This window comes from Hevea brasiliensis, chromosome 9, assembly GCF_030052815.1.
Source record: "Hevea brasiliensis isolate MT/VB/25A 57/8 chromosome 9, ASM3005281v1, whole genome shotgun sequence".
NCBI lineage: Eukaryota > Viridiplantae > Streptophyta > Magnoliopsida > Malpighiales > Euphorbiaceae > Hevea > Hevea brasiliensis.
Window position 1 is genome coordinate 27010896 of NC_079501.1, and position 288358 is coordinate 27299253.

General features: G+C 32.6%; 20 protein-coding genes, 1 long non-coding RNA gene and 2 pseudogenes across 39 annotated transcripts; 11 read left to right on the top strand and 12 right to left on the bottom strand.

The window, feature by feature from the left end:
* Window positions 1–21106: 21106 nt before the first annotated feature.
* Window positions 21107–22948, top strand: LOC110672878 (UDP-glucuronate 4-epimerase 5). Its single transcript, XM_021835797.2, has one exon. It carries the CDS (start codon window positions 21359–21361, stop codon window positions 22664–22666), a length of 1308 nt encoding a protein of 435 aa, XP_021691489.2. The 5' UTR covers window positions 21107–21358; the 3' UTR covers window positions 22667–22948.
* An 8165-nt stretch (window positions 22949–31113) lies between these two features.
* On the top strand, window positions 31114–37033 carry LOC110672917 (uncharacterized). Of its 8 annotated transcripts, none has more exons than XM_058153589.1 (6): window positions 31114–32068; window positions 32156–32281; window positions 33216–33314; window positions 34073–35329; window positions 35449–35909; window positions 36206–37033. In XM_058153589.1, exons 1-4 carry the CDS (start codon window positions 32063–32065, stop codon window positions 34331–34333), a joined length of 492 nt encoding a protein of 163 aa, XP_058009572.1. In that variant the 5' UTR covers window positions 31114–32062; the 3' UTR covers window positions 34334–35329; window positions 35449–35909; window positions 36206–37033. The 8 variants fall into 8 exon arrangements, 5 of the variants coding, with proteins under 5 accessions (XP_058009572.1, XP_058009571.1, XP_058009569.1 ...); XM_058153588.1 differs by having other exon boundaries at window positions 31114–31544; window positions 36088–37033; XM_058153586.1 differs by having other exon boundaries at window positions 31114–31544.
* Window positions 37034–49290: 12257 nt separating this feature from the next.
* On the bottom strand, window positions 49291–50023 carry LOC110672913 (probable calcium-binding protein CML13). Its single transcript, XM_021835848.2, has one exon. It carries the CDS (start codon window positions 49920–49922, stop codon window positions 49479–49481), a length of 444 nt encoding a protein of 147 aa, XP_021691540.1. The 5' UTR covers window positions 49923–50023; the 3' UTR covers window positions 49291–49478.
* Window positions 50024–57236: 7213 nt separating this feature from the next.
* Window positions 57237–60791, top strand: LOC110672890 (probable leucine-rich repeat receptor-like protein kinase At5g63930). Its single transcript, XM_058153591.1, has 5 exons — window positions 57237–57556; window positions 57647–58192; window positions 58384–58644; window positions 58790–59665; window positions 60002–60791. The coding sequence occupies exons 2-5, from the start codon at window positions 57763–57765 to the stop codon at window positions 60481–60483; spliced, it is 2049 nt and encodes a 682-aa protein (XP_058009574.1). The 5' UTR covers window positions 57237–57556; window positions 57647–57762; the 3' UTR covers window positions 60484–60791.
* An 898-nt stretch (window positions 60792–61689) lies between these two features.
* LOC110672889 (putative transferase At4g12130, mitochondrial) lies at window positions 61690–64710 on the bottom strand. The gene is made up of 5 exons (XM_021835811.2): window positions 64213–64710; window positions 62915–63168; window positions 62647–62745; window positions 62332–62490; window positions 61690–62254 (listed from the first exon to the last, which is right to left on the bottom strand). Exons 1-5 carry the CDS (start codon window positions 64635–64637, stop codon window positions 62010–62012), a joined length of 1182 nt encoding a protein of 393 aa, XP_021691503.2. The 5' UTR covers window positions 64638–64710; the 3' UTR covers window positions 61690–62009.
* A 7681-nt stretch (window positions 64711–72391) lies between these two features.
* Window positions 72392–73521, top strand: LOC110672911 (uncharacterized). The gene is made up of 2 exons (XM_021835845.2): window positions 72392–72619; window positions 72721–73521. The coding sequence occupies exons 1-2, from the start codon at window positions 72560–72562 to the stop codon at window positions 73300–73302; spliced, it is 642 nt and encodes a 213-aa protein (XP_021691537.2). The 5' UTR covers window positions 72392–72559; the 3' UTR covers window positions 73303–73521.
* A 140-nt stretch (window positions 73522–73661) lies between these two features.
* Window positions 73662–81893, bottom strand: LOC110672910 (uncharacterized). 4 transcript variants are annotated; one of them, XM_021835843.2, is made up of 8 exons: window positions 81404–81890; window positions 75635–75694; window positions 75330–75412; window positions 74854–74918; window positions 74732–74765; window positions 74397–74467; window positions 74106–74208; window positions 73662–73966 (listed from the first exon to the last, which is right to left on the bottom strand). In XM_021835843.2, exons 1-7 carry the CDS (start codon window positions 81696–81698, stop codon window positions 74118–74120), a joined length of 699 nt encoding a protein of 232 aa, XP_021691535.2. In that variant the 5' UTR covers window positions 81699–81890; the 3' UTR covers window positions 73662–73966; window positions 74106–74117. The 4 variants fall into 4 exon arrangements, with proteins under 4 accessions (XP_021691535.2, XP_021691534.2, XP_021691536.2 ...); XM_021835842.2 differs by having other exon boundaries at window positions 73662–74001; window positions 81404–81889; XM_021835844.2 differs by having other exon boundaries at window positions 73662–74208; window positions 81434–81893.
* Window positions 81894–88910: 7017 nt separating this feature from the next.
* LOC110658056 (uncharacterized) lies at window positions 88911–92379 on the bottom strand. Of its 4 annotated transcripts, none has more exons than XM_058153592.1 (7): window positions 92247–92379; window positions 91016–91437; window positions 90680–90849; window positions 90518–90598; window positions 90325–90400; window positions 90145–90237; window positions 88911–89384 (listed from the first exon to the last, which is right to left on the bottom strand). In XM_058153592.1, the coding sequence occupies exons 2-7, from the start codon at window positions 91416–91418 to the stop codon at window positions 89179–89181; spliced, it is 1029 nt and encodes a 342-aa protein (XP_058009575.1). In that variant the 5' UTR covers window positions 91419–91437; window positions 92247–92379; the 3' UTR covers window positions 88911–89178. The 4 variants fall into 4 exon arrangements, with proteins under 4 accessions (XP_058009575.1, XP_021671216.2, XP_021671215.2 ...); XM_021815524.2 differs by having other exon boundaries at window positions 91010–91437; XM_021815523.2 differs by having other exon boundaries at window positions 91010–91437; window positions 92142–92332.
* Window positions 92380–92509: 130 nt separating this feature from the next.
* LOC110645243 (anamorsin homolog) lies at window positions 92510–101941 on the top strand. 4 transcript variants are annotated; one of them, XM_021798344.2, is made up of 9 exons: window positions 92510–92818; window positions 92978–93073; window positions 93701–93848; window positions 100033–100199; window positions 100268–100372; window positions 100818–100971; window positions 101113–101246; window positions 101447–101521; window positions 101614–101941. In XM_021798344.2, exons 2-9 carry the CDS (start codon window positions 93071–93073, stop codon window positions 101650–101652), a joined length of 825 nt encoding a protein of 274 aa, XP_021654036.1. In that variant the 5' UTR covers window positions 92510–92818; window positions 92978–93070; the 3' UTR covers window positions 101653–101941. The 4 variants fall into 4 exon arrangements, with proteins under 4 accessions (XP_021654036.1, XP_021654043.1, XP_058009577.1 ...); XM_021798351.2 differs by having other exon boundaries at window positions 92516–92655; XM_058153594.1 differs by having other exon boundaries at window positions 92529–92654; window positions 92960–93073.
* Window positions 101942–102694: 753 nt separating this feature from the next.
* Window positions 102695–104236, bottom strand: LOC110644838 (GDSL esterase/lipase At5g03980-like; annotated as a pseudogene).
* A 3514-nt stretch (window positions 104237–107750) lies between these two features.
* LOC110645266 (cullin-1) lies at window positions 107751–119848 on the top strand. The gene is made up of 20 exons (XM_021798360.2): window positions 107751–108013; window positions 108608–108753; window positions 108843–108942; window positions 114583–114768; window positions 114934–114981; window positions 115069–115272; window positions 115351–115428; window positions 116172–116261; window positions 116354–116434; window positions 116531–116590; window positions 117272–117298; window positions 117379–117465; window positions 117566–117715; window positions 117806–117861; window positions 117939–118059; window positions 118152–118313; window positions 118439–118582; window positions 118673–118891; window positions 119020–119187; window positions 119516–119848. Exons 2-20 carry the CDS (start codon window positions 108626–108628, stop codon window positions 119615–119617), a joined length of 2211 nt encoding a protein of 736 aa, XP_021654052.2. The 5' UTR covers window positions 107751–108013; window positions 108608–108625; the 3' UTR covers window positions 119618–119848.
* Window positions 119849–122281: 2433 nt separating this feature from the next.
* LOC110644949 (probable protein S-acyltransferase 14) lies at window positions 122282–151395 on the bottom strand (annotated as a pseudogene).
* LOC131183231 (uncharacterized) lies at window positions 125200–132107 on the bottom strand. The gene is made up of 3 exons (XR_009151360.1): window positions 131906–132107; window positions 126932–127033; window positions 125200–125909 (listed from the first exon to the last, which is right to left on the bottom strand). It is a non-coding gene; the product is annotated as an uncharacterized LOC131183231 (long non-coding RNA).
* LOC131183230 (uncharacterized) lies at window positions 134529–135837 on the top strand. The gene is made up of 2 exons (XM_058153596.1): window positions 134529–134975; window positions 135069–135837. The coding sequence occupies exons 1-2, from the start codon at window positions 134609–134611 to the stop codon at window positions 135788–135790; spliced, it is 1089 nt and encodes a 362-aa protein (XP_058009579.1). The 5' UTR covers window positions 134529–134608; the 3' UTR covers window positions 135791–135837.
* Window positions 151396–152975: 1580 nt separating the features above from the next.
* On the top strand, window positions 152976–154720 carry LOC110658053 (IRK-interacting protein). The gene is made up of 2 exons (XM_021815519.2): window positions 152976–153114; window positions 153215–154720. The coding sequence occupies exons 1-2, from the start codon at window positions 153019–153021 to the stop codon at window positions 154625–154627; spliced, it is 1509 nt and encodes a 502-aa protein (XP_021671211.2). The 5' UTR covers window positions 152976–153018; the 3' UTR covers window positions 154628–154720.
* A 23124-nt stretch (window positions 154721–177844) lies between these two features.
* Window positions 177845–195862, top strand: LOC110658052 (SNARE-interacting protein KEULE). Its single transcript, XM_021815518.2, has 21 exons — window positions 177845–178067; window positions 181902–181960; window positions 183208–183289; window positions 184890–184968; window positions 186011–186061; window positions 186172–186268; window positions 186431–186463; window positions 187532–187657; window positions 187735–187926; window positions 188003–188086; window positions 188184–188282; window positions 188363–188439; window positions 189427–189520; window positions 190099–190224; window positions 190305–190400; window positions 190557–190676; window positions 190759–190836; window positions 194609–194799; window positions 195097–195187; window positions 195332–195421; window positions 195512–195862. The coding sequence occupies exons 1-21, from the start codon at window positions 177995–177997 to the stop codon at window positions 195563–195565; spliced, it is 1992 nt and encodes a 663-aa protein (XP_021671210.2). The 5' UTR covers window positions 177845–177994; the 3' UTR covers window positions 195566–195862.
* A 288-nt stretch (window positions 195863–196150) lies between these two features.
* Window positions 196151–200077, bottom strand: LOC110645290 (deoxyribodipyrimidine photo-lyase). The gene is made up of 10 exons (XM_021798394.2): window positions 199876–200077; window positions 199424–199737; window positions 198767–199110; window positions 198446–198686; window positions 198061–198218; window positions 197931–197967; window positions 197596–197654; window positions 197030–197111; window positions 196876–196947; window positions 196151–196522 (listed from the first exon to the last, which is right to left on the bottom strand). The coding sequence occupies exons 1-10, from the start codon at window positions 199982–199984 to the stop codon at window positions 196349–196351; spliced, it is 1590 nt and encodes a 529-aa protein (XP_021654086.2). The 5' UTR covers window positions 199985–200077; the 3' UTR covers window positions 196151–196348.
* Window positions 200078–207629: 7552 nt separating this feature from the next.
* Window positions 207630–212459, bottom strand: LOC110645303 (uncharacterized). Of its 3 annotated transcripts, none has more exons than XM_058153597.1 (2): window positions 209803–212459; window positions 207630–208360 (listed from the first exon to the last, which is right to left on the bottom strand). In XM_058153597.1, exons 1-2 carry the CDS (start codon window positions 212111–212113, stop codon window positions 208317–208319), a joined length of 2355 nt encoding a protein of 784 aa, XP_058009580.1. In that variant the 5' UTR covers window positions 212114–212459; the 3' UTR covers window positions 207630–208316. The 3 variants fall into 3 exon arrangements, with proteins under 3 accessions (XP_058009580.1, XP_058009581.1, XP_021671204.2); XM_058153598.1 differs by having other exon boundaries at window positions 207630–208357; window positions 209803–212451; XM_021815512.2 differs by lacking the exon at window positions 207630–208360 and having other exon boundaries at window positions 209362–212451.
* Window positions 212460–218606: 6147 nt separating this feature from the next.
* LOC110658049 (methylsterol monooxygenase 1-1) lies at window positions 218607–224158 on the bottom strand. Its single transcript, XM_021815511.2, has 5 exons — window positions 223706–224158; window positions 222745–223067; window positions 220321–220468; window positions 220199–220231; window positions 218607–219063 (listed from the first exon to the last, which is right to left on the bottom strand). Exons 1-5 carry the CDS (start codon window positions 224033–224035, stop codon window positions 218983–218985), a joined length of 915 nt encoding a protein of 304 aa, XP_021671203.2. The 5' UTR covers window positions 224036–224158; the 3' UTR covers window positions 218607–218982.
* A 20470-nt stretch (window positions 224159–244628) lies between these two features.
* Window positions 244629–253177, top strand: LOC110645329 (protein cornichon homolog 4). The gene is made up of 4 exons (XM_021798453.2): window positions 244629–244988; window positions 245579–245760; window positions 252678–252800; window positions 252894–253177. Exons 1-4 carry the CDS (start codon window positions 244917–244919, stop codon window positions 252931–252933), a joined length of 417 nt encoding a protein of 138 aa, XP_021654145.1. The 5' UTR covers window positions 244629–244916; the 3' UTR covers window positions 252934–253177.
* A 3508-nt stretch (window positions 253178–256685) lies between these two features.
* Window positions 256686–260051, top strand: LOC110645339 (ATP-dependent Clp protease proteolytic subunit-related protein 2, chloroplastic). Its single transcript, XM_058153599.1, has 9 exons — window positions 256686–256850; window positions 257002–257045; window positions 257148–257220; window positions 257831–257951; window positions 258341–258478; window positions 258576–258692; window positions 259126–259194; window positions 259294–259389; window positions 259690–260051. The coding sequence occupies exons 1-9, from the start codon at window positions 256807–256809 to the stop codon at window positions 259825–259827; spliced, it is 840 nt and encodes a 279-aa protein (XP_058009582.1). The 5' UTR covers window positions 256686–256806; the 3' UTR covers window positions 259828–260051.
* A 4226-nt stretch (window positions 260052–264277) lies between these two features.
* LOC110645351 (AT-hook motif nuclear-localized protein 1) lies at window positions 264278–271375 on the bottom strand. Its single transcript, XM_021798486.2, has 5 exons — window positions 270526–271375; window positions 267379–267446; window positions 266134–266265; window positions 265093–265254; window positions 264278–264909 (listed from the first exon to the last, which is right to left on the bottom strand). The coding sequence occupies exons 1-5, from the start codon at window positions 270887–270889 to the stop codon at window positions 264679–264681; spliced, it is 957 nt and encodes a 318-aa protein (XP_021654178.2). The 5' UTR covers window positions 270890–271375; the 3' UTR covers window positions 264278–264678.
* An 8657-nt stretch (window positions 271376–280032) lies between these two features.
* LOC110645364 (ACT domain-containing protein ACR8) lies at window positions 280033–283414 on the bottom strand. Its single transcript, XM_021798498.2, has 7 exons — window positions 282867–283414; window positions 282274–282319; window positions 282018–282132; window positions 281807–281874; window positions 281141–281707; window positions 280938–281042; window positions 280033–280843 (listed from the first exon to the last, which is right to left on the bottom strand). Exons 1-7 carry the CDS (start codon window positions 282926–282928, stop codon window positions 280478–280480), a joined length of 1329 nt encoding a protein of 442 aa, XP_021654190.1. The 5' UTR covers window positions 282929–283414; the 3' UTR covers window positions 280033–280477.
* Window positions 283415–288358: the final 4944 nt, after the last annotated feature.

Genomic DNA, 288358 nt, shown 5'->3' on the forward strand with positions numbered 1-288358 from the left:
TTATTATTTATTAAATTTCAAATTTTAAAATTTAACAAAATTTATTAATACTATAAAATAAATTCATTTCTCACTTCTATTGGATATTGAATATAGTATTTATTAAAACCTCACTCACTTGCTAATTTTGGTAATTTAATTATTATTTATATAATTATATTTTTAATTATTTTTTATTTTTTTTTTCCAAAATCTTGATGTTTATGTTTAATAAATGGTTTGTCAAATTTCATTTATTTGCATGTATAAATATATATTGTGCTTTAAAAAATAGATGTTTCTATAAAAAATTTAAAAGTTTAAAATCATTTAATATCTACAAAAACACAAAAATTATTGCTAGCTTTTTGTTCACAATTGAAAAATAATATATTAATCAACTTATTTTATTTATTTATGCTTAAAATAAAATTATAATTAATTAAAAATTTTATCATTAATAAAATTTTATAATATAATTATAAGAATATAAAATACATATAAATTTATATTATTAAAATAATAAATAATTTGTGTAATGTATGAATAAAATGACTAATTGATTACATAAAGTCTATGCAACAAAATTATTAAAAATATCTCTTTATATACACTCACTTAAGTTGCTAAAGCCATTTAATAAATTTTTTAATTTAAAAAATTTAATAAATAAATAAATAATAATTGATCAACTGTATATTAGAGATAACACTTTTCTTTTTAACAATTCTCTTCATAAAGTATTATAAATCTCATTTTCAATAGAAGGAAAAATTTATTCTAAAAAAATTTCATTATTTTACTTAATTTTAAAAGTGAAAAAATATGATCTAAATTACATTTATTGGTATTTAGTAAAGAATTCGATAATGAGATTTTTGTCGCATAAATTTTTTCCAAGTGATTATTATATATATTATTTTTTATAATTATATATGTCTTCCTCTTCATATTATAAGAAAGATTTACTTTTTTTATGAATAAAAAGATATTATTTTTATATGTATTAAAAATTATTCTATAATTTTTATTTTTCTATTTAAAAAAATTTATATCAAAATTTTCATGTTTAATTATTTCTTTCATATAAAAATTTTTCTTATATCGACGTAGATAAATTATTGTGAGCTTGCCAATTTAAACATGACTAGAAAGGAGTTGTAACTTTATAAAATTACGATTTTCTCATATAGTGGACACGCCAATTTTTAAATAGTGGTGCTATTAAATAAATAGTTTAATGTGTCAGTTAGCTTAAACCAGTTAATTTACTTAAAAATTAGAGATTTTTTAATATTTAAAAAGATTAATAATATTTCTTTTTTTTTCAAGATTTTCACTCTCACGCGCAGCCTTCTCCATACAGTCTTCACGTGTCAGTCAAATGCTTAGTCATTTACAGGGTTAGTTTTCTCTCTAGAATGGAGTTTTTAAAATCAACTTTGATGTTGCCGTTGACAAGGATAAAAAGATGAGAGCTGTTGTAACAATTGCGCGGATTTGAATAATTCTATTATTGGGTAGAGTTGCGATCGACATCTAGGAGTTAATTCTAGGCTTGTAGGGAAGTAATCTTACTTAACCAAGCTAGAGATTATATATATATATATATATATTAAAGTGAAACTACGCTAATAAATATATAAAATTACATCACATGTTTAATAAAACACTTTAAAATTTTATTAGTAGTCATTTCATTTGATAAAAAATGCCAACGTTGATTTTATATAAAATATATCACGACTCAACCTATGGATCGGATCGATACTAAGACTTGGGCCAGCATAAAATCCCTGAGGCCCATAGTAAATCTTATTGTTCCCAAACTCATGATCAGACCCACAAATTAGGCCCAACATGCATATAAAATAATTTAAATTAAACTATTATAATTTAAATTCGGACCAACTTAACATAATAATTATCAGAAACTAAAATTAAGGGAGCCCAGCTCAACCTTATTACATCATTTATAAACCATTTAAAAATCATCAAAAATTTTCATTTATTAATACAAAAACTTAAATTCATACAATCCCTGACAAGATTAATGCTACTGCTAATACATGCGGAGTTCTAAATTATAAATTTAGAGAATAATAATACAATTAAATAATTATCGATAACCTGCGAGGAAAGAAACAGGTTATTCTGAAAAATATCTCCTCCTATAGCCTAGAAAAATAGGGTGAACAGAATTGAACGTTCGACTCAGATAGTAAAATACCAATTTTAACTATAATTTTTATAGCTATATAAAGTTAATGCATCATAAGGAGTAGAATGCAACATCATCAAAATTTTCATACAAATCACATCATAACAATAAAAAGGCAATTTGGAGCGTTCACACATCCGATAATTTTCAAATAGTACATATATGGGAGCTGATCCCCTATATAACTCTCTTAATCCAATATCTGCCAGCGAATATTTCTCAAGTCAAACTTTCGCTTAATAAACCAAATGCGGGGGCTAGCGAGTATTTCTCAAGCCGTACCTACCCCGACTTATCCATAAAGGACCGAGTCCCAGCGAGTGTCTTTCAAGCCGCGTCTATCTGTCCTATCCATATACAATACCACACACCACACGCACGCCAACGCACGCACACTGCTCCAAATTACAAGAAACAATAATCATGGCACTTCATCAATTAAGAATGCATTATAAAATATGCCTAGTGTTTAACTATATAGATACATATTTATAAGTGATGCATGGACATGTTTGAACATAATAATATTGAAATTATAATTAAAATTAATATTTTACTCACTGTACACCAGAGACGACTGTAGGGATTGAGTGAAGGAAGATGGTTGACCCTGATCACCTACATAATTTTATTGTGAATTTATTAGTGCTAATTCAAATAAAAATAAATTTAAAGAGGCAATCCTAATTTATGCCAAAAATTAGGCAGAGTTTCCCTTATACTTAGGACTTACTCAACTTGCAAAGTGGTTCAAATCATACTTCTAAAATCACTTATCTCAATCCACATCTCATCAACGACACAGGGCCCCTCCTGGGCCCTCCAATCCAAGCAAAAACTCACAAAATCAAAATTTACATTTTAATCATTGAAATTAACCTTTTTGTACAAACTACTCAAACGAGCTCTAAAAATTCTAAAATTTTGTCCTGCAGTCCTTAACAATATTATAAGGCTATTGCAAAAGGAATCGTAATTTTTTGATCATCCACGAATATTTTGTAAATTTTATTCGAACCCAATAGAAGGCAAAAATTGAGCAATGCAGAGTTCAGGTTTACCTATGGCAAATCTGACACCTGAAGCGTGTCCGGAATATCTGAAAATGTTAGGATTGACTATAATATCAACCATGTTCCCAAACAAGCCACTGGGCAGTCGGATATGACTGAAAATGCGATCCCAGCATCAGTAAGTTATCCTCGATCCGATTACACCTAAATTAAGTCTAAATTTTGTTAATAATTATCATTAAATTATTTTTAAATTTTGGAAATTGAAAAAGTTCAAAAATCTCACCGAGCAATTTGGACCGTCCGATTATCATCTTTTCAAACAGTGTTCGATCGAAGTGGGATTGGTTCTCCCGCCATCTTAAGTCCATTGGTGGTCTCAGATTTTTGATCCGACGGTTGGATCGCCGGGAAAATGGCCGGAAAGCCTACTGTAGTCACTTTCTCTCTCCTCTTTCTCTCTCTTCGTTTCTCACCAGAAATTTCATCATTCCGGGCATGGCTGGTCGGAAAATAGAGCTTGGTTCATGAGGAGTTGATGGCAACTTGCATCGCCGTCATTGGTGGCCGAAATCGACCGGAAAACGGCCTGAATTTCTCTCTCTCTCTCTCTCTCTCTCTCTCTCTCTTTTTCCTTCCCTTTCTTCTCTCACTCTCTCTCTCTCTTCCTCACTGCCCCTGCTGCCGTGGCTGCCGCTGCCTGACGTCGTCCTGCGGTGGGGGAGTCCCACCGGCGCTGGTGCTGGCCGAAAAACAAGAGGGAAAAAGTGAGGGGGAGGGGTGACGCGGGAGAGGAGGAAAAGGGGGGAAGGGGGGGGGGGGAACTGCTACGTTTTTTAATTTTCTGGGTTTTTTTTTACTTTTAATTTTATTGAAATCCCTGAACTTTTCTTATTTATTCACATAGGTCCCTAATCTTTCTTTAATATATTTAAATTGATAATAATAACAATGTCAATAATAATAATAATAATTAATTTAATGACCACTAAATCAATTGTTAATAATATAAAATAATATTTTATTAAACATTTAATATGGATGTTTAAAACTAGTCATATAAATAAATAATAATAAGATAAAAATAATACCCATTTAATAAAAATTACCATTGTAAAATATTAATTTACATTCATGAATAAAATATCAATAAATTATTAGCTCAATAAAAGAAAAATAATAAAAATATATTTATTTGAAAAATTGGGTTGTTACAAAATATAAAATATTTAAAATTTAAATAATATAAAATATTTAAATGCTCATTTTAACTAACTTTTTATTTTCTTTTAATTATTGGTTAAAAAAATATTTAAAATTTAAAAAATAAAAAAATATTTATTAAAAAATATTAAATGATTCATTTATCTAATTATTTAAAAATATATTTTCATAAAAAAATATTCTTTTAATTATAAGAAATAATTGATAAATTTATAATTTTTTAATTTAATATACCTATAATACAATTATTATGCACTGAGTAAAATTGCAAACTGGTAAAACACTGTTAAAACACCCTTAATCTTTCATATATATATATATATATATATATATATATATATATATATATATATATATATTGCTTCCACTGTTAATTAGCTGAAAAATAAAAATTTTATTTAAAAATATAAAATATTTGAAATTTCATTTTAAAAGTAAAATTTGTTTTATTTGATAAGTTCTAATTGAGTTGAAATGTTATTTTAATTTATTTTTTTAATTATAAATTTAATTATTAGTATTTGATAATATTTGACTTAATAATTTTATTTTAATAATTATCGATGTTAGATTAAAAAAAAAAAAACATTTGCAAGGTAATAAAAGTTGAATTGACCATAAAATGTCAATTTTCATTCATGTCCCTTATCATTCAGTAATGGGTCAATAAATATAAAATTATATTATTAAAATAAAATAAAAATAATTCTCATAATGCCTGGGTAATACGACTTACATCTAATGTTCACATTGGAGAAAACTCCTTAGTCGTAATTCAAGCACTTGGTAGCCTTCAGACAGCCCCATTTCTCTCGTTGATTTGATAAATGATGTAATTCAGTTTACTTTCCATACTTTAAAACCTTCATGTCAATAGGATAATTTTTTTTATAAAAAAAAATATTATCTCAATTCCAATATTCATTATAATTATTATGTTCCGTTAAAAAAAATTAAAATGAGAAAAATTATAAAATTAGATATTAAAAAAATGAAAGGCCATCAATTGAAAATGATTGCAATGCTAAGATGTGATAACTAAGGGTCAAAATTAGCCAACTAATGAGATATTAGCATATGCGATTACATTGTTCATCTCTGCGAATGTGGAAGAAACTGATTTGAGAATAATCATTCTGGTTGTCATATAAATCCAACGATGAAATTAAAATTCATTTACCATCAAAATAATTTTTTTTTTTTAAATTTTAGTATTAAGTTCTTATTGTTCTTAAATTAAAAATCCTTCACAATTAACTTAAAAAAAAAAAAAAATCCTTGACAACTAAAAAAAATCTTAAAGGTATTGAATCTGTTACTACTATGAGATATGACATTGTCATCACATCTCATTTCATATAAATTTTAAATAATTACGTCGACTTTCTGATTAATTTGTAGAAAAAATAGGTAAATTTTTAGTTTTTTGATAATTTCTCTGAAAGAACTTACATCAATTTTTAAATAATGGTGCTATTAAATAAATAATGTAATGTGTCAGTTAGTTTAGGCCAAGTTAAATTCACTTAAAAATTAGAGATTTTTTAATATTTAAGAAAGTTAATAATATATATATATATATATATATATATATATATATATATATATATATATATTTGAAGATTTTCACTCTCACTGGGACACACTCAACTTCCTCCATACAATCTGCACTTTTCAGTCAAAATGCTTCCTCATGCACAGAGTTAAGTGTCCTCCCTCGGATGGAGTTTTCAAGATCAACTTTGATGTTATCGTTGACAAGGATAAAAAAATGGGATCTGTTGCAGCAATGGCACGGGATTTGAATAATTCTATTCTTGGATAGAATTGCGGTTGATATCCAGAAATTTTGAACCCGTTAATTTTAGAATCCTTGCTTGTAGGGAAGCAATCTTAGTATCTTGCTTGTTCAAGTTAGAGATTTTATATATATATAATTTCATAAAATCATACTACGTATTTAGTAAAATATTTTAAGTATAAATATTTTAAAATTTTATCATTTATCATTTTACTTGGCAAAAAAGTCTCTTATTTAAAGTGATTTTATTTAAAATACAGAATATTTAGAATTTAAATAGTATAAATATTTAAATTTTCATTTTAACTTTTTTTTTTTAATTATTGATTACAAAAATATTTAAAATTTAAAAAATAAAAAATATTTATTAAAAAATATTAAATGCTTCGTTTATTTAATTATTCAAAAATATCTTCTATAACAAAATAATTAAAAAAAAAATCTTCTTATATTAATTATAAGAAATAATTGATAAATTTATAATTTTTTAATTTAATATACCTATAGTATAATTATAATGCAACGGGTGAAATTGCAAATTGGTAAAACACTCTTAATCTTTCTCATATATATATATATATATATATATATATATATATATATATATATATATATATATATATATTAAAAATAAAGCATACAAACAAATTCACAAAATCATATTACATGTTTTGCTATTTGTCATCTTCTTAGAATAGTTGTCATTAACATTTGTTAACATATATGCTACTTGACAAAAAATGTCATCTATTTAAATTGATTTTTTTAGAATAAAATATTTAGAACTTAAATAGTATAAAATATTTAAATATTCATTTTAATTAACTTCTTATCTTCTTTTAATTATTAGTTAAAAAAATTAAAATTTAAAAAATAAAAAAGTATTTATTAAAAAATATTAAATAGTTGGTTTATATAATCATTCAAAAATATCTTTAGATAAAAAAATATTAAAAAAACCTTCTTTTAATTATAAGAAATAGTTGATAAATTTATAATTTTTTAATTTAATATAACTACAATATAATGGGTAAAATTGTAAATTTGTAAAATGTCATATATATATATATATATATATATATATATATTAAAAATAAAGCATACAAACAAATTCACAAAATCATAGTACATATGTTAGCTAAAATTTTTATGGTATTATTAATAAATGAAATAACTTGATAAAAAAAATTATAGTGCTATAATTTTATAAATTAATTGGCTAAAATAAACAATTAGGGATAATTATTTTATAAAAAAAAAAGGTCTCAATTCCAATACTCATTATAATTATTATGTTATGTTAAAAACAATTAAAATGGAAAAAAAAATTATAAAATTAGATATTGCAAAAAATTATATAGATGACTGATTCCCAATTTTGATAAGTCAATATAAGAGATTATTATTATTCTTTTTTAGACAAAGATAAGAGATTAGTAATACATAACACTAGATATTTAACTTCAAGAAAAAAAAAAAAAGAGATAATTTAAAAAAAAATAATAATACATTAACTAAGAGTTTGACATAAAGTTTTTCCAAGGACCTCGTAAGGACGTGAAATTGTTCTAACCTTGTTGATTTCTTGTATGGTAAGTGGGTCTAGTAGGTGGCAAGAGGTGGTCCTTGGGCTTATAGATTTGGGTCTGTAAAACCATGCCCAACTTGGATTGGAGCATGCTGTAGTTATTTTTATTGCACCTAGCCCAGCTTAAATTGCTCTCCTTTAGCACAGCTTATTATTATTTTATTTAATATTTAAATTTTCTATTACTATTCTCAACTTTTTTTTTTCTTTTTATTTTATACTATAATTATTGACAATTTCATTTATATGGTTTTTCATTAAGCTTTGATATTTAGTATAAAATAATATAAATTTTGAAAAAGCTTTTTATTAATTTTAACTACTTGTGATTCATTTTTGTAATTATATATATGTATAAATTGTGAATTTATAAATTTTTTCTTGAAATTGTAGGTTATTATTTTTATAATTATGTGTATATTTGAACTGTGAGATATTATTTTTGTAATTATATGTATATTTGAATTGACTAATAAAATTTTTGAAAAATTAAAAAAAAATTTAAAAATTTTAAAAATTAACATACTGAGTGAGAATAAAATTATTAATCTCTAATTTTAATTTTGATTTGATTTTAAATAATTTCAGTGTGATTTTGATTATAATTGTGATTCTTTTTTATTTCAATTTTAGTTTTTATTTTATTTCAGATCTTAATTTTTTTTGCTCAAAATTATAATATTTTTTATTCATTTTAAAATAAAAAATACAATCTTAAATTTATAATATAAAAATAACAATAAAAACAATAATCTAATATTAAAATAATAATATTAATATCAAAAATATATTTCTTATAAGAATTTTTATATTATTTTTTATATTTTTTTTAATTATATTATCTTTAATTAAAAAATACATATAATTAAGAATTAAAAAATATATTATATGACTAACATATTATTTAGGCATGTCATTAAGAATTATTAGATGATTTAATATACTCAATACTAAAATTATTTAAAAAATTTAAAAAATAAAAATATTATTAAATTATATGCACTTATAATTAAAAATAAATTAAATTATATATGTATATATTAGTGAAATTATAAAATGTATCTAATAAATATAAAAAATTTATAAAATCGAATTTTCAATTTAGTTTTGACTTAGTATAATTTTTATTTGATTTTTAATAAAAATAAAAATTAAATAAAAATAATAAATATAAATTTAATTTAATATTTTTCAATTCTTACATGAACAATTCTTTTTCGGATACAATTGGATATGATATTTTGATTTGATTCAAAATTCAGAAACAGTGCACAGCACTAATCTCCTTACAGATTTTGGCCGCGCAGAACACAACAACAACAAGGTGCGCGTGAGACTCTGAAGAAATCGTCATATTATAATTATCTGTGCATGAAGACGTTGAGAGGTCATGTATTAAATACATAAGTCAGTCGCTGTCCAAATTGTACTTTTCCTCACCTACTTTCTATTAAGCCCATTTTTTTCAATATTTTCTAGAGCAGCGCTAGCCCACGTCTTCTTTAATTTTTTATTTAATTATAATTTAAATTTAAAATTTCATTACTTTAAAAAATATTTTTACTCTTTATTCTTTTTATTATAATAATAATTATTAAATTCGAATTCAAGTTTATTAAATTAATAAATTAATTTAATTTTATAATTAAATTAAATAAGAAAGTGATTTGATATAATATAATGGATTTGGAGATTAAAATGATAAACTAATGTAATTTAATTAGTTTAATTAATTTAATTATTTAATAATTTTTTTAAATATTGATATGGAGAATTTAATTTAAAATCTCATAAAATTTTTTTGAAATAAAAATCAATTAAATTAATTTAATAATTATATATTTTTTTTTATTTTAATAAATTTTTTTTAACATATGCTTAACATTTTATATATATTAAAAGAGAATTATATATTTATAAAAATTTTTATACATTATATTACTTAATTCTTTTATATAAAATTTAAAAATATTATTAAAATTTATTAAATATAATTTAATAAATATTAAAATTTTATTTTATATGATTAAAATTTAATTAATTATATTTATTTATTTATTTATTTATATTAATAGATATTATATTTAATTAATTTTAATATATATATATATATAATTAATTTTTAATAATTCATTAATTAAATTAATCCACTCATCCGATCCTTCCGTCGGATCAACTTTCGAGCGGCTTTTATTATCATTCTGTTATCGCTTGTCACCCTTAGTTTGGATAACAAGCATTTCAATTAAGTTAGCATCTTGCGTAAGTTAACATTATTAGTGTTAATTAGTTCAATAAATAGGTTTCTGAAAAAAAAAAAAAAAATCAATAGGCATCAGGTAGTTATGTAGTTCATTGGATGACAAATCATCATCCTTACTTTTTTTTTTTTTTTTAATTTGAATATTTCAAAACAATATAATAATGTCCATTTTGAAAATAGACAAGTCTTCGATATCTTTCACGCGGCCAAATGAAAATAGACAAGCCGTCTCATATGGCCAAATTGCGTACGCGGCTTTTAATACTTTTCTTACTGCAAGAATCTACCATACAATTTCTTAGAACAAGTCATACATATGCACATATCAAATTTCAAACTATAGTGCCTCATTTCTTCAAAGAATTGTCTCACATAATATCAGAAAATGACAGAAGATATATCATTCACTTAGTGAAAGGAAAAGTTGGAAGGAAGGTGCTCCTTATACTTGGAATATTGAAGAGCATCTCCAAATGCTAAAATTTGGATTAAATATTAAATGTAAGCAATGGATAGAAGAATAAAGTGGAAGGAAAGGCATATATAGGGAGCTGGGGAAAGGATTGTACCAAAGTCAAGTATTGCATGTTTCTTGGGGGTTAATTTTCATGATGAGATTATGCTACTGAATTTGGTGAATGTCTATGAGATTCATCAATTAAAGAGAAAAAAAAAAAAAAAGAGACAACAACCTAACTTAAATTAGAAAACAAGATACCATATTAGTTTCTCTGAGGAATGTTTGCCTTCTTCGCAAGTTTCTCTTCGTCACTTCTCACCTTCTTCCTACACTACTGCTTCAACTAAAATGCATATCTTATGCTATTTCTATTTGACTCACCTACCTAACCATCTCCAATTCCTTTCTAATCTCTCTTCATTACCAAATTTTTCACATGACCTTTTTCATGAATAATTTTTATAGCCTGTCCATGAACTTTACTTTATGTTTTACTTCTGCCTTTGAGCTTCAATTTGTTACCAAAAAATCTTTAAATTTTAATTTTATTTTACAAAAAATTTCTTTAATCTGCAATAATATATTTCTATATTAAAAAATCCCTCTCAGCTACAATGTGATATCTACAAAAATAGTTTCAGCACTTTTCGGTAAAGAATAATTCCTCCTTCCTTCTAAAAAGAAAATCATTGTGATGGTATTGATATTTTTATGATAGATCCAGATAGTAGTTGAAACAGCTTGTATTTTTTTTTAATGTAAAAGGAAAGAAGGAAAAAGATAATTTCATTATTTTTTTTTTAACCTGAAAATCTACTATAATAAGTTAGAGAGATTTTTATTAAATAAAATTAAAATTTAATAATCTTTTTAATAAAAAATTAAAATTAATGGACGAAAGGAAAACACATAGCAAATTTCAAAGATGTGTTATAAAAATTACCCCTCTTGCACACACATATCTATTACAATAAAATAAAAATGGATATTAAAATCTTTATAATTATTAAACAAATTTCTTGATCATTAAACTCCTATTAACTTCAATAAAAATGCAACATCTTGTTAGAAATTGCAGTATCACCTACCTATCTTTTATTATCAAGCCCTCTCAAAAACATAATTAATTAGCTTTTTATTGAATTATATGTGATATTTCTTAGTAAGCCCTCTCAATCATATCCTATCCAACTAATTGTAATATTCTACAAGTTGTGGTGACAAAATGAATTTATATTATTTTCTATATTATTTGGTTATAACTATATTTAAAAAAAAAAACTCTGTAGTAGTTAATATTTTTCTCTTTCATTTAATTTTAAATTAATTATTTTTTACAATATATATCTTGTCATCTTGATATACTCAATACCCTTTAATAAATAATTAATGGTATATAGCAATAGTAATAAGAACATTTTTAAAGAAGCTAGTTAATTCGTTCATGCATGAAATCACTATATTCAATGACTTCCAAAGTGGTTCATGCACGAACACGCATCTAAAAATGCCCGAATTCAACAGAATTTTTAGAATCTGGCTATGTCTAATTATGTATTGTGATTTTTTTTTTTCTGTTTCAAGAACTCTTGCAAAAAAAATGTAAATCGTCATAAATTTGAATTGCAAACCTCTTCTATCATAAAATAGATATTAAGCATTTAATTATTAATTTTATGAGAGTCCTTTTTTGTGGTTATTTATTAAAATCAAAGTACATTTTACTTTGTCAATAATTATTTTTAAATAATTAAAGAAATTAATTTTCATCTTATATAAATAGAATAATAATGTGAAAACAAAATATTTAAAAACAAAATAAATATAAAAAATAACATTTAATGGCTATATAATTATAAAATGAAAAATTTTGTGCATATAAAATTTAACATGTGAATGATAACTATATGTGAATGTGATATATTTTCTGAGTTATTCATCATTAGTCAAGTATGCAGAGTCTTTCTCTCTAACTTTTAGAGAGAAAAACCCTTTTCGGAAGTTTTCAGTGTTTCTTTTCTTGGGTCTCATTGAGCTTCTTTTCTGCTGGCTTTCCCCTACCTTTCGGGGCAAGGGAAGGCATTTTCCTTTGACTAAGGCTGAGGTACCCTCCCCTTCCTAGCTTAGATTGTATAGTTTTGGATTTGTTGGTATGTTTTCATAGATCCTGGGGCTTGTATTTGTGAGGGTGCTTTTCATGCAGATTTATTACTGTCCTAGAAAGCTGTTGTTGAAGATCTATTTGTCTTGTACCAATAATCAATTCTGGCAGTAGATGTTGAGGCAGTGGGTGTAGAATAGGTTTTGAGGCGTGATAAATAACTATCTTTAAGGTATTAATTGTCCCCACTAGATTGCTGCAAGGTTATGGCAATATACCTCTAGGATACAACAAAACCTAAAATCTGCAGACAGTAACTCCTGAAGATTTCCCTTAAGAACTCTTTATACAAACCGAATTTAGAGAGACTAGAAGAAAAGAAAAAAAAGTAGAAGTAGTATATTTCTGGATTGAAAAACTCATCCATATTTATAAAGAATGAAAAGTTATAGCACCTTTTCTAGATAGACACATCTATCTATCTTCAATAGATACAACTGTTTGTGTAAAAGATATGTCTGTTTATTAACAGACACCTATACAAATAGTTGTGGCTTTTTATATAAAATAGACATGTCTGTTTATTAACAGATACATATATAAACAGTTGTGACTGTTTGTATATAATAGACATGTCTGTTTATTAACAGATACCTATATAAACAGTTGTGACTTTTTATATTGTAATAACCAAAAAAAAAAAAAAAAGGAATTGGGAGGTGACAGTGGTGTGTAGCAGTGGGCTACATCCATTGTCAACTGCTGCTACTGTAGCAATTTAAAAAAAAAAAATGATTATTTTTCTCTCTCTCTCTCTCCCTCTCTCTTTCTCCCCCACCACCACCACTCTCCCCCTCACTTTCTCCCTCTCGTTTTTCGGCCAGCCGGCCAGCACCAGTGCTAGCAAGGCACCGGTGGGACTCCCCCACCTCACGTCACATCAAGCAGCGGCAGTCACGGCAGCAGGTGGCAGGGAGGAAGAGAGAGAGAGAGAGAGAGAGAGAGAGAGAGAAGAAAGGGAAGGAAAAGAAGAGAGAGAGAGAAATTCAGGCCGTTTTCCAATCGATTCTGGTCACCAACGCCGGCGATTCAAGCTGTTATCAACTCCCCATGAACCCAGCTCCATTTTTCTACTAGCCTTGCCTGGAATGATGAAGTTTCCAACGAGAAACGAAGAGAGAGAAAGAGGAGAGAAAAAGTGGCAGCAGTGGCTTTCCGACCATTTTCCCTGCTATCCGACCGTCAAATAAAAAATCCGAGACCACCGATAGACTTAGGACTGTGAAATATTCGAGATAGGATCTGTCCCGCTCCGGTCGGACATCATTTGAAAAAAGCGATAATATGACGGTCCAGATCGCTTGGTGAGATTTTTGAACTTTTTCAATTTTAAAAATTTAAAAATAATTTTATGATAATTATTAATAAAATTTGGAATTAATTTAGGTGCAATCGGATCGAGGATAGCTTACCAGCACCGGGACTGCATTTTCAGCCAGATTCGGCTGCCTGACTGCCCGTCTCAGAACGTGATCAATATTATAGTCAATCCTAGCATTTTCAGATGTTCTGGACGCGTTCTAGGTGTCAGATTTGGCATAGGTAAACCCAAACTCTATATTGCTCAATTTTTGCCTTGTACTGAGTTAGAATAAAATTTATAAAATATTCATGGATGATCAGAAAATTATGATTCTTTTTATAATAGTCTTATAATATTGTTAAAGACCACGGGGTAAGTTTATAGAATTTTTAAAGTTAATTTGGATAGTTTTTGAAAAATATTAATTTTAAAGTCTTATAATTTAGTTGTTTGATGTTGTGATTATTGCCTAGTTTGGAGGGCCTAGCAGGGGCCATATAATGATGATGAGATATGGGTTGAGCTTAGAAGTGTTATTTGAACTATTTTGCAGGTTGAGTATGTCCTAGGTATAGGGAAAATTCTGCTAAATTTTCGACATAAATTAGGATGTGTTTGTCTCTTTAAATTTATTTTTAATTGAATTAGCACTAATAAATTCACAATAAAATTATGTAGGTGATCAGGGTGAACCATCTTCTTTCACCCAACCTCTATAGTCGTCTCTGATGTATTGTGAGTAAAATATTAATTTTAATTATAATTTCAATATTATTATATGTTCAGACATGCTCATGCATCACTTATAAATATGTATCTATGTAGTTAAATATTAGGCACGTTTTATATTGCATTCTTAATTGATGAAGTATCATGGATGTTGTTTATGGTAATTTGGAGCAGTGTGCGTGCGTTGGCAAGCGTGTGGTGTGCGGTATTGGATATGGATAGGACGGGTAGATGCGGCTTGAGAGACACTCGCTGGGACCCAATCCTTTATGGATAAGTCGGGGTAGGCACGACTTGAGATAATTTCGCTGGCCCTCGTATTTGGTTTATCAAGCGAAAGTCCAGCTTGAAAGACACTCGCTGGTAGAGGTTGGATTAAGAAAGCTGTATAGGGGATCAGCTCCCATATATGTACTATTTGAATATTATATGGGTGCGTGAGTACTCCAAATTTACCTTTTTGTTGTTATGATGTGATTTGTATGAAAACTATGAAAGTATTGCGTTCCACTCTTTAGGACGCATTAACTTTAGATAGCTATAAAAATTGTACTTAAAATTGGTATTTTATTCTTTGAGTTGAACGCTCATTCCTGTTTACCCTAGTTTTTTTCCAGGCTACAGAAGGAGACCTTTTTCAGAATAACCTGCTTCTTTTCTCGCAGGTTATCAATAATTACTTAATTTTATTATTATTCTCTAAATTTATAATTTAGAACTCCACATGTACTAGCAGTAGTATTAATCTTGTTAGGGATTGTATGAATTTAAGTTTTGTATTAATAAATAAAATTTTTTTATGATTTTTAAATAATTTATAAATGATGTAACAAGGTTGAGCTGAGCTCCTCTAATTTTAGTTTCTGATAATTATTGGGTAAGTTGGCCATAAATAAAATTATAATAGTTTAATTTAAATTATTTTATATTCATTTTGGGCCTAAATTGTGAGCCTGGTCATAGATTTGGGAACAATAAGGCTTACTACGGGCCTCGGGGGCTTTATACCGGCCTAGGTCCTAGTATTGGTTTGGCCCATGGGATCGAGTCGTGACATGTATAAAATAGACATGTCTGTTTATTAACAGATACCTATATAAATAGTTGTATAAAATAGATATGTTTGTTTATTAATATACATATCTACTTGTTAATAAACACATCTGTTCGTAATTTATTTATGAAAATTATAATAAGATAATTATTTTATTTCATACATATACGTGCCAAGTGCCATAATAGAATAATATATATTTATTTATATATATATAATTCTATACACATTTCACTCTTGTCATTCTTTCACTTTCTTATATTTTAATAATATAGGAATTCTTTCTCTCTATACTATCAACATACAAGCTATTTATAACAATCCCTCACTTAGCTTGTATTGTTAGATTCCATTATTTCATGTATAATGAAAAGTATCTTTCGATTTAAACTTTTTCTTAGTGTAAGTATTTCAAAGTTCTAAAGAAATCATGGTGGCCTTAGCTTAAACCTAGAGTCCTATTAAATAGAACCGAAAATACTACACACACGAATCAATTAGTTCGACTTAAAAAATTCACTAAAATTTTAGCACGAATATGGCCTTGTGCTACCTCCTGTTTTTATGAACATTTACAAAAGTTATTCTCACTTTTGTTGAAGCGGCACCACTTCCTATATTCATATAGGTGAAGTTTCCTTTGTAATAATATTAAACTTCATTAAGAGTATAAATATTCATCCTCATTCCATTAACTTAGTACACTAAGTATTTAATTACAATATTTACTAATAACTTGTTGTTACCCCTTAAACTTTATTTAGTAATAATACTATAAAGTAGGGTTCCCATCAATAGTAAATTTAATGGAATATTTTAAATCCTAATCAGTATATGTACTTATGATTATAACTCTCGAGAGCCCTTTTATTAAAGGATTTGCTAGATTATTATAGGATTTAACATAAACATGGTAATAACACCATTAGAGACTAATTGTCTTACATTTTCATGTCTTAAGCTTATATGTATATGCTTTCAATTGTATATTTTACTATAAGCTTTAGCCATCATGATTTGACTATCACAATATAAAGAAATAGATGGCATAGATTGTGACCTCAACTTAATATCTGGTAACAAGTTTTTCAGCCATTCTGCTTCTTTACCAACATTTGCCAAAGTTATAAATTCGAATTTCACCGTAGAATGAGTTATACAAGTTTGTTTCTTTGATGCCCAAGAAACAGTACCTCCACCTATAGTGGACACTCAACCAAAGGTTGACTTATTATCCTTAGCACTAGTTATCCAACTGGCATTTGTATAACCCTAGGATCTCCTCTATAATTATTTCACTAGTCTACCATGCAATCACATGTTTATAACATGAATTATATAGATAATTCACAGTCTAGATATGTACCTTATTTGCAAAAATAAATTACTCCATAACTTGTTTGAAATGAAAGCATCAAAAAATAAAGAACTAAGCTAAACTTGTACACACACACATAAATGCATACTCATTTGTCCTTTTGTCACTTCTTACAAATGACTTGTAAGGCTCTTATATTTACTATTCAAAATACACACACACACAAATGCATACTCATTTGTCCTTTTATCACTTCTTACAAATGACTTGTAAGGCTCTTATATTTACTACTCAAAATGTATCAACCTTTTGGCCAATAAATTCATCTCTTCATGCATGTAACTATTAAGAAGAATAACATCTTTTCATTTTGTTACATCTTTTGGCCAAGGGACACAACTCTTTGCATGGATACAACTCTTTATATGATTTTAACAAAATTGGAAATTTATCACAGAACAATCCATAGTTTATAATTCCTTTTAAATATCCAAAAGCCATTGAAATTTCTTTCCAGTATTTCATACTAATATTACTAGTATATCTTGACAATTTACATATTGCAAAAGCAATTTAGGAGTAGTGCAATGCATAGTATATATTAAGCTACCAATAGCACTAGCACACTCAATTTAAGCAATTATTCTACCAAAATTTTCAGTCAATTTGCAATAAATATCATATGGAGTATTTGCTTCCCTCAATATAATGAAATTGACAAAGAATAAAACCCCCACTATATTACAGCTAGGTAGTTTAGGCAGATCCTTCAAGGATAATAACTAAATATAAATTTAGACAGCAATTTTAAAATTCTCCCAAGAATAAATTAAAGAACAATAATGTTGATTGTAGGTAAAATTGAAGAGAAGAGACAAAAAAGAAAAGTTAATAGATTTTTGTTCCAAACTGCTATTTATAAAGCATTTGCATCTCTTCGAACATATACAACAGTTCACTTTGTATCTATTAGAATAATTACATCTATTCACTTACACCTTTTAGAATAGATACAACGGTTCACTTTGTATCTCTTAGAACAATTATATCTGTTCATTTATACCTTTTACAACAGATACAACCGTTCACTTTGTATCTCTTAGAATAGATACAATCATTCACTTTGTATTTTTTAGAATAATTACATTTATCTATTTATACCTTTTGGAGCAGATATAACTATTGGTAATAAATAGTTTATCTTGATGCCTTTTAATGAACAGACATAACTCTTTCAATATGATACAATTTTTTTTAATTACTAATATATATATATATATATATATATATATATATTTAACGATATCCCACACTAAGTTAGTGAGGACCAACATGAATTAAGATTTATGCATGCAAAAAGTATCTTTTGACTTATACAGATAAATCTTATCAACTTTTACACATAAATCTTATCAACTTCTTTAATACATTTGCCGTGAGCTTTAACACCAAAATATAACCTTATATTTTTTCTAATTATAAGCTTATCATCAACATAAAGACAAATTATCACATAAAAAACTTTTTAATGTGTAAGTGTTTTTGAATCTGTTCAAGAGAAAAGTCGTATGTGGTATACAGTAATTTCTTCCTATAATCATTCAAACTAGAAGTATGATGTGATATTATTCCTTCTAATTGCAGTGATCTAGGAACTACCACTTTTAAATCCTTAAACTTTGAAACAAAGATATGCAACTCATGGACTTATCCATAACGGGCATATTATCAAGTATTTAGAATTTAAAATATTTCATAATGAGAAATTTATCCATAACTTTTTTTTTCTGTATTGTATTCAAATTTTAACGAATTCCAGATTTCTTTTGGAGACTTGACAGAGGAAAATAAATCTTATAGCCTATCTGATGAGTTGTTGAGAATATGACCTCTACATGGCAATTCATCTTCTTTTTCTGATCTACTTTCACCTTCTCAGTGAACATAATTGTTCTTTAAAACAATCAAGTTTCACAAAATCTTGATTCATCACAGAAATAGCCTTAGACTCCATTGCGATTAATACCTTAAAATTATTGAGGCAGTGGGTGTAGAATAGGTTTTGAGGCATGATGAATGATTATCTTTATAGTATTAATTGCCCCCATTAGATTGCCGCAAGGTTATGGCAATATACCTCCAAGATACAACAAAGCCTGAAATCTGCAGACAGCAACTCCTGAAGATTTCCCTTAAGAACTCTTTATACGAACCGAATTTAGAGAGACTAGAAGAAAAGAATAAGAAGTAGAAGTAGTATATTTCTGGATTAAAAAACTCATTCATATTTATAAAGAATGAAAAGTTATAACACATTTTTTAGATAGACACATCTATCTATCTTCAATAGATACAACTGTTTGTGTAAAATATATATTTTTTCTACACATCTATCTATTTTCAATAGATACAACTGTTTGTGTAAAATATATATTTGTTTATTAACAGACACCTATACAAATAGTTATGACTTTTTGTATAAAATAGACATGTCTGTTTATTAACAGATACCTATACAAATAGTTGTGACTTTTTGTATAAAATAGACATGTCTGTTTATTAACAGATATCTATACAAATAGTTGTATAAAATAGACATGTCTGTTTATTAATAGGCATATCTACTTGTTAATAAACATATCTGTTTATAATTTATTTACAAAAATTATAATAAGATAATTATTTTATTTCACGCATATACGTGCCAAGTGCTATATATATATATATATAAAATTCTATACACATTTCACTTTTGTCATTCCTTCACTTTCTTATATTTTAACAATATAAGAATTATTTCTCTCTATACTATCTAACATATAAGCTATTTATAACAGTAGATCCATGAAAGGCGTGTCGAGGGTTTAGAGCTAGCTTGTGAGAATTATTGATGGTTGTCCCATGATTAGAGGAGATTAAGATATCATGGCCTCTGCTTTCTTTTCTCCTAGGTCGATGGTGGTTTCCATGGTCGATTTCCTGACAGTAAGACTCCTAGTTTCCTTGGTGGATTGCTTTATGTTCTCTTTGGGTCCTTTCTCTAGCTGCTTCTGGAGGTTAGTTTGTGGCCCTCGTTTGGTCAAGGTTGTTTGGTTCACTGTTTCGTACTCTCCGATGGTGGCCCTGTAAGAAGGTGAAGTTGTTGGCACCTCTAAGCTGGATTTTATAGATGCTTGAGTTGGGTTGCACACATAAAAGACTAGGGTTTCTTGAACATGGCAATTAAGCTTCTGTTTGTTGCTTTGTTAGGGCATATGAGCTTGTATTGGTTTAGATTTTTGTAGACCGGGAAGGACCTTTGTACATATATATAAATTTTTTTTTCCTTTTGTACTAGCTTTATACTTTTTCTTATTATTAAAATTGTTATTAAATAAGCATAACATCTGAATAAATTATATTTCTTTAATATATTAAAAGGATATAAAAATTTGATGTTTTAAAATAATGAAATTGATTATATAATTTAATTAACTAAATTATTCTATATATTTAGTCTATATTTTTTTATTATTTTTAATAAATTTAAAATATTATTTTATTTTATATATTAAAATTAAAAATTATATAATTAAAATTATTAATAGCCACATATAAAAGTATATACAATTTCTTATAAATAAAAATATATTAATTGACAGCATCATATTTAAATGAATTAATTTATTTTTTAAATAAAATATATTTTTTCTATTTTATTTTGCTTTTCACTTATAGTATTTTTCAATAATTATTTTGAATATTTAAGTAAATTTATGTTAATAATTATTTTTTTATATATTATTAATTTATTTTATAGATATGCCTCTTTATAATTTATGTAATTATACTACTTCTATTATAATTAATTGATTTTAGTTTCAAATATAAATATATTAATTATTTAAATACTAAAATTTCAAAATTAATAAACCCACGCACAAAATAGAAGTGGTACTAGTAAAATATTTTGAACCAATAGCCCTTACACATCCTTTCAAATCAATCGACCATCAAAATTCGGTCAAAATTCAGATACCTCTCTCTCCATAAATTTGCAAAATTTCCCACTTTCCCTTTTCCACCAGGCCACCACACCTGACCTCACAAAAACAGCCGCTTTGACGCAAACCCAAACTCCAAACAATTCAACCCAAAAATCCCATTCATTCCACCGAGGATCACCGCCACAACCACCCGTCACCGTCGCCACCACAAACGCCAGATTCCCAAGTGGTGGGTTTCCTTAATTTTTTGTAACTAATATGTCGTCACTCCTTGATACTACACCACCTTCCACACCAGGCAAGCTTAAACCGGACAAATCCGCGACTTACCTTCACCCTCATCACCGTTCTCTCCGATTGCACTCCTCTCTCTCCAAACTCACTTTCTATTCGTTTCTTTTCCTTATTCTCTTTCTCTTCTTCTTCCTCCTCTCTCCTCCCTCTCCTTCTCCTCCCCGCCAAGTCGAAACCGATCCACTTGGGGGCCCTCTCTGGGAGAAAAAGGTCGTCAAATCCGCGCGTCCCAAGGTACGCGCTGGCCTAACCGTTTTGGTCACTGGTGCTGCTGGCTTTGTGGGAACCCATGTCTCGGTCGCGCTGAAGCGTCGGGGCGACGGCGTTCTTGGCCTCGACAATTTCAATCACTACTACGATACCAGCCTGAAAAGAGCCCGACAAAAGGTATTAGAACGATCTGGGGTTTTTATAGTGGAAGGGGATATCAATGACATGGTATTATTAAAGAAGCTTTTTGATGTGGTGCTTTTTACCCATGTAATGCAACTAGCTGCTCAAGCTGGGGTGCGTTACGCAATGCAAAATCCCAAGTCTTATGTTCATAGCAACATTGGTGGATTTGTCAATTTGCTTGAGGTTTGTAAATCAGCGAACCCGCAACCTGTGGTTGTGTGGGCGTCTTCGAGTTCTGTCTATGGGCTTAATACGAAAGTACCCTTTTCAGAGAAGGATAGGACTGATCAGCCTGCTAGTTTATACGCAGCAACTAAGAAGGCAGGAGAGGAAATTGCTCACACTTACAATCATATTTATGGTCTCTCCATTACTGGGTTGCGGTTTTTCACGGTTTATGGGCCATGGGGAAGGCCCGACATGGCGTATTTCTTTTTTACTAAGGATATTTTGAAGGGGAAGGAGATTGGTGTCTTTGAGACAGCTGATGGAAGGAGTGTGGCGAGGGATTTCACCTACATTGACGACATTGTGAAGGGGTGTTTGGTGGCATTGGATACTGCAAAGAAGAGTACTGGGAGTGGAGGGAAGAAGAGGGGGCCAGCGCAATTGAGGGTCTTTAATTTGGGGAATACATCGCCAGTACCTGTGAGTCGTCTCGTTGGCATATTGGAGAGACTATTGAAGAAGAAGGCTAAGAAGAAGGTGCTGCCATTGCCTAGAAATGGTGATGTGGAGTTTACACACGCCAATATTAGTTTTGCGCAGAGAGAGCTTGGTTATAAGCCTACAACTGATTTGGAAACTGGGCTTAAGAAGTTTGTGAGATGGTACCTCAGTTATTATTCAGGGTCAAAGAAGAAGAGTTCCTGGTGAATGTTAAACGTTCTTTAAGTTTGCAATATCTATTTTGGCGCAAACTTTGAAATCTTTCTTCATTTTGTGATACAGGAGGAATATTTGTCTTGCAATACGTTTGTTTGCTGATTGATAAGCATATTCTTTGCAGGGCATACCTGAATTGTATCAACAGTGATTATTTATTTTTACTTCTCCACATGTATTGCTTCATTCTTTCAGGATATCCTTTATAGTTAGACAACGTATTTAGTTAAAATTGTCTAGCAATTTCAATAAATTAGTTTGATTGTGCATTAATTTTACATGCCCTTCTTGATTTTGCTCGATTGGGAAGACTTTGGAAAATAATTGTGCTTTTTGTACATCTTTTATTCATATAATGTATATTTTTACCTAGATATTGGGATCAGAATATGGCTAATTTGGCTAGAGATTGAAATGTTCTAAGATTAGTGTTTGTTATGTTAACATTTTTTGGGGTAGTAAACCCATGAATGGCATAGACATGCAGAAACTTCAGAAGATAGCACCGTTAATACATAATAGATGTTGATGATAAATTCTGATGAACCATTTTTATGTTGCTTCTGTTCTTGGGTTTTTTGATTTATCACTGCAAAGCAATTTATATATCAATTGTTAACTGATGACTCAAGCTGGTTGTCAGCTGGGTATCAAGATCAAAATTGCATTTTCTTTCTCTGTTCTATGAACACCAGTTGCAATTATAGTCTCATTTTCCATTTTTCTAGATCTTATCAAACCAATGATCTATCATTTGCAATTATAATAATGACATGAAGCCATGGTTGAAATATTTAGAATGGCTTTATCATTTGCCAATGGAAAATTTTGGTAGTTATTGGCAGCATAATGGTAGACTTCCTTTATTCTAAGGGATATGATCTTCCAGAAATTGGATTTTCATTTCAGGGATAGATAACAATAGCTTTCTTTGAAGTTTTGGTGTTTTTGCTGTTATTTTAAACATGTTGGCAGCTGCACAAGTTTTTGTGTTGAGTAAATATCTGCATTTTTAGTGACATCAGTTTAATATCAAATTTGCATATCCATTGTCAATCTGTCTCACCTATTTTTTTTCCTGGGTTTGTAATGATCGGTGTTCATGCTTGGTGGCAGAACTGAGGACCTTGTTGGAAATAAATTCTTGGTGAAATAATCTTTTTTTTTCTTCCAATTTTATCTGATGACTTTTTGTCATTGAAGTTTGGATATTTTGATTTGTTGAGTAATGGTAATGCAACTTGGACGTTATTTGCCATCTAGGCTCTTGTATAGGTGTTTGGTAAGGCAGATATGTTGGAGGAATTAAGCTAGCAAATACCTTTATGGCTCTTCTCTACCGAGTATGTCTGGCTCTTCTCCACAGAGTATGTCGATTATCCAAGCGTGAGAAAGTCTGAGTTGGAAGCCGCTTCAAATCTCTTGATGGGAACCAGCCTCGTGTGAAAATGTTGTGCTTGGAATTGTTTATTGGTAGGTTAATTTTGGAGGCAATTTACCCAAGAGAGAATGAAGAGCCAGCATGGTGATCCATGGATCCGTTCACCAAATTCAATATCCTTTAATTAGCTCTGGCTGAGACATGTGACTGAAGAACATGAGGAATCAACATTACTCTGCACTTAATTAAACCACAGCTCCTCCAACTTGCATTGAACCGCCTAAAATCTTGAATGCGTTTGAGGAATGATTAGCAGCAAATTCCTTGTTCTGGACCTTGTTGTCCATCAAACAATAGAAAATATGCAAAAAGATTTCCACAACTAAAATTAATTTCAATGAATTGTATACTGACTTCTGAGATCAAGAAAATTAGCCAACAGAATAAGGATTAAATGTCTACAGAAGTATACCCACTTTCGAACCCGGAAGTCTCACAAGAATCGGTAGAACTTAACATTAACTGGCTGATTACTTGCAACAGAAGAGGATGAATCTGATTAGAAATTTAGAATGAAGTCCTTCAGAAAAATATCATGTCAACCAACCACCGTATTTCACAAGTCACACGATATTCCAATGAGAACAAGATAATGAAGCCTAGTTAAGACTATATGCAACCATATTCAGCATCATTAAAGACCACAAAATTAAAATGCATTGTCTGATTGCTTTTACCATCCCTCAAATTTTCAACTGTTGCATGTGATCACTACACGTAGAGGTTCAAGCACAAGGATCACAGAAAATACAGTGACAAATTTTACACAGGAAAAACATGTCGGTCTGGAGCAACTATAGACAGTCATGCAGCCCAAGGAGATAAACAACTTCTGATTATTACATCATATGTTAGATCTTGTTATGTAAATCATGAATTGGACTGAAAATAAAGAACGAAATATGACTTGCATGATCAATAAAACCAGAGATTAAGCACCATCACTTCCCACAGAAACAAGTCAAAAATAAGAAGAAAATTGGAAAAGAAAATTATGGCAATTGCAAAACAATTATTGCATAAGCAGTAGAAATCTTCTACAGAACCTGAGAAAACAACCTTAATAAGTTAAAGATCATGTAAAAAAATCAGTTCCTAAAGAACATGACATGATCAATTTAAATGGTAAAAAAAAAGAGAGAGTAACAAATCAAGAATCTCACAAACATTACATTAAGTAAGATGAGCTTCAGAAACTTGTATGGGGAAAAAAGCTGTGTTGTAAGACATATAATTCATAGCAGTGATTTGTCAGTCAGTAGTTTGAAGATAATGCAATTGCTTCTGATGGCAAAAGAAAAAAATTTTGTATTTGAATGTTAGCATAATTACAGCAATTAGCATAATTATAGGAGATTTGTGTAGCATAATTACAGCAATTAGCATGATTATAGGAGATTTGTGTAGCATAATTATAGCAATTATTATTCTTGTCCAAATTAGTTCATATTTTCATGTATAAATAGATGTAATATCTCTGTAAATGAGAAAAATATACAGAAAAATATATAGACAAATACACAATCCTTTTCTTCATTACTTGTATTCTTTCTTCTAACATGGTATCAGAGCCATAAAGCTTTTATTTCTAGTTTTTGGGGTCTCTCTGCTCTCTCTACAACTTGTTCTGGTTCATTCTTTCATACGTATTATTATACCATTTTTTTTTCTCCTCATCTTGTTGTCAATGGAGAAATCTGATATTTCAAGACCTATTGCAACAGTTCTGACTGGTTCCAACTATAATCTTTGGGTTCAAGGAATGAAAAGTTTTTTGATAGGTCGTAAGCTTTGGCGTATTGTTACCGGAGATATCACTGCGCCGACAAGAGAGAACGATGAAACTGATGCAAAATTTGCTGACCGTCTTGAGGATTGGGATAGTAAAAATCATCAGATCATCACCTGGTTTCGCAATACCTCTGTCTCATCCATCCACATCCAGTTTGCTAATTATGACTCTGCAAAAGAAATCTGGGATTTTTTGGCTAATCGATATCAGACCACTGGACTTGCCCACTATTATCAGTTGTGGACTACTCTTCATAATCTGAAACAAGAAGCAGGTCAATCTGTGAATGATTTTCTTGCCTAGGTCCAACCTATTTGGAATCAAATATCTCAGGCCAAAATCAGTGAAGATCATCTTCATCTCATTCAAGTTCTAATGGCTCTTCGATCAGAATATGAGGCTGTTCGAGCGTCCCTGCTACATCGAAATCCACTCCCATCATTGGAAACTGCTATTCAAGAGATTATTTTTGAAGAGACTCGTCTCAGTTTGGATAAAACTCCTCAATTTGAAGCTGCTCTTGCAACTACTCGATCCTCACATCAGAAATCTGGCAATCAACTCTGTAAGAATTGTAATCAAATTGGTCATGCTTTTGCATATTGTCCTACTATAAAATGCAAATATTGTCATGGTTACGGTCATATTCTTGAACATTGTCCCACACATCCTCCAAGACCAAAAGGAGGGCAGTCTAAATTCAAGAATGTCTCAAAGCCTGGATCTTCCTCTATCACTGTTGTTGCTGCTACTGAGGGCTCTACTGCCATCACCATGAGTGATCTTGAGGCACTATTCAAACAGGTTATCTCTTCTAATTCTCCTGCTGCCATGTCTGCCACTCCGAGTAATTCTTATTGGCTTTTTGACTCTGAATGTTGTAATCATATGACCACTAATCTTAAATTCTTGTCTTCTGCAAAACCTGTATCTTCCTTACCACCAATCCATACTGCAAATGGTACTAAAATGAACATCACACATACTGGTCATGTGTCTACCTCAAATCTTCATCTCACTGACACCTATTATATCCCTAATTTGGCACTCAATCTTATTTCTGTTGGTCAGTTGTGTGAAAAAAGACTAAATGTTATTTTTTCTCACCATGGTGTCCAGGTACAGGATCCACAAACGGGACAGATTCTTGGGGAGGGTCGCAGAGTGGGTCAATTATTTGAGCTTACATCTTTACATCTTCCTCAGAGATTTGTGTCTGCAGCTACAATCCTTAATTCCTCCATTCACCAATGGCATCTTCGTCTTGGTCATGCTTCTACCAGTAAAATTCAACCTTTAATTTCTCGTGGATTATTAGGATCTACTAAGTTTGAGTCATTTAATTGTTTAAATTGTCAGCTTGCAAAACAACCTGCATTATCTTTTTCTCATAATAATACTACTTCAGACACTCCTTTTGGTTTAATTCATTCTGACATTTGGGGTCCTTCTCCTATTTCTTCAATAAATGGTTATCGTTATTTTGTAATATTTATTGATGATTATTCTCGGTTTACTTGGATATATTTTTTGAAACATCGATCTGAGTTATCACAAATTTACATCACATTTGCAAAATGATTAAAACTCAGTTCTCTTGTGACATTAAAATTCTCCGAACAGACAATGCCATAGAATATCGGGATTCTTCTTTACTTCAGTTTCTTAGTCAACAAGGCACCGTTGTTCAACGTTCTTGTCCTCACACCTCTCAACAGAATGGGCGAGCCGAACGCAAGCATCGCAATATTCTTGATTCTGTACGTACTCTTCTTCTTTCTGCCTCATGTCCAGAAAAATTTTGGGGAGAAGCAGCTTTTCATGCTGTTTATATTATTAATCGTCTTCCTACCTTGGTTCTTTATAATTTATCTCCTTTTGAAAAGTTGTTTGGACAATCTCCTGATTATTCCATCCTTAAACATTTTGGATGTGTTTCTTTTGTTCTTTTACAACCTTATGAACATACCAAATTAGAACCCCATGCTCGTCTATGTTGTTTTCTTGGTTATGGCATTGAACACAAAGGGTATCGTTGTTGGGATCCTGTTTCTAATAAGTTACGCATCTCTCGTCATGTTACCTTTTGGGAAAATACTATGTTCTCTTCTCTTTCCAAATTTCATCACTCTGTCAATACTGACTCTCTATTTTTCACTGACTCCTCCAAAGAGCTGTTTCCAAGTCCTGATCCAGGTGATTGTGATGTGCTCAATATTAGCCCAACTACACCTGCCCCTGTTGAATCGGCACCAGTTGTTGATCCGAGACTGCTTTGCATCTCTTACTAGCACTTCTCTTCGTCGTTCTTCCAGTGTAAGAGAAACTCCTCATTATCTTTCTGATTTTCTATGTTACTCTACTATTGCAACCCTTCATGAGCCTCGTTCTTATCGTGAGGCAATCGACCCTCTTTGGCGACAAGCTATGGTAGAGCGTCGGGCTTTAGAAAACTCATACTTGGGATGTAGTTGATCTTCCACCAAACAAGACCCTATTGGTTGCAAATGGATTTACAAAATCAAGACCCGTTCTGATGGAACTATTGAACGCTACAAAGCTCGCTTAGTAGCCAAAGGGTACACTCAAGAGTATGGTATCGACTATGAAGAAACTTTTGCTCCAGTGGCCCGATTAACATCTATTTGCAGTCTCTTAGCTATTGCTGCAGTTCGTAAATGGAAACTTTTCCAGATGGATGTCAAAAATGCTTTTCTTCATGGTGATTTAACAGAAGAAGTTTATATGCATCCTCCACCTGGTTATCATTCTCCTCATAAGGTTTGCAAACTTCGACTAGCCTTATATGGATAAAAACAACCTCCCAGGGCCTGGTTTGCCAAATTTAGTTCCACTCTTGCTCAACTTGGTTTCTCTCTAGTCCACATGATTACGCATTATTCACTCGCGACCGATGGTATTGTTCTTCTGTTGCTTTATGTTGATGATATGATAATAACAGGAGATGATTGATCAGGTATTCTAGAGTTACAACATTATCTCAATCAACATTTTGAAATGAAAGACCTGGGTTCTCTCAGCTATTTTTTGGGTCTTGAAGTTTCTCAAAATTTTGATGGCTATTATCTATCTCAAGCCAAGTATGCATCCGACTTACTTTCTCGAGCAGGCATCACTGATAGCAAAACAGTATCAACCCCATTGGAGCTCAATTGCAAACTTACACCTCTTGATGGCACTCCTCTTGATGATCCTACTTTATATCGATAGCTTGTCGGGAGTCTTGTTTATCTCACAGTTACTCGACCTGATATTTCATATGTTGTTCATTTGGTCAGCCAGTTTATGTCTGCTCCTCGCTCAACTCATTTCTCTGCAGTACTTCGAATCCTTCGTTATATCAAAGGCACTCTTTTTCATGGTTTGCACTTTTTCGCTACCTCCTCTCTAGTATTATCTGGCTACTCTGATGCTGATTGGGCTGGTGATCTGACAGATCGTCGCTCTACAACTGGTTATTGTTTCTTCTTGGATAATTCTCTTATCTCTTGGCGTAGCAAAAAGCAAACTGTTGTTGCACGTTCTAGCACAGAATCTGAATATCGTGCTCTTGCTGATGCTACATCTGAATTACTTTGGTTACGGTGGTTATTAACTGATTTGGGTGTCACTCATTCTTTTGCCACAATGCTTCATTGCGATAATAGAAGTGCCATACAGATTTCTCATAATGATGTATTTCATGAGCGTACCAAACACATCGAAATTGATTGTCATTTTGTACGTCATCATGTTGCTCATGGCACCATATGTTTGATTCCTGTCTCCTCTATCAGCCAAACCGCTGATATATTCACCAAAACGCATCCTCCCGCTCGCTTTCAGGATCTCTTAAGCAAACTCAAGTTGGCACCTGTGCTACCACCTTGAGTTTGAGGGGGGGTGTTAGCATAATTACAGCAATTAGCATGATTATAGGAGATTTGTGTAGCATAATTACAGCAATTAGCATGATTATAGGAGATTTGTGTAGCATAATTATAGCAATTATTATTCTTGTTCAAATTAGTTCATATTTTCATGTATAAATAGATGTAATATCTCTGTAATGAGAAAAATATACAGAAAAATATACAGACAAATACACAATCCTTTTCTTTATTACTTGTATTCTTTCTTCTAACATATAATTCATAGCAGTGATTTGTCAGTCAGTAGTTTGAAGATAATGCAATTGCTTCTGATGGCAAAAGAAAAAAATTTTGTATTTGAAGATGACACATTTCCAAACTCTGAACTGCATGGAACAAAACACAACAAATTTTAGAAAAATAAGCAGAGACTGGGAAGAAGGAAAGGTTGTGTCTGAAAAAGTTTAATTAGCACTACTGGACTGCAACTTCACATTTGAATTCATAAGCAAAACATACAAAATAATGGGTATCAATCACCTTGCCAACGTTAGTGTAAACTTCTGGAAAACGGTAGTTAAAATTCATAGATAGACTATCCCAACTAACTTTTTTTTTTTTTTGGTTTGAGGGGGGGTGGGGGGGGTGGGGGGGATGTGTGGGTTGTCAAACAAGAAAAGAGGACTTCATTGCAGTAAAACAGTGATACACAGGGCACATACTAAGAGAACTCAATCAATGACTCCCAGCACAAATAAATGTTAAGTCTCCGATATTAGCAAAGAATTCACAACACAGGTGCAACCAAAGCTGACTGAGATTCTCTCCAATCCAAATATATTGTGTGAAGAAACAATCTGACAGTCCAGCAAGCGCCTACTTGATCTTCAGCCATCACACTCTTAAAACTCTTCTCCGAAGGTTATATATTATAGCATTAAATCAATTAACGCCTTGCAACTATGTAACTATTCCTGCTGCTAGTAATGAACATGATGATTACATGATTTTATCGGTTCTCTAGTGCTTCATACACTATTAAGGTGCCGTTTTAAAGCTAATATGAAAACTATTTATTGTAGGAAAACTTTACAAGAGGCATGTACGAATTGTTAAGGCATGTGGGTGATGTGTCCTATTAGCAGTTCTCTCTCTCTTTGAGAAACCTTTTAGAGGTGACCGACATTTGAAGTTCAGGCACAGGGTTCAATCAAACAAAACTTTCTACAGAGGACATAATAGTAAAAAACCTAAAAATTTGTGGGGCTTGAAAATATTTTTCTTTTTCCTTCATAAGAAAAAGAAAAAGAAAAATATTTTCGAGATTCAAATCTTATAACCTGTACTGCAGCAAATAACCCTACGCCCTAGAACGCTGACGAGCAGTTGAAAACGTTACCGTCAATTGAATGTTAAGACACAGCCACGTGGTTCAATCGTCCAGTTGATTGTCGTTCCATATAGAATATTCCACGTTAACAGCAACCAATACTAACACGATGAATCCATAATGGTGACCCAAATTGATACCCAAAAACATGACTTAAGAATTAATGTAGATAAATCCATTTTATTAGTTTTTTTCTTAATGAATCAATTCAACGGTGATTCATTTCATTTCTTCTATCAAATCCCATAAACCTTTATTCCCTGATATGAGATTTTATGTTGAAGCCGGAATTATTAGCAATGAAAGGCGGCGTCTTCTCGGCGCCCGGTGATTTTGTTTACTTCAAGTCTCAAGTTCCTTTCCACAAGATCCCTGTAAATGTTTTTCAATCCACTCTCTTCTCTTTTTTTTTTTTTTTCTCATGGCTTTTATTTCTTACTTCGTTTTGTTGCTGGGTTTTAGACTTTTAGTTATAGTTTCCTTTGCCAATTTTCGGCATTGGGTTTTCCTCAATTTCGACATTTATTGATCTGGGCGTGTTCTATTCTAGCTGGATTATGGCTTTTACTTGTTAATTTACTCTGGTTATTGGTTTTGCTTTTATTCTAGTTATAAGGTTCCGGATTAAGTGGATGATACACTCAATTATGTATATGTTTTTCCAATCTGAAAGATTCAATATTTAATGTCAGATGCTTAAACTGTAATTGGTTTATTTTTTTTAGCATGTATTCTTATGAGCTTGAATTTGATTTTGTATTTCACTCAGTTAAGTGTTGCATCTGTTCAGTATTGATATTGAATTTCCATTCATAGCTTCACCATTTCACTACACTACTGCCCTTGTTTGCAACCTTAGACTCTTTGTTCTTCGTCAATTGTTTGGTTGCCAATGAAGGTACATTTTTTTTCTTAATGATTTTTTATGTCCAGCATCTCAACTTGTATTTTGCATTTTCCACTTCCTGTTTTATTTTTCTTATAGATGGGCACTAAGCAATGGCGATACTATGATTTTGGTCCTAAAGTGGTTCCGCCACTAATTTGCTTTCCTGGAGTAGCAGGGACGGCAGATGTTTACTATAAACAGATTATGTCATTGTCAATGAAGGTAATTTGTTGGATGTTGCAGTCATCTATAAAACTGGATGGACAAGTTTGATGTTTCCCTTTTCTTCTCTTAATTTTTTTTCCCCTAGAAAAGTTGTTGAGGATTCAATTCAGATGGTCATATTGCACTACAGATATCCATAGGACTATATCTTTCTTCTGTAGTTTTTGCTCTGACTGCTAGTACCTCACTTGGGACTTGGGACTTATGTCATGTCCTGAAGCATGGTTATTTGATGCTAGACTTAATTTTGGATGAGAATCATATTTAATTTCAGGATCACTGTTTCTAAAAGGAAATATAAGTGAACCATCTAAAATTGTTAAATCTTTTCCATGTGGAAGGATTTATTCTGGCTAACAATTGTAGTACTGTTGTATATGGAAAGTTTATAATTTTGAAGCCACTAACATTTGTTATTTATTTCAACAGCAGTATTAATTATGTTTTCTTTAATAATAAGCCCCAGAATTATTATTCTTTAGCTGTTATATCCACATATTGTGGCTGATGGTGATCATTTGGGCTGCTTTATTTTATTTTATTTTCTAGTTGGAAGCACATGGTTGACCTGTTATCATAACCAACATTTTGAATCTCAACCCGTCAGTGAAACAAAAGCTAGCTAGTTGAACCAGTTTAACTCCGTCAAAAACTGTTCAAATATAATTAATTGTTTAAAAATAAATAAATAGGTTTTCAAGGTAAAAAGTACAGATAAAAAGAAAAATTATGAATCCAAAACTAATTTGGACCAACTGATTATTGGTTTGATGCCCAGTCCAACTGGCCAGTCTGATGTTGTTTTCTAAGTATTGACCATAAATCATAACTGTCAAATGTCAATTGTTTTCAGGTTTTGTGATTTCACTCCTTGTAGTTGCTGCCATCCTGTTAAGGCTGTTTAATGTAACTTTTCTTTACAAATTGTAAGGGTTATCGGGTGATTTCAGTTGATATTCCACGTGTATGGAATCGTCATGAGTGGATTCAAGCATTTGAAAAGTTCTTGGATGTCATTGATGTTCATCATGTAAGAACCTTCATTAGCATGTATCAAAAACTTTTCCCGGTGAATTATTTTAATTTGTCACATTGAATTTTGTACAGTGTTGTAGTGTGCCAAATGCTTGCTTTTCTTGATGTGACTTTTAAAATAATAATAATAAAATTCTTACTTCTGATTAGAAGCTGTCCTTGTATATCATTGAGTTAATTCATGGTACTTCAAGATATTTAAAGAAGCCAAGGTGCTCAGAAGCCAATATTTTTTTTTCTCTTTTAACGTTTTATCCATGGAGTGGCCGCTTAGCCTAGGTGGTTAAGCCTTGTTAGAGCTACCGGGTTCAGAAATTGTTCTGAAGTTGATTCACTGACATATAAGCACCATACATCTAGGATGTTCACATAATTAACTTGCGAGAGAAATTTGCTGTAAAATTCTTTTCGTTTCATTAGTCTAGCTATCTCTATATATATGATTCAAAGTCAAGGAGTTATCAGTTAGAATCCTTGTGTATTTCTCGTGAGGGATTACCTGTGGTGTTTTGCCTATAGTTCTCCACATGATACCTGAGGTAGTTTCTAGCTGGGTCATTGATTTATTGTATTAATATTTTGTCAACCAGACTATGCTGATATGGTACAGAGAATTTAGAAGAATTTGTATTGTGACACAAGAAATTAGATTATATGTTTGTATGTGTCATATTATTTTCATCCTTATTTGGTAGCTTTAGTCACTGAGAACTGGCGGATAGTTTGGGTGGACTTATAAATGTGTATTAACAGATACATATTTATGGCACATCTCTTGGGGGTTTCTTAGCACAAGCTTTTGCACAGCATCGTCCAAGACAAGTGAGATCATTGATACTGTCAAATACATTCTTGGAGACACATAGTTTTGCAGCTGCAATGCCATGGGCTCCTGTGTATATGGTCATTCATGATGCCCATCTTTACTGTTGTATTAACTTTGTCATTGGTGGAATCATTGGCATTTTTCATATCAGAATGCAATATTTCATTGCATCATATAGTGGGAAATAATATGCATGAAAGATTTTGGTGATTTATTAGCTTAAAATGTCTTTATATGTTTATGTGCTGAAGTTAGATTCAAGTGCATATTAGTATTTTGTTTTAAAATAATAAAAGATTTTAAAGTTCTTAAAAAAAATATCGCTTTGGAGAAGATGGATTGAGGGAAAGGGAATCATATAACTGCACTCAATTAGTTTGGCTTAACATTTGGTGTAGCTGAGTTGAGGATGAATGTGTCACGTCAAATGCATGAATATATCTGCCTGGTAATTTATGAAGTCATAGTAATCCAGCTCTTTTTACCGAGTTACATCTATCTAGCAACTGATCACAATATGCTGGCAAAAGGGGCTGGGGAAAAGAGGGGGTGGGTTGATAAGTTTTCTGTGTTTACCAAAGTGCACAGCGCAGCCTAAACTTGTAAAATTGTCTGGTAATTGTTTTTTAATATCATTTGATGTTAACTATTACTTCTTGGTTCTAATATCAGTTATATTTTTGTCATTATTTCCACCTGATATTTTCTGTGTAACCAGGCGTAAATTCATAATCTTTTAAATAAAATTGAATAGCACATTTTTCATGCAGTGTTAGCTGGACCCCTTCATTTTTGCTGAAAAGGTATGTTTTAACATGAATTCGTGATGGTCCTCATGAACCATTTATTGCAGATTCTGTGGACTTTGTTGTTTCTCGGGTAGGGTCTTCAACATGATTCTTTATGCTTTGCTGAAGTGTAATCTCTATTCTGTCTTTAAGCAAGCCTCCTTTGATGCATTTAATATTTTTCTAATCTTTTTCGATTCCATGCTGTAAGATGTGTGCTTCTAAAGTTGTTTAATCTATCATGATCTTTTTCATTTCTGTATTCTCAACAATCACTGCTCAGATTGTTCTGCTGCAGACGTGTAGGTTGTGGAGATCAGAATTACTGATTCTTGTTAAATGTTTATGAAAGCCCAAAGGAATGAAGTTTCATAAGATTTTCAACTTGATCATTAGGTTGGGATAAAAAAACAAAAAAACCAATGTTATTTTTATAGGCCAATCACAATTCACCAATTTGTCATTCTTATTTATAGGCATTTTATCAATTAAGGATATTCCATTCTTATTCATAGGCTTTCTCCTTGCTATTTAAACCACTGGAGAACACAAGATAATCAACATATTCAAATAATAGAAGTGATTGTTGGCATATGGTTTCTTGGAGTCTTCCAGCAGTCTTTGCATTAAATACAACAGACTTGGGACAATGCCTTGCGACAGTGTTGTTTTCCCCGAATTTGCCAAGGTTTTCCTCTTACATGGACTCATTTCTTTGGGCATGCTAAATGTGAAAAAATACAGAAAATATTTTCCGCAAAACAAATGGAGCACTCTTTGTTGCCAATTTAAACATCTGCTACATGAAAATAGCGGGATTTAACTTTGGCCAATCCTTCAATTTTGTGATTTGTGATTAGTAATTCAGGTTGAAATACTTTCAAGAGAAGCCATGGCCTCCAGGTTGACCTTGAATGTTGATGCTGCTTCAGTTGGATCTCTTCTACTTTCAGACTCATATATCACTATTATGGATGTAAGTTATTTCAAGCTTGTTCTATACATGTGCATTGGGATATCTTTCAACCAACCATGCATTATTAGAGTCCAAAGAACAAGGTTTGTGGAGGGCTGTATCAGCTCAGCCCTGATTGGTAAAAATAAGGTGTTTTTCATTTTAAAGAAGCAGATCCATAACTGATTTTTCTTTACAGAACAACAATTCCACTCCTCTCTGAATTTGATTACTGCTTGATGCTGCAAGAGGAAAATGAAAACTTTTGCTGATAACTATATTGATCTTATGGCATGTTTACCGCTTCCTCCTTGAAGACAAACGACTATTGTGCAATTCCTCAACAGGTCAAAGACCAATTGAGTGAAAGATATCCTGAAGCAAGGAAAGCTTACTTGAAGACAGGCGGCAATTTCCCATTTCTTTCTCGCCCAGATGAAGTCAACTAGCATTTCAGGTTGATACAATATCCACGTTTGCTTATATATATATTAGAGAGAGAGAGATCTGCCAGGCAACATATGCATTTTTATTGATTGGGTATCTGCATAATGCCTGCAGCGAGTTGGGGTTGAAGCTCGACCAGACTGGGTCCGCAGCATCCCTAAAGATGGCACCGGTGGGAGTCACAGTGAAGAGGAAAAGAAAGAGGATCCAGATGATCAACCCAAAGATGGAGGAAGCTCTGAAAGTCAATCTGAAGAAAATCAGTTGCCTCCTGTGTCAGAAAGTTCAGAATCACATACTGTAGAAAACCAGCTCCTTAGAAATGCAAATAGAAATGCAAAATGTTGCCTCATTGGTGAGGAAGATATTTCACATCTTTGGGAATCATTGAAGAAACAACACATCATAACCACCGAAAACCTTTTGCTGTCTACCTGTGAGAGTTTTATTCGATTTTTACTCCTTTATGTGCAATCCTTGTACATTACAACCAAACTGTTGTCAGAAACTTGGGCAACTGGGGTAAAATAGATACTTGGATATTACTGTTCACTAGGCTGTGCTAATTTTCCACAAGCAAATTGACTCTCCTGGAGGTTGCTAATGTTTTGGCTGAGAATCAGTTCTGTTTGACTTTGTTGTACATTTGGCATTCAAAATTTTGTCATAATTTAAAATTATCAATTGAATTTTGTGCATTGAAAGTGTATTTTTTTTTTTTCCTCTATTACACAATGGTCACAACTCAGAATCAGATCTTCACATATCCCTACTACATTTTGCATTTTAAAGGGACAGACAGGGGTAAGGCCGAATTGTATGCATTGTTCCTAAACTTGAGGCGCTATAACAGTGATGTTTTTAAAACTTCAACTCTTTAACTTCGTGCACATAAAAATTCCTTCGACGGTTCGATCTGCTATTGAAGGTTTTCTACCTCTTCTCATCACTCTGCTCTCTCTCTCCCGTTTCTCTTGCTCACTTTGTACTTAACTTCTTAAAGATAAAGTTATTTGTTAGCGAATGTGTATTGTAGCCAATATGTTAGTTGCAAGTGTGTTCACTACATATGTATTTATTTTATTATAACTAAAGGTTATTTTATCTTTAATGTTCATATTAATTTTAATAACCATTAACTAATAAAGATAAAGTTTATATGACTTACATGCATTGTAGCGAAAATTATAATATAGTTATAATTATGAGACTCCGACTGCATTATAGTATTATTTCAAAAATATTCCTGATCAATATTATATTGAGATTGGACATTGACATAACTATTGAGGCCAGTATACATTGCATTCTTTACTTTATGAAAGGAAGTAGTAGTTCTCATTAACCTGAGGTGTATGGAATACTTAGAATCAACATGTAGGTACTTATTGTGACAAGTTTATTGAACTGACCCACATGAGAATTCCATATGAAAGTTTATCTGTGTTTATGAAAAAACTCACGTGACAGTTGTATAAATGATATTTAAACTTAAGATACTATATTTTGATACTGCTCTCATATCATTCTATATAAGGATAACAAATGTGCCAACTGTTGAATACATTATGAACTATATAGAGATATTTAATTATCAAGATAGAATTCATCATTCTAGGTAATTAGAGAAAATATTTCCATTATTCTTAGCAAGTGTGAAATGCTAAATTCTTGCGCAAGGTAAAATAAGATTGAGAATCTTATTTAATTAATCAATAACACTGAAATAATATAAATGATTTATATATAGCAAACATATTTCATGCATCAATATATAAATCGGAATATTATGATGAAGGGACATTAGTTACACAATCGATCACAAAAATATTAGTCAAATCACTTTAAAGAGTTTTAATATTTAGGTAATCATTACTTATGGCTAGATATCAATAATGATCTATAAATATAATTAATCAATTATGAATTGATAATAAAATTAAAATATTAATTTTATTTAATTATATTTATTTTTAATATATTAGGAACATAATGGGTCACACATATATGATTGTAAGTGAGGAATTAAAAGGGGTTATCAACATGGACTTGATTAAAACAAAATAAAATAATTCTAAAGGCTTATGGACCAAAACATAAATTTTATTTAGACTGCTTAATGTCCAAATAATTAAGAGTGTACTTAATTTAAAATTTCAAGAATTGTAGAAATTAATAAGGGTGTAAATGAACTAAACAGCTCGTGAGTTATTTGAGGTTCGGCTCAATAAAAGCTCGACTCAGTTCAGCTCGATTTCTAAACGAGCCGAACTCGAGCTTGTATTTTAAGTTCGTTTAATAAACGAGCCGAGCTCGAGCTCAGCAGTATTCAACTCAAGCTTGAGTTCGAGCTCAACTCGTTTATAAGTTCGCTTTGGCTCGTTGAACAAGCTCGCGAGATAGCTCGTTGAATAGGTTCACAAGCTGACTCGTTAAACAGGCTCGCGAGCTGGCTCATTGAACAGGGTCGTAAGTAAGTTCATTTACAAAAATATTTATATTAATTATTATAAATTTGATAATATTATAAATATATTTATTTTGTTTATAATTATTTTTATAATAATATATTATTTAAAAATATAATGTAAACAATATATAAAATATATTTATAATTATATAGTTATTTATGCTTTAGATCTATTTTTTTAAAAAAATAAGTTGATTTTTATATGAGAATAAATTTAGAATATTGGATAATAAATACATAAAAATTATTGTGAACTATTTTATTTATATTAAATTACTAAATAAATTAAAATTATATACTTTTAGCGTTAGTGTGATTTAAAACATGAAGCATATTTCTCTCTCTCTCTCTCTTTCTTCTCTATTAAAATTTTAAACTTTTAAAAGATTAAGTTTCAAAATTAACATTAATATATCTAACAATTATTATTACTTTCTTTCTATATGTAGTCTCACTTCTAATATCTTGATTAGTTTTCTTTTATGTGAACTTTAAACTTTTAAAAGATTAATATTCAATTTTAATACTAAACTATTTATCCATTATTATTATTCTTATCTCTCTAAGAACTTTCTCTTTATGCAACCTTTAAAAATTTCTCTCCTAAATCTTTTTTTACTTAATATTACCCACTTATTCCCTAAAAATTTAATTGTTAATATGTTAAATTTAAATTATAATACTATTGAGTTTAGTTAAGAGCCATGAAATTAGATTATGCGTGTGTGTGTATATATATATATATATATATATATATATATATATATATATTTATATAATTGAGTTTATTATAATTGTCATTAATATATTGATAACATATAATATATTATATTTATATTACATAGTAATTTTTTTAATTAAATCATAATACTATTGAGTTTAGTTAGGTGTCATGAGATTAGATTGTGTGTGTATATATATATATATATATACACACATGTAAGTGAGTTGATTATAATTATAATTAATATATTGATATCATATAATATCTTGAATTTGTATCATATGTTAATTTTTTTAATTAAATCATAATATTATTAACTTTAGTTAAAAACCATGAAATTAGATTAACCATATATATAATGTAAATATAATTTTTTAATTAAATTTAAACCTTAAAAATTTATAAATGTAATAATAAATATGATAAAATTTTAATTATACATTATATCGTACCACTAGTTTTTTTATTGTAACAAATTATTTATATAAAATAAAAGTTAAACTTTACAAATAAAAGTTAATAAATTAAAAAAAAAAAATCTGAGCTGGGAAATAGAAAGGGGCCCGCAAGGGGGGGAGGCGTGTTGAGTGGCTTCCCTTGAGCCACTCACCCCCACACCCTAACTTAAATGCCTTCTTTTGGTTGGCTATCAAGTCAACATGTGGAGTCCAAATGGTTCCTTAGTATTTGTTATTTTAATTTTAAATTTATTTTAATTAAAATTAAATATATTTTAATTATAATCAATTTAATTTTTAATTTACTTTTATTTAAATTAAATTTTATTTAATATAATAATATTAACAAGCTTGAATTTAATTTATAAATGAGCCGAGTTTGAACTTGATTTGTTTATATTATAAATGAGTTCGATACGAGCCGAGCTCAAATTGAGCTCGAGTTTAATATATATGTAACAAGCTGAGTTCGAGCTTAAATATTAAAACGTGAATCGAGCTCAAGCTGAGTTCGAGCTTGAGAAAAAATATAATTAGTCGAGTTTGAACTATTTAAATATCAGCTCGACTCGATTCGTTTACATCTCTAAAAATTAATTATGTGATTTTTAATTTTTATAGAGATTAATTTATAATTAATCAATTTAATATGTTAAATTATGAATTATAAATTTTGGCTCATATAAAAGGAGCGTTGTCTTCGTTATTCCGACAATGGAGCTTTCATTTTCACTTGAGTTAGCACTCAAATTTCCTTTTCTCTATAAAAGTCTTGGAGAATTTTCTCACAACCTAATTTAATGGGTAGCAAATTTTCAAAATTAATTAAGATAATTAGCTCATAGTGAATTTTAAATATCACCATTTCATAAGTTAATTAAAGTTTATTTTTATTTTTTAATTTTTTACTCAATTTATTGTACAATTAATATTTCCTAACATTATTATATTTGAAAATTGGAGTACAATGTCGTTTCAAATAAAATATTAGTAACTAAAATGTAAAGCATTTTAACGGAATTAAGTGTAGTGAAATTAAAAGGTTGGGAAAATTTAACAATTTTTTGAGCAAATATTCAAGTACAAATTTTGTTAAATGTCAAATAACATTGTGTGAATTACCTTAATCAAAATTTTATATCTCCAAAGATGAATTAAGAAATGCTGGCCGCTGTTGAATACCAAAGATGAACAATAGATAGAATGAATGAATGATTGTTTCTTTAATAAATAAAATAAAATAAAATATTATTCTTTGCCTACCCCTAAAGATCCAATCTGACTAGCTACAGATCCTTCGACAGGACAGCCACGCCTTCAAAGAAACTAGAGTGCCTGCTGTAGCTGATTCGCTGCACAAATTGTTACAAGAGAGGAAATCATCACAAATTATATTTTGATGGAAAGAAAGAGTAACAAAGAATATCAGGCGCAAGTCATAGTTACAAACAACAAATTTACACAAGCACTTAGGCTTTTTTAACAAAATACTGCTTTTTGAAAAAATAATTATCAAAAGAGTGTGATATGAGAAATTAATATTTATCAAAAGGGGAGTGAAGTTTATTGAGTTGGATGAGAGAGAGCGAGAGAAACATAGAGCGTCTAATTAATAAAAAATAAAAGAAAATCATTGAAAAGTAAAAAAATAATAGTAAAAAAGCAATAGAGTGAATAATGAATAGGAGTGTAAACGAATCTGTAACACCCCTGATTTTTTATATATTATTATTGGGCTTCGTGTAGGTATCCTCAATTCGCGGAAATTCGACAGTTGTCCTGGATCAGAAATTTCCGGCAGACCATCACTACCGGAAAAGTCTCCGAATTGGATCGAGGTTTTGGCTACCCCACCATTGTCAGGCATCCCGAGCGCGTTCCCGAAGTCGGAATCGGCAAAGGTAAACCCGAACCTTGCTTTTTCGTAATTTTCTAGTGCTTAAATAGGATTAAAAATTCATAAAATATTCGTGGTAGCTTAGAAAATTACGATTCTTTTTGCAATAGCTTAGTAATATTGCTAAGGACCGCGGGGCAAAGTTTTATAATTTTTAGAGCTTGTTTGGGCAATTTTTGCAAAAATGATCAATTATAATGACTAAATTGAAATTTTTTCATATTGTGATGAATGATTGATTTGATGGGCCCAGGATGGGCTGTGTGATGTGATTGAGTTGTGGATATATGGATTGTGGATATAGAAGTGTGTTTTGAGCCCTTTTGCAGGTTGGGTAGGTCCTAGGTATAGGGGAGACTCTGCCGGATTTTCGGCATGACTTAGGACGTATTTGGTCTTTTCTTTATTTGTATTGAGTCATTTGTGTTAAATAAATGTAATGTAATTGTCAGGTGAGCCGGGACAGCCTTCTTCCTCCGCCCAGCCGCCACAGTGATTGTCGTCAAGTCTGTGAGTAAAATATTAATTTTAATTATAATTTCGATATTATTATATGTTCAGCATGCCCATGCATCACTTATATGCATATATTTATGTAGTTAAACTCTAGGCACGATTTATGTTGCATTCATAACTGTTAATGTGCCATGAGTGTTGTTGTGGTAATTTGGAGCAGTGTGCGTGCGTTGGCGTGCGTGTGATGTGGTGTGGACTATGGATAGGACGGGGTAGTCACGGCTTGAGTTCTTCGCTGGGACCCGTTCCTTCGAGGGGTAGTCACGGCTTGAGTTCTTCGCTGGGACCCTCGATTTGGTTTATTAAGCGAAAGTCCGGCTTGAGTTCTTCGCTGGCACCAGGTTGGATCTAAGAGAGCTGTATAGGGGATCAGCTCCCAATATATTATGATTGATGCTACAGGGTGCGTGAGTGCTCCAAATTACCTTTTTGATGCTATGATGTGAATATGATGTTGATGTTGCATTTCACGCTACAGGGTGCATTAGTTACAGATAGTTATAGAGATTATGGTTAAAATTGATATTTTACTCTCTGAGTCGAACGCTCACTCCTGTTCAAAAATTTTTACAGGCCACAGGAGGATATTTTTTTGAGGTTAACCTGCTTTCTCCCTCGCAGGTCGACATTACTCGCTTGTATAAACTTGTTAAATCTTAGAATTTCCGCATGTGTTAGAAATGTTTATTTGATTTGGGTCTGTAAACTAAATTATTATTTTTGGACCTGTAAACTTAAATGTGCTATGCATGTTTGATGGATTGGATGAGGGAGCTGAGCTCCCATTTATTTTATGTTGATGAGTATGTGGAGGGTGAGCTGAGCTCCCCAATTGACTATATATTGTGTTTACAGGTCGGGTGAGTCGAAAACTCCCCGTTGGAAAGTCCATTTTATGGCCGGACTCTGTCCGTTTGTTTTCTTGAATTTGGGCCCAATGGGCCTTAGAATTGGGTAAATGAACAGTTAAGGCTTACTACGGGCCTCGGGGGCTTTAGGCTGGCCCAGGTCCTAGTGCCGGTCCGGCCCATAGGTTGGGTCGTGACAGAATCAAACTGAACACGACTCATTTTAAATTTGTTTATTATATTAACAAGTCAAATTCAAACTTAACTCATGTCAAGTTTGATAAATAATTAAAATAAATTTAAATGCAAGCTCGATAAGATTAAATTCAGTTTGAGTTCATTAAGTTTCATTTCAAATTCGATGACCTCGACTCGAGCTCGAGCTTAAGCTCGATTGTTATTATATATATTTGAACTCACAATTATTTTCATAATACGTTATTACATAAGTCCATAGTCATAATAATAAAAAATAATAAAAAAAATAATTTAAAACACTTTGTAAATTATTTTAAAATAACACAAATTATAACATCATCATAATTCAAATAAAACTAATTATTCTTTATTCTTTTAATTCAAAATTACGTAATTTTAAATTAAAACTATATAGTTTTAAAATTACGTTATAAATTTTATGTAATTATAATTAAATTGCTATTTTATTTTTCTAATGTTATTTTGATAAAATATATTATTTTTTGTATTATTAATTAATTCATACTGTTAATAATTTTTATTAATTTTTTATATAAATATATTATAATTTTTTACTATTTTTATATTTAATTTATTTAAATAAGTATAACAAGATTAAATATATTAGATTATTTAATTTTTTAAATTATATTTGGTGTTTTATATCTTTTACTAATACTCTATTTAAGATATGAGCAAATTAATTTATATAAAATAAGTAGAAAATTAATATTAAGTATAATAATAATTACGAAAGCATATATTTAAGCTATATATATGGAATATGGACTAGTGCTAAACTTAAACTTTAACCTTTTAAAGGTTTACAGTTTAAAGAGAGAGATATTATAAAAATAGATACTAAGAAAAAGATAGTATAGGGAGTAGTAATATATGAATAGATTAGTTAGTTTTAATAGAAAAAAAATATGTGAGAGACTATAAAGAGAGAAAAAGTAATAATAATCATTAAATAAATTACTATTAAATTTGAAGTTTAATATTTTAAAAGTTTAAAATTTTTAAAAACTTAAAATACAGAGCGAAAGAGAAAGAGAGAGATATGAATTCATATTTTAAATCGTACAATGGCTACCAAAACTACGTAATTAAGTTCTCATTTATTTAATATTTTAATACAGATAAAATGGTTCAAAAGAATTTTTACGCATTTAATATATATATATATATATATATATATATATATATATATATATATATATATATATATATATATAATATTTTAAATTTATTTCTCATGCAAAATTAACTTCATTTTTTATAAAAATTATATATAAAATATAAATAATTATATTTTATAAATGCACTTTTTATTTTGTAATTATCATAATTTTATATAATAATATAATATTTGATAATATACTATTTTATTATATTAAAACCATATATTTAATATTCTGATTTTATTTTTATACAAATTAACTTTATTTAAAAAATAAATTACAAATAACTACATTTTCTATATTGATTATATTATAATTTTAAATAATATATTTTTATATATTATTTTTAAAACAATCACAAATAAAATAAATATATTTACAACATTATAAATTATAATTACTAATATAAATATTTTGTAAACGAGTTAGCTTATGAGCTTATGAACGAGCCTTAAAATGAACCTATTTACGAATTAGTTCATGAGCTAATTTACAAGCCTATTTAATGAGCCTGATCGAGAGCCTTTTTAACGAGTCAGATTTTGAGCATATTTAAAGAGTTAGATCGCGAGCCTATTCAACGAGCTAACTCGTGAGCCTGTAAACAAGTCGAACTCGAACCAAATACTGTTAGGCTCGAGATTGACTCAGTTATTAAACGAGTCTAAAATTCGAGCTCGAACTCGGCTCATTTAAAAAATGAGCCAAACCGAATCGAGCTTTTATTGAGCCGAGCCTAGTCGAACCTCGAGTAGCTCACGAGCAACTTTATTTGTTTACATCCTAATAATGGAAGCGTCAAATACCAAAAGTTAAAAAAAAAAAAAAAAAAAAAAAGTTGGACGTGATTATGAGTCGCGTCTGGCTGCAACCCACGCCTGCCCTTCCTGCCATTTTCAGCAATTACAATTATGCATGTTAATTACTTATCTTAGCAATATTTGATTCAATCATTTTGATTAAATTTAATAATTAATTTTTAATTATTTTGATTAAAATTTTTAATAATTAATTTACACATTTAATTATATTTTTAACCTAATTTATAATTAATCTTTTCATTTTCATAAATAATCATTCTCATACAATTATGCTAAGCTTTATTTTTTTTTTCCTAGAAATGAGAGTTAATTTGAATACTGTTGTCAAATAATTAAAATAAAAAGAAATAAATAAAAGAAAGAAAGGTTTTTAATTTTTTATTTTTAATAAAAAATTTGATTTTAATTGAAAATCAAGCTAAATGATTTCAGTTTGACTCAAATTAGATTTTAGTCAACTTAATTATGATCTATTCATTTTCAATTATAATTCAAGATTAAACTAGACTGATTTTAGATTGATACGATTTTGAATTAATCCTTAAATGAATCTAAATTGAGAATAATTTCTTCTTTAATATTTATAATTATGAGTACTCTCGATCATTTTGAACATTACAATTAAATTATTTGTGCAAGTGATTTTGTAGATATATCATAGTATTCAAAATAAATAATTATGCAATATTTCTTAATTATGTAATAAAAATTTTATGATTTTACCCAATAAATAACAGTGATAAACCCTTTTAATAGAAAAACAAGAACCTTCAAAATGTATTCCGTTGTTGTTGTCCTTGAAAGTTGCTAACAATTTAAATTAAAAAATGAATGACTCATATTTTTTAAATTTTATTTTATATAATAAAAAAATTTAAAAGAGTCAAATTGTAAATAATGACCCAAATACTACTTCAACAAAAATGTTTGGGTTGGAAAAGGATTTCATCAACAAAAATCTATTTCTCTTTTTTAGGATATACCCTAAAATATATATTTTAAGATGATTTGGACTGTGGACATTCTTGTATTTCAAAATGTTTCATAATTTAGCAATCGTTTAATTATTATGGTCTATTAATCAAATGTTGAGACACTAGTTTGAACAAAATTGATGACCAAAATATATAAGAGTGAATAAGTTTGTCCACTTTACAAGATAGGAAAGAAATTACACCATACAGAAGAAGAGCACTTTCTTACCCTCTTCATTAAACCAAATATATAACTTAAATTCTTACATGAGTAAAAGCAAAACTAAAAGTTAATAACAGATCCATATTTTTCATTAATGTATATTAGTGAATTCTTGGGTATTTTCTTATCAACTTTCTCTCAACTTGTAGAGTGTTTTTTTTTTTTTTTTTTTTTTTTTTTTATTATCAAAAAATTTTTTAATTTTAAAAGTTATACTAAAATCCCTTACGTAGCAGTGTCACGCTGTTAAAAAATTAAATAAAAAAATCACCATAGCATTTCCTCTACCACCATTTCTTTTCACAAATCATATTTTCTTTCCTTTTATCTTTACTCATTTCCGTCCACTTACAACATCTCCCACAAATCACTTTCAAAATTTTAGCGTAACATTTTTTAAGTTTAAGGATTTTAGTGTAATAATTTCAAAATTTAGGAATTTAGTGATATAAAAATAAAAATGAGAGATAAAAGTGAAATATCACACAAAATTGAAGGATAACGGGTAAAAATTTAACCCTGAAATCTTCTGCGGCTCTGTATCAAGGACTAGAAATGGAACTCCCCGAACCAAAGATGAATACACACGCGCATTTAGGACCCGTATGTATATTTTCAATTCACGTGGATATTAAGTACAAAGAAAAATATCCAGCCCTGTTTCAAACTTCCTCAAACTAAATACAAATGTCTAAAATAGAAAGATTGACAATTATAATCCCCCACCTCCAGATGTTGTGAAAATCAACTTTGACGTGGCTGCCGCTCGCCGAGTTAATAGAGAAGCTACCGCTGCTGTAGCAAGAGTGCATTCTGGGCACCCTATTGCTTGGTGTTGTCCAAGGTATGCGGGGATTTCTTCTCTTCTCCTCTACTCTAGAAAGTTTGGCATGTAGAGACGCCATCTCTTTGGCTAAAAACAGAGGTTTTAAAAAGGATCATTCTAGAAGGAGACTCACTCGTCCTTACAAGAGCCTTGTCTGCTTTATCTAAAGAAGACACTCCTTTGGAAATTCAAGGCTTAGTTTCTAATATTCACTCTATTGCAGTCTTATTAGAGGAAGTTTCCTTCGTTTTTGTCAAAAGAGATAGGAATAAGACAGCTTACTCTATAGCTAGCCATTCTCATCATGACCTCTTTCCACTGTAATTCCCTTATACAATAACATTTTGTATACAATCCGTTGCCCATTTAAGGGTTTTTAATGACATTACTATCTTTGAAAAAATAAAAAGACAATTATAGGACCACATGCCTGGCGCATCCATTTGGATAACATAGTTATTTAATGACAGAACTCAAAATACAAGCTCAAGCAATTTTTCCTTGATTACAGGCAACAAAATGTTGATGTTTACGTCAGCATGCATGCATGCATGTTCCTTCAAGTTTGGATCAAGCGTCATTTTCATGGAGTGCAAAGACTTCAATGAAAACCAATATACCTTGTGGGCAAAATTATCAGTGATTTTCATATAAAACCAATTCATAAAAGGGAGAGAATGAATATACTGTCACCAAATTAACCCCTTGGCATCAGCTAATCTAAATTAATATAGTCATTACACACAATTAAGATCTGCACTTTCTGTCAAACCATTACTCAATTTCACTAAGTATAAACCACTTAATGTATCAAACACCAACTTTAAAACTGACATTGAATGTGAGAAGGGGCAAAGCTAAGCATTGCTTTTTTGTTGAGGGGAACTAAAGATCATGTCAAATCTATCTTGTGTCAAACCATGAAAATAAGAATCAGCATAAAACTAAAGAAATCGGCCCAGTCTCGGCCGATAAAATCCAAAACTGCCCATTACAGAGCATGCAGAATCTCAGTGGAGACCAGCCGTCCAGATAAGAATTACTGTTGAACAACCTTCTGAATTTAAGCATGCCAGGTGCAAAGGTCATTTGATATCTCAAAGTTCAATGAAGCAAAGTAGAAACAATCATCCACTCTCCCATTGGCAAATTGAGTTATTGAAGTATATGATTTAGCATTTACAACCTAACATTAAAATCTAAAAACAATTTATCGCCGGGCTTTGCCCATAATCTATTTTCCTGCAACTATCAACTAGTTATCTCGTTGAATGAGGCAAAAGATCCATGTAGTCCATCCCAAATAATTTGAAATTAGAACTTTATTGTTGTTGTATCAACTAGTTATCTCATTCTTCATAATGTAAAACAAAAAACTAAAACCTCAATCAAGGTCTGATTATTCCATACATAAATGGCCCGAGATTAAAATCAGTGCATAAATAAGGCTTAGAAAACTCAACCAACATAATATTACAAAATATATTAGAAGCTATTGCAAATCTCTACCAGAAGGAAACATCAATGACTGTCGTAAGTCATATTCCATAATCCAAAATGCAGGAAGAACAAAAATCTGGCCAACACGTAATTTCTTGCATTTATCCAAATATGATACCCATTTCATTACAAGGAAATGCCAAAAAAGGAAAAATCTTGAACAAAAAAAAAGCATCAAACAAATTTTTTGGCCCAATCGAGCCAAATACAAAAGCAGCAAATTTAAATTGCCTGAAAGTGAACGGATTCAGTAAAAGCGTCAATACATTAGCTGCACAATATAAACACTTAAACACGTACAGAAAGCCCCAGAATCTTTAATGAAAAACTTAGCATTACTTGAATAATTAGAAGAACACCATCATCATCCATCACAATCAATACCCAAACAAACCCTAGACCCCCAAACCAAAAAGAGAAAGCCAAACCTTACCCAAAGTACTTCTGAAAATTTAAAAAGCAAAAACATAAACAAACACGCGCAAATTCTTAGTCGATCTTACTTCACTTGGCTACCATCCTAGCAATGAAATCTTCGTAGCGGATTCTGCCATCCGGCCCGACATCAACTTCCCGGATCCATTCATCGAATTCGGATGGCTCCAGCTTCTCTCCAATGCTAGTCAAAATGTGGCGCAGATCCGCAACGGAAACGAACCCAGTGGAGTCCTTGTCAAGCACTTTAAAGGCATCGCGGAGCTGACGATCGAAGGGTTCTGGTTTCATGTGCTTGGCCATGAGATCGAGGAATCTGGAAAAATCGAAAGGAGCGTTTAGGTTTTCCTCGGCGATAATGGTCTTGAGTTGGGCCTGGGTGGGATTGCCCCCGAGAGAACGCATTAGGATCCCCAATTCGGAAGGGGCGATCTTGCCGTCACCGTCGGTGTCGAAGAGCGTGAACGCTTCTTTCATTGAGGAGACCTGCTCCTCGCTCAGATCCTTGCCCATTTTCCGGTTCGGATTCGGGTCTTGCCTATTTCTCTCTACAAAATGATCTCCCAATCCTTCCGCTGTCTGGAAATGGTAGCGCACGCTGTGCGTGTGAATTTTGAAGGAAATGACGAAATGGGAGGCAGGTTTTCAGGGTAGGAACGGCGTCGTTCTCTAGGGCCAAAGCGACGCCGTTTGAAGGATTAAATGAATCGAATTATAATGAATGGGGTCATAGGGTGTATAGAAGTAGGAGTGGCCCCGGTTCAAGAATCACCGGTTTAGATTCAATGAAATTATGAATCTGAACTAAACCATCAAGGGATGATTTGAAAGACGGTTCTTAAACCGTCAGTTCCGGTTTGAGCTCCGATTTAAAACGGTTTGAAGGGGGTTCGAAAAAGAACGGTTCAAGACAATTTGGAGGACGGTTTAGAAGTGGTTTAGGGATGGTTTAAGGGTAACTTATATAAAAAAAATTAAAGAAAAATTTTATTGATTCAAAATTTAAGTTATATTTGTAAAATATTTTAATTTTTCTTATAAATCTTTTAATCAAAATAAAATAAGAAAAAATAGAAAGAAAATAATTTATCTTTAAGAAAAATTTAATAAATAAATACTTGAACCTGATTAAAAAACTAGAGATGAAATTATTTTTTTTTAAAGAAATTAGTAAAAAGTGTATGAACTTAATTTTACCTAAATATCCTTTTAGAATTTAGAGGAATAAAAATTTATAGTTCTATTACTTGCCTTTTTTTTTAATTATATAATAATTGATAATTAAAAAGTATAAAAGAGAAAAAAAATTAAAATAGAGGGTATTGGAAATTTTATTGAGAATTTAAAGTAATAACAAAGTAATTGAGATAGTATTAAAAATTTTAGTAAGTATATAAAATAATAAAGTAGGAAAATTGAAAGAGTATTGGAAATTAAAATGAATGTAGAAAATAATTATTTAGAGAATTTGAGAAAAATTAAAAAAATATTAAGAATTGAAGAAAATGCAGAGAATAATTGTGTAGAGAATTAATGATATATATAAATAAATTACGAGTGAGGTAACATATTTATTGAATTTTTTTATATTTAAATCTCTGGTTTAATCCGATTTAAAATCGTTGGTTTAATCAGGTTCGGAACCGCCGGTTCACGATTCTTAAAAAATATGAACCTGAACCAAACCGTAAAAGGACGGTTTCAGTCCTGTTCGAAGCCGGTTCCAGTTTTGACTAATTTTAATCCAAACTAGTTTCGGTTCGATTTCGATTCAAAATCGAACCGTGGCCACCCTATATAGAAGCAAGACGCTGCTGAGGTTACATCATTTCATCAACTTAATTAATTCTCCATGTGTAATATCAAGTGAGCAGATTTTTTACGGTTCTTCTAAAAAATAATTATGGTAACTTTATTTTTTATAATAAATTTCATTTTATTAATAACTATATTTAGATATATGTAATTTAATTTATTAATAAAATATATAAAGTATAAATTTAATAAATGCGGTGATGAATTAAAAAAAATTTTCTGCGATTAATATATACAAAATATAGCAAAGTATTATAAAAAAAATGTTCTTATCTATAAAGTTATCAAAAATTGTATTATTATTAATGCTATTAAATACATCTCTATTTATGTAAATAACTAAATAATTATAAGTAAGAGTCAATTAATTTTTCATTATAAGAGTTTTTTTTTTTTTAAATAACTCAATACTTAAATTTAAAAAAATCAATTAATAATAAAGTAATTAGAAGAAAACACGTGAAGTATTATTAAGTTGCATAAACTTCCAATTATAATATAAATTAACTACATTTTCAGAGTTTTAATTTTCAAAAAATTCTTTAGGAATATGCAGGGTTGGGTGTAATTAGTAGCGCTTCGTTTCTACAAAATTATGCAAGTCCAACATTAACGAATAGAACTTGACACCTTGTGGGTACGAAGGCCTCAACTTTGCCACTAAACTAATATCTCATTTGTTGATAACGTTAGTATTATTTTATTAAAGTGAGAATGTTTGCGTTAATTTTCTTTGTACGTGTTAATTTTTTCCTTGTTATCAATCAGTTATCATCAGGCTAGAGTGACTTAGTGAAAGGGCTATGATATGTATTTAACTCCAATTCAATCTTTTATAATAGTACTAAATATTGTCTTCACTTAATATATGAGTTGATTGATTGTATATAGTTTATAATATTAATATCTTAGAACTCACTTTGAACTTAGTTGTATATCACTTTTTATGGAATTAAGTTAAATCAAAATGTCAATACTAACAATAAATTTTGAATCTAAGAGAGCCATGACTGTAAGAGTATAAACGAATTAAATTATTAATGAGCTACTCAAAACTCAGCTTGTTTTCTAAAAACCTATCAAGTATTATCTTGGAAGAATTAATCATGTCTTCCAGGCAGCATGGACAAAGAAGATTAACGAGGGAAGAACGTGCTATGAGGGAGCACTATAAGTACAGCCACACAACCAAGATGAAGGCAGAAGCAAATTTAAAAAAAAAAAAAAAATCACCTTGTCCCTTGTGCAAAAGGAATAATCATCCACAAGAAAAGATGTTGGTGGAAATCAGAAACACGATGTAAAAGAAAGTGACCAGTTAGGACACAGAGATGCAATGCACAACAAACAAGAGAAATCAAAGTTGCCGTGGTTCAACTTTAGAAGGAGTCATTTTGATGACAACAAGAGTTTGTAGTTCCTAAGTTAAGGAGGAGTATTGAAATTGGATTTTTCTTATCTAGATTCGGACCATTATATATTCAAGATATAAGATATATGATAAGATTCATTTATTAAATATATAAATTTCACATAATTATATTTTAAATTCATAATAAACTCGGTTCAGGAAAGAATTTTTCGTTGAAATTATTGACTTAGTAGCTGCAAAGTCTAAAAACAGATGCTTATGTGGTTGTTGAAATAGCCAAAACACGGCTTGAACATTTCCATTTAAGTTGTTATTCTTATTTCTAATTTTTAGAAATAATATGTCTATACTTAAAAATAGGAATTACGACTGAATGGGCAACAGATTTTATGATATTTTTGTTACGCTTTCTTCTATAAATTGATGCTTCAATTAAGCAAAAGTAGATAATTTTCTTTTTCCTTTTTCTTCTAAGTTGCCTTTGATTTTCATTTAGAAAACTAAATAATAATAATAACAATAAAATCAGTATATACAATTATCAGATAGATCATGTTTGCTATAGTAGAAGGAGAAGCGGTGTCGCCCCTTGACAGAGTGAGCATGTCTAGTCCAGACCCACTACTCGGATATAGAAGCCATATCAGTCCATTGACGTAGCCCATTACTGCTATATTCCGGGCTCACTTTCCTAGCCCAGAACTTTCTCCCATCTACTTTTCATTTTCAGCATCTTCCAATTTAAAAAAACAAAAGTAAAATTACTACTAAAATCCCCGTAATTATAATACGTATATACTGCAAATTCAAATTGATGGTAAGAATACGTGCATGATCCAAAGAGATTAAAAAATAAAAAATCCATGGCTGTAAAGAAAGAAAATCATGTTCTTATAATGGTGCAGAAATCATTACGCTCAGAAAGTAAAATTGAAAACACAATTCAAAAAGCAGATGCAAATCCTCCATCAGAAATTATAGCTACCAACTTTCACTCTCCAACTTCAAAATGTACATGCTTCCACATCCACAGGGACCCCATATCTCAGGCTTTGCATTTGTCTTCAATGCCCTGTCTATATCAGTGAAAATTGCCATGATCTCCATAGCTTTTAAAAATATAAATTGCCAGTTAAATCAAAAGGGATTAGAGAAAAATAATTATAATAATAATAATAATAATAATAGTAAGGGGTCCCCTATTCTTACGTCCTATGTCGTCATAGTGAAATCACAAAATCAAAGTTCCTTTTTTTGAAAGATGAGCAGCCTCCGAGTAGAAGATAAAAGATTAAAAGGTAAAAGTTAAAATCAAAGGGTAAACATTCTTGTTTATTATCATCCTCTCTAGAGAGAAATTGAAAATCAAACAACGACCTCCTACAGTATTTGAATTTGTTACTTGAATCGAAATTGACCTGCTCAAATTAAGAAATCGCAGCTGCATTTGAAAACTGCAAGTCAAATTAATTTAAAAAAATATTATATAAAAAATTAAAATCAAACCAAAATCAAAGAAAATTTTAAAAGATCAATATCTCTAAACCTTAATTAGAACCACCAATTCAAACTCAAAATTGAATTGAAATCTCTAAACCAAAAAGTAAGTTTGATTGTTTTTTTTTTCTTTATCACAATCTAATCGAGAATGGTGGAGAGATTTTTGAAATTAAGCAAGCATCAATTTTCAAGGAAATGACATCATTTTCATGGTCTATTTCTTTTCTTTTTAATCACCCACTAGCCCTAGTTTTTCTATGATCCTTTTTTCTTATTTTTATTTAATTATGTACACATGTAAGGAGTAGTGTTAGATGGGTTGGCATTAAAGCATTGAAAAATATGTGCACATAAACTATGCATAAATTATCAGTGGCTCCCCTTTTTCAAATTGTAAAGTTATTGGCAACCTACTTACCTTTTCTTGTGGGCCATGATTGGGGACCTAATTATCAAGACTTTCAAGTTCGGGTGTGTCTAATAGTTTTACCCCACTAAGTTAATTTTGTGTATTGCTTTTGGATACAAGTTTGGGTCTCTATTGTTTTGTTTTGAGTTTAATCCCAACTCATAATGATGTTATAGGATAATTTCATGGATTTTTTTCAATATAACAAATAGCTCATTAACGAGAATGGACTACATCTCAAAATATAACAATTTCATTGAATCCTTATTTTCATATAAGTTGTTTATATATTCAATTCACAATTAATATAGGATTTATCAATCTATGAAAAGATAATTTCATGTATTATATATATATATATATATAGGATTTATCAGTCTATGAGAAGATAATTTCATGCATCATATATATATATAGTTTGAAGAAATGTATTATATAGGTTTGACTAAAGAGGTATTTGGTACGCTAACTAGACAGGATATCCTTTTCAATTCAAGTGGTATCGGGCGCCATGCAGTGCATGCGATCCGGGTTCGAGTCTGCCTGCTTTGTAAAAAGCGACTTTGCGCTAAAGTGGGCACGAACCCGAGCATGCAAGTGGAGTCGTGGTGGGTTTAGGCTTGTGAACGAGACTAAAGAGGTATTTGATGAGCTGATTGGACAGGATATTTTTTTCAGTTCAAAACCGAGATTGTATTGAACAGAAGTATAAAATTTTATTATGAGCTACGATGAGAATTCCAAAGGGAATCCAAAGTTCTTTAATGGCCGTACTTCAAAAAAAAAAAAAAACTAGTGATTGGGTGCGTGCCACTGCAAAATACAAATCGTGGGTACCATAATCATGGCTCCAAATCCAATGCCACTTCCATATAACAGAGGACTTGGCTGCTCCTTAAAAGGAATATATGACAGATCACCCCATACTTTTTTTTTTCACATGCTTTTTTTTTTTCCCTATAATACAATATTTTAATTTCTTTTATAGATCACAAAGTAAAAGCGTAATATTATAAAAAATTTATTTAATCGCTCAAAATAAAAAAAAATAGTTAATACATAAAAAATTATTTTATTCTGCTAAATAATTTCTAAAAAAAAGATATTAATTGTGTTGTATTTATTTTATGATTTTTATTAATAAATTATTAAATATTTATAAAAAAAAATAATAATTTTTTTTTTTTGTATTTTCCTTAATTGGGATGGGTGACCCATTGTCAAACCCATGTGGGGTAAGAAGTTGAGTATGGCGGGGTTAGGTTTCCCACCCGCTTGACCTTGAGCCCTTTTCAAACATGGGCCCATTATTATTGGTAAACATTACTATTACAGAGTTATGGTAATTTATTTATTATATGACAACAACGCAATGATTGCATTTTACCTTAACCTTGTTTAATTACCTCTCATTTGATTAGATTTCAAATTATATAATTAAATTATTTACATTTAATGTCATTTTCATTTAAATATTAAAAATATGAAAAACCTCTTATTCTGTGGAGAGTAAAAATCATTTTTACGGTATCAAAATGAAGGTGATTATATTCTTACTTTTTTATTAGAGATTATTATTAATTTAAATTTTATTACATGTAACAGAAAATCTACTCTATACATTGAGTAAAATTTAGTATTAATATTTATTTATTTTAATAATTACAATATATGAGAATGATATAAAATAAAAAAATTAATTGAAGAATACAAAATTTAAAATTTGTTAAAAATTTTAGTTAAATAAAAGAGTTAAATTCAAAAATAGTAAAAATCTAAAAATAAAATATAATATTCAGTCTGTAGAATAAATTTTGGAGTACAGTGAATAAAATTTAGATAAATAATAAAAAATATATTAAAAAAATTTTTGAGCATTCTTCTTTAATAATTTATTTGTAAATCTCGAAAAAAAATTATATTTATTGTTCAATATATACAAAGTAATAAAGAATCACAAATGTAAACAAAAATAAAATAAATATTCATAATAATGATACAAATTTGTTTTTATCTAAGAAATTATTAAAAATTATCAAAGTATAGAATTTTAACATTCTTCTTAGAAGGTAGGTAAGTAGACAATGGGTGATTTTTAACAAAGACTTGGTTGATATATATAGTAAAATCAATCAGTTTTGGCTCTCAACTGAGAAACCATCCCACATGCATATAGCGGACATGATATAGTCAGATCAAAGATGAGTTTGGCTCTTGTGTTCTGGTCAAATCAATTAGGGCTTCCTTGAATATCAATGGTGTACATCAGTCCAAAATTCACAGCTATGACAGCAAAATTTGTCGCACTATCTTCGCCCTAAATTCTTATCTATCTTACACATAAAAAGCTATCTTTTTCATTTTTATTTTTTTTATTTAATTACACATTCATATAATGCATCCCAAAACCTTCTTGAAATATAGATAACATTGTTGTCAAGCATGCTAATTTGATAGTTAATTTAATAAGATAATTTTATTTTATTTTAATTTAATTTTTTATATCAATATAATGATTAAATAGTCTCTAATTAATAGTATAATGGAGATAATAAATTATTCAATAAATTTTTTATAAAATTAAGTTAAATAAAAAAATTAATCGATTATCTCAAATTTAAAAAAATTATGATCATCATGTCAAAAGAGCTCTATTTTTTTTCTTAAAAAAAATTTCAGATAACATTAAATCCTAAGCGTGAATGTGTTAGTCCTCTGAGAGTACCTATCAATTATTTCTCCTCTTCTTCTTCTTCAAAAAAAAAAAAGAACTTGGCAATACGTATCTCTCTCTCTCTCTTTTCGTCCCCCATTTACATGTCTTTCCGACACTGCATTGTCTGTAGTATGCTTCTCCTACTTTCCATCATTTAAGTGGATCAGTACGGAGATAATACTGGGAGGAAAAGGAACAGAACTTTGTCTGTGTTATTTGCTTCTTTTGGAGCTTTTAGAAATAACAAGATTTCTGAAGAATACAGATATAGAGATCAGCAACTCAAAACACAAAGTTCAGAAGAGAAAAGTTGAGTCATTGCTCGTTAAAAACAAGTTAAGTCTTTCTTATTTTCTTTTCTTTCTTGTTCTTTTGCCTTGCAATTTCAAAAGGAAGAGAAAAAGAATAAGACTTTCATGCTGCAGTGTTAAAAATTCCATGGAGAGAGAATTTTGATGAAGGCGTAGAAAATGGGTTTTCCATTATCTGATTCTTTTCAGTAAGTGAAAAAAGGAAGAGAGTCTTAGAGGGAAAAACAAACATGGGTTTCTTCTACTTTCATCACCTCGTCACTCTGTTTTTTGCACTGGCAACTCTACAACATGTTCGCGGAAACACGGAGCTAAGAGCTTTAATGGAGCTCAAGTCCACTTTAGACCCAACCAACAAGTTCTTGAACTCCTGGACTAGCGACGGTGACCCGTGCAGCGGCACATTTGAGGGGGTTAATTGCAATGAGCACCGCAAAGTGGCTAACATTTCGCTGCAGGGAAAGGGTCTCTCTGGCAAGGTATCACCAGCAGTGGCCGAGCTTAAATGCTTGTCAGGCCTCTACTTGCATTATAACTCCCTGTCTGGAGAGATACCGAAGGAATTAGCAAATTTGACGGAGTTATCTGATCTTTATCTCAATGTGAATAATCTTTCAGGGAGCATTCCTCCTGAGATCGGTGGCATGGCTAGTCTCCAAGGTCAGTACTTAGTAGTTGATTAGAAAGATATATATATATATATATATATATATATATATATATATATATATATATATATATATAATTCCTGAGTGATTAAAGGTACCATTGGATTGGCTGTCGGCGGTACTCATGCTTTCTGCATTTTGGTTTAACTCTGTTTAATTGGATTTTTTTTCTTTATTTTGCAGTTTTAGATTTATGTTGTAACCAGCTAACAGGGCCTATACCTAAAGAGATGGGGTCCTTGAAGAGGCTAACTGTTCTTGCATTACAATATAACAGACTAACTTATCAAATTCCAGCCAGCTTAGGGAACTTGGGGATGCTGAGAAGGCTTGATCTAGCTTCTAATCAATTGTCTGGTCCAATTCCTCCAAGTGTATCAAATGCTCCACAATTGCAACTGCTAGATATCCGTAACAATTCTCTTTCTGGAATGGTTCCTTCTGGTAGGTTTTATTTTATTTTATCTTATGTTTAATCTTGCTTATCTTTTTGGAGTGGCCTACTGAATACAATTTTGTTTCTCCTGCCATTGTGTGGTGCATATTGTTGGCTTATACTGATTTTAGTTTTTGACAATGGAAAATGAAGCTTTGCAGAGATTAAAAGGAGGGTTTCAATTTGCGAAGAACAAAGATTTATGTGGAGTTGGGTTTCAAACACTAAGAGCTTGCACTCCATTCGATACTATGAACATCAACCAAGTTGAACCCCAAGGACCAATCACAAATAGTACTACTCCGAGGACTATCCCTGCTGCATCTGCAAATTTTCACACACCTTGCAACAAAACCAACTGTTCACATTCGTCAAACTTTCCACGAATTGCGATTGTTGCTGGGGTTATTACAGCCACTGTTATGTTGATAGGTACTGGATTTCTGATCATTTTCTTTATTCGCCGGAAAAAACAGAAGATTGGAAATACATCCGAGTCTTCTGTTGGAAGGCTGAGCACAGACCAGGCTAAGGAGCTCCATAGGGGTGGTGCCTCTCCGCTTGTGATCCTGGAGTACTCTAATGGGTGGGATCCATTTGGTGATTGTCGAAATGGTATCGGAATTTTTGAGGATAGTCTAAATAACTTCAGATTCAACCTGGAGGAGATTGAATCTGCAACCCAGTGCTTCTCTGAGGTGAATTTATTGGGAAAGAGCAGCTTCTCATCTGTTTACAAAGGAATACTTAGAGATGGTTCTCTTGTAGCAGTCAGGAGCATTAACATAACTAGTTGCAAGTCTGAAGAAGATGAATTTGTGAAGGGCTTGAACTTACTGACATCTCTAAGACATGAGAACCTAGTTAGACTGCGAGGTTTTTGTTGTTCCAGGGGTAGGGGTGAATGTTTTCTCATCTATGATTTTGCTCCTAAAGGAAACCTGTCAAAATATCTTGATATAGAAAATGGAAGCAACCATGTCCTCGACTGGTCCACAAGGGCTTCCATTATCAATGGCATTGCAAAAGGTCAGTTTTATTCTGCAAATTGTTTAAAGGTCATTTTCTTGTCTTTACTGCTTTAATCAAGAAAAATATGCTCCATCATCAACAACTTCAACTCGTATGCTGCAGCATCTGGAGCATGAGATGAAAGAAAATTGATGAGTGAACTATAAATCAGACATGTTTCTGTCATTTATGATAACGTGGAACTAAAATCTTCTTATGTTTTTGCATTAACTTCCGTTTCAATTCTGAATGTCTTTAATTCTAAAAGTATGATACATGGTAAACGGGAAAAAAAAAAAACCCCTTCTATACTTCAGTGGCTGTACAATTAAATTGTTGTTTTGTATTAAACAGGCATTGAATATTTGCACAGCAGTGAGGCAAACAGACCTGCCACAATCCACCGTCGCATATCTGTGGAGAAAGTTCTACTTGATCAACAATTCAACCCAATGATTGCAGATTCTGGCCTTCCAAAGCTTCTAGCAGATGATATTGTCCTCTCAGCCCTTAAAATAAGTGCTGCCATGGGATATCTAGCTCCAGAGTATGTAACTACTGGGCATTTTACTGAGAAGAGTGACATATATGCATTTGGAGTGATCGTCCTTCAAATCCTCTCTGGTAAACAGATGCTTTCCAATTCAATGCGCGTGGCAGCTGCATCTTGCATATATGAAGGATTTATTGATACCAATCTTAAAGGAAACTTCTCCGAATCGGAAGCTGCTAAGCTGGCAAAACTTGCACTTGCTTGCACCCAAGAGCTACCTGAGAACAGGCCAACCATGGGGGCAGCGATTCAAGAGCTGAACAGAAGCGATCCTTGTTCTTGATTGCCATATTCCCTTCTTTTGGGACAATGATGACACAAAGAAGGCAAGGAGATTGGAGACCTCAAAAACTGCAGAAATTGCATATGCTAATTTTTCCATTTGTGCCTTCAAAGGGGAGCAAGGCTTAAACGTTTGCTTTTTGTAAAATTGGAGTTGATTGACAAGATACTCTTGCAGATGCTAATTGTTGTGATCTTGTCTTAACTAGTTTTTTCGTAAAGCCTTACGAGAAGTTGGTACAACCCCTTGTAATAACTATGGAAAAGAGAAAACTATCATTTAATTCTATTCGATTCTTCTGTTAGAAATAGTTTATTGCATTAGTCTCATTTCGAGAACATTCTCCAGAAATTCAACTATAGGAAGCAGTACCTTGCAATACTTGGTCAACATAGAAATGTTAGTTAATGAGCTTGAATCAATTTAGCTAGTTTACCTAGTTGTTCTATCGAACTGTTAATGTGGCTGTAGGGAGTCCTGCAAATGCTTCCCGCTCATAAATAAAAACCTCACCCTTCATCGTTTCATCTCCTGTTGGAAAGTTCCGAGGACGACAAGTCCTCTTTGCACTAGGGAAAACCAAGAAAGTTCATATACACAACACACCCTCACAGATTTCTATGGCGTGCAAAACGTTGCATTAGAAGAACAATTGCAGCAACAAACTTAAGGTTCAGACACCAAACCATATAAAACCAAAATTCAGAGAGCAAATCAAACGTAAATGGGCAGAACTGCAGAAGGTTCTGCTCCCACCTGCCAGTGAGAATGTAAGACAAACTACCCAGAACGATCCCCCTATTTAAGAATGCAGACAAAAAATTTGCAGCTGCCAGAATCCATACGCAGAGTTGGTTCTTACGCGATCTGCCAGGTGCCAGCCAAGAAGCTAAAGAAGCTTTTCTGAAGCACGACAGAGACGAGGCACCCACAGTGCAGCTCAACACATACTAGAGACTTGTTCATTATCAAATTCATTAACCCATCTGCAAAGATAACATCATTTGTCGCTCTACAGTTTTTCCTAGCTCAGTGTGATTCGAATTAGTCAATGCGTCCCAGTTTTGTATCACTACATATTTTCTAACTTCCTATTTTACCAAATGATATACGACACAACATGCTAGAAGGGACCTCGTTGTTAGAAACTGTAACAGTTTTAAGATAAGCAAGATTCCAGTTCAATTTCCTTACATAAGATGCCAGTTCTGAGAAAAGTTCTTCTACATAGAACAACTTCCATTCCTGCTTCTACCGAGGACCAAGAATTTCATCACAGATGTTTGAGATCACTGGTACAATTTGCTTTGAGAAAATATATCTAGACATGATTCTTCTTGTATTAATGAGGGTAATAGAAATATTACAAGAAGCATTTAACTATTTTTTCTCTTGAGAAGCACGAAACAAGCTACAAGTTTTTTACCATGTAAGATACCTGCACTGGCAGTAAAGGCAAAGAATGTGCAGGATTGATCAAGTTAAGAAACATGGAAACCTTGGCCCTTGCCTCCAGAGGTAACATTCTAAGCAACCGCACTATACTGTCGATTCTCTGGAAACCATTCAGCTGGCCACCATTTTGGTCTAATAGCCTCAACCTTGACATCCTCCTGTCCTTGTATGGTTAAAGAACCTGAAGTTTTAAATGCTTCCTCCAATCGCAAAAGACCGAGCCCTCGACAGCCAAGTGCAGCTGTCACAGGCCCAACCTTCTTGCCAGATGCAGTGTCAATCACTTCTGAGCCGGGAGCAACTTTTTGCTCCACCTCTGAAATAAAGTTTTTCTTTTTTAAAAAAGCTATGAGTAATAGATATCAAAGAAGCCAAAAATTAACATTAAATTACCTTTTCCACTATGATCTAGAAACATTAAAGGAAGCAAACGCTTTCGAATGACCCCCCTGTGGTATGTGCGAGCAATAAGCTCTTGACCCACATAGCATCCTTTGTCAAAGCTTATTGCATTCAAACTGGTAAGATTGTATTCAAGTGGAATTGCTTCACCTAAATAACATAATAAGTTCAGATTGAAAGGTCAATTGGTACATTGAGGTAAATGAAGGAGCTAACTTGATGCATCCCAAAAACAGAATCACAGAACACTAAGGCCAACAATACTGTCAAGTGTAAATGAAATTTGTGAAAGAAAGAGGAATGAACCTTTGGGAATCTCAGTTGAGCCTTCAGCAACTCCATTCTCTATTCTACCCAGTTGATAATTTTCTTCATCTGTTTGTTTGTCAACTTCAACCATAGGTGCTGCAACCAACCAGCTCTTAGTGAATAAGAACTTAAAAATAAGGAAATAACAACTGAATAAATCTTAAGGATTATAAACAAATTAACCATATGGTTGCTGGCCTCAAAAGCCAGGTGCCAATGTCAGCATGTAAATATCTCACAAGCAATAAAGGCTTAGAAAACTAACGTGTCTTATTAGATGGAAAGATTCCTCGGAAACCAAGACATTCCAATCTAGGATCCTTAAACCATTGCCATCCATGATCACCCCCATGTACAGTTGAACTGGCACAATGATCAACACCAGAGCCCCAGCCAATGCTAGCTGCCTCTGGTTCTTCTTCAACTATTGATTTTTCAGAAAGTTTCCCACCAAAACGCTGCCAGCAAGAGAAGTTTTCTGCCACATTGTCAATCTCAACCTTTGATCTTAAACGGTATCTGCATCGGAACATAGAAGTCAACAATCAAGTTTTACTACTGAACTGCTATATGAAGTTAAGAGTTGAAAAAAAGAAATAGGGAAAGGAGTAAAATATCAACAGTCCAATAAAATGGCTGGGAAAACATTTATCAAACACCATTTTAAGCCCATTTATAGACTGACCAGCAGAAATGCAAAGCTTACTAATTGCCTGTCAACTACTTATTATACATTTCTTAGACACTTGTTTACCTTCGTGAATGGGTATCAATAAAAGTACTTCCCAATATAATCCTATTACACACAAGGAGGAAAGATTACTAATCAACTATCAATCCTTTTTGCACTAAACAAATGCTATTTTTTCTTGATTAATGCAATCAGTCTTTGGCGCCATTCCTGCACTACCCAACATCAGGTCTTTCAGAACGAATTCTGCCAGTATAAGAATGATAAACTCTGAAAATTAGCTAAACTGATGACCTGTTAGTTCATTTTTACAATTTTGGGGCACAGTTTGTTAACATTTTTCTTCCTATAAGACATTCCCCCCTTAACATAAAAACTTTTGTTACTAATATATGGAATGCACCTTGACGCTAGACCAAGACGCCAGACGCCAGTCGCCAGCCAACTATAAATCCAGAAGTTCAGCGCATAAATAAAACAATAAAACAAATGTGACATGACAATGCACAATGAACGCCTAAAGAAATATTAGCCCCCTCAACAACCGAAATACAGCTGCCTGAACCAAGAACGCCCAGCTCCTCAAACCCTGTTTCCTATTTGACAACTAAGAAAGTGAAATTCTTTCTTATCCGTGGCTCATAATCTCACTAGATTAAAAGAGCTTGCAGCTCCAGGTGCTATTAAGCTTTAGCAAACAAACAAATCAAGCTACAATAAGATTATTACAAGTATCTAACTACCAACTCATCTACATCAATACTAGCAGCAGCTGAGAATTACAACAAAAGGCAAAATATCATTCACATACAGCTCCCAAAATCCTATAAAAGTAATTAAGGGGGAAATACACGAAGGGAAGAAGAACCCACCTTTTAAAAGTCTGCAATAGTTCATCAAGAACCGAAGAGTCGACATCCGCCAACAGTTCAACCGACTCACCATTGTCCGACCCGGGTCCAGACCCTCTACTATCAAGCTTCTCTCCAGACCGTGGCGGTCTATACAAAAACAAATCGTACAAAAACCTCCCCTGAGGAGTCAAAAGAGCAGCGTACATAGGCGGCACAGAGACGGTAGGCATATTGGGAGAGGGCAAACACGACGTTCCCTCGTCTGGTTGTTTACCAAATCTCCGCACATCGTTGGTTAGCAGACCTTGAAGGAATTTGATGGTGTCTGGGCCACCGAACCGGATTACGGACCGGGATGTTAAGCGCGAGACAAGGGATCCAGAGGTGGCAGCTCTATTGTTGAGACTCTGGTAGCCGCGGATGATGGGGTTGAAACGGTGCATTTTGCAATGTCGTTTTGGTGGTGATGGCGTCGAATTTGGAGGTTGTAGTTGAAGGAGATATATCTAATTGGCTGGGTGACACGTGTCTATGAAGGTTCTGGGCTTTTGACACGTTGGGTTCCATCTGATTAATTTTGGCCGTCTGCTTATGCATTTGGCCAATGTAGACGTCGCCGTTGTCTGGTCCGGGTCGATTTCGAGTCATTTCAGAATTAAGAAAGTGAATGAACTGAAATCGAATCAATTTTAGGCGATTTTGATCCATTTTAATTCAAGAAAATCCAAGCTTAGACTTAATTTAATTCAGGCGAGATTTTTATAGTGTTTAATATAATGGAATTTTATGAAATTTATTTATAAATTTAAAATTTTAATATTCAATTTAAATAAAAATTTATTTAAAATTTTTAATAATTAATTTTATAAAATTTATTATAATTAAATCAAAATTATCAAAATTAATATAATTTACAAATGAATTTTAAATTTAAAATTATATATATTTTAAGTGATAAAATTATTTTTTTATTATATATTATTTTATTTTATTTTATTTATTTCAAATATAAAATAAATTTTATATTTAATATAAAATATACTTTGCAAAAATTCATTTATAAATAAATTATATCATTAAATTTATTTGTAAATAAAATAAATTTTACCATAAAATTAAATTAAACAAGTTGTTTCTTGTTAAGACAGTTTTGATTTAATTTTTAAATGAATTGATTTATTTTTGATTTAATTTCAAATAGAATTAACTATAATTTTAAAAAGAAATTAAGAAATTTTTTTAAAAGAGTAAATTATTATTTATATATTGTATTTTAATAAAATTAATTATTTAATTTTTATATTTTAAAAAATATATTATTTCGTTTTTTTATTTTGATTATGTTAAACTGTTTAAGTCTCTTCATTAATTTTTTTTATTAAGAATTCTAATTAAATTATTATTTAGTCATTTTATTTTAGTAAAATTAATTAATTAATTTCTATATTTAAAAAAAATAAATTAGATAGTCTATATAATTTTATTTTGTTAACTATTTAGTCTTATAATTATTTTTATACCTAAATTACCATAATCCTCTCTCCTTTATTTATCTCTCACTCTTCATATTTCTTTTTTTTTCTGCACCCACACCATTCTCCCTCTCATTATCTCTTTACTTATGTCACGACCCAACCTATGGGCCGGACCGGCACTAGGACCTGGGCCAGCCTAAAGCCCCCGAGACCCGTAGTAAGCCTAACTGTTCATTTACCCAATTCTAAGGCCCATTGGGCCCAAATTCAAGAAAACAAACGGACAGAGTCCGGCCATAAAATGGACTTTCCAACGGGGAGTTTTCGACTCACCCGACCTGTAAACACAATAAACAATCCATTGGGGAGCTCAGCTCACCCTCCACATACTCATCAACATAATAATAAATGGGAACTCAGCTCCCTCATCCAATCCATCAAAACAGACTTAAAATATTAAGTTTACAGGTTCAACATGAATATAATATTACAGACCAAATTCAAATAATTACTGCTAACACATGTGGAAATTCTAGGAGTAATTAATATTACACAAATATTGATAAACAACCTGCGAAGTAGAAAAGCAGGTTAACCCGGAACAAAATATCCTCCTGTGGCCTATAAAAATTTTTGAACAGGAGTGAGCATTCGACTCAGAGAGTAAAATATCAATTTTAACTATAATCTCTATAACTATCTAAAACTAATGCACCCTGTAGAGTGAAATGCAACATCAGCAATAAATTCACATCATAGCATCAAAAAGGTAATTTGGAGCACTCACGCACCCTGTAGCATCAATCATAACATATGGGAGCTGATCCCCTATACAGCTCTCTTAAATCCAACCTGGTGCCAGCGAAGAACTCAAGCCGGACTTTCGCTTATTAAACCAAATCGAGGGTCCCAGCGAAGAACTCAAGCCGGACTTTCGCTTATTAAACCAAATCGAGGGTCCCAGCGAAGAACTCAAGTCGTGACTTACCCTCGAAGGATCGGGTCCCAGCGAAGAACTCAAGCCGTGACTACCCGTCCTATCCATAGTCCACACCACATCACACGCACGCCAACGCACGCACACTGCTCCAAATTACCACAACAACATCATGGCACTTTAACATTTATTAATGCATCATAAATCGTGCCTAGAGTTTAACTACATAAATATATGCATATAAGTGATGCATGGGCATGCTGAACATATAATAATACCGAAATTACAATTAAAATTAATATTTTACTCACAGACTTGACGACAATCACTGTGGCGGCTGGGCGGAGGAAGAAGGCTGTCCCGGCTCACCTGACAATTAGATTACATTTATTTAATACAATCTGACTCAATACAAACAAAGAAAAGACCAATTACGTCCTAAGTCGTGCCGAAAATCCGGCAGAGTCCCCCCTATACCTAGGACCTACCCAACCTGCAAAAGGGCTAAAAACGCACTTCTATATTCACAATCCATATATCAACAGTTCAATCATATCACACAGCCCCTCCTGGGCCCATCAAATCAGTCATCCATCACAATATGTAAAATTTCAATTTAGTCCTTATTATTGATCATTTTTGCAAAAACTGCCCAAACAAGCTCTAAAAATTATAAAACTTTGCCCCGCGGTCCTTAGCAATATTACTAAGCTATTGCAAAAAGAATCGTATTTTTCTAAGCTACCACGAATATTTTATGGATTTTTAATCCTATTTAAGCACTAGAAAATTACGAAAAAGCAAGGTTCGGGTTTACCTTTACCGATTCCGACTTCGGGAACGCGCTCGAGACGTCAGATAATGGGGGGCTAGCCAAAACCTCGATCCAATTCGGGGACTTTTCCGGTAACGGGTCTGTCTGGCCCGAAATTTGCAGACCCAGTCAACTGTTGAATTTCCGCGAATCGAGGATACCTACACGAAGCCCATAACACGGGGGTTAGTACATAAATTTTTCAGAATTTTCTAAGCTCATTAAATGCTCGGAAAAACACTGCGAAGTTCCGTGGGACCCACCGAAAAACGGTGTCGGAAAATTTTCAAATTTATGTCGTTGCGAAGCACTCGACGAATGGAGGGTGCTGGTGGCCTGGGTTTTCTCGTGGGATTCACGGTTTTCGAGAAATCTAGCCCAAAAGTCGAAATGGGCTAAAATCTTCCCGAGCAAAAATCGGACAATCCGCTAGATGGATTTCGGCGTTCTTGGTGTCTATGGAAAGCTCTCGCCGAGTAGATGATTTTGGACACAAGACCCGGTCCAATTGGTGGTCGGATCGGCCGGTTGGCCCGGGCGCTGGGGTGGAGAGGAGAGAGAAACGAGAGAGAAAAGGGAGAGGGACGACGCGCGCGGGGAAGGGAAGAAGAAAAAGGAAAAGGCCGGTCCGATTCGACCGGTCCGATCCGGTCCGGTTCGATTCAGAATACAAAATTTTGAATTTTTACTCTGCCTCGGGACCGAAAACGAGGTCCAAAAATTCCGAAAAAATTCCAGAAAACTCAGAAAAATACGTAGACTCCAAATATATTTTTAGTTTTGCCACGTGGTCTTTAAATTAATTTTTAAAAATCATCAAAGTTTATATTTTCGGAAAATCGAACCCGATTTTTAAAATCCGAAAAATCTCAAAAAAATTCCTAAAATTTAAATAAAATTAAAATACCAAAATACTCATAAAAATTAAAATTTCGGGGTGTTACAACTTAAATTTTTTTATAAAAATATTCAAGTTATCTATATAAAAAGGTTAAAATTTCTCTAAATTTGTAAGTAATTAAGGAAAACACAAAATTTATATTTATAGAGTTAAATGAAAATACTTGAATAATTTAAAAAGTTTGAATAATTTAAAAAGAAGTAAATTTAGGTTTAGTCTTCATGTAGCAAAATTTTTATTCTTATTCAAAAATATGTTTTTCAAAATACAAGATCAAGTAATTAGTTTTACTAAAATAAAAAGATTAAATAGTAACATTTTGTCAAAATATACAAATCAATTAATTAATTTTTTTAAAATAGAGAGATTAAATAGTAGTTTGACTAGCAACAAATTTAATAAAAGTAAAATACAAGAACTAAATAGCATATTTTTTGAAATATAAAGATCAAACATTTAATTTTCTTAAAATATAAAAATTAAATAATAATTTTTCATTTCTAAAATTATAAAAAAAATTGCAACAATAATTTTACAATAAACTTTTTAATTATATTGTTATTTTTTATCTTATAATAAAAAAAATACACAAGTGAAACAAAAACATATACAATATGTAAAAAAATTCATTATAATATATGAAAATTATACTACATTTTCTTAACTTAATATTAAAAAGGTAAAAAAAAATTATATAAGTAAAATCAATTAAGTTTAAATTATATTAGAATACATAGAAAAAATAATTTTTATCTTATAAAATAAAAAAAATACACAAGAAAAAAAATATACAATATATAAAATATTCATTACAAAATATGAAAAATATATACTACATTTTCTTAACTTAATATTGAACAGAAAAAAATATACTTTTTTTTTTTATAAAAAACTAAAATTAAACTTAAACTTAGTTATGTAATAACTAAGTTGCCTACATTACAACCTTCATAGTTCTTTTACCTTTAAAAAACCTTAATTCTTTCTTTTATTAATTTTATAAGTTCCTTAATTTGTAAAGTCATTATCGGTTTTATCAATTTTATTTTCTCATTAATAATTTTTCACTTTTATCTAATTATTTGTATATACTTGTTCTTTTAGTAATTTGAGATTCTAATCTAATTATTTGCATTAGTAAAACATTCAATTTATATGGAGAAAGTTTAATTTAATTAATTTTTAATTTTTTATTTAAATTAGTCTAAAAATTTTAATTTAAATTCAATTTAACCTAAAATTTAAATTTTATGAACTAAATTTCTAATTTTTTTTTTATTTAAATGAAAAATTAAAAAGTTTAATTTTTTAATTTTATGACTTGTGCGTTTAGTAATCTAAGTTCAAAAACCATGTTTATTTTTTAGTTAAATTGAGTTTAAATTTAAATTTTTAAATTAAATTAAACAAAAAGTTAAAAAATTAAATTCAACCCAAGTACAGGGCTTTAAGCCTATTTGTATTCATGTAACATTCACCCATCGGGTCAGTAAAAGCTTATTTCACATCGACCGTTTAACACCGAAACTGCGAATAATTCTAGAGAATCGCTTGATGATAAAGCTGGAGTCCATCAGAAACATCTTTACAAATTCGTTTCTTGCTTCCAAGTTGAATGGTTTCTGCATAACAATGCTACAAGTTCTATCTTCCTTCTTCTTTTTTTATCTTTTAATGCTTGAATAAAAATGTACAAATTGCAGAAATTTCCCAAGACATGTCAATTTCTGCTTAAGTTATCTGCCTGTATCCTTTTATCACCATGGTGAAAAGGGCCTCTAGAAATAAATACAACAGCTCAATCACAATCACAATGGCAGCTGACAACAGCTGATCACTTGCAATTGAAGAACTTACCTTCTTTATTTACATAAGAGTAAGACCATTTCTTGAAGCATCCATCAAGGCAGTGCCAACTCTTCTTATCTTCTTTCAATTCTGGGTACTGTGTTGTAGAATTCTCTGAATCGAGCCAATTCAGAAGCCCTCTTGCCAATGCAGCAGTTGCCATCTAAAATATTCTCAAAGTCTAAAGAATCATTGGGGAATTTTCTTATCAACCATAAGACCTTCAAGTTCATTTTATACAAGTGGTTTGATTTGAACTCTTCTCGTAAGGTCAAAAACATGTATTAAGCTCTTCAATCTCTTTCATGTTGTTGATTTCAACCCTTCCCATTATTTTCATCCAATTCCGGCGCCAAGAGTTGGAAATCAACAAAACAGACAAAAATGCATGCGACCCTTCAACCAACAAAACATTTCAAACAACTCTTCCTCTTAAAATAACCCTAATATTAAACAGAACTACAACGACATGGCATTCATTTACGATACCTTCTACACTTGGAATTCGGCTTTTCTTTGTTTTTTATTTCCCTTTCCGATGATTATGTAAATACTGACAGAAGCAGCCACTATAGATATATATGGTAGCCGTAGTTGTGGACGCGTTTTCTTTTTCTTTATGTTCTAGAATATATTTGATCATGAATAAGCAACCCCCCACCACTTAAGACATTCATGAACCTGAGGCTAATACATGAAAATCCATTCATGGTTTTGAGTTTTGTATCCTTGTTTTTTAATTGGTTGAATTCCTACGTTTAGGGCAGCCACAAAAATATTAGAAAATTATATTATTCTTAGTTATGTTCAATCTATTTTAATAGATGTTAGTTGTTTTAGTAAATGTCAACTGTTTTAGTAGATGTCGATTGTTTTATTAATTATTAACTATTAGATATTAACGATTAATGGTTAGCTATTTATACAGTAATTTAAAAAATAATTACTAAATTATTTGTTAAATATAAAAATTATTATATTATCTTATTGACTCTAATTAAAACGCTCTCTCAATCTCTAAAAGATAAGAAATATAATCATTTTCTCAATACCTAAATACTATTATAAACACTATAATAATAGAAATAATATTTTAATTATAATTAAAATATTAAATATTATTTTAAAAATTATTTAAGACTTTATTATTGTATCAAGTACAACCCTACTACGATTTTTCCTTCAACACTAAAATGGTAAATTTAAGTCTACTTGGTATATGCGTTCACCCAATTCAGGTTATTGTCGGATGCCATCGAATCCTGGAAGAAAGTAATATAAAAATATCACACAACTTGTTTTACAAATAGCCATGAAAATGACAAGAATTGATATGACTGTAACGGGATTTTATATGTAATGCCAAGAAAGTCAAATGGTCTTTTGATGAGATATGAACTCATTGATGTTGCTTGCCATTCATTTGATAGAGGGTGGGAGTTTGATTTTTGCAAGGTAGGTAGTGAAAGCAACTTTGAAGAATATCGTTGCCACTCATTAATTACCTGACAACTATTTTTTTTATTTGATTTAACTTTAAAAAGATATAAAAAAATGTTATAATTATATTATAGAATAAAATTAATTAGTGAAATATTTTATTTTAATAAATTAATCTATTAATTTATCTAAAATTAAAATAACTGAATTAATAAATATTATAAATTAAAATGAATCGAAATATTAAAAAATAAAATAAAATTAGACAGATTTAATTTGATTTAATTTAATTTAAATTTTCATGAATTTTTTTATTTGGACATATTTTTATTTTATCTTATTAATATCAATGATAAATTAATATTATTCGTGGAGTTTTTTCTATGGATCTAAACTTACAAGGTAATGAAGGGAGTCTAATAATGAGCTGGATAAATTATAAAATTGATTAAAGAAAATAATTTATATGCCTCTCTGATCTTTTTTTTTTTTCCAATAATAGTTATTAGATTATCCACTTGCCAATTGGCAGATGTGATACTGCAAGGTTAATGAAGAAATACAGCAAGGCTAATCCGATGGTTAATGGTTACGTGTAATGGGGTAGATACAAGGTGGATGTTTCATCTTTATCTAGTAAATAACAGGAAAAACAAGTGTAATTTGGTTAATGGGATGGTACCACAGCCGTAATTTTTATGTGAAAACATGGGTGTATTATGGTCCTGTAAGCGGCTGACAAGTAGAAGAATTCCAAAATCAGGTTCCCATTGAGGTCAAAGGTCCAATAAAAACCATTTTCAAGACCATCCCCTTTCGCTCACATTTCACAAATAAAATACCGAACATCAGTTTCTCATTTGTCAACACCATTATAGCTTGGCAACAAAGCAAAACATATCTTGAAGTCTTTAACAGGAGAAGAAAAGGGAAGATTTTTGGAAGAAATCATGAAGCTCGTTTGGTCCCCTGAAACTGCTTTGAAGGCCTATATAGAAACGGTTAAATCGGTAAGCCAAAGCTACCCTCCTGGAATTTTTTAGGTTCTAGAGTTGGTTTCTTGTTTTGCTTCTGTTTTTCTCATGAAATTGTTGTTGGGTTTTGTTTGCAGTGTGAGCTTTTTCATGATTCCAGTGTGGCTGAGCTTGTTTCGGCCATGGCTGCAGGATGGAACTCGAAACTTATCGTAGAAACGTGGTCACAAGGTGGAGTTATTGCCACAAGCATTGGCTTAGCAATTGCTAGTCGTTACACAGTTGGAAGACACGTTTGTATAGTCCCTGATGTGCAATCAAGATCGAAATACGCAGAAGCCATGGGAAAGGCTGGGATGTCGCCAGAAATCCTTGTTGGGGAACCGGAGGAGGTTATGGAGAGTCTAGTAGGCATTGATTTCTTGGTGGTGGATTCGCGGCCGAAGGAGTTTGCTAGGGTCTTGAGGCTAGCAAAGCTCAGCAACCGGGGTGCAGTTCTGCTGTGCAAGAACGCTAGCTTAAGAGCTTCAACTTTCAGATGGAGAGGAGTACTTGAAGGAGGATCACGGCGGCTGGTCAGGTCTGTGTTTCTGCCTGTAGGGAAGGGACTTGATATTGCACATGTGGCTACAAGTGGGGGAAATTCAGGGTTAAACAAGAAAAGATGGATCAAGCACATAGATGCACAATCTGGGGAAGAACATGTCATCCGAAAGTAATTTCTCATAGGAGATGATGAACTTCTTTCTAAATTCTAGCTGCTTTTTTCCAGAGAATTTTAATTTGTAAATATTTTTTCTTCTGCTTCCCCTCATTGCCTCTCCTTTTTGGCTTGGAAAGGTTTCTGTTCATAGATAAGAATCCCAAAACATTTGTATATATTTTCATCTTGTAATTCTCATGTGTGAAGTTTAAAATTCTCGAATACTTGCTCCTGAGTCCTGTACCTTCTCTATTCCTCACTTCTCTAACTCCCAATAACTTATCATTACAGGAATTATCAATTTCAGTTTAATTCACAACTCACAAGGATCTTCGGCAATAATCATATTTGCACAGTGAAATAATGCACAGCAAATAAAGCACAATCAAATTTGTATTCAAACTGATAAAAATAAGACTATGAAAGCCGTGGTTGACCAATTTACAAGTATTATGCAACTGTTTAACAAATGGAACTATCAAGTCTCGACTGATAAAAACTTTAGTATGTACACCACTTCTGTTTATTAGCCTATAATCACAACTGATTTAGTGATGAAAAATGATTTTAACGAGGACTACAAACAAGCACTATCAATTTATGTCCAGTAGTCCACTCCGAAGGGGTCTTCACTCTTCATCGTGCAGTTTGATTCAATCACTACTTGTTGAATGGATTTTCTTGTCAAAGAGTAGCAAATGTTATTCAGTTACTCCTACATGCATTTAAAGAGAAGCAATAACAATTTTGTCGCCAAGAAACAATGGACAAGAACAAACAGTTGGTTAACTTCAAATTGCTGCAAGTCTGATATCTTACAAACGAAAAAATTTAGTCCCAGCTGTCCCTACTTCTTCTAAAAGCCTTCTTGTCTGAAAGAGCCTTCTTACTTTTAAGTCGTTTCTGCTCCCCTATAGCAGCCCTTTAAAAACAAGAAAATTTAAGATAAAAGTTATTGCATATAACTGGACAATCTGCTCAGCTTACAAATCTATTGCATTATAAGAATAAGAAGATGTCAGAAAAATTAAAGTGGTCATAAATAGATGAAGAAGAAGCTAGTGGAAAAGTAAACATAAGTGTGAAACATGGATGGTTAGTAGCTCATACATTTTGGCAATTTTCTTCTTTTGCTCTTCTGAAGGAGGAGGAGGAACATAAGCAGCAGCATCAATGATGGCCTGTTTAGCTCATTTAATTGAAAATAAGGAAAATGAAAAAAGTAACCACCAAAATGAGAACATCAAGAAAAAGAACAATTAACAAAGCATGTCTCATGGCAAGGCATGTGGCTAAGCCATTTGCTGATTGGCACATTCCTTCACAGATGATGAAATTTAAGGCAAGATCATTTTATCTATGTGCCAGATAAAGTATGGTTGATGCACAAATGTAGGTTTACAATTTAGTAATGGTTTAGTATTTAAATATCAGTCTTTTGGTACCTGCAGCTTTGCTAAAGCATCTTCAACGTTACCCCTGAGAAAAAACAGTGAGATTAAACCAACCGCTCTAGAATCCAAAAAGCAGAAGTGATAATAAAATCAAGAAAGGAGAAGAAATTAACTTTTGGGTTCTAGTCTTTGTCGAAGAAATCACAAGCTCACCATCCTTGTTTATTCGATTCTTTTCCTGTTTATAGACAGAACACTTAACAAGTTGTAGAAATACTACAAAAAAAAATACCACAAGGACGTGTATTATTTATTTTTTGTTAAGAAAGAATTATGACAAACAAATTGAGGAATAGATCAATAGTGAATTCACTTTAGTTTAAGTTCCATAGGCATGCATCTTAAGCATATGTTGGTTTCAACATTTTGTTTTCCTTTTAAGTTTGGCACTTTCCAATACTCATGATTCACCCAGTTAGATAGCACAAAACATTTTCAGTCTAACTTCTTGATACAATATGCAGTTGCCGTCAGTTGTACTGATAGTATGAATCCTCAAGTCAGGACTTTGACAATCTTAATGTGCCTCACCAAAATAAAGTTGCATTCTGTTTTATGTTAGAATATTAGCTAAGTGGCAGAAACAAACCATTTGCATAATCCTCTCCCTGATCCTGTCACTTAGCCAGTATGCATCTTTAACACTGAAGCGCATGTCCACCTTGGTGTTCACTGTCTCAGTTATGAAACAAGCCACAAATAAATAAAAAGCACCTAGGAAACCAAGCTATCGAACATTTGTGTGTGTGTGTGTGTGTGTGTGTGTGTTTGTGTGTGTGCGCGCGTGTGTGTGGGTGGGTGGGTGGGGGAGAGGGAGAGGGAGAGGGAGAGGGAGGGAGGGAGGGACGGGGAGAGAGAGATATCCGATAATGAAATATGAAGAACTGAACAAACCTTTATTCACATTCTGACCTCCAGGCCCACCACTTCTAGCAAAATTCACTGTAACATGGTCTACATGGACACATTGGTGAAAGATATAATTACTTTACGTCAACAAAGATAACATGATGAATTAAAAGTTATAGTGCTGATCCAGGTCATTAAAACCAACAAACCCAAGTAAACCACAAAAATGTTTAAGAAACTTAAAAATGTTTAAGCAGCAAAGCCTTGAGCCTCTTCCTCTATCCTTCCACTTTTCAATTGCAAATAGACAACAAAACTACAATATAAGAAATTGAACAAAATAAATCTACAATGATAGAAAGGAAGACTGTGCACTATTGGACTAGTATTCTAGTAATCGTGTACCTGCCCTGTAGTGCAAGAGGCTAGGAATTCAAGTTCTATTACCTCATCCCCTTTAAAACTTTCCAATGCAATGAAGAGAGAGAGAGAGAGAGAGAGAGAGAGAGAGAGAGAGAGAAGATGACAAAAGAAGCCTATACAAAATAAAAGATGTAAAATCGGCTATAAACCAATACCGTAGCCAAGAAGCAGTATGCTGACACAGGATTCAGAAGTACCAATAATCCAGCTGATTTAGTGCTAGCTATTAGGGTGTGCAATAGCACATTCTATTTTAGCTAAATGACAACAAAACCTCTATAAATGCCTTCCACAAATCTGTCAGAAATAACATTTGCGACTTGACCCCTTCAGAATAGATTCTTCATTTCCAGAACTTCAATCAAGCAAATAAATCTCAGTACAAGGATCTCTAGCAACATCCTGCCAGGCGCTAGAGTAGGTTTCTTATTGCCCACCTACAAACCACCATGAGAAATGTGCAAATTGTTTAGGAAATCAGTTATGTGGTAAGGCAAACATAGATTCGTTGTGGTCACCTGTAACACAAATGGGGCTGTTCTGGATTATCATTACTCAACTCAACTCAACTCAACTCAACTCAGCCTTTATCCCAAAAATTTGGGGTCGGCTATATGGATTCGTTTTCTCCATTCTAAACGAATTTTGGATTAAATCTTCAGAAATTTGTAATGCTTTTAGGTCATGTTGTACTATTCTCCTCCAAGTCAATTTAGGTCTACCCCTTTTTTTCTTTCTATCCTCTAACCTAATGTGCTCTACTTGTCTAACTGGAGCCTCCGTATATCTTCGCTTTACATGACCAAACCACCTCAATCTCCCTTCTCTCAACTTATCCTCAATTGGTACCACTCCTACTTTTTCTCTAATACTCTCATTACGGACTTTATCTAGTCTAGTATGGCTACTCATCCACCTTAATATTCTCATCTCTGCAACTCTTATCTTAGACACATACGACTCCTTTAATGCCCAACACTCACTATCATATAACATAGTCGGTCGTATTGCTGTACGGTAAAATTTTCCTTTAAACTTACTAGGAATCTTGCGATCACATAAAACTCCCGTGGCACGTCTCTACTTCAACCATCCGGCTTTAATCCTATGACTAACATCCTCCTCACATCCCCCATCTACTTGAAGGACTGAGCCGAGATATTTAAAGTGATTACTTTGGAACAGTACCACTCCATCCAAACTAACTCATTCCCTATCACCAGTTTGGCCTTCACTGAACTTGCAATGCATGTATTCTGTCTTCATTCTACTTAACTTAAAGCCCTTTGACTCTAGAATACTTCTCCAAAGCTTTAGTTTTCTATCGACTCCTTCTCGCGTCTCATCTATCAGAACAATATCATCCGCAAACATCATGCACCAAGGAATACTCTTTTGTATATGTTTCGTCAATTCACCTAAAACTAATGTAAAAAGGTAGGGGCTTATAACTGATCCTTGGTGTAATCCAATTGAGATCGGAAAATCTCTTGTGTCCCCTCCCACTGTGCGCACAATAGTAATTGCTCCTTCATATATATCTTTCAACACTTGTATGTACTTAATAGATACCATTTTTTGTTCTAACACACTCCATAGGATATCTCTTGGAACACTATCATAAGCCTTCTCCAAATCAATAAAAACCATGTATAGATCTTTCTTCACATCTCTATATTTCTCCATCAAGCTTCTAATGAGAAAGATCGCTTTCATAGTTGAACGACCGGGCATGAAGCCAAATTGATTGAGAGAGATAGAAGTATCATTACGTAGTCGATGCTCCACAACTCTCTCCCACAACTTCATAGTATGGCTCATGAGTTTAATTCCCCTATAGTTCGAGCAACTCTGTATGTCTCCCTTATTTTTAAAAATAGGTACTAAAATACTCCTCCTCCATTCATCAGGCATTTTCTTTGAGTTTAGAATCTTATTAAATAATTTAGTTAACCATGTCACTCCCATATCTCCCAAACACTTTCACACTTCAATTGATATTCCATCGGTTCCACAGGCTTTACCCACTTTCATTCTCTTAAGTGCTTCCTTTACTTCTAAAGATCTAATCCTTCTAGTATAATTCACATTCTTTTCTATCGTTCTATAGTCTATATTCACGCTATTACCATTTTGACTATTATTAAAGAGATCATTAAAATAATTTCTCCATCTTTCTTTAATGTCCTCATCTTTCACCAATATTTTTCCTTCTTTATCCTTAATGCACCTAACTTGATTGAGATCTTGACATTTCCTTTCTCTCCTCCTTGCTAATCTATAAATATCTTTCTCCCCTTCTTTAGTTCTAAGTTTCTCATATAACTTTTCAAAGGCCTGTGCTCTTGCTTGACTAACTGCCTTTTGTGCCGCTTTCTTTGCTATCTTGTACTGTTCATATGCCTCATTATTATCACATTTAGGTAATTTCTTATACCATTCCCTTTTTCTCTTCACTGCCTTTTGTACTTCCTCATTCCACCACCATCTCTCTTTTGAGGGTGGTCCATGTCCTTTAGACTCTCAAAGTACTTTTCTAGCTACTTCTCTAATCTTTGATGCCATCTGTATCCACATATCATTGGCCTCCATATTCAGCTTCCATGCTTCAGACTCGAGAAGCTCATTTTTGAACTTCACTTACTTTACTCCTTTAAACTCCTACCACTTTGTTCGAGCTACACTATTTCTTCTGACCTTGAATTGTTCCTAAACTTGACATCCAAGACAACTAACCGATGTTAACTTGTTAAAACCTCTCCTGGAATGACCTTGCAATCCTTGCATAGAGCTCTATTTGTCTTCCTGGTTAAGAGAAAGTCGATTTGGCTTCTATGTTGCCCACTTTTGGAAGTCACTAAATGTGACTCTTTTTTTATAAAGTAGGTATTTGCTAGTATTAGGTCGTATGCCATAGCAAAATCCAGAATGTTTTTTCCCTCCTCATTTCAACTGCCAAAACCAAAACCCCCATGAACATTCTCATAGCCTTGCCTATCACTTCCTACATGTCCATTCAAATCTCCACCAATGAAAATATTCTCTTCATTCGGTATGCTTTGCATTAAATCATCCATATCTTCCCAAAACTTTTGTTTACTCTCCCAATCTAGTCCTATTTGTGGGACATAAGCACTAACTACATTTATTGTTTTTCCTTCTAGTACCAGTTTTACTAGTATAATTCTATCTCCTACTCTTTTCACAACTATTACAGCGTCTTTCAATGTCCTGTCTATGATTATCCCCACTCCGTTCTTATTTCTCTCATTTCCGGTAAACCACAGTTTGTACCCTGAATTACCCACTTCCTTACTTTTCTCTCCTACCCATTTAGTCTCCTGAATGCAAGCAATATTCACCCTTCTCCTTTCCAAGGTATCCACAAGCTCCATTAATTTTCCTGTAAGTTATCCAACATCCAAAGTACTAACCCTGATCCTCCTCCTATCCAGTTCCTTCCTAATTGGTCTCCTTTTATGATATCTTCTATTGTTTTCTATGTCTATCTTGTGTTCTGTTCCACTATCTGTTCTACTATCTATTCTATGGACTAACTTCTTTACCCACACCCGTCCATGATATGGAAACCCTTGCTCACTTAACACCACACCCAGGCGCCGGCATGGCGCGTTGCTTTTGGTGAATGCCCTACACCCTTGTATATTTTTCACTACACCCGCACTCCGATGTAATGCGTCGTTAGTACAGAACGCCCCAACGTTTATATCATTTGAATCCATATCATAAGGTGTGACAAAATTTTTACGCTGGTTGTCACCTACCGCAACCCTCCTCCTTTATCCGGGCTTGGGACCGACTAAGCGCAAACTACTTAAGCGAAGTTCTGAATTATCAGTACTCTTTTTTTTTTTTTTTTTTTTTGTCACAGTAGCAAAATGCAGTAAATGAATAGATATTCTAGGATTTTATTAAATTAAAGAAATGCTACTAGACTAAAATTAACTTCAATCAAAGAAAGTATGAGGCCCAAATATGCTTCCCCTGACTTAATTTTTGTCTTGTTATAAAGTGAAATCAAACTAATATTTATATAGTAAGAATTTTCAAGGATTTGGGTTGAAGGCGGCTAAAATCATGGAGGCAATTGTTCTTCATTAAGTTAATGCAAGGTTGAAGCTGAGAAATATGTTTATTAATTAGCATTTTATTGCCAATTTGACTTCAAAAGCTTGTGAACAAAAGGGATAAAACATTAGTAACAAATCCATAAATCATACCTCATCAAAAGAATAGAAAATAGACACTTGTTATGTAGCTAATGCACCCATCAATAAACCAAAAGTGGCAACTAATGCAATTCGATCCCATCAATATTTTATCAATGAAAATGGAATAGTGAAAAGGGATCAAGACTCTGTAGGATAGATGGGAAAGAATCAGATAAAGGAAACTAACGTGATTAAAAAAAATAAAAAGTAAATCACATTGGAGGCTACTAATTGCATTTGCATAATAACTGGTTCTGATACTAAGCATGTAATGGACTTGACTGACCAAAGAGAAAAATAATTCAAAGCAACAGAAACAAGAAACAGAGAGAGTGTAATCCCCAATAAAAGATACAATAGTCTATAGGAACCAGAACTATTTCAGTATATTATGAATTTGATTAATTTACTTCAGCATCAACTATGATCAAGTAGCTTAGCTGAGTTCACCTAAGTGTTAGTTTAAGCTTAGTGGAGCTACATCCATTGTTTTTTCACTTAGTTTGTTATTTAAAACTAATGAAAAACATTTAGATTAGCTTAGTGGAGCTATCATCCATTCTGATATTTTACTGCCTTTTCTTTTAGCTTCTTTTTCTTTTCATAACCTTTTCTATTAAAATGCCAATGACAGAATATTCAAATTATGGGAAAATTGTAGGCTTCTGTAAGTTGGACAATTCAGAAATTTTTTCTCTTGTTATGTCCTAATTCTAATCAACCAACTAGAGGTTGTGGAAATTGAAAATTCACAATTTGGCTCCTTTCATAAATTTTAAAACCAGAAAAGAAGACATGCTAAAGCCAACAATTCCTAGTAACATTATTGCTTGCTTGCACAGCATTCTTCTCAAGTTCACATAACACAACCATTTGAACCAAAATCTACCAAACGACAAACCCAAAAGTTTTCTCTTCTTCTCCCTTACTTTCCCAATAGCCAAATTGAATCTTCACTTGGAATGTAGAGTCATCACAAGCAGAAAGAAAATAATTCAATAAATATGTCAAGTTATCAATCAAATAGGCAACCCAATAAAATAAACAGGATACCCAAACTTAAACGTTACTTCCCTTCAATCCAAAAAACACACTTAAAAGAAAGGAATTAAATTTCTTCTTCTAGCAAACATGAACGAAGAGAGATTATTTGAAGTACCAAGAGTGATTTTTGGAGTCGGCTCATTACCAGCAGAGCTAGCGCGCTCCTCAGCTTCTTGCAGGAGCTGATGTACCTGAGACAGCCGGGCCGATACCTTGTTGTCGCCGGACGCGGTGCATCGAATCCCGCTGAAGCTGAATTGGCGGCGTGTGAATGTCAGGGCGGTCCCATGTAAGTTGGGAAGCTTTAGACGGAGCGAGGTTGATGTAGACAAGGAAGAAGAAGACAATGGTAGCCTGTGACTGAACATCTCCTTGAGGATCAAGCTTGTGGTGGTTCTAATTACCGCCATATTTTGGGGAGTTTGAAGTGAAATAGGAACCAAGTAGAAGACACACACAGAGAATCTGAGACTTGTGGCTCTATGTCTCTATCGGGTTTTCAAAATTTTGATCTGTTCAGCTGGTTCAAGTTTTTCTTCCATCATAATTTACCAGGTCCACAATTAAACTGCACACATCTTTTTTTTTTTTTCTTATTCCCCTAATTTTTTAGGCCAAAAATCAATTAATTTTCTTGAGTCACTTTAATTTTGTTTTCCCGTTGCTTTTTTTAGAATGGAAGAGCTTTGATTATTACCATTTGTCTCTTCTAAAATTCAATCAAACGGTTTAATTGAATGAAATGACAAAATCTAAATTTCAGTGTGTAAAAATTAATCAATTTGAATAAAACTTCAGAGCCAATAAATTTGTATTCATAGATTTGAGTGATTTAGATTTTCGGTTAATTATATCTACCTATCTCAATTTATTTCATTTCTCTTACATTAATTTATTAAAAAAAATCTCTAAAAAATTTATAATTACAAGTTTTCAAATAAAAAAAATCTTATCTTTTAATTCTTTTAAGAATATTAGGAATATGAATTGAGTTACCCATGTGATTCAATTCGGATCCATTAGATTTAAAGTCTGAAAATCATGTACATTATCACAAAATTTAAAAGTTATATATATTGGTCAAAAGATATAACTAAATAAAGATATATAATTCTTTTTAATAATTATATATATGAATTGATACAATTATTAGCTAAAATGCTTCATGACTTTATAAATAGCCAAACTTTTATCTTCATTAGAAGTAAAAGAAGAAGAAAAAATCACATATAAAAGTGTGAAGCATTTGTGTACTAAGTGGTAGTATATTAGCCTTTTTTACATTCTTAAAAGACTCTTGCTTGATTTATTTATAGAGCACTAATTATTTTGTGAATACGATACACATCTAGACTATGAATTAATCTATATAGTTTATGTTATTCATGTGATTATATAGTAGATAAGTAATACAAATATAGTGGAGATTTTACGATTATATAAACATGAGTTATAATCCATGTATTTGAATCTACATGCTGGGTTATAATTTTTCTTCATTGGTATCAGAGTCTTAATATTTGTTTCCTAATATAATTAAATTGTATGATATGTTTATAGACTTATGATTCATATTTTTTAGTAGACTAGTGATACAAATATGATGGAGATTTTATTATTAAATGAACATAGGTTAGGATTCATGTATTTGAATCTATGTGCTGGATCTTTATAATTTTTCTTCATTGGTATCAGGGTCTTAATATTTGTTTCCGAGTATAATTAAATTGTATGATTTGTTTATAGACTTGTGATTGATATTTATTTGTGAATAAATTCATAAAGATAAATATTTATATCCTTGAAAATTCTCCCTCTGTCCAAAATTATACTGGAATTGTCTTGTCACTTTCAAGATGATTTTTGAAAATCATTTTTCAGAAATTGAAGATTTATTTTTTTAAAAAAATTAAATATGGATACTCTTTTTGGAAAGAGGTTAGGCTCCCATGGTTACCGAATTGGAGCCAATGGCAATGTGAGAGGGAGTGTGCCAAGTGTGCACTAGTGGCAGGTGGTCTTGGACTGCTGCTAAACGTCTGGTTGGTGATGGCGCTGCATCTTGGGTGGTCGGAATTTGCGATTTGGAAATCGTTTTCAAATTTGCCATGTCGCGTGAAACATTAAGGGAGGAGTGGCGGTGATGTGTGAAGAAGGCTGCTTGCTTCACCACAGCCGACCATAGCCACCCTATTACCAGCACAAGATGCTGTCTGCATCCATGCTGGCATTACATGGATATTCTGCAAATCATGGTTCTTCAATAGAGAGAAGAGGAAGAAAAGGCATAACCCATTCCACATGTTTCTCAAAGAAATTACAAGTTATGCCATTAATATAGTTGCCATTGTTTTCAACATATTTATAACCCTACCACATAGGGGTGAGTATTCGGTTCGAACCGAGCCGAATTAAATTATAAAAATAGAATTTTAAATTTTAGAAACTGAATCGAACCGAAATAGGTGAAAAATCGAATCGAACTGAACCGCTCTATTTCGGTTTGGTTCGGTTTAAACAGATCAGTTTTAATTTTTGATTGATTTTGAATTTAGACTTGATTTTCAAGTTATTTAGTCTAATTTTGACTTTGATTTGAATCAAATAACGATTAATCAATGAAATTAAATAATTAATATATATATAATTAAATATAATTCATAAATTTCTCATAAAAATAAATCAATTTAAAAATTAATTCGGTTCAATTTAGTTCAATTTGAATATATAAATTACTATTTGGTTCGGTTCTGTTTAATTGATTTTTTCTCTTCAAAATCGAACTGAACCGAAATAATCGAAATTTTTATACTGTAAAACCGAACCGAACCGATTGAATTTTAAAATCGAACTAATTGAACCGAATTGACTCAGTTCGGTTCCATTTTTCGATTTGAACCAAATTCTGCTCAGCCCTACTGCCACCTTCTCTTTTTGCCATGAATGTTAAGAAAATCGCAAAAATGAAACTTTCAATGATTTACGATCAATGTGACTTGACTTTCCCTTTTGGCCATTGAATTAAAATATTATAGATTTGAAATTTAAATCTAATTCAATTAGGACATAAATGAAATTGTTTAATTCAATTAGAATTATAATTTTAAAATCCTAATTGAATTAGAGCTTGAATTAAATAGTCAATTCAAGTAATTTTTAATTTTAGTCAAAATTGAGATTTAAATTAAAGTGTTTAATTTAAATTAATTGTAAAAATATTGTTTTCTTAAATTAATAAAAGGTGGCATGTAAACTTAGCATTAGAATTAAATTGTTTAATTTTATATTAATTTTAGAAATTAGTTTCTAGAATTAGAAGGGCAAATAAATTGGCATTGAATTAAATTGTTTAATTCAATATTGTGTTAGAAAATTTGTTTTCTAAAATAAATGGCATTTTTTTAAAAGGCAATTAAAAAAATAAGTTATTGAATTAAATTGTTTAATTCAATATTTATTTAATTATAAAAAATTATTTTCTAAAATTAAAAACGGTAAACAATGGGGCAAGTTAAAATTAACTTGATGAAATCAATTAAAATCAGTTTTAATTGATCTCATTAAAATTAATTGTAGTAATTCTACAATTGTTTTAGAATTAACATTCCTAATATGATTAGTAAATTGAATTAAAAGTGTTTAATTCATTTAATTTTTAGCAAAGAGGTTTTCTAAAATTATATGGAGTAAATTAAAATTAATATTTTGATGAATTCAATTAAAATTAGTTTTAATTAACTTCATTGAAAATTAATTTTAGCTTCTAAATTTGTTTTAGAATTTTATATCTCTAATTGGATTAGAGATTAAATTAAATTGTGTGATATAAATATGAATTTTTCATTGTTTTATTTCACTTGTTGTATTTTATATATATAAATTTGTTAATATCATTGGAAAGTTATTTATATGTAAATAACTATGCATATAACGCGTGTATGTGTGTGTCTTATTAAGTATTTCAATATTAGATATTGTATTTATTGTTGAATTTTGAATTTGCATAATTTAAGATTATAGATGTTTATGTAATTAATTATGTTAACCTTATTGCACGTTAGAATTTTAGATGATGATTAGGAATATAGTGAACTTTCGATTCTAAGTCTAATGTGGAATAAGTGCTAGCATAATTAATTATTGCATAGGATATTTATATATATAAATTTAAAATTTATTACATATTGTCTAATATTAGTTTATATTTATATATTAACATGAAAATCCTATATGACTTGAAAGAGTAAGAGACTCTTAATTTTCTTATTACTTATTGGGCAATAAATTGTTTATCATCGTATTTGTCCTTAACCAAGTTCCATCTAAATTAGTTATTGCAACTCTATATGCGTATGTACTCATATAAAATCTGACTTAAGTGTTATTGAAACTTTAAGGGTGTGTTGTTTTTGTTCACAATTCTTCTCATAAACATAGAAATTTGATCCAAGGGAAAGGAAATATATTTTTATAACATACTCTGAACAGTCAAAAGGACATGTTTTTATATGTGAATAAGATAGTGATATGTTAACTGAATTTAGATCATGAGATGCGTCACTCTTAAAAAATGATTTTTCTTGACAGGACAACGTAGGTTAAGATCTATCTTTATATAAAATTGTGGACTAGACCGTTTTCGTTACAACCTCAAATGGATTCTTTTCTAAGTGCAAGTATTCAATTGACAATGAAACAAGTTTCAATTGCTATCGAAATACAATTTGTAGAGAATCCAACGTATATTGCTTGTCCTAGTGGGAGTAATATAAATATTGACGAATCAATTTATCAATCTTAATCACGGTGATAAAGTCATATGAATGTTTTCTACTGTCGTTTTGAGATCAGAAGGGAATCATTTATAATCACTCTTTAAGATATAGAAAAAGGTGATAATAAGTACATCCCTCATATGCTCTGCCAAGGATGAATGGCCTTATATGCCTTACTAACAATGAATGAATTAAGGCAATAGAAGAAAATATGGATTTTATTAAATCATATCAAGTATGGGATTTGGTTGATTTACTGAAAATGGAGCAAATGGGAAAAGTTCCTTATGCTTATACCTAATACGTTGTTGGGTTGGTTAGTAGATATTGACATCAACATTAGAAAACAGTTAAGAGAATACTAAGATGTCTACAAGCATATTGATATTAAATATAATTTTATTAGAGACATGATTGCTAGAAAAGAGATGAATATAAAGTAACATCTATGCCTGATATGATAACTTATTGTAAAAGATGTTTACAATATGTATGTTAAATGTTTGGGTTTGCATAGATGTTTGTTGTACTTGTAATATATTTTTTTCCCAAACATGTGCATATGCTTAAATTATTTTTATTGATTCATATACATATGTGTGCAGCTATAAACTTATTATTATTTATGTGATAGTAATAAAAAGCTCAAAACTTATAACATAAAATGTCGCCTCGGAAAAGAGATGAAGAACTAGGGTTATTGTAAGCTAAGTAATTGCATTGACCATATGTGATTTAAGTCACATTATATGTCTTGAACGTCACATGTGAGTTCTAATGTAAAAGAGTCGACAAGTGAACTCAAATTTAGATATTGGGGTGTCTGAACTATTATCTATATGGTGTTTAATAAAGACATATGCTCAATGGGAAAGGAGCAAATATCATAGCATGTGATTCATACCACATGTGCGATTTGTGTCCGTTAAGGGGAATGCAAGTGTGATATCTACTTGACATTGTGTGAGACCCTAAAGGTTATAAGTAATTTTAACCTATTACTCTCACGACTCTAATCAGTTACATGAGACTTAGTTTAATGTTTGCTATCTTAGGGTGTTGCCATAGTCCTATCTTAGGGTGTTGCCAAAGGACTATGAAATATTTAGTCTAGATGAGCATTTCTAGAAAAGCTAGCTAAATTAAAGTTAAGAGTATCATTAAAATTGTCACATTAATATGTGTTTATAAGCTAGCCAATTATATTTATACTTGCAATAAATACATAATTATGAACTCAGGATATATAAATGTGATAGAAAGAGATTTGAATGTGATAAATGATCTAGGATGCTGCATACTACATTTACTCTAAGCTCCATTAGTCGAGATGCTATATTATCCTAATAAGTATATAACAAACGAACTCTCGAAGTATGTACTGATCACAAGGTCTATTTAGGAAGTATGAAATTTGCATAATTTAAAATGAGAGTTGACCCATCATGTGTGAGTGGCAGATGTGAAAAATATGGATTGGGTTACCCATGCGGGTCAATCCAGATCTATTAGACTTAAAATACAAAAGTCATGTACATTACCAAAATGTGACAAAATCCAAAAGTTATGTATATTGGTGAAAAGATGTAACTACGTGAAGAGATACAACTCTTCTTAGTAATTATATATATTAAATGATGTAACTATTAGCTAAAAGACACCATGACTTTATAAATAACTAAACTTTTGTCTTCATTAGAGATAGAAGAAGAAAAAGAAGAAAATCACATGCAAAAATGTGAAATGTGTGCATTAAATGGTAGTGCATTGGCTTTTTCTTTTTATTCTTAAAATACTCTCGTTTGATTCATTCGTGGAGCATTGATTATTCAATGAATAAAATACATATCTAGATTGTAAACTAATCTATATAGTTCATGCTATTCATATGATTATATGATAGACTAATAATACAAATATAATGGATATCTTAGAAAAATATGAATATAAGTTACAATTCATATATTTAAATACATGTATTTGGTCTTTATAATTTTTCTTAAAAAAATATATATATTCCTGACATTGAGAGACGAAAACTAGGAGAGCGAATGGGATTAGATACCCTAATAGTCCTATTCATTTTCAAGAATTATTATTTTATCCATCTCTTTCAAAACTTACTATTTTCTTTTACTGCTTCAGCCACCAAAATACTATTAACAAGAAAACATATATTAATAAAATAATATTTCAATTTTTCAAATTTTAGGGTTTTTACAATGTCACCTTTTGATTCATCTTAATTATTTATGAATTTAGTATTACGGTTTTAATGCATAACTTGTGTTAATATTCAACAATTTAATTTATTTTATTTTAAACAAACTAAAGTTATAATTATAATTCCTAATTAAATTTAGACTTGAATTTTAATATTTAATTCTGAAAATTTTAAATATTCAATTCAAATTATATTTTAAAATTTTATTTTTTTAAATTAAAAGACAAATAAATTAAATAATTAACAATTAATTTCTATTATTTAATCGAAATAAAATTTAAGAAAAATGTTATTCTTGAAAACCTATCACAGAACTTTTGAAGTTGAGTTTTGTTTTATTAACTCTATGATAAATTCTTTTTTTTTTTTTTTTACGCTCTTTGATAAATTCTATGCATATACATTTATTGACCATTGATTTTTTATTGAAAATTTAACTTTACAACAAACAAGTCTTAAAAGGTTACTCAACCTCAACCGAATTAATCTTTCTCCAGCCTATTAACATTTTAGAGGATGTAGATAGAACATTAACCAAATGATCAACGCTTTAACACTTCCAGCTTTGATGAGGAACGCATAAGATTGTTGGGTAAAAAGCCTGAAAATCACTATTCCAGTAATGCTACACAAAACCAAATGATAGCGTAGAATGCATTCAATATAATGAGTTAAAACGGTATCAGAAGTAGGCAGGTATAATCCTCCTGGGATATAACTGCAGACTATATTGAACCAACACATTAAGCACCTCATCTGCCGGTGCTAATGCAGTCACGGTAAAACCAAATTTATCAAAATGCTACTAATAATATTTCCTGTGACCCATTCTCAGACTACTAAAGTGGATAAGCCCCCGAAGAAGGCTGCATACATTCTTCAAGAATCTCCTTAATCTCTAGTTCTCCCTAGAGAATATCCATTCTTGCCTTTCACGTCCGAATAACCTTTCATTCCTCCTGAGTGCTGCATCCCAGAAGACCCTGCCCTGTCTCTAGCATCTGCTACAGTCCTATTCAAATGCTGTGCATGCTCGGTGGATGGAAGCGCCCAACCTCCCCTGCTTGCCTGTGCATTCTGTCCGCCAATGCTAGCACCTATAACCCAAAATAGCAGAACGGACAGAGTAAAAAGTATCACAACACATCAAAGTTTCATACTAACTCAAGGTAGAAAAACAAATTGCTGCTCTATCACAACATTTAAAACTACAATAGATAACCCCAAATCAGCATAGTTGAAACTCTTCTACAACTAATTTATTTAACATTGCCAGCATGCATCCCTTAATCAGTAATGAGTGCTGATATTATTGAACATCAACAGAACAGCCTTTGATAACCACCCTTGTCACACAAACAATGCATGCAAAGCAGCATCAGTCCCGCTTCAACAACTTCACCACGTGTGGCAATTCCTCGGTTGGAAAATATAAGTTCCTAAAATCTTCTAAAAGATTCCACATAATCATTTAGACTACATGAACTAAATGAAAAAGTCTGCCCATCCAACCTAGTTATTTGTTTCCTTGATATCCACAACAATAAAATATACATTTCAGTACCATGTATTACAGAACAGTGGCCTATAAAAAACTCCATCATATTTATTTATTTTATGCAAAGCATTTTTATGGCAGGAAGTCAAATAAATAAAAAAAAACAACAGCATAAAACATACTTCAGTCCTTGACTACACATCAATAATCCAGCACGAAGTAGTTTGCTAAAATGAGGAAAGAGGAAAGCATATTATTAATGAGGGACAACCATCTTAATCTATGACACAACAATTAAAGCCTGATAATCAAAGACAGCACACAGATAAAAGATGAATTTGGAATGAACAAAATCTTACCGATACTATCATGGCCACTGAAACTCCCACTCCAGCCAGGAAGACACTGTCTAGCACTTCCTTTCCAAGCTTCTTCAAAACCAGCAAGCTCATCTAATGACATAAGTCCAAATCTTTTGTTTACTCCCAAAGAATGCACCAATATCAATCATATGAGAATGACAAACAATGAGTGCCTACCTTCTTGGATATTATGCAAGGTCTGCATGGCATCCACCTTACCATCTGAATTAAGCCTCCTTTCAAGGGTATGACCCTATAAAATCAATTTGCAACATTAAAACATGATCCAACAAGCTAAACGAGACACAACCTGTGAAATGAAAAGAAAAAAAAATCAAAATGATAATGACAAGTAACACTGAACAAATACCTTGCCTTTAAGTCCCCTAGAAATCCTGTGAGCTGCTTGCCTTGTAGCACTATCAGCTTCTTTGCTTTCTTCAATTGTCACCTGTTTCAGAAAGGCTGTGTAAGTAATAGAACAATAACAAGTAATCCAGGTCAAAATAATCTCAAAAGATACATTATGTACCCCATCACTCCCAGTCCTCCTACTCTTCGATGAAGTATAATAAGCACCATTGGAACCACCGTATGTTACAGCAGAGCTCTGAAAAGTAAAGCTGCGAGTTTGGGGCTGGTGCTCCATGACCGGGTACCTGTTACGACCATTTATATACTGCAAGTGCTTGTTCTTTCTCTCTGCAACAAAACAGAAAAGACAAGCCATTCTCTTTAGATTCCCAAAAAAATAGCGTGCACACACACACACACACACACACACACACACACACACACACACACACACACACACACACACACAAATCATAAAATAGAATGCAACAGCGAACTTCAACTTCACCTTCACCTTCAGCATCATCATCATCTGGGTCCTCAACATACGGACCCTTGCTTGATCTACCATGTTTTCTTGGATTCTCTTTCTTGTCTTTATCAGCTTCATCCATTTCATCATCAGAGTTCAATTCTTCAATAATTGGACCCCTAGACAATTTAGGATCTGGAGCTTGATGCTCAAGAAATGCAGATGGATGCATGCTAGCAAATGGGCTACCACTAGAACCAAAAAAGCTTGACTCAAACATGCCTCCAACTGGACGTGTAAAGAAAGGATCATCAAATGGGTCCCTTCCACCAAAAAAATTGGACAACAAACTCCGTTGACTCCCAAACCCACCAAAGCCCCCAAAACCACCAAAGGGATCACCAAAATTAGAAAACGGATCCCTGCTGCCCCTCCCTCCTTGCATTTTTAGACAAGTACAACCCCTGAAAAACAGCAAACATTCCCAAAACAAATTTGTTTAACATATTAATCTCATCAGCTTTTGTAATCACAGGAAAACTACAAAACGAACTTAAATGAGTCATAATGCAACACAGCCTAGGAAGTACCAATAAAAAATGCTTATTATCAAATATAAATTATGAATGGAAAATGACCATATTTTACAAGGCAAAAGAAAAGAAGTAATCAACTGCGGAAGAACCCTTCCATATTTTCTCAATTAACGCAAGCGTTTCAAAAAGCAACAATCAGAAAACAAAGTCCATAACATGAACATCAAGCCACCTCAAAGTCACCAAGTAGCACAAAATCTACCAGGATCTTAATAATCAAGAGAACAAAGCATGTCATAACACAGAAAATACTGATCAGAAACCTTCATATGGACAACGCAAAAATAATACCCTCGTGCACGAATCATCGATTTCCATATAACCTCGAAGCCATATAGAGGAAAAAAAAAGAGGCGAAAAAAATAACTTTCTTATAAGATCCGAAAGGGCAACTACCATAATTTGCCATAGTATAATTGATCACCATTTATATAGTAAAAACACAAGCTAATTTGGACTTCATACACCAAACCAAAATTACAATAAATCAACAAAACTAATAATCAAAGCAAAAATAGTATCTAATAGTACACGGTGAATTCTTCAATAATTTCAAACCCTAGAGAGAGTACCTTCAATATACCCAAACGATTGCCGTAATTGGAAGAAAATTGGCGAAAAGGAAAATCAAGAGAATTTAAAAAAGCCCTAACCGCCACGACAAGAGAATGACTTACTGCAGAGGTTTAGTTGCAAAGAAAGAAATAAGAAATTTTGAACAGCCAGAGGCAGCGCTGCAGGCACCCGATCGAGAATGAAGAATAGAATAATATAGAAGATTCTAGTCTCTGCGCTGCACCAATTCGCTAGACAAAGTTCCAAAACTACCCTTCCAATATCGATATCCCCAAACTAACCTTTCAAAATGTCAATATTCCTAAAATACCCTTTAAATCAGGGCTAGGGCGAGTCATGGGCTCACTTCAAAAGCTCGAGTCCTTCTGGGCTTATACGATTGCCATCGAATCTCAGTCTCTCCTGTTTCTCTTCTCCGCCCAAACTGTCTCCAAACGCGGCCGCCCAATCAAGTCAACATCATCAACTAAGCGATCATCGAATAGGTGTAACGTTCACCGCCTTTACGAGGTCATAGTCCTCCATAACAAGAACAAAATATTCATTTGCATTTTGATTATTTATCATACGTAAAATTCGAATCGGCAACGCTAAAAACCATCTCAACTAAAACCCGTCAAATTCTCTCTCATTTTCCTCGATTCTATTTCTCATCGTTTCGTATCTCCGATTGGTATTTATTGCGCAATTCGTGTTTGATCTTTTTATTTTTTTCAATTATTAGTTCTGTTCAAGTTGTAGATGTTGCGGTTTATTTTTGGGCATTTTCATGTGTATTTTTTAATGGAATTTTGTTGTATTTTTAATAATACCGGGGATTTCCGTGTTCTAGAATTTTCCTCCGCGTCTACGAAGGGAAAGCCAAGGAGCTTCTCTTTCTTGAGTGTTTTTGCTCGATCTCCGAGGTTTTTGAAGAATTATTAAGATGGTAAGTTGTTTGCTTAGCTTCTTCTTCTTCTACAAGTTTTTCATAGATCTCGCTTTATTTTTTTTTTTTTTGGTTGTAATGCTTGATTATCTTATAATATTAGATGATACGGTTTGGTTGTGGAAATCTGAATTTAAACCTGGTAATTTTTTTTCTATTAGGGTGTTTGGTATGAGTAGACCTTTCCCAGAATTGGCGATAAATAGATATGTTAATTGATTTATGACTCCATTACTTATCTCATCTTGAATAACTTCACCTCGATTCATCTGTCTAGTTGTGTGGCAATAGTGATTAGTGATGAGGCATGGCTGTGTATGTGGCGAATTTTGGCCGACTTGACATGAATATGCTAATCATGAATTTTATATACACATATATATTTTCCTATTGGTTTGATTGCTGGGGATGATGGCATTACATTTGAATTCTCTGTGCCTATTTGTTTTCCTTTTATTTGTCCACTTTCTTTTTCATATGCAGCTCATTTACAAATCTCCTGTAAATTGAAGTTATATGTGTGAAAATTATGCTCCATTTACCTATACAGGGGGGTTCCCTTTATCATGTAGTTTGCATGATAATGTTGGACAAGTTGCTAAAGCTCCTTATTGTGTTGTTTTGTAGGATACTACAAAGACACAGAATACTGTGCTAGCTTTTACAGATGATACCGTTCTTCCTGTAAGTATGGTGATAAATGCAGTTAGGGAACTTGCTAATGAAAGAGCCGAGCAGTGTGATCCTCAAGTTATCACTCAAGCATCATCTCTAAGTACTTTCCTTAATCTTTAGTTGATTTTTTTTTTTCTGGTGTTTGAGTTCCTTTTTGTTGTCAAAATGTGTACGCTACCATGCACGAAAGGGTGAATGTATGGAAGGGTTTCCTATGTTCTGTTTTTGTCCCTCCAGTTGGAGGTAATTGCCACGTAGTGTTGTGTTTTTGTATTTTATGAGTAGCGGAAATTTAAATTATTGGATGGTGTGAATGTAAAATGCTCTATCCTTGAAGAAGAGAATGGTACATATATCAGTCGATATTGTTCTTTTTATCTTCTCTTTAAATGTGAAAGTTCAAGATCATATTGTTAGGGTAAGAGTCCCAAACAAAGAATTATAGAAGACTTAGAAAAGAAGAGAAGAAGAAGATTAGAAGGGAAGATAGAAAGAAGAGAAGATTAGAGAGTTGTATTTCTTGACTATTGTTTCAGAATGAAAATACAAGGATAGCTATTGAGCTTTATATAATAGCTTAGTAACAACCTAACAACAGCTCAATAACTTTATAGCTTAGCAACTTTAGTAACTACCTCTCTCTTAGTTCCCGCCAAACATACTCCCAAGCTAACTCTTTAAACTAACTCCCAACATTTCTAACTACTTACTGTTTATTTCTATACTTCCTCCTCTGATACGTAACAATTCCTCCCCCTTTAGAGCTTTCTTGTTCCCAAGAAAGTACAATAATGGGAAACTGGGCTTGTATAAAAGAATGGTCTTCCCAAGTTGCATCTTCAGAGGGTAAGTTTTGCCATTTAATCAACCCTTGCAACGTAGTTTGCTGATCTCTAGTAATGGTTCTGGTTTGCAAAACTTGCTCAGGTGCCACAACCGCTTGTTCTTCATTCATAGTTGGCAGTTCAACTAATGGAGTCACATTATTCTCCAATTTCTTCTTCAGCATTGAAACATGGAATACAGGGTGTATGGAAGAAGTTGGAGGCAACAGTAGCTTATAAGCTACTGTACCATACTTAGCAATGATCTGATAAGGCCCATATTAGGAGATAGCTTCAAGGAGTGCCTAACAGATGCTGAGGCTTGTCTGTAAGGTTGCAATTTCAAGTATACCCATTCTCCCGCATCAAACTGTCTTTCTGACCTCTGTTTATCCACCTGCTGTTTCATTCTGTTCTGTGCTAGTAATAAATTCTCCGTCAACAACTTATCTAATTGCTGCCTTTCTTGCAATAATGTGTCCACAGCCCCAACAGTAGGAGAGTCCACGGGAATTAGTGGGAGAAATGATGGTGAATAACCATATAATGCCTCAAAAGGTGCCATCTTTATAGCACTATGAAAAGAGGAATTATACCACCATTCTGCAAGAGGAAGCAAAGTGCATCAGGTGGAGGGTTTCAAATGAGCCATGCATCTCAAATATCCTTCTAAACATTGGTTAAGTCTTTCAGTCTGACCATCAGACTGAGGATGGTAAGCTGTACTAAATGCCAGTGTTGTTCCCAAACATTTGAACAACTCCTTCCAAAACAAACTAGTAAAGATTTTATCTCTGTCAGAAACAATGGATTGAGGTGCTCCATGCAACTTAAAAATTTGATCTAAAAATAGCTTGGCCACAGTAGAAGCAGAATATGGATGAGTCAATGGAATAAAGTGACCATACTTAGTGAATCTACAAACAACCACTAAGATTGTATCTTTACCTTTAGATTTAGGTAAATGCTCAATAAAATCCATTGAAATATGCTACCAAGCCTGAGTTGGTGTAGGGAGAGGTTGTAACAGTCCACGTGTTGCACAGTGTTCTCCCTTACACCTAGCACAAGTATCACATTGTTTAATCCACCCCAAAACATCCTTCAACATACCAGGCCAAAAGAAGTGTTTTTTTAATCTCAAATAAGTCACATTCACCCCGGAATACCCCCCCAAAGGACTGTCATGGTACAAAGCAATTAAGTGTTACCTCAAATCAGTGGAACTATCCACATATAGTCTGTTATGATAATAAAGGACCCCCTGTTTCAATTGATAGCCATCTATAGCTGAATTATGCAAAGAGAGCTGTTGTATTATAATAGTAGCTTTGGAGTCACCATCATAGCTATGGATAAGGTTGGTCATCCAAGTAGGAAGGCTGGTAGATTGAAGTGGACAACAGGAAAGAGTAGCAGATTGGCCATTCCTATCAGGTCTCCTGGAAAGGGCATCAGTAGCTTTGTTTTCCACACCCTTTCTGTAAATAATTTTGTAATCAAGACCCAAGAGCTTGGAAATTTCCCTCTGCTGCAAATTAGTGTGTAGCCTTTGCTCCAGTAAATATTTAATATTTTCATGATCTGTTTTAATGAAAAATTGACCTTGCTCTAAGTAATGCCGCCACTTTATGACTGCAAAAGTGATGGCTAACAACTCTCTCTCATACACAGACAATGCCTTGCTTCTAGCGCGCAAAAGCTTTAGAAATGTAGGCCAAAGGATGCCTTGTTGCTGTAGTACAGCCCCCATTCCCCAACTACTTGCATTAGTTTCAATGACAAATGGCAAACTAAAATCTGGTAATGCCAAAACTGGAGCTTCTGCCATGGCCCTTCGCAAAGTCTCAAAAGCTTCCTGGGCTGCATCACTCCACTGAAAAGAGTCTTTTTTAAGCAAGTCAGTTAATGGTTTACTGATTATACCATACCCTCTTACAAACTTTCTGTAGTATCCAATCAAACCCAAGAAACTCTGCAATTCCTTCACAGAAACTGGAACAAGCCACTATAACATAGCTTGTACTTTCTTAGGATCAGTAGAAACACCTACTGCAGTAATGACATGACCCAAATACTCTACTTTTGTTTGCCCAAATGAACATTTAGAAAATTTTGCATATAATTGTTGTTCTTGCAATACCTGAAATACCTCCTCCAAATGTAAAAGATGGGAATCCCAATCCTTGCTGTAAATCAGAATATCATAAAAAAAAAAAAAACCAATACAGACTTTCTCAGATAAGGCTGAAAGATACGATTCATTAATGCCTGAAAAGTGGCAGGGGCGTTGGTGAGTCCAAAAGGCATGACATTAAATTCAAAATGTCCATGATGAGTTCTGAAAGCAGTATTAGGAATATCTTTAGGATTCATCCTAATTTGGTGATAGCCTGCTCTCAAATCAATTTTGGAAAAATATTTAACCCCATTCAATTCATCCAACAAGTCATCAATAATGGGAATAGAGAACTTATCTTTTACAGTTACATCATTCAGTATTCTGTAATCTATACAGAATCTCCATGTCTCATCTTTTTTTTTTTTACTACCAACACTGGAGAAGAGTATGGACTGGTGCTAGGTTGAATGATTGAGGAAGACAACATATTTGCCACCAACTTTTCAATTTCAGCCTTTTGATAGTGTGGATACCTATATGGCCTGATATTAACTGGTTGAGTATGAGGCAGCAAAGGAATGATATGATTATACCTCCTAAATGTTGGCAATTCATGAGGTTCCTGAAATATCTCATTATATTGTTGCAACAGTGACTGCAATTTTTCATTCTCCTAAGAGGTCAGTGTAGCTCCTTCTGTAACTACAGGTTGACTGTCAGATGATGAAGCACTTGTTGTTGTCAAAGAATTCAATACATACAGCAGTGGGGACTTGAAATTCATCCTTTTCTACTGAAAAAAACTCTCAATAGCATATAAAACAGGTGCTGCCCTTGCCTTCCCTACTCCTTGCAATACCACTTCTTTTCCTTTCTTCTTAAAAGAAATTTTAGAAGCCTTGAAATCAAATAATATTGGATTAAAGCTTTTTAGCCAATCTACTCCCAAAATCATATCAAAACTCCCCAGTTCCAAAATTCTAAAATCAAACTGGAACTTATAAGATTGCATTTTCCAACTAAAATGCTTACATTGATGATTGCAACTCAGTTTCCTTCCATCGGCTACAACTATGGCAGTTTCAGGTGTCTGAACCAAATCCAGCTTCAATTCCTCAGCCAATTTTCTATTAATAAAACTACTATTGCTGCCAGTGTCTATTAGTATTATTACTTCCCTGTTCTTATGAACTCCCAGCACTCTAATTGTGTCTACTCCATCACTACCCTCTACAACATGTACTGACAGCATTGATTCCCCTTGCTCATTCACTTCATCCATCTCTTCAGGTACCTCATGCCATACTTCCTCCCCATTTCCTTATGTTCACACACATGAATTGCTGCTAGGGTTTTAGGTTTTCATTGGTGACCATGAAAATACTTGTCTCCACATTTATAACAAGGTTTTGGTTGATATTTAGTAGTAACAGAGGACTGACTAGTAGGCTTAGAAGAGCTAGAATCATTGGTACTTTGGTTAACAGATGGTAAGCTGACAGTAGAATTAGATTTATTGGTAATAGGTAGGGAAATGGTGGTTTTATGTTGTGAATCTGTGATAGGAGGTTTTGGAGGGGAAGGGTATGCTTGAGAATTTTTGGAATTGGAATAAGGAGAATTGGAATTGTAATTGGTAGTGCTTCTAACAAAATTAGAGGTATAGGTCTTAGTAAATGTTTTGGGTTTCTTGGTATCTAGCAGCTGTTCTTGCAACTTAGCTACTTCTATTGCCTCGGCTAAAGTTGCAGGTTTCAACATTCTCACCATCAACCTTATTTCGTCCTTAAGACCTCCCATGAACCCAGAAAGAAAATAGGCTTCCCCCAAATCAGGCATCACTCTCTCCATTCTAATCCTCAAATCCTAAAAAATATCCAAATATTCATCTAAAGAATTTTCTTGCCTCAACTTCTTAAATTCCTCTACAATATCTTCCGATCCAAGATCCCCAAATCTCCCACACAGTCCCTTCTCAAATTCTTTCCAAGTATGACTTGCCTCTTGATGCCAATTGTGAAACCAAGCATCAGCCCTATCAATTAAAAATAAACTTGCAATCACAATTCTTTGATCCATAGGAATTTTATATACTTCAAAGTATTTTACACATTTGCTAAGCCAAACCCTAGGTTCTCTCCCATCAAAAGCAACTAATTCAATTTTAGGCAGAAATGGATTCATACCTTCAATAGTTGCAACATTCCCAATACTGCCTTGATCCTTTGTTTGTAGGTTAGGCGAATCCTTTGGAATTGGCAACAAACCCCTACTCTCGGTTCCTCTGATTCCATTTTCTTCAATTGGAGTTTCTGCCCCTTTTTCCTTTACCATTATACTGATGAAGGCTCTCAGGTCCTACCTTAATGCATCATTATCAGCAGAAGGCCGATCCAATTTCCCCTCCATACCAGTGAATCTTTCCTCCATTGTATTAAATTTTCCATCCACATTCTCCTGCATAACCCTAAATCTTTCTTCCAATTCTGCAATCCTAAACATCTCAGAACTAACCACCACTGACCTAGTCATAATTGCGACAGCAATGCAGTGAACACCCACTCATTTCCTTTTCGGCAGGCTCTGATACCAATTGTTAGGGTAAGTCTCCCTAACAAAGAATTATAGAAGATTTAGAAAAGAAGAGAAGAAGAAGATTAGAAGGGAAGATAGAAAGAAGAGAATATTAGAGAGTTGTATTTCTTGATTATTGTTTCAGAATGAAAATACAAGAATAGCTATTGAGCTTTATATAACAGCTTAGTAACAACCTAACAACAACTCAACAACTTTACAGCTCAGCAACTTTAGTAACTACTCTCTCTTAGTTCCCGCCAAACATACTCCCAAGCTAACTCTTTAAACTAACTCCGAATATTTCTAACTACTCACTGTTTATTTCTATACTTCCTCCTCTGATACGTAATACATATCTATGATGAAATATACATAGATTAAGTTTTTGAAAGTCTTTCAACAAGGCCAATGGAGAATAATTTGGAATTGGATATGCCTTAAAGAGTCAAAATTCTTTTTGCCTTAAAATGTGGCTAAGAATCTCTCCTTCTCTTCTTCCCCAATAAAATAGTTTCTCTTCTTCTCCAATAGAATAGTTACTTGCATGTGTTTTCCTATTTTATAATTCATTGGTATGGTTGGTGCCTCAAAAAAAGAAAGATTATATGATGCCAAAGCACCATGTTCCAAGTGTTGAATATTTTTCTAGCTGATTCTTGAATGCATTTTTTGTGTTTCTTTGTCCTTTTCTATTTTTATTGTAAAAAGTTTTATATAGTAAGTAGTAGATGATCATAATATTCATTCTTTTCTTATCTTAGGTAAGCTGCCAGTGGATTCTTCATCTGTGGATATAGTCATTTCCATAAGTAGGTCACTCCAATTTCCCAGTGACCTGTTGTTAGGGGAAATTTCAAGAGTGTTGAAGCCTGGTGGGACTGTCCTGATTTACAAGAGTCTTCAATCTGTTGCAGAGGAAACAGACAAGGTAAATTGCATGGTGCTTCTGACTTGATTGAGTTTAGTTTTAAGTGTCTCACTATGGTGCTCCTGCAGGCAATACTTACTCTTGAGCGCAAGTTGCTGTTAGCGGGGTTCTTAGAAGCACAGGGTCTCCAATTGAAAGCTGTTGGACTATCTGGAGTCATTCAGTCTTTTGGGGTGAGTTCAAGTTTATAAGCTGCAATTGTTGTAATATATGTAAAATTTCTATTTCCTATCCGTTTAATCTTTAAAGCATTTGCTAAATACTATCTGCATTTTCAACCATTTGCAATGGATTGAATTCCTCTTTAGAGGGTTTCATATCTGTCTGGAACTGTACTAATAAGCCCTAGATTTTATTAAGACTCATGGAAGTTAGGTAGATAGCTTGGTATAGCATGATGTACAACTGTCATATTAATTTGTAATATTGGATTAAAGTAGAAATCTCCTTTATTTTTATTCACTTATATTCTATTCTACAGGGAACAAGATGAAAATCTGTTATAACTTAAAGAATTTGCTGTTTTAACATGCGAAGGAGCTAATGTTAATAAAGTTAAGCATTTACTTATTTTTCAGGTTGTTTATATTGTTTTTTTTTTTTCCTCCTATTTTATAGGTTAAGGCCAAGAAGCCTTCTTGGAAGATTGGGTCATCCTTTACCATTAAGAAGCCCATAACAAGTTCAGTTAAGGTTCAGATTGATGATGATTTGATTGATGAAGATAGCCTCTTGACTGAAGAGGATTTGAAAAAACCTCAATTACCACCTGGTTAGATGGAAAGCCCCAAACTTGATAGATTTTGCAATTTGCTGTCAGTAACTAGGCCAATGATTAACCTGTTTCCCTCTTTTTGTTCTCTTTTTTCTTTTTTCTTTTTTCTTTTTTCTTTTTTCTTTTGTGCAAGTGAAGTTGGTGACTGCGAAGTAGGAAGTACAAGGAAAGCGTGCAAAAACTGCACATGTGGGAGAGCTGAGACAGAGGAGAAAGTAAAGTTGGGACTGACAATGGATCAGCTGAGCAATCCTCAATCAGCATGTGGCAATGTATGTATTCTTTCTAAGACATGCATGAGCGGGCACTCAGACGGAGTTAAATATTATGATTCCGTTATAGTTGTCATGTTTGGAACACAGCTTGAGTGCAGATTTGTCAGGAGTAGACCTTGAAATAATTTCACCGTTGAGTCATCCACGGTTTTGTGGTTTGATAGCCTAATTTACTCAATTTGTTTCACATGATGCAGTGTGGTCTAGGGGATGCTTTTCGCTGCAGCACATGCCCTTACAAAGGTCTCCCGCCATTCAAACTTGGCGAGAAGGTGCATAATGAAATGAAGCTTTCTCTGATTTTGTTTTTCTTTTTTTTGCCCATTTGTGATAATTGGAGCTAATTATATATTTCTTCTTGCAGGTATCACTGTCTGGAAACTTCCTTGCTGCAGATTTTTGAAGGCGAAGAGATTGGAGTTGGTTTACAACTTGGCCAAAGGATGTTTTGTTTGAGTTTTGAATGGGTCTATGAGTAGTTCAGCTATTTTATTATGGTTCTGTCTCTAAAATGCTTGCCTTTTTCTGATCTTCAACCTTTGAATTTTCATAGATAATGAATTAGGCGGTTGTGTTTGTTTTAGTTGTGTCATTAATATAATGGTCTCTTTGTTCAAAATTACTATTAATTTCTGTCAAATAATTACGATTATTAAATTTAATTTTGTTAATAAAATGTCTCTGCATCTAAATTTTATGTTTAAATAACTATTTTTTATATATAATAATTAAATATTTTGAATTATTAAAATATATTATAATATATAATTATTTAAATATAGAATATCAGTTAAATATTTAATTAGTCCTTTATAACATTTTCAAATTTACTTAGTTTTTCATCTTAAAAAAATAACAGAAACTAAAACTGAGATTGAGATAGGCCTTTCATTTGATTTTGATTAACATCAGCCCTCCCCTTGATTAGATTAGGTTCGTGCTGGACTGCTGATCATGTCTGCTTTGGACCCTATAATTTTGCACAGCCGGATAACTCTATTAAAATTATTGACTGGCACATAAAAAAATATGTTTTTAACAATGATAGTGGCTTTTGAGATGAATTTGATGCGTTTTAAGCAACTGGAGATTGACCTGAACCAAGTGGAGAAGCTGACAATTCCGAGCATAAAATTTTAAATTCGTTTCTTCCGCTTGCAGCACAGCCGTAAAGCACACCAATGAGAGGCAATAATAATAGTAATAATTATTATTTACGAAACTAGAACTCAAACACCATCATGAATCAAGCAAAAAATTTAAACTAATTAAGCTCAAATTCAAAATCCAAATACAAAATCTAACCTCTCCAGGTGCAGCATAAAGAACCCTTTTATGAGCTCAAGTACTGCCTGAGGCTTGATATATAGTATATTTGAAAATATTTTTAATAACTAAAATCTCATTCCATTAATTAAAAGAACAATGTCATTTACTTACCCTGCTACTCGCTAATCTAGTTATTATCAAATTTAATAATCTAAGTAAATCAAATTTAATAGAAACAATCAAGCAATACATCGGAGCTTTTGGAAAATATCACGAATGAGCCATTGTGCCATGAAGAAATATGCCTTTTGGGTCGAATGTATTCCATCCCAACTCATGCGTTCTAGAGGTTTAGGACAAACTGGTACATTTGGAGTTCCACACAATTTTGCAAGACTAAAATTATAATCACCTCCACTCCCACAACAAGCCTTTTGTAATGATTGGGTATCAAAACCTAATTGAATCAAACAAGCAAACAATGTCAATTTCAGTTATATTCCATGCATGTTAAACCTATGGCTCTCACTAAAATTTATAGGATTTAAAGACTCACCTAGTATTGCAGCCTTTTGCAAAACCCACTTGAAAGCATTATAGTAATCGCCATATACTATAGTCACATGTGGATACTTTTCTTGCAATTCTTTAATTGCTTGCTGGAGATGTAGATTATGATACATTGAAAAGTTGTTCAATTCTTTGAGACAATGAAATTCGTCATATGCAGTAGAATCATTGGTGTGGAATCCAGTAAGATATATGGGCATGCAACCAATAGGAAAATTTCCAGGAACAACAATTCTAGTAGCACCAAATCCAATAACCCTCTACAAAATAATATAGGAAAATTAAGTAAAAAAATGGATTAACGAAACAAATCAATTAAATATTCTTTCTTTTTTAAATAAATCAACTAACCATAACAACTTCTTTGATGGTTTTAACGACATTCTGTACTATGTTTGTCAACTCATCAATGGTCTTGCCTTGGAAGAATGCATAATTGTAATCATTGCCTCCAATCTCCCCAACCATGAAAAGAGATTTTCTATGTTTCTCAATGCAATCTGTAATTAAATTTTAAGGATAAAACATTAATGAGCACAGTTACAAATTTGTTGAATTTATAAAATTAAACAACTAAAGTAATGTATGATGACCTTTGGAATTATGGCAAGTTGTATTGAAATGTCTCCCCATCCATTTGAGTTGTATGGTGAGAGAACTATTGGTAACTGGTGCGATGACTCCGTTCTCTGCTAGAAATTCAACGGGTAAAGCAGTAGAGCCAGCAACTGCAAAATTCACCCCATGTGTTTTGGTGGAATTTGCATTCAAATAAGCATTAAGAAGTGGAATACCGGCAGATTTTGCTGTGAGAATCCAAAAATTTACAATTTAATTAACTTAAACATGCATACAAGAACATGAAACATAAAATAATACAAGTTTCTTACCAATGAAATCAATTATCAACAAGCCATTTGAACATCTACCCGTTGCATGCCTATACAAGTTTTGACCATATGGAAATCTACCAAACACAGAAGCAGATCCTCTTGGATCAAATTGCCAGTGTCTGATATTGAATCCCCAAGATTGTATATAGCCTCAAACTCACAAAGCTTAAGAAGATGTGCATTAGACACATGAGGAAGAAGAAAAAAGAAGAGGGAGCAGAGAAGCAAAGCAAAAGGAAGTTTGGAGGAAACCATCGTGGAGATATCCGTAGAAAGTCTTAACTTAGGCCGAAGCAAATTTAGTGTTGATGAAAGCAATTGCTTGAGTCATGAAGCATGCTCTATTTATAGGTAACAAAATTTAGTCTCTAGTTGGCATGGAGCTAGAAATTGAAATCAAGACGGACTTGGAGAACTGATAACCTTTTCCATTTAGGATTGGATTTTATGTAGTTTATTGTCAAATATGAAAATCCAAGAATATTAAGGGCATAATTTTTAAGTGGATCGGTTCAATTAATTATTTAGAAAAAAAATCTCAATTAAGGTTGGCTTATATAACCTTAAGATAGTATAGTTAGATATTGTCATGTACGGGTCAGGTAGTACTGTTTAATAATATTTATAAATTTTTATATATTATATCTTAAATATAACATATACATATATAAAATAAAAATAAATATAATTATAAATAAATAAAATACATAAAATAATATATATTATAAGTTTGTAAATATTTAAAATAATTAAAAAAATAAATAATTAATAATATTTTTATAATGAATGATGATAGAATTACTATATTAAGAATTATAATATAATTTTTGATATAATTAAAATAGTTATTAAAATAATATTAAAATTTTATTTATATTAATTATAATGATATTAAAAATTAAAATTATTTAAAATTTAATGACAAAAATATCGCCACTAAAATTATTAATGACGAAATAGTATAGATGAACCTCTCATTGCAAAAGATATTAATCACGTATTTACTATCACAAATGATTCATCTGTCGCTAAATACATTAGTAACAAATATTTTATCGCTAAAGCTATTAGCAACGTGTCAACATATATTAGCGACGCACATATTGTTAGTATAAAGTTTTATTAGCCACAAACTATCACTAAAGATATTTATAATGTCATTTTTATAAATAATATAAAAAATAAGAGTATTTTTATCTATCTCAATTCTCTCTCCTTTTCACCTTTATATATTATATTGATTATAGGTTAATATAAAATTATGTATATAATTTATTATTATTATTATTATTATTAAATAAATAATAATATTATAATAATTATATTGTAGTCTATATATTTTTATATAAAAATATCTTTATATAATTATTATAATATTTTTATAGTATGGTTTGTAGTTTTATAAAAGAATAAATTTTATCTATAGTATTGTTTTAATAAACAAAAAAAAATTATAAAAATTCTATTAACGTAATTTACTAAGAACATAATTATATCAGAAAGTTTCGTTTGTATGATAAATAATTATTTGTATCATATTTTATTTAAAAATTAAATATTTAAATAATATTATAAACTTATATTATATATTATAATGAATTATAATAAATAAAATATAACAATTTAATTATTTTAATTTAAAAAAATTTAAATGAATTATTTAAGTCAATGATTCAAATATATATATATATATATATATATATATAAAGTATCGAGTACAAATTAAATAGCCTATTTATATTATTTTAAAAATTTATATCCATCAAAATATTAATTAATATAATTTAAAAAATAGAGAAAGCTAATGCTACCACGTATTTAAGTTCAAATACGTAATTTCGTTCAAAAAATCCAAAAAAAAAAATCAATTCTTTTCATAATTCCTTTTGATAAGACATAATTGTTTTTGACATAATTTTTTTTTATTTTAATAAGCTTCCTTGACTACCAACGATTATTATAATAATGTTTAATTTTTTTACTAAACATTTAATTTAATTTTTAACTAATCTATGATTTTTTTATAATATATTATAAAAATAATTATCCAATTTCGAACACCCATCTAAGATCACTGATTAAATAAATAATCAATTGTAATTATAAATTTAAACGTTTTAATGAATAATCTCAATTACATTTAAATTATGTACAAACCCTTCTCAATTAATAACATGAAATTAATGTGATATTATTTTATAATTAATCTCTGTTATCTCGCTGTTTGAGGTCTCAGGGCCTTCATGTCTACCGATTTAGCGACTTCTCTGTCTCAGAAGTGAATTTTCCCTTCCAACCTTTAGACAAGGCTATGATACGTATGAATAAGTGTTGCTCATTTTGTTGCAGATTCAGGGAAAAGTAATGAAGGTTTATTTGATCTGCATGGCCAAAGTTTGGTGGTCTCTGTTTGGTTTTAGGTTTGGGTCTTTGCTGCACCTAGGAAGCTGGGGAAGTCTGGTTGTGGGGTGGCAACTCATAGAGTTTGAGGAATCAGCCCAATTCATAAGGCATGAGAGAGATGCCAACGAGTTCTTTACCTCTCACCCCATAACTACCGATGATTATTGTCGCGACCCTGGTTCTCCAAGGTGCTAGAGTTTTTCTTCCTTGTTCGTGGGTCTTACAAGCTGGATTGACAACTGGAAAACACCTTGATAGGAAACTTTTTCTTGATAGGCAGTAGCCAATTTGGTTCCTCTGAGTTTCATTGTTGCTTAAATTTTTCTTGGTTGGCTTTGCTTGTGGTAGCCTGGAGGTGAAATAGCTCCTATGCTTCGTTTTTTTTTTTTTTTTTTCAGTTTTGGATCTCCCTTTGTTGATTGAGTATCAGTGCTGGGGTTTTCTTTAAATATTAGGCTTGACGCTGCATAAGGCTAGAGTAGCTACCATGATTTATTGCATTAGGAGATTTATTGAAATATTTATCGTGATTTATCTATGTGATATTGAGTCTAGTTAAATGCTTTTATGTATTGGGTTTAGGCTATTTCTGCTAATAAAATTTTACCTATTGATAAAAAAATTGTATGAAAATTAAATATTATCTCCAAATAATTTTAAAGGCCTATTCTTTCAATGGCCTTAACTAATGTATTTAAATAAATAATATCAAGATATTCTCAGCAAAATAACAAAAAAAAGAAGAATTTTTATTCTTATTTATTGATTTTTTTTTTATTAAGACTAAAATCAAAGAATATTGTACATTTAATTTAAAAAAATGATAAATTTCCCAAACTTATATAGTAATACTGTTTAACTTTAAAATGTAATATAAAATTTTATAAATTTTTAAATTTTATATAATATAATTTCTTTTATTTTTAATTACTTATTTTTTCGATTAAAAACTGATGCGAATAATTTTCGTACGACACTTAGTAAATATTTCCTTCTTCTCTTTTATGTAAAGTGTAAAATTATTCTCTTTACATATAAAAAATTATTTTATCTATAAAAAAAAAATTTAATTTATATATGAATTGAGAGAAAAAAAAGAGAAATATTAACTAAGCGTCATATTAGAACTATTCAAATAAAAAATTGATAATTGTAGATTAAGAAATTTTTACTATAAAAAATTTAAAAATTAATAAAATTTTATGTTATATTTTTAAATTTAAAAGCTTTAATATTTTAACTATAAAAATTAAGAAACAGCTATCAGAACTTATCTTTTAAAGAAACCTCTATAAAATTATTATGTTAAGCATTTTGTGAGATTGATGGATGACTTTAAGAACTTATTTACATAAATTTTTCATAAACATTTGAAATATTAAAATTAATAAATTATATATATCTGCTATAATCACTTCTGCATGATTTTCACCAACAAATCCAACCCTTTTCCCGGTTTGCAAATTACAATTTTCGCTCTCTTTTTTAGAGCGACAAGAGATATCTCCATCTTTCTCCCGATTTCTTAATCGACAGGGTTAGGGTTTCTCTGCAACTCCTAGCTTAGGCCATCGGCTTCTCTTTTGATTGCCCTTGATTTTCATTGTCATTGTTTTCAATCTTCTTTCGGTACGTATTGAGCGATTCTTCGGGTTTGTTTGATTTTTAGTTTATTTCTTATCATGCTTCATTTGTAGGGTTGGATGATTATTGGTTGCCATAGGAGCATTCAATAGTTTATGTGTTGACTTTCTGAGTTTTGGGCGTCGTTTGTCTTGTGTTTTCAATGAATATTGTTGCATTTTGATTAATTTCAGGTTATAATTGTTTAACGATTAACTATTCCATTTACTTGGCGTTTTTATTATTATTATTACTATAAATTACATTACTACAATGAAACCTTTAGTTTGAATTTTTATGATTTCTAGGTCATTGTGGCTTGTTATATAGAGTTTTTTTTGTTCATGTGTCATCATTGCTTATAATGGTGGTGCCTCCTTCTGGCTTCCACGAGTTCTTATCACTAAAATTGTAATGAAGCTCAATATGCATGCTAAAAAGCAAAACCTGAATTAATCCTTTTGTATGGTACGTTACAAATACTGCTGCTTTTTTGTCAATTTAGTTCAAACGTTTGTCTAGTTTTATGTGTTTGTGATATTTGTAGTAATTTCATTAATCACCAGCCAGGTTTTAGTAATTTGCTTAGCGTTCTGGCAGGAATAGTTCCTCTACCACATGGAGCGCAGGACAATCGACTTGGATCAAGGATGGGATTTTATGCAGAAAGGTATCACAAAGCTGAAGAGGGTTCTGGAAGGATCACTAGAGCAATTCAGCTCTGAAGAATATATGATGCTTTACACGTAATCTTCTTTCATTTATTCAATTTAGCGTGCTGAACCTTCATATAATTTTATCACTTTGCTGATTTTTCCCAATTCAATCACTACAGAACTATATACAATATGTGTACCCAGAAGCCACCTCATGACTATTCTCAGCAGCTCTATGACAAGTACAGAGAGGTTTTTGAAGAATATATTAATTCCACGGTATGAAGATACCTGCTATAATCTTTTGTTCTTAAGTTTATTGTAGGACCTATGGTTATAGGTTATAAACCTGTGATTGTGGAAGGTATCAGTCAATGGAGACAACATATTTTGTTTTTTGTTGAGTTGAAGATTTGAATGACTTCTTAGTATTGATTTTTATAATAAGATAACTAATCTCATATTACTACAAATGTTAATAACGTAAAACATTTAAAAGTACAGAACCAATTTTTTTTGAAATCCAAATAAAAATAAGTCTAAAGATGCAAAAAGGTTCTAAACCATAATCCTGGAGTCTTACTAAATAGCAATGATCCCTTAAAAAGCCATGAAACAACTATTCATCATCAAGAGTACCATGGTCGTCTTTATTATCATCACCAAATTCAGATTGTTCACTACAAGGGTCCACTTCTTTGTCATTCTATACTCTTCTTGAAGTCAATCTTTTCCCCTTTACTGATCTAGTATAGTATGATAGCTTTTTACTGGCAGCATGTTGCAGAAAAACCATAACAGCGGTGATTTTTTCCCCCCTCCTTTTATAGGAACAACTGTCTAATTAAAGCAATTGGCTCCTTTTTTCTTAATTTTTTGAATTTATGGTAAGAGCATTTATGCAGGCAAAATAATGGTGGAGATTTCTAGATGAAATAAAATTAAAAAAAATAATAATAAGATTCAGAATAAAACATTTAAGAGGCCCTCTTTTCGGTGTTCCCCTAGCACCTTGCACATCAGGCACACCTTTAACACTAAGTTGGTAATCTATTTGCTTTCTCTTAGTTTTACTTCATATTTAATTTTCTGAATTCTCTGTCTATGTAGTAAGTAGGAGAAAGGCTTGATGTTGATGAATACATGTTAGAACTTAGGCTACAAGAGGTTTATATGGTAGTTCTAGATCTAGACCAAGACAAAAAAATTGTGAAAGTATCAGCTGTTATTGACTCCAATGCCATGTTGCGATTGGGCTTAGTTACCTAATTTGCTTCCCCCAGATTCCCTCCCCCCTCCCTCTCCCACACAACCACCACCACCCCCCAACCCCAAAGTGAACCATGTATTGGAAGGCATAGCCCAAAATGCATTATGTTGGCATTCCTAATTGCTTCAATATATGATCTTGATTGCTAAAACTGGTGTTCTGGTTCTTGCTTTAATTTCATTTAGCAAGCATGTTTTTCATGGGTTGCGGTAGGTGACAATCAGTGTAAAAATTTTGTCACATCTTATGATATGGATTCAAATGATATAAACGTTGGGGCGTCCTCTACTTACGACGCGCTACATCGGAGCCCGGGTGTAGTGAGAAATATGCATGGATGTACGGCATTCACCGAAAGTGACGCGCCAAGCCGGCGCCCGGGTGTGGTGTTAAGTGAGCAAGGGTTCCCACATCATGGACGGGTGTGGGTAAAGAAGTTAGTCCATTGGATAGATAGTAGAACAGATAGTGGAACAGAACATAAGATAGACATAAAAAACAATAGAAGATATCATAGAAGGAGACTAATTAGGAAACAACAGGATAAGAGAAGGATCAGGGTTGGTACTTGGAATATTGGATTACTTACAGAAAAATTAATGGAACTTGTGGATACCTTGGAAAGGAGAAGGGTGAATATTGCTTGCATTCAGGAGACTAAATGGGTAGGAGAGAAAATCAAGGAAGTGGGTAATTCAGGGTGCAAATTGTGGTTTAACGGAAAGGAGATAAATAAGAACAGAGTGGGCATAATCATAGATAGGACATTGAAAGACGCTGTAATAGCTGTGAAAAGAGTAGGAGATATAATTATACTAGTAAAGCTAGTACTAGAAGGAAAAACAATAAATGTAGTTAGTGCTTATGCCCCACAAATAAGATTAGATAGTGAGAGTAAACAAATGTTTTGGGAAGATATGGATGATTTAATGCAAAGCATACCGAATCAAGAGAATGTTTTCATTAGTGGAGATTTGAATGGACATGTAGGAAGTGATAGGCAAGGTTATGAGAATGTTCATAGAGGTTTTGGTTTTGACAGTCTAAATGAGAAGGGAAAAAACATCTTGGATTTTGCTATGGCATACGACCTAATGCTAGCAAATGCCTATTTTATAAAAAGAGAGTCACATTTAGTGACATTCAAAAGTGGGCAACATAGAAGCCAAATCGACTTCCTCTTAACCAGGAAGACAAATAGAGCTCTATGCAAGGATTACAAGGTCATTCCAGGAGAGACTTTAACAAGTCAACATCTGTTAGTGGTCTTGGATGTCAAGTTTAGGAACAATTCAAGTAAGGTCAGAAGAAATAGTGTAGCTCGAACAAAGTAGTGGGAGTTCAAATGAGTAAAGCAAGTAAAGTTTAAAAATGAGTTTCTCGAGTTCGAAGCATGGAAGCTGGATATGGAGGCCAATGATAAGTGGATACAGATGGCATCAAAAATTAGAGAAGTAGCTAGAAAAGTACTTGGAGAGTCTAAAGGACATGGACCACCCTCAAAAGAGAGATGGTGGTGGAATGAGTAAGTACAAAAGGCAATGAAGAGAAAATGGGAATGGTATAATAAATTACCTAAATGTGATTATGATGAGGCATATGAACAGTACAAGATAGCAAAGAAAGAGACAAAAAAGGCAGTTAGTCAAGCAAGAGCACAGGCCTTTGAAAAGTTATATGAGAAATTTGGAACTAAAGAAGGGGAGAAAGATATTTATAGATTAGCAAGGAGGAGAGAAAGGAAGTGTCAAGATCTCAATCAAGTTATGTGCATTAAGGATAAATAAGAAAAAGTGTTGGTGAAAGATGAGGACATTAAAGAAAGATTGAGAAATTATTTTAATGATCTCTTTAATAGTAGTGAAAATGGTAATAGCGTGAATATAGACTATAGAACAATAAAAAAGAATGTGAATTATACTAGAAGGATTAGATCTTTAGAAGTAAAGAAAGCACTTAAGAGAATGAAAGTGGGTAGAGCCTGTGAACCCGATGGAATACCAATTGAAGTATGGAAGTGTTTGGGAGATATGGACGTGGCATGATTAACTAAATTATTTAATAAGATTCTAAACTCAAAGAAAATGCCTAATGAATGGAGGAGTAGTATTTTAGTACCTATTTTTAAAAATAAGGGAGACATACAAAGTTGTTCGAATTATAGGAGAATTAAACTCATGAGCCATACTATGAAGTTGTGGGAGAGAGTTGTGGAGCATTGATTACGTTATGATACTTCTATCTCTTTCAATCAATTTGGCTTCATGCCCGGTCGTTCAACTATGAAAGCGATCTTTCTCATTACAAGCTTGATGGAGAAATATAGAGATGTGAAGAAAGATCTATACATAGTTTTTATTGATTTGGAGAAAGCTTATGATAGTGTTCTAAGAGATGTTTTATAGAGTGTGTTAGAACAAAAGAGAGTATCTATTAGGTATATACAAGTGTTGAAAGATATGTATGAAGGAGCAACTACTATTGTGCCCACAGTTGGAGGGGACACGAGATTTTTCGATCTCAATTGGATTGCACCAAGGATCAGCTATAAGCCCTTACCTTTTTACATTAGTTTTAGATGAATTGACGAAACATAAACAAGAGAGTATTCCTTGGTGCATGATGTTTGCGGATGATATTGTTCTGATAGATGAGACGCGAGAAGGAGTCAATAGAAAACTAGAGCTATGGAGAAGTACTCTAGAGTTAAAGAGCTTTAAGTTAAGTAGAACGAAGACAGAATACATGCATTGCAAGTTCAGTGAAGGCCAAACTGGTGATAGGGAAGGAGTTAGTTTGGATGGAGTGGTACTGTCCCAAAGTAATCACTTTAAATATCTCGGCTCAGTCCCTCAAGTAGATGGGGGATGTGCGGAGGATGTTAGTCATAGGATTAAAGCCGGATGGTTGAAGTGGAGACGTGCCACGGGAGTTTTATGTGATCACAAGATTCCCAATAAGTTAAAAGGAAAATTTTACAGTACAACCATACGACCGGCTATGTTATATGGTAGTGAGTGTTGGGCACTGAAAGAGTCGTATGGGTCTAAGACAAGAGTTGCAGAGATGAAAATATTAAGGTGGATGAGTGGCCATACTAGACTAGATAAAGTCCGTAATGAGAGTATTAGATAAAAGGTAGGAGTGGTGCCAATTGAGGATAAGTTGAGAGAATGGAGATTGAGGCGGTTTGGTCATGTGAAGCGTAGACATACGGAGGCTCCAGTTAGACAAGTAGAGCACATTAGGCTAGAGAATAGAAAGAAAAAAATGGGTAGACCTAAATTGACTAGGAGGAGAGTAGTACAACATGACCTAGAAGCATTACAAATTTTTGAGGATTTAACCCAAAATCGTTTAGAATGGAGAAAGCGAATCCATATAGCCGACTCCAAATTTTTGGGATAAAGGTTGAGTTGAGTTGAGTTGAGTTGAGTTTAAGCATGTTTTCCATGGTAATTATAGTCAGAAAAGAAGGATAATGGAGTTATGATAAGGGAAATGGTGGCAAAAAGCCTAAAGTATTAGGAGATTATAGGAGAAGTGACTCCCAAAATAGAAACAAGAAGAGAAGCACAACATAGAATGGAAAAGGACTCTCCGTTTAAATTAAGGTGAGATTTACTGTTTACTTATTTTTTATTATGGGGAAGCAGGGAGGGCTAGTCTTGTGGCTCTTCCTACTAATTTAGAAGAAGAAAACAAGTAGAGAAGCTTAATATAGAGCATAAAAGGACTCTATGATTAAATTAAGTTAGGTGAGATTGGGTGAGACTTATTGATTTTTATTATTTATAATGGGGAAGTGGGAGGGCTAGTCTTGTGGCTGTTTCTACTAATTTTTAGAAAGTAAATGCCAGCTATTATAAAAATTGACTAATTTATTGGGTTTGGGCCAATTAATATAATAAATACTTTTTTTTTAAAATTTAAAATAAAAATTTTCAATTGGCTAATTCATTGGCATTGTGTCCCATAGTCTATTTTTTTTTTCTAAATATATTTACTTCTACTTTTTTATAAAAGAATCATATATATATATATATTCTTTTATGAAAAAATAGAAGTAAATTATTATTTGATTTGGTGTTTTTAGACTTAAAGATTATGTTAGTTAAGTGTAATTCACATATTGTATTCCAAATTGATATGATTCACGTACCACATTTTGAATTGGCGTATCAACTAATCCTACCGCGTGTACCCTGTATTTGGCTAAGTGGCATACTGCATACTTGTACCCTCACTGCGACCCTAGATGTACTGCATTCTAGGTAACTTTGCTATTTGGTATTATATGGCAGAGTAAACATATAGAGGTGGGAAATTTATTAGTTAGTGGATGTGGTGTTTTTAAAGCAGGACCTTAATGGTTATACATGGATGCTTTGTTGCATATGATGTATAGTGATTCTATTGTCATACAGATATGCTTTGCAAAATTGCAATTGTTTTTGTTAGAAAATTCTCTGTAGTTGTAATTTGTATTGAGAATAGGGCTAGTTTCATGTCTCAGTATATCACGAGTTCAAATTTTACTGTAATAAATTATGGACTAATTCTTTGTTTTTAATTAATGAATTACTTGACTTCATGATGTATCTTATTCGCTAAGTAACAGCTCCACCTCACTTTGTATTCTGAATCAGGTGCTGCCATCTATAAGAGAGAAGCATGATGAGTTTATGCTGAGGGAGCTTGTGAAAAGGTGGTCTAACCATAAACTTATGGTTAGGTGGTTGTCACGCTTCTTTCATTATTTGGATCGCTACTTTATTGCTCGGAGGTCGCTTCCTGCACTTAATGAAGTTGGGCTGACTTGCTTCCGTGACCTGGTTTGTTAATTCCTTTACCACACCGTGTTTCCTATGCCAGAATGAAGTGTTTGTGAACAGCCTTAACTTTGGCCCAATCTCTAATATTCTTTCTTATAATTATTTCTTCCTTTGTTTTGATAGTTGTTTAAATGATTCTTTTTATAATCTTTATCTCTTGTTCAGGTCTATCAGGAAGTAAATGGAAAAGCTAGATATGCTGTGATTGTTCTTGTACGTGACTTCTTCTTTATCCATTATAATTTAATTCATTTTTTTTTTTCCAATAGAATGTTGAGCATCCATTTTTTTGGAGTTCAGATCGATAAAGAACGTGAGGTAGAGCAGATTGACAGGGCATTGTTGAAGAATGTTTTAGATATATTTGTTGAGATTGGAATGGGTTCAATGGATCGTTATGAACAAGATTTTGAAGTACACATGCTTCAAGATACTGGTGCTTACTATTCTCGTAAAGCATCAAACTGGATTTTGGAGGATTCTTGTCCAGACTATATGCTGAAGGCAAGTACTTGTACCAATTTCATGGTTGTTTAATGATTAAACTTTGTGATCCTCCTGACATCTCTTATGAAATTGCAGGCTGAGGAATGCTTGAAGAAGGAGAGGGATAGAGTTTCTCATTACTTGCATTCAAGCAGTGAGCCAAAGTTAGTAGAGGTTAGTTTAAACTCGTATTTCGTATATTTCACAACTGAATAGTGGCGATGAGTCTTTTCCCCTTCCATTTAAAGACAAAATTTGATTGTAAGTAAAAGGAAATACTCATTATGGTGGGATTCAAATTCTTGTGAGATGACTTCTATTTATTAATCTTACAAAGTTATAATTGATCCATTTGAGGTGGATATATTGAATTTGAATAACTAGGGATATTCAAGGAGCATTCTTCAAGAAAAGTTTGGTTAGGATCTAGCATATCTAGATCTTATTGAAGTTTAGTCTATACCAACCAGTGGAAAAAAGGATCTATATAGTATACTCCAACTTGATTAGGACAAGGTTGAGTTTGAGCCTGCTTCCTCTGATAACAACCCTGAGAGGCGCTTTTGAATTCTTTACCAGAATCACTCCAATGATAATAGGGTGGTACTATTGTGTTTTTGAGTTTTAATGTGTTGTATGAAGTTCATAGGCACATTGCATAACTGATTCCAAATCATGGTAAGAACTATAGCTCATGATAGCATACAAATGATAAGTTGACCAAACTACAAAGGAAATACATAAATGTTTAAATCAATACTCCCACTTCTACTCTCATAGTCTCATTTGGTAAGGATTATAAAGCAGTGTGTGGAGATATGATCATACATCCATTGTCTTTAGATGTTATGACTAAGGTTTTGATTTCTTATAAAGATGATATATTCTATATTTATAGATCTATATTCTGTCTGTAGAAAGTTCAACATGAGTTGTTGGTAGTCTATGCAAACCAACTGCTTGAAAAGGAGCATTCTGGATGTCGTGCATTGCTTCAAGATGATAAGGTATATCATGTGCAAGGCTTCATCTTTTGAATTCTCTGATTATTCTTGCAGTGCATAGTAAATTTATATTTGATTTTATTTATGCTGCAAAGGTGGAGGATCTTTCAAGAATGTATCGGCTTTACCATAAAATATCCAAAGGCTTGGAACCTGTTGCTAATATTTTCAAGCAGGTTAGTGGCTGGTCTCTTCATTTATGCTATTTTACTAGTAAAGGGGACTAGCATGTTTTTGTTGGTTACTGAGTACTGACGCCTTCCCTTTTACAGCATATTACTGCTGAAGGGACAGTCTTGGTCCAACAAGCTGAAGATGCTGCAAGTAGCCAGGTTCATTATTATGATTGGCTTTCTTATATTTCTTATTAAAATGTGCATTTTGTCTTGGTTGTTTCACACTTTCATTCTGGCATAAGAAAAAGACCTTGTAGGGTGGGAGGAATGGACAAGAAAGAAAATGAGAGGGAAAAATTGTAGCTGAAATTCATTATCACTCTTGTTTTATTCAAGGAGGAAAGAAAATTACAGAAGATTGTGCTATTAATGTTGAAATTACAATACAACAACAACAACAACGACAACAACAACTAAGCCTTAATCCCAAGCAATGTTGAAATTACAGTAATATCCTTTTGTTTCTTTTATGTACAACATTTGTTATGGGCAAATGTGTAATTTAATTCATTAATTCTACTTTTTTTGCAAAAGTATTGGTTGTTCCAAGGGGAATTTTTTTTATCTTCCCTCTTTCCCTCTTCACTACTTGTTATTCTTGCAGCTGCATTCGGTGTGCTTCCACCTTCTCCACTTCTCTTCCTGAAACCCTTCCCTTTCCTTTCCTTTCCTTTCCTTTCTTGTCCATTTCTCTGACATTAGTATTCGGGCATGAAAACTCTTGGGAGTTTTTTGGGTTGTTATGTTGGGATTGCATGTATTTGTAGCTGAATTTTATTTTATATTTTCAATTATTTGTTTGGGGAGCTAAGTGCTGACAATTATGTGCGCTAACAGGCTGCAAGTGGTGGTATACAGGAACAGGTAAATCCCCAACTTATATGTTTTAGATGTCTGGGAATAACATGGATGCCCAACATCTGATCTGTTGGTGTGATCTTCAGGTTCTTATCAGAAAGATAATCGAGCTGCATGACAAGTATATGGCATATGTGAACGATTTTTTTCAAAATCATACCCTTTTTCACAAGGTTTGTGACATTTCTGCTGTAGGTGCCATTATGTTTCCATGAGTTTTGTCCTATCACATTGTCTAAGTCCCTTTTCTCTACCCTTTTGGTGGTTTATTAGGCCATGAAAGAAGCTTTTGAGATATTCTGTAATAAAACAGTCGCTGGTAGCTCAAGTGCAGAACTACTGGCAACATTCTGTGATAATATACTCAAGAAGGGTGGAAGTGAGAAACTAAGCGATGAAGACATAGAAGAAATGCTGGAGAAGGTGGCATATCAAAATTTCCATTGTATAAAATTCTTATTTCAATTAGTGTTTAGACAAGCACCGATTTTCCATTGTGGTTGAATTTTGCAGGTAGTAAAATTGCTGGCATATATCAGTGATAAGGACCTTTTTGCCGAATTCTACAGGTAAATGTAATCTTCAGTGGGTATCATTTGGTTCATTTATTTTCCAGTACCCATTTTGTTTCTCTGGCTGTTGGCAGAAAGAAGCTTGCTCGACGTCTTCTTTTTGACCGGAGTGCTAATGATGATCATGAAAGGAGTATTCTTACAAAACTGAAACAGCAGTGTGGTGGACAGTTCACTTCAAAGATGGAGGGGATGGTGAGTTGGCCCTGGGTAATTTGGTGATATTTATTAATTTGTCCATGCAACTTTGGTGATTTCTTTTGAACACTTTTTTTTTTCTTTTCCAGGTCACTGATTTGACACTGGCAAGGGAAAATCAGACAAGCTTTGAGAAATATCTTGGCAATAACCCAAATGCACATCCTGGGATTGATTTAACGGTTACTGTTCTTACAACTGGATTTTGGCCCAGTTATAAATCCTCTGATCTTAACCTTCCTGCAGAGATGGTAAACTTCTTTTTTATACTGGATTTTAACATTTGTTGTATAAAATGAGCTTTTTGGTAAGGTTGACAGGCTTTTCTACTCCTTTTTCCCCGTATCCATTATTCAGAAATATTTTTGTTTTTCAGGTCAAGGGTGTTGAAATTTTCAAGGAATTCTATGATCAAAAAAGCAAGCATCGGAAACTTACATGGATCTATTCACTGGGGTGTTGCCATCTCAATGGCAAGTTTGAGCAAAAAACTATTGAGCTGATCGTGTCAACCTACCAGGTTTGTTATACAAGTCCCTACATTTGTGGGATTGGTAAAGGGTTAGATGCTTAATTCTGACTTATGATATTTCTGTCTATGATATTACAGGCTGCTCTCCTGCTGCTTTTTAATTCTTCAGATAGACTCAGTTATTCTGAGATTGTCACTCATTTAAACTTGACCCATGATGACTTGGTCAGAGTGCTTCATTCCTTGTCTTGTGCCAAGCATAAGATCCTTATAAAGGAACCAAATACAAAGACCATTTCCCAAACAGACTACTTTGAAGTCAACCACAAGTTCACCGACAGAATGAGGAGAATCAAGGTAACTTTGAGCATGATACTTTTATTTGTTGGATTGTTCTCAGTGTTGAAACCAGATCACCAGGATCATTGGCTTTTAACTATTGTTTCGTTGAAGATATAAACATTTGAAAATTGTCCCAATTGTAGATTCCTCTCCCACCAGTAGATGAAAGAAAGAAGGTTGTTGAAGATGTCGATAAAGACAGGAGATATGCTATTGATGCTGCAATTGTGCGCATAATGAAGAGTAGGAAAGTTTTGGGCCATCAACAATTAGTCTCGGAGTGTGTTGAGCAGTTGAGTCGTATGTTCAAGGTATGACCCAGACTTGCTCTTGATTCCGAAAATATATTAGCAAAAAGGACAAGTTTGGGGAATTTGAGCTACTGACTGGGGTAATTTAGGATTTATACTAGGAAAATGAAGTTTTGATGTGGTCTGGTACTCCTTTTTATATATGCATGGTTCCCTCTGTTGAAAAATCCTCAATAAAACCTTTTCTGAATGAATGGGAATTGTAGCATAGTCATAATAAACTATCATGAAAGAGAAATAAGAAGTTTTGATGGAGCTTCCTGAATTGTTGCATGATTTCTTTCCTTTATGCTGTTTTATTATTGTAACTATGGATTTGAATTTGCAGCCTGACATTAAGGCAATTAAGAAGCGAATGGAAGATCTGATCACCCGGGACTACTTGGAGAGAGATAAGGAGAACCCAAACGTGTTTAAGTACTTGGCATAGTTCAAACAATGCCATGTTTTAGCTGAGAAGGATCCGATTCAGAAAGAGAAGATACAGTTAACAGTGACTTAACAATTAGCAAATCGCTGTAAATGTAGTTGTAGTGCCTCATTTAGTGATATTACAAGTTTACAATATCAAAGAAGATATTATTATTATTACTACGCCTTAAAAGCAGTTTTGGGCTATGATTTTGTTGGAGAAAAATTAATAGGAATATCAATTTTCTAACGGCTTAGAGAGCACCCGCCTAGTTGATGTTATTTTTGGTTCATTTTGTACGTATCCGTGCGTCGCTTTGCTATTTCACATCATGACATTGGCACCCCTATCTTTTTTTAAATGATTTTCATTAAAAAGGCCTTAGAGGGCTAAAGAGGTCTAAGACTACGGAAAGAGAAAAAGGGCAAAAGCCAATTAACCTAGCTATTGTATATCAAGTTCTACGAAGGCTCAAGCTCAACGCTAATAAACTCAGGAAAAACCGAAGGGGCTTGAGCCCAAACCCTAATTACGGTAGCAAACTCAAACGGGTAAAGATTATCCGGATTCAAGATGCGGCTGCCAATCATGAACCAAGCCATGCCGCAAAGCACTATCACCATCGCTGAGAATCTTGATAACAATGGCCATTAGCCATTCCAACATGGCACCAGCCAATAGAAGGAACGTCCAATAACTTGAGAAGCGGAAAAAATAAGGGAGGCAACATGCAAGCTTCAACAAAAGTTTGTATCGACACCATAACAAACATAGAATATTGGCGCTGGGTTTTTTCGGGGTCCCATTACAAGTCGATTTACCATATCACACTCGCAAATTGCCACACCAGGCGACTGTTACATGCTAGACCAAAGAGAGGAACAACAAATATCGACGCAGAGAGAGATGAAGTCTCCAAACTTCACAAACTGAGCAGATTTACCAAATCAATTCTCAATTGCCATAGTACCTGCAACAGCACACCTATAAAAGACCCAGACAAAGTAAAGAACACACCGTGAGTTGCTACGCCAGGCGATTACTCCATGCTAGACCAAAGAGAAGAACAACACAAATCGACGCAAAGAGAGAAACTCATTAATGCTATGTTTGGATATCAACATGACAACATCTATATCCACATTAAGACATTTACACTTTAGGAAAAAAAAAAAAAAAAAGAAGACATTTAAACTAGTGGCAACAGGCGCTATTTTATCTACAATGCATTGTGCTCACAGTATTTTCAAGAAGTTGCCCTTGAATGTAGACACAACAAAATTGCTACATGTCCTAAATTCACAGTTTTCTCTACTTTGCCTTTTGTATGTGTTGACATGTGAAAAAACAGTAACTTAACAAGAATATCCTTTACACTCAGTAGAAATTTGAATTATGGGATATGGATTTAATTTTAGTATGAATTATTGAAAAATTATGAGTTCCAAATAATATCATTTAAATTATTAAGAATTGTTTTGAGTAAATTTGAGATAATATCATTTTATAAATCATTTCAAATCCACAGATAATCTCTATATTATATATTCATGATGCTAATGTTAAACAATATATATATACATAAGCAAAAATGTATTCCTAAAATACTACCATGCAACACTTTCTTTAAAAAATTTATCACATGTCACTTTCTATCAATAACTCTCTTTTATACTAATTATTATTTAATTCTTTTTTATTTCTCTTTTAATTATTATTATTATTATTTGCATTACTACATTAATTGTTATGATTTAAATTTTTTTTAAATTTAATTTTTAAAAATTAAAATTTGTGATTAAATGTAATATTTAAAATTTTTTATTTTTTTATAAATTTATTTATGTAAAAACATTATTTATCACATATCACTCTTCATAATAATAATAATAATAATAATAATAATAATAATAATTCACTGATTATTAATTAAAATTGAGACCTTTACCATTAAATATATTATTAAAAAAATTTTATATTTTTTTTTTATAAATTTATTTACATAAAAATATTCTGTGTTAATTTAAACTTCACTTTTGTATTTTATTTTTATTTAATGAAATATTTTTGCTTTTTATATATATAAAAAAAATTAATAGCAAAGTGCTAAAACACGGGTAGTTCCCTAATATATACATATATCAAACTCAAATTTCATATTTCAAGTTTCCCATCCAAACACATGGTAAGAGTATTGCAAAGTGAGTTTCATCTGAGATATGCTCGTCTCTTGGTAGAATTGTCTAAACATGAACTCTCCTACATGCCTTGCAACCCCACAATGAAAGCTGGTATGTGATTATCCAACATTCTTAGGATTTTCAATGATAAGCCACTTTAATGATGTATGAGATGATCATCATTTTGTATGAATGAAGAATTGTAAGTGTAGATTCAAACATGAATCCTAAATGATCCAGATTTGGTGAATGATTTCTATTTTCTTTTGGAGCTTAACTATGGCCAGCAAATGGTCGCCCAAAATCCTTGGTTTAAGGATGGGAAGAAAGTATAGGGACGGGAAGAAAGTATAAATTAAAAAATATATATCATAAATTAAATTATATAATATTTACAATGACCCACTAAAACCAGTTCAGGTTTGAGAGAAGACAATGGGAACTTGAATTTGTTTTTCAACTTGTAGCAAATACAGTCCAATGTTGAATTTGGTTATGTAAATGCAATCACAAAATGTTTTTGGCATATACAAGCAAAATTTGACAGTACAGAATTGTATAGTTTTACCCTTTAGCATAATCCAGTCTTACAAAATTCTAATTTTTCAAGGCATGCCGCGAATATATCTCACATAGATAGTAGTCCAAGCACAAAAGTTCGTGAGAATCTCGCCACTGTGAGCCACTTTTTCCAGGATGCCTAAGCTACAAGAAATGTAGAGAAAAGGAATGGTAGTTTGACAGTCTGTGTTGCCTAGTGCAGTTAGAGCTGTTGGAGCTCATCTAAATCGGGTCTTGTAGGATATTCAAAACCCTGAAGCACTGGCATGCGTTTCAAATCATCTTCTGAGTAAGCAGGGATGAGCCAGTACCTCTTGTCCATCCCAAATACCTGATAAAGAAAAAGATAATCAACAATGATTAAAATTTGTATTTCCTATGGATTACCACAACATATTTTACATGCCTATAGGTTGATCTTTACACTATGACAGTATAGCCATGGGATACGTGAGTTTTCAAACATGATCAGAAATGAAGCCAAGATTTCTCATAAAGGAAGAAGATAAAGAAAACATAACTAACACATAATCTTCTAGGTAATAATTCATTCCACCAAAACCAATAGCTGAACATTTTAAAATGAGGTTGTAATATTATATAATCTAGAAAATCATTCACAAAAGTAAATCTAAGAGTGCTTTCTCTGGATTCAAGTCCTGATATCACTTGCCATCAGTTTTAAATACTCAAATATGTATCAGTTGTGCTTAAATGAACTAAGCTTTAATCCAAATTATTTGGGATGGAACTATGCGAATTTTTTTAATCCAAGCTTATATATAGGTGCTTTTGGTGGTCCACATTGCATGTAATTAAATCATGTTAGTGTCCCTTCTCTCAACTTTTCGACAATACATGCCACTGTCACCTTTCTACAAATGCACTCTCTTTTTTTTTATCCTGTCCATCATTGTATTTCCACATCCATCTTAATAGCCTCATTTTTACCATACTAATCTTGTGAATATATTGTTTTTTCACCACACACATTTCATGCAAATATATTGGCTATAAAAGTAGAGAGAGGTTAAAACTTGCAAAAAAAAAAAAAAAGAAGAAGAAATTGTTGATATAAAACATAAAACAAGGAAAAGAAGATGAATGAATTACCAGCATAGTCCTACAGCAGTTTGAAGTCATGCACTCCATATAACAAGAAAAAATGGTGATGATTTAAAAGGTACTTACCAACAGTAAAGCCACTGTAAACACATCAGAATGCTATCTATGGGCTTTGGCCAGTGAAGCCACAAAACAGAAATGTAATATTCCAATTTCCAAGTGTTTTGTCATACTAGCATAGCAATTTAATCATTTGACCACATTTGTATCAGCAACAACAAAAGAAGAAGAATCCAAGTTAAGAGGAAAGTCACAGCATGTATAGGGGCTTGAACAAGCAAACATTATAGATGTGCCAAAGCAAGACACAGAGAATCACAATTTATAATTTTTTTACTAAAACCATTTGTGCTATAGAAGTGACTCAAGGAAATTTATAATAAATATGGGAATCTAAAACACATTAGTTCCAAATCTTAGCCTCAATAACATTATGATCTTTGCAGAGGAGGAACTAAAAGTGATGTTTTTCCTCCAGTAGCAGCATGTGAGCAGGATGACTGTATGAACCACCATTATCCAATGAATATGATTATAAACTGAAACACATGTATTATAAAGAAGCAAGAACAAGCATACACAAGAAAACAAACATTCAACAAAAAGGCAAATATAACCTATTCAAAGTTTTTCTTCCATCCAAGATCATATCGCCATTTAGGATCAGTTTTCTTCTCATATGCCTGGAAAAAGAAAATCGAGAAAGAAAGAGTTTTATATGAAACAGTAGCTCAAACCTTGTTCCTAACATGTGGGAGAGAAAGGTAACCATATATAGCAGAAGGCATCACCTCAATGGCGGTTGTATTTGCTAGTACTAATGAAATGTGCATAATCAAGAAGTGCCCATAACACTCAATGCAAATGATAAGTTCAATACTGAAATAGTTGAACAATAACAATAAGGATACAAAATTAACTCAAACCATAATATCACATACAAGTTTCTGTCCAACTCACCAAATATAATAAAAGTGGCAACAAAGGTTCCCGGCGTTCCAGATATTTCACCCCATTATGTAAAAAATGCTATAAATAACCGCAATAATGATAAAGTAACAAGAGTTGTCTCAAGAAATGTGTAAACCTGAATCAGAAAATAAACAAAAGAAAGGAATCCCATAGATGTTAAATTAGCAGTGTGTTTCAATAGAAAAATAATTTTGGAGAGAGCTGCATACAACCTAAATAATATGCATGTCCACATACCAAGCAAAATTGCCTTTTTGTCTAAATTGAAAGAAGAAAAGGGGAAGAGAGTTGGCGTTGCTTTTGGGGGATTTTGGGGGAACTAGCCCAATAACTTAAATGGAATAAGCATATCCACATGGTTGAAAAGCTTGACCAAGTCAAGGGTTTCACCAAACCCATACCTCATTACAAAGCTTTTAACCATGTTTAGGACATCTATTTTCTTTATATGTATGCAGAAAGTAAATTTTCAGCTAAAAAGAGAAAAATAATACATTCAGTTGACCCCAGCTAATTTGAGATCAAGACACTGAGACTTAATTTACTTATGTAACATAAACCGCAAACAAGCAGCATAAAGAATCCATCTAGTTCAAAATCATTCATATCCATGCCATTCTAGCATATGGATTAACATAACTAAGTTTTGAAAAATAATTAACATACCTACAAAAGAAGGAAATACTTGTAGTTCATGGCCCGACACAGTTGACAACCCAAACACAATGATGGTCATTTTCGATATACATCTCCCACCTGGAAGAAATTAACAAATAAGCAACATTTAATTAGAAAATACACAGCAATAGGCTTTCCTTGAAAGAACTCCATGTAAAGAACTTACTGTAGAAAGAGATGATTCTCCTTAATTTCAATTAATCTGTATATGGATATATATATATACTATTGATTCCTTTAATTGTGTTCTACTAAAAGGAAGAAATCCTAAATAGGAATACAGAATATACAGAGAAATAATATAGTAATTGACTTTCCATAATACTCCCTCTCAAGTTAGAGCATAGATGTTATTCATGTCCAACTTACTACAAATGTAGTTAATCCTAGCTTCATTCAGAGTTTTTGTGAAAATATCTCCTAACTGCTCTCCAGTTTTGATGTGTCCTGTTGAGATGATCTGTTGTTAAATCTTTTCACGAACAAAGTGACAATCAATCTCAATATGTTTGGTCCGCTCATGAAACACTGAATTAGAAGCAATATGGAAAGCAGCTTGATTATCACACCACAATTTTGCAAGCAGGGAGGTCTTAAAACCTGTCTCATCTAGTAATTTAAGTATCCGCATTACCTCACATACTCATTGTGCCATGGCTCTGTATTCCGATTCAACACTAGATCGAGAAACTACACTCTGCTTCTTGCTTTTCCAAGACACTAAATTTTCTCCAACAAAACGCAATATCCAGTAGTTTACCTCCTGTCAACTTTAGATCCAGCCCAGTCGGCATCTGAAAAACATTCAACATTCAAATGCCCATGATTACCATATAACAAACCTCTTCCTGGAGCGCCCTTTAGATAACACAAGATTTGTCCCAAGGCTTCCCAATGAGTAACAGTTGGGGAAGATATAAACTGACTTACCACACTAACGGCATAAGCAATATCAGGACGAGTGACTGTAACGTAGTTCAATTTTCGTACCAATCTCCTGTATCTCTTTGGATCTTCAAACAACTCACTATCCCCTGCTAACAGTTGTAAATTTGGAGTCATTGGTGCACTGCAAGGCTTGGCACCTAATTTTCCTATATCTGTCAATAGATCGAGGACATAATTTCTTTAAGACAAGAAAATACCCTTCTTACTTCTCATAACTTCAATACCCAAGAAATATTTTAACAAGCCCAAGTATTTGGTCTAAAACTGGGTTTGGAGGAAGGTTTTAAGAAATGAAATACTTGCAGAGTCACTCCCAGTGATGACAATGTCATCCACATAGACTACCAGGAGAATTAGGCCTGTGACACCCCTTACCCGTCTATAGTATAGCCGAGTAAGATATGTCACACAGTGTATTGGAACACCCTATTTTATCTCAATCATTTTTATTCTTCCTTAATTTATTTTTATCAAAGTTATGAAGTACAATATATTTCATTTAAGTCATTTATTGAAATTAAAATTTATTTGAGGTTTCGCAAATTTATAGAAAATCCGACAGAGTACCGGCTAAAAATGGATAAAACAGTTCTTCGGAACCTGTGAAAAATACTTCCAAAATTTTCTATCAATCCCAAACTCCATTTCATCAACAAAAGCTCAATATTTCTCAAATATATTCCCATTTCTCAGTCATTCATTTCATATGATATTCGTATAAAAGTCATAAATAAATATTTACTTTTTCAGTCATAAACATAATTTCCACTATTTACATTGACAACAAAATGCATTACATGAGTTTCAATTTCACATGAGAAAGTAAAAGTTAATTACAAAATATCCAAAATGAAAGCTAGTGTCCTACCAATGCACTGACGTCGATGAGGTGACACGGACACTATGCAGAGCTGCAGAAGGTCTCACCCAGTCTGTGGTCTACTGGGCTCTCGGTCGATCTCTCCAGAACCTACGCGTGGCAAGAGCAACGCGCTAAGCAATAATGCTTAGTGGTGCCAATAATAAAATAAAAAGAAATAACAGAAAATAAATATACAGCGCATGTTTTGATATCTTATGCAGACAATTTTTCGATCATTATTGGTAATCTTATTTATTTGTATTTGTTATATTTATAATTTCATTAAATTTATCCACTTCCATTTTTAGTTGCCCAAGTAACCTATACTGGGTGACTGGACTGGATAAACGAGTAAACTAGCACTAGGTATCAAGTACCTCGGGCCGTCACACCATCGGTCACATATGTATCTCCCGGTGTGCAACAGAACAGCTAATAAGCTGTAATAATATTAGGCACAAGGTCAAGTATCATCACAATGTCAGAATGGCTAAAAGCCATGAAATCACAGAATGGCATAATGCCATGTGCGATCGCTAATCGAACCTATTGGCATGCCAACCTATCCAAACCAATCTTACTAGATGTACTAGGGCATGTTACACTTTTAAACTGTACAATTCTTGAAATTTAAGTTTAGGTGTTACTATTTATTTCATTAGTCAACTAAAATGTTGACTTTTGCATAGACAATAGGTACATTAGTTCTAATACTCCCAACATACCACATTTTGCATTCTAAAATTGTTGGTATTGGTTGCCAATACCATTTCTAAGCTTAGTGTTAGTTATTCAAAATTTTCAGATTTCAAGCCTCATATTTACTGTTCCATTGGTCATTTGTACAGTAAGAATTTGGCAAAATTGTCTTCACGAAAGTTGTTTCTTATTTTGTCTAGTTACATTTCCTTTTTTGAATCACTCCATTTAGAGTTTTGTAACTTAAGTTATGGCCTAAACACCATAACTGGCCGGATTAGACAGAATTCAAAATTCTGGGTAAAACTGGTTTTGCCAGATTTTGTAACCTAAGTTTGGTTGGAAATTTGACTAAGTTATGGTCAGAATTTGGATTTGTGTTCTTCATGAAAGTTGTAGGTCTATGTTTCAGCTTTCTAGTAGTAAAATTTCAGGTCAATTGGACCTTTCTACACTGAGTTATGACAAAATGAATAAACACTGTTCATTTGGTCATTTTGCCCAGGTAGAATGCAGGTCATCCGGATTAGGGCAATTTTTAGGTCAACTTAGTTTGGTTTTTTGGCAAGGTTTCTGTACCAAAGTTGTGCCATTATGTGTCTAGTTTCATGTCCAATTGGCCTTGCACCAATTGAACCTTTACAATTACATTTATAACTGCCCAAACCTGCTGGACTCATGCTCAGTCCTGCAGGTCAGCCAAGGCAGCTTACCCATACACAAATGTCAAGCCTCAATTTACTTCATTATCATACACATTCAAATGGCCACTAATTGACCATTACAAGGTTAATGAACCATCACATAAGCAAACCCTAGAATTGTTCAAGTGTCCAATTTTTTTTCATTTCTCACATGCACAATTCTTGCATTTCATTTACTCAATTATGTTCAATCCCTCATCCACTACCAAAGGCTGCTCATAACCATTTTTCTACCAAGCAAAATCATCAAACCCTAGCTGCCAAAATTGTAGGGTGCACACACACACATGTTTATTTTATTTTCTTACCTTTCTTACACAATTCATGCCCTTAAACATGAATTAAAGCAAAAAGAACTAAGATTGGACACTAACCTTGAATGGAGCAGAATTTCAAACCAATTAAACTTGCTCTTTCCTTCCTCTTTTGGCTGCCTAGAGGATGTTCAAGTTGCTAGGTTAATTTTTTATGAAGCTAGGTAAGGGTTGCAAGTGAGATTTGGTGAGGTTAGGAGCTTGGGTGAGCTTTCATGGAGGAAATGGCTATGGGAGAAGAGGGAGACGGCTGGTCTTTAGTTTGGTGAAGAAACAGATTATTTTTTTCTTTTTTTGGTGTTATTTATCTTCTTTTATTACTTACTTAAGTGATGCTTTAATGTGATTGGTGGAAATTCCTTTAAATGACATCATATGATGTCAAAATGGACATTAAATCTCATTTTCTTTTCTTTTCTTCTCTACTCATTTTCAATTTAATTTTTAGCAATATTTATTTACATTTTATGTTATAATAATTATTTACTTAAATGGACAAGTCGGCCAAAAATCATATCTGAAGACAAAATGACCAAAATGCCCTCCGTTTGGCTTATTGAGCTAAAATTGTTTGTACCGATTGAAAATTTTTTCTAAGTATTTTCTTGGCATTCTAATGCCATAGGAACCTCAATGACCCTTCTCTGGAGTCCCAAAAATTATTTTATGAATTTTCCCCCGGGTTTAGGGCTCCTAGTTGCGAGAACCGCAACTTCTCACTGGGTTACCCATCACTAGGGCACCGGCTTATTTAACTTGGTTGTATTTTATTTCTAAAATTTTTTCTAAATTTTTCTTATTAATATTTGAGTTAATTATGGTTCCTCACTTTAGTTTAAATATTTTTCCCGGCGTTCTAACTGTTCGGACCGACATTGGTCACCGGAACAGCGGAATGTACAGAGTTGCTACAGGGAGGGTGTTACAAGGCCAGCCTCAGATTGTCTATAAAATACTGAGTGATCACACTTATTCTTTTGCATACCAAATTCCTGTATTGCTTCACTGAATCTCCCAAACCAAGCCTTAGGACTTTGTTTCAAGCTATAAAAAGACTTCCGAAACCTACACACTTTACCCAACTCCCCCTGAGCAACAAACCCAGGTGGTTGCTCCATATACACCTCATCTTGAAGATCACCATGAAGGAAAGCATTCTTGATATCCAATTGGTGCAGGGGCCAATCATATGTAACTGCTAAAGAGATAAACAAGCGAACAGAAGTAAGTTTAGCTACAGGAGAAAAAGTGTCAGAGTAATCAACCCCATATGTCTGAGCATATCCTTTTACCACAAGGCGTGCTTTTAACCTAGCCACAGAATCATCAGGATTCACATTTACTTTAAATACCCATTTGCAACCAACAGCTTTCTTACCAGTGGGCAAAGGCAACAGTTCCCATGTACCATTAGCATCTAAAGCCTCTATTTCCTCTTTCATAGCAGCACACCAGCTAGGATGAGACAGTGTCTCACCAACAGTATTAGAAATAGGAACAGAGTCTAAAGAAGTAACAAAACATCGAGAACAAGAAGACAATTGATTATAAGAAACCAAAGAAGAAACAAGGTAAGTGCATGAACGCTTACCTTTACGAAGAGCAATGGGTAAGTCTAGGTCAGAATCATGATCAGTATGAGGTACAGGATCTCCCAACGAAGTAGCTGGTGGAGGATCTGAGTTAGGATCTCCAATCTCCTGGAATAAACATGAACAACGGGAGGTCGAGTAGGTCTAGAGACAGAAGGAACAGGCTGTGGGAGAGGACTAGACATTGGTTGGACAGTATATATTAAGAGATCATCCTTCTCTCCCTGACTCTTATGCACAGATGATTGAGGAAAGAATGGAGTGGACTAAAAAAATGTGACATCTGCAGAAACAAGATAACCATTAAGAGTAGGAGAGAAACAGTGGTACCCTTTTTGGAGCTGGGAGTACCCAAGAAAGACACATTTAAGAGACTTCGGATCCAATTTAGTAACCTATGGACGAACATCACGCACAAAACAGGCACAACAAAAAATACGGGGTTCAACAGGGAACAAAGATTTTATAGGAAACAAAGCAGTATAAGGAATATCCCTATTAAGGACAGAAGATGGCATACGATTGATCAAAAAATATGCCATAAAAACTGCATCCGCCCAAAAGTGCTTAGGAACTATCATATGAAAAAGAAGAGCACGAGCTACCTCAAGAAGATGCTAATTTTTTCTTTCAGTCACACCATTTTGGGATGGGGTATCAACACAGGAAGACTGATGAAGAATGTCATTTTGTGTCAATTGTGCTGAAAAATATTTTTTGACATTATCACTTCTTAATATGCGCACAGAAATATTAAATTAAGTTTTGATTTCATTATAAAAGGCACAAAAGATAGAAAACAACTCAGAACGATTCTTCATTAAATATAACCATGTAACATGAGAGTAATCATCAACAAAAGTAATAAAATAATGAAATCCAATTTTAGAAGTAACAGAATAAGGACTCCAAACATTAGAATGAATGAACTCAAAAGGAGATAAAGCCCGTTTATTGACTCTAGACACAGAAGGCAAACGATGATATTTTGCAAACTGACACGACTCACATTCTAGTACTGATAAAGACTGAAGCTGAGGACACAGCTTCTTCATGGTAGACAAAGAAGAATAGCCTAATCTATAATGAGCTTCAAGAGGTGTTAAGGTATTGGAGTAAATAAGCGACCGCGGTATATGATTTTCCAGAATGTAGAGACCACCTGACTCACGTCCTCTACCAATAATTTACTTCGTCATAAGATCCTGAAACAAACACTGATCAGAAAAAAAGGAAACAAAATAATTTAAGGTACGAGTAAGTTTACTAACAGAAAGTAGATTAAAAGAGAATTTTGGTAGACACAAAACAGATGACAAAGAAATTGACGAAGTCGGGTTCGCAGTTTCAGAACCCATGACACAAGAAGTAGAACCATCAGCTAAAGTAACAGTAGAAGAAATGAGATTAGACTGAAAAGAAGATAGAAGACTAGAATTACCCATCATGCAGTGTTATCAAAGCGGCGGCGCCGGGAAGCGCCCGAGCGGCGGCGCCAGAGAAGCGCCGAGCGGCGGCGCCCCTCTATCGCCTCGACTGGAACGCCTGGCTCGGCTTGGAGGAGGCGACGCCTTCAGCCGGAGAGGCGAGAGGCGACGCCTCTTCACAGCAACGGTAAGTGTTTTTTTTTTTTAATTTTAAATTAAAAATTCAATAAACTTATCTGCGTACCTGATGATGCAGCCATTCCACCAGCAGAGACACTTTTCTCCTCAACCTCACGAAGACGCTTTTCTCCTCAACGGCTCAACCTCGACTTCACGACGACAACAGGTACGCTCTCTCTCTCTCTCTCTCTTCTTCTTCTTCTTCTTCTTCTTCTTCTTCTTCTGCCGCTTCGATCTCTCTCTCTCTTACGTCCCGTTCTTCTTTTTTTTTTTTTTTCCCTCTCCACCTCTGTTCGATCTCTCTCTCAGGTCCCTTTTTTTTTTTCTTTCCTGCTGCGCTGCTTGCCACTGCTCTGTTCGATAGCTCTGACGTTCCTTTTTTTTTTTTTTCTCTCCCTCTCCACTTTTCTTCTACTGCTGCTCTCCTCTGTTTCGATCTCACTTTTCTTATACTGCACGTCCCTTTCCTGTCCCTTTCCTGCTGCTCTGTTTTTTATTTTTTTATTTTTTTTTCTCTCCCTCTCCACTTTTCTTCTACTGCTGCTCTCCTCTGTTTCGATCTCACTTTTCTTCTACTGCACGTCCCTTTCCTGCTGCTCTGTTTTTTATTTTTTTATTTTTTATTTTTTTTCCTCTCCTCTCCTTCTTCTTTCAGCAGTCCCTTTTTATTTTTTCTTTTTTTTCCTTCTCCTCCTTTTAATTAATTAGTTATTATTTATTTATTTATTTATTTATTTATTTATTTTATTTTTGTTAATTAATTATTTAAATTTTATGGGTATTGATAAATTGATTATTTTACTTTGTATTCTTGTTTAATTAGTTGATTAATTAATATGGGTATTGTTGATTTGTTGGTATTCAGTTTAATTTTTATTTGTTATTCTTATTAATTTGATTAGTTTTACTTTTTACCTTGTTAATTAGACATTATTTATTAATTAATTATTTATTTTATATAGGTATTATTAATTTATTGTTAATTTAATTTTTTATCTTTTTATTATTGTTAATTAATTGTTTAATTTATATGGGTATTGTCACGACCCAGGGATGGGGTTGGGACGTGCTTGTTCAACCAGCTACGCACTGGGGTGGAAACTTCGTGTCCCACATCGGAAACGGGAAGAAAAGATTTGGGCCATATATGTGGGAGTCTTCCTCACCTGGTCAGCGCGCTTTTGGGAATGAAACCTCCCAAGGGACAAATCCGTGAGGCCCATGGGCCAAAGCGGACAATACTAACTAGAGAAGGATCGGGCTGTTACAATTTGGTATCAGAGCTGGACTCCCTCTAGTACGGTGTGTGGTGCGAGGACGCACCAGGCGGAAGCTGGTGGGCTTGTCACGACCTAGGGATGGGGTTGGGACGTGCTTGTTCAACCAGCTACGCACTGGGGTGGAAACTTCGTGTCCCACATCGGAAACGGGAAGAAAAGATTTGGGCCATATATGTGGGAGTCTTCCTCACCTGGTCCCAAGGGACAAATCCGTGAGGCCCATGGGCCAAAGCGGACAATACTAACTGGAGAAGGATCGGGCTGTTACAGGTATTGTTAATTTATTATTAATTAGTTTACCTTTTACTTGTTATTATTGTTAATTAGTTTTAATTTGATTAATTTTACTTTTTTCTTGTTAATTAGATATTAGATGTTTATTTTATATGGGTATTATTAATTTATTGTTAATTTGATTATTTTTCTTTTTGTTCTTAGTAAGTAATTGTGTAATTTATATGGACATTATTACTTTGTTGTTAATTAGTTTACTTTTTACTTCTTATCATTGTTAATTAGTTGTTAGATTAATTAGTTTTACTTTTTTTCTTGTTAATTAGACATTAGTTGTTTATTTTATATGGTATTATTAATTTATTATTAATTTGATGATTTTACTTTTTGTTCTTATTAATTAATTGTTTAATTTATATAGGCATTGTTAATTTATGATTTTACTTTTTGTTCTTATTAATTAATTGTTTAATTTATATGGGCATTGTTAATTTGTTGTTAATTAGTTTACTGTTTTACTTTTTACTTATTATTCTTGTTAATTACTTATTTAATTTATATTGGATATTGTTAATTTGTTTTTAATTAATTTATTTTTTTATTCTTGTTAATTTTTTTGTTAGATTATAAATGGGTGATAAGAATAATACATCTGGATCTTCTGCTAGTAGTAGAAGAATGGACCCAGGATGGGCACATGTAATTCAAGTTAGTGAAAACAATACCAATGATCTTCAATGCATGTACTGTATGAAAGTTTATAAAGGAGGAATTAATAGAATCAAGCAACATCTTGCTGGAGGTTACAAAAATGTAATTCGGTGTCCAAAATGTCCAGAAGATGTAAGGAATCAAATGCAGGAATTCATTGCTAAAAAAAGAGAGCAAAAATCAATTATGAATATGGAAAGACCACCTGAATTTGATGATGTTGAAGTACTGGAATTAGATGAAAATGAGGAAGAGGAAGAGTTGATGCAAGAAATTGGTAGTGAAAGAAGAAGGCAAGCACTGGAAGTTACAGGTACTAGTGCTTTTAAAAAACCAAAAGTTTTACCACCACAAAGTAGTAGAGGGCCTATTGACTGTTATTTTTCCCCTAGACCTGCTGTTTTGGGAAAAAATATGAGTACCATTGATGAAAATATTCCAGCTAAAAAGGAGTTAAGGGAGCGTGCTTGTGTTGCCATAGCACGATGGATGTATGATGTGGGAATAGCTTTTAATGCTGTGAATTATGATAGCTTTGGGAAATGATTCGAGCAATTGGAAATTATGGGAAAGAAATGAAACGTCCAAGTTTTCATGAGGTTAGAGTTCGGTTACTTAACAAAGAAGTGCAAATCATAAATGATCTTCTCGAGTCTCATAAAGAAGAATGGGAAAATTATGGATGTACATTGATGTGTGATGGATGGACGGATAGAAAAGGGAGAACCTTGATTAATTTCTTGGCTAATAGTCCAAAGGGAAGTGTATTTATTAAATCAGTTGATGCAAGTGATGAATCAAAGACAGCGGCATTGTTGGCTAGTTTGATTGAGAAAGAATTGATGGAAATTGGTCCTGAAAAAGTAGTTCAAGTTGTTACAGATAATGCATCAAATAATGTTGCAGCAGGTAAAATTTTTATTTAATTTTTTATATTACTAAAAAAAATATCATTTTATTTTTATTATTAATGGAATGAATATTTCTACTTATTTATGACAGGGAGAATATTGGAAGCAAATTTTTCTCATCTATACTGGACTCCATGTGCAGCTCATTGTATAGATTTGATGTTAGAGGATATCTTTAAGATCCGTGTTTTCAAAGAAACATTCCGCAAAGCTGTTGAGCTTACTGGTTTCACATATGGCTCTTCAGGAGTTCTAAATATGTTGCGGAAGTTTACTAATGGAGTAGAATTGCTAAGGCCAGGGCAAACTAGATTTGCTACTGCTTTTATTACACTGGGAAGGATTCATCTTCAGAAAGCCAACATTAGAAAAATGTTTACTTCGGAAAGTTGGACAACTAGTAAATGGGCTAAAGAGGTGAAAGGCAAAAAGTGTGAAAGGACGGTTTTGAGTCCTGCCTTCTGGAATCATGTTGTTTATGCTCTTAAGGTTTTCGGTCCTCTTGTTCGTGTGCTTCGACTTGTTGATAATGAAAAAAAACCAGCTATGGGATATATTTATAAAGCCATGGATAGGGCTAAAGAAGCCATTGCCAACTCACCCAATGGTAATGAAGAGAAATACAAGAGCATTTTTGAGATTATTGATGCGAGATGGTCGCTTCAATTGCATCGTCCTTTGCATGCTGCTGGATACTTTTTGAATCCTGAATTTTTTTATCCAAATAAGATGAGAATTGAATCTGATGAAGAGGTCAATACAGGATTGCTTTCATGCATTCATAAAATGGAAAAAAAATTCAGCAAAAGTTGATATGATTCTTGATGAAATTGAGAAATACAAGGCAGCTACAGGGACCTTTGGTTTTCCTTCAGCTATTAGAGGAAGAACAACCAAATCTCCAGGTTATTAATTTAATTCTTATTAATTTTTCATTTTGCTCATTTATTAATTTATATCATGAATTTAACAATCATTGGTTCTATATTTTAATTGCTGCTTGGTGGAAAACATATGGTTCTTCAACTCCAAACCTACAAAAGTTTACTGTAAAGGTTCTGAGTCTCACATGTAGTGCAAGTGGTTGCGAAAGAAATTGGAGTGTATTTGAGCATGTAAGTGTTATATATATATAGATTTCTTAATTTGTTATTTTATCTTGAGCCTTTTGAGTTTGAAGTTTAACTTATTTGTTACTGTAAAATAAATGACAGCTTCATAGTAAGAAAAGAAATCGGCTATTTCAAGAACGCTTGGACAATTTGGTATATGTGAAGTACAATAGAGCGTTGCTACGTCGACACACTTTTAGGGATATCACAACACCTATTGATTTGGCAAATATTGATGAGAGTAATGAATGGTTGCTTGGTGAATTAGAAAAATGTGATGGGGATGATGATGATGATAATTCTCTTGTTTTCATGAATGACGTATTGACCTAGGGTGATGTTGGTAGAGCAGCTGGAGTTTCTGAATCTCGTTATGAATCGAGATCGACTGCAAGATCAACACCACCAGTTGAAACTCCATCATTTCGAAGGCCTCGTGCAATGACAGGTGCATCCTCTTCGCAAGTTGATGATGATGAAGAGGAGGAAGAATTTGTGATGGCCGTTGTTGAAAATGAAGATGATTTTGGAAATCTTGATGATGAGTAGTTTTAGTTATAAGTTTTTTATGTACTTATTGCATTTTGTTTATTATGACTTACAACTTATTTTTATGTATTAATGTCTGAACTTCTATAATTTATATTTTCTATTATGTGACTTATGACTTATTTCTAATTTTTTATTTATTATGTATAATTTTATAGCGTCACTTTTATCATATACATCTGCTGAAAATTCAGGTATGAACTATTTCTTTTTTTAACATTTCTTATTATTATGTGTGTTTTTACTTATGCTATATATTTTAATTTTACAGTCTCATACTTTCACTTGTATCTTATACTTAAGCTGGAAATACAGGTATGCACTATTTTCAATTTCTCTTATTTTAGATATAAACATAGTGTAAATCATATTTTTTTTCTTTTTAATATGTTTTTTTACTTATCAACTATTTAAAAGTATATATATATATATATATATATATATATATATATATATATATATAATTTAAACAATTAAGATTATGGCGCCTCGCTTCAAAAAGGCCCTCGCCTCGCCTCTCGCCTCTCGCCTAAGGCAATAGAATACTCTATCGCCTTAGTGTCGCCTTTCGCCTTGATAACACTGCCGTCATGTGATCTGTCGCACCAGAATCAATAACCCATTTGGATGAGGAAGAAACAAGGCATGTAGTGAATTTACCTGACTTAGCGATAACAGTGACAGGGGAACTGGTAGGCTTTAGAGATGCCTGATACTGGGAAAACTGTGCAAAATCCTCTGCAGATACCAAAACAGTTTTCTCAGAGGAAGATACTGTAGAATTCTCTGCTGCCATATTTACCATCTGTGATCGCTGATTTTTCCTCTAAAGTTGCGAATAATTATATTTTGTATGGCTAGGCTCATGGCAATAATAACAAATGACTCCTCATGACTCCTCTTGAGTCCTAATTAGAACGAGCCTCCCCATTATGCTGATTATCTCTGTTGCCTGTAATTTCTTCTCTACTTCCTCTTCTATTACCCTGTTGTCCATTTGGATTACGGCTAATAAGAGCACTACTGGCAGGCTATGAAGATTGAGTACTCTCTGTACGAAGGACCCATGTGAACTTATCATGCAAAGAGGAAATCTCAGAACTGGAGAGAATCTGAGATTTAGCAGTCTCATACTCTGAAGAAAGGCCTGCAAGAAAACTCATAACAGCCAGTTGCTCCCGTTAAGCATGCTGAACTTTCACATCAGGATTAAAAGGTAACAATACATTAAGTTCTTCATATACCAATTTAAAATCCATAAAATAAGCCGTGAGAGACTTATCCTTTTTCTCAGCACGGTAGAATGCCTTACAAATATCATAAATACGGGAGATATTCCCTTTACCAGAATACAAAAAATCTAAGTAATCCATCAATTCTTTAATAAATTCACAGTGATTAATTAAACTAATTACCTCATTGTGAATAGAGTTTCGAAGCTGCAAAAACAACCGAGCATCCTCCCTTAGTCAAGTTTGCCGTGTATCATCAGTAGGTGGATCTTTAATAAGGTGATCATCATTATCAATACTACGCAAATAGATCCTAACAGTCTTACTCCACTTCAGGTAATTCGAACCATTAAGTTTGTATTCCGTGATCTTAGTCATCATCGGAATCACATCAGAAATAACATTCTTATTGTCTGCCATTTGTTGAGACAAAGAAAACTAACCGAAACGCTAATCCAAAGTGCTTACAGCCGCAAAATAACCCAAAATCACAAATCAAGCAAATACCGAAAGAGAATCTGAGAGCCAAACCTCAGAAGTTCTTTAATGGTGTACTGGACCAGGTAACAGTACACAATGGTGGAATGAGGGGGTTAAGGCGACACCGGCGATGCTGATCGGAGTCAAAACGACTGGCAGATGCGCCTCCATGCACCAGCAAGTGAAGAAACGGCGAGAACTTGAGTTGGACGCGTGAGCCTCACGCATTTGGATTCCGACGACCGGATCAGAGGGGACGACCAGTCGGCGGCCAAGGACTCTCCTGAGCTGGGTGGTGAGAACAAATAGTCACCCTAGATAGATGACCTAGGGTAACAGTGGGTTTCAGTCCAGAAAAAGACGGAAAAGAAATTACAGATTTAGATTTCTTAATGAGCCAGCTCTGATACCATGTAGAAAGAGACTATTCTCCTTAATTTCAATTAATCTGTACAAGGGTATATATATACAATTGATTCCTTTAATTGTGTTCTACTAATAGGAAGAAATCTTAAATAGGATTACAGAATATACAGAGAAATAATATAGTAATTGACTTTCCATAACACTTACAAACAGAACAGTGATGACATCTAGGTGGTTTAAACTGGTTGCACTTTCGACAAAATCACATTCTTTGGTTAGCTAGCTCACCAATCACAAATGACTGGTTTAAACCTAAATTTGCACTACCATTATCTACACCTATCAATGGATCTGCATCACTTCTGTCCTCATCTATCGATGGCCTCCAACTTGGTGGGACACCACCGGGATCCGTTAGAACAGTAGTAAAGTAGCTCCATAATAGCATCACCAACTACATAATGGAAATAAAATAACAAAAATTCAGCATAATAGATTTATTTTTGTGATCGTCAAGCATCATTATTTCTTTGTAGAGTGTTATCATGTTCTCCAAATACCTTCACCTATATCATCCAACTTCTGGTGGATGACATGGCATCTACCCATCGCATACAGATGGAAGACGTCATATACATCATATACTTGGTAACTTGTCACATCAGTCAACAGCTAATCTAGGCACTGGGTGAGCCTTTCTACAATGGTAAGATTAGTCCTTTGTAACCAAAAGGTCACGAGTTCAAGTAGTAGAAACAACTTTTTTACACTAAAAAGAAGAAAAAAAGAGAGGAGGTAGGAGAAAGGTTGAATATAATAGATGACCCTCTCATGATCCTTGCAAGTAAGAAGCCTTGTGCCCTGGGGACATCTTTTTGTTTGTTATCATTTTCCTTTATTCATTTTGTTAAACATAAGAGAATCAAATTCTGTTAAATCCTATAAAACCTAATTTTTCCCAAATAATCTAATCAATCACATACAAATTACTCAACTCAACTCAACTCAACTCAACTCAACTAAGTCATGGTTTATGTCAAACTCCATTTGCTATGAATATTATGTTCTCTTTTAATTTCAGTTCTTGATTAAAAAGATTTTCTCATTAGAAACTCTTTTCTGAATAAATCTATCTGTCCTGGCCAGGAACTTTAAACATCAATAACAATTAAATGAACATAGGATTTTATCTTTAATTACTTAGAGGAACAGATTCCATCTTGATCAACACCTACCTCCATATATAACTAGTAAGAGCCAACACATGCCCATATACCCATACATAGTACAAGTATGAAAGCAGTATCAAACTCAAACTACTTATATACAAGATAATTGTGCTATCTCAGGTCTAAAGATTATATGCACTGATATGATTTATGACAAAACATTGACAAGAGTAAACTCCATGTGCTTGTCATAAGTGTCACTGGTTCGGCCTACTTATCATTTATAAGTGCCTATCATGTTTGTTATATGGCATGAGACTCACCATTCCATCTTATTTATATCTCATATAAATAACTTGGGAACAAACATGAATACAATCTTTCTGGATAAGTCATGTCCTTATTATGAAGTATCCTCGATTGTGAACCTATTTATGATACTTTGTGCTAGAAATATTGTTACTCATATTCTTAACAACTAAAGAATAATATTTCTAACAAAATATCAATGGACCTTTTTTATTACACATAAATATATTATGTAAACGGAAAAGTGAAAATGCCTTTTATTAATAAAAATATGTACAAGATACATACTAAATGATATGCTCTAGGGCATACTACTAACAATCTCCCACTAGCACTAGAGCCATTCATTACAATATCTTAGACCTATCTTCTCAAGATGTCGGTCTTACTGAGTCTGTGACATAGGCTTAGTGAATGGATCAGCTGGATTTTCACCGATGCTATTTTTCGCATGGCTACATCGCCGCCCAACTATTTCTCCGATAATGTGGTAACGCCTTTCTATGTGTTTGGATTTTGGTGAGACCTTGGTTCCTTAGCTTGTATGATCGCTCCATTATTGTCACGGTGTTGTGGAACCGCCGACTCAATGGAAGGAACTACTGTAAGTTACTCACGAACTTCTTTATCCAAACAGACTTCCTTTGCGATCTCGATGCAAGAATATACTCACCTCTATAGTGGAATCTGCAATGTGCTCGCTTGGAACTCTTCCAATTGACTACACCCCCATTACAAATGAACACATATCCAGAGGTAGACTTTCTATCATCGATATCTGATTGGAAATCAGAATCAGTATAACCATCCAATTGCAAGTCTCCACCTCCATAAATCAAGAATAAATCCTTAGTTATTCTCAAGTACTTAAGGATATTCTTGATAGCTATCCAGTGTTCCAAACCTGGATTGGATTGATACCTGCTAGTCAAACTAACAGCATATGCGATATCCGGCCTAGTACACAACACTGCATACATTAAACTTCCAATAGCCGAAGCATATGGAATCCTGGCCATCTTATCTCTTTCTTTAGGTGTCTTTGGAGACATCTCTTTAGAAAGATGGATACCATGTCTCACTAGTAACAATCCTCTCTTGGAATCAAGCATGTTAAACCTCTTTAACACCTTTTCCAAGTATAGACTTTGAGATAAATCAATTATTCTTTTTGCTCTATCTCTATAGATGCGAATCCCAAGAATATAGGTTGCCTCCCCTAAGTCTTTCATGGAGAATGTATTTGACAACCATACCTTTATAGTCGTTAACATACCTGTGTCATTACCTATCAACAGTATGTCATCCACATATAAGACAAGAAAAGTGATAGCACTGTCACTAACCTTCTTATATACACATGGCTCATCCTCATTTTTGATAAAACTAAAGGATTTAATGGCTTCATCAAAACGGATGTTCCAACTCCTCGAAGCTTGTTTCAACCCATAAATGGATCGCTTTAACTTGCATACCTTGGAACCATCTTGGGATTCAAAACCCCTAGGTTGTTCCATGAAAATGTTTTCTTTAATGTATCCATTAAGAAAAGCTGTTTTGACATCCATCTGCCAAATCTCATAATCATAGTATGCAGCTATTGCTAATAAAATCCTAATTGATTTAAGCATGGCAACAGGCGAGAAAGTCTCCTCATATTCGATTCCTTGCCTTTGGCGAAACCCTTTCGCTACTAGCCTTGCCTTATAGGTCTCTACCTTTCCATCAGAACCAATTTTCTTCTTGAAAACCCATTTGTTCCCTATAGGTATAATACCTTCAGGTGGGTCAACAAGATCCCAAACTTGATTCTTATACATGGAATCAATTTCAGATTTCATAGCATCAATCCATTTTGAAAAGTCTATATCTGATATAGCTTCTTCATAGGTAAGTGGATCATCTCCATGATCTACTTCTTCATGAGTAGATAACTCTTGTTCTTCTTCATGAAGAAAACCATATCTTACTGGTGGATGAGATACCCTGGTTGTTCTACGAGGAACAGCTGTAGATGTTTCATCAACGGGTATAGATTGACTAGATGGATCTATATCCATCTGATCTGTTGGTTGGTCAGAATTCTCCAATTCTAACTCTATTTGCCTTCCTTTGCCTCCTTCTTGAACAAACTGTTGTTCAAGAAATGTGGCATCTCTACTTATCACAAACCTTTGTGAAGTAGGCAAATGAAAATAATATCCAAAACTATCTTTTGGATATCCAAAAAATCGACCTTTTTCTGATCTGGTCTCCAATTTATCAGTGTTCAACTTTTTGATATAAGCTGGACAACCCCAAATCTTAACATGCTTAAGACTTGGTTTTCTTCCATGCCATATCTCATAAGGTGTGAAAGAAACTGATTTTGATGGAATCCTATTCAGAATATACAAAGCTGATTCTAATGCAAATCTCCAAAAGAAGATTGGCATATCAGTATAGCTCATCATACTACGTACCATATCCAATAGGGTACGATTTCTCCTTTTAGATACACCATTCAGCTCTGGCGTTCCTAGAGGAGTCAGCTGAGAAACAATGCCATGCTCTCTCAAGTATTCATCAAATTCAGTACTCAAATATTCACCTCCACGATCTGATCGAAGAGCTTTAATACTCTTTCCTGTTTGATTTTCTACTTCAGATTTAAATTCCTTAAACTTTTCAAAGGATTCATATTTGTATTTCATCAAATACAAATACTCAAACCTTGATTTATCATCAGTAAAGGTAATAAAATAATGAAAACCCCCTCCAGCCATTTCTTTAAATGGACCACATACATCACTATGTATTAGCTCCAAAATATTTTTAGCTTTTAGCCCTTGTCCAACAAAGGGTGATCTAGTCATTTTGCCCTGAAGGCAAGATTCACAAGTTGGAGTAGGCTCAGAGCCCAATGAGGATAGAATCCCCAATTTCTCCAGTTTTGCAATCCTATCTTCTGCAACATGACATAACCTTAAGTGCCAAATATATTTTGAACTTGAGTTAGTTTTCACCATGGCATTGCATTCTTTTAGATCACTTGCATTCAATTTGTGTTTGTCATTATTATCCAAATAATAAAGACCATCATTCATATAACCCGAACCAACATATTTATTTCTAAAAAAAATATTGCAAACATCATTTGTGAACTGAAATTCATAGCCATTTCTAGTCAACCTAGATATAGAAATGATGTTCTTAAAAGCATCAGGTACATATAAAATATTATCCAAACACAAAACATGTCCAAACATGTAAAAAGATTTAGATCCTATGGCTAAAGCTTCAACAATTGAACCATTGCTAATCCGGACTCTAATATCTTGAGAGCATCGCTACTCTTGTTTGCTAGTTCCTGCATATCATTAGAAATGTGAGAATCGGCACGATATCTAAAACCCAAGCTGTAGATGAACTATGAGTATCATCAGAATCTAAATAACAAGATATGGACATACCTTCCGAAGGTGTATCCTTCTTGTCCTTCAGAGAAGCAAGATACTCTGGGTAGTTCCTTTTCCAGTGCCCATCCTTTTGGCAGTGGAAACACTTTCCTTTGCCTCCATCAGCTTTAGTCTTCCTTTTCTGTTTAGCTATTTTCTTGGAAGGACCAGGAATCTGAGGTTTCTTTTTCTTATTACCCTTATTCTTGTTGGACTTTCTAGCAGAAGAAGATGCAACCAAAGCTACCTCTTTTCCTTTATTGCCTAGCATATTCTTTTGGGCAATAATCAGCATGTTGAGTAAACCAGCTAAGTTGCATTCCTGTTTAGTCATATGGAAATTTGTCACAAAATTCCCAAAAGACTCAGGAAGGGACTGAAGGATTAAATCCGTCTGTAGTTAGAAATCCATGTTGAAGTCAAGATGTTCCAACTGCTCAATCAACCGAATCATCTTGTGGACATGATCCCCAACATTCTGTCCCTCAGACATCCTCATACGGAATAGCTGTCTAGATATCTCATACCTAACATTCCTGCTGTGCTCACCATACAACTCTTGTAGGTGAAAGAGGATCTCACTCGCACTCTGCATGTTCTCATGTTGCTTCTGTAACTCATTACTCATGGAAGCAAGCATGTAACACTTAGCTCTCATATCATGCTCCTTCCACTTGTCCAAAGTTTCATGTTCCTCTTGTGTGGCCTCTGGAGGTAAGGGACCAGGAACATTTGAATCTAGAACATATCCTATATGTTCAAGGTTTAGGACAAGTTTCAAATTTCTTAGCCAATCAGACAGATTAGGTCCTGTCAACCTATTGTGATCAAGTATGCTTGCAAGGATATTGGATAGTGGTGGTTGTTTTGTGCTCATTTTTATCAAAAAATTAACTGCAGAAAATAACCAGATTAATTAGTAAATGTATCATGTAATTAACCAAAATGATTATGGTCTTTTAATCAAATTGGTCCTCCCACTAACTTAGTGAATCCTACACTTCCAAAGTAGAAAACGGAAATCCTAGTTGGATGGATTTCTAGTGGATGATTGAATTCTTATAATTCTATTGATCATCCTCAGGTACATCCATTATTGGAATTACAATAAACTATAAGTGAGTAACTCATTGCCCATCACATCTCATGTGAGGTTCAATCCTTTACCTAGCCCCTAATGCTCAAAATCTTAGGTACATCCATTATTGACTTATCTTGCATTAGTTAAGTTGATCCCATTGAGCCAGTAATTATGTAAATAATTTTAATGTCCTCAGGTACATCCAATATTGGCCACCAAACCATTTACATATTTACAACATCTCATGCTTAACAATTATTCTTAAGAAAATCTCTTAAATTAATTGCATCTCATGCAACTATTTAAAATTTCTTAAAATAATTGCCCCAATGGAGGGCCTATGTTATAATTACTTTAATTATAGCATTTCCAACTTAATCATTTGTTTGAAAGATTTTATGGTCATTCTAATTACTATTAAGGTCTCACTTTGCACATTATCCAATTAGCATGCATATATCATATAATAGCATACATTCCCATACATCTCATGCATTCATGAATAAGCAATAAATATGGTATGATCATGGACTTTCTAAGGGATTCAATTCTGAGCCACCAAGAATTGAATCAGGGCATTCCTAGGTGCATTTCATTCATTCATTCATTCATTTTACAAGAGTTGCTGAAGGAGTACATAATCAACACTTGATCTTGAATTCCTCCCACTGGTCCCACCAATGCTCTTGACCTCCTTAAACTTCTTGCAATCTAATATTACATAGTAATCCTTGGCATACCAAGGCGAATTTACAAGAACTTAAATAAATGAAATTACAACCCAAAAATTATTACAAACTTAATAATACATACCCAAAATAAATTAAAATAAATTAATTAATTTACAATCCCAAAGAAACATAAAAGAAATAAATCCAATCACATTGGTCTTTTATAGTCCATGATCATCCATCATGCATATCACTATTTAACAATTAAATAAAACATACATACTTAAATTAAATTGAATATCTCATATTCACCTTAAAAATCCAGATTTGAATATGATTCAAATAAATTTAAAAATTCAGATTTGAATCTCATTCAAACAAATTTAAAAATTCAGATTTGAATCACATTCAAATAACTTTAAAAATTCATATTTGAATCACATTCAAACATTTTTTAAAAAAATCAGATTTGAATCACATTCAAACATTTTTTAAAAAATCATATCTGAATTTTATTCAATCAATTTTAAAAAATCAGATTTAAATATGATTCAAACAACTGTAAAAATTCAGATTTGAATCACATTCAAACAACTTTTAAAATTCAGATTTGAATCACATTCAAACAATTTTTAAAATTCTGATTTGAATCATAATTTAATTGTGTGATTAAAAATCCTAATTAAACATTTTAATTAGTCATATGATGAACCTTTCATCATGCAACAATTGCAGAATTTAATAACAACCATGCGCACCATGATCTTCCCAAGCCATGCGCACCATGTTGGAGTTCATCAAGCATGCCGCCACACCTCTTGATCCAACCAGCAATGGATCAATCATCTCATGATCAAATCACACAACTAAATCATATAATCAACAATCTAAATGGCAAATATAGTGGCTATGATACCAATTGAAGGAACGGAAGCGTGAAAAACACAAGTTTATACCATTGAATTCAAAAATTTTCACCTAGGGTCACATGCATCATGCAAGATTTATTTTTATCTATTTGATTTGAAAGATAAACAACATATTAAAACTCTTTTAATATGTTTTTGGATCTGTATTTGCCATTTAAGATTTTAAAATTAATCAGATTAATTTTAGAACCCTAGATTAAATCAAGAACAATTACACTAACCTCTTGATGCACTGCAGTGTGTCTGCGCCTTTGAGATTCGTCTTCAGGACACCAGATGTTGTCCCTCTAGCTTGTCCACACCAAGAACACCTATGGCAGCCCTTGAACAGCTTCGAAAGTTTTTTCTATTAATTATAAATTCAAGTTCTGCCTTTTAAGAGATTAGAGATGTAAACAGGACACTAGAAACAATTTCTAGTATTCTTAATTCAAGAGATTGATGGCTAATCTCTTTGAATTGATGAGAGATGAAGAAGAATAGATGAAAAGCCTCAAAGTGGCGTGACAAAGGAGAGGAGTGGCTGCTGGTAGCTTTTTCTTTTCATAACAACACTTAAATAGCTAGGTAACACATTAAACTCTTGCCACATGTCACCCTTTGATTAGCTCTAGGTTTAAGTGACCCAATCACACTGTGCCAAGTGTCAAACCTATATTTAATCTTGATTTTAATCATCTTATATGATTAAAAAAACATTTGGCAAGCTTATGTGTAATCTCATGTGCCACCATCTCATAGTGCCACATGTCACACTGTGAAATGACCAAAATGCCCCTGTGTCTTAATGTTGAGTTCTTAACCCAAAATAATTATTTTTCTTCTTCTAATCAATTTATATCAAATATAAATTAATTAATTAATCTCTATTAATTAACTTCTCATTAATTAAATTCATATTTAAACACTTTAAATATAAATTTAACTTATACTATATATCCGATAATCTAGATTTGGTTTCAAGTCATGCTAGGGACTTTGCAATTTAATTGCAAACCAAACATATTTAATTAATCAATTAAACTCTTTAATTAATTAATTAAATCATATTTAAATAGGTGATAACTTGTGTATGTGTGTGACTTACTAGGCTCATCACTAATTGGCAATGAGACATGATATCAACTCTTAATATCATCAGAACTCTTTCCTACCATAAATGATTTCTCTAAATCATTTTATGAACCTCATAGACCATGGTTAACACCTAGCATAGCATGTCATGGCCACCCAATTAGTAATAAGGTTTACCTTAAATGAACCTATAATCATATGTTACCATGCACTAGAATCTCTCTGTTACAAAATCCCAACTCAAGCTGGAGTCATGGTTTATGTCAAACTCCATTTGCTATGAATATTATGTTCTCTTTTAATTTCAGTTCTTGATTAAAAAGATTTTCTCATTAGAAACTCTTTTCTGAATAAATCTATCTGTCCTGGCCAGGAACTTTAAACATCAAGAACAATTAAATGAACATAGGATTTTATCTTTAATTACTTAGAGGAACAGATTCCATCTTGATCAACACCTACCTCCATATATAACTAGTAAGAGCCAACACATGCCCATATACCCATACATAGTACAAGTATGAAAGCAGTATCAAACTCAAACTACTTATATACAAGATAATTGTGCTATCTCAGGTCTAAAGATTATATGCACTGATATGATTTATGACAAAACATTGACAAGAGTAAACTCCATGTGCTTGTCATAAGTGTCACTGGTTCGGCCTACTTATCATTTATAAGTGCCTATCATGTTTGTTATATGGCATGAGACTCACCATTCCATCTTATTTATATCTCATATAAATAACTTGGGAACAAACATGAATACAATCTTTCTGGATAAGTCATGTCCTTATTATGAAGTATCCTCGATTGTGAACCTATTTATGATACTTTGTGCTAAAAATATTGTCACTCATATTCTTAACAACTGAAGAATAATATTTCTAACAAAATATCAATGGACCTTTTCTATTACACATAAATATATTATGTAAACAGAAAAGTGGAAATGCCTTTTATTAATAAAAATATGTACAAGATACATACTAAATGATATGCTCTAGGGCATTCTACTAACACTTTGCATAACATAAACCAGCATAATCTATAGTATTAGATATTTAGTTTAAAATTGATTCTTACATAGCCAGCTAACTGAAATTGCATACAAGTCATGAACCATGGTTATGATGTGGATAGACTGATTTATAAATGTCAGAAAATGTAAAACATGGCATTGCAAGGACATACTAATAAAAATATACTGTCTTCATATGTATAATATACCATTTCTGCTAAAATGCAAAACTTTTAGATCATGACTAAATAATGAACTACAAAATTCCATATTTAAGCATTAAATAGCTTGCGCAAAAAATTCTTTCTATATTTAACGATATCATTCCACTTAGCATGAAAAGACAATATAAATTCTACGGCGTACCTATCACATTCCTTGAACTATGCAAAAAGGATCAAATGCAGTTTCAAAGCTAAAATTCTTTCTTTGAAGGCGTGGATACGGTTTATTAGTATCAAAAACGTGTATATAATTGCTCTAGTCTGGAAATCCAAAAGGGACCGAGCACCCCATAATAATATGCTTGGAACATAAGTGAAACAAAAATACAATACTCGTTCTAAATAAGAAATGCCACTTTGCCACCCATCCGGCAACAGAATTCAGCTAAAATCGGTTCATCAAAAGGCAGTTGAACCAAGTCAAACCCAAGAAACAACAATCCTTAAGACTACCAACTAAACCAGATCCAGAAACAACAGTTGGAGTTTTGGTATTAATCCTTCCTGACCCTTTCCTTACACTACCTAAAGCAACCCATAATACAAGTCATCGGCATTGAAGAAATAGGCACATTAATGATCTTTTTTAAAGAAAATAAGAAAAGAGTGAAAGGCTAATGGAACTTACCAAAGAATGGAACAAAAGCAAGACAATAAAAGAAACAAGCGAATCGAGGCCGCCATGGAAGAGAGCTGGACCATAATCGCCTATAACAAGGACATAATACGTAAGCCCAATTATTCCAAGCACCAACTTTCCATGCCGTTACTCCACCTCCAGCTTTCTGCATAATTTTGTCAAAATTAAACCCAGAAAATTGTACTTTCGCAATCAACCTATGAAAGTAATAAATGGGTTACAAACAAATCATGTAGCTAACAAAAGGGTTAGTATTGAAATAATGAAATTTGATTTGTAAACTTTGAAATTGTAAGTGAAGAAGACTGGAATTCTATTTCCTTGTTCTGCTGCATTTTATATTGTGATTAAAATTTTAAAATAGCTCTCACCAAAAAAAATATAATAATAATAATAATAATAGTTAAAAGAAAAAAATCATACAAGAAGATGTAAGAGAAGTACTTGGGTTGACGCCCAATTGTTAACAAATTCTAGGCCCTATAAGTCTCCTTTATTTTGGACTCTGGTGGGGTTTTTTTTTAAAGCAGGGTAGCTCATTATGTAATTTTAAATTTGAGCATAATAAAAAATAATTTATAACAGAACAAAATTCCCGATATTTCAAAGAAAATAGAGCATAATCAAAGAATTTATTAATATTAAAACTCATTTGAATATATAGACGTGCATTTAAAATATGTAGGATTCTGAATTTATATTTTAAATAAAAATATAAAATTTTAATATAATATTAAATTCACATTTTTTATTATTTGAATTTATATTTATTTAAATGAAATCTATTTTTTCTTATTTTTTTACTATTTATACGAATTAAATATTAGACATTAAGGTTTTTTTTACATATATACAATTGACTTTAAGTTCGAACTGCCAATAAAGTAAGGGGGTATTTGGTTCACCTGTTGAGTGCAGTTGATAGTTGATAGACACCAAAATAAGTGAACTAGAGTGTTTGATAAGTTTAAAAAAATAAAGCTGACAGTTGATAGGTAGCTGATATGGTACCCATCAGCTGCAGTTTGTATCAATTTTATTTTTAATATTATTTCTCATCAGTTGATAGTTGATTTGATTTTATTTTTAATTTTAATTATATTATTCTTTTTTATTTAACTCGAAAATTAATATTATTAATACTTTTATATTTTTTATTTATAATTTTAGCATTTTAATTAAAGCATTTCAATTTTATTAAAATATTTTTTTATTAATAACATAAAATATAAAATATTTATTTATATCTAAAAACTTAAAATTAATTATAAGTTTTTCTTTATCAATAATAATAATTACTTTATTATTTTATCTATATTTTTAATGTTATGTAATTATTTTTTAAAAAAAATTAATTATTTTCTTATTTTAATAATAAAATAAATAATATAATATAATAGATTAATAATTATATATTTAGTTTAATAATATAATAAATGATATAATATATTAATTTAATAATTATATATTTTATTTAATAATAAAATAAATAATATAATATAATAAATTTATAATTTTAAATAAAATTTTATTAAACACTTAAAATAAATCAGCTATTATCGGTCACTGATTATTAATTAACAACTAACAGTGGAGTTATCAACTGAATAAAGTTAAATCAAATAGGCTCTAAAATTTATTTATTAAATTTCATTTAATTTTTGTCTTCAAAAGAGGATGCAAGAGCTACTTCATTAGATTGAGACATTCTTCTGGCAAAAATGTGGATTTTCAATTAAAGAAAAGGGCAAAAAGCTCGAATATAACCAGAGAGCGTGCATGCAACAAGACATCATCATCATGCTTACCTGCACTGAATAACCATCGTTTCCTGTTCCTAATTTCCAGCCATCCCTGGCTTGGTGGCGATGGTTTTGTCAGGACTTATATAACCTGGTGATATGGGTCTGAGCCTCTTCTCTTCTCTCGATCGGGTGCTAACCCATGCAAGTAGGTTGGGCCTAGCAGCTAGCTGCTACACGTGAATATTCCATAGAATATAAAAATTGGTGATACTTTACGCAAGTCAGCGGCTAACGCTACTTTGCTGGCAAAAATTGACAAAGAGGACCACCGTGACAATGGATTTACACTCTCAGGATTCAACCTCTGTTGTCTCATTTATTAACTTCACATGCAAAGCAAAACCCCATCTCTCTCAATGAATCTGCAAGTTTTCTTGGCTGGTTGAACTGCATCCACTGCAAGAGCATCCATCTGTGAGAATTAATGTGCGTAGTTGAGGATTCTTGATAGCCTTAAATGTGACAGCTTCTCTAATCTCTACATAAGAAAATGTCTTTAATATGACTCTGATAGATTTCACTATTTTAGGCAGCTGCCTTCTTAACTATATAACAAGAACCAGTCATTGCTTGATTTATGAAGAGAATTGATGCATTAAATTGAGTCGCATATTCAGGCTGAATAGTGAATACTTTCACACAATCACTATATTATCTTAGCACTTGTCATTTTCTCCGGAAATTCGCTAACTCTTTCTTTTTTTCTGACCCTTGAAGGTTATTCTTAGTTATATGCTAAGTTATAAATCGGGGTTTTTGTTCAGAACATATTTAGAAATCAAAATTAAATTAAAATTTTAATACGGCTCTATTTTAATTTTTTAATAATTTAATTTTAATTTGATTTTATTTTATTTTTATCTTGCTCTTTTAATTATAATGAAACTTATAAATTAAAATTTTGATTTGAATTGTATAATTGTATCTTATTCTTTAGTAATTTTTTTTTTATCTTATTTATTAATACAGATCTTACGATTCAATTACATAAATTCTATATTATTCTTAAATTATGCAATTATATATACCTTAAATTTACTTATATATATATATATATATATATATATATATATATATATATATATATATATATATATATATATATATATATATCTCATAAATACGTGAGAAATGTAACAGGCTATTGTAATGAATATGAACATTTTTTTATGGTCAATTAATACTAGATACCTTCAAAATGTGGAAACTTTCATATGATTTAGGCAGGCCGATATTCATCTTAGTTTGGCTCTCATTTAATGTCCTGCAACGCATTGCAGACTCCTACAATCAAGTAGGAATCGTAGACGGGTAGAGCTGCAAATCTATATCCATCGATTTGTACACGCATAAGTGTAAGCAATCCTTAATTAATTGTGATTTGCAAGCCTATAACTTAATCGGCCAGAATCAATTTGGTGGTCTATCACAAACAATTTAATGCTGACTTATTATAGGAATTTGTTGCTGCTCATTGCATTTCGTGAACAGTGCCTCAAACGAATGCTATTGAATGACCCATTTTTCTCATGAGTCGCCTCATGGCTTGTCTCTGGAAATAAGCCATTTAAACCAAACAAAGCCCCCTGGAAGATAAACACTTTATTATTGAATTAATAAAGTCATAATCAAGGACGTCAATTGTTATATTATTTATTTGAAATGCAGACAATTTATATTTTATTGAGCCTGACGAGTATACATGACTGTGATTCACCAAATGATTACAAGACGACGAAGGAGCAACCTAAGAAAGTGAAAGAAAACGAAAAGAGATTAAACAGAAGACGACAACATTACAATACTGCACCAGAAGATAATGATAACAATAACAATTAATTAAACATACTTCTGATATATAGTCGCAGACATGTGTCACTTACGTAGTTCCAATAAAAAGATTACCCCGTTCCAAAAATGAGATCAATAACAAATTGGTATGGCTCCTTCGTCCTCTTCTTCTCCTGCGTCATCTCTGTCCCCTTTCTCCCCTCCTGCTCCACTGCCTCCTCAACTGTCCCCTCGTTTTACTGCTGTAAGTACACTACTGTTTGTTTCCTGAGAAAAAATTATGGAAGGTGATAGAAAAGATTGAAGAATTTTCAAATTTTTTTTTAATTATTTGCTTTTGGCAGATTCAAGAATGCGAAATAGAAGAACTAGAAGATGCATACAGTGAAGAGAGAAGCCAAGGGAAAGCGATATCAATACCAACACCAACATATTGTGTGGATAAGAGAGAGACTCCAAAGCACCTGCCAACACCTCTTCATGACAAAACCAGCAAGCTCAGCTCTAAGAAACGGCAGGAATCGAGTGAAAACCGTGGAGAAGATGGCTCCGTTTCTTGCGACAATTGCCATCCACACTTGCGAGAGAAGATCTGTGTGGTTCCTTTGGACAACAATGGATTAAACAAGCACTCATCGTTTATTGCAAGTCCTAATGGACTCTTCAAGTCTATCTTCTCTTCATGGACAAGAAAAAGTCCAAAATCTGTTGATATATCAACGGTCAGAGAGGAGCAATGGAGTATTGCTTTGGCTGAGCTCTCCCATAAGCTAATTCAAGCAAGACAAAAGAGAGATGAAGCACTTCTTGAAGCTTCCAGGCTAAAGAATTCAATGTCTGAACTCGAAAAGAAGCTTAACAAGCTTGAAGTTTATTGCCATAATTTGAAGTCCGGGCTTGACGAGTGTACCAGTAATTCACCATATCGAACTCCGAAAGGGTTTGGTATCCATCATCATCAACAAAACAGCGTTATGGGTTTTAGTGACAAGGTGATAGAGCAATTCTTGGTTTCAGTTTCTGAAGCAAGGTCCTCAGTTAGGTTTTTGAGCAGGTCACTCACTAAGCAACTAAGCCACATGGGACTTAGAGTCAGGGTTTATGAAAGAATATCTGATCTGCTTCAACCATATGATATAAAGATTTCATTCTCCAAGAACCCCAAAAGTGTTCTCTTTTACCTTGAGGCCTTGCTGAACAAAGCTATCTTTGAAGATTTTGAATCTGTTAGGTTCCAAAAGAGTTCTACAAACCAAATATTGAATCCAATTGATAGATGTGAAGCAAACTATGCATCTTTTAATGTACTGAAGGAGTTGACATGGGAAGAAGTGTTGAATAAAGGGACAAGATATTTTAGTGAAGAGTTCAGTAAGTTCTGTGATAGGAAAATGAATGAGATTGTTGCTATGTTGGGGTGGAATAGAGCCTGGCCTGAGCCACTATTGCAGGCATTCTTTGGTGCTTCCAAAAGTGTGTGGTTGGTGCACCTTTTGGCCAACTCAGTGCACCCTGGTTTGCAAATCTTTAGGGTGGATAAGTGCGTGAGTTTTGATTCGGTTTACATGGAAGACATTGGAGGAGACAGAGCTAAGAAGTTGGTGCCAACCATGGTCCGGATCATGGTTGCACCTGGGTTTTATGTCTATGGCAACATGGTCCAGTGCAAGGTACTTTGCAGGTACTGTAATGATAATAACAATAACAATAGCATTAACAACATTGCTGATGACAAGGGTTTGACCCTTTCTCCTTAGGGTTTAGTTTATCCAAATCTGAAATATTTTGATTACTTTGTAACACTATTTCTGTTATTATTATATGGAATTTTCAATTAAGTGGTCAGATCAGGGATTTATTGAATTGGGGATTTTTGGGTCAAAATAAGAAATTGGCATTTTATGATGATTTTGTTTTTTTCTTTGTTTGGTCAATTTATTTATCATCCTCACTCCTATACTTCTTGGGAATTGAATTCCATATAACACAGAGAATTTCCCATGGGTCCTAATGCCTAACTCAGTGGACGTGAATTATCAGAAGCAAGGATTAAAAAAGAAGACCCATGTGGAAGAGACGGTTGTCTTGTGACCGTTTTTTGGATTTTCTACATAGAGTTTTATTACAAGTTGTGGAGACCCTTCTCTGGGTGGGCTCTCTGCCAACGCATAATTCTGAAATGTCCAGCTCATTCCTCATTTGTCGATTAATCTTACATGGATTGTTCTAAGTTGTTAGTTGTGCTCAATTTACATTCAATTTGAGTTCCATATGATTCCCAAGTTACTAGCAGAGACGTTTTGAAATTTGGGCGTGAAATGGAACTAGGATTAGATTACTGTTGTTAAGGCCAGAGGGGGTGTGTGAGGTTTAACAAGAAACAAAACAGAAACCAAAACAATTAGATTTGAACGTGATATTTACTGAAGTAAATGCTAGGCTTTATATAGCCTTTACTACAAACAGAAAAACGAAATATCTGCTAAAACATGCTAAATATAGCAGTAAGAGTATATACTAACTAACAGAAAATAGCTCCCGTAGAATATGACTTATTGACTCGTTCAAACTACCAACAATCCCTCCCTTGAACTCATTCCTCTGTACAGGAATTAGTTCAACACTGAACTGTGCATACACCAAGTTCTTGACGCGACTCTGAAAGCTTCTAACTTGAGTGGTTTCGTCATCACATCTGCAAGTTGTTCTTTGGTGCCACAGAACTGTAATTCAACAATACCTTCTTTAACTAAATCTCTGAGAAAATGGAACCTCACCCTTATGTGCTTGGATCGTCCATGTAAAACAGGATTTTTAGATAACTTGATGGTTGAAGTATTATCACACATCAAAGCAGTCCCTTCTTCCTGTGAATGACCAATTTCTTCTAGTATTCTTCTCATCCAAATGGCTTGACAAGCACAAGCGGTGCACTATGAATTCACGTAGTTGACAAGGTAACAATGGGTTGCTTGCGAGAAGACCACGCCACGCCTCCTTCACTAAATGAAATGCATAACAGGAGGTGCTTTTGCTGTCATCTATGTCGCCAAGATAGTCATCGTCCGTATAACCAACCAACTTTCTTTTGCCACCTCTTACGTAAAAAGTCCATAATTATGATCCTTTAAATACCTTAGCACCCTTTTTATTGCGGCAAAGTGTAGCTTTGTAGGGTTGGCCATGAACCGACTAATGAAGCTCACAACGAACATAAGATCGGGTCGTGAAGCTGTGAGGTACATCAAGCTTCCCACCATTTGTTTGAATTGCGTTGCATCAACTGACTCGCCTCCCTCATCTCTGCTCAACTTTTGACCAGGAACAATCGGATTACTTACTGGATTATAGTTCTCCATCCCAAATCGTTGTAGAACTTCGCTAGCATACTTCCTTTGGCAAATAAAAATTCCAAAGATTCGTTGAATTATCTCAATGCCAAGAAAAACCTCATTGGTCCCAAGTCGGTCATGTCAAATTCGTTTTCCATGGAATGTTTAAAATCTGCAAGCAATTTATCATCATCACCAGATATAATGGATCATCTACATATACACTCACAATTAAAATTTTCTCTCCCTTCTTCTTGACAAACAAGGTTTGTTCATTGGAGCTGCTTCTAAAACCTTCTTTGATAAAATAAGACTCAATCCGACTGAACCAAGCCCTGGGTGCCTGTTTTAAACCGTAGAGGGCTTTTCTCAACTTGTACACCATTTTCTCACTTCCTGCTTTCTCGTAACCTTTCGGTTGTTCGATGTACACATCTTCCTCGATTCTCCATGCAAGAAGGCTGACTTGACATCCAATCGATACAATTTCCGACCTCTTTGTCTTTGCAAAAGCAATAATCATTCGAGCAGTGTCCATTCGAGCCACAGTGCGAAAACCTCTGTGTAATCTATTCCGTATTCTTTGGGTGTACCCTTTACGACTAGCCTTGCTTTGTATTTGTCAACCTCTCCATGCTCATTGAATTTTGTCTTATAAATCCACTTCACGCCAACCTTCTTGGCTCCAGCTGGTAAATCCATCAAGTACCAGGTGTGATTCTTCTCAATGGATTTTATCTCATCATCCATGGCCATCCTCCATTTTTGCTTTTTACTGCTTCCTCATAATCTGTGGGATCAGAGATCACAAGGTGGGCCATCATGTTTGTTTCATCTTCATCGGACAAGCCCTCACCTGAAACAAAATCAGTTAGTCGTATGGGGGGGCGTCTGGTTCTGCCCTCCCTTGCTCCCAAATCTCTTTCGAGATCGGAAGTGCCCTCTGTTGGTAAAATAACATCAGTATCTCCAGTATTGTTTTGCCCAGTAGAGTGTTCTTCTTCAGTTGTGCTGATGTCATTACCCCATTCTAATTCAAGTAATTGTTTCTCTTGAGAGTCTGTGCTCCAATCCCAAGCCCGATTCTCTTCGAACACCACATCGCGGCTGTAAACAATTTTTTTTGCAATCGGATCATACATCCTGTATCCTTTGGATTCTTGGCTAAATCCAAAGAATACGCAGCTTGTACTCTTTACTTCAAGTTTTGTTCTTTTTGCGTCTGGTATGTGTACATGGCCGACACAACCGAAAACCCTGAAATAATCCACTGAAGGTTTCTCCCCACTCCAAGCTTCCTCGGGAGTCTTGTCTTTTACCGCTAGTGTGGGTGATCTGTTTAAAATATGAAACGTCCACTGCACGCTTCCGCCAAAAACTTTAGGTATTTGTTTTTGGTTAAAATTGCCCTCACTAGATTCATCACGGTTTGATTCTTCCGCTCACTACTCCGGTTTCTTGTGGAGTATAGGCCATGGTCGGTTGTCGCTTTACTCCTGCCGCTTGCGTAATCATGAACTCTGTAGAGTTGAACTCCCCTCCTCTATCTGTCCTCAAGCATTTAATTGGAAACCCAATTTCTTTTTCCACAAGCACTTTAAAGCATTTAAAATGGTAGAATGCTTCTGTTTTTTCAACAAGAAAATAACACCAGGCTTTCCTTGAAAAATCATCTATAAAACATAACAAGTACCTCTTATGGCTGTTCGAAGCTGGAGTAATCGGTCCACATATATCAGCATGAACAAGGCCCAGCTGTTCTGTTGCTCTCCAATTGCTCCTTTTTGGGATTGGGTTCCGATGTTGCTTGCCCTTTACACATGCTTCACATGGGGACGTTGGTGTTGAGATTTTAGGCAATCCGAAAACCATGTTCTTGTCAGTCAAGGTATGTAAGCCTTTGTAGCTGAGATGCCCATATCGATTGTGCCACAAAATCGATTCATCTGTACTGCCAACTTGAAAACAATTTTCATTAACCACCGTAGTAGGTGTTTCACCAAGCAGAATAAACATGCGGTTTGCACTCATCACTGATTCTGCCATCTTTCCTTTCAGTGGATGATAGAGGCTGCACACTCCGTCTTTAAACAAAATTGCGACACCCTTTTCTTGTAATTGACCTACACTCAGCAAGTTATTTTTCAGTTCAGGGACACAGTACACATCACTTACAGTATAGCATACCCCTTGCAGGAACAGTTTTATAACCCCTTTTCCAGTAACCTTCATTCTTGTGTTATTTCCAAGCTTGACCGAATGGGTGAAATCGGTGTCTAAGCTTGAAAACATCTTCGAGTTACCACACATATGATTCGAACAACCCGAATCTACGAACCAGGCATCACTCCTACTGGTCTCATGGAGTTCGAGATACGCCATTAGAAGCAACTCATCTTCTTCCTCCAATTCGGCATAATTGGCTTCCTTGCTTGAATTCGGCCACTCATATTGGAAATGCCCTAAATCATGGCATTTGTAACATTCAACGGTAGCTTTGTTAAACACAGCTCTGCCTCTACCTCGTCCCCGTCCTCTATAGGAGCCTCTTCCTCTGCTGGTCGAGTTTGAACGGCCTTCAATTTTCAGCACCTGGTCTTCGTCTTCCCTGTGCACACGTCGGAATTTTTGTTCGTGAACCACCAAGGTGCTCTGGAGTTCATCAACAGACATGGTTTCAATATCTTTTGACTCTTCAATGGATACACAGACATAAGTGAATTTATCTGTGAGGGTACGCAAAATTTTCTCAACAATTTTGGTATCCGTCATTTCTTCTCCATTACTTCTCATTTTGTTTGCTACCACCATTACCCTTGCAAAATATTCAGTGATAGTCTCATCTCGTTTCATTTCAAGAACCTCAAATTCCCTTCGTAATGCGTTAAGAAGAGATTTCTTCACTTTCAAATTTCCACCAAACTTCTTCTTCAATGAATCCCAGACTATTTTTGCTGTCCGGCGATCCAGAATCTGTTCAAAGACTGTCCTATCTATTGCTTGAAATAGATAATGCTTCACTTGATGATCCTTGGTTTTCGCATCGTCAAGTTGGGCCTGCTGTCAGTCTCGTTTCCTGCTTTGGTTCTTCAAAACCATTCTCTATCAAGCTCCAAAGACCTTTAGCTCTAAGGAGATTCTCCATCAGCTCACTCCAATGATCGTAGTGACCATCAAAGTGAGGAATTTTGGTCAAGGTCTTATCGTCACTCACCCTCGCGGTGTTTGATCACTCAACTATTGTTGCTTTCACAGGGCCAGTGGGGCTCTGATACCAATTGTGAGGTTTAACAAGAAACAAAACAGAAACCAGAACAATTGGATTTGAACGTGATATTTATTGAAGTAAATGCTAGGCTTTATATAGCCTTTACTACAAACAGAAAAACGAAATATCTGCTAAAACATGCTAAATATAGCAGTAATAGTATATACTAACTAACAGAAAATAGCTCATGTAGAATAGGACTTATTGACTCATTCAAACTACCAACAGGGTGGTGATTCAGATTGAGATATTGTTCTTTCCTGTAGCTGCGCAAAAGGCAGATTTGGAAGTTCTGTTTTGCACCAATTGATTTTTGGTTTAAATATGCAGTTAAAGTGGTAGCAGATCTTCGTAATCTTGGTCATTTGGTTGCAAATTTTATATGCGTGTGCATGAGATGAGTGAGAGATAGTTGACGCTTATTTATCCCAAGTTCAATAGATCCATAATTGCCAATGATTATGCAGTAGCAGAATCAACGCCTAACCCAGCCGGGAATCATAGTTAAACAGGACGAAAACCACATAGTCCAAAAGCTTTTCAATCTTCATAGGCTTAGGCTAAAACAGCTTTTTCAACATATGCTTGGGGCTAAAATTAATAAGCGTCTTGCAACCTCTGCCTCTCTGGATGTATTTTCAAGACGATTTGAACTTCCAGGTCGCTTGTCACATGGGCCACTGCGGTGTCTCCACGAGAACGAGAGACCAAGAGATAGAGAGAGAGAAATGGCATGCGAATAGTTAAAATACAGATTGAGAGAATTTCTCTCCATAAACTTTTTTACATTAAATCACTAAAAAATGTAAAAAGTATGAACGTAATTATTTTTATGATTAATAAAATTAAATTATAAAGACTGATTAATATATTTTTTAAAATAAAAAAAAAATTAATTTGTAAATAATATAATTCAAAAATTAAATGGTATTTTTATTTTTTTAACTGAAATTAATTAAATTAATGGCTATTTATTTTTATTTTTCGCTATTATCCTTTTAATAAGAAAAAGTATTTTTTGAACCAAATTAAGCAATTAAAGTTATACGCATATTTTTTTATAATGATATATATAATACTAATACATTATATTATATTGTATTATATTATATTATATTAATTATGAACAATATAATATAATATTATTTTTCATTTATTTGCTTTTTTCTTAATCCTTGTAGTTGTAAATACATTAAATAAATGTATAATACTTAATTACAAATGTCTTAATATATTATATAATACATATGATGGTTAATTATATATACCTTGTAATTGGGCAATAACTAAAATGTACTATATACTAGCAATCAATTTTCAAATTGAAATAGTAATTAGATATGACTTTTAATTACAATAATTATATAAAATTATATTAGAAAGCAAAACTGAATTGAATTATAAATTAAAATTAAAATTGATGCACAGAGAATTAAATTAAATTAAAGTTAAAAATTAAACTAAAATGATAATACAAAAAAACTAAAATTATATCAAATTTGATATAATTAATTTTTATATAAATCTAAAATTAAAATCAAATTCAAAACTATAAAAGAGAGTTTGATATGCTTTGAGAGATTAAGAAGATATTTGGTTTAGTTATTTACTTTTGAATTTTGATTTAAAGTATATTTTTTAACTTATGAGTCATATTAAAATAAATAATTAATTATTTAATAAAATTATTTAAAAATAATTTTTAATAGTATTATAGTTAAAAGGCGTTTAAAGTAATTTAATTTATTAAAATTATAAAAAAAATAATGTAATAAAATATTATAATTATTAAATAAAGATATTATTTATATTTTTAAAAATTATTAAAATAATATAATATTTTATTTAATTAAAAAATATTTTTAAAATAAATAAATAAATTATAAATAAAATAATTTTATTTATAACTTTTAAATCATTTTAAATAATTTTTTAATTTATAAATTAAATTAAATATTAATTTATTTATATCCTTTTACCTATATATAAATTTAATATATTTATAAATCAAATCAAACACCACCTAAAAAAAATTTTTGAGCAGCATAAACACCCAAAAAGGCAAAAGCTGACGTTCCGTGCAAGGAAGGAACGGGTAAAACACGCAGAAGAATTTTCTAAACAAGTATGGATGGCCGTCTGCAGCCACCCTACAGGGAACCTCACAATCCAACAAATATCAACTTTTTTTTTTAAAAAAAAAATATATAATATAGTTTTAGTGTCGACGGTAGAAATGTAATTTCCCTAATAGGACTACTGGTCATCTTCCCCATTCTTAAGACGAAACGCGAAATGGAAGTTGCCGGTTTCAATTAGGCTAATGGTCAACACGTCGCCACCCACAACGCCACGCTCCTAACGACCCCAACGTAGCGTTGTGGATATCATTTCGATTTGGCCTGTTGGACCAGTTTTGATTCGATTTAATTTCATCTATTTGACCCGTCAAATCAAATGAAGCGATTTGATTCTCTTGATGAAAATTAAATAAAATTTATAAAAAAAATTATTAATTATTAGTGTGTGTATATATATATATATTAATTATTTTTATTTTAAAATAATTTATTTTTATTTCTTAAAAATTATTTTTATATATGAAATTACTGAATTTTAATATTCCGAAATTAATTTATAATTTTCTAAAATTATATGTTAATTTGCTCTTTTTAAAAAAAAATAAAAAATATATTCATTTTCTTATATTTTTATTAAAAATAATTTCAAATTTTAAAAAATATATATATATTTATAAAAATAATTGTAAACTTTAATAATTTCATTTTTTTTTAAATTAACCAACTTAAAGAAAAGATCTAGACATCTACAACTTCTCTTGGATAATCAATTTCTCGCGTCCTCCTCGTTTCTCATCTTTTTGTTTTTCCTCTCTTGTTTGTTGTAAAATAATTTTATTGGCAAACAGCTTAAAATTTGTGCACATATCAAATATTAAAAAATATCTATTAAATATGCATCTAACTTTTGAATCAAATAATTAATTATAAAAATTAACTATATTAAATATAATTTAATTTTTAATTGTAAAATAATTAAAAAAATAAGAGATTATCTCACTAAAATTATAATTAAATTATATTATTTAATTGAAAATAAATATAATCATTAAAAATTAAAATTATAACAGAAATTAAAATGAATAATACTTGAAGTTTAAAATAATGATTGGAGTCTTAAATTAATTGAACTGTTAAAGTTTTTAAATTATTGTAGCTTGATTGATTGGTTGATTAATTGATTGCTGGGAGCTTTTCCCATTGCACTGCAAAAACTATTTTTAGTTGTACTTGAGGAACTGGAAGCATCTGAAACCAGCGCACCTTCTCATCCTGCACGTCTTGCAATTGCGATCCATTACTAATAATTGATGTTAATTTTCCTACAATAGGTAACCACATAACTTTCCATCAGTAGATAATAACTTATATTAATTAAATATCTAATAAGTACTACAAAAATAATTAATAAATATTTATTTCAGACATCACAATTAAATTAATGTTACAAAATTAATTAAATTAATGTAACAAAATTAATTAAATTAATTTTATAAAAAATTAATTTAACTAATTATGAACTTAAAAATAATTAATAAGCAAGAATTATTATTGTTGGTGCAAACACTAAGGTATCCATACTGCCAGTCGAATTCTTTTGCCGATTATTCCATTTGTTGGGTACAATGATTTTGAAATACTTTCGAAGCTCCAATCCCTCATGCCTGGACAAAAGGCACTTTCATGTCTCCAATCGTATTCCGCAAATTCAACAAAAATAGCTTATAAATACTAATTTTGAAAATTGAATGATTTTTTTTTTTTAATAAGTAAATATTGCATTACCATGTTTTATTGGACAAGATTTCATGAGGATGAATACAAGAAAATTAGGCCCCAGCAAAAACTCAACCTAGAGAATGCCTAACCCATTAACTTACCCACCTTTGAACCTTAAGTACACGAGAAAATAAAAACCACCCTCGTTGGTGGTCTTGAAACACACATGCAACCATGCCACCCTAGACATCATAACAGTGTTGATAGACCTCCCAAAGTCAAAACTGGTGTAGATATGGAGGAACAGGGAACAAGAAAATAGAAGCATCAAGGCGAGAAGTATCGCTTGTGAACTTCCTAGTTCCTACCACCATTTGTAGTAAATATCTTCTGTAACGCTCTCACTTTAGATAGTCTGTATATTCTATTGTTTCTGTGATTAATGTCTGTCTGGACAATCAAAATATCTGAAACTATATCTAAACTAGAATGAGGAGTCATAAATAACTCAAATAATGATAAGAAAAATTAAAGAAAAATTTAAGCAATGAAATGCACTAAGGTTAAATGAGCCATAGCTCCGGCGATGGGTAACCCTAACGAGAAGCGAGTGTGAAAATAGTTGCAGACCCTAGACCCATGGAAAAACCCTGTGAAATAATTTTTGGAACTCCAGCGAAGAGTTATTGAAACTTAGATGATAATAGAATACCAAGAAAATGCTAAGAAAATTTTGTTAATCGATACAGACAATTTTAACTCATTAAGCACACAAAAGGGTATTTTGGTCATTTCACCTTCAGAGATAATTTTTGACTAACTTGTCCATTTAAGTAAGTGAGGTATGTGACCTAAAATATGAATAAATATTGTTAAAAATTTAATTAAAAATGAGTAAATAAAGAAGAAAAGAAAAGAAAAAGAAAATGGAATTAAATCATAATTATTACATAAGCCTTATGTATGGGTGATGCAATAAAAATCTCTTAGCCAATTAAAATTCAACAAACATACTTAAAACACATTAAAAAGAATAAAAGAAGTAAAAAATTAGAAAAAGAAAATCCGCTCATCTTCTTCTTCATTTTGGCCAAATTCCCTCTGTCTCTCCTCCACAGCTCTTTCTTCTTCAACCTTCAAATTCTTTGATTTCTCACCCCAAAATTCATAAATTCCTTCACTAAAACTTGTCACCCAACCTTGCTAAAGTATTGGGCTGCCAATAATTGAAGAGAAAGTGGAAGATTGGACACCCTAGAATATTGCTTCAAGATGTTTGTGCCCATTTCCTTTTTCTCTCTCATTATATTCTTTGGTAGGATATTGAAGTGAGCTAGAATTTGTGAAAATTGAACAAAAACATGCATGTTTGGACCTCCCTTGATTTTTGGTAGCCATGAATGGAAGATGGTTTTGATGAATTTTGATGGAATTGAAGTAGTGTAGTGATGGTTTATAATGTGTATACATGTATTAGGACTATGATTTCCATGTGTGTTATTAAAATCAAACTTTGGAAATTAGGGTTTGGAGCTAAATTAGGGTTTTACTACATTGATGGTAAATTAGTGTTCTAATAGTCAATTAGTGACCATTTGAGGTGAATTGACCTTAAATTGGAAGGAACTGTGGCATTGGATTATGAATTGGTGTGTTGCCCTTTTGTGCTAGAAATTTTGGACTTGAGTCTAGTGTGTTTGGGCACCTATAACTTGACTTGTGTAGCTTCAATTGGTGTAAGGCTAATTAGAGGTGAAACTAGGGACATAATGCCATATTTTTTATGAAGAGACCCTGCTCAAAAAACCAACTTAAGGTGTCCTAAAATTTACCTAAATCCGAGTAACCAAAATTCTAGACATGGAAAATGACCAAATGAACACTATTTGTTCATATGGGCATAACTTTGTGTAGAGAGGTCCAAATGATCTGATTTTTAAACCCATAGAAAGCTTAGACAATGTAGAACAACTTTCATGAGGAATAGAAACTCAAATTCTGACCAGAACCAATTCAAATTACTAGCCAAAATCAGGACACCAAAACTATCAGAATCAAATCTGCCCAGAAAAATCTAGGAATAGACCAATCCGGCCAGTTATGGTAAAAATGTCATAACTTGAGTTACAAAACTCCAAATAGAGTAATTTAAAAAGGGAATTAAAGAAAACACATTAAGGAACAACTTTGATGAAGAAAGTTTAATCAAATTCTCACTGTAGATTGGTCTAATAGAACAGTAAACATAGGCAATGAAATCTGAAAATTTGAAATAAATTCTAATGAGCCTTGAATTGAGTTTGCAACTAATGCCAACAAAATTTGACATCCAAAATGTGGTATTATAGTGTAATTAGAACTTGAAAATCTATTATTTATGAAAAAGTCAATATTTATGTATGAATAGTAAGGTGAATGTAATCACCAACCACTAAGTGTAAAGAACTAAATAATTAACTTTGTTAATATGCCCTAGTATGCCTAGAATGATTGGTTTGGATAGGTTAACATGCCAATAGGGTTCTGATTGCAGTACTGTCTATGGCTTTATGCCATTTCGTGATTCATGGCTTTAGCGCCATTTTGTGATGTTATGGCTTTTAGCCATTTTTATACTTTTGACATATTTGGCTTTATCTCCGAGGATTATTATGGCTTATTAGTCATTTTGTTGCACACCTGAAAGACACTTTGTAACCGATGGTGTGACGGCCCGAGGTACTTGGTACCTTGTGCCAGTTTACTCATTTATCCAGTCCAGTCAACTGGTATAGGTTACTTGAGCAATGAAAATAAGTCTTAAAGATTTGTAACCATGAAATGAACATATAAGTCATAAAATTAAGGATATTACAAACAATTATAAAAAATTTCAGTCTGAATAAATTAACAGTATAATTTCTTGTATTTATTTATTTATTTTATTTTTATATTATATTAGCACCACTATGCTGTATTACTTAGCGCGTCACTTTTTACCACGCATAGGTACTGGAGATGCAAAGCGAGAGCCCAGTAGACCGTAAATTGGGGATCAGAGTCCAGCTCTGCATTGTGTCCAATGTCACTACATCTAAAGTGCATTTTGGTAGGACCCACTAGGCCTGTCAGTGATTTTATATTTTGTAACTAGACTTTTATTTTGTTATGTAAATTAGACACTTATGTAATTATTGTAAATTATGTAAATTAATTGAACTTAAGCATTTTGTTTATGAATGAGCATCATTTTATTTGTTATGTATGAATGAAAATTGTGAGTTTGAAACCTTGAAATGAAGTACTGGAATTATATGTGATGAAGAATTTACATTATTGAAATTATATATTGAGACCTTTAACAAGTAGGAAAACGTCAAATATTAATAAATTTAGGGAAAACTTCGTCAGTTTCTCCGGTTAATAAATTGATCCCAAATTGAATGAATTAAAATGTGATAATTAGGAATGTAATAAGATAAGTTAAGGCGCTCCGGCACCGGGTGTGACATGCCTCACTCGGCTACACTGTAGACGGTTAAGGGGTATCACACCTTCGCCTTCTATCGGACCACACAGACAACAAGCTTGCCAGCAAACAACATCCACTGGTGAGGAAATAAGGCTTGACACACCAAGATCCAAGATGACACACCACCCAACCTACAAAAAACCACAACTCAAAAAACCAATACACACCCAACTCCTTTGAGGGAGAGCTGCTCCAAGCCAAGTTGAAAACACTATCTAACATCTTCCGTTCCTATCAATCTTACAGATGAATATCCATTGAGATCATATGAAGGATGAGGTTAACGAGCTTGTTCAAGAGCCCTAATATTAAAGGAATGAAATCAAAGAGTACATAGTGAGATAATAGATTCAAAAATACCTCGTGAAGCATGAGTACTCATTGAATGTAACTTTTGAGAAGGGAGCAGTGGGTAGAGGAGAAAGCTTACAACTTATGTAATCGGTTTGTTGTTTAAAATATTGAATCCATAACTATTTTAAACAAATTTTATGTCATGACTCGATTCCACGAGCCAGACCGGCACTATGACCTGGGCCAGTATAAAGCCCTCGAGGCCTGTAGTAAGTCTCATTATTCTCAAACTCATAACCAGGACTAAAATCAAGGTCCAACATGCATACTAAAATAAAGAAAAAAAGTTATAAATTTATTTTAGTCCAATATAATCCGATTTCTATCAGGAAACCAAAACTAGGGGAGCCCAACTCAACCTTGATACTCATCATGTACGATCTATTTAATATCATTAATTTTTCCATTAATTAATACAATATATACATAAACCAATGTCATAGTGGAACTCTAGTTATTAAACAAATAAATAAATAAATAGACACAATAAATTATTAACTAAGAAGTACAATATGCGAAAGAAAATATAGGTTAGACTCGAAAAAATAAACTCGTATCTCCTGCAACTTAAGAAAAATATTTGAACAATAATGAACATTCAACTCAAAGAGTTTAGATATTGATTATAAATGTAGCAATTTCTATAACTATCTAAAACTAGTGCAATCCTACCATGAAATGCACATCTATCATATATAACAATTCATTCACCCAATATTCGCACTAGAAGTTAATTTGGAGCTACTCACACACCCAGTGTATTACATTAATATATATATATATATATAGAAGCTGATCCTCTATACAGTTTTCTTAATCCAATACCTGCCAGTGGGGTCAACTTAAGCCGGACTTTCGCTTAATAATCAAAGTGCGGGGGTCAGCGAGATCAACTCAAAGCAATACTCACCCTAACTTATCTATATATAAGGATCAGGTCTCAGTGAGTCAAGCTTCAGCCGTGACTACCCGTCTTATTCAAGTCCACATCCATACCATACTCCGCTAGCACATACATAAAGCTCCAAATTATCCTTAAAGTGGCAATTACAAATAAATAATAATAAATAAACATGCAGCAATTAAAATGCCCTAATGTATTAACTACATATGTACATAATTAAATATTTATAGCATGCATGAATATGCCAGATATAAATAATTAATATTAAAATTACAAAAATAATCAACATCCAACTCACAGACTGGTCAATTCGATTACAGCTGGTCAGGTTGAAAGGAGAAGAAAGGCTAGCCGGCATCGATTACCTAGACAGACACATTGACCTCTATTAAATTTACTAATAGAATTAATTAATTAATTTAATTAAAGACGCAAGAATAACTTTCTAAGGTCTTGCTGAAATTTCGACAGAGTCTCCCCTAAAATTGAACCTAACCCCCTGCAAGAAAAATGTAACAACAGTAACACATAGGGCCTTAGGCCCATCACAACAATTATAATGCCTATCCAGGGCCTACAAGAATTCTAATCTAGGTCCAATTCTCCAAACTTCAGCTCGAGTCCCTAACTCCTCTACAGTCCAAATAATTATTTTTAGCACTTCAAAAATTATAAAAATATATTTTTGGAGGTCCTTTACCTCATCCTTATAATGATTAAATTTATTTCACTCAATTTAACTAAGTCAGGAATATTTTACAGATTTGTCAACTAGCTTAGCCAAGGTAAAAATTTCACAACTTAAGTTTGGGACTACCTTTGCAAATTTTGCTACCTGGAACGTGTCCAGGATGTCTGAAAATGCTGAGATCGACTATAATATTAACTATGTTTTGGGACGAGCCACTGGATCAGGCCAAAAACTCGGTCTCGAGTGTCGGTAAGCTATCATTAATCCGAGTTCATATCAAGGATGCCCATGAGCTACTGGTGACAGGTCCACTAACGGTTCATCAAAACTCTGCTTCGATCGCCCAATATCAACCGATTTAGTTTAGGTCGTTAGATGAGCATCTTCTGTAACACCTCTATATGCATAGCCTGATATATTTTACTGTTCCGGTGACCGGTGTCGGTCCAGATAATTAAAAGGAATAGAATCATGTTTAAGTCACCTAGAAAATCCATGAATAAAAATTAATAGTAATTACCAGAAGGTCAAGTCTAAATAAGAAAAACAAAACATAAAAGGTTAAATGAGCCAGAAGTCACAACGATGGGTGAGCTTATCGGAAAGTGACTGCAAGGTCAGTTCCAACCCTAATTTTGAATGGGAAATTGTGACACTGAGTCCTAAGGACTATTGCAAAGCTAGTGGAAAAAAAATTTCAGAAAAGAGTTGATAAGTAGGTCAAATAATTAGGTCAGAGATCTGAAAAAAATACATAATTATTTGCAAATCGGATCAGACCGGCTAGGGGCAAATTGGTCAATTCACTCCTAGAGGTGACTCACGACCTAACTGTCCAATAAAATCTGAGAAATAAAAATTTCAGAATATATAATTAAATTAAAGAACTATAGAAAAATAAAGAAAAAAGGAAAAAGAAAAGAAAATGACTTATGACATCATCAAGGTGACCTAACAAATGACATCATAAATAATTTTTACTTAATTTAAAGTTTGACTAAGTTAATTAGGACATAAATAAACAAAAATTAAAAGAAGAAAATCCATTCTTCTTCCTTCCCTAAAATGGCCGAATGCCTTCTCTCTCTCACCTCTATGTGTGACCACCATTGAAGAGTTAACCAAGCTTGCATAACTTGATTTTCTCCCACTAATTTTAATCCTAAACCCTAAAAACTTCTAAATTACCCTAGACAAGAAGATTGAAGGAGAAAAGATAGGGAATTGAAGAATTGAACTTCAAAGAAAAGGTTAGTGTTCTAACTCTACACTTCCTTGTTAAATTCATGTGTATGTAGTGAAATGACTTAGAAATTATGGAAAATTTTAAACAAATTAAATATATGAGACCAATTGGAGATTTCGACTAACCTTAGTAGGAATAGGGATTGAGTGAGTTTGATGAATTTAAAAGAGTAATTGAGTTGAATTAACTGTATAGAACATGATTGTGCACTTTAATTGCACTAATTGAGCCAATTATAAAAATTAGGGTTCTTGAGTTCATGAAATTGGGGGAAAAATTGGAGTAAATGATCAATTGATGCAATTGATCCTACTTGGGGTTAGAAATGGTCAATTAGGACCAATTGAGATGTGTTGGAGTGATTAGAATGACATTGCAATTCGGATTGGATAAGGTTCACCTTTGGGCAGTATGACCTAGGTCCCTTTCAGGGACCAAAACTATAATTATGCCATCCCAATTGGTATAAGGCTAATTGGATATGAAAGTAGACACATAATAACACAATTTTTATGCAGAAAATATGCCCAGAAAATGACATTAAGATAGTGAATAATTAGGTCAAATCCGAGTTATGTGTACTGCCACTGTACAAAAATGATTTTGTTCATTTGGCCATAACTTGGTTTAGGCAAGTCCAAATGACCTGATTTTTGTGGCATTGGAAAGATATGACATAGTAATACAACTTTCATGAAGAACACCAATCCAAATTCTGCCCATAACTAAGTCAATTTGCCACCCAAAGTTAGTTGCCCAAAACTGCCAGAACCTAAACATGCCCAGAATTCTGGGTTAAAACCAATCCGGCCAGCCTTAGGAAAATGGCCATATCTTATGCTACAAAACTCTAAATGGAGTGATTCAAAAAGGGAGTTAAAGTTAAGACAATAAGGAACAACTTTGATGAAGAACACTTAGCCAAATTTCCACAATAACTAGACCAATGAAATAGTGAAACACAGGGGATCAAAATTGAAAAATTGAGAATTCTCTTAGGATACCTAGAAATTGAAATGGCAACTAAGATTAACAAATTAGGCACTCAAAATGTGGTATGTGGGTGTAATTGGAATTCACATACTTATTAAATATGAGAAAATCAATATTTTGACTTGAATAATGCCATAAATAGTAACTCTAAGATACAAAGTTTAAGGAGTGCTATTTTAAGCAATTTTAGGGGTGCAATTAAGTAGACATAAAATTTAGTACGAGAATTATTATAAGTTGTGATACTGAAATATTATGAATTGTGTGTTTCAGTTGGAAAGGATACTGTGAAAGAAAAGGAAACACCGAGTCAAGGCCAAGAGTTGACTCGTGAGAGGTTTGTGCACAACATATGATCTCTTTTTAAATTTTTTTTTGCAAATTATGTTAAATAAATTATGAAAATAAAATTGTGACTTTATTTGTACTGAAAAATGTGATTGAAAGGAAAAATATATTATTGACCCAAAATGTTGAGAAAATAAATTATATGTGAATAGTTGGCATTTGAATTTTTAGAAAATTGTTAAAATAGTTTGAAACCACAGTGTCATGACCAAATGTCTGAATGCCTTACTAGCTTGACTAGTGGGAGGAATTAGTTTTGCATTTCCTCTCTGGCTGAAGTATTGAGGTATGTGCCAGTAGATGACGAAATTTGAATGGATACCCATAGATTTGAGCTAGCTAGCCTTGGTATTCCTCATAAGCATTTGGCTATTGAGATGAAAAATATATTGATGGCATGATATGACTGTGTGACTTTATAAAAATTGTTTTATGGCTTCTGAAGTAAAAATTTCTTTGATTAAAATTTTAAATTGTGTTTTGTATCTGTTTATCAATTCTAGTACTGTATTTGGATTAATCATGATTTAATATATGCATAAATTGATATTTGATTATGTTGTACACCACTGAGTATTTGTACTCAGCTATGGCTTTTCATTGCTATCGCAGGTAGAGAGAGATTGGTAAAGCAGCCGAATAAGCTGCTAAGAAACAACAATACTACATTTTGGATTTTTATCGGGTATTAAATGATACCCCTTTTATACATATTTATTTTAATGTATATAACTGGATGTATGTTTTTAAATGGGTCTTAAGCAGTTGTACAGTAAAAATTGTAATAGTATTATTTTTGGATTTGATAATTGTAAATGAACCTTGTGAATATAAATTAATTATTTTAAATGCAATGTATATGAGTTTAATTAATTATTTTGAAATATTGTGAATTGTGAAAATTTTAGTTGAATTGTGTTGATTTAAATTGTATTGATATATTGGAGGTTGGGGATTGTGATTGGAAAATCATTGGAAGTGCTTTTTGCAGGTTTAAAATTTTTTGTTTTACTCAATTATAGACGGCACTCTACTGAAATTTTTACAAAATTTACAGAAAAATAAATTTTGATAAAATTTTTACCCAGTATTCAAACTACAAATAAAAGTTTGTAAGACCTATTAAAAGTGCTCACCACCTACAAAAGAAGATAAAATTGTTTTAAAATCTCTTATAGTGTATTTAATGGGTTATCGGTAGGCGAAATTCGATAATTTATTAAGTATACTATGGGATCATGTTATACCTTATAGAGGGGTAAGGTGTGACATCTTCTCCGTTCGATCTCGGATTAAGGAGTAATTAGTATCAAAATGAAGCTTAAGGATTGTAGATCATGATCCCCGGGTTCGATCGTTGACCGTGATCTAGCCGGAAAGTCACAAAACTAGAAATTTCTCTCCTCTTTAACTCACTCATCCGACCATCAAATGCTGCAAAATTAGTATTAAAAGAAAGCTCACGGAATAAGCCTTCCAACGCTACCAAAAACGTCTTGATCAAATGTTGGATGAAGTCAAAATCGTGTCTGGAAGTTACTACACTTACGCGAGCGTTGAAGGAGGAAATTCCTCCATTTGCGCCACTGCTGCTGCTGCTCCGGTCGACAGGCAGCTCACTGGTGTCACCTAGGTGGTGGTGCTCCTCGTCGGTTGTCGTTAGTGGCTGGTGGCTCGCCAACCAAGAGAGGAAGAGAGGTTGGAGGGAGGTGACAGGAGAAAGAGGGAAAGAGAGAGAGAGAAAAAAAGCTAAAGTTGTTTTTTTTTATTAACTTTTAATTACCCTTTTAGTCTTTATATTTTTTTACTATTTTCAAATAGATCCAAAATTCTTTTTAATTGGATCCCAAAACACAAATATGTGTATAATTAAATAGTAAAGAGATTACAATAAATAATAATAATAATAATAATAATAATAATAATAATAATAATAATAATAATAATAATAATAAAATTAATAATAATTAAATTAAATCTTAGAACTAAGGTTAACAATAATGATGTAATACATTATGTTATTTGATTTAACATTAACATTTAAAACTAATCATTTCAATTAAAATCTGATTCTTAAATAATTTATAAAATATGTTTAAAAATAATAGTAAAAAAATATAAATGAAAGTTTTACAAAAATTATAAATTAGTTAGATAATATTAAAATAATATATAAATATTATATAAAAATATAAATTTATATTTTAAAAAACTTTAAGTTATTACATTTTAGTAGAAGAGAAAATCCAAGTAATTTGCACAAGTTTTAGCAGGATAGAGGGTGAGACGAACTGAATTGTTTAGAGAGAGAGAGAGAGAAAAAAAAATCAATTATTTTTTAAATATAAATTAATAATAAAAATATAATCTACAAATATAATTAATTAAAATTGTAACACCCCAAAATTTTAAATTTTATTATTTTATGAGTATTATTGATATTTTAATTTTATTTAAATTTTAAGAAATTATTTGAGATTTTTTGGACTTTAAAAATCGGATTCGATTTTTCAAAAATATAAACTTTGATGATTTTTAAAAATTTATTTAAAGACCACGTGGCAAAACTAAAAATATATTTGGAGTCTACAAATTTTTCTGAGTTTTCTAAAATTTTTTTGAAATTTTTGGATCTCGTTTTCGGTCCTAAGGCAGAGTAAAAATTCAAAATTTTGCATCCTAAATCGAACCGGACCGGATCGGACCGGTCGAATCGGACCGGTCTTCTTCTTTTTCTTCCTCATCCCCGCGCGCGTCCTGACCTCCCTCCCCTTCTCTCCCGTTTTCTCTCTCCTCCCTCTTCCCCTTGCCGCGCTGCCGCCACCCCTGCCACCCTAGCTAGCCGTCGCCCGTCCCACTGAACCCGAAGCGACACGACGCGACAGCGCAAGTCGCGCCGTCTTCCGGCGAAATCCGCCACCTGTCGGATCCGGTCTTGTATCTAAACTCATCTACTCGTCGAGAGCTTTCCATAGACACCAAGAACACCGAAATCCATCAAGCGGTTTGTCCAATTTTTGCCCGAGAAGTTTTAGCCTATTTTGACTTTCGGGCTAGATTTCTCACAAACCGTAAACCCCACGAGAAAACCGAAAGTACCAGAGCGCTCCACTCATCGAGAGCTTCGCAGGGATATAAATTTCAAAATTTTTCGACACCATTTTTCGGTGGGTCCCACGGAACTTCGCAGTATTTTTTCGAGCATTAAATGAGCTTAGAAAATTCCGTAAAAATTTTATACTAACCCCCGTGTTGTGAGCTTCGTGTAGGTACCCTCAATTTGGGGAAATTCAACAGTTGTCCGGATCTGTGAATTTCCGGCCAGACAAACCCGCTACCGGAAAAGTCTCCGAATTGGATCTAGGTTTTGGCTACCCCACCATTGTCAGACATCCCGAGCGCGTTTCCAAAGTCGGAATCGGCAAAGGTAAACCCGAACCTTACTTTTTCGTAATTTTCTAGTGCCTAAATAGGATTAAAAATCCATAAAATATTTGTGGTAGCTCAGAAAATTATGATTCTTTTTGCAATAGCCGAGTAATATTGCTAAGGACCGCGGGACAAAGTTTTAAAATTTTTAAAGCTTGTTTGGGCAGTTTTTGCAAAAATGATCAATTATAAGGACTAAATTGAAATTTTACATATTGTGATGGATGACTGATTTGATGGGCCCAGGAGGGGCTGTGTGATGTGATTGGGTTGTGGATATAATAGAACTGTGTTTTGAGCCCTTTTGCAGGTTGGGTAGGTCCTAGGTATAGGGGAGACTCTGCCGGATTTTCGACACGACTTAGGACGTATTTGGTCTTTTCTTGATTTGTATTGAGTCAAATTTATTAAATGATTGTAATGTAATTGTCAGGTGAGCCGGGACAGCTTTCTTCCTCTGCCCAGCCGCCACAGTGACCGTGGTCAACTTTGTGAGTAAAATATTAATTTTAATTGTAATTTCGATATTATTATATGTTTAAGCATGCCCATGCATCACTTATATGCATATATCTATGTAGATAAATCCTAGGCACGATTTATGTTGCATTCATAACTGTGAAAGTGCCATGTATGTTGTTGTGGTAATTTGGAGCAGTGTGCGTGCGTTGGCGTGCGTGTGATGTGGTGTGGACTATGGATAGGACGGGTAGTCATGGCTTGAGTTCTTCGCTGAGACCCGATCCTTCGGGGGTAGTCACGGCTTGAGTTCTTCGCTGGGACCCCGATTTGGTTTATTAAGCGAAAGTCCGACTTGAGTTCTTCGCTGGCACCAGGTTGGATTTAAGAGAGCTGTATAGGGGATCAGCTCCCATATATTATGATTGATATTATTGGGTGTGTGAGTGCTCCAAATTACCTTTTTGCCGTTATGATGTGAATTTATTGCTGATGCTGCATTTCACTCCACAAGGTGCATTAGTTTTAGATAGTTTTAGAGATTATGGTTAAAATTGATATTTTACTCTCTGAGTCGAACGCTCACTCTTGTTCAATATTTTTCCAGGCCACAGGAGGATATTTTTGAAGTTAACCTGCTTTTCTCTATCGCAGGTCGTTTTCTCATGTTTGTGTAATTCTATAAACTTCTAGAAATTTTCGCATGTGTTAGAAATATTTAATTGATTCGGGTCTGTAATATAAATTATTATGTGGACCTGTAAAATTACTATATGCATGTTTGATGGACTGGATGAGGGAGCTGAGCTCCCATTTATCTTTATGTTGATATGAGTATGTGGAGGGTGAGCTGAGCTCCCCAATTGATGTTATATTTTGTTTACAGGTCGGGTGAGTCAAAAAGTCCCCGTTGAAAGGTCCACTTTATGGTCGGACTCCGTCCGGTTGATTTCTTGATATTGGGCCCAAATGGGCCTTAGAGTTGGATTAATGAATAGTTAGACTTATTACGGGCCTCGGGAGCTTTAGGCTGGCCCAGGTCCTAGTGCCGGTCCGGCCCATAGGTTGGGTCGTGACAAAAATATATAAAATTAAATGGATTCGGTTATTATTCAAGTAATACTAATCACGTTTAGGATGGACTAAATAATTTATGATAAATTTTAATTGTGCTTGAGATAGGTTCAGATATTAAGAATAATAGTTAAGATAAGATTCAAATAGATTGATTTTCATATATATCCTAACCGTTGTTATTTATATTTTATATTGTTGGATAGATTTTTAAAATAATAGATAAATATGATTTTTTATTTAAAAGAAAAAAAATAATTATTATATTTTTTTCTTATATTTAAAGACCTTTAAGTAATTTTAATATAAATAGAATGTTTATTTTCACATATCCTTTCATTTTATTCTAATTTGGATAGAAATATTTAAATCAATTAAAAAGATTTAGAAAATGAAATTTCTCTCCTCTTTTTCTTTATTTTCTCATTCATTTAATATCTAAATAAAAAAAATTTTAAAAGTTTATTTCTTTTCTTTATTTCTCTCAATTCAAATAAAAGGTTAATTTTATCCACACGACATTTATTTATGTTTGAGCCGTGAAGAATATCCTCATAAATATATTATTAAAATTTAATTTAAAATTAATTTAAAAATATTTTAATAATTAAAACTCTAAAATAAAAAAAAATATTTTTAACTTTAATTTTAAAAATCATAAAATAATAAAGAAATTCTTTTCTTAACTTCATTGAAGTTCTAATGTTATCCACTGCAGATTTTTTTTTTTTCTGTTTGAACTATAAAAATTACCCTCATAAATAAGGTGTTTTAAAATTTATAAAGTTAATTTTAATTATAAAAATTTTAAAATAATGAAATAAAATTTTAAAATTATTTTTAACATTATTTAATATAATAAATTTTTTAAAAATACGTTTTATTAATTTTAAAACCCAATATTAACGGGACTTTAATGTAAAATTAATACCATTTAAAAATTTAAGGGTTTATTTATTTGTGGAAAATAATTTTTTTATTTTATAAGAAAATTATAATTTTTATTTTTCATACAAAACAACTGAAAACATATAATATGCCTTCACTTTTCAATATTAGAAAAACAAATTCTAATTAAAAAATTATAAAATTATTCATATCTTCTATGATTAAAACATATTATAAAATATATTAAAAAGTTAATTTACTTAACTCATTTATTTTAAAATAATAAAATTAATTATTATTATTATAAATAAATATTTTTAAATAATTATTTAATTTTAATTTAAAAAATTATTCAAAAAAAAGAAAATTATATTATAATATTTGTAATAGAGCAGTCTTTGTTATCTATTTAAAAACAATCGAAAATCAAAAGTTTTGTTATTAAAATAATAAAATTTAAAATAATTAATAAAAATAATAGATTTTTCTTTTCTTAATAATAATAAAATATTAAATATATTGTATCATTTGAAAAGCCAAACCCGTTAGGCTGCTGCTCATAGAGATGGATGCTAATAAATCGGATTGGTCAAATCGAACCGATTACAAGACTGGTCCGATCTCCTATCCGGTTCCGCAAAATATAAATGTTTATGACTATGTCGATAATTAACTTATAAATAAAGAAAGAAAAACCAGTTCGTTTATTTTCTCTCTCTCACGCCTATTTCACCTTTTTGATCTCACATTTCTTTGTGTATTTAATCTTACTTTCATCACTAAGCAGATATCCATCTGCAATTTGTTGTGTTTTTGGATCCATCGACATGTCCTTCTCGGATTCTGACTCCTCATCTTATGGTGCCGACTACAAGAATTTTAGACAAATCAGCCGTGAACGTCAGTTCTCTTTCTCTCTCTCTCTCTCTCTCTCTCTCTGGATATTTAATTTCAAGTATTTTATTTTCATTGTTCAATTCAATTTAAAATGATCCTTTGATGGGTATCATTTTCGTACTCTTTCAGTTCCATTTTCTGGGTTTTTGCTAATGCAATCAGTAGGTTGCTTTGTTGAAGCTTTAATTTAACTTTATATTAAGGTATTGTGGAGTTGTTTTCGTTTAGTGATGATATTGTTTACCAGTTTTGGAAGTGGGCGATTTGCCAATATTTAATTATTTGTAGTATATGAGATTTGTTCATCATCTCTAAGTCTGTTATAAGTTCAGGGTACCTTTCACATTTTTGGGATTGCATTTTCGCTTATTATGGAATCTGGCAGCCTCAATCTTATCATTATTATTTTTTTAATTTTTGTTTACGCTGCAGCTGGCAATTCTAACTCTGCCAAAATTTTCTAGGTTTATTTATATTTTGGGCTACTTAGGTAATTTTATTACATGATAATGAGTAGTGACTACTAGACATATCTTTGGCTAAATTATCATGTAATTTATGTCTTTTATGGGACGCAATCAAAGAATTAGGATGCGCGTGGGGAAGATTGTGGTTTTGACTTGAGTTCCTGGGGATGAGAGATTTATATTGGTATTTGGATTCAGGAAATTGAAATGAGATATAGGGATATGCGGGGTTCTACATCTTATTTCTGTTAGAAGATTGGATTTTTTATGCAAATTCATTTCTTTGGAACAAAAATAACATAAAGAATGTGTTATGGATTTTACAAAAACACAACAAAAGAAAGAAGCACAGAGAAAAAAAATAGAGAGAATTCGTCAGGAATAGGAACACATTTCACTATATCATTCAAGAATGAGAATCAGAATTACAACTGTAGCTCACATAGCTAGCTTTAAATAACAAACTCGTAACTCTCTTCTGTAAACCTATGCAAAATGTGACACATGTCCTAACTATTTAACAACTTCAGCTGGAGTTGTCAATTGACTAACTGTATCTCTTCTTCTTATCTTCAATATTCTCGTATCAATACCCTCTCCTTCAGATTCCTTGTCCTTGAGGAATGCAGGAAACTGAGCTTTCTAACTCGTCTACATATTCCTAAGAAGCAACAGTTGGAAAAAAAAACTCTCTAATGGATTAGAAGCTGAGGCAGCATTATTTTGTCTTTGGACAATCTTGCAATCGAGAATTGCTTGAGAAAAAACATCTTGACTGCACCAATACGATCCAGAATTTGAAATGTTTCCATAGCTTTTGTTTTTTTTAAAAAGCAAATTGACACCCCATAAAATTTCTTCCTCTGCCTTTTCCATGTCTCAAACTCATCTTCTTTAAGGATGATATTGTCATGTGAAATGAACCCAAAATTATAGCCACCCAAATCAAACTTACTGCATTCCCATATTTCCTATATATTTTTTCCCCACCAACTCTCTCTTTTTGCTTCTCAATTTTTCTAATAATAAGAACATATGCTCCACCTTCATAAACCATAACAGATTTAGGAACAAAAATTGTACCGTTATCATAATGAATAGAAGAACTTTTATCAATTGCAGTCCCTTGGTTACTCTTCTCACTTTTGAAATTTTCAGGATGCCCAATTTTTGGATTTCTTGAAGGTACATTGGGTAGTTTTGGTAATTGAATGATGGGTATGGGCAAAAAATCTGATTGGTTTCCAGAAACTATGAGCTTAGGAGAATCAAATTGGGGATTGGATGGAGTAGAAGGAGGGAATGAAGTATTAACAAAGGTTGTGGGTTTAGTATCTAGCTTTGTATTGTTGTTGATTGTTGCCACAGTTACCTCCTGCAACCTAGCCAGTGAATAAGCCTCCGAAAGTGTACTTGGCTTAAACATCCTCATGGGCAATTGCAACTGATCAACCAGTCCATTGAGGAAAAATTCAAAGCTTGCTCTTCTTGGATTATAGCTTTTGAATACAACTGGTTAAAGTAATTCCAATAATCTTGCAAGGTAAATTCCTGTTTCAAATTCCTTAAATCCTCCGATGGATCTTCCCTTGCTTTTGTGGGTTCACCTTGAGTCACATTACAAGCAATCTTCATATTTCGCAAACTTATAGCAATAAGTAAGCTTTAATTCCTTCCAAGGCTTGTTGACGTCATTGCTCTGCGTCCTATCGCAAAACCTCCTGCCTTTGCTCTAGTTCTTGCTTCACGATAGTGAACCATTGCACAAGATCTTATTATTGCATATCTTCCATCATGGCCAAGGATCTTACAGCTCCGTTTGGTAACCAAGAAAGGACGGAAAGAAAAACAGATTAAGAGAGGAGAATGAGAATGACCGAGAAAGAAGAATAGGCAAGGAGAACATAAGAGAAAGGAACGGAAAGATCAGAAAGAACAGAGGATAATTTAGAAGAACCTTAGGTTCAAGGAAAGAGGAAGCGGAGAGGGAAGAATTAGTAGCAGCAAAACCTATGGCTGAGGGCCATTTGCTCTGATACCATTGTTACAGATTTTACAGAAACAGAACAGAAGAGAGAAGCACAGAGGAAAAAACTAGAGGGAATTCATAAGGAAGAAGAACACATTTCACTATATCATTCATGAATGAGAATCAGGATTACAATTGTAGCTCATATAACCAACTTACAATAACAAACTCGTAAATCTCTTCCCTAGACCTGAGCAAAGCATTACGCGTGTCTTAACTTCTTAACAACTTCAGTTGGAGCTGTCAATTGACTAACCACACCTCTTCTTCTCATCTTCAATATTCTCGTATCAGCATGGTGTGATTGATAGGCTAAAAACTGAAGTTGTTTTATTTTGATGAAAGAAATGCAAATAGAAGGGAACTGCTAGGGCTGCCTAACATGTTAATTAAGGTGTCTTTTGGAATTATGATGTTGCAATGATATAAGGGGATATGTCCAGTGCAAGTCATATTCTGCATACTTTTGTGCTATGGATGGTAAAACCAGATGATTTGTGGCTTTAATTTCATGGCCCAGAATGACCATTTTTTTTTTGTTGGTTGGGGCGGGGTGTTGGGGGGGGGGGGGGGGGGTGTTGTTTTCTCCATTTTGCTTGGTGCAAAACTTGTTTTTCTTAGCATTCTACAGAAATTGGCAATTTCCTTTTTTCCTTTTCAGGTTGGAAGGGGGTGGGGGATCGTTGATATAATGTGATGGTCATTGTGATAAGGGAATGTAGAGATCTGCTATATTAACTGATCTTATGCTGAGAGTACAAAAGTATCCAAACTTTAACTTTAACATGATTGTTGCTATGTAGCGATATCGAATCAGTCATGAAGTCTTTCCATGATATAGGTTTCAGTTAAAGAAACTGCCAAGTAGTAAGGCATGTCTTGCTACTGCTGTTGTATGAATCCAATTGATTGGGATTGGTTAATGATCATGACGAAGTGTATGGCTAGAATAAACCACCTTTCATCTATTTTTATAGCATCCTTTCTCGTTTCCCTTTTTGGCCTAATGATGTGACAAGGCAGGTCCTATACTTCTATATGTCTGTTGTTCTCATTCTGACATATAGCAAGATCCTTTATCACACTTAAACAAGTTCATTATTGTTATAATGTTTTTCAGTTCCTTATGTTATTTAATTTTTTTTCCTCAAAATAATATGGGAAAGCCAAACCTTTTGAGAGACAGAGAGGGAGAGTTTAGGCTCCTTAGACCATCTTAAATTGTTGATATTGTCTGTTGTCTTTGTTTTGATATTGTTGGAAGCTATGCATAGCCTTGTGGCTTTTTATAAAGGTCAATTGGGCTAATTATTGATCGATCTGAATTTGTTGTTTGTTCAGGTTTATTACATGAAATGCTTCGGTCGGCCAAAGCAGGGGACTCAAAGTCAACCTGGAAGGTACTTAAGCTTGTAGCTTGTTATTGAATGGTTTGTTGTTTTGCTATTCCTTCTAAAATTTTGGAGGATTATGCTTTTCCAAAGGAAAAATGTTGATGTTTAATGTGAGGCATGGAGCACATAATATATGGATGAAATTCTTTCAAATCAATTAAATGGAATAGTTTTAATAGAGTTTTGCACATAATATATAGATGAAATTCTTTCAAATCAATTAAATGGAATAGTTTTAATAGAGTTTTAGGATTTTTTTTTAATTTTAATTATGAGTGCTATTTATCTAGCTTTTGTTTGATGGCATATTGAGTGTGTTGGGGCCTACTAAATATCAGTCAAGATTTTGGATCTGTTAGGCATGTTTGTATGCAATAAGTCCCTCAGAATGGACTAGATCTCCTACAGAAGTGCTTTCGCTTTCTTTGGAGTGTGCCACTTTGCATTTTGTTTTCAATTAATCACTTAAAAAATGTAAGTAATGGATTAATGTAATTTCTTTTTCTCCTCTTGTCTCTCTTTGAACATTTTTTAAAGCCTTGCAATTATTGATGGGGTTTAAATTATTATATGTGTTAATGTTTGATTTTGGTGTATGAAATATGCTATCTTATTTCTTTGAAAGGTGATAAAATGAGATAATATTCTGCAACTGTTCATCTATGACTGTGGATGTATATTTACAGTTGTACACCATATAATTGTCTGTATGTAGGCTTGTCTTAAACTTTACATGCATGCCATTGATATGTGTGTGTTCAATTATGCAAATCAAACAAGGTCTGGTTTGGGAGGTAGAACTGTAGTATGTATATAGTTGTTCATACACAAGCTTGGATAATATTGAGATTGTTACTCTGGGTTTTTCTTGGATCAATTCATTTATATTGGTGTCTGTTAGGAAATAATTGAGGCAGGTCTTTTGTTATGTTCCTTTTTTTTCATTACTTTTAGGGTTTTTTTTTTGTCCTTGCCATTGGATGGGACTTTTAGCATAGAAAAGAACTGATGGAATTGGAATTGCTTTATGTATGTTTGTATGTATGTATGTACGTATATATGCATGCAGGATTGTTGTACTTTTTTTAATCCGTTTTTTCTTTTGAATCTTCTGTTTGTTGTTTTACTTATTTTATACGGCATGATTTCTCCATTGTAATTTTTTTTGCTTGATTCTTTTTTCTCTTGCCATCTTTTTCATTATCTGAAATTTTCATTTTAAGTTATTATAGTTCTTGAATATCTTATGCTAGGTACTCATCATGGACAAACTTACTGTAAAGATCATGTCTTATTCATGCAAGATGGCTGATATCACGCAGGAAGGAGTTTCATGTAAGAATTAGAGGGTGTTTAGCGTAGCTTATGAAAATTAGCTTACAAATATTTAAAATTTTAAGCAATTGTATATTTAGTAAAATTGTTTATAGGTAGCTTATAAGTAAATGACACGTTTAGTAAAAAATAGCTTATAAGCATATTTATTAGTAACATTACTAAAAAGAGTATTAAATGAAATATGTGGTTGAATTTTAAAAAAATAAATGAAGGTAATATAGTAAAATATTTGGCCAATTTACCTTTATAAGCACCAAAATGAAAAGTTGGTCCCCCCTAGCTCTTTTTTTTTTTTTTTTTTTTAAGCTTATAAGCTCAAAAAATGTTATAAACAAACAGCTCAGCTTATTTTTGACACATGCTTTGGACTGTGAAAATAGAAGAATTTCATTTTTTGTGGGTTTTGGGGGCAAAAATCATTCGGAATTCAATTATTTGTGTTGGTTTTTCAAAGCGGTTGCAAACTGCAAAATACAAATTTAACTTTTGCATATTTATAATTTTGTTTTGTGAAAGATACTATCTCGAATTCTTCATACATATATTTATTTTCATGTTCATAGCACAAAAATATTTATAAAAGATTTGTTAAACATACCTGTAGATTCTTAATTCTTTCTCAAGAGAAATGCATTTATTTTATTCCTGCACTATCCTAATGTGCATTGGGACCATGCTTAGGGTGATCTCGCAGAGAACCTAACTTTAGTATTTTTCTTTTATCTGATGATTCTGGTAGCTGGTTTTGCTGCTCCTGCAATGATTCTAATTTTTTTATGTCATAAATTACTGAAACATGTTACTTCATAGTATGGCAAAATATATTTTATATTCTTTGCGAGGTATGCCATTAGTCATAGAATGTAATTCTTAAGTATTTCTTATATCTAAGATAGGTATAGAGAAGGCTTTGATATATAGAAATTATGGGTAGATAGATATCATAGATCGATGCCTCTTTAAAATTTCTGAGTGCTTGGGTAAGATCTTATTACCATCAAAAGCAAGCATAAGCAATTACAAGAAAATTTGGGTTAATGTTAATATTTTGTTCATGACCAGCAATTTCACCAGTGTGAAAGATTGAGGATATTGAAGTGATAAGAGATAAGAAAGTGAAGATTAGACTTAGGATGACATGAGGGGAAGTGGTGAGAAAGGGTTTAGCAACTTTAGATATTTTTGAAGATGTAGCCGTAAACCAAATGGAATGTGAGGAGTAGATCCATATACCCTAAAACCAAATGGAATGGGAGGAGTAGATCCATATACCCTACCCCGACTATGGGATTAAGACTTAATTAAGTTGATATTTTGTGATATAGTATGCAAATATTTTTCAATTAGTGCAACAAATATTTCTAGGGACAGATGTTCTATAGGGAAAAAAAAAAAAAGAGAACTTTTCTTATATGACTTATTTATTGCTCATCATTAGTTACATGATGGTGACCAGCCTACATGTTAATTATATGGTTTAGACTTGGGCAGTGAATAAGCTATGAAGCCTATGATGCATAAGATGTTTAAGGTAAAATTTTTGTTTTGTTCTCCAGAAGTTACCAATTTTCTTTTCTTTTTTTTTTTTCCTCTGCAGTGGTAGAAGATATATTCAGACGAAGGCAGCCGTTGCCCTCCATGGATGCCATATACTTCATCCAACCAACTAAAGAGAAGTAATATATTTTCTTTTGGTTGACTGCCCATATTGATTCTCTTGTGCTTCTAATCCTGTTCTTATTGTAGTTATTAAGGCACTTACTCTTTCTTGCCTTTTGCTTTCATCACAGAAAAATTAAAAGCAATATTATATTATGTACTAAATAACTATTTTCATAAAAAAAAAAATATGGATTTTTTTCCTTTAAAAATTTTGACTCAACTACTGCAGATTTGCATTTTTTGTTTGCTTGCTTGGTACTTTAAGTAAAACATTATAAAGGCAAAAAGTGACTGAGTTATTAATATTATTGCTAGTTTGATTCTAAAGTTGAAAAAGATATCATGCATGAGCCCCCTCTTGACTCTTGCTGCCCTATAAAAAGAAAAGGAATAAAAACGGATGGAAGTTGATTTGCTTTTAGCAACTGTGTGCCTGAACTACATTGCCGTAAATGTTCATAGTTCACATTGAATCATAAGTAGGTAGAGGATATTATCTGAGTATTTGACAGATGGAGTTATTTTACAATGACTGGACAGCGGATATCTTCACCCAGTCAGTTGAATAAAATCTTCAAATGCACTTCCAGGATTTATAAATATGATACCTTAATGTTTCTGGCATTTTCTCTTACAATTTTACTAAATTTGCATGGTAGGATTACAAATGAACTTGATCTCTTCATGGCTTGCGTAATTTGTTCCAATCATTTTTTTTCTATATTATTCCTTTTTGTCAATGCAACTTTTTTCCCTAACTTGTGTCTTTGTGCAATTCTATCTCTAGCAACTTCAGTGTGTGCAATACTCCTAGTCTCTAGGGGTAAAATAAACTTGCTGATTAAAAATGTACCAAATGTGATTTAACTTGTCATTCCAGTAGAGAGAGGTTAGCTTTAAGGGAAGCATTCAAATTCTGTCTATATCTATCTTATTTAGACTGACTCTCTCTCTTATCTCGATATCTATCTTTCTTCCTTCTTTCTTTCTTTCTTTCTTTCTTTCTTTCTTTCTTATACCTATTTTATTTCTGTTCTTATTATGTTTGTTTTGCAGTGTCGTCATGTTCTTGTCAGACATGTCAGGGAAGTCACCTTTGTATAAGAAGTATGTGAAAGATTTTTATATGTTATATTAAGTTTATGTTTTGACTTTTGAGTCCTAACTTGTTAGTGGTTATTGACTTTCTCTTTTCTATCTTTTCTCCATGTGTGAAGGGCATTTGTTTTCTTCAGCTCACCCATTTCAAGAGAATTGGTTGCTCATATTAAGAAAGAAACAACTGTATTGACTCGCATAGGAGCATTGAGAGAGGTATAGTTCTCGTTTCCTTGGAAATTTTTTATTCTTTGGATTGATTAATGTGCGCAAACAACTTATCTGCTAGCTAGTTGCTGCCCGTTCTTTTGTTCTATTATTACTAGAAAAGTTACTGATGGATGGTGAAATTTTTTCTGATTTGGGTGAGTTATGCAGATGAATTTGGAGTATTTTGCTATAGACAGCCAGGTACACTCCACATCTATTTGTTAAATATTGTATGCAAAATATAGCTGATGCTCAGTTTCGTTGTGCGTGTGTGTTTTTTTTTTTTTTTTATAGAATTAAATTGCATTATCAATTGGTTGAAAGTTTTAGAGATCATTTTTGCCTAAGAAAAGCATTGCGTTATGGAATAATATCTATGATGCCTCATTTGATCAATGATTTTTTCTACATTCCATTGTTTTTCCTCCATTCATAAAGTAGCTTCAATAAATTTGGTTTTGAAATTTGATGTTAACTTCTTTTCAGAAATGGTATATAGTTATATTTTTCACATTTTAACATGGCAGTTGCTTGTTTAAAAATTACATGCTGTCTTTTGTTTGCTAGATTTTGTAGAGCTCAGAAATTCGTCACTTTGTTGTCTTTCTTTTTTTCTTTTTTCCATTTTTCTTCATCTAGTTGCTCTCTTCCATTTTTATTTGTTTGCTGAAGTACCAGGGTGCATCCCTTTTCTTTTTGGCACTTTTGGATTACTTGCCTAAATGAGAAGTCAAGTTTTCATTTTGATTTAGCCTATGCCATTTTGACTATGCTATCTCTAGAATTGCCTATTTCTGATATTTCACAACTTTTTGGCATCATTGCTTCTTTTTCTGTGAGAAAAATGGGACAAAATGGCAATCTATTTAAAGTATACTCTGTCAGGGATTGTAATATGTCTGAGTGAAGGTTGAAGAGATTAATTATGATCAGTTTATGGTGAGTTTTTATGCAAGAATTCAGATCTGAATGGTAGAGAGAACGGAAGGAAAAATAATGGATAGAACTAGGAAATCATGCTGGGGAGAACTTGGCTATCACAATCTCAAGAAGCACAATGTCAGTGTAAACTCTGAATGTTATTTGTTGTGAATTTTGCTGTGTACATGGCTGTTTAGGGCTTAGTTGTTTTTGTTGTTGTTTTTTAATTTTTCATTAATGATGATGCTTTCTTGATCTTGATGCTGCTTATTTTTTTTGTCATCATCCTCATCATCACATGATTTTATCATCATTATCTTCTTTTCCAATGTGATATTCTTTATACAGGGTTTTATTACTGACAATGAGAGGGCTTTAGAGGAACTTTTTGGGGATGAGGAGGATTCTCGCAAAGGTGATGCATGTTTGAGTGTGATGGCTACTCGCATCGCTTCAGTTTTTGCTTCTTTGAGGGTACTTACAATGATCTTAAAATTGTCATTTACATTGTTTGAATGATATTCTGACGCATGCACATATATGGTTTTTAGGAATTTCCTTTTGTGCGCTATCGTGCTGCCAAGTCCCTTGATGTGACCACAATGACAACTTTTCGTGATTTGATTCCCACAAAACTTGCTGCTAGAGTTTGGGACCGTCTAATGCATTACAAACAAAAGATTGAAAACTTTCCTCAGACAGAAACATGCGAGCTGCTCATCTTGGACAGATCTATAGATCAGGTAAGAACTTATTGCCTATTGACTTAGTGTATGCTTATTGCGTGGCTCGGTTAACATTTGTATTTTGAATTTCTAGATTGCTCCTATTATACATGAGTGGACGTACGATGCCATGTGCCATGATTTACTGAATATGGAGGGAAATAAATATGTGCATGAGGTAAACTAATGCAGTTATATCTGTATATGCTCTTGCTTTTGCTCATTTTCTGTTGGATCTCTATTGCATATTGTAAATGAACGAATCTGTTGTTCAGGTTCCTGCTAAAACAAGTGGTCCTCCTGAGAAAAAAGAGGTTCTTTTAGAGGAACATGATCCTGTCTGGCTTGAGCTTCGCCATGCACATATAGCAGATGTAAGTATATCATCTATAGTTTTTATTTATTTTGAATATCCCTGTTGTAAATACTCATTGATCTTTGGCTGCCTTGTCAGGCTAGTGAACGATTGCATGAGAAGATGACCAACTTTGTATCAAAGAATAAAGCTGCACAAATCCAACATACTTCAAGGTTGGTGTAAAGTTTTTGTTAATGAAAACTGATCACCTTGCCCAAGGGTATAAATATTAGAGAAGAAAATTGCTGTTATACAATTACAGAGTAACCTGATAGTATATTCTGATTTTTGGACTTTGGAATTAGAAGAAAAGATATCTCTATACGGAGCAACATAAATGAGATATTTTTTTCTGTAATAAATAATCTATATCACAAGTCTCGTAAAATTTCACTCCATATTAAAGTTGATAAGCTGCTCGTTCTCAATATTTTAGGCAGCTGTTTTTCAATATTGCTTTGTGTTTGCTCTATCTTTTAAAGTTAGGGCCGTTGGGCGTTCCCCACTTCTAGTTCTTCAGCCTTCGTAGTGTTTCAGCTTGAATCATTCACTTCACGATTATGTTGAAATTTCTGTTATGCATGGCTGAATCATGATAGCCAACCATGTATGTCCCTGTCCTTCATGATAATAATTTTTGTCAAGCCAGTTGATACAGTTCATTGGCGATAGAACATAATTTAGTGTTTATTACTTGCATAAATTAAAGGAAAATTTGAGTTTAGAGCATCTATGGAAGTTTTGAATTGACAGTCAGAGTACCTTAATTCTCATTGACCAATAACGGAATGTTATGGAAAAACTGTTCAATAGCAATGATTATTTAAAACCATGGGTTGTATTGGATTGAATAATTCCTGCAGTTAGAATTCCCGTTGTAGTTGTGTACAGAGAAGGATCAATGTACAATTCCTCTTTTTTCTGTTACTCTTCTGCCTTTGTTTTGCGATCCTTGTGTCCTTGGTTTGTTATGTAAGATTTGTGTATTCTCATTTTCATATCAATAGTGTCTTTTTTTTTGTCATTGTTCAAGCAGAGATGCTATCATACTAGCATACCCTTGCATTTTGTTATTTGTCTGTATTCTAAACTTAAAGCTATTTGATGATTAGTTGCTTTCATGATATATTTCTTATAATAAAGTCTCATCTGCTGTGCAGAGATGGTGAGCTTTCCACGCGGGACTTGCAAAAGATGGTTCAGGCATTGCCACAGTACAGTGAACAAATTGACAAGCTATCCCTCCATGTCGAGGTAGACGTTTTGGTTTGGGGCTAATTTATCAATTTGGTTCATAAGCTATTGATTTTGATTCAGTTGGATCCAATGGTCTAGGGCATGTGCATATTAGCTTTTTGTTGAGATGAAAAGCGAATAAGGATGGAACTTGTTGATTTAGTTTACATTTTGCAAATTTCTCCTCTCTCCTAAAGCTATTCAAAATGTTGTTTGAGATCCATATTTTGCAAAACACCATCATTTCCTGGTTCTTAGTGTTAAGGGGGCACTTGAATGTGAGGTGTGTGAACATTATGTTACATTGAACCCTACGCCAACATACCTGTATTCAATATTTGCACCCAAGTTCAAGTAACACTGTTACAAACGGTGATTGTTTAGGGTAGCGGGCCTGGAACCATATCAGCAGTTGGGTTTGGGCTTCTTGTCTAAAAAGAGTAGCTCAAATTTTGTTTTTCAATATTTTCTCATTTTCTTTCTAAACACTTGGGATGAGAACACGCATCTTAGAAGGAAAAGAGTTTCTAGTGTCTACTGGTTGACAGAATCTTCACATGCTCAGGGTTTCATGCAAATTACATATTTGGATGCAGATCGCTGGAAAAATTAATAGAATTATCAGGGATTTGGGGCTTCGAGACATAGGGCAACTGGAGCAGGACCTGGTTTTTGGAGATGCAGGAATGAAAGACGTAATTAAATTTTTAACTACTAAAGAGGTGAGAATTTGTAGTAAATCATAATGGAAGTCTTACAACTCGTCAAATGTACTTATAAAGTGTAACCAACACTTATGCAGGATGCAACTCGCGAAAATAAGTTACGCTTGTTAATGATTCTTGCAGCCATTTATCCTGAGAAGTTTGATAGTGAAAAAGGTCTTAATCTAATGAAGGTTTGCCTCCTTTCCCTTTTTTCCTGCTATCTTACAGTTTTTTGTTCCATTTGAAGTCAAGTCAGTTGCTTAGTTTAATCATGCCTTTCCTGAATTGATGTTTGCTCACAATGTCTTGTTTTGCATATCATACTGATCCTGTAGTTTGCCTTTCAGTTAGCAAAATTACCTCAAGATGATATGAATGCTGTGCATAATATGAGATTGCTTGGGGGATCTCTAGAGTCCAAAAAGGGTTCAACTGGAGCTTTTTCTCTAAAGTTTGACATTCATAAGGTAAACATACAAGTGGATAAAATGTTGCTTCTTTTTGATAATTTCTAAGCCTATTCTGCCTCTCGTTTTTCTCAATTGCCAGAAGAAGCGTGCCTTTAGAAAAGACCGCACTAGTGATGAAGGAACATGGCAATTATCACGATTTTACCCTATGATAGAGGTACATCCAAAGTTAGGGCCATTTTCTATGTATTATTTCATGCATACTTCCCCCTTGTTCTCTTATTAGCATCAAATATCACATGATTAGACCTTTGCTATAATACATTTATTTTTTGCCTTCTTTTCCTTTTAACCCATTTTGGAGAAAATGGGAAAAGAATTACCAATACCATTCATTGTTTTACAAGATTCAATTTTTGGCAACAATGGAAAAAAATGTTCTATTTTAATTTTATTTTGTCTCATGTTTGCCCACATTCAATCATTTCTAATGCATGTATTGATATAGTATTGGAAGAAGACTCAAATTAGGAATTATATTCATTATGGAATTAGAAAGTTTAGATTTATATTGTTTAGGAATTCTATTATTATTTAGGAATATTTAGTATTTTATTATTTAGGAATTTTGTGTTGATTTGAGATTCCTAATTAGTATTTGATTAGGATTTTCTTGTTTAAGGATTCCAAATCCTAGTGTTACTAGGACTAGTTGATATATTATAAATACATCTTTTAGGTATTTTAGTGTAGATATTTTTTATATGATTGACAATTTCTTTGAGCTAATAAATTGATAATGTGTTTCTGTAGAATGTGTTTCTTTACCTTTTGAGAATTTGTATCTCACCCCTTGTTCCCCATCACTTTATTGGTTCTACATCACGTACCTTTTCATCAAAGTAGGTTGTTTTTATGTGTTTCTGAAGGTTACTTTCATAAATGGTCACTACGAGTGTGCAAATGATCGGTTCGATTCCAAACCAAACCAAGAAAATCCCACAAACGAATTTATTTTATAAGAAACTAAACCGGACCGAACTAAAAAGACCAACCAAACAAAACGTTGAAATAAATTGGTGCGATTGGATTGATCTATTTTTAATTTTAGCTAGAAGGGGAGCCTTAGTTCTCAACCTTACATGTGTTGAACACAATCACATTTGAGGATTTTCACCTTTCAACATCATAAAAAACACAAAACATAAAAACAAATAAGTATTCACTAAAATTTGCTATTTGAAATTAAAACTCTCTAATAACCCTCCCAATTTCCATCGGAAACAAATAAACTACCAGTGTCTAGAATTGGTTTCATGGCTATCAATTTATATGAGAGAGAGCTTTTATAAGCACACAAAAACATATTCCACACACACAGAGTACATTAGAAATTTTGCTTCTCAGCAAATCCAAATCAAATCTGTGCATCTCTGATTGAGGAACAAATCTCAATTGTGGGACTTAGCTTGTGAATCTTGAATCGGGAAAGGAGAGAAACTATAGTATAGAAATGGCTGACTAGACCTTAACAATTGTGAAATGGAGGGAAGCTTAAACAATGAGTGCTGACTGAGAAACTAGAATCACTGGGGACTAATGAGGGATTTAGGGTCATGACTCACAATTGACCAATGAGTTGAGAGACTGAGGTGAGGAGAATTGAGAGGAGATGTCTGTGATTTATGAAGGAGGGGAGTAGATCCATGGTTTTAAATCATGATCGCGACTGCATTCGCGGTTATGGTCACAAGCTTGTAATGGCTGTAACATAACGGTAACGGCTTGTCGTTATGCAAATTTTTTTGAAAATTTTGTAAAGTCAATGAAATAAATAAATAAATATTCAAAGATATAATTAAAACTAAGACATACAACTAAACAATAAGCATATATATATATATATATCAAATAAAGACATTAAATACATCATTCTTATACGTTATTAGTATTTTTTCGGTTTAAAACTAAAATAACTAAGTAGATAGTAAATAACTAATCTTATTACCACAAAATGAGTGTCTAAGAAGTTACTATTTAATTTATAAAAATTAAGTTTAAGAGTTAATTTAATGATTTATTTATTTTTCTCAAGTTTTATAACCTAAGTAATAAATGTCAAAACCAATTTTTTATTTTTTTAAAATACAGCATATTTTTTAATTAATTTACACTTACCTATATCTATTAAATTGATGTATTTATGCATTTGCTATAATAACTAAGTTAAGAAACTAATCATTTAATTTGAAAGGGAGGTTTTAAACTTGGTGTTTAATTTATGAAAATTAATTTCAAGGGTTAATTTCATGATTATTTTTTTTCTAAATTTTATCTTTGCCAAAGCCTAAACTTATACTTAAACAAATATTATTAACGGCTAAAATTAACTTTGATATTATTTCTAATTATTTATGTATTTACCTAAGTTGAAAAAATAGCTAAAAATTAGAAAAAATAAACATTAAGTCGCCCATTGCTCTCCTTAACTTCAAAATTACCTGGTCTATTTGATGATTTATGCTCGAGCTAAAAAATTTGTCTTGTAGAGAAAATTGAGAGAACGTTGAGAGAAAATGGCTTAGTTGCCTAGAGAGGAAGGAAGATGAGGTGCTACAAGGAATAAGCCAAGATAGTTTTCTGTCCAAAAAATGGTTCGCTCTGCTGCATTTCACGTGAAAGTTGTAAAAAAAAAAAGGGATTCTCAATTAGAATGGTAATGGCTATTAATACTTTACTTAACGGTCAATAATGGCGGTGACGGCCTTTACAATTACAATTATTAACGGCAAGCTAAAATTCCTTAACAGCTGTTACATAACGTAATGGCTGTTATTTAAAACCTTGTAGATCAGCTTAGTCTTTGGAGGGGCAGAGTAGATTAGCAGGATGGTGGTGAGTAGTGTAAGGGTGGAGACTAGATAAGAGAGAGGAGACTGTTGTTTTTGCAGCTGCTGTAGAGGAAGAGGAGTTTTTTTGAGGGGATGAAGTGAAGCAAGTGCCATCATTTTGGGCATTGTGTATACATATTGGTGGAGTGAGATGCAAATTGTCGTTTTGAAAGAGGAGATAAACCCAAAACACACTGTTTTACAATTCGGTTCGGTTATAATGGTTTTTTTACTCTGAAAATCAAATCGAAAAACCAAAATTTCTAAAATTGCTGATTGAACCAAACCATTTAAGCCGAAAAACTGAAATAGAATGGTTTGGCTAGTTTTTTCAATTATAACCAATGAATGCTCCACCCTAACGGTCATTGAATTTTAGCAGTCATTGAATTTCAATTGGCATGTAAAAAAAATTACTTGATTGTGATTTTGTTTAACAATTCATAAAATTAACTTTTAAAATTTTAGCTAAAATTTTCATGTGATTATTGAGTTTGAGTGATTTGCTGAAACAAATTGAAGTTTAACGACCACATTGAAATAGAGTAAGTTTAACATCATAGGTGGTGTGATTTTCTTTCAACGATTCATAAAGGTAACTGTTTAAATTTTAGCCTAAATTTTCATGTGATTATAAAGTTTTGAGTGATTTGCTGAAACAAATTGAATTTTAATGACCACATTGAAATAGAGTAATTTTAACATCGTAGGTGAAATTAAGCCACGTTTTTGGGTATTGTTCTGATTTCCCAATGCCTTCTCTATTGTTTTCTTATCTGTCCTGATGGGTCAGTGGGAGGGGGAAATTTTGTTTTGTCTTGATGCATTTGTTAGGAGAGGTCACTTGTCAGGCAAATGATGCATGATAGAAACTTTTGCTTGTTAGAAAGGAGTTAATGTCATGGATGTCAAATTTGGGCCACTTGATAATTTATTTTTGTCATCTTCTTTTACGAAATTCTTAATTTTGCAACTTCTGCCAAGATAATGTTACGGCTCCATTTGGATAAATATAAATTTCAAATAGCAAGGCATTTGAATTTTGATATCATGCTGAAATTTTATGATTTTTCAGTTGAAATGGTCTTTATCTTTCAGGAACTTGTTGAAAAACTTAGCAAAGGAGAATTATCCAAGGATGAATATCCATGTATGAATGACCCAAGTGCAACCTTCCATGGAACATCCCATGCTGCACCAATGCATCAACCTCCAGCTCCTCATTCAATGAGATCAAGGCGGACACCAACATGGGCTCGACCTCGAAACTCTGATGATGGATATTCAAGGTTTTGTTCTTGCTCTTTGGCTGGAAAGGCCAACTATAGGGTTTAGACTCTTGATAATTTCTGCTTCAAACTGACCCATCCTGTCTGTCTTTTTTTCAAAGACCTCCCTTCCCTTTTAATCAAATGATAATGCCAGCATGGTCTGATTTCTTGATCAGTGTAGGGCTGAAATCGACAGTTACAAGGCTGTCTTATACTATTATGCATATCTTTGAACTGATTGGAGAAAACCATTAACTGATAGTGATTTTATATCCTTGTGTCATGAGATGTAATGTTTTCTTTGCTGCCTGGCAGTGATTCAGTACTAAGACATGCATCTAGTGATTTCAAGAAGATGGGCCGACGCATTTTTGTATTTATAGTAGGTGGAGCTACTAGATCTGAGGTATGAAGAGTTTAATTTCAAGTTCATTTTAATTGCTGTTTTCTCTTGGATAGACTTACAATTTCTTCTCTCTCTCTCTCTCTCTCTCTCTCTCTCTCTCTCTCTCTCTCTCTCACACACACGCACACACAAACTAATCTTCAGCTAAGGGTATGTCACAAGCTTACAAGTAAGCTACAGAGGGAAGTAGTGCTAGGCTCTTCAAGTCTCGATGATCCTCCTCAATTTATTACGGTAACTAGTTTTCTCTAGTGCCTGAAGTGTTCCTATTCTATTACCAGCCAAGTTTCCAGCCTAATCATATTGTGTTGATTTAAATCACAGAAATTAAAACTATTAACAGCGCACGAGCTCTCGTTGGATGATCTACAAATATAAATGTGGTGGGATAAGGAGCCGAGTACAGGCTTTCAAAGAGGTTTCTCATCCCCTTTGTATTCATAGATTAGATACTTGAATTCATTGTATCCAATTTTTTCAGCCTTGGAAGCAAAATGTCTGCTGCCTGATATTGGTAGTGGATTGGTCTGCCTGGATCTGGATTGTGGGAAAGCATCCTGCATAACCAGGTTCTGCATTTGATTTGTGGTTTGTGATTGAACTGCTGAGCAGTTTACAATTTGTATAAAATCTTATTTTACTAACCAATAGGAAAACATCAATTAAACTGCTACATATTTGATTGTATCAAACATATTACGTTCGCTTTTCGGTGCTTAAGAATTTGTTGGCTAATCATCTTAAGTAATCATGATGCAGTTATTAAGCATGATGTCTATTTTATAGGCATATGGTATTGAGTTTGCTCATGACAAAGTTTTAGACAATCAATTAAATGGCATTGAAATACCTGCAACTCAACATAACCTGTCAACAGAAATTGTCACCTATACTGCTAAGATATTCATCTTGCTATTTGCATGTTAGAGAAAAGCAACAATAATCTGTACAAACAAATGAGAATAATGGAAATTATAAATCCATTCTCGGTATTACAGAGTGCAATGTCTGATAGAGGCAGTGGCATCTTTAAAACAATGTTTAGATGCTTTGGTCTGAAACATACTCTTAATCCGAAACAATGCTTCAAGCGTCTTTGTTTTGGGTTTAGCATCCATCTAACTAGAAGCCTACCATTTACTATTATATCAAATGAAATGTTTAACCACGGAGCTGTTTTGTTTTTCCACCAAGCTGAGTTTCTGCTTTTCTCTTCTTAATTTCACTCACAATCCTCTTTACATAGGCAATGTAGCCATCAACATCAAATTTCCTTTTGCAGCCTGCATAGTTCATATAACGAATTTTGCCAAAAACTTGACGCTCTTTCCAACCCTGAAAATGGCAACCAAGAGCACCTCAATGATCAATGATATGGCAATTTACTGTAATAAAAGAGATTCATCACAAACTAACATGATTCATTTTCCATATACTTCATCTATTTCCAGAAGCTTTGAATTTCTCCATTCTAAATTGTTTACAAAACATTCATTTTAGGAAAGTGGCAATCTTTCGTTTTACCTATAGCAAAGTATAATTAATTTGCAACTAACTTTTCACATGGCATTTGAGAACACGAGAACTCCGTTTCATAAAAACTCATGCATCTTAGTGAACTGAATTATTTTTGATCCCACCACCAACAGAAAAGAAGGGAAGAGAGAGAGATGGGGGGGAAGCCAAACCTGGTCGTGAACACCACATACTGACCACATGCAACCAACGTATCCATTTGGATCCCTCCCATCTAGTTCATACTGCACGTGTAGTTTTAACTTAAACTGGTGGAGCTCTGGTAACAACCTTAATGGTAGAAGAAAGGAATTATAGTAAAATTACCTTGTCATTTAGATAAATTGATATTGCAAGGGCTTCATCAGGTCCTTTTGTCCACTCAAGAATCTTTTTTGCCCAATACATACTGCACAAAGTTTAAATTTCTTACCACAGCATTTAGAGATAGATTTATATAAATTCTCAATCAGGACACATAAAAGCATTAACATATCTAATGCAACTTGTAAGATACATTCTACCCACATAGATAAAAATATCCTTAGCATAGATCCAGAATGCATTTCTACTTGCTTCCATATGCTTAGACTCAACATCGGATGTTGTCGAGGTAATTATAGTTATAAACAATCTTGACATTTAGTTTAAGTAATATGCTTGTTTGATCTTTCCACCATGGTAATGCTTGATAGTTGATTCATCTCTTTTGCAGTTCACAACATTTGCACCAGTTAAATTGACTTTGAAGTCTTATGTCACTTGTCTCAACAAGATTTCCAGCTTTCTCACAGCTTTTAATGACTTGTAGAGAAAAAAAAAATATGCAAATAAAAATTCAATGAATCACAACACACAAAGAAGCAAAGTAAATCATCAAAGAAATCACTTGCCGCATAAAACCATGCATCTTCCCTTGGTAAACCATCTCCAGCTGAGAAGCGTTCCAAAGCTGAAAGTTGTGATATGACAATTAGAATCTTAATAAGAGAATCAATCCAAACAAATATGATTTGAGTTCACAATCAATAAACATTACACTTCAAAAATTCCAAAAGGAGACAGCCAAAAGCAAAAGAAAGATGGAGAGGAGAAAAGGGGGTGGGATGGGGTGGGGCGGGGAGGGGCGGGGCGCTGCTGTAATCCGAGGGGAAGTAGCTGAAAATAAATAGATTGGTGAAATTTCCTGTCCGATAACTTCATGAACTATCTCAACATGTAGGCTTACCGGATCAGCCGTTTGTGCCCTCTCTAATTGCTCCACCCTACAAATTCAATGACAATTGAAATCTCAAAAACTTAACCAGCAAAAAAAAAAATCATGCAACAAACAACCAAATCAAATCAATTAAACTCACGAGTAAACATGTTCTCGCTTGTCAGAAGCATGGTCCAGCAAGGTATTTCGTGCCCACTCCCATGCCCCTTGTAACGAATCATAATGAGGCTGGTAGAAGCAAAAGTTATCTGCAAGTTCCCTACGAACAATTAACTCCTCCAAAAATGCGTCAACCGACTTCAGAGTAGCGAGTAGATGCAGAAACATTAAACCTCACATCAGATGCAGTAAACGGTCAAGAAAAAGCAAGAGAAATAATGTTGAAAATGAAACTAAAATAAGTGGTGGGAATTGGGACCCATATTTGACAATGAAACTTCAAAGAGCAAGCTGATTACTGTTCAACCATGTTTCACTCAAACACAAAAAGCTAAACCATGAATTCAGAAATTGATTCCACAAACCTGAGGACAAAGCTTCCTTACTTTCTGTGCCTCCAGTGCACACCTCTGTGCAGATATTTGCCCAAAATGAAGATATGGAGAAAGACCAGAGAGTCCATTAGGTTTTAATGGGTCATTCCTATCTGTAGAATAATTCTTCAACCTTCTGGTTAAGAATCCATTTTTACTTCCCATTAATACTTCCATTGCTGCTTCTTCTCCTGGCATGCACCATTCAATTTCAGGAACTTCTGCCCCTTTCCTAGCCATGCAAAATTAAGATTAATATTACAATTCTCATGAAGCTGAACATAACTACATTCAAATAGACTGATATCTGACCTTGCCACTTCATCAAAGAGACTTTCCCAATCAGTCAACTGATTTGCAGTAGCAACCCACTTTCTACATGGTGGTTGTAATACGGGAAAATCAATGAGGTAATCAGGCAGCCTTTTATTTATCTTACCCCTTAAAGTCCTAGCACTATACTCCAACTTTTCTGATGCTACCCAAATAGGTACTACATTGTGAGCATCAACTTCATGTATAGCCACCGAATCACCAACCCTCAAGCAAATTTCATCTTTACATTTACGGACTTCTCTAAGAGGTGAGAAATCAGTAACTAAAAGTGAAGCCCCACACTCTCTTAAAAAATTTGGAATAGTCTCTTCAGCTTCTCCCTATACGTAAAAGCCCAGGGGAAAAAAAGAACTAATAAATTTCCCATAATAATAATTAATTCAAGTTAAAGAAATGCTGTACATAATAACATATCCATGGAAAATAATTCTGAAAAAAGAAATTAAATTTTATTGTTTGGTTACAAATTTAAAAATCAACGGGAAGCTATTTTTATAGGGTTTGGATTAAATTTCAATATCTAATGAACTTCCCCATTAAACTTTTTTTTTTCCTTCAGCAATGTCCTATAGTTTAATATACACTAAACCCCCCAAAAAATAAGATTTACTTAAAAAGAATAAATTAGCTGACCTGGAATAAGAAAAAGGGCATTTGAAGGGTCTCTTCAATTTTTCCCTGTAGTTGACGCAAACCCTTTAACATAAACCCTACTTGCCTAGCTTTGGCTCCCAAAAACTGATCGAACAAATTAAAAACAACAGCCACAGGCACATTGGCCTTGTTCGCCTGATGAATGGCGTAGATTAAAGCCCAGTTGTCTCTTAGCCGTTGATCCCTAAACATCCAGTATACGACAGGACCCGTCTGCTTGGTTGATCCTTCTTTAAGAACCCTGACTCGACCCGGTTGGACAGAGCAATCAATTATCGCTGCCATCTTCTTCCCTGCCACATTCACCATAGCCATCAAAACAATCAGTCGCCCAAATAGGCAATAGCTTTCGTTTAGTGAAAGGGGGATAACGACATTGTTTGGTGAGAGAAAAGCCGATTAGTATTGTTTAGTGAGGGAGAAAGGAGAACCATTAACAGATAGAAGAAAGGAGTTTCGCCTAGCAGCGTCGTTTGATGAGAAAGAGAGATTACAAAGGTAGAATCCTCGCCGGAGACAATGGGTTAGCGAATGAGGCATAGATTTGCAGAGCAACGATTCACAGACAGAGAAGATAAGATGAAGACAAAGATTTGTTTCAGTTTCAGAGTTTCTGTTTTTTCTTTTTAAAAATTTCTATCTGCTAGTGGCACACGTGTACTAGTTGATCACCAATCGTAGTTGGAACAAGTCAACAAGGGCTTCACGAGAATTTAATTGTCGCAATAAATAGATTTTCTCGAAGGCTTCCTGGGGCCAGCTCCCTGGCCCCTGTACCTGAGGCATTAATGTTGGGTTCTGTTGTTTTAGTTGAGTTCCAGTCGTAAATCCATTTCGACTTTTTATATGTGGGCTTTGGACCTCAGGCTTTGTCCAATCACAACATGATTATTGCCAGTTAACTAGAGTCAAATGCAGAATGGTCTTCAGTTGTCTGCCTATTGATTGGGCATCCTGCATGTTTTCTTGCAAGATTGAGGAGCTCTATTTTTTGGAAAACAAAGAGATGAAATATCTAGGTCCACCCATGATGGGCCAAGACCCAGACCCATGAACAAATGCCTCAAGCCTCATAAGAGGAGGCCACATATGGCCGCTGTTAAGCGAAGTTTCCCGTGGAAAATTAGTGAGAATGTGACCCTTTATGCAAGCCTTCATGGCCACGTTCTGGTGGTTTAAAAGGCCAAATTGTGGTCATAGTGTACTCTCTATTGAACTTAATAGAGGGGAGTATCTTTGTGAGCAATCTTGAGGTATTTCATAGGCAGCAAGAGTCTTGCGAATTAAGGGTATTTTGTGAGCAGAAGGAGACGGAAGAAAAGCATCTTCTAAGTTGTATTACAGTGCGTAAAAAGGTGCAATTCCGGTAGCAATTGTAAGGCACTGTGGTGCTTTTATTGTGCTAGGTCATCTACTTGCTTTCTCAAATAATGATTTGGAGTTTACTGTAGGAGATTCACTGTAGTTAGAGATAACATCTGGACTGTGAATAAATGGCATGTTTCATACATTTATGTAATCATGTTAGAGACTAGTGATAAAAGAATGGTTTAGGACTATGCATGTATGAGAAACTTTTGATCCATGGATTTAATAATGCTAACACAAAGAAACAGAACATTATTTCTAAGTCATCCGCAGATACAATATCAAAACTTGGCTTCTATACTGTCTGTGATTGTTCCTCTCTCTATTATGCGTCAATTACCAGCTAGGATGCTGTTAAATTTTCTCCACTACTCGTGAAGCAAACTTTAGGAAAACAATCTTCAAGACCCAAGAAACTAAAAAGAAATCAATTTTCAATGATGAGTTGCTTCCCACTATACTGATCATATGTTATGAACTACTGGCTAAACATATCATTTCCCCTGAACCCACGACTATGCCTATTTCTGTGCATTTGACCTCACAGTTTTGAGACAACTCTAATACCATGTGTCATGACAAGATAGGGATTGGTGTCTTGACTCTAATCCAAAAAGACCCATAAATGAAAGTTCCTCTCCTTCTGAAAGTTCCTTCTTTACAGGCCTTGATTGAAGGAGTCAGATACTGTGGGTCTAATAGTATGCAAACCCATGTGAGGATATAAAACTTTTCCTCAACCTAAGTGATTTGAGGGTTTTAACCTAATCCTTAAATTCCAAGTCACGAAACTCAGTTCCAACACTACAACACTAGCTAATATGATGATGAACTAAAAGTTTACCACTTTTTTTCAATTTTCTTATTCCTTTTTTCATGCACAAACAACCATTATAATGTTAATGACTCAAAAGCATTGATTTTGACTTCACTGCATCAAATTCAAAGTCATGACTTTTGCAATTCTATGTCTTCAGATAATTAAGTGCTTCCTTTAAATTTTCCCAACTAATTAATTAAAGCAAATCATACAAAGACTACAATTGTATATATGCCTTAATAATTATATTAGAATTGTAATCATATGATTTAGATCTCCAATATTACCATAATATTAGCTGCAATAATTTCACTTTTTTCTTTCCCCTTTTGATATGAAAAATTCCACTCACATGCTCCCTATTATTTGCTTACTTGATTATGATGATAATGCTCATCATTTCCCAATAGCATATGGATATATATATGTATAATGGTTCATCTCAATTTTATTCAAGACACTACAAAATAAATTGTAATATAATTTTTTTTAATCTAATTTTGTCCAATGATTAAAGTCATATTACTCACATAAAAGATTCAAACCTTATCGAAAAAAATGTATTTTTTTATAGTAATTAGTGAAAATCCTCATCATATATAAATAGCGCCTATTTGACATTAAAAACTGCTTTTCAGGAAAAAAAATCATTTTAAATATTATTAAAAAAAATAATTTAAAAAGTTTTATTTTATTATTTAGTGTTCTTATTATTAAAACTTATAAATTTTAATTTTGAAATTATTTTTTAATTAATATACTTAAAAAAATATATTTTTTTTTCAACATCAACTTTCATAACAATGCTAAACATATCCTTAATTAGTGTAAAAAGAGACTTAATTCAAAATACTCATATCTCCACATCTTATAAAAATGTAAGAAAACATATATACTTGATTCTTGACTAATTAAGTAGTTGTATTGCTTGTTTTTTTGGTCGTTTTTAGTAGATGATTGTATATGTATAGAAGCTTCCATAAGGGAAAAGACAAAGGAAGTTGTTGTACATTACACTTGTACAAGAAAGAATTCCAACTACTTACAGAATAATCTAATAATGAGGCATATACCAACAATTACGTCCCAGCCCAATTATTTTGATAATAAAATAATTTTTTTTTTAATTTCAAAATCTCCCACCCATGTTCTAGCTCGAGTATTACTATTTAAATTCAATTTTATATATCATTAATTTAAATATTCATTTTAAAATTTGTGTTATACACTTTAGTTAATTTTATATTAATTTTAATTTAATAATTATAAAATTTATTCTTATATAAAAGCAAATTTATATTTAATATACGTCCTGACTCTCAGTTGTAATTGTGAGGTAAATATATCATAAATTGTCAATCAATTTTATGGGTATTTTTATAAAAGTTATTAAATTTTAATTTCTTTCATAAAACTCACTAAATTTCAATTTAATTTGATAAAAATCATTATAATAAAAAATTAAAATTTTTCAGATCAATTATTTCATAAATAAAATTACTTTATTTTATTAGTTTTTTAAGAAAAAATAAAATAAAATAGAACACATAAAATATATGAAGCTATCCTCTGACTATTAAACTCCTCTCATTTTTTTATTTTTTTCTCTACCTAATAACCACTAATTTGATAATTTTATTTATAAAATAATTGACGATTAATAAGTTAATTTAACTAAAGAACTTTAATTTTTAATTAAAATGACTTTTATTAAATTAAATTAGTGGTTGGATTTAATAAATTTTATAAAAAAAAATTAAATACTCATAAAATTGAGTTACTACAAATGATAATTACCTATGATTATGGATATCATGGCATGTGTAACACACTAACTCACTCATGTGCCATTGCTAATTACCAAAATTCAATGTAATTATATACATAGCATGTGCATTACTTTTAAAAAAATAATAATTACCCAATCCAATCAAATTTACATTAAAAATAAAATAAACTTTGAAATTCACAAAACAAATCTACCAAATATTTAGGGATTTTATACAGTAATTATAGTGTGACCTGAGCCACCACTTTTAGAAAAAAAATAATAATAAAAAGGAGAATCCAATACTGAAAATTGAGACAACTGCTATCTTGTCAAAGAGAAGGCAGATTAGTTTGGAAATACACACTATACATAGGGCAATTAATTATAATTTTGACTTACAATTATTATATATATCTGAATTGAGTTAAGGGCACTTTGGGTGCCCAAATCACTAATCTTAATTAAATTACACTACTTTTACTTGTATAGACTGACCAACCCCAACTAATATGACAATAATTAATTATATTGTTAAAGTATTATAATTAAATGAAAGCCATAGAAAGTGGGGGAAAGAAAAATGGAAGACAAAAATAAAATAAAAGGGTACTCAAATCAAATAATTTTAATTAGGTCCACAGCCACAGGACCAATAAAAGCAAATCCACATTTTTCAACATAATTATTTGCTTATAAACAAATCATAAACCCTAGCTACTGTCCCACTTGTAATTTTCAATTATAATATGATTTGTTTTGAATGGTTATGGACCGTTTCTCGTTGCCCAATCAAACAATAGTACTCAGCTAACTTATAAATTAAAATATTAATATTGTTTCCTAGCTATAAATGTTCGTACAATATCACCTAATTATGGACCACAAGGAGAGAACCCTATAAAATGTTTAATTAAAATAATAGGAATATAGTAACTTAGGGAAATAATTGGCTCACCAATTAAAGCCTCTTTACTTTTGAAGAATCATTTTTTTTTATTTTTAAGAAAATTATAATTTTTATTTTTTAATAAAAAATAAAAAATATATATGTATAAAAAATTATGTATGCTTATAAATAATAGAAAAATTTTTAATTAAAAAATAAAAAAGTATTCATATTTTTTTTTATAATTAAAAAATAAATTAATGTAAAATATATTTAAAATTTTATTTTAATTTTAAAATCTTTTTTTATCATTATAAATAAACATTTCTAAATAATTATTTAATTTTAAATATAAAAGTTATAGTTTAATTTTATTTATGAAAAATCATTTTTTTATTTAAAAAATTGTCAAAAAATTAAATTTTTATTATAAAAAAATAGTAAAAAATAACATAATTTCAGTTAAATTTTATAAAATTAGTACATGTCAATACAAAATTCTATTTATTTTTCAATTTTCTTAAAAACCTTTTTCAGAAAACTGCCTCAAATTTTCACAAGTAAATAAGACCCTAAGAACTTAGCTCTTAATAATGCAATCCATCTCAAGTGTGAATCCCATGAATTATTAATAAAATTTCTTTATAAGTATATATTATCATAAATTTTTAATAATCTATAAGCTCTTTTTTTTAACCTAAGATGAATAGCTTATTACCCCTAAATTTTTGTCTCAAAAGAAAGAAATGGAAGCAATGATTGCGTTCGTTGTTTGTGAAAGCTAAGTCTTAACTGAAACTATTTTAATTAGTTAATGAATTATGGGAAAGAGAAATAAATAATTAATAGAGAATTCAGAATTTGCATGAAAAAAAAATCAATGATGACCAATCTTACCCACCTTGTGCTATGAGTGTTGTCGCAGAAGATCCCTGCTGTTTCCTGGTCTGTTGTCCGCACGTGCTATCCACGTGCTTAATGACTAAAACTCAGGTCTATATGGAAATATAATTAGCCATAAATAAATTAATATTAACATTAATGGAGGTTTGCGAGAGAGAGAGAGAGAGATATATATATATATATATATATATATATATATATATATATATATATAATTATGATGGCAGAAAAGATTGCTTAATTAGTGTGCTTAAGCTTAACTTTGAAGCTTCAAAATATATTCAGTAGACATCATGATTAGATCCTTTAATATTGCAGATTTGTTAGGTTGACATGGCTTTATGAAATCATCATTCGCCCTGTATTCAAAGAAAACCTTTCATTTTTTGGTATTAAATTTAATTCTAAATTTTTAATTTTAATAATAAATTTAATTAAAATAATTAATTTTATCAATTAATAAAAATAATCCAAAATTTTCATTTCTAATTCTTTTAATTTTATTAATTTATTCAATGGTTTTAATAATTTTAACAAATTTTATATTAATAGAAAAATATTTAATAATTAAATAGACTATACCCAATTAGGAGTGAAGAGATTATATTAAGTATATTTGATGTATATGTGTTATTTATTTATGAAAATAAATTTTAATTTTTATAAATAAAAATATAATAAAATATTATTTTTAATATTTTTGATGTATCTAATAATTAGATTGTAAGGGTGACGTAAGGCAAAGGACCACAAGGACATTTCGCAATGATAAATTAATAAGGTAATATAAACAAAAACAACTTAAAGAGAGGAGACTTTTTGTCAGCATTTCCGAGAAGAGTTAATTTACCATCAACGCACATATATAAAAATAACAGGTACCATGTGAATCAACAGTAAAATTGAAGTAGACCGTATCTTTCTTTCCTTAAAGTAAGCCATTATATATATATACATATGTATATATAAAATGAAAGTTGTCCATTCAAGAGGGCCATCATCATCATCCTCATATATATATATATATATATATATATATATAAAGTTAATTACAAGATATGGTATTTGTGCAAAAATATTTTATGTGGACCGTTTATTATTATTATTATTATTAGTTAGAAAAAAAAAAGGGAAACCCCATCACAATATATGATATGGATTTGAGATAAAAAGGGTTGAAATTATTGTACTAGGCAAATCCAACAACCATCACTGATGAACGTGAGAGTCATTTTAGTATAATTTTGATGTTTATGACATTTCACCAAAATGTAGAGACAATCAAATAAAATTAAGCAACATCATCACTAGGGCAAATCCTTTATGTATAATTTCTTATTATAGATCGTAAATTTTCAATTGAATTAATTTATTTAATGAATAAAAAAAAATATATATATATATATATATATCATGAACAAATCCCACAAGGAACAAGAAAAATCTCTCTTTTTGCTTGTGGGGTAGTAGAAAAATTTAAAAATAAATAAGGAGTAATGTGAAAAATGAAAGTAAAGAGAAAAGGAATTTTGTATAATGAGTAGCATTGGAAGAGGGAAAGATTCTTGTATAAAGAGAGGGTGTCGTCCTATACTAATCATTATATTTCCTTTCCCTTTAACTCAAAAAATGAGTGGAGCTAAGCTAAGCATACCATACCAGTGAAAAAGCTAAGAGAGAGAGAGAGAGAGAGAGGGCCTAGTTGGTGAGCAGTCAGCATTGTTATGCCTTGCCGACAAGAATTCCTGTCCCTCCATTTAACGAGTAATTACAAGACCCCCCAAATGGTAAAAATATGTCTCTCTTCTCTTCACTCATCAAAAAGTGAAAAAAGAAAACCCACTTGATTTTTCACCTTTACACTGTTTATTTGTGCAGGAGGGTGGGTGATATCTCATACCCATCAACAGACCTCAAAGTTTACAACACTTTGAGGGTTTGTTTGATGACAACATACATATGTGGATAGTTTTCTTAAATAATCTATACTTGGGTACATATGTGGATAGTTTTCTTAAATAATCTTATACTTGGGTTCCCATGAAAAGCTATAAAGCAAAAAAGACTTCATTCCCATAATTGGATGACTGCTTTGCTTGTAGCCAAATACCATGAAGGGCTTGTCATATTTCTCTTTTTTAATCTGTTTGCCTATCAGTTTCAATGTCTTCATACTTTTCTCTTCTTTTTGCCTCCAAGTTCTAAAACCTCTTGCTTTTTCTGATGACTTCCTTTTCAAATTCATGCCTAAGAAGTTAGATAAATTTTCTTATATTATTGATCTCTGAAAATTTTAACAGGAATCTTCAACCATATCATGTTCCATATATAATATTGAGAACAAGTCAATACAGACTCGTTGATATTCTTGAACAAACATATCTCAACAAAACTTCCAAAGAATCAACAGCTTAAAGCTAACATAGATTCAAATATGTAAATGTAAACATATCTTGGTGAATTGCAGATATAAAATGTGGTTAAATCCAGTAGTTGCTATTAAATTATAGTTTCTAACTTGCACAACTATATATATATTCAGAACCAATAAAAATAATCAGTTTGAAATTGTTGCAGAATCACTCTTAGGCATCTTCAATGTTGCTTCAAGCCGACAGTCTTCCTTTCCTCTGGGTCCTCTAAACAACTTTCTTTCAATTATGGCATTGGGTGCAATACCCAATTACCCTGCATGAACGTCACGACCTTTGGAATGTTTAAAGGAGACGTTACCACAAAGATGATTTGATAGGAAAAACCCCGATCACTCTCCTTGAGAACCAAAGTTTGGAAAAAGACTTCCACTTCTTCATGGTGGGGTTCCACATTCCAAAGACACGAAAAGCAGGAGATATGGATTTAGATGATAAGGAAGAAAAAAAAAAAAACAGTTAGAAGTGCTCCTCCAGCTACAAAGGTGAGTACAGAGGTCCTTCCAAGGTTGTAGACCCACGTCAGGGAACCTGGCTTGCCATTAACCCAACCAGCTTGTTCAATTAACCTCTGGCGTCTCACAAAAAGGCATCTCATTTCCAATATTTCAAGTCAAGCCCTTCTTGGATCCTTATGGCAGCATTCTACCTTTAATCATGTTCCATCTCATTCTACTGAACCACCAACCATCTTACGGTGGCTTCTCCAGTCCAACGATATCTTTGTCGAATGCTTCTGCCACCAAAAAGATCAATTTAGCATAATTATCTTTAACTTCTCAAGATCAACTAACAATGATTATCAACATTCAGATAAAAGTTCTCTTTCCTCAAAATTTGATATTTCAAAAAATATAAAATCCCAGTTAAATTCCAGTATCGCATCATTAGGAAAACTAATTATTGGAAAAAATAAATGTAAGTGAAGCAGCAGATCCCACCTAAGAATCTCCAAGCGCAAGGATTATTACCTAGTTTTATAGATATAGAGAGTTTTCATGCATGATTCAACTTTTTAACTAGGGAAGCGACCTGAGTAGTTTCAGAACATCCAAAGACACATAAATCATGAAGGTTTGCCCAAGAATCTATAATAAAAATAGATCCAGAACGTCCTAATTCCAGTTGGCTATGAGATCTATGTCCGCACAAACAAAGGACCACAATATTCTAGACAGTCTAGGACCAAGAACAAAGTGTGAAGTTTTCAGGCAGACCCCTTTCAGTCATTACCTAAACATGAAAAAAAAATGCAATTCAAACTGGAGATATATGATTATACAATGCAGCCATTCATGCTTGTTGTTCAAGGAATTCCAAGATCATCAGCAAGAAATGAGAGATCCACAAGACAATAGAACTTGAGAACTAGGGGTGTACTGCACACTTGCAAGTAATATCAACTTCAAAAGTTCAACTGGACTTTTTGATGAATTTTAAAGGAGGATGTGACAAACTTTTATGACAGAAAGTAAATTGCCTTTAAAAATTTGAGTACTCCAACTATCATGGGAGAATGGTGAAGATTAATGCTATAGAGAATAATTCATATATCAGAGCAGCCTATTAAATTTTTGGAATGGAGCCATCAATATCATGTCCAGAAAACACCCACTGTTAATACATATAATTTCAGTCTAAAATCATAGTATTTAGCAGATTATGTTCAACAGATTGTCATCCGTTGCTCTTGTTAAAACCCAAATGACAAATTAGAGATCTTAGAACCAACAGAGAAATAATAAAACCTTTCCCCTTATAGATACTATCGTTTATGTCATTTATCCAAATTACTCGAGGAACAAAAATTTACAACATTCTTCCTGATCTGTAATACCTCTTAATACATCAATTGCTATCTTTACAAGCAAGAAGATTTTCTTTAACACAAACTCAAAAACTTCAAAAATCATTGTAGGATGAAAGATGGACAATTGCTCAAATCATGAGGCCATGCATTACTAGCTAGGCATACAAAAACTGAATCACCTATCAATTCCCCCTCTTCCTCCCATCTCACTGCTCAAAATCTTCTAAGGAGTAAGTAAAGAAGTACAAAAAGAAATAAATAGAGGAAAGAATTCAATAAATCCTACAAATTTAAAATTCAAAAGGAGTAAAAAAAATGTTACACTGAAAATGTATCAACAAGAACCTCATTCAGCGAATCATCCTTACCATTTGCCAATGCGAAAAGCTCCGCATCCTTATCTTCATCGCTCGAAAACTCCCGCCTCTCAAGCTTGGAATGAGCTGCAATAAATATCAACTTTTGTGCCTTGTCCATGGCCGCTCTTGAATGCCCATGGGCACACACCCATTTCAACAAAGACCAATTGCATTTGAATCCGCATGCAGTAGCATGAAGGAAAATAAGCCTAACTGCAACTTTGCCTAGTGATTTGAATTCAGTAAGATAAGTCTCCCACACAAGCCTACTGCTTTGCGGATTGACAATTTTCATCTTTCCTGTAATGGGATCCCTTTCCTTCATCTGGACAGCTCTTGCATACACCGGATCAAGTCCTTCTGTTCTCCATTTCATTAGTTCCATTAATGCAATATGAGCCTCTTCTGTGGAGACAAGCCTGGTTATGAGCTTGTCCACATCTTTTTCCTGCTCAGGGGTAAGGCATTTGAAAGGAGGAAGGTACTTGCCACTAGAGTCCTTAACCAAATAAAGTGGATCAAGTATGTATGCAGCAGCCCAAGCAGGATGATAATTCTTCTTAAACCGTCTTTCAATCACTTTTTCCACTGCTCCTTCTGCAATGTCGAACTTTGAACACCAATCCTTCACTTTTGCTCTTAGCTCGTCCCAAAGTGGCAGGCATTGCCCAACTAATGGCCTCTCCGTTTCAATCTCCTGAGCCATTTCCTTGGTCAACTTAACCAATGAATGCACCGCCTCCAGTTCATTCCAAAAACCAACATCTCTAATAATCTCAGCAACTTCTCTCGCTGTTGGATCCTCCATGGATACTATCTTATACGATTCATCTAGCAAAACCAGTGGCAATGCTCGAGCGAAGCTCAATATATCCTCAAGCATTGTATACACAGGACCAAAATCCATCTTCTCAAACTGACGTAAGGGCACTCTCAACAATCCTGCATGCCCGTACTCCTGCAATTGATATTTATGGAAACTATTACGAATTTGAGGCTTGTTATTGATGAAATTTGCAATCTTGAAGCAATTCTCAGTGACAGTCTTGAACAATGGAAGATCCTTGCTGAAGTCTTTTATCAAACTATTGAACCCTTGAAACTGGCAAGAAAGATTGACCATCCAATGATTCTGACTCTCTAAATTCCTTAATGCCTTAGACTTAAACCTGTCTGCAATTATCCCTACACACTGCTGCACGGCATTCCCACAAATCCCTGATATGGTCTCCCATAAAACTTCCTCTGCATACTTAGAAGGCACTGAACCACTAACAAACACAACTCTCCGATACAAACTAGTCCCATTAGGCAAATTCACTGTCAAATTCACCAAATTCACGCCACTAAAACCGCTAAAACTCTTGACTTTCCAGCCATCGGATGCAATCTGAAAAAACATAGCATCTCTAATCCTTGCCTCAGACTCTGCCTTAGCTTCCTCAAACTTAACATCCAGTCTATCACCGCAAAATTCTCTTCTCGAAACTGCAGGCAAGCCAACTTGATTCAAGAATGCCCGGAATTTAGGATGCTCCAAAGCCGAAAACGAGACAGACCCACAAGACTCATAGACCCAATCTGCTAAATAATCGAGGGCGCAGTCAATCTGGGTCTTGCTCAAAGCCGGCCCTGGAGAAGTTTTAGGACTTTTCAACTTCTTTACGCTGTCTTCCAACATCGCTAAAGCACCCAAATCCTCCTTCCCGCCAGAAAGCATCAAATGCGGATGTTGAGGCAACACTGCTAGCTCCCCTGAGAATCTCGATGGATCCACGATGGCAAGAGGACTAACTTGGTACGAAGTGGTGGAAGCAACAGTAGCCACAGCCATCATGGGATACGACGAAACAGACATACCCCCAGAACTTGCACCAGCAGAAGCAGAACGTTTTCGGTTATTGTGTACCACAGAAGCAGTAGCAACCATAGCAGCAGTACCACCACCACCACTTGACGGCGAAGCTACAGCTGTGTTCGAAGACGGGGAGAGAGACGAAATGGGTTTGGGAAGCGAGTTGAAATTCGGGCACGTCCCGCGTTTCAGATGCTCAGAGGCAGTACGAGAGGGATTTGAGGCTGAGAAAACCGCGTCGCATAAGGAACACCGGAGCTTAACTGCTTTAGGGAGGTTAGTCTCAGTGTTGTGGACCAGAATAGGCTCCAAGTGAGCCCAGTACCACGCACCTTTGCCTTTTATCGCTTTGGTTCTAACCATAACGAGATTTTCATAGCGCTTGTGTACAGTCTTGGCGGTGAGCTCGTCTGCTGAGGATGCAGAGTCCACCACGGGTGTATTGGTGTTAGTGGTGGTTGCCATTATTCTCGAATGAAGAAAACAAGAGAAAAAATAAAAATATAAATAAAACTCCGGCTGGTTTCCGGGAATTTGACTCTCCGACGAGTATCCATAACAGCCTCCATCAATCTGGGCCGATTATTTATTAATTTAAATGAGTGTTTGTTTCCAGAGAAAATTTAAAAGACAACGACATAAAACAGAGAAAAGAAAATAAGAGTGGGACTGAAAGAGGAGAAAGCAGAGAGCAGCTCACGCGTACACAGGCTATGCTTATGTGCGCCTAGGGAAGAACATGAAGGAGCTTAATGTTGATGGAAACTGCTATAATGAAGTAACACCACAGTCGACGTACGAAAGCAGACATTGGCTGTCACTTCCTGGTTTTTATTTTTTATTTTTATAATTTCTTTCGTGCTGTTGGGGTCTTGTAGGGAAGGGTCCCTCTTGTCTTTTCTCCCTTTTTTTTTTCTTAAAATAATAATAATAAACCGAATTTTCTCCTATTAAATATTTATTTAATATTTTTTTCCACTAGTATAATTTTGGAGTTACCTTTTGTGACTCATTGTTCAGGTGGGTTTTTATTGAGACTATGGACACAAAAGGGCAGCCAAGGAATTTAATGAAATTCCTCCACTTCTAGGACAGTGTTGACCAAGACAAACCCATTTGAGATTTTTTTTTTTTTTTTTTTTGAGGTTTTGGGAAATTTCCCTTTTGTTTATTTATTATTATTATTTTTTTTTTTGAAAAAAATAATGTAAAAACAGAGAGTAGGTGACATAGATTAGGGTAAATAGAGGAGATGGTTTCCCACTTCTTTTTAGTATAATTTGCTCTTTGTTTTTATCTTGTTGACTTGGTTGCCGTTCAGATGACCTTTCACTATATTTTTAACCTTAATTATTACAACACCATTTGCCTATAGACTTCTTTGGCTTCCTTTTTTTTTTTTTTAAATTAAATTTGATTAAATTTATAATTTAATATATGTATTTTTGAATTAAATAATTTAATTTTTAATATTTTAGTAAACTTATGAATTAATGAATATCATTAAAATTTTAATTAAATTATCATTAATTTTAATAAAAATAATTAAAATATTTTTAATTTCATTTTTAATTTAAAAATAATTTAATTGTTGAGATTTTATTCTATTAATAATTTAATTTTTGACATTTTACTTTATTAATAATTTAATCTTTATATTTTTACAGTATGTCTCATTAAATTAAAAATTTTAATTTTAAATTATAAATATTAAAAATTTAGATCAATTACCTTAAGGTCATTGCAAATTTTAATTAATTATAAAATCATCCATCCTTACATATTATAACTATTTAAAAATAAGTTCTTATTATTTTATAAAATTTTATTTTTCATTATTATTTAACATCATATGAATAATTATATTTATTTATATATTTATCAATTTATAATATTTTCATATATTATATTATATTATTATATATATATATAAAATAAAATAAAACATCAGGGATTAAATTATTTTTCAAATTAAAAATAGGATTACAAATATTTTTGTCATTTTTGTTAATGAAAAATTAATGATAATTTTAATGGCAGAGAATTAAATTGTAAATTTAACCAAATTTTAAGAACTAAATATTTTATAAAATAAAATTTTAAAATTAAATTATTTTCAGATTGAAAATAAAATTAAAGGTTTTAACTTAATTGAAAATCTAAAGATAGAAATTAATTTATAAATTTATTAAAATATCAAAAATTAAATTATTTAATTTTAAAATTAAAAAAAATTAAATTATAAATTTAAGCAAATCCCATAAACTAAATTATAATTCACTATTTCTTTTAAGCAACTAATTTCCTCTACTCTTACCTCTACATTCATAAAATTAGCATACCCAACTGGTGACTAGTTGGGGGAAAAAAAATCTCCACTATTAAGTAGAGTGCTCCACTATAATTAGGCATTTTTTATATAATTGTTATCAATTATAGAATTAAAAACAATATAATAATTGATGAAGTGTACAGTTTTTGAGATTTTATGAGATGATTATCTCATTTTATAAATCAATATTCTTAAAGAAATTAGTGCTGGGCAATAAGATCCTATTCATCATTTCTATGAAACAGAGAAAAAATTATTGTGCATTATATATGTCAGAATCCTAAGGGTTTGCAATTTATTATCCCAAATTTTACAATAATAAAAAAAATAAAAATAGTAATTGAATTCTTTTCATTTATATTTAAGTCATAAATTGATAATAATAGTGATTTATAACTCTTTATTGAATTTTCCCAATTATCAAAAAAAAATTTATACAATATTTACCCATTCTTACTTACTATATTTTGAAGAAGAGTTGGTGAGTTGATGTATAGGAATTCTCATTTAACTTTCCATTTTTTGTTTTTTAGAATATTTGGAATTTGAAAGGAAAACAAAAAAAAATTAAAATCCCTTGATACCCTTTCTCAGTAAATGAAAGTATGAAACAAGGGGATCTTAATCTACCAAATGGAAATACAGGTGGTAATTAAAGTATTAAATGAGGTTAGTGGTCAAAATTAATGTATTATTATTGTCAATGTCCCATGGGTCATTATGTAACCAAATTTCACAACTGTCATCCACCTTCCAAATGTATACTAGTAGCAAATTTTGAATCAACATGCACAGCACATAAGACCTTAAAATTCTAGGAATCAGGATGAATTTTGAAGACAAAGAAAATGCATTTGGCTTGTCATTTTCAAAATTTTAAGTGCTCACAAGCAATTTGCTTCTTTTTCTTTTTCCTTTCAAAACATTTCCTAGCAAGCTCTTTGTCCCTTCTTGTTCAGTGCCTTTCCAACTGAGGTAACATGATAGATGTAAAAAATTTTGAAATCCCTCTTCCCTTTCTTTCCTGCTATGATGATTTTAGGACCTATTTAAGTGACTAATTAGAAATTTAATTATAATTAATTAATTAATACTAGCTTACGCATTAATGAAGTAACATACTTTATTTTGCTATTTGTACTAAGGGAATTTTTATTTTCTAAACCTGATTTACTGTACACCCAAGAAACAAGATATATGGCGGGGCACATCTATAAGATATATGGATCCTGTATATTTATATATTAAATTAGTGATAGACTGAGTTTAGATAAAAAATTTTTTATATTAATTAAGATTGTATATTATATTTAAATAAGTTAACAAAATTCACATATTAATGGAGAAAACTTCCTTTTATAAGAAAGAGCATCTTAACAACTCTAGCTTTCCATTTTCCCTACCCAAATCATCAACCAAGTCTAATATCATTACAAATCACCACAATATGGGAACTATTTGGGGTGGTGATAGCAACTGGTGAACTCTTTTTAACTAAGATGGACAAAGAATCTCCCACAACAAGAGAGAAGTGTATTAAAGAGAATAAATCCCATTTAGAGAAGAGTTGTTGCCCATCAATGAAGCTTTTCTTTGTGGCATATATATGATAGGTTCTCATAAAGCATGGAAGTTTCAGGTCAATTAGGATGCTTCTTAATCCTAATCCAAGATTGAATTACCTATAAATAGAAAGGAAAAACATGCTGAGGTCTTTTTCAGGAGATTGAGACAATCTTTCTATCAAATGAAGGCAGGAGTCATGGCATGCTAGTTAGCCATTAATCTTTCTATCAAGATTCTAATTAGGGCTTTTAGATTGAAATCTGATTTATCTTTAATTTCTAGCAATAAAGAAAATATTGATTGACATTAATTACTAATTAATAATATAAAACAAGTGAATTTAATGGGCAGTCTCCAAGTAGGTGTCTCATTGTGTTAATTATTTCCTTTTTATTAATTACTTCATTGTTTGCCTTATTGCATATAACTGTTTTTGTTTGAATTGATTATCATCAATTTGATTTCTTCTTTTATAATTATTCCCCCCCCCCCCCCTTTATCATTGAAATATTCTCTAAGCATGTGTTTAGTAAAAAGTCAAAAAAATTAAGGTTAAATATTACTCTTGTAAGTTTTAACTTTTAAGGAGGATAATTATTAACTTGAACTCTAATATTAACATTTAACTTCTCAAAAATAATAAATATTAATTAAGTAAAAAGTTAGCATATTCTCTTTTAAGTATCTAAACAACATTAATGAGAGTTAAAAATTATAAGAGTAACAATTATCCATTATTAATTTCGTATTAAGTTGATGAAGAATTTATATGAATAATATTATTTGATAAGATGAACATTTTGCTTATTTGTTGAATTAGGCAGGACACACTACATGTGTTGTGTAACTCCTTAAATTTGACCATATAATAAGTAATTGCATGCATTGCTTTTTAATATATAGGCCTACAACCAATCATTTAAATGATATCAACACCCCCCCAAAAAAAAAAAAATTATTCTATGATTTTAATTTGAAATTTCCTTTTGAGGATCAGAAATTTTATAGAATGGAGGAAAATTTTTATAATTATTATTTTAAAAATAATAAATTTATTATTTTTTCAAAAAAATAGACACACGAAAATGAGAGAATATGTATCATTGAACTATACTTCATGTGGTATCAGTAACCCGTCTCTGAGGAGTCATGAATGTCACAACATGAGTAATGTCTCCATGATGAATGTTCTCCTGTGGACCAAATAATAATGATAATAATAATTAAAATGAAAGGAAAAATAAAAATAAAAAAAAGAAGGTGTGCTTAGCATGGAAACATGATATGGTAGAACTTGGGGCCCATTATTGCCAAAGGGCTTATATCCACGTGTATGATAAAGATTGATAAGATGACGTCCCCTACCTCAAATGATGCCCAGAAAAAGTAGCCAATTGGGTCTTCTGAGAAATTTCATTAGCAATTTTACTTTACTTTAATTTTTTTTTTCCCTCATAAAAGTTAAAAATGTATTTTTTATAAAATAAAAAAAAAAAGGTAAATACATTGAGAGAGAGAGAAGGGAGACTGAAACTTGTTGTTGCAAATAGAACAGCTGGCTGGGGAAGCACATGATTGTTTGTTGGACCCAGTAACGGGTGAAAATGGTAGGGTTGAATCTGGTTCCATCTGGAGATCACTTAAATTTAACTTAATTGGACAATAATATAACACACTATTTCAATATTTCTTTCTATTGCATCTCTTAATTTCTCCAATATTATTATTCAACACTTTTTTACTTTTATAAACCTATTCACCCTTACATCCAAAAAAAAAATTCATGGGCCTCTTAGGAGATAAAATTACTGAATTTAAATTAATTTTTTTTTTAAATTTTGAGTTTATTTTTATTGTTACAATCCAATAACCAAAAATAACTCACCTTAATTAAAAAATGATCAGGACAGAGTTTTAAAAAAAGCAAAATCTTATTTGATAAACAAATTAGAGTGACTTACCAATAGAAATTCATTTTTATTTTTATTTTAAGGCCTCTTAGCACCAAAATTTTAAAAAATATATATATAAATAAAATATTCGCCCACCATGGGGCTCGGACCCACGACCACAAGGTTAAGACTCTTAAGCTCTACTGACTGAGCTAGACAGGCTTATTATTACAAAATTAATTTGGATAATATGCTTTTAGCCTAAAGCAGATTTCAGCTCATTTAAAGACCCCCGTAATCCATTTCACGGGCCAGCAAGGGCCTGAATGATTTCTTTAGTTTAAGAACTATTACTCTTTCTCAATAGGTAGGATTTAATTCTGACCGCAGCCAATGTATGACCAAACGTTTTATAATCCAAAGTAAGGGGTTTTAGACTATAAAATTGAAACTAAATCCCACCAGAAGAAAATGCTAACCTGAAATTTATACATGAAGCCATTCGGTTTTGACTTGACATTAGTGACTTGTGCAGGATGGGAAGCTCAAGTACATCTAGTAGGTTTCAAGTTATAAGGCTTTAGGTATGTGAAGGGCACAAAGCACAACTTTAAGTATGTGTTAGTGTTTCTGATTCCAAATGGCTTGTAGGCTAGCACTAAGATTCTTTAAAATGATGGATCAATCAAGATGCATACAAAAAAGGTCTTGAAAATGAAACTTCAAAACTAATCAAGTGCTTCAATGACTCCTGGAAATCATTCTTCCTGCTAAAGAGAAATCATTTACGACTGGGAACAAATAAAAAGCTGTAGCAGAGCATGGAACCTTTCGTCCATCAAAATCCTCCTCCATTAATCCTATTTCTTCTTCTTCTTCTTTTTCATTTGCCATCTCCTCGGTCCTCGCTTGCATTTAATATGATAATAATAGAAATAACGGTCTTACAAGTACGTACACTGCTTTAAAGACTCATGTCATTCTTCCCTGCTCAAACTGAGAAATGCAAATAGATAGGCCTAGGTAGACATCATGCACAAATACACATCTATGTTCTCTCCTGAACCAAGTTCTCTGCATTTGACAGGGACTAATGTAAAAAATGCCTCTATGTATACATTACTCTGGCCTCAAATTCCCACTTCTGAACTACTAAATCTCCAGAGCATAAAGTTCAATAAATATGTAGCATTTGCTCTAAGAATAGACAGAATGACTACAGTTTCTGAAGGTACATGAGGAACATGAATTTATAGCATTTTCCATATTTGGATTTCGAACAAAAAGCTAAACAACAACACTTAAAATCTTAAATTCAAACGCCATGATATCCCAATCCACTGAACTTCATTAACAAAAACCCCAAATTCTGAAACTTAGCTAAACCCACCTCATGGTACAGAAATCGCAGTTAATCTCCATCAGCAATACTAAAGGTTCTAAATTAACCAGGACTAGCATACTGATGTCAACTTGAAATAAAAGGTTCCCAAGAGGTGTACCCTAAGCACATTGATCTGAAGAAAAGTTCTGCAGTTCCTTGGCTAGTCAGATTTAAGATCCTGGGTGGGAACATGGTATGAGCCTCCATTATCTTCACCACCACTTTTCAATCCCTCTTTCAACTGAAGTAGTTAAGAACAGAATAATTTTATCAGAAACAAAATCATAGCAAATTGAAGGCAGAAAGCAGGCTTATACTTATTCAGTCAACTTCATTCAAACTACTAGTTTCTGCTTATTGGAAAATGTAGGTACTAAATATTAGGTGAGCTCCAACTCTCATTTAATATTAGGGTAATGTCCAAACAAATCGTGAACTTTGAAATTTTTAACAATTCTACTCCAAACTTTTTTTTAACAAAAATACTCTAAACTTTGAACATTTTTACAATTATACTCTACCGTCTATTCTGCCATTAAATATAAAGGATTTTGCTATGTCAGCATAACAAATGTCCAAAAAAATCCTAAACTTTGTCTTTTTCTTCACAATTGTACCCTAAACTATTTTTTTTCAACAAACATACCTTGAACTTTGAATTTCACTATAATTGAACCCCTTTGATAGTTGCTCCTTTCAAAACTAACAGAGATGTCAGATTAGCACTTCTAATCCCCAAATTGATACTAATTAAACTTAATTTACAATAAAAGAAAAAAAAAGAAAATTCATTTCCAATTCCAGCAGAACTAACACCACTTTCACTACTTCTTCATCTTTACAAGCCATCATCTCTGTGACGCTCACCTTTGCCCAACCCAACTGTACCCTCATGAAGACTCAACCTCACTCTCCATCAACATTCCCTCTCAACAACTCAACCAGACCCATCTTAACAGCCTCAAAACAGGATCCATTAATTCATCAATATAGTTTATTTATTGTAAATTGGGTTTAATTAGCAATTTTAATTTGGGGGATTAGAAGTGCTAACCCGTCGCCTCTGTAAGAATTTAACGGGGCAACTAATAGAGTTCAATTGTAGTAAATTTCAAAGTTCATGGTATATTTATTAAGAAAATAATTTAGGGTACAATTGTAAAAAAGGTAGAGCTTGGGGTTTTTTTGTACATTTTCACCGTTATCTTTAACAGCAGAATAGACAACAAGGTACAATTGTTAAAAAAGTTTAAAGTTTAGGATATTTTTGTTAAAAAAAAAGTTTGGGATAGAATTATTAAAAATTTCAAAGTTCAGGAGTTTTTTAGACATTATCCCTTTTATATTTTAACAAAAGAAGAGTACTGCAGGTTTACCTTCTGAAGTAGCTTCTTTTGATATCGATAGCCCTAATCAAAGAAGATATACCACACAATTATTAATTAATTGAAATTAATTATGACTGTACATGGTTCGGTTGCAAGATTTGTATGATTACCTTGTCAGTTCCATAAATAAAGTCACAATAGGTGAAAACCGAAGCAAAGTTGCTTTGGCTCTGTTCTCCAACATAATGATGGTAATCATGGTAATCTGCGCCGCCATAAAATGGAATATATTTTGCAGGACTCCAAGGGAAGTCATACCTGTGTAACCAGGCATAGAATATGACATGATCTATGTTCCCAGTAGTTAAAACATTTGTGCATAACATACACAGCAAGGATATGAAAAGCAGCACTTGAAACATAATGCACTATGCTACTAATCAAGATTAAAATGGATCAATAAAGGAAGAAAGTGTCATGTATAATGGGGAATGGGAAATATTCTTGCATAAGTGCAGTGATAGACAAAAGAAGAGACTTATTTTGCCAACAAGTAGCAAAACAAATGCACAAAATTTCCATTAAGAAAATCATATTCAAAGAAACAAATATGTGACCCATTTAGGGTAAACTACTGAGAAAAACGCCTCACCCAAGGTTTGGCCTAATATACCTCACATGCCTCTTCATATTAGTTTTCCATAAAGATACCATCAGTAGGCTGTACTATTTTTGTCTTAGATATCTCAAATATATTTTTCCTCCACTTCTATGAGAAGGACAAGAGAATTGATATTGTGTCTATTTAAATAACTTGACATTTCCCAATCCCCATTTTTATAGTGACAAAAAGAAAATTTTAAGAAACAATAATTAAAAGAACAACCATATCTCCTAGCTGCAAACCAATAACTTCAACCTGAACTGAGAAATTTCTTTTTATCATGGAACCTAGTTCTTCCAGTGCATCATTATACCTTAACCTTAAGGCATCCCACCCACTATGATCGAGACACCATCCGACCACCTATCCATGGGCAAATGACCTACAAATAAAACTCTCAGCTCCTTGGGAACAATTTTTCCTATTTAAGTAGCCACTTGATTACCTCTATTTATCTTTTGCATCAGTACAAATTACACATATATTAAGCATGATTACCTCTATTTATCTTTTGCATCAATTCAAATTACACATATATTAAGCCAATACAACAGGAAAATGCTAAACTCATTATTTGATAGCCATAAGCTTCTTTTATAGCAATCTATTTTTGAATGACTTTAAACCCTATACCACAAAAGAAATGAACAAAACATGTAGACTTCCATCCATTGAGAAACAGGATTTGGCATTCTGCTTGATATGACCATGCAACAAACCTCTCTATTCTTCAAACAAGTATAATCAGTGAAGATCCAAATTTCTTCTTGTTATAACATCTATAAGTTTAAACTAGTAGGTGGAAAAGCTACTACATAAGTTAATGCTTGGCCAATACAGGATCAGTTAGATCTAGCTTTCGACTCAATCACATGCAGATCTAAAGGAAACATACCAGACAACAACAACAAATGGGCATAGCATATTACCAACAACAGTAACAAAGTTAAAAAGAAAACGGTAACCCCCAAAACCATGTTGAAATGTGCAGCTCATTTTTTTTGAAATTAATTCTTATTTATTAGTTATTGTTTCTAACTTTTCTTCATGGTTATAATCCTATGCAAGGGTTGAGGAAAATGTGACATGGTAAATCTAAAAACAACCATAAATAACAGCCAGAAAACACAATATTAACGTATGGCAGCTTCAAGGCACTTGATCTCAGTATGTTGTGAGTGACAAGCACCGTCAAAGACTCTAAGTAACTTGGCAATATCTCTATTTCACACCCTCTTATTGTTATGGAAGTTGCACTAGGAACCAAGGACTTCTACAAATTTTGAAAAAAGCTGAAAAAATAAAATTTGAGAGGTCATATTTATTGATAATGATATCCTTGGCATACTTAAGAAATTAACAAATAGAAAATATATACATATTATCATATTTGCACTTTTGCCAATGTGAGTGCTCAGCAATTGACCAAACTAGAGGTAGCCATAGGGGAACTGACATGCATCATGTAATCACACTAATTTTTGAATTTATCAAATAAAATCAAGAAGAAAAAAGAATTGTGTACTTCATAAAGAGCTGAGGCTTGCTTTGAAGGAAATAACCTCATTTTACCAGAAAACATTTACTATTTTGCATGTTGTGGATTCTTTAATCCTAATTTTATTATTTCGTTTTGTAGAAAAGATTATCAGTTGTTAGTTTAGAAATCAACAGCCCCAACTCATCAAAACAAATTATAACTAATAATGAAAGAGAACAAAAATGAAAAAGTGTAATGCTGATCCTAGTCCTCATCAACAAAAGGTAGGCCACTGCCGAAGATACTTGAAATCTCCTAGTACTTTACCAAAAATCTATAATAAAAAAAAAAAAAAAGAAACAAAGAAATTCAAAAGTTGGCATCATTTTTCCACAATCAACTAAAGCAGAAAAGGCCTCTCAACAAATATTTAAAGCTTAGCATGCGCACCCGCTGTGTGTCTCAATTGCCTCAATCTGCCGCAAAGCAATCCACAACCAAAATGTGATCATGTGCCCGGGAACCATTGCTGGTCCCAGGAAAGATGGAATTCCCAGGATCAAAATTTCAGCCCAGTGTGCATATGGAGCAGCAAAACCAATGGGAGCAGCATATTCATGATGAACACGGTGAATTTTCTCATAGCCCCATTTACAATGGAGAAGCCTGTGGATCCAATAATTGGTATAGTCCTCCACCACGAAATACACCAACAAATGTAGAAAAATTTCCCATACAGACGGCAATGGCAAACTTGTCCTAATCCTGATCATCTACGGATACAAGAATTAGACCCATAAATTGCAATGTTAGATGTCGAAAAATATCAATTCGTTAGCAGATGTTAGGGAATAAATGAAATTTCAAATATTCAAAGGCCAACAATCATCCATTGGCAATAATTACTAGCAGCTGCTTAAAGGCCAAAAAAAAGAAAAAGAAAAAAATTAACAAGAATAGAAAGCAAACCCACATAGGATATTATATCTCTAAAACCGGATTGAAGCACAAACCAATGAATAGTGAAATAAACAGCCAGAACAGAGCGCGTTCCACCAAAATTCTATAAAAGAGACCGGGAAAGTCCAAAATCTCTTCATGAGTCAAAGAAATGAGGAATTGAAAATAGTAAACCAACAAAATTCTAAGCAAGTAAAAATCCTACTGCATACAAAAATGAAAAGTACAAAAATCCACAATCATTTTCCGAAACAAAATAAAATACAAAATATCACACAAATCAACAAATCCAAGCAATTCAGTGGATATAAACATAAAAAAGAATACAAATCCCATTCCATGGAAACCATTATAAAAACAAGATGGTAACTATAAACCAAACTTGTACGAATTCAAACCACACAAATCTCACTAAATCCAAATAACAAAAACCACAATTGCGGAATCTCACCTTGATAGAAGGATAGGAGACCAATTGCAAGGGACCCACAACAAGAAAGAACATGCGCATGACATCTTTGTAGCATTTGAACATCTCGGGGAAGGAGAGCTTAACCTTGGGCTGAATCTTATACTTGTCGAACCCAGCAGATCGCATAAGCTCGACGAAAACGAGAGGCAGAGGCACAATAGAGAAGATTAAAAAGAGGAAGAGAATGTTATGGCAGTAGAGGTAGTAATCGGACTTATTGGCAGAATAATTGAACCACAGTGTCTCAGCGAAGGTAAGGTTCCGGCCCAGGGTGGCCGCCGCCTCGTCGAGCGATCTATATGGCAGCATTGGCGGCGGCGGCGGTGGTGCTGGAGGGAGAAAAGTGAAGGTCTGGCCCTTGGGGGTGGAGTGAGCTGGGGCTAGGGAGGGTGAGTAGGACTTTTGGAAGTGTTGGTTAAAATATGCGGGAAGTTTGAACGTATTTGACGATACAAACAAGGGAGGAATCTAAGAATCTTTCATATCTAGTGATCGCTAACGGATTAAAGGTCAATTTTACCCCTCAACCTAACAGTAAAATTTAATTAAATATAAAAATAAAAGTTAATATATTATATATTCTGAAATCAATAAAAAAATTAATTTATTATCTAATCGGTATTCCTTCACCGATAAGGCTTCCTTAAATATTATTTTTTTATTTTTTATTTTCTATACTTATAAAAAGTAGGGCACATGATTTTATATAAAAGAATATATATTTTTTAAGGGCACATAATAATTTACTCTTATTATATAGGAAAAAAAAATAGAGATAGTAAAAAAAAAAAAAACAAAGACAATTCTCTTATTTTATTGAGAAGATAAAATTAAAAATTTAATTTCTTTATTTTAAAAGAATAAAAAGAAAAAAAATATAAATTTGTATGAAAATGCGTAAAGAGCATTTTGAATTATTTTATTTCTATGTAAATTAGGTAGAAAATGATGGAAAACAATGTTACGCATTTTCTTTCAAAGTTTCTATTGACTTTAAATACTAAGTGTCTATTTGGTATTACGTTTAGAATGTCGAAATTATTTTTTTGAGTAGAAACATCATTTTAAATACTATTAAAAAAATAATTTTTAAAAAAATTATTTTATTATTTTAAAATTTTTATAATTAAAACTTATTAAATTTAATTTTAAAATATTTTTTAATACTCTTTAACTAGTGTATTTTAAAAAATAATTTTTATTAATAGCAATATTAAACATGTCCTAAATATAAAGTTTGAGAAATTAATAAGAGAGAAAGAAAGGAAAGATAAAAGAGAATAATTAAATTATAATTTTTATAAATTTTGAGATAAAATTGTAAAATATCTGTGTAATACATGAGCCAAAAATTATATCAAATTAGTTTAAATTATAAATTTTAAAATATAATTAATTTAATTTGTATATTTTATATTTTAGATTATGATATAATTTTTAGGATTAATTACAAAATTAAACTGATTTATCTTTCAACATTTAAAATTAGCTCCATCCATTTGAAACAATGGAATTACTAATTTACTATATTCTTTCCTGTGTTTGAAAAAAAATGAAATTATTATAAAATTATCTGAGAATGCTTTACACTTATAATGAATCCTTTCGACACGAACAAGCCTAAAAATAGAAAATAAATATGATTTATTAAAAAAAAAACCTTTATCAACGAAGTGAAATGTAAATTCATTTATCAATTAGATTAAAGGCACGTTCATTTTATAAAATAAAATCTTGGAAAATGTCTTTTTCTATATTTTTAATGTTTAAAAAAATTATTGGATGAAAAATATTTTCTTTAATACATCTTTTATAAATAAGTTATTTTTTATAAAATAAATAAGTTTTTTAAATATTTAAATTATCTTAATTTTAATAATAAGGCGTTGGAATTTGGATAACCAAAATCTGCTAGAAATGTGACTATAAATTTAATTCTTAAATCGATGGATTAAAGGTAAAAAAAAATTAATTTTACATGAGTATGAGAAGTATTACACATAAGGATATTATATATAAGAAAATAACCCATAACCAGCAAATTAATTCAAATCCAATTCAAAATTCTTTTAGATAAATAATTTTATTTGACCCGCTAAAAGAAAGGTCAAAGGGTATATTGTCGGAGTAATTATATGATATTACTGTGATTTCATATAGAATAACATGTATAGAATGACAAACAAATGTTATAATAACAAATCAGTAATAGTGGATGCCCCATAAAAAAATTATTTTATGATATATTAAAAATAATTTTTATTTTTAAAAAATTATAATTATTTTTTTATCTAATTGTCACATTATAATTAGTTTATTATTGATTTTACATGAAATAGCAAGCGTATAATATAATTTCCTATGGTATTGAGTACATAGGTATAGGGTGTAATATACAAATAGTTGCGAGGCTTATACAATCACTTTCTCAGTGGGTATAAGAGGTTCATGAGTCCCTTTTTTGTAAGATAGAAAAAAACATGATTTTGAAAATTAGATAGAACGATCTAGTTAAAAATTAAAACTTAATTTAGTTTAATTCAATTACAAACCCTTCTTTGAATAAACTTGGTCTGAATTGATCGGATAATCGGAGATCCTACCAACCCAGCCGGATGGTTGGGTCGCTCACCCAAAAGGAATTGGCACACTTCACCATTTCAACCAAGCCTTAACTTTACAATTTTATTACCCAATATATATATATATATATATATATATAATACATTATTTTTATTAATATTATAATAAAATCATTAATTTTATAATATATTTAATATTATATTGGTTAAACCCCAATTGAACCTTAAACATTTAACCCTCTATGTTTACCAATTCATTGATTGAACACAGTTTAAAAACCTTGGAAAAAAGAGTTAGAGGGCTAAGGGGTAATTTCTACACTTGTACTCTGAAAATAAGCTAGTGATAAAGAGGTGAAGAAAACTGATAGCTGAAAAGAGTAGTAAGCAAAGAGAATGTAAGAGATGGAATGTTAGTGTTTGAAAGTTCTATCTCCAGAAAGCAAAGGCCTATAAATTGACCTTTAACTCATTGGTGGAGTGCCATGGGCTGTATGGGTACTAGCTTGGATTGTAATTTTCGGCTTTAACAGATACAGTGCAAAATTTGTCTCTTACAGCGTAACAGGTATTCTGTCATTCTTGTAATGGCGTTTATAGTACCAGCAATTGGTACAACTGTGATGCTTTTTCACACCATTGCTATTCAGCCCATTAATACATTTGTATTATTACTATTTAATGATTCGTGGTGACCATCGGAGAAGCATATTTTTCTCTCAAGTACTATTTCCTCAAAAAATCTTAATACTACTCAATAACTTTTTGGAAGGGAGATCTGGTTTTATTATCTGGTTGTATAAAGTCATACAGTTTTTTTAGACACTCGTCTATTCTCACAATAGTTGTATGGCTATTCTGGCCATTTTGTTGTGAAGGAGGAAAAGTATGAAAAACATAAGTTTATATCATTGAATTCAAAAAATTTTCACCTTTGGGTTATATGCATCATGTAAGATCTATTTTTATCTATTTGATTTTAATGATAAATAATATATTAAAACTCTTTTAATATGTTTTTGGATTTTAATATGTTTTTGGATCTATATTTGCTATTTAAGATTTTAGAATTAATCAGATTAATTTTAAGAACCCTAGATTAGATCAAGAATAAGTGCATTAACCTCTTGATGCACTGCAGTGTATTTGTCACATTTGGGATGCATCTTTAGGACACCAGATGTTGTCCCTTTAGCTTGTCCACACCAAGATCACCTATGGCAACCCTTGAACAGCTTCTAAAGCTTTTTCTATGAATTAGAAAATCAAGTTTTACCTTTTAAGAGATTACAGATGTAAACAGGACACTAGAAACAATTTCTAGTATTTTTAATTCAAGAGATTGTTTGCTAATCTCTTTCAATTGATGAGAGAAGAAGAAGAAGAGAAGGGAATAGCGGCCAAGGGTGACGGCACAAAGAGAATGAGCAGCTTGTATGATTTGTTCTTACATCTTTATACTTATATAACTAGGTCACCACTTAAAACTCTTGCCACATGTCACCTTCTGATTGGTTCTAGGTTTAATTGACTCAATCACATTGTGCCAAGTGTCAAACCTATATTTAATCTTAATTTTAATCATCTTACATGATTAAAAGACATTTGGTAAGCTTATGTGTAGTGCCATGTGTCACCATCTTATGGTACCACATGTCACCCTGTGAAATGACCAAAATACCCCTGTGCCTTAATTTTGAGTTCTCAACCCAAAATAATTATTTCTTTTCTTCTAATCAATTTATATCAAATATAAATTAATTAATTAATCTCTATTAATTAATTTCTCATTAATTAAATTCATATTTAAACACTTTAAATATAAATTTAACTTATACTATACATCCAATAACCTAGATTTGGTTTCAAGCCATGCTAGAGACTTTGCAATCTAATTGTAAACTAAACCTATTTAATTAATCAATTAAACTATTTAATTAATTAATTAAATCATATTTAATTTGGTGATTACTTGTGTATGTGTGTGACTTACTAGGCTCATCACTAATTGACAATGAGACATGATATCAACTCTTAATATCATCAGAACTCTTTCTTACCATAAATAATTTCTTTAAATCATTTTATGCACCTCATAGACTATGGTTACCACCTAGCATAGCATGCCATGGCTACCCAATCAGTAATAAGGTTTACCTTAAATGAACCTATAATCATATATTACCATGCCCTAGAATCTCTCTGTTACAAAATCCCAACTCAAGCTAGAATCATGGTTTATGTCAAACCCCATTTGCTGTGAATATTATGTTCTCTTTTAATTCCAGTTCTTGATTAAAAAGATTTTCTCATTAGAAACTCTTTTCTGATTAAATCCATCTATCCTGGCCAGGAACTTGAAACATCAAGAACAATTAAATGAACATAGGATTTTATCCCTATTTATTTAGAGGAACAGATTCCATCTTGATCAACACCTACCTCCATATATAACTAGTAGGAGCCAACACATGCCCATATACCCATACACAGTACAAGTATGAAAGCAGTATAAAACTCAAACCACCTATATACAAGATAACTGTGCTATCTCAAGTCTAAAGATTATATGCACTGATATAATTTATGACAATACATTGACAAGAGTAAACTCCATATGCTTATCATAAGTGTCACTGGTTCGGCCTACTTATCATGTATAAGTGCCTATCATATTTGTTATATGGCATGAGACTTACAATTCCATCTTATTTATATCTCATATAAATAACTTGGGAACAAACATGAATACAATCTTACTGGATAAGTCATGTCCTTATTGTGAAGTATCCTCGATTGTGAACCTATTTATGATACTTTGTGCTAGAAATACTGTCACTCATATTCTTAACAACTTAAGAATAAAATTTCTAACAAAATATCAATGGACCTTTTCTATTGCACATAAATATATTATGTAAACGGAAAAGTGAAAATGCCTGTCGCAAGGTATTTTGCGGTTGCCTGGATGAACCCTCACCGAAGTGGGAAAGAGTGAGGAGTCGCCACTTTAATTTTGAGGAAAATTAAAGAAAACCATTTGTGAAATGTAAATTAAGATGAAACCACTTCAAAAACAGAGATTCTAGGTCCGGGTCCTTATATGGGCGGGGAAGGTGTTAGGCACCTCGCCTCGTCCCTCTATGAGGGCAAACAGATTTAACATTATGCTCTTCATAAATCACAATCGAAAGTTAGGGGAGTTAGGATAAAGATGTTAATCCCTTTGATAAAAAGGAATATTTAATTTCTCACTAGTTTGGGTTACCCAAGTACATAAGTAAATGAGACGGCCCTTAGTGAGTTGCGTATCATTTTTTGTTAAGGGGGTTATTTCGCGTACCATGTTATTTTAGTTTTGGATTTGAGAGAATCCGGGTAAAAGCTTTTCCCGATCTCTGGGGATAATCTGTTTAAAGTTTAAGTAAAGGAATCTCGAATAAGAACTCTCCTCCGATCTTCGCATTAAAATTTGACTGAGAATCGGATAAGGACCTTCCTCCGACCTCTTTAAATAATTATTAAAAATTTGGATTGAGAACCGGATAAGAACTCTCCTCCGATCTCTTTAGATATTTATTAAAAAAAATTTTTTGAGAATCGGATAAGAACTCTCCTCCGATCTCTTTTAATGTTTATGAAAATTTTTGTTTTGAGAATCGGATAAGAACTCTCCTCCGATCTCTTTTAATATTTATGAAAATTTTTGAGAATCGGATAAGAACTCTCCTCCGACCTCTTGAGATTTAATTGTGATCGTATATCATAAAGACCTTAGACTAAGGGTTCTGACATCCGAAGATGCTGAGAGCCCGAACAAGGCTTCTCTTAATCCGTTAGTACCTTATGACTATATAGGGGATACAGACTAAATTTCTTTCTGACCTCCTATGTGATTATTTTACCAATACCCTTTTGACAGGCAATATCCGATCTCTTCCGTTCACTAGTTGGGGACCCGATCTTATCTCGATCCCTCACTATGCCAAATTATCTTCTGAGCTAGTCTAGTTGTTCGACTCCATAATTTTCTTCTGATTTATTATCCCAACTTTTATTATTTTGAAGAAACTTTCGTGTTAAGATACAGCTATCGACATTTCACCAAACTACCTATACGTTATTCGGGACCAAAACCCCTACATTTGAAGGTAATAAAGGCTAAAAAAGTAAATGACATGAGTGGATGAACAAAAAGTAAACTCAAGAGGATAACCACCTTCGTGGGGTTTTTAACATAACATAAACTTGACGAAAATTACGAGTATGGAAACAAAGAAAATAAATATAAAGAAAACGAGCACTTGGTAAAGTAACGGTCTAAACACTCACCTGTAGGGAGTTGAATCTACCGAACTAACTATGGAGTCACAAATATAGTAGAGCTGCGTACTAATAGTCTGGGGACTAATGCTTGCCTTGTAAGGAAGAGCACCAAGTTAAAATGCAGTCGAACCAAAATAACAATAATCGGGCTTGAATGAGATTGAGCTTGTAAAATAAGAGTGGATATAAAGATGATGAAAACAAAACATGAAACTGAGAGATGTTGTCACAGAGTAATGAACTAACTGAAAATGAAGAGTCTCAGTATTCAACACTCCTTCAATGTAAATACTTTAGAAAACTGGTTTCTGAAGTTTTCTATTTTGAAAGCTTAAAAATAGTAGAGCAGCAAGACTGAATTAAATTTCAGAGCCTTTCCACTATAATCACCACCTTTTTCTTCGTCCTCCTCTTCAACAGTTTTCATGCAGGTATTTATAGGGAACGGGTGCTCCCAATGAAGGGTTAGGATTTTCTTTGTGGGAGATGGAAGGTTTGGATTTTAAAGGACATGATCTGATGCTTGAGAATTAAAGAGAATCAAAATGAATGACTGAGATTCTTTTCAGAATATTTGTCCTTTCTCTTTTCTAATCTGACGGCTCAAAATTTCTTGTCAAGGGAGATCCGAGGGCTGGGAATAAAAAGCGCTGGTCTTGTCATCTCCTTCTTTGATCCAAGGGCTCTGGGCTTGTCCTTACAAGTAAGATCAACGGTGGAGATTGGGATGTACAGGACTGTCATGACATGCTCTGGCACCTGTCAGCAATGTGGGCGATTCTACAAATGAGGCGTGCGGTGGAGATTTGATCTCGTCTGCGACGCTTTAACTACCTCGGCTCTGATTATGATGACAGTTATTGGAAGTTGTCTTATTCTATCTTTGCATTCCGATCTCCCATCCCTTCTGACCTTTCTAATACGATCTTTTTTTGACCTTTCATGCCGGGCCCCCTCTCCCGATCTCTCCCATTCCAGAGTCTTCTCCTTTATCCGGGCCGGTTCAGTCAAAGCATTTATTCCTTCGGTTTCCGAGGCGTCCGCTTCATTTTCTGCTAGCAATAAATGCTCAGACCTTCTCTATATATACCTTCAACGGGAAATCCTTCCGCATTTCATTTTCTCCTCTTTCTTTCTCACTTTTCCTATTCTAGCTGCTCCGGCAACAATCCCGGCCATGATAGCTGCTTTTGATCTTTTTCCGACTGTTCACCTTGTTTATGGACTGAAAATTTTCGACCCCGGTGATCAGAAAATCACTATGGCCACCTCTGATGACAGTGAGAGAACTGGACTAATTTACCAACCCAAATCAAGAATATCGATTGTGTTGACCTCGAATCGGTAGACCGATGTAATCGGCGAACCGATTTCGGGCAAAAAGACTGCTAATTTCCCTCCTATTATTGGTGACTGCCCTTCGAAGTTCATTTGGCTTCTTACCACATTGGGTGTCTCGATAGCGGCTCAGTTCCGAGCGATAACATTGACGATGACCTCTCTTATCCTCATGAGAGTCATAGTCACCCCATCTGAGCCGTACATCTATTCGATGTCAATGGCTGGTTTCCTGATCAAACACATCTTTTGATTCAGCCACGAGACTAGACTTTGACATAGGTCTTTATTAGATAGGATGTACCGCTGATCTCTAAAGATCGCCCCTATGATGTAATCTGACCTTTAATGTAATCCGATCTCTTGGGATCGCCCAAATGATATAATCTGACCTTTTGGAAATGTAATCCGATCTCCTGGGATCGCCTAAATGATGTAATCTGACCTTTTGGAAATGTAATCTTATTTTGGCAATTATCATTTTATTATTATTGCATTGGTTATTTTTCGATCTCTGATGTGTTTATCCGATCCGATTCCTAACTGAATAGCCCTTAGCCGATCTGTAATTCTAAACATCTACCTCAATCTGCCGGTCTTTAACTAGCCGATCTCCCCTTATTTAATTATGGAGTTTCCGGAATATTCGTGAGACGTGTCAGAAAAAGCTGGCAAATCCCGCTAACCGATGCGCCGCTTGGGACACTGTGAGCATTAAATGCCCAGACGGATATAAATAGGGAATGGGTCAGCCAGTTGCTCCCTTATATCATTTTCAACATCTCGCGAGTGATTCCAAAATTCTCTCGTTTTCTCAAGTTCTTCCGACACCGATCACACTCCGGTAAGGGTTTTGATCTTTCTTTTAGTTTAAATTTTCTCTTTTCTTTGAAAATGAGCGGCGCCGAGGGTCAGAGAGCGGCGAGTCCCCCTTCCGTTCACGTCTCGTGGTCGTCAGATGAAGTTGAGGTGGTCAGACCAAGTGAGCGACCTGAACCTCCTACATCCTCCATTCCATCCCGTGGTCAAGTGGCATCCTCGAGGCAAACGCATTCTTCAGGGAGAGAAAACTTTCCCGTGGACGAGATGTCGTCAATCCTTCAAGAAACCGATCTGCAGTCATTTAGCCAAGAATATAACCTTCGGACCGATTCATACGAACTTATCAGGTGTCATGGCGATCTCTGAGCCGATCACTTCTTCGAAGAGAATGATATGATCATGGTATACGAAGAGCAATTAAAAGCCGAGCTGCGGTTCCCTCTTGATGATTTCTTCAAGGAAGTCCTGAAATTCCACCAAGTATGCATAGCCCAAGTACATCTGAACTCATAACGGATCCTAGTAGCCTTCAGAGGCCTCTGCCGAGCTAAGGGACTCCGTCCAACAGCGAAGGTGTTCACCGAGCTACATAGGCTAACTCGTCGAAAGGACGATGAATATTGGTTCTTTCAGGCGAAGCCGCATTGCGGGCTTTTTACCGATCTGCCTCCTCACTGAAGAATTAGAAGAATCGCTTCTTTATTCTGAGGAGCAAGATTCCGAACGGTTTTGAGGGTTTCCCACATAGTTGGCTGCATCTGGGGCCCCTCACTTCCGAAGCGCATCACCCTGAATAGGGAAGAGGGCATAATGGTAATGGAGCTGAAAGATCAAGTGGCCACTCAGAAGTTCTCCTATTTAGATGAGGTGACGGCCGAATTGCATCATTGGACAATACAGCTGATTACCGGTGAAGAACGCAGGCTTCAGCTCTCTGACCTCGGCTTCTGTATTTTCTATATCTCTGATCTCTGGGCCTTAGCGAACTCACTAACTTTTTCTATGTGCAGGCATGGCGAGAGGCGAGGTTTCAAAAGAGAGCCGAAAGCGGAAGAGAGAGGTCTCCCAGAAAGTGCGGGAGATGAAACGCGCTGAGGCTTCTCAGACGCCCAGGCACGATTCAGTGGGGATGCAAGGAGGCTCATCCCAGCCCTTAGGACCGCCAGTTCCTGAAATAGAAGTGGTTCGGTCCCCTCCTCGACATGAAGAGCAGCCACTACCTCCACCAGTCGCCTCGAGTGCGGAAGGGGGTCCTTCTCAAACAACTTCGAGGACCCTTTCCCGCGGCGCTCAGGTCCTGATCCACTCCCTGGAGAAGAACCGAACTGTTCGGGAGAATTGGGGTTTGGCTAAGGTTTTGGGGGCCTCCATCTGCCTTCAAGAGGACCGGAATAGGCTGACCCTGAACAGTCTCGACGATAGCCTGACCCAGACTATGAGCCTGAGCGTGGAGAGTTTGGTGAACCAACACATCATCCGGGAAAAGGCTCATCATTTGAGGTAGGAGCTCTAGAAGGTGGGTCAGGAAGCGGCTTCAGCCCGAGCTCAACTTTCATCCGCCCAAAACTACATAGCTGAAATTGAGGGGCGAATGAAGTTCTATGAGGATAAACTGGCCGAGCAGGCTCATGTTCTTGAAGAAGCTCAGGCGCTCCGAGCCGCTGATGTCGCACGCCTCACTGAAGAGCTCAGAGCAAAAGAAGAAGAGGCGGTGACGAGGGAGGCCGGTGCTTATGTGAACGCCCATGGGGATCTTTTGGCCAAGCTCAAGAAGCGTTATCCCGAGGAGGATTTTTCCTAGATGGTGGATCTGTCTCCCCAAGACGAAGAGGATAGCGAGAAGGAGGCTGAGGGTGATAGAGAGGACGAGCAAAATGTAGAACAGGCTGGGGGTGACCCTCCAGCCGAATGACTTGTATATATTTTCACTTTGAAATGAAATGAATTTCTTTCTTTTGTTCAATGACTTGAAGAGATCGGAAAGTATCTAAGTTGTACAAGCGCTTGACTGTCTGAACCAATTAGAACATCAAACTTGAAAATGATTGTTAATCTAAGTATAGGAGGTCGGAAAAACATTGTAAGCATGAGATCGACTGAGAATAAACACCGAACGGAACTTAAAATTATTAAAATTAGAAACCTGATTTGAATACTTAAGATCGGAAACATCATTAAACCGGATTGAAACCTTAACTTTATCAAATGATTATCCACAAAATTTAAAAAGGGAGATCGAAAGTAAGACTGGATGGCACAAAGACCTAATGTTAGTTTGATTTCGTTTGACGAGAGGTCGGAATTGTGATTGACTGGCCAGGAGACTTAATAATTGGTTTAAGAGATCGGTAAGAATTTGAACGATACGAAAACTTGGTATTGGTTTGATTTCTTTGGATAGAGATCGGAAATGATTGACTAGCAAGAAGACTTGGTGTCGGTTTGGATCCCTACGAAGAGAGATCGGAAATGAATGGAGACTTGGTGCTTAGGATCGATTTCAAAGTCTATTGATTTCAGGGATCGGCCAAAATATGGTGTCAATAATGCCTTTTATTAATAAAAGATGTACAAGATACATACTAAATGATATGTTTTAGGGCATATTACTAACATGTCGCACCATTGTTATTTGGTCCATTAATACATTTGTCTTATTAGTATTTAATGATTCGTAGTGACGATTGGAGAAGCATCTTCTCGTCTTGAGCACTATTTTATCGGAGAATCTCAATACCACTCGGTAATTTTTTAAGAGGGAGATTTGGTCTTATTATCCTTTTGTATAAAGTCATACAGTTTTTGTTAGACACTCGTCTACTCTCACAATAGCTGTATGGCTATTCAGGGATTTCATCCATGATGCTTACTACTTCTTGTATAAATTCTCTCGTACATACGAACTATATGGCTAGTGGAATTTTATGTGTCACTAATTTGGAGGTGATAAATCTTTTAAGAGTATGCCTATAAAGAGCTCGAGCTCATATGAGAATGAATTTATTCATCATTAGATTAGATTTTTACATGTAGATTCGTACACTCTATATATATAATTTAATTAATTCTATACATATCTCAATATAAATATTTAATGTAAAGATAATTAGATTCGTTCTCATATGAGTTTAGATACACCATCTTTTAAATGAAGCAGCCACAATATTGAGCAACAAAACTTTAAAAGCCAAAGCAAATGAAAAGACATATGTGTAATCAGTCTAATGAAAGCAATAAATAAAGAAAAATAGGAAGTTGAAGTTGTGATGAAAACATGAACAAATTGAAGTGTCCCAACCCCATTACCAGAAGCCAGAAGGGAAAAAAGAAAAAGAGGATAAGGCTATAATTGTAGCATGTTGGTGTCCCACGTTAAAAAAATAAATAAAATTATATATATATATATATATATATATATATATATATATAATAAATTAAATTGATTTAAGTTATTTTGATAGAATTAATTTTAAGTTGAATGTATAAATTAATACCGATAATTATCTGTTTTTTTTAAATTAGATTAAATTTAATAGAAGTGTAGTGTAATACGTTATCTTATTCAAATAAATGCTATATTATTCTATTGCAACACCATAAATCATTACTTCTTATTATGCCCTTACTCCTAATTACCTTCTGCAAATTAAGCAAGCAACAACTAATAAAAAAATTGTGAATTATTTTTTTTTTCTGTTTTTTTTTTTTTAAATCAAGAACCTTTTAACTTTTTCAGTTTTGATGATCAAAGCAAACTTTAACAACTGTTTGGGTCTGAAGAGGAAATGGAATGGAAAATGAAAGTTGATGAATAGGTCCATAATCATAATGTGTGTGACGTTTGAAAGTGAACTGCTACAAAAAGGGTACATAGTTGCCTGAGCAGATGCCATGATAAGTTGCCATCAAGCTCTTTGAAATGCCTTTTCCCATCATGTTTAGCCTTTTTTGCAGACCCCCACCCCAAATTATTCTACATTCCGTGTCTAATTAATCTTAATAACAAAGTTCCCATATATATCACACGCAGATTAATGGAATAAAATAACCAATAAAATAATAACTCAAAGCATGAATTAAACATCTCACCATAGTTATTAAATCTGGCCTGAAACTTGTCTTGGCTGAGAGATCAGATCAACGAGTCACTGGATATCAACAGTTCAACCAATAAATTATTAAAAAATTAATTAAATATGTATAATTAAATATTAAACTTATTAATTTAATTAAAAAAATTTACCAACTAAACTTTATTTTTAAAATCAATATTTCAATTTTTGTTAAGTTGTATTTACATATATCTTGATTAATAATACTTCTACATTTTATGTGAAAAATATTTAAATTTTAAATTTTCTGTTCTCAACACTTATAATTAATATAAAAAATATTTTTTTTAAATAAATAACTATCTTTTTAATATTTATGAAATATATTAAAAATAAAAAATAACATATAATTTTATAAAATTTCTTATATTACTGTAAACAAAAAGATAATAGCTAAATAATATCTTATTCATTGATTAAATATAAATTTAAAAATATTAAACATATCAATAGTATCAATATTTTAAAATATTTTAAATTAAATCGATCAGGTCAATACTTTAATAAATCACTAGTTCAATTATCAGATCATCGGATTTTTTTCGATAAACTTATTGTACGGTTTAATAAAAAAATTAGTCTAATAAAAAAATTAGCCTAATTTTATATTTAGATCATCGATTTACTGATCAACCCATTGAGTCGATCCGAATTTTATAATGCATATCACACTTTGAGACACTGAAAATATTGAGCATTCCAAACTCCATATATTTTTATAATCTGGAATAGTTTTTAATGCAGGACAAATTTCGACTGTAGTTATCCATGGCAGCATTATCCTTGCGATGATTCCTTTTTGACTAAATAGTTAGTGTATTTTTCACTTTTCAATCTCAATCTTCATTGTAATTAAATTTCTTTTCATCATTATAGTTCTTTCACGCTAAATAGCAGAGACGCTTTTGGATTGAGATTCTTATGTCACATGTACATGAGATGTTTTTTATTAGCCATTGTCATTGGATACCTTTCAGCCCTTTAACATTGCTGAATGATTTCATTCCCATCTCATAAATTAAAGCCAATTGTATTGTTAATGCACTATATGTTGCTCTTAAGTTGGGACCAATTCCAGTAGTTTCATGATCAGTTGCTGAACTGATGATTTCATTCACATCAGTAATGAAATAAGGTTAAGAAAAGCCTTTTAAGTAGAAAGCTCAGCTCAGCTCAGCTGGAGCAGTGACTTTAAGGCATGGCATCTTCATCTTCTTCAATTCTTCCTTTTCAGTAAAAACATGATTCATTCACATCACCCATCACTCCAAAAGTTCAAAAGGGAGGATTTCGAATCAAAACTTTTAAGCTTTTGGTGGGGTATGGGGTCTCTCATCTTTTCTCTTCTCTTACACTTTGATGAAGTCACTACTTTCACCATACTTTGATCAATCAGCGAGTTTGTTGATGATGATGATGATAGCGATGTGTGCAAATGATTTGGCGTGATTGCACTGCCCAGTCTTCCACCCAAATAACTTTTCCCGCATACTTTGTCCCTATAATTAGATCCGACAAAGAGCCGGTTTGGCTCTTGGACCAGACTGGGACCACTTCGAGTCAAATCTAAAACTGGTCTTGGTCAATAGTTAATAGCCTTGAACCAGCTTTGAACTGAGGTAAGAGAAGCATTCAGGTCCCTCCCCCTTGAATTGGGGTCAGATTCAGTAGTTTCAAACCGAAATCAGCTGGATTCAAAAACCTTTTTTTTTATATATTGAATTTATATTGGGTCTTTTTAATTTCTTACAATAGAAAAAATTTTATTATAGTTTGATAATACTAGGGACGAATTGCAACTAGATTGAGAACGTTTCAAATTGAAACCATTTTGAACCAAAATTGGATGGAACCATAAGCCAATCAATCTAGCTATTCCGGCCCTTGGCTAGGTCTAATTATTAGAAGTGTTTTAAAAATTAAATTAGAAATTGAACCAATCTTGAGACTCGTTTACGGTTCAACCGATTTGATTGCTCCAATTCAGTTCAACCTATGACACTTAGGTTATGTTTAGTAAAGCGCAATGCAATGCAATGTAATCAATTATGTAATATATCAAAATTGTAATGTAATGTAACGTAATTATCATTATATTCGTAAGTTTGATTATAAATTAAAAATATAAATAGTATAATGTAACGATAATTTTAATTTTAATAATTAATTTGTTTACGTAATGTTCATAACAAGTAGTAATGTTTGTGATTGGTATTCAAGTGGTAGTGGTGGCTATATGATAATAGTGGTAGAAAAGTGATAGTTAGATAGTGATGAGGGTTACAAGGTGAGGTAATGGTGGTGATAGTGACCAGGTGGTGGTAGAGATAACAATGGCTAAATAGTGATAACGGTAGTTGAGTTGTGGTAATAGCAATTGTGATAACATGATAGTGTGGTGGTGGTGTTGTGGCGGTGATAGTGACAAAATAGAAATAGTGGTGGCGATTATAGTAGTTGCTGAATAGTGGTGGTACTAATTTAATAATAAATAAATAAAAATCAAAACAAATAATTATAATTATATTTATTTTTATATTTAATAATTATTATGTCAACTTAAATATAATTGATTACGTTATATAATTATAATTCCATTACATCAAATACTTTTACATTATTAAATAACACAATCAAATATGTAATGTAACCATAATTACATTATAATTTTGATTACGTTTTACCAAAGTAGTCTTATATCATAAAAATTTCTTTTTCCCCAATAACTTGTACAACAAACAAGGTAACAACGATCCCGAAGACTTTGTTTATTTAATTGAAAATAAGTTATATATAGAAAATATTTTTTACTATTTAATTAAAATATTTAATTAATGATATATATTTATTTGATATATGTATAAATATTTTTATATTTTAATAAAAATAAAATTATTTTCTTTAAAATGACTATTTTTTTTAACTAAGAAAATTTTTATTCATCTATTTTTCGCATGTTTCAAACATTAAAGAATGTAAAAAAATATTTTCTAAAAAAATAACAAATGGAGCCTTAGAAAGGAAACTAATTAATTCGGATTTGACAGTTTGTTTATATATATATATATATATATATATAGTCAACAAAGACATTAAACCAGACTGAATTTCCGGCATCCAATCGATTAATTGGCCCAGTCTGGTTTTCAAAACCACTGCCTACTAACTGTGACATCCGATTGACCAGAATTGTGAAAAAACTGATCAGCATGCGAGGTGAAAATGCATAAAAATGATTGTTAATCTTCAAGTTTGCCTTGAATTTAATAAAGATAATTAATCATTGGCTCTTTGTGTTTTATTTGCATGCAACAGAGCTTGTTAATTATATTGAGTCATTAATTTCAAGGATCGTATCATGAAGTGGTGGCTAGCATGCACTCAAAGGGTTTGATGGAGATGTTAGAAAAAAAAAAATTGAAATTGCCCAAATTGTTACACATTTATAGATGCTTACTGCAATCTGAGAATGTGATTTGAGAAAATAAACCCCAACAAGTAGTAAATGTTTTGCTCGAATGCATTAATTAAAGAGGGCATCGTATGGAAATACATGGATGGCAACTATTGATTTTCATGCTTACTTTCTTCGAGAGTGGCTTCAGGCATTGAGTAAAGATACCCCTTTTTGGCACTTAATTTTCACACGTATATAATACTTCTGCAAATCATTACTGTGTAATATAATGTAATTAATTTTGTAATGAAAGAAATAATATAGTGTAATGCAATTATTATTTTAATTTTATATTTAGTTGTGAAATAAAATATATAATTTAATATAATGATAATTTTATTTTAATATTTAAATTGTTTATGATAATAATAATAAGGGAGTGACAATAGCAATTGTAATAACCGACAATAGTAGTAATTATAATCAATATTAATAAGGCTCGTTATTTTACAGAAAATAATTTATATATAAAAATATTTTTTATGAAAAATATTTTTTTAAAAAATAATTTTCATAAAAATATTTTTTATTGTTTGATTATAATGTTAAATTAATAATATGTATTTATTTCATATATAAATATAAATACGTTTACACTTTAATAATATTATCAAAACTTAGGAAATTAAAAATCATTTTCTTTTTTAAAAAATAGAAGTCATTTTTCTTAAAAATAACTTAGTTTTTCTTTTATTAAGAAAATGTTTTCTATTAACTAATTTTCTTGAGTGTTTCAAATATTAAAAAATACAAAAAATATTTTTAACTATGAAATAAACGGAGTTTAATTATCACGTGCTATTGATAAAGAGTGATTGTGGTGATCATAATAGCAATTAAATAGTGGCCATAGCAGTTGTGATGACAGTAGGATGTATAGAAAAATATATTATTTAACATGATCGTTACGTGTATAATAATTAGATTTTGACCGCAGATTATAATTGAATTAACTATAATTAATAATTATAATATATTTATTGTACATACGATGATATATTTTAAAATTTGTCACAATATCACTTATGAATGATAATTGTAGTAGAATATTATAATACTGATAATTTAGTCCATCAATTGGATCGAGTTTCGAACCAAATCTAACAACCATAATGCTAATAAAACCTCGACGGGTTTCAGCTTCACTATTTTCAGTTTAGCTTGGAATGTAAGTTCGTCCTATGTTTTAATCATCCAAACTTGTTTCCTTTTCCTAGGATTTTTTTTTATACGAGATTTTCTATTTATTAAATAATATTAACATATGAACTCAAATTTGAAATTAAGTTGAAACTCCTCCTTTACGTCTCTCTTTTTTACGAAATTCTCTCACCTCTTTCTAGAAAGTCCTAAAGCAGGTTCAATCAGGGGAGGTCCAACCATTTGGCCATTGATCCTCCTCCCTCTCTTTCTTTAAAACTACGTTTCTCCTTAGTTTTCTTAGGTTTTCTTTTCGTTCGGCCTAGTTTCTTTTTAGTCTCCATTTTTGGACGTGTAGTACCTGTCTGTGCATGGGGTTTCGTTGGGTCTCTTCTCTTGGTATTAATGTGATGCTTTGGAGATTTGTGTTCTGCTTGTGTGCAGGTTTAGTATATGAGTTCTAGGGGCCTCATTGCTTCGCTAGCATTTCAAGGGTAGCTCTAGTCCCGTTGGAGTGGTTGCTGATTTCTACTCCCTTTGGCTATATGAGAGTGAGACACCTGAGTAACGCAAAGCTTTCCCAGTTGTGCCAGTTTTTGCATGGTATTGGCTCATCAATTCGTCTTGTGCCTGCTTCTCCAGCTGTCTGTGCCTGGTATTCATAATGTTTGGGGAACAATTGTTTGGTTCTAGGTTGGTTATTTAGCCTACATGTACTTTGATTTGGTTGAGTTTCCCCTTTTGCCTTCCTTGCGTATTTGTTCTGTGGTATTAGTAAGCTAGAGCAATAGTGGTGGGGAACGGCTTTGGAACATGTAAATTTGCTGCTGTCAATGAATATTCTATTTCTGATTAAAAAAAAAATTGAAACTTCTTCCTGGAGAAAGAGAAAATCTCTGCTTTTTTTTTTTTTTGAGCTGATTGGAGCTTTGAAATTATAATACGAAGAAAAAAGGATGTTGGGCCTATTAATCAAGTTGCATTATGTGTCATAGCGGCCCAATGTTGCTTTCAGAAAGAGACATTGCTGGACCAGTTTATATGCGGCGCCAGTCACCATAGTCCATCGTTACAGATGTTTCTTGTTTCTTCTTCCTTCATGTGGTCTTATGGTGGGTGCACTTTTGAAGGCAGAGGAGAAGTTGAAAAACTTGGGGTCTAGGAATTTCTTCTTCTGCTCAAAGCCTTCAAACTCAAACTCATCGTCTGTCAATACGAAGGAAGCAATAGCAGTGACCATCAAATCTGCATTTCCATTTCTAAAGTTGATGTACTTCTTGCCATAGTTCCTTTGGTTAATTTGTCCAGTTAGCTATGTAGCTTAGCACAGCACATGCTCTCTAGCAGGTAAATGAAAAGGGTGTTAACAGTTGCATGATTATGGATTATATTATCATGTTTTGAGTGTGATACATTTATTCAATATCAACTTTAATTATATTAGAATCATTTTATAAAAATTTTAAAAAATGCATTCCAAATTTTGAATTATTATTGTTATTCTATTATCATTTTAGTGAAATTATTGAATAATTTTTATAATTTGTTCCTAAATTTTATCTCTTATTTCATTTTCGTCCCTTATCTAAATGTTTAACTTGGTTGCGTGGTACTGGACTTGAATTGGAGTTTAAATAAATATTCACAGAAAGAAAAGTGGAAGGAATAAATAGGGGGAAAATAAGAAAGTTTGGAATATTTTTCCATGTCTACAAATTGGATGCAAATACTAGTTAAATTCAAATTAAAAAAAAAAGAAAAAAAATCCTGGAATCAACATCCAGTCGAGCTAGCGCTAAACCTTTTTTGACCAAATCCTCCAATTTGACAATGTGCAATCAAACCTATCGTAGATGTCTTCGCTATTGCCGGCATGCGACTATTATCCCCAATATCGCATGCAGGAAAGTGACCTCTAATCTTGTAGTCACACGCTACAGTTGCAAATCTAACTAGCAATTGGTGAGACATAACTACTAGGAAGAATGAACTAGACTCTTTGGCTAGTGGTAAGGATGCAGTTGGGGTACGTAGAGGTGGGCATGGGGGTTTGGGTTCTGGGCTCACGGAACATCTAGAGAGGGAGAGTTGGGCTAAGTTTGGGAGATTGCTCTTGACTGTAGAACTTTGTTAAGGCAAAGATCCAATTAGACTTTGGTGTGATTTGGATGCAAGCCTCATTTTTATATAAAAAAATATATTCATAATTAATTAAAATATTTTTAAAATTAAAAATTATAAAATATAAATACATTAAGAATAATAATTGAAAATAAAATTAAAAAATAATTATTTTTTTAATTTTTTAAAATAATAAATAAAATAAGGCTTTTTTTTTTAAAATAACAATTAAAATAATTCACTTAGAAATTAAGAGTGTATAGTTCCGATTTAATTCGAGATTTACCTAGAAATTGAAATTGAATTAAAATTTTGATACGGTTTCAATTCTGTTCTTCATTATTTTGATTCTGATTTGATACGATTCTCGATTTTTTGATTTTGATTTAATTCAATACAGTTCTGATTCAGTTCTCAGTTCTTAAAACAATTTGATATAATTATTTTATTAAAAAATCATACTTAAATTAATATTTAAATTTTAAATTAAATTATTAATAAATAATATATCATATAATATATCTTTTAGTTATACTTAAATTATATAATTTTTAACTATAAGGTGCATATATAATTTAAAATTAAATATATTATGTAATATAATAATATAAATATATTTTATAATATATATTTTAATTATTTATTAATTATATAATATTTAACTATAAGATAAAAATATAATTAAAAATTAATATATATAAGAGAAAAAATAATATATTTATAATTAAAAATTATAAAGTAATTTAATATATTTATAATTAAAATTATTTAAAAAAATAAAATATATTATTAAATTATATTTAATTTATAAATATATATATATAAATATATATAATTATAGTAAAAATATAAAATATATATAAAAAAATAAAAAATATATATAAATTTAATTTTTGATTTGATTTTAATTTAATTTTAATATATTTTTAATTTAATTTTTAATAAAAAATAAAAATAAAAATTAAATTAAAAGTATTGAAATAAATTTAATCCGAGCCAATTCCTATTGCATTCGTTGCGATTCCCGATTCAATCCGGTTTCGCAAGAATCTGCACAGCCCTATTAGAAACACTTAATTACTTAGAAAGACAGTGATTCGTAGTGATAATTCACTTTCGTACTGATTATTATTTTACAAAAAAGCGAAAAAAAAAAATCTTCTGGGTAAATGCAAAACTGAGTCGAGTGAGCTTTCCACGCCGGGCGGTTATGAGTTGCTATCGTGTGTCTTCCTGTGAAACCCGAAGCAAGATTGGAGGAGAAAGGAGAGAGATAGAGTAGGGTAAGGAGCATGGGGGATCTGTTTGTATGGCTCATATCGTTCTTCTTCCTTGTAGCCCTAATAGTCATCCTCGTCTTCCAGGTCAATCCCCAAAACCCTACACCTCTCTTTCTTTATCTCTGCTAGAAGTATCATTCTTGTCTTTCTATTATCTAATGCTATTTCATCAACAATTACACCTGTCTGAATCTGTTAGGCATTACAAGTTGATTTTTTTTTTTAATTTATTTGTTTTAAAATTTTCGTATTTATTCTGTGTTCATAGTGATATTCAAATGTTGTCATATTTGATTTGAAATTTTGTTAGTTAATTTAGCGGAACGGGCTGGAGAGCTGTGGGAATAAAATTTCTGCAGGATGTAGCTTATTGGTTTCTAAACTATAAGCTTACGGATTGTTCATTGGATGGGTATTCACCAATTCACAGTTCCTAATTGTTGGGAGGCTAGACCAATCAGGGTGTGGAATTTATACTTTCACATGGGTAGTTGCAAATACTAGTTATAATGCCTTATTCGCTGCAAAAATTAAGATTATGCTTTTAGGGAGTTACTGAAATTATAACAATGTGTGGGAATTACATCTAGGGACTATGTTTTGCATTGGTTTGTGGTTTGAGATATATGATGCTAGATGATGGAAGTTTAACATTTCAGAAGTATTTGTTGCAGCTCATGTGCTTAGCAGATTTGGAGTTTGATTATATCAATCCTTATGACTCCTCATCTCGGATAAACAAAGTTATATTGCCGGAGTATGTAACCGAAGGAGTTTTATGCTTGTTATATCTCCTAACCGGGCATTGGTTTATGTCACTATTGTGTGTTCCATACCTTTACTACAATGCGAGGCTGTAAGTTCTGTCTTCTCTTTTGTTCAACTGAGTTGTATTTTCGCTTGATCTATTTGGAAAATTTTTTCATATCTGTTCCAGAGAGAGATAGAGAGAAAAGGGGAACAGGAAAGAAGGGGGGGGGGGTGTTGGGGGGGAACTTAGAGAAAAGGCCAACCATTTCATAAATGCTTAAATGAGATATTTACCAATTACTACTCAATCTTTGTTATCTTATACCTTAATAAAACTTTTGGTTGGGTTGATTATTTGTTTGATTTTTGGACAAACATGCAACTAGTATTTAGGAATATATCCAAAGGAAGTAATTGCTTACCCAGTGCTGTACAAACCCTTTAATGCTTTATTTCCTTGATTCTTGCTTGGGCACAAGGCTTTATTTTTGGAGATATAACCTAAATATTTTTAAGTTGTTTCTTCACTTTCACCTTGGAGCTTGAGAGTATCTTGAGCTTTGCCATAAGTTTTGCTCCCTCTGGCCTGCAAAGATAGACTTACTTTTATTTTCACATAATTTAAGAAAATGTAGTTAATATAGTTTAAGCAATAAATTTTGTTTAGTCTTTTTCTAATATACCTTCCACTTATATTGTTCTATTAAAAATTAAATAAATTTTGCGCTGAGCGGGTCCCAAACACGGATAAAGGAGGAGGGTTGCGGTAGGTGACAACCAGCGTAAAAATTTCGTCACACCTTATGATATGGATTCAAATGATATAAGCGTTGGGGCGTCCTCTACTTACGACGCGCTACATCGGAGCCCGGATGTAGTGAGAAATATGCAAGGGTGTAGGACATTTACCGAAAGCGACGCACCATGCCGGCGCCCGGGTGTCGTGTTAAGTGAGCAAGAGTTCCCACATCATGGACGAGTGTGGGTATAGAAGTTAGTCCATAAGATAGATAGTAGAACATAACACAAGATAGACATAGAAAACAATAGAAGATATCATAGAAGGAGACCAATTAGTAAGGAGCAGGATAGGAGGAGGATCAGGGTTGGTACTTGGAATGTGGGATCACTTATAGGAAAATTAATGGAGTTTGTGGATACCTTAGAAAGGAGAAGGGTGAATATTGCTTGCATTCAGGAGACTAAATGGGTATGATAGAAAAGTAAGGAAGTGGTTAATTCAGGATACAAACTGTGATTTATTGGAAAGGAGAGAAACAAGAACGGAGTAGGCATAATCATAGACAGGACATTGAAAGACGCAGTAATAGGTAGGAGATAGAATTATACTAGTAAAGCTAATACTAGAAGGAGAAATAATAAATATAGTTAGTACTTAGAGAAAAGGCCAACCATTTCATAAATGCTTAAATGAGATATTTACCAATTACTACTCAATCTTTGTTATCTTCTATCTTAATAAAACTTTTGGTTGGGTTGATTATTTGTTTGATTTTTGGACAAACATGCAACTAGTATTCAGGAATATATCCAAAGGAAGTAATTGCTTACCCAGTGCTGTACAAGCCCTTTAATGCTTTATTTCCTTGATTCTTGCTTGGGCACAAGGCTTTATTTTTGGAGATATAACCTAAATATTTTTAAGTTGTTTCTTCACTTTCACCTTGGAGCTTGAGAGTATCTTGAGCTTTGCCATAAGTTTTGCTCCCTCTGGCCTGCAAAGATAGACTTACTTTTATTTTCACATAATTTAAGAAAATGTAGTTAATATAGTTTAAGCAATAAATTTTGTTTAGTCTTTTTCTAATATACCTTCCACTTATATTGTTCTATTAAAAATTAAATAAATTTTGCGCTGAGCGGGTCCCAAACACGGATAAAGGAGGAGGGTTGCGGTAGGTGACAACCAGCGTAAAAATTTCGTCACACCTTATGATATGGATTCAAATGATATAAGCGTTGGGGCGTCCTCTATTTACGACGCGCTACATTGGAGCCCGGATGTAGTGAGAAATATGCAAGGGTGTAGGACATTTACCGAAAGCGACGCACCATGCCGGCGCCCGGGTGTCGTGTTAAGTGAGCAAGAGTTCCCACATCATGGACGAGTGTGGGTATAGAAGTTAGTCCATAAGATAGATAGTAGAACATAACACAAGATAGACATAGAAAACAATAGAAGATATCATAGAAGGAGACCAATTAGTAAGGAGCAGGATAGGAGGAGGATCAGGGTTGGTACTTGGAATGTGGGATCACTTATAGGAAAATTAATGGAGTTTGTGGATACCTTAGAAAGGAGAAGGGTGAATATTGCTTGCATTCAGGAGACTAAATGGGTATGATAGAAAAGTAAGGAAGTGGTTAATTCAGGATACAAACTGTGATTTATTGGAAAGGAGAGAAACAAGAACGGAGTAGGCATAATCATAGACAGGACATTGAAAGACGCAGTAATAGGTAGGAGATAGAATTATACTAGTAAAGCTAATACTAGAAGGAGAAATAATAAATATAGTTAGTACTTAGAGAAAAGGCCAACCATTTCATAAATGCTTAAATGAGATATTTACCAATTACTACTCAATCTTTGTTATCTTCTATCTTAATAAAACTTTTGGTTGGGTTGATTATTTGTTTGATTTTTGGACAAACATGCAACTAGTATTCAGGAATATATCCAAAGGAAGTAATTGCTTACCCAGTGCTGTACAAGCCCTTTAATGCTTTATTTCCTTGATTCTTGCTTGGGCACAAGGCTTTATTTTTGGAGATATAACCTAAATATTTTTAAGTTGTTTCTTCACTTTCACTTTGGAGCTTGAGAGTATCTTGAGCTTTGCCATAACTTTTACTCCCTCTGGCCTACAAAGATAGACTTACTTTTATTTTCACATAATTTAAGAAAATGTAGTTAATATAGTTTAAGCAAGAAATTTTGTTTAGTCTTTTTCTAATATACCTTCCACTTATTTTGTTCTATTAAAAATTAAATAAATTTTGCGCTTAGCCGGTTCCAAGCCCGGATAAAGGAGGAGGGTTGCGGTAGGTGACAAACAGCGTAAAAATTTCGTCATACCTTATGACATGGATTCAAATGATATAAACGTTAGGGCGTCCTCTACTTACGACGCGCTACATCGGAGCCCGGGTGTAGTGAGAAATATGCAAGAGTGTAGGGTGTTCACCGAAAGCGACGCACCATGCTGGCGCCCAGGTGTGGTGTTAAGTGAGCAAGAGTTCCCACATCATGGACAGGTGTGGGTATAGAAGTTAGTCCATAGGACAGATAGTAGAACAGATAGTGGAACGGAACACAAGATAGACATAGAAAACAATAAAAGATATCATAGAAGGAGACCAATTAGTAAGCAGCAGGATAGGAGGAGGATCAGGGCTGGCACTTAGAATGTGGGATCACTTACAGGAAAATTAATGGAGCTTGTGGATACCTTGGAAAGGAGAATGGTGAATATTGCTTGCATTTAGGAGACTAAATGGGTAGGAGAGAAAAATAAGGAAGTGGGTAATTCAGAGTACAAATTGTGGTTTACTGGAAAGGAGAGAAACAAGAACGGACTGGCCATAATCATAGACAGGACATTGAAAGACGCAGTAATAGCCGTGAAAAGAGTAGGAGATAGAATTATAATAGTAAAGCTAGTACTGGAAGGAGAAACAATAAATATAGTTAGTGCTTATGCCCCACAAATAGGACTAGACAGTGAGAATAAACAAAAGTTTTGGGAAGATATGGATGATTTAATACAAAGCATACCGAATGAAGAGAATGTTTTTATTGGTGGAGATTTGAATGGACATGTAGGAAGTGATAGACAAGGTTATGAGAATGTTCATGGAGGTTTTGGTTTTGGCAGTCGAAATGAGGAGGGAAAAAACATCCTGGATTTTGCTATGGCATACGACCTAATACTAGCAAATGCCTACTTTATACAAAGAGAGTCACATTTAGTGACTTTCAAAAGTGGGCAATATAGAAGCCAAATCGATTTTCTCTTAACCAGAAAGACAAATAGAGCTTTATGCAAGGATTGCAAGGTCATTCCAGGAGAGGGTTTAACAAGTCAACATCGGTTAGTGGTTTTAGATGTCAAGTTTAGGAACAATTCAAGTAAGGTTAGAAGAAATAGTGTAGCTCGAACAAAGTGGTGGGAGTTTAAAGGAGTAAAGTAAGTGAAGTTCAAAAATGAGCTTATCGAGTTCGAAGTATGGAAGCTGGATATGGAGGGCAATGATATGTGGATACAGATGTCATCAAAGATTAGAGAAGTAGTTAGAAAAGTACTTGGAGAGTCTAAAGGACATGGACCATCCTCAAAAGAGAGATGGTGTTGGAATGAGGAAGTACAAAAGGCAGTGAAGAGAAAAAGGGAATGGTATAAGAAATTACCTAAATGTGATAATAATGAGTCATATGAACAGTACAAGATAGCAAAGAAAGAGGCAAAAAAGGCAGTTAGTCAAGCAAGAGTACAGGCCTTTGAAAAGTTATATGAGAAACTTGGAACTAAAGAAGGGGAGAAAGATATTTATAGATTAGCAAGGAGGAGAGAAAGGAAATGTCAAGATCTTAATCAAGTAGTTGCATTAAGGATAAAGAAGGAAAAGTGTTGGTGAAAGATGAGGACATTAAAGAAAGATGGAGAAATTATTTTAATGATCTCTTTAATAATAGACAAAATGGTAATAGCGTGAATATAAACTATAGAACAATAGAAAAGAATGTGAATTATACTAGAAGGATTAGATCTTTAGAAGTAAAGGAAGCACTTAAGAGAATGAAAGTGGGTAAAGCCTGTGGACTCGATGAAATACCAATTGAAGTGTTGAAGTGTTTTGGAGATATGGGAGTAACATGGTTAACTAAATTATTTAATAAGATTCTAAACTCAAAGAAAATGCCTGATGAATGGAGGAGGAGTATTTTAGCACCTATTTTTAAAAATAAGAGAGACATACAGAGTTGTTCAAACTATAGGAGAATTAAACTTATGAGACATACTATGAAGTTGTGGGAGAGAGTTGTGGAGCATCGACTACGTCATGATACTTCTATCTCTCTCAATCAATTTGATTTCATGCTCGGTCGTTCAACTATAGAAGCGATCTTTCTCATTAGAAGTTTGATGGAGAAATATAGAGATGTGAAGAAAGATCTACACATGGTTTTTATTGATTTGGAAAAGGCTTATGATAGTGTTCCAAGAGATGTCTTATGGAATGTGTTAGAACAAAAGAGGGTATCTATTAGGTACATACAAGTGTTGAAAGATATGCATGAAAGAGCAAGTACTATTGTGCGCACAGTGGGAGGGGACACAAGAGATTTTTCTATCTCAATTGGATTATATCAAGATCAGCCATAAGCCCTTACCTTTTTACATTAGTTTTAGATGAATTGATGAAACATATACTAGAGAGTATTCCTTGGTGCATGATATTTGCGGATGATATTGTTCTGATAGATGAGACACGAGAAGGAGTCAATAGAAAGCTAGAGCTTTAGAGAAGTACTCTCGAGTCCAAGGGTTTTAAGTTAAGTAGAACGAAGACAGAATACATGCATTGCAAGTTTAGTGAAGGCCAATCTAGTGATAGGGAAGGAGTTAGTTTGAATGGAGTGGTACTGTCAAAGTAATCACTGTAAATATCTAGGCTCAGTCCTTCAAGTAGATGGGGGATGTGAGGAGAATGTTAGTCATAGGATTAAAGCCGGATGGTTGAAGTGGAGACGTGTCACAGGAGTTTTATGTAATCGTAAGATTCCCAATAAGTTATCGTACAGCCATACAACCGGTTATGTTATATGGTAGTGAGTGTTGGGCACTGAAAGAGTCGTATGCGTCTAAGATAAGAGTTGCAGAGATGAGAATGTTAAGGTGGATGAGTGGTCATACTAGACTAGATAAAATCCGTAATGAGAGTATTAGAGAAAAGATAGGAGTGGTGTCAATTGAAGATAAGTTGAGAGAAGAGAGATTGAGGTGGTTTGATCATGTGAAGCGTAGACATACGGAGGCTCCAATTAAACAAGTAGAGCATATTAGGTTAGAGGATATAAAGAAAAAAAGGGGTAGACGTAAATTGATTTGGAGGAGAGTAGTACAACATGATCTAGAAGCATTACACATTTCTGATGATTTAACCAAAAATCGTTTAGAGTGGAGAAAGCGAATCCATATAGCCGACTCTAAATTTTTGGAATAAAGGTTTAGTTGAGTTGAGTTTATGTTACTAAATAATTCTTGAAACTAATGGATTTTATTTTTCAATGCACGTAAAATAGAGGCATATTAGTAAACTAATAAATAAATTACTATTTCAAAAGAGAAACTGGCCCATAATTTGGGATAGATGAAAAAAGAAAGTAGGCATATCTTTATGAGACAGAAGGAGTATTTTGAAAGAAGCTCCCCATAACTTTCTTATTTACTCTGTCTGGCAGAGTCTCTCGATAATCAGCTAAACTACAGCATGTTTCAAAATTTCAGATAATCCCTAATTTGCAAAGGGCACCAATGTGCATTATTTCTGCTATCTGGATCATGAATCATTATTAGTCATAAGGAAGTAAGACTATATAAAGTCCTATTTAACATTTTTGAGTTGGATTGCCTGTGTTGCCATCGTGAGCTGCCGCCTAAGCTGCAGGACCAACCAGGGGTAGGGGGATGCAAAACTGGAGAGTGACTGATAAAAGTTGTAAGTTTTGAATATTTAGTAAAGGAATGTATCACTGATCCCTCCTACTGACAAGTTGAATGGATTTGAGAATGGTGCTAAGATTAATAGATCACTTTATTATCCAGCTAACGAAGATATGCTACGGCAGATGTTATGCAGACATGCCTTCATGTAAATTGATTTCATTCCATTAAGTGATGTAGATGCTTGAATATCTACTAGGCTTCCCAATTTCCTTGTTACATGAGATTGAAATGATACAACCTGCTTTTTCTAACTTCCTTTCTCCATGATCAGTTACACACGAAGGCAGCATCTGGTAGATGTGACTGAGATATTCAACTTGCTTCACTGGGAAAAGAAGCAGCGACTTTTCAAACTCTTCTATCTCATTTTTCTCCTCTTTCTGACAATTTTCTGGTATGTGACAATGCAGAGCTGCAATCAGTTATTGTTTCATTATTGAAATTGCTTAGTTTTAAGATTGTTTTAACTCTTTTTTTGTATATATAGGATGATTTTTACTGCATTGGAAGACCATGACATTGAATAGTTGGGTGCTCACATGCGTCACTGTGATATTCAATGGGAGTGCTGGTTTCCATAAACTACCGGCATGTATGCATGATTAGGACAAGGTGGTCTGCTGTAATTGATATAGTTCACGTTCCAGGATTAAGTGATCATAAGATTTTCCGTTGATTTATTAAATTATAGTTTAAGAGGCTGTACATTTCTTGGCCTTTGGCTAATGTGAAATGCTTTTGAGGGTTTCTATTCAGTTCATTTATCTCTTCCTCCTTGGTTTCTGATTCCCCTCTGTGTTTCTGGGCCTTCAGCACGCATTGCTAGTTCTTGTGCTTGTGTTGTTTTGGAATAAAATCTGATTAGGAAAAAAAAAATCCTTTTGCTATTTGGAATGATGAAACAAGTGAAATGCATGCATTCTTCTGATGGGAATTATGCATATAAACCGTGGTTGTCAAACTCAACCCGGCCGGTTCAATTGAAAATCCGAGAGAATCGACCTCTTGGCTGGTTTGATTTACTCGTAGAACTTGAGATTATTTGTATGCTTCTTTTAAGATAATTAAAAAATTGAAATTATTATTATTATATCCTTTTTGCTCATTCTTTAGCTTTTTTGGCTCTTCGAGGGGATTCTTCCCTTCCAATTTGTAATTTGTTCAATGCATGGGGCCTTCCTTTAATGAAGGAATTTATCTTTAATAAAAAAAAAAAAAGGAGAAAATAGTAGTTAGAGGTGAGAGAAAGTTGTTTATCCCTAAAATACCCCACAATAAATAGAAGAAAATCCTTGACCTATCCATCCATTAGGCTTGATTTATGAAATTTTTTATTTTTGAAAATGCAAGCTGGCATTAAAAGCCCATAAGGGAAAGTGCTACATTTTGGGTCTAGAACAAACATTTGAAGAGAAAGAGACAGCCCACAAATTATGTCGGGCAACAAGTCCATCTAACCGAACCAACCAAAGACCTAAAAAAAAAAAAAAAAAAACAGATCTTCAAATCAAACCTAATCCCATCTTAGAAATCCTAGGAATACAGGAGGGACTACTTAAACAGAACATCTGCCATTGTTCACCATCATAGCTTGCCACCACTAGAGGAGCTGGACTAAGATCGAAGCCAACACATCGCCAACAACCAAGGAGCAACCAAAATCGCCCAATCAAGCACTACTATTCATTCACAACAAAGCAAACTTCTAAGTTTGTTAGCATAACACAAAGCCCAGATTTACACCAGCAAGAGAGGGTGGCCGCAGAGCTCTGTGGCACTCAAAGCCATTTGGAAGACCATCCCAACCGTGGTGTAGAAGTAGATCCTAGAAATGCGAAATCAACTAGACGCAAGGGAGACCCTCTCGCTGCTCAGAACCAACCCCCAGACCCAAGAGACCATACACCAACTAGTGGCCTCCAAACTGTAATTGACCATTACCATCACTTTCATCAAAACCAGCACACAAGCATTGCTATAGATGCCCTTTCGTTGAAGATCAGCTTGCATGCAATCCATCTAAAAAAAAAGAAATAATAAACTATATACATCCTAACCTAGCTGTAGAAGGGCGGTCTCGCAAGTCAGGTCGAAAGCCCAAAACTAAATGAGAATGACGATCCAAGGGAACAAGAACGAGAAAACCTAAATGAGAGAAACATTCTCTCTCTTAAATCAAGAGAGAGATTGTGATTATTACTTCTTTATTTTTTTTTTAAAGTAATCAAAAACTAGATTCAATGAGGAATATATATATATATATATATATATATATATATATATATATATATATATATATATATTGAGTTTTGCATGAAATAGGTATCGATAAATTTTTTTCACCATCTTTATGTGAATTATGAGTGTGATACAAGAGTTGGGTTAAAAATTTCAAAGTCCAAGGACAACCCAAATTCTCGTCCGCAAGAATAGCAAAGTGTGGAACGTTTCTTGGGTGGCGCATTCCAGCAGAATTGTTTACATGCAAATTCAACTTCAACTTAAGTGGGAATAGCCAAATAAAGAAGGCACAGGTGGAACCATCGGTTAATGGATGATATCAAAGGGGGGAGCTTTTTCATTTGAAGGATGAGAATCGAATGATTCATGGCAAGCTCAACAATTCGGATGCTATCCTTGGCCAATTGAATATTGCAATTGCTTTGTAGTGATAAAGGGTGGTGCTTCAAGATGCATTAGGGTGAAGATGGTTTTGGCTATTTTTCTATGTGCATATGATTTATCACCGTGTAAATCATGTCTAGTGTGTTTTTGGGGGGTTTAATTATGAAAGATATAATTTTTTTTTATTTTTTTAAATTTTTCATAAAAAAATTAGAATTGATGTTTTCTTAAAAATAAAAAATGAAAAACAGAGATTTTTTCAAGAAGTAAACAATTCCTAATATTCTTTAGTTCGGAATGGAAGTACACTAGAAAAGGGCAAAGGTTGTCCTAGTTGCATACTAGACAAACTTAAAAATAATAATTACAAATTAATTATGCTTTGATATTTTATTAATAATTCTTATTACTTTAAAATCAAATATAATTTAATTATTTAAAAACACAAAAAAATTAATATAAGAGTATATTAGTTCTTTTTTGGGATTATTCTTCATAAAATAAGAAAGAAGTATTTATTAATTTTGAATGACTACTATATTTGCCGATCACTTTTTTTTTTTTTTTTCGTATAATTAATTTTCACTGAATTTTGAATTCAAAACTTGATTGTTAAGCAGCGACTCTAACAATAAATTGCATCAATCACCTCTCTATTTAAGTTATTATTTCATCAAAGAGACTCAACTTCAATTTACTAAAATAAAATCTCTCAACGTTAATTTTTATTTAAAGAAAAGTCCCTTTAATGTGCAATAAAAATTTTTTAGTTAAAAAATTAAAATTACTGTTTTACTATCCTTTTTCTCTTTTTTTTTTTTAATTTTTATGATAAAATTAATTAATAATTATTATCAATAAAATTATTTTCTTTTAACTAAATTTATTAATAAAATTGTTACTTATATTTATGTTATTTATTATTAATTAAAATTTAATTTGTAACATTTAAAAAAATAATAATAATAAATTTTAAAATAATATTTTATTATTATATGATTTTTTTATTAATATTTTAGTTTTTGTATAAAAAATAAAATATTAAATAATAATCTATAGATTTATTTTGATTAAATATTAATTTAGTGTTATTTCTTTAAAAACTAACTTGAAAGCATACTATTGCAAATTAAAAGAAATTTTTTGTTTAAACAAAATAAAATTGAGTAATTTTATTTTATTAAATTAAAATTGAGTGGCTGATATAATTCATTCTAAAAGAATATGGTAAAATAAATAAAAATTTAATTTATATTTCTTTTAAATATTTAATTTTTTTTAAAAAGTGACCGTTAAATATTATTTTTCTCCTTATATGTTGTATTATTAGTCACTTAATTTATATATATTTAAAAAAAAATTAATTATATTGCATTTTAGCCGATCAAACATAATTTTTTTAAGGTGGATGGATTTTTGTTTATCAAACATAATTTTTTTTAGATATATCAAACATTATTTGAGTATAGGCTATATATTTTACAAATAAATAAATTTTATTTAATTTTATTTATTTATTTTTACAGAAGACACAATTGTACAGAACCATTGTATTTTAAATAAATTGGAAGGAAAAATAATTCATCTAATGTGATGGCTAGATCAGCGGCCAGCATAACTTCAAGATGAAAATTTATGATAATACAGGCACCATGCGATCGGTCCCCTCCCCTCAAATCTAGCCATCAAATTCATCGCAAAACCTTCACTGGTGTTTTGGTTCCAGAGCGGAACTTCATCTTCTTCAAACCAACAAATTCTCTTTCAGGTTGAAAATGGCGTTCTCTCTTAATACAAACCTCAACCAACCTTCTCTCAGGTTCCTCTCTTTCTACCCTAATTCATATATCATATTCCCTATATTTATATTCATATGGACGTTTTTGTCGAAATTACTTTAATTTCAGGTATCCTAACTATAATGGATTCATTCGTTTATTCTAAATATGAGTGTTTCTTATCCTTTTTAGTTGTGGAACCAAGCTATATTCAGGACTGAGGCTTCAATCTCCAGGTCTGCTCACTTCCCCCATTCTCACCTCTAAAATCTGTATCTTTTTCCATTTTATTTTAATCTAATCTATATATATATATATATATATATATTTGAAATCAGGTCTGTATGCAACTGGGAGGCCTAATTTGACAGCAGAATTATTTGGCAGGGTTAACAAGAGCCTGCAATGCGGGTAATTTAATTGTTTAATTTTGCTTCTATTATTTGTTTTAGATTTTTTATTAACTAACATAATTAGCGCGGCTAAATAATTGCATGTAATTATATAAAGATCAGGGCTTTAATACTTTGTTAGACGTCATTTTATCATAGGATATTATTAAACTGAGGAACATTGTTTCCCTACTGAACGCTTGACTTAATTTCCCCTGTCGTTGTAAGATATGTTATAGTTTAATCTAAATCAGTCTGTTTGAATATGGATAAAGTAGAAATTTGCTCCTTGAACTTGTCATCAGCAGGCAAGTCATCCCAAAAATTAACTTTGTGGGCAAATTAGCGCTGTAAATTTTATTTTTGGGGCAATCAAATCACAAAATCTGACTAAAAGGCCAAAGGTATGCGCTCAGTTCAATTAGGACAAAATTTCCCCAAATAAAATTTATGGGCTAATTTTCCTGCAAAGTTAATTGGAGTCCCTTTGATGACAAGTTCAATGGGTAAATTGCCACTTTATCTGTTGAATTTGCATAACAAGCAACTTCAATGTGAATCAAGTCTTCAACTTTCAGCATTTGTTTTGTATTTATTGTGTCGCGTGTGATACATTTATTTGCCTGCAGGACTCGCAACCATAGACCAATAAGGGCAGGAGTTAGAATGATGCCTATAGGGACGCCAAGGGTGCCCTATAGAACTCCTGGTGAGGGAACTTGGCAATGGGTTGATTTGTGGAATGCCCTGGTAAGTTGATCAAGGTTAATTTCTTGTAGAGATTGTAGTAGTGGTTTATTACTATGGGTAGAGCATATGACAAGGATTGGACAACTTATAGATGTCTGTCGGTCGATAACTTAATAATATGATTTAACTCTCTTGTTCACTTGCTCTCTGAACTTGTTCCAACACTTACGTAAACCTCTAAATTTGCCTATAACTATGTTCTGTTATTTTATTGTGTGTGTATAGTGGTGTTCAAAATTTGTTCTTGAATGTCCCTTGCAAGAAAGATAGAATGCACAACGCTATGGATTTTTTATTTCTGAGGGTTGCAGTTTTCTTTATGAAGTACCTTGTAGCTATTAAAATTTGTTTTATGCATGTTCAATAGTAACTTACTTCATTTGCTGCAGTACCGAGAGCGTGTGATCTTCATTGGACAAAATATAGATGAAGAATTTAGCAATCAAATATTGGCAACAATGTTGTACCTTGACACTATCGACGATTCCAAAAGGATCTATTTGTACATTAATGGTCCTGGTGGAGACGTGAGTTCCTTATAAGTAAAGTCTTATTTGACAGAATATATGTCCATTTTGTGGCTTATATTATGGCACGTTTCTGATAAAAGTTGTTCAATTGCAGCTTACTCCAACCTTAGCTATCTATGATACTATGCAGAGCTTAAAAAGTCCTGTTGGTACCCACTGTGTGGGATTTGCCTATAATCTAGCAGGCTTTATTCTTGCTGCTGGGGAAAAGGTAATGTACTAATGTTTTCTTCTATTGGAATCTGAATGGATGAAATTATGGCTGCTATTCTCAATCAGGTAGATTGTGAACTCAATGTTAATCAAGTGTGGCACAATTTGGGGAATTGGCCCCCATAAAAGTCATCTACTTGAACAAATGTTGACTGGCACTGGTAGTAAATAACTTTATTCCACATTCTGGACAGTGTCTGCTGTATTTTTACCATGTTGATCTCATGGTAGATTTATTGAATCGTGATATGTTGAAATCATAGTCTCATTAGTTGTACCCTTGCAATTCATAGCAGAGTATTGTATTGATGATTTTTTTTTGCATTATCCATTCTAATTTTATTTAAAATTTTTGCTAAATTGTTTGCAATGTGATTGAAACCTGAATTTCCATCTTGAGACTCTCTTATGATTCTTCTTCTGTGCTGAAGGGAAATCGCTCTGCAATGCCTCTTTCAAGAATTGCTTTACAATCACCAGCAGGGGCTGCTCGTGGTCAGGTACTAATGCCATCATCTTATGAAAAGCTGTACTTTATACCACAATCCAAGGCTATCATGCATGTTTGTAATTATATGAAATATATGACATGCTCACAGGCTGATGACATTCGAAATGAAGCAAATGAGCTTCTTAGGATCAAGGACTATCTTTACAACGAGTTGGCTCAGAAAACAGGACAACCTGCTGAGAAGGTTAGTGTGTCAATGCTTGACTCTCTATAGTCCTGTCATTTGCATCCTTCAATCAACTGGTTTTCACCCTTTTTTTTTAATTACCATAAAAAGCAACAGTGATCGGGATTTTTCAACATAAATGTGAATCATAGATGCTACTAGAACAATGATGTGTATATGAATCTCTCTCCCTTTCTTTCTTGGGTTTTCTTGAAGTCATTTAAATTGCTTGTTTCTCAAGATTCTTTGTGGTACCCACTTGATTGTTCAATAACATAATATGGGCAAAGTAAGAATATATTTACTATGTATGAGCAGATTAACAAGGACTTGAGCAGAATGAAACGCTTCAATGCTCAGGAGGCGCTTGAATATGGGCTAATTGATCGTATAATCAGGCCACCTCCAGTAGATGCTGATGCTCGTCCGAGAGATCCATCAGCTGGTCTTGGTTAGTGTTTATGTTTACGTGTTCATCAAATCGGCTTATGACCATTAGAACTTGCAGAAATTTTCTTAGTTATCTGTATAATTGGCTATTCAGTAAGGAAGAAGCATTTTGTTTTGTTTGTTTTTGCAACCTCCCATATAGTAAGAGCTACTTAAATACTTTGAAGTTTGCCTAAAAATGGGTTATAGTTACATTGATCCTTATCAATTACCAAGGTTTGTGTCGTGAAGGAACAGGTCAGTGGCTCCAATTTCCAGTTTTTTTTTTTTTTTCCTACATTCTGATCTTCTGGAACACCAAATTATCAAACAACATGGTTAGTGAAGGAAAACTCGATCGTGTCTTCCAGACCTACGGTGGGTTTAAATGCAGTAGAGGAACTTTTATATAATAATTTGAATCCATGCCTCTTCACTTGGCGTTTTCATTCTATTACAGTGCAGCTCCCTGAACATTTTATACTCCCCGAAGAGGGCTAGTAAGATGGTGGAATATCAAAATAAGCGATGGCCTTCGGTTTTATGACCAAGTAGTTGGCAGTAATCATTGTTGTTTTAAAATTGAGTAGATGATAACACATGTAAAGAATATGAGTCATGAAAAAAAAAAAAAAAGGAAATATACTTACATTAATTTCACTGCTTGCCCATGGGATTTTCATTTAAGTGTCGCTAATAGTTGGACGCATCAACAAAAGCATAGGCCAAATAAAAGACGCTTGAAGAACAAGATCCCCTGCAAAAATGGGTATTAACAAGAACTCATTAAGGATATTTACGTGCATGTGGAGAAATATGTATTAGCCAATAGCCAATAATCATCGTCTGATAATTAATTGTGAAGATTTTCCCTTAGCCATTCTTCCCTCCATCCTTTGTTAACCTTGGAAATGAAATCTTCAATTCTTCTCCGCAAATTATCATCAACTCCATCATCATCTTCCCAACCAATTTCACCATCGCCACCACTGTCATCATCATCTTCATCGTAGCCATCAGAAAAATAGTTTTCTTTACTATCATCGTCGTCGTCTTCGCTGCAACTATCATTACTATGATCATCATATGAAGACTGGAAAGAATACCAAACCCCATCACCTTCTTCCACAGATGGTCCATAACTTCCAACAATGACAGCCAAGATTATGGTGTTGAGCATTGAAAAAAAGAAAAGAGAGGAAGAAAAATTGAGGACCAAAGTAGCAGCCAAAGACAGAATCAACAACACAATAAGCTTCATGTCGAGAATTAAAACCCAAAAAAAAAAGGTGGATGATATTGACGCTTTTATGCTGGTGTGTATTTTTTATTGGCTTGTTATGGATTCCAATTTCCATTTTATATATCTAGCTACCTAGCTAGGATGATGTGGCAGCTGATGAGGAAGAGCACTGAAGATTACATCCTCAGAAAGTATTGTGTGAAGTATATTATTATATAATACTAAAATAAACAATAGAAAATGGGTTTATTCTGTTCTATCAAGTAATGTAAACTTCCAGGTATACGATACCCAGAAATTTCTGTTATTCTGTTGCTTACGCTACTCATTTACCGTGTTTATGTTCTACTTGTAGTACGTGTTCCTTCTTTCAAGAAATTTTGAAATAAAATCACTGTATGTATTTGTTATAATCACTGTATGGATCCATCATAATCAACAGTTAAAATCTATCTATTATATATGAAAGTCATAAAAATATATAAGCAATAATGTAATTTGCACTAATTTTTAGTGGATCTAGAATATTTTATAATTAGCCCACAAAAGATTTGCATCAATACAATCTTACTGTTAATTTACTATTTAATTTCTTCATCTCTATTTTAATCTCGAATGGGCTACAAAAGACAAATAAAAATTACTTTTAAAATCATTTCAGATATTAGCTGTTCTGATAGTTATTAACTGTTTTAATAATTATCAACTATTTTACTAATCATTAACTATCAGTAGTTAACTGTTTATAAAGTGATTTAAAGGAAGTGCTCGGTAAAAATTATTGTTAAATTAATTATTAAATGTAAAAATAGCAGTATCATCTTATTGATTCTAGTTAAACGGCTCTTTTAACTTTTAAAAACTAAGATCGGTAACTTTTCATATGGATAACTTTTCATAAATTACTTTTTCAATCTCTAATATAAACACATTATGCCATTAACTATAGTCAAGATATTAAATGTTATTTCAAAAGTTACTGCAATATATGAAGTATATTCTTTTTTTTTTTTATTTAAAAAGAGGAAAGAAGTTTATAATTGAATATTAATTGGCTTGTGAATAAAGGTTCTTAATTTCTTTGTTTATTTTTTATTAATTTCCCTGTTAAAATGAATAATAGAGTTTGGGGAATTTCCTTGCACTAGCATTAAACATTCAAAATAATATTGATGACAAAACATGCTTATATATGTGGGGTAGCAAACAGATTCCTTTCATTGACCTAGAAATTAGTAATTAAAACATGAAACAGCATGCCTCTCCTCCTTTACCTGGTACAGGGAGCTTCTACTTTCAAATTTCTTGGATTTTAGAATTCTAAAGAGTATATATTTAAATAATTTTAGAGTGTTTTTAATATCTTAATAATAATGAATGAGATATTTTATTTTTGTTAATTAAATTAGGGTGGTATTTGAATTAGAGGTTTGGAGTAGTTAATGGAGGTTTTATATCCAATAGCTACTCCACAACCATTTAGGGAATGTTTGGTTCACCTGTTGGGTGTAGCTGATAGTTGACAGACACCCAAACAGGTAAACTGGAGTGTTTAGCAAATTTAAAAATATAAAGCTGATAGCTTATGGGTAACTGATATGGTAATCATCAGCTGCAATTTGTATCAGCTCTATTTTTAGACATGTTTCTTATCAGCTGATAGCTAATTTGGTTTTATTTTTTATTTTGACCATATTATCCTTTTGTATTTAACTTGAAAATTAATATTATTAATACTTTTATCTTTTTTATTTATAATTTTAACATTTTAATTAACGTATTTTAAAATATTTTTTTATTAATAAGATAAAATATAAAATATTTATTTATATCTAAATACTTAAAATTAATTATAAATTTTTTTATTAACAATAATAATTATTTTATTATTTTATCTATATTTTTAAAGTTATTTAATTTTTTTTAAATAATTATTTTCTAATTTCAATAATAAAATAAATGATATTATACGATAGATTAATAATTATATATTTATTTAATAATATAATAAATGATATAATATATTAATTTAATAATTATATAATTAATTTAATAATAAAATAAATAATATAATATAATAAATTTATAATTTTATATTTATTTAAATAATAAAATAAATTATATGATATATACTCTTATTAGTCATTTCACAAATCAACAGCAACAACTAAATATAGTTTTACCAAATATTTAATATAAATAAGCTATCATCAATTATCAGCTATTAGCTATCAGTTAATAGTAATAGCTATCACCTGTATTCAACAGTTAAATCAAACAGGCTCTTAGTGAAAATATTGAACAAAATAGCTATTGTTTAGCTAATACACCCCTTGAATTGTTACATTTCAAAAAGTTATTAAATTAAAATCGCTCTCGATCAATTGTTACTGTTTCAAGATAAAAGGATTACTTTGCCCTTTCTTGTAATATATTTATATATTATTAGAAAGTATATATTACTCATATTTTCTTATATTATTTATTATTTATTTATTTATTTTAATAATAAAATAAATATAGTATAATTAACAAAAAGTTATATATTTATTTAAATAATAAAATAAATTATATTATATAATAAATTAATAATTATATATTTATATAACATACATATATTTATTAATCATTTCACACGCTCACAATAGCTAAACAATTTTATCGAACACTTAATATATATATTATCAATTTTATCTAATAGCTAAGTCAATTGATTTTTTCGTTTTTTAAAAGTTTTGAATAACTGTAAAATATTTGATAGGATTAGAAACTGACACTTCGATGGTGATTATCATAGAATGCTTACAAGTTATACGTCTATTTTGGCATAAATAATATTTTTCCCATTCATAAAAAATAATAATAATAAAATACAAGATTGTAATGTACAATACACTCAGCCGTTAAAATAATATTTAAAAGAAAAAGGGGGAAAATAGTTAAAGAATTGGGCTGCTGCAAGCAACGACAGTGACTTGGTCCCAATATTCTTTGAATGCAAGTAATTTTTCTGATTAAGCAAACTATTTTTGCAGCTTTGCTTTTGTTTCTGGGCATTGAAAATTGGTTTTAGCACAGCAAATTTAAAATAGTAGAGAGAAGTAACCTGGTGTAACTATATTATTGATTATCTCTGCTCCTGTCAAGTGAAAATTACAATCAAGCAAGAAACAGAGTTTTATTCTGCAAGGACATTCAACGAAGGAAGAACATCACTTACAGAGTTTGTAACCATTTAACCAAAGAAGAAATTAACATAACTGAAATGATCAGAAAACAAAAATTCTCTCAAATTAGAACCCCAGAAAGGATCCTACAAATAGGAAAGTAGAAAATAATGCAAAAAAGAAGAAATGTTAGAACATTTTTCAGACACAATCCACAACTCTCAAGGTAACTCTAGGCGTGAAATGTGAATTACATCAAATATTCTACATGACACAACAGCAGCAAGAGCCTACCTAAGTGGCTAACTAAAAATCTACCCGAAAACAAAGAGGGTAAAATAAAAGTGCCAGTACTGACATTTTCAATAGGTTCTACAGACAATACATGAAGGTGAGTTTCTACGAGTGGAATTTGATAGCCTTGTCGTCAGTGACCAACCGATTAATGCACCGATAAGGTGAATCAGGTTAACCTGCTGGCAAAGACACATTAATGTCAGTTGGCTTATTTTTCGAGTCTGATGGCAAAGGAGACCAATTATCTCCACGGAATGTTGGAGATGAAAGGTTTGGTTTCGGATCAGCAGTAGAAATAGGAACAGCAACAGTTGGTGAGACGACAGTTGATATTGAGTCAGGTTTCTGCTTCTTTGGTTTCTGCTCATGCTGGTTCCCTGCCAGAAAACTGCCTACTACAACCTGATCAATTATAGAAAAAAGCAGAGGAAAAACGTATCAGAATTCTTGTGTCCTTGCATTCTGAAGAAACCATCCACAGCAATAGTCATTTTAAACAGAATATTTTCTTCCACAGTTTAGATTCCAATGGGTTGAATGGAGAGAAAAATAGAGAAGAAGATGATGCATCTTGACAAGACAAACCTGCACAGGACTTGCAGCTACCAACAGACCTGCAACTCCACCACCTACAACACGTCCATCTGGACTTGCCAATGACACACTCATCCCACCAGATCGACTCCGAGTTCCTCCACTTTCAGTTGGCATGAACGAACCAGATAAAGACAGTATCTCAAAACGACCCTGGAAGAAAGCCAAAGGAAGGAGATTTGGATTTTCACTGATTATGGTTATATCAGGGAATAAGATATTCCAAGCAATATCATGCCCTTGGATGAGATAATTAGCCAATAATTATTGTGAACACAATCCTTCTAGTTCTAGGCTAGCTTCATGAGTGACAAATGCACTAATCAAATTTTCATTCCCTACACCCAGATGATGTTGTCCTCTCATCTCAACAACTTCATTCAACCACAATTGCAAATTGCAAATAATTGTCATTTGAACAATTAATGATGTCATCCAGATAGCCATTCAGAATTGTAAGAATGATAACTAAGATGAAGTTTGGAATGTTATTGCTTGTTAACCAGAACAGAAAAACATTCCAACCTGATCTGAAAAATAAATGTGTGCCATTGATATGTCACCAGCAAACCAAAATTTTCCATATAGGACTTCAATGTTGCATATTGCAACATGTTTTGACTCCATGTCAATGGTTTGTTCAATGTTTAAGAATTTAAAATGTTCAAATAAAAACAAAGTTTAAGTGAACTGAACCAGCATTCCAGTACCAAGTGACAGAACCCAAGTTTACAAGAAGCTGTAGAAGAGAGGCCTCCTCATCTCTCTCTCTCTCTCTCTCTCTCTCTCTCTCTCTCTCTCTATATATATATATATATATATATATATATATATATGAAAAAGTCTCCTAAAATAAAGTTGGAAGTTCATGAATGTGAAAAATGCCTAAATGGTGGGTTTAACATGAAAAACATGCATGGGAGATGTTAAAAAAGTAGTATGAGTGAGAACCATGCAATTGGCACCAAGAAGCTCAACTACAACACGAGGGGAAAATAAAATATTATATGAGGAAGGATAAAAATGCATCACCTCATATGTTAGTGTGCCCCCAGAGGAATCAGGCTGACGAAGTGTAACACTTGAGATCACACCATTTGCAGAGAGAATGCATATAGCTCGAGGTCCTTGTTGAGAAAATGATATGATCTTCATTGTAACATCCTAAATAATCATAGAATTCCATTTATGGTAAGCCAACCAGGAAACCCTTAAAACAAAGAAAAAAATAGCATTGAATATTGAAGAATCAAAAGAAAATAAAATTTGCAGCCATTACCGTGAAAAATTCAAATCACACCAACAAAAGTTTTTATACACCCTTCAACAAAGTTCAAGGACTTTAATATTGATATCGATATAAATATCAACTTCTGAAAAGTATGGATGTATCGTAATATTGGTGGAAATATCATTAGTATCGTTGGAAATATTATTAATATCCAAAGAAATAAAAGAATTATCAATATTGAATTCCATAATGAAAATTTATATAAATTTTTTTAAAAGATAAAATTATTAATTGATCTATTTATTCATTTCTTTTATTTTTTTAAATCTTATAAAGAAAATGATTAAATAATAAACATATAACATATAAATATTAAACAGATAAAATTTAAATCAGTTATAAAGGATATTTAATTTATCAAAATACCACAAAAATATAAATATGTACAAGCATATAATATCAATTCAAAATAAATTTAAATGTTAGTAATTTACTCTAATTTAAAATAAAAAACTATATTTAACGGTTCTAAATTTTGTTCAGTTGTCAATTTATTTTCTATGATTACAATTTATAATTTTAAATCCGTATATTACTTTTAACCCAACAGTGACTGAGTGGCTGTCACTCTCGGTTTATTCACGTGAAAGGCTCAGTTTCAACTTTCAAGCCTAACCATCTATGCTTTGCAACTCTAGACAAAATGAAAATATCGAGATAAGTCTACAATATGTCGTGACAAATTATGAAAAATATAAATATTGAAAGATTTTCGGTTAAAAAAAATGTTAGTGGAATTTTATATCTATCCCCTCTCGATACTCATATATTGGTCAAAGTTTCAATGGAAATCACAAAATATCAGTCCATGAGAAAGATAAAAAATAAAGGGTCAAAACCCTTCTAATTCACAGTTACTCATCTATAATTCAGCATGAAATTCATAATATGTTGCATTTAAAGCAACAAATATGACAAGAAAAAAAAATTATCTTAACAGTACAAGGCATAGCTGCGAAAGTACACCAATTATGTTCAACATGTACCTCGCCAGCATTAACAGTTATGATATGGGGAGTAAAATTAGCACCAACAGAGCATGCAACCCATTCACCTACAAGAGGAAATCACAACAAGATCAGTGATATGGAAATTCTAATTTCATGTATTTGTCAAAAATGCAAAATGCACCACAAAGGAAAAATGAAAATAATGCAGAGAATTGGAGAAATTTCAAAATACCATAGATTGAACTGTCAACTTTCATTTGCCTAAATCATATGAAAAATGGTATAATATGGACTTAAGCTCACTAACTGATACGACAAATCAATAAAATAATCATCGTTTACCAGTCGATCACCTATACATCCTGTATGTGACTCTACAAGCAAAGACAATAATAACATCCAACAAAAGAAAGCATAAGGTAGTTATAATTTAACACCTAATCTTTTAACTTTTACTTGAAAACACAATATTGTTATCACATAGCATCTTGAAGGAAGGTTATCTATAAAAATGAGATGAGATACGGATAAATTGGAAGATGGAATAAAGATGGCAAGTTTTGGAATGGGAGAAAGAATAAACAGATATCATTTAAGATAGGAAAAAAAAAAGTTGAAGAAGAAGCAAATCAAGAATTAAATTATTTAAAAAAAAAAAAAAAAAACCTAGCTTCATGTCATTCCAGGAAGGGGAAGGCCATAGCCTTTCTCCTGAGGGTGAAATTAGAAAAATAATGGTTGAAGTATCCTAAAATAGTCATATTCAGAAAGGGTAGAGATTCAGCATCAGAACTTGGGAGAGAAATAGAGAGAACTTTTGAGTTCCTCATCTTTAGCGAGAATCAAGTGATTTAAACAATCAAGTACATCTGGTAAGCAAATCATTGCAGCTAGAACCTAATGAGAGCATACAAGAGGAGGGAAGTGTTGGAATACATTAAAAAAAATGAAGACAGAATTTATCCAACATGCCTCTCCCAACTTCCAAAGAAAAGCAAATACATAAATGAAATTCAAAAACTAAGAATTATTTAATAACTTGTGAAGTATTGGCATTAATAATTCATACAAGGAAGTTGAATAATGCTGATTAACTTCCAGTTAAAACCCTATGAAGACATAATTAATTAGAAGTGAGACAATTACTCAAAGGCCTTAATTTCTTTAGAAACAAAAGCCTTTATTCACATATATTCCTTCTTATTGTTGCATGATATACAAATGTACCAAAGGCATAAATAACTTGACGAAAGTGTCTGTGTAAGGGCTTTATGATATGGAGTTGTGATATTCAAAATGAAAGAAATGAGATGGCAAATAGTTACAATACAGAGGGAAAACAACACAAATGACAATTTAAAATCTACAAAGTAATCAAGATGACTTGAATCATTGTGTTGAAATCAAGAGTAACGAAGATAAAGCCTTCCTCATAGCAATCAGTGAAGACTTCAAACCTTCTCATGCAATGGGCAAGCCCTTGCCAATTAGACATGGTCTGCCACTGGCAGTACCCACAATGTTATTTTCCTAAGCCCTACTCATAGCTAGGGAAACTCTGTATATTATGCTGCAATTGACAATAATAATGTACCTAGGCCAAGCTACCAGATTATCCGTAAGTGGAATCTCAACTTCATGTATCAAGAGCATTCAGCATCACTACCTCAAAAGAGAAAAATATTACAGGCCAGAATTAAAGCATCAAATGTAACAGGGATAAGAAGACATATTCTTTAGGGGCTTAGACTGCCTACTGCAGGCAACCTATATAGTTCAAATTCAGATTTTGTTTTGTGGAATGATAGAACTACCAAAACATTAAACAAGAACTATAGGGAATAATAATCATTTCAATCAAACCCTTTTCACTTAATAAGTGATGAGCAATGTCTAGAAAACCTTATAGAAACCAAGTCACTCCCTCACTAACCACTCCACACCAATCCAAACAAGAAGAAGGATAGTACCCACAAGTCACATGTGACAAAGAAATCTTCAATTTAAAAATGCACATTAATTTCTTCTTTTTGGTTTTCATGATGAGCACACTGTATCCATAATCAAAAATGAAAAAGGAAAAGAAAATTGACTAATCACAAATTATGCAGCCCTAATTGAAATCCCTTTTGATAATAAAATACTGGACATCTTGTAAAATACAACTGCGTTGGAAATAGATGGCAATGTGTTTTGTGGTATTTACAATTTGAATAGTAAAAGCTGTAAAGATAAAGAACTGAGAAGCTACATGCTTATCAGATCTATCCTTGTATTCTTCATATCAGCTATAAACTTTTATTTCAGAAACAGGCCAAATGCCCAACCTGACAAAAGTGGAAATATAAGAGTCATACAAATAACTCAACAAAGCAAGACTAATCCAGATTATGAATATTATGTTCTTTATTAATCATAGAAAGGTAAAGTTTTTCATTTCCATGTGACACTCATGCAGCTAGCTGGATATTGAATTGATTTTTCTACTTCACCTTGAAAAATGGTAAAACAACGTGAACTCAGAAAGGCGACCAAGTACCCAGCATCAAAAGAGATGGAAAATATGACAAGTCAAAACCATAATTCCAGATATGCACACATCAAGACCCACTTGGCAGAAAAAAGAATCAGACTACAGAAGAAACAAGAATATCAAGACCAACAAGGAAAAAAATCTAGAAAACACGACATAATACACAGAAGCAGTAAATGTCAACAAATCATAGAAACAACTTCCTCCTTTCCCCTTATGCGGCATATGAGCCTGCCAGTTGATGACATCTCTCAATAGTCCGATTCTGTTCACCATGACACAGCAAACTTTTACCAGACTTTATCACTAGCAGGTACCCCATAAATACTACCCCTTCCACAAATTCTCTTCCCAAAATGGGACAGAAAGGCCAAATGACATCTTACAATAGGAAGATTCCCTCGTTTTCACACCTACCCACATACCTCACTATCTTTCCAAACCCACCACCCACAAACCCAGACACAGATCTCAATTGAGGCATCATATCACAGGTCCCACATCATAAAAACCGTACTCAAACCATCCAATTTTAACATGGAAACAATACAAAACCAACGATTTAAACACCAAAAATCCCACAATTAATCACAGAGCAAGCATAAAAACCACCTAAGCTCAAAAGGGTGTCTATAAAATTATTCTCTTACCTAAATTCTCCAGCACGTACTTGGCCTTGCTCACCGGCTTTATTTTCCTTTGTTTCTCAGCAGAGAAATCGATCACCGGAGGCAGTGCCGGAGCTGCCGAGGATATCGGCTTTGGAGACAACGCCATCGTGACGCTGCCATCAGGACCATACTTTCTTGGCCTTCCTCGCTTCTTCTTCAAAGGCATCGACGCCGCCGTTGATGGCGGATGAACCACCGCCGGTGGCGGAGGCGGAGCTGATCCAGGGGCGGAGCCAGGGTTGTCGGCAGACCTCGGAGCGATTTGATAGTCCGATGGCACATCGGATCCCACCACTGTAACCCCACCTACACTGCTACTACTCACAGTTTCTCTTGCTTCCATGCTTAAACCCTATGGATTTTATTTTTCTTTTTAAAGATTTTACTAAAAACCCATTTTGATTTTCAGCTCAAAATCATCTAAAAACAAAGTTCAATTTTTTTTAAAAAAAAATAAACATGAAAAATCAAAATACTGTAACTAAAACAAGCTTAAAATTTAAAACCCAGAAAAGGAAGGAAAAAAAAATTGAAAGCTTTGAGTTTTGAAAAGCTAAGTAGGGACTAGATGAGGAGTCTTACAGTGAGATTTAATCTGCAAAAACTCAAAGCTTTAGCTTAATTTTAGAGATTAGAGAGCTGAAACTAGCAGAAACAGAGCCTAACCAATGTTTTCAGAAAAAGATTTAAAAAAAAAAAAAAATTGGGTTTTTATTTTTATTTTTGAAGAAGGAAGAGAGATTGTGAAGAGAAAGATATGATTTGTGCAGATAGTGAATTTTGATTTTTGAAATTGTGGATTTGAATTGGAAAAATGGTTTTGAGATAATAAAGAAAGTTTATTTTGTTTTTATCTTTGTTGTTGAGCTAATTTGGGTTAAGTCTGTCTGAAAAAAGAGATTAAAAAATTAGAGAAATAATGCTCAAAAAATTATATAAATAAAAAATAAATAGAATATTAAAAGTAGAAATTGATGAATATTTTTGTAATGATTTCTCACATATTTTATTTTTAAAATATTGATATTTGGTAGGAATCTGATGAAAATATTGCATTAAATAATATTGAAAGTGGGGGAGGATTTTCTATGCTTACTCTTTCTCTAATTTTTTCTTTTTTTATAAAAAAAGAAAGTGGACAAAGTGGTATTATTGTCATCATATTAATTATAGTTTTCTCTTTTTTTAAAAAAAAAAAAATTATTTGAGTGAATGGCAAGTAAAAACTATGTTAGCATGACCTTTTTTAATGGGGCCTTGGCAACCATTATGTGATCCAACCAAAATAATTTTATAATTATATAAAAAAATATATATATTAAATATAAATAATTATGATTTTTTTTTCTCAAATAATAATCATTTCCACCATGTAGTGAACTAATCTTGCAAAATGGAAAGGAAAGGAAAGCAAAGCCAGGGGATTGCCTTGTTTAAGATGAAGTGTAATGTGACATATCCATTGCCCATTCAGGCTGTTAAGAATCTTCCTTTTTTTTCATTTTCTTCTTCTGTTGATTCCAACTGATGAACCAAATTATAATAGATATGAGTTGGAACCATTTGCTAATACAACCAGAGTGATCTAGACATTATTGATTTCACAGCAAGCCCATTTGGCATTCAGATTGAAAAATTAAAATTAGTTTTTTTAAAAAAAATATTTTACTATTTTAGTACTTTTATGAGTAAAATCTATCAGATTTCATTTCAATTTATTTTTTAATTAATATATTTAAAAAAAATATTTTTCTGAATTATAAAATATTTTTCTGAATTATAACTCTAATTATAATGCTAAAAAAACTTAGTTAATTAATTATGTGTGAATATATCTTTCTGAAGAAACTTTTATAGGTTAAAAATATAATAATTCATCATTGAAAGAAATTATGTCTTTTTTATTTAATAAAAATTTAATAATTGATCTAATAATAAATAAACTTTTTTATTAAATAATAAATGAATTATATAATGAGAGAGAATTTTATACTCTTTAATTATAAAAAAAATAAATTTTAAAATATATAAATTAAAAAAAAAAACCTTTGAATTCAAAATCCCATCATTACTTATATTTTTTAAAATTAAAAAAAAAAAGCATTTATCAAATATCATTGCTCAATAAATAATAATTTGTTTAACCAATAATAAGAGTATTAACTATTAAATGAATAAAAAAAATTGAATTATTGGCTGATCTAGAAAAACTTGAAGACTTCCCCATGAAGTTTATTTTTTTTATTATTTTTAAAATTTTTGAGGAGGGGAGTTTTCTAATAAGTCTATTTCTGACAATTATTTATTTCCCACCTAATCTTTAAAGTCATTTTTCCTAATTATTAAAACAGGGTATTAATAAATATAGGAAAAAAAATGGAAGTGATAACATAAAATTAATTAATTTAATTAATCCTTGCAGGGGACCACAAAGCAATTGCCAATTAAATTCATTAATCTCATCTTTATTATTCATAAAAACTTAAAGGCATCTTTTTCAGAACATGGGTTAGATAATTTTTTTAAAAACAATTAAAAAATAAATATATTAAAAAATAAGATATTTGGATAAGAACAAAACAAATTATTGAATTTCTTGAAATATATATAATTATATTATATTACATGGTGATGGATTCGATGTATTTTTTTTGAATTTTTTATATTTAATATAAATTTTTATTTTATTTTATTTTTTTGGTCGGTAATCAGACCTAACTTTTTTTATATATATATATATATATATATATATATATATATATATATATATATATATTAATTAATATAATGGGATGGAGAAAACTGGAATAATAATTGAAAATTGCTTAAATTTTGTATTAAGAAATTACAACTTGAGCTTAGTGGTGCTCAAGGCATGTCCATGTCAAAAAATGGAATCTCAAGAAGATGGAATTTCAAATTCTCTTATTTTCTTTAAAAGGGAAAATTAACCAATTTTGTGGCTTTTTGCAACTTGAACAATAATTGAATTTTCTTAATCGCCGGCTACTCTTTTATTATGAATATGCTTAATACAAAATGCTGAATTTGCCCCAATACAAAGAAGACAAAAAAATTATAAATAATTGTATTTAAATATAATTATTATGTAATTTAGAGGGTATTTATTTTAATTTATAAAAATTAATTTACAAAAAGCTAATGTTTATAAATTAATTTAAATTTATAAATATTTAAAATTTTTAAAAATTTTAAGCAGTTAAATATTTGATTAAACTACTTAGAAATGATTGATAAGATATATTTAGTAAAAAAATAATCTATAAATATATTTATTATGAAGTAATTAAAAAGGATATTAGATGAAAGCTATAGTGAAATTTTAAAAATAAAATAAGGATAATATGATAAAATATTTGATCAAATTAGTTTATAAACATTAAAATAAAAATTAGTTTCCTTTAACTTTTTTTTTAACTTATAAATATAAAAAATATTATAAATAAATAGGTAAATTTATTTTTAAAATTTATAAATTAATTTATAAGCTCTCTATAAATATGAGTGTGACAGTTACTGTAAGATTAAACTCATATAAAAATAAATTTAATATCTATTAAATTAAATATTTATATATAAATTCATATACTAATTATATAAATTTCGATATAAATATTTGATCTAATATTTATTAAATTTGTTTTCTTATAAGTGGAATTTATGCTAGAGTTAGACAAATGGAAGAGAAATTTAAATGAAAAGTATGGTCAAGATTTATTGAAATAATAGTCAAATGTGTAGTTGATAATATCTAGGTTAGATCTTGGCTTAAGTTCTCACTTGACTTTATTTTAATAAATGCAGAGAAGTTAAGAAAGTGAGATTCAATTCAAGAGCAGCTTTGGTTCTTTTCTTTGATTCAGCAGCTAAGAGTCAAATTCACATGGAAAATATTTTTGTTAGGATTTAATTTTGCAGAATATATCAAGATTACTTATTCAACAATCATGGTGATGCTGGTCTCCATCTCATTCCTATTATGGCTATTACTATTTTTAGCCTTTTTATAGCTTCTGGGCAAGGCCATTTTTAAGAGAAAAAAATTTTTATATATATGTATTTTCTCAGGGAGTGAATTATTATTTATTTAATTTTAATAAATTTAAAATTTTTATAATTTTGAAAATAATTTGAATATCATTGAAAAAAATTACGAAAAAAAAAGAAGCATTAAAACCAAAAAACTAGATAAATCGTCTCTACAGCGCGTGAAATGAGATGATTGATTCTTGGAATTCATTGGAATCAAACAAATAGAGAAGATTTCCTTTCCATCACTTCTTATCCAATCACTAATTATTTTGATTTTTCAGTTCTCTCTGTCTTTTTATAGCCCACCATTGATTCTTCTTTTTTTCTTTAATTATTATTATTATGGTTAGAACAGTGTAGCTCTCCACCCCTCACTGCCGGTATAGTTTACCTCGGCATGTTGATGAGAACACCGTACGTCCACAGAACGTTACAACCCTTTTTGGTTCTTCTTGCCTCTAGGTTTTAGCCTTGATTTTTGTCGCATGAAGCTGTTTTCCTCTGTTTCTCTGGGCAGGGATAGTCGCCTTCCCCAATCTGACATTCAGGTTTCCCTCTCTATGATTGGATAGAGTATAATAATTTTTATTTTATTATATGGGCAGTGATGATAAACAGGCGAGAGATAATTAGACTATCGATAGCTATAATTACACTATCGATAGCTGATTTAACTCTCTTTGTCTGTGATGAATGTGTATCATGCATGTTATTGGTTTTTTGGCATGGGTCCACTATGCCTTCCAGCCAAGAATTGGGTATCGATGAATTCATGCTTTTAGCGGCGATGTATCTCCTAGGGTCATTACTGACGTAACTGAAAGGACACCTATACTCTCATGAGCTAAGGAGATCTACCTCGCCATTCGTTGATTCCTCTTTGTTTAGATCCGTTACACCATGACTCTCAATTTTCTTCAATGTTGCTTGGACACTTTTCGTTGCTCGATTTTTGAAGGTGCTTTTGCTAGGCAATATCTAATTAAATGGCTTCCCTTGAGCTTCTCTATTTTGTCTTTATTTTCTCTAAATAGGGTAGTAATTCAGATTGATGGTCGTGTCTGTATCGTGTCAATACGTGACACAAACAATAAATCGTGTTAAAAATTAAAATGCGAATACAATTCTTCTATTATATCATATGGGTTATATGGTAAGACACAAAATTAATATTAAATTGTATTAAGTGTATTCAACACGACACGATCCATTTAATACGAAATGACTCATTTAATATGATTTGACACAGAGAAATAATTTATTTTATTTTATATTTTAATAAATTATTAAAATAAAAATATATAATAAAAAAATAAAATAACTTTTATATTATTTTTTTTTATTTTCTATTAATTTATATTTCAGATTAATTATAAAGAATTTGAAAATAAAAATTCTCCTTTTTTTTTTTCTTTTTTATTTTGATGTTCAAAAAGGAAAATTTGGAGAATCAATTTTCTTTTATTTTATTTTCTTTCCATTTCTTTGGGTAAAAGTAAAATAGTCATAGAAATTTTATTTCCTTAATTTTAATAAGAAAATAAAGTTGAATTCGAAGAAATGATTAATAAATTATCAATCTTATTAAACTTCCTAAAGGGGATATATCACTTCAATATTTTTCTTTCTTGTTCCTTTTCATTCTTCCATCCAACTCAAGTAACTTGGATAAGAACCATGAGTGGTTACAGAAGGAAGCAGGGCTTGAAGCCTTAATACCCAATGCCATTGTTTGTGCTTTGGATCTTTAAATATCCTAGAAACCCAGATTCAAAACATTGCTCAGCCCAGTGATGGATTATACCTGGCCTCTGCCAAGCCCCAATTATGGATTTTGTAGCAAGGTGAAGGGCCATTGGTCAGCATAAGGCATAAGGCATCATACATCTAGAGTGGAACTTGGGCTATGTTCAATTGCTTGTTGCTTATGTAATTAACCTCCCTGGTGCCTGAATTAGATGATCCACAGGAATATTTGAAATGAACCCAACAAAGTGGAGGAGGGTGTGGTCAACTAGTTGGATCATTTTCAACTAATTAAAGACCCTGCATGACATGGAGAACACTTGAAAATGTGCCACATGACAACTAGGGAAGCCAAAGTTTCTTGCATCATTCAAAGGTTTTATACTAATCAATTAAAGTGGCCAAGAATCCTCTTTCCATAAGTCAACTTAGACAAGCAACAACTTGTTGCATCAGCAGGGAAATTCAACCCTATCTATCCATGAATTACAGCTGCAAAATGCCAAACCCAAAAAGCATCCGTTAGATTCCAATTGCACACAAAGAAGAAGTTCCATTTACTGCCCAAGATTCCTCCACATTTGAAACTGTGATTAATGATGCTAAACTAATCAAGAAAATTAATTAAGCTCTGCTAGCTTGTGCATCCTCTTTGGAGACATCTACATCCAGTTCAACACTGGGATAGCTTCTTTGCACAATTGTTCATTATAGTTATTACAGTAAGTTAAATTGTCTGAAAATTCAAACTTTTTTTAGTGGGGGATTAAAAGACTGAAGAATCAAACTTAAATCTACAAGATAAATAATATATCTTAAATCACTAAGTTAAATCAGACTAAATCGCTAAATATTTTTCTTCTTATCTTGAAGTATAGTTTTTTCAATTCAAACTTGATTTTGCCATGGCAATCACAGGCAGTGGTGTCTATCCTTAAGCAGGGCAAGTGGAACATTATTTAATGATGAGTTGTTAGTTTATGAATTATGATTATATTTAAATAAATAAAGAATGTAGTTTGACTTTGGGTTTAATTGGAGGAGCAACTCTCACCTTTTGCAATATCAATTAAATTACTTGCCTAATATATATATATATGTATTATTATAATTTTAAAACAAAACAAGTCAAATGATTATATATGGGAAAATAGTCAAGCATAGCTTAATTTGTTTCATTATTTTAAATGCTGGTGTAGGCCTGCTTAGAGTGCTTTCTCCCTTCTTCAAACACATTGGATTCCTTAAATATAAAATTTAAGTTGAAACCAATTAATCAATTTAAATTTAACATAAAATATGTAGGCAACAATTATCAAAAGATATGTAACTTTTAATCTTTATTAACGTTGTTAAATACTTAAAAAAGAATAAATTAACTTTTCATCTTAGTAATATTTATACTTTCTTGAGAGATTAAATATTAATTTTGAAAGCTTGGGTAAATAATTACCCTCTTTAAAGATTAAAACTTATAAGGGTAACATTTAATTCTTGATTTTTTAACCTTCTACTAAACATACTCTAAGAGTTAAATGTTACTCTTATAAATTCTAATTTTTATAGAAGGTAATTATTAACTTAATTCTCCTAAGGCTAAAGTTAACATTGAATTTCTCAAAAGGGTATTAATATTATTAAAGTAAAAAATTAACATAATTTTTTTAAGTTTCTAAACAAAATTAACGAGTGATTAAAAATTAAAAAGATAATAATTACTTCTTAATCTCGTACAAAACACCATTAAAAGTTAAAGATAGAGGAATATATGGTGGAACTAATTGAGATATGATGCTAGTTAACCAGCAAAAAGCAGATTGCTTATATTCCTGGTACGGACGATTAGTTTGTAGAATAAGAAAGATTAATTAACTAAAATTAATCAATAGCTGGGGGAGGAGCCAACAAATAGAATAAGAAAGATTAAAAGGTATGCATAATTTATATAATATTCTTCAAGACAATTGCCACTCAATAACAAGTAGATTATCATACATATATTCATGTACTTTTAATTTCTCAGAGGTGGGCTGGAATCTGCTTTAAAGATGGTTAAGGGCAATTGCTTTGTGAGATTCAAGAACATGGATACCTTTCCTTTCCGATACATGTTGGACGTCAAAGCTGTGTAAAACAAGATAAAGCCCATGCACAAGAATAAAAATTAATTAAAACAGATTTCTTGCAATAATTCTTACAATACAAAAAAACAAACAAGTCTCATTGCTAAGCAGTTGCTTTGTTCGATTCTTGAGCTCTGTTCTGCAACTAAAATGCTTCCAGAAGAATTAATGGTTTCTGCATTATTCTGCTATGATTAGAGTTCATTGCTCCAATGGGTTTTCAAATTGAGGAGCTGGCTGCTTTCACTAACTTTCTAGAATAACGTCTGCGTTGCCGGGGGTTTACCATATTTAAACAAACTCATCTTCCTATTAAAAAAAAGTAAAATGTTGCTATTTTGATGTTTTAATAATTAAAATTTATTAAATTTAATTTTAAATTACTTTTCAATATTTTTTAATTATACATTGAAAAAAAATATTTTTGTCGAACAAGCCCTTAGAATGTGAGCCAGAAACGTGTATGGGCTGAGAAAAAGCAAAATATGAAAAGCCGTGCCAATCAGAGATCACGTGACTGTCACAGTGTTCTATTTTAGCCGCTGCCAGCTCAGCCACCCACGTTAACCGGCGGATTTAACGTTCAGAAATTTAGTCAACTCTTGTGTTCTGGAACCTCAACCTCACACTCACGTGCTGTCATATGTCAATGACTCGAAATTCCGGTTTCAAATTATTTTCTTAAAATATAATTTTAAATATTATTATAATTAAATTATTCTGAATTTTTACATTAATTTGAAATTAATTACTGTAATTTTTTATTAACATATTTTAAATAATATTTCCGTCATAACAAATCTAATATAATAAATATATAACAAAAATATCAAAAAAAAAATTAAATACTTACTATAAATGACAATAGCCATTAATTATAAAGAAATTAATCTGTATAATATATATATATATATATATATATATCTACAGCGATGTAAAAGGGTTTTTAAGGCAGTAAGTTGTTGCATGATTGGGAAGTTGAAAATTGGTCCATTTTGGACTTTTTTAACATTTTCTAGTTTGCAGCTCAAACAAGGTATACATTTATTAGACAAAATCAAAAGAATAATGAAGTTTAGGACGGTGGTCGGTGCATGCCAACCCCATCACCAGCCCTACGCGTTTTCAACTTAACCATCAGTCTATTCAAAGTCATTGAATGCTTTAGGACTTTTCATTCATCCACCTCTCATCATGCATTCAACTCATTCCTAACTATTAACTGATCTATTCACATTCTCCAGCAACCCTTCAAGAAGGGTTTCAAAATTATGAATTCTTCTTTCACATTGACATATTCAAATTCATAATTTGATTTTTGATTTATCAGATTCACTTCCATCCATGTTCAAAATATCTTTAAATACATCCCTGATGAGCTGTGATTCAAGTTTACATGGGGGCATTTAGGAGCAGACACATTTTGCAATTTTATTCTTTTTAATCCATTGATGTAGGACCTCATATCCCCATTTACAAATCAAAGAAACACTAGATTCCTTGATCTCTAAGAGAGAGAGAGAGAGAGAGAAGGGAGTTGGTGAGTATTTAAATAAGAATGATATAAAAGAATAATCAAGTCTACCATTAAAGCTAATACATTAAGAGGTCGTTATGTACAACAGTGTGCTGTATATGAAGTCATTCTTTTCAAATTTACCTAATTTTCTTCTTTCTCCCAACAACAAAGCTAATATTTATCACAACCCTCCACCAACACCTCCTACTTTCTATATTTCAATTCTCCAAATTCAGATCTTTCCTTCAAACCAATCATGTCTTTCTTTAAAATATATGATGTGGTGGAACAACCCCTCAATCTGTCTCTTTATCCATTCAACCAACCAAATCAACTATAACCAACTACTACTAATGCTACTATCACCAAATTCGACCTTTTGCCTTATGTACACAAGCCAAGCCCAAACCTGAAGCAAAGAATATTGCTCACCTCAGAAGAGATGCCGACATGTCTCTTTCTCAACCCAATTTGCCTTTTATGTTTCACATTAAGAATATGATCTGATCAATCCCAAATTGTACAGATTCCTTCTCACTAAGCTCCCAAGTGATAACAACACTGTCCCAGCAACTCCTACCCCTTGCTCTTCCCTTTCGGCCTCTTGATGGTATACAAGTGGTGGCAGTTCCTTCACTTTCAATTTACTCAATCCAATTTTTTGCCGAACTGAGTCAATTATCTTAGGATCTGCTGGGATACCAATTGCATCTGTTACGTAGAATACATTTGCAGCCATCTCTCTAGAGGTGGAAATTTCGGCCCTTGTCACATTGAGACCATTCTCTCTAAATGTTCTTGTCACATCTGCTAAAAGACCCTGTCTATCTGGGGTGCATAATTCTAGCGTTACACCCTGTTAATTAAAAATATTCCCATTAAAGTTTGCCAGATACGCCCAACAAGTACATAATCAGACTAAGAATATGACATAAGAATTGAAGAATTACCTCAGATGCTCTTCTCTCAACTGCAGCTTGTAAGCACTGGATAACCCTCTGCCTTTCAGGTTCTGAGCTAATCGGGGTTCCATCAGTGTGTTTAATGTAGAATTCCTAAAACAAAATTAGAAAACACAAGTAAATAACAAGCACACAAAATCAAGTTTACCAGTTTCATCCATAGAAACCAAATTAAGATAATTGAAACGTACCAGATATGCCCTATCCCCAGCTGTGTTGATTGTGCCATGAAATACAACATATTCCATGTCTGTCAAGTTGCTAACAACATCAAACAAAAGTTTCATTCGATCCTTGCATTGAACATTAACAACTGAATAACCTCTCTCGATCCAATTTTGAACCGTAACCACAGGAGAATCAGCACTAAGCCGCAAAATAGGCTTCCGTTCATAATCCCTATCAGCAAACATCATTTGATGCAATCTTCTTTCTGTATGTGCGACAGCCATAGAAACTGATGTTTTCGCACTCCTAATGTCATTATCCCCCTTAAGCACACTCCTTAAGCGAGACTCAATTCTATCAATTTGTTGTGAATCCTCAATAGGGGACCCTGAATTGCAGTCCTTTACATGAATGAATGAAGCAATTCGGCCATTGTGAGTCCAAACTTTAGCCTCTACCACATCACATTGCAGGTCAGCTAGCACAGCAAAGACCTCCGAGAGAAGGCCAACCCTGTCCGTGCCAGTTAGTTCTAATGCTGTTAAACCGTTAAAATCAAGGGTCCTGCCATAGTGAATGGTACCAAGTGACTGCAATGCACAAAACATGAAATAGTTTTGAGTTTCCGAAAACAAACATTTCTACTAATTACAAACTAAAGTAAATTGCTTGGAAGTAATAATAAATACCTGTTCAATGTAGTTAATAACGCTCTCGTCTGTCAATTTATTTCCGTTTACATCAGTCACATGAAAAACTGCAAAGCAGGAAAGAAATCCAGAAAATTGATTAATGCAACTCTCAAAGAAACAAGAAAGCGCTAACGTGCGCGGGTCTGGCAGCGCATTTTAGCAAGGAAACTTTTTTTTTTTTCTTTTGGTTTTTAAATGAATTTCTTACCATCCATGAACCATCGTCCATCGGAAGAAATGTAAGCTTTTTTAATTGAAAGGTTCAGATCCGTGAGAACCTGAACAGCCTCGAGCAAAATTCCATGTTTCCTGGCACTGTCAACCTGTAAGAAGAGGAAAAGTTTTGAGTCAATATTTTGGAACAAATTAGACGGAAACAAAATGTTTGTATGTTTAGTCAGTTCTTTAGACACTATATTGGAAATCTGATTTGTGGGTTTCTTGTGGTTCCGTGGAAGGGTTACCTTGACTATAGTTGCAGTGGGGCAAACGGCATTGTCGATGACAACCCTGCAAAAGCAGAGAAAAGTCAAGTCAGAGTAATTACTTTTATATGGGAATTTAAATACTAAGTTAAAAAGAATGATCATTCCAAATATTAGAAAGCAAGGGAAAATACTAATCAGAGATCACTGAAAAAGTCTGAAGTAGGATTTGTAAACTACTGGAAAATCGAGACAAGTCAAAAAAATTAACAAAGAACCAAATTATTGTAAAATTTATGTTAATTAAGCGCATTATACAGAACTTCAATTTGTCAAAAAAAAAAAAAAGGAAGGATATTCAAAAGAGATGTAGAATCACCCAGCATCTGATGTGGGTTATGTACGTAATTTCTGGAAACGGAAAGCAGAGATTTGGGTGTCAGAAAATTTTAAATACTCCAGAAAAAATTCTTAGAACCCATTAATTCACAAAGAGACCAAAAAGAAAAGGGCAATAATCAGAAATAGATGCTTGGTAATCACCATTAAAAAGCAGAAATAGAACCAGGGAAAGAAGAAAACTCAAGAAAATGAAAACTAAAAGCTTAACATGAGGAAAAGAAAGAACAAACCTGGGAGTGGTCATCCTTATAACAAGCTTTTCATACTCATCCAAACAAGCACTCCACTCCATTTCTATAAAGCTTTTCTTCCTTTCCTTGGTTGAATTTCAACACCAAAAAACAGAAAACCACCTCGAGCGCTAAAAATAGAGGGTATTCCTTGCTGAATCCTGCTAATGTTTTGTCTTTTTAACAGCCCACAAAGCTAAAGGACGAGATATTCAAAGACCCAGCAAGGCCAAACACCGTGAAAAGCCAAGAAAAATAACGATCCCTTCTGAGCTGTTATCAAACAAAGCCAAATGCCAGATTTTCTCAAAACACCCACTTCTGTTTTCACTTCGTCCAAATCGCCATTAACAACCCCCACCAAACTCAACTTCCCTTCTTTCTCTTCCCTGGTTTTCTTTCCCTCTCTCTCTCGAATGTTTTACTTTCTCTCACTTTAGTGCTCTCTCAAGCGCAAAGCACGCCTTATTCTTGAGAGATGACTCTTCTTGCCTATGTACCTCTCCCCCTATATATTTTCAATATTTTTTTTGCTCAATATTATGTTATTTTTCTTTTTTTTTTTTTGTAATTTATTACGAAGCAAACCACGCCTATGAGCAAAAACGGGTCTCTTAGCGTGGGTAACGCCAGCCCGCTCCTTAACTGAAGGGCAGCTGGATCCTCTTGCCAGATGTTGCTCGATCCCCAATCATGGCTTTTCATACGTCCAGTTCGGATGCCACGTCTTAACTTCACGTGTCTTTAAATAAATCAGGCCGAATCGAGTTTTGATTTGTTTTTGAGTTTGAGTTTAAGCTTGATTTTAATTTTAATATTAAGACTTGAGCTTGACTTGATAAAAATATGCTAAATAAAACTTTAACTCGTTTAAGTTTATTTATTGTATTAATGAGCCAAACTTAAACTCGACTGTTGCCAAATTTAATAAACCATTAAAACGAACTCGAATGCAAGCGTGATAAAATCAAGCTCAGTTTAAATTTGATAAACTCGAGTTCGAGTTTGAGTTCAATAAGCTAGCACTCAATTGTTATTATACTTATATTAATTCATAATTATTTTCATAATTTATTATTATATAAGTTTATAATCATAATAATAAAAAATAATAAGAAACACAGCTTAAAACACATTATAAATTATTTTAAAATAACACAAATTATAGCACTATCATAATTTAAATAAAATTAATTATTCTTTATTCTTTTAATTTAAAATTATATAATTTTAAATCAAAATTACGTGATTTTAACATTACATTATAAATTTTATATAATTATAATTAAATTGTTATTTTATTTTTCTAATGTTATTTTGATAAAATATATTATTTTATTATTATTAATTAATTCATATTATTAATAATTTTTTATTAATTTTTTACATAAATATATTATAAATTGAGTTTTTTATTATTTTTATTTAATTTATTTAAATAAGTATAAAAAATTAAATATATTAGATTATTTAATTTATCAAATTATATTTGGTACTTTATACCTTTTACCAATACTCTATTTAAAATATAAATAAATTAATTTATATGAAATAAACAGATAATTAATATTAAGTATAACAGTAATTATAAAAACCACATATTTAAGTTATATATATAGAATATGGATTAGTGCTAAATTTAAACTTTAACTTTTAAAGGTTTATGGTTTTAAAAGAGAGATATTATAAAAATATATAATAGAAAAATGATAGTATAGAGAGTAGTAATGTATAAATATATTATTTAGCGTTAATACAAAAAAAAATATATGAGATACCGTAAAGAAAGAGAAAGTAATAATAATGGTTAGATAGATTAGTATTAAACTTAAAGTTTAATCTTCTAAAAATTTAAAATATAGAGAGAAACAGGAAGAGAGAGAGAGAGAGATGAAATTATGTTTTAAGTGGTACGATCACCACTAAAACTGTGTAATTAAATTTTGATTTATTTAATATTTTAATAAATATTAAATAGTTCTTTAAAACAGATAAAATAGTTCAAAATATTTTTTATGTATTTAATATATATATAATATTTTAAATTTATTTCTCATATAAAATTAACTTGTTTTTTTTTATTGTAGACACCATATTTTGGCCGACCTTCGAAGGCAAGGATTTTTTAAAATTGAAACTTTATTATCCATTCTCAATCGATATCCCGATCACAGGTAGCTTTTCCGAACTTACCGATCGCTCGTCCCTAGAACAAATCGATCTCACGCTCAAGTTAGATTGCTTTCCGATCTCTTGGTTTCATCAGATGAGTTTGAGTCAACATTGAATCTCCGGACCATCCAATCTTGCCCACTGTAATTCTCCGATCTCTCTATGTACAAATATCACAAAATTTCATTCGACTAATGTTGTGATCGGGTTTCTTGCTTGAATTCCCTAGATATTCCTCGAAATAAAGTTAAGATTTTTATCCAGTCTAATAATGGTTCCGACCTTAAAAGTTTAAGTCAGTGTCATATCTTTGCAATTCTAATATTCTAAAGTTTTATTTGATACTTAGTCATGACTCAGTCCGATCTCATGTTTGCGTGTAATGTCTTTCTGATCTCTTGGAATAATTTGATATCTTTCTATTAATAGTCATTCCCAAGTTTAATTCAATTAAGTACTCAGACAGTTTGGTTTGGACGCTTTCCGATCTTATCAAGAAATTGAATATAAAAGACCCCAATTCATTTCAAAATAAAAAATGTACAAGTCATTCGGCAGGAGAGTCTCCCCCAACCTACTCTTCGGGTACATTATCAGTTCTATCATCCTCTCTCTCTCTCTCAAGCTCCTCCTCGCTCTCCTCTTTACCTCTAGGGACAAGATCCACCAAACATGAGAAGTCTTCCTCAGGATAGCGCCTTACAAGCTCGGCTAGAAGATCGCCATGAGCATTCACATAAGCACCAGCTTCTCTTGTTACGGCCTCTCCTTCTTTCACTCTGATCTCCTCGGTAAGGCGAGTGACATCGGTAGTTTGGCAGGCCTGAGCTTCTTCGAGTTCCTGCTCCAGTTCGGCTATCATATCCTCATAAGATTTCGTCCAACCTTAAATCTCGGTTATGTAGTCCTGAGCAGACGAAAGTTGGGTTTTGGCAGAAGCAGCGTCCTGGATCGCCTTCAGAATTTCTTACCTTAAGAGATGAGCCTTTTCTCTGATTATATGTTGATTCACAAGGCTCTCTATGCTCAAGCTCATCGTCTGAGCTATGAGGTCGTCAATGCTATCCAGAGTCAGCCTATTCTGGTCATCCTGGAAGCAGATGGTGGCACCCAAAACCTTGGCCAAGCTAGGATTCCCCTGAACCGAGTGATTCTTCTCTAGCGAGTGATTGAGGACCTGGACACCACGAGAGAGGGTGCTCAAAGCGGGTTGGGAAGACCCTCCTTCCGCACTTGAAGAAACTGGCGGACGTGGTGGTTCATCTTGTCGAGGAGGGGAAGGAGCAATCTCTATCTCTGGGGTCGGCTGTCCCGAAGGTCGAGACGAAGAGCCCGTCACTTCTACCGAGTCCTGCCCTGGCGTCTGGGATACAGCAACAATCTTCATTTCTCTTACTTTTCGGGTGACCTCCTTTTTTCGCTTACGGCTCTCCTTCACGCCCTTGCCTCTAGCCATACCTGCACAGAAAACAAGTTAGTGAAATCACCTAAGTCAGGAGGCTAAAGATTTAGGTTATACTGATCCCAAGTCCGAGGTCAGAGAGCTGCAACTCATAATCCTCATGGGTGATCATCTGCATTAGCCACCACTTCAGTTCGCCCATAACTGCATCTAGACATGAATACTTGTGAGTAGCCGCCTGATCCTTCGATTCCTTTACCATGATGTCCTCATCTCTATTTAGGGCGACCTTCTTTAGAACTGAAGGGATCAGGTACTGCCAACTGCGTGGGATACCCTCGAAGCCATTTGGGATCTTACTCCTCAATATGAAGAACCAGTTCTTCCAATTCTTCAATAAAGAAGGGAGATCTGTAAAAAGCCCACAATGCGGCTTGGCTTGGAAAAACCAATACTCGTTGTCCTTTCGTCGAGTGAGCCTATGCAACTCAGCGAAAACCTTTGCTGTAGGTTCGAGTTTTTTAGCCCGGCATAAGCCTCTGAAAGCCACTAGAATCCGCCAAAAGTTCGGGTGCACTTGGGCTACGCATACATGATGGAACTTCAGAACAGCTCTGAAGAATTCATCCAGGGGAAACCGAAGCCCAGTCTTCAATTGTTCTTCACATACCATGATCATGTCGTTTTCTTCGAAGAAATGATTAGCTCGGAGATCGCCATGACATCTGATGAGATCGAAGGAGTCAGTTCGAAGGTTGTATTCTTGACTAATGGACTGCAGATCGATTTCCTTGAGGACAGACGGCAACTCATCCACGAGTAAGTTTTCTTTCCCTGAAGAAGATGCTTGTTTTGATTGGGCCGCTCGACCGTGGGCTGAGACAGAGGTTGTAAAAGGTTCAGGTCGCCCACTCGGCCTGACCACCTCAACTTCATCTGATTTCCATGCGATATGAACGGAGGGAGGACTAGTAGCCCTCTGATCATCGGTACTGCTTATTTTCAGCAAACAAAAAGGAAAATTAACCGAGAAAATATCAAAACCCTTACTGGAGTGTAAATCGATGCCTGAAAACTTTAGAAAGCGAGAGGAAGTGTTGAAATCGCTACGGGGAGGTCTGAAAATGATATAAGGAAACAAATGACTCACCTTTCTCCTCTTTATACCCGTTTGAGCATTAAATGCTCATGAAGTCCCAAGTGACGCATCGGTTAGCGGAACTGGGCGCCTCTTTCACACGTTGCAAGAAGTTTCTAGAAACATAGTAAAAAAATAGGATAAATGAGATCGGTTAACTAAGGTCATCAGATTGAACAAACTTCCAAACCCACTGATCGGTGAATGGCGATTTGTCTAGGGATCAGATCGAGTACACTTATCAAATATCGAAAAAATAACCAATGCAATAACAAAACAAAATCATTCAAAGTAAAAATTTCATTTCATTTTCAAAAGATCAGATTACATCATTTGGGCGATTTCAAAAGATCTGATTACATCATTTGAGCGATCTTAAAAGATCTGATTACATCAGTTGGGCGATCTCAATTATATCATTTGGGCGATCTCAAAAGATCTTATTACATCAGTTGGGTGATCTCAATTACATTATTTGGGCGATCTCTCAAAATTAGCACTACATTCTACCTAGCTTAAGACTACTCCAAAGCTCAGAATGATGGCCTACATTAAAGCCTAGTATTGTGGCTGAATCAAAAGATGTGTCTGATTAAAAAGCCAGCCATAAATATTGGATAGATGTGCAGCTCAGATAGGGTGACTATGAATCTTATGATATTAAGTGGAGTCATCGCCGATGTCATTGACCAGAACTGAGCTGCAGTCGGGACGCCCAATGTGGTTGCAAGCCAAATGAACTTCAAGAGGCGGTCACCGACATCAAGATTGAAATTAGCA

What these genes read in the sequence shown, in the direction of transcription:
- LOC110672890 (XM_058153591.1), top strand. Translation starts at nt 57,763, where the DNA reads ATGGGTTTCTTCTACTTTCATCACCTCGTCACTCTGTTTTTTGCACTG. An exon ending in TGGCATGGCTAGTCTCCAAG is followed by an intron (nt 58,193 to 58,383) that starts GTCAGTACTTAG and finishes TTTATTTTGCAG; the next exon opens with TTTTAGATTTATGTTGTAAC. An exon ending in TTCTGGAATGGTTCCTTCTG is followed by an intron (nt 58,645 to 58,789) that starts GTAGGTTTTATT and finishes TGGAAAATGAAG; the next exon opens with CTTTGCAGAGATTAAAAGGA.
- LOC110645364 (XM_021798498.2), bottom strand. Translation starts at nt 282,928, where the DNA reads ATGGAGTGGAGTGCTTGTTTGGATGAGTATGAAAAGCTTGTTATAAGG. An exon ending in TGGACGATGGTTCATGGATG is followed by an intron (nt 281,875 to 282,017) that starts GTAAGAAATTCA and finishes CCTGCTTTGCAG; the next exon opens with TTTTTCATGTGACTGATGTA. An exon ending in CTGGGGATAGGGCATATCTG is followed by an intron (nt 281,043 to 281,140) that starts GTACGTTTCAAT and finishes ATTTTGTTTTAG; the next exon opens with GAATTCTACATTAAACACAC.
- LOC110672878 (XM_021835797.2), top strand. Translation starts at nt 21,359, where the DNA reads ATGTCGTCACTCCTTGATACTACACCACCTTCCACACCAGGCAAGCTT.
- LOC110645290 (XM_021798394.2), bottom strand. Translation starts at nt 199,984, where the DNA reads ATGCCTCATTCGCTAACCCATTGTCTCCGGCGAGGATTCTACCTTTGT. An exon ending in CTTTCTTCTATCTGTTAATG is followed by an intron (nt 199,738 to 199,875) that starts GTTCTCCTTTCT and finishes TGAATGTGGCAG; the next exon opens with GGAAGAAGATGGCAGCGATA. An exon ending in CAATTTATCTAAATGACAAG is followed by an intron (nt 196,948 to 197,029) that starts GTAATTTTACTA and finishes CTACACGTGCAG; the next exon opens with TATGAACTAGATGGGAGGGA.
- LOC110658049 (XM_021815511.2), bottom strand. Translation starts at nt 224,035, where the DNA reads ATGCTGCCATATAGATCGCTCGACGAGGCGGCGGCCACCCTGGGCCGG. An exon ending in TCTCCTATCCTTCTATCAAG is followed by an intron (nt 223,068 to 223,705) that starts GTGAGATTCCGC and finishes TTGTATCCGTAG; the next exon opens with ATGATCAGGATTAGGACAAG. An exon ending in TTATTTATGGAACTGACAAG is followed by an intron (nt 220,232 to 220,320) that starts GTAATCATACAA and finishes TTCTTTGATTAG; the next exon opens with GGCTATCGATATCAAAAGAA.
- LOC110645329 (XM_021798453.2), top strand. Translation starts at nt 244,917, where the DNA reads ATGGGGGATCTGTTTGTATGGCTCATATCGTTCTTCTTCCTTGTAGCC. An exon ending in TAGTCATCCTCGTCTTCCAG is followed by an intron (nt 244,989 to 245,578) that starts GTCAATCCCCAA and finishes TATTTGTTGCAG; the next exon opens with CTCATGTGCTTAGCAGATTT. An exon ending in CTTTACTACAATGCGAGGCT is followed by an intron (nt 245,761 to 252,677) that starts GTAAGTTCTGTC and finishes CTCCATGATCAG; the next exon opens with TTACACACGAAGGCAGCATC.
- LOC110658053 (XM_021815519.2), top strand. Translation starts at nt 153,019, where the DNA reads ATGGCTCCTTCGTCCTCTTCTTCTCCTGCGTCATCTCTGTCCCCTTTC. An exon ending in TGTCCCCTCGTTTTACTGCT is followed by an intron (nt 153,115 to 153,214) that starts GTAAGTACACTA and finishes TGCTTTTGGCAG; the next exon opens with ATTCAAGAATGCGAAATAGA.
- LOC110645266 (XM_021798360.2), top strand. Translation starts at nt 108,626, where the DNA reads ATGGAGCGCAGGACAATCGACTTGGATCAAGGATGGGATTTTATGCAG. An exon ending in GAATATATGATGCTTTACAC is followed by an intron (nt 108,754 to 108,842) that starts GTAATCTTCTTT and finishes CAATCACTACAG; the next exon opens with AACTATATACAATATGTGTA. An exon ending in GATATGCTGTGATTGTTCTT is followed by an intron (nt 114,982 to 115,068) that starts GTACGTGACTTC and finishes TTTGGAGTTCAG; the next exon opens with ATCGATAAAGAACGTGAGGT.
- LOC110645243 (XM_021798344.2), top strand. An exon ending in TTGCAGAGGAAACAGACAAG is followed by an intron (nt 100,200 to 100,267) that starts GTAAATTGCATG and finishes GTGCTCCTGCAG; the next exon opens with GCAATACTTACTCTTGAGCG. An exon ending in CATTCAAACTTGGCGAGAAG is followed by an intron (nt 101,522 to 101,613) that starts GTGCATAATGAA and finishes TTCTTCTTGCAG; the next exon opens with GTATCACTGTCTGGAAACTT.
- LOC110645303 (XM_021815512.2), bottom strand. Translation starts at nt 212,113, where the DNA reads ATGGCAACCACCACTAACACCAATACACCCGTGGTGGACTCTGCATCC.
- LOC110658052 (XM_021815518.2), top strand. Translation starts at nt 177,995, where the DNA reads ATGTCCTTCTCGGATTCTGACTCCTCATCTTATGGTGCCGACTACAAG. An exon ending in TAGACAAATCAGCCGTGAAC is followed by an intron (nt 178,068 to 181,901) that starts GTCAGTTCTCTT and finishes TTGTTTGTTCAG; the next exon opens with GTTTATTACATGAAATGCTT. An exon ending in AAGTCACCTTTGTATAAGAA is followed by an intron (nt 186,062 to 186,171) that starts GTATGTGAAAGA and finishes CCATGTGTGAAG; the next exon opens with GGCATTTGTTTTCTTCAGCT.
- LOC110672911 (XM_021835845.2), top strand. Translation starts at nt 72,560, where the DNA reads ATGAAGCTCGTTTGGTCCCCTGAAACTGCTTTGAAGGCCTATATAGAA. An exon ending in ATATAGAAACGGTTAAATCG is followed by an intron (nt 72,620 to 72,720) that starts GTAAGCCAAAGC and finishes TTTTGTTTGCAG; the next exon opens with TGTGAGCTTTTTCATGATTC.
- LOC110672889 (XM_021835811.2), bottom strand. Translation starts at nt 64,637, where the DNA reads ATGCACCGTTTCAACCCCATCATCCGCGGCTACCAGAGTCTCAACAAT. An exon ending in CTTTCCATCTAATAAGACAC is followed by an intron (nt 62,746 to 62,914) that starts GTTAGTTTTCTA and finishes GGTTGGTTGCAG; the next exon opens with CACCTATGGTTGAAGTTGAC. An exon ending in TCTAGATCATAGTGGAAAAG is followed by an intron (nt 62,255 to 62,331) that starts GTAATTTAATGT and finishes ACTTTATTTCAG; the next exon opens with AGGTGGAGCAAAAAGTTGCT.
- LOC110672910 (XM_021835843.2), bottom strand. Translation starts at nt 81,698, where the DNA reads ATGGCGGTAATTAGAACCACCACAAGCTTGATCCTCAAGGAGATGTTC. An exon ending in AGGTCAGAATGTGAATAAAG is followed by an intron (nt 75,413 to 75,634) that starts GTTTGTTCAGTT and finishes TAACTGAGACAG; the next exon opens with TGAACACCAAGGTGGACATG. An exon ending in GGGAGAGGATTATGCAAATG is followed by an intron (nt 74,919 to 75,329) that starts GTTTGTTTCTGC and finishes GTCTATAAACAG; the next exon opens with GAAAAGAATCGAATAAACAA.
- LOC110645351 (XM_021798486.2), bottom strand. Translation starts at nt 270,889, where the DNA reads ATGGAAGCAAGAGAAACTGTGAGTAGTAGCAGTGTAGGTGGGGTTACA. An exon ending in GTACGTGCTGGAGAATTTAG is followed by an intron (nt 267,447 to 270,525) that starts GTAAGAGAATAA and finishes TTCCTCTTGTAG; the next exon opens with GTGAATGGGTTGCATGCTCT. An exon ending in TAGCTGCAAGTCCTGTGCAG is followed by an intron (nt 264,910 to 265,092) that starts GTTTGTCTTGTC and finishes ATAATTGATCAG; the next exon opens with GTTGTAGTAGGCAGTTTTCT.
- LOC131183230 (XM_058153596.1), top strand. Translation starts at nt 134,609, where the DNA reads ATGATTCGAGCAATTGGAAATTATGGGAAAGAAATGAAACGTCCAAGT. An exon ending in ATCAAATAATGTTGCAGCAG is followed by an intron (nt 134,976 to 135,068) that starts GTAAAATTTTTA and finishes TATTTATGACAG; the next exon opens with GGAGAATATTGGAAGCAAAT.
- LOC110672917 (XM_058153588.1), top strand. Translation starts at nt 31,446, where the DNA reads ATGTTGAAGCCGGAATTATTAGCAATGAAAGGCGGCGTCTTCTCGGCG. An exon ending in TTATGTCATTGTCAATGAAG is followed by an intron (nt 32,282 to 33,215) that starts GTAATTTGTTGG and finishes ACAAATTGTAAG; the next exon opens with GGTTATCGGGTGATTTCAGT. An exon ending in ATGTCATTGATGTTCATCAT is followed by an intron (nt 33,315 to 34,072) that starts GTAAGAACCTTC and finishes GTGTATTAACAG; the next exon opens with ATACATATTTATGGCACATC.
- LOC110658056 (XM_021815524.2), bottom strand. Translation starts at nt 91,418, where the DNA reads ATGCAAGGAGGGAGGGGCAGCAGGGATCCGTTTTCTAATTTTGGTGAT. An exon ending in TGATGATGCTGAAGGTGAAG is followed by an intron (nt 90,850 to 91,009) that starts GTGAAGTTGAAG and finishes GTTTTGTTGCAG; the next exon opens with AGAGAAAGAACAAGCACTTG. An exon ending in CTAGGGGACTTAAAGGCAAG is followed by an intron (nt 90,401 to 90,517) that starts GTATTTGTTCAG and finishes TTGATTTTATAG; the next exon opens with GGTCATACCCTTGAAAGGAG.
- LOC110645339 (XM_058153599.1), top strand. Translation starts at nt 256,807, where the DNA reads ATGGCGTTCTCTCTTAATACAAACCTCAACCAACCTTCTCTCAG. An exon ending in AACAAGAGCCTGCAATGCGG is followed by an intron (nt 257,221 to 257,830) that starts GTAATTTAATTG and finishes ATTTGCCTGCAG; the next exon opens with GACTCGCAACCATAGACCAA. An exon ending in TTGATTTGTGGAATGCCCTG is followed by an intron (nt 257,952 to 258,340) that starts GTAAGTTGATCA and finishes CATTTGCTGCAG; the next exon opens with TACCGAGAGCGTGTGATCTT.
- LOC110672913 (XM_021835848.2), bottom strand. Translation starts at nt 49,922, where the DNA reads ATGGGCAAGGATCTGAGCGAGGAGCAGGTCTCCTCAATGAAAGAAGCG.